The 236,976-nt window shown below is 39.4% G+C and overlaps 1 protein-coding gene and 1 long non-coding RNA gene across 3 annotated transcripts; one reads left to right on the forward strand and one right to left on the reverse strand.

Moving 5' to 3' along the window:
* Positions 1–23,813: 23,813 nt before the first annotated feature.
* LOC124244937 (uncharacterized) lies at positions 23,814–144,126 on the reverse strand. 2 transcript variants are annotated; one of them, XR_006890155.1, is made up of 5 exons: positions 143,891–144,126; positions 108,092–108,245; positions 28,356–28,445; positions 24,971–24,986; positions 23,814–24,315 (listed from the first exon to the last, which is right to left on the reverse strand). It is a non-coding gene; the product is annotated as an uncharacterized LOC124244937 (long non-coding RNA). The 2 variants fall into 2 exon arrangements; XR_006890154.1 differs by having other exon boundaries at positions 23,814–24,986.
* LOC124244936 (transcription initiation factor TFIID subunit 11-like) lies at positions 75,403–76,920 on the forward strand. The gene is made up of 2 exons (XM_046671991.1): positions 75,403–75,459; positions 75,558–76,920. The coding sequence occupies exon 2, from the start codon at positions 75,609–75,611 to the stop codon at positions 76,230–76,232; it is 624 nt and encodes a 207-aa protein (XP_046527947.1). The 5' UTR covers positions 75,403–75,459; positions 75,558–75,608; the 3' UTR covers positions 76,233–76,920.
* Positions 144,127–236,976: the final 92,850 nt, after the last annotated feature.

A 236,976-nucleotide genomic window follows, 5' to 3' on the forward strand; every position in this document is an offset into this window, starting at 1 on the left:
CCTGAAAGGGCAAAGGGACACCAAAATGGAGGGGTGGATACTGGAACCTAAAGGCAGAGGAGGAGTCACAGGAAGCCAGTCCCAGAAAGACATCGTCCTCATCAGGTCAGTAGTTGAGAAGATTTAGGGGAAACCATTGCCAAGAAACCCACCAAAGCACCCTATAAGAGAAAAGGGATCAGTTTGGGATTTTTGCTGTGCCAGTAGGCACCCACACCAGACTGCTAGTGCACCAGCCACCTGTGGCTCTTCCTTGTCGAGACCAGGCTTAGAGAGGTCACGAACAGAAGCTAACCAGAGCAGGAGGGGAGCAAAGACAAGAGAAGCCAGCACTGCCCTCTTGGAAACCTTCAAAGCCTGATTTCAACCTGGCCTAGGGGAGGAGAGAATATTTAATGAGTCTTGAGTTTTATATTCTACCAGACTACACTAGAATTGTGCAATTATCAGACTAGACTGAATGCTTTTGTGCTTAAAGTGGTCAGAGATAGGGATGGGCCTGAAGGTTTTTTAGTCCTGGAGTTTATCAATTCGGAAATCTTCTTCAATTAAAAAGACAACTGTATTTTCAAAATCAAGAACAGGGCCTTGGAGGGGCCCATTCAAATGGAGGGCCCTGAAACAGTCTCCAAGTTCAGGAGAGTGAGGTGGTGTGTTCGAACTCTCTTGTCTATAGGACAGGGATTCTGTCCTAGAAATAAAGTTGGAGGAAAACTTTTTACCAAAACCTAATCACCTCATCAAGAGACTATAATATGACCAACTATTATTGGTATGTGTGTGTGTGTGTAATGGAGATAAAATATATTATGTAAAAAGTAAATATGTGTGTTATAACTATATATGTATGAATAGATAATTTTAAAATAATTCTCTCTTAAATCAAATACAAATTCATTAGCTTAACTTGTTAAGCTATCTTCATTTGGTGATTAGATATTCCAGATCAAATTCTCATCAGTTATCATGGATGACTGATAATTTTCTCAATCCAGAATGTTTAGCTTATAAAGACTCTCAAAACTATTTGCCTTTGCTTGCTGTTCTTCATATGAGTTGACGTATGTTTAAGGATCTCCACAACTTCAGAAGCCTCCTAACGCCATCTTTAACTTTCCCAAAGAACCCAAAGTTCTCCTCCCTTCTCCCCTATTCTGTGTAGTAATGGTCTTCCCAGAAAACTTTAAACAAAAGAAAATGTTGAATGTAGAACAATAGGGCCCCTTGATATGGTATCTGGGATCCAGCACAAGCCTTCAGATCCATATTGTGTCCTTCCAGTGGAGGAAAACAATCAGTCAATTCAGCAGTGGAAAAGAGTGAAGTTGTTGATGGGCATTGTGTTATCTAAACAATTGGTGATTATATAGATTTTTCTCAATTTTCAACTCATTGTCCAAGCTGCAGGCAGACACAAAATTATTTTATTGAAATATAATCATCAATCAGTCACTCCAGTTTGCAAATATAAATGATTTTTGAGTTAAAAAAGAATACATATTAATTGTGCAGTATTCCAACCTCCCGATTGCCTGATGCTTTACCACTTCTCTTTATGGCTTTCCGTGGCCTAGTCATCACCCTTTCCTTCCCCACTTGATTCTTTTGGGTAAGATTCTTCATTTTCCAGCTTGTAAGGGATAATTTACATTTAGGTGGTGGAGCCGTTGGAGAGAAGGAGAAAAAGGAAATAGAAGAAGCTAAAGCAGCTTCCAGAATCCTGACCTTGTCATTCCAATGTTCCCAGCCAAGGCCTGTCCAGCTCCTATGCACTAGATCCCATCCCTTCGTGCCCCTCAAAGTCCTCGCTCTAGCAGTTCTCTCTCTCTCTTCAGAGTCATCATTTCCCCCTCTTTACTCCATCCATTCTGTTAGCCTATGAACATTTCTCTCAGGATTAAATAAATATGAATGAATAAATGAATAGATAGATGATAGATTAGATAGACACATGGAGAAATAGAGAGATAAATTGATAGAGAGAGAGAGAAAAAACAAAAACTCTCTTTTGACTCTCCTTTCCTTTCTAGCTGTTTCTCTCTTTCTCTTCTTCCCTTTATAGAAAAACTCCTTGCAAAGGGCCTTCTACAACTCACTTTCTTCAATTTTGCCCTTTCTAGTAAACTTTCTCCAGTCATGATTTGTCTCCATCACTCCACTGAAACTGCTCTTCTCAAGGTCACTTATGGTCTCCATACCGCTAGGCCCAATGACTATTTTTCACTCCTCGTCAGACTTGACCTATGGGAAGCATTAGCCCAGCTAATCACACCGTTTCCTGGAAACACTTTCATCCCTCGGCCTCCTGATCTGTACCTTCACCTTCTTTTCTCCCTGTCTCTCTGACTGATCTTTCTTGTCTCCTTTGCATTCCTCTTCCTCGCCCCATGTCTAAATGTTGGATGCCCAAAGCTCAGCCTTTGTATCTATTCCCTGTGCTATTTGCATTCACTCCCTCAGGGATTTCAGCCAGTCCCATGGCACCTGTATTCTCCCAAATTAATAACTACTGCTCAGACTCAGGCTCCTGCTGCCACATATCACTCTCATTACCATCACCTGGTCCCAGACACTATTGTCTCTCTCCTTAATTATTGTAAAAGTCTCCTGATTGATGTTTTTGCATCCCCTCTTGCCTCCCTTTACTCTGCTACTTCTATTTTCAACTCAGAGCCTGTTAAAACATAAGTTAGTGTCACTCTTTTAATCAGAAATAGCCAATGGGCTCTATCTCATGCAGAATACAGGGAGAAGTATTTCAATTACATATAAAGTCACAGACATTCTATGACCCCTTCCCTCATGAACCTTCCCCTTCTGCTCTCTCCTTTAGCCACACAGGCCTCCTTTCCCATCCTTGAACAAGCCAGAATTACTCTACACACAGGTGTTTTGATGTTCCGTCAGCCCGGAACGCTCTTCCCTTGTATATTTGCATGACTTGCTTCTTCACTTCTCTGAAATTTTTATTAAAAATCCCCTTCTTAGTGAGAACTTCAATGGCCAACACCCTCTCCAACAGACCTTATAGACTTGTTACCAGTGCATTTGGTTCTTATCATTTACAACAGTCTGACATGTTACATATTTTACTTATTTTTCTTTTTTGTTGTCTATCCCTCCACTAGAATGAATGGCAAAGCGTCATGAAACTGAAACTGCTTTTCTGTTTTATCCACCAGTGTATCCTCACCATTCATGAGGTTATTGAACAAGTTGTGGATGTTCAACAAGTATCTGTTGCTATTTATTGGCTTCAGATTGGAATTGGAGATTGGGATGGAGATGGGAGTTTGTTTTGGGACTGGAGAGGGAGGGATGAGAAGAATGATTTCTGAGCAGCCACAGGATATGGGAAATATTGGTAGGGAGAAGAGCAGAGAAGAAGATTTTAAGATGCTAATGCAGTTTACAAATGAGTTCCCCTCTGTCATTTTTAATAATATCAATTTAATTTCTTTTAATTAATTTTTATAACTAGATTGTGTTTCTGTTAATGTGATCTATGCAGACAGTATACTTCTGAAGATCAGGTTTCCGAATTCAATAAAATCTAGTTTTAAAAGTTTACTTTTGTGTATTAAAAGTAGTTTTTAATCATTAAAAGAAATATAAAACTACCCTTGCTGCTAAGCTTAATTCTTTTTGACCTCTGTGCAACCTTAACTCAGATTTAAAATAGAAGCAAGAAACATCAACTTGTCCTAAAATCAACCATGAAATTTGTGACCTTTGTACCTTAAAAAGTTTGTTTTCTGTGTGTTTCTCAAAAGGGCGGCCTGATTTTATGTATCTTGTCTTTATGTATCTGTCTTCTTTCTACTTTTACCTCTGTCTCCCTTCTTCCATGGTCTGGGTGTTAACCATAATGCCTATGACATAGCACTGATTCCACAGATTGACTTCCCTCCATTTGTAAACTAAAGTTTAGAAGTCATCACAAAAAAACTTAGAATAGCATTTTTTACTATTATTAAGTTGGATTTAAAAGCTTGGCACTGAAACCTCCGAGGTTTGGAATATATAGGAATGTATTCGTTAGCTCAGGAATTTTGGAACCAATGTAAAATTCATTAAAATGGCATTATTCACAAGATGAAAGTGCATGGAAGGATTAAGTTAAAACATAGATTCACCTTTAGGAATAACCCATCATAGGGGAAAAACGTATTTCTCCACAGTCAAAAACTTACTCTAATCTGCAAAACCTAAGTAAATGTTACTTACTGTTATGAGGAACCATCCCCGGGGCTATGTACCGTTTCTCTAGTTTAAAATTTAAGTTCCTTAAATTCATGAAAGTTATAAACCTGAAATTCTAATACCAAAGCAGAAGCAAATCAGCTGATGTTTACAAATAATAACCAACTTAACAGGTTGCAACTCAAAGTAATTTGTTTTTCAGTAAAGAAAGAAGTGGAGATATAGAACATTGCAGATCACTTCTTAATGAATGGCATGATATTACTTCCTCTGTATAACATTATTCCCAACTCAGTCACTGTGCTTTAGAACTACCAAAAAAAGAAAAATCCTTCTACTTCCTTCTTTGACTAGGAGTTGTCAGCGTAAACCTTCAGGCTCCTTTGTTCTGCTCTTTTTTTTTATGTTGTATCTCACGTATGGTTTCTAAAACAATAGTAGTTGATTGCCCATAATTTAGAGACAATGTGGCTTGTACACTCTAAGATCTTAAATCTTGAATTAACCTAGAAAAAAATGAATAGATACTCAACAAAATTCATGTATTCAGGTCATACGTCAAAAACCTCCTTGAAGGAACCAAATAGAATTCAAACCCAACAGGCTAAAAGGTGTGCCCACGCCCCCACACGAATGTTCACCTTGCTTCATCTCAATCTAGAACTAGAAGATTTAAATGATAACAAGTTGGCTCCTAACTTGAATTTAAGAGCTCAAAGTCAATAAAATGGATAATAAATATGAGCAGAGACAATTTTCAGGAAGTAACAAGATGGATCCTAGAAGTGATGGTCTGCAAAGTTAAGCCTGAATGTCCAAGACAGCCCTGAGCCAAAATGAACAAGCTTTACCTAAAAAAGTTTGACTTGTGCATCTAACGAAAATGTCAAAACTAGTGAAAGGAGCTTAACTTTCCTACTCTGAATATGAGACAAAGTTTCTGTTAACCAGAAGTGTCAGTTACTCAGAAACCAAGAATCCTCTTTGTGGGAATAAGGTGGCTCTTTGTCTGCACATGCGCACATTCACATAAGTAGTAACTCTGCATGCAGACGTGCTGTTAAACGCTGTAGACTTACTCTGACTTTCATCCAATTGAAAAACTGTCTTCTGTTTTCAGGCAGGGCAATGTAGCTTCCTCTTGCCTGAATCTTGCCTAACTAGACTAGCCCAGTCATGTGCTCCATACTACTTTTTCATTAAAAAGCCCCCATGATGAGTGGTGTCAGGGGAAGCTGCTTCTTACCTGAGAAGGAGTTCATTCTCCTTGGACTCAGGAGGAGCTAGTCAGTATCCATTTTTGTCTCTTACATAGCAATTTCATTTTCTGCCACTCAAGTAGGCCATGTTTTCTATCACTTAGTGATTCCACTTTATATGGAGATGTAACCAGCATCAGCTGAATCTCTCAAAAGTGTGCTGAAAGAACATTTTAGTGTTTGGGGAGACTGCGGAGCCACAGAAAGCCCTAAGTGTGGGATAAACAGGTGTTTACAGTAGTAGGATTGCTACTGGCAGAAACCTAAGCAGCTTAAGCAAAAATAGAAATATATGGATGCATGGAATTGATGGAACAGATAAAACGACAAAGCTGGAGTAGAACTGGGGTTTGGGTAGGAGTCCATGGGCTTGCACAGCATGGGGTTATACTTGTCCCTTATTTCTGCATCACTCTGTATATTAGCCTCTTTCTCCCTTGCTGCAAATTGGCTGTCTGCATGCAGCAAGACCACAGCCCCTGACAGCTCCTGAGTTCAGCTTCTTCCTGTCTACTTTCCAATACAAGTTTAAGTAATGGGCCTGTAATGCCAACCCTGAGTAAGAGAGATTGTTGTATCAATTTTGGCTGGACATGTCATGGACCATTGTTTGCCATCTCACTTCACATTTTGGCGCATGCATGCAATACATTTTATGTGTTTGCCTTTATTTGATGGCTATGCTACTTAATACAAGAACAGGATCTATTCTTATAGATTGAATTTTACTCATGTTTTATGCCCTTTGGCCCTTTCAAGAAAAAAAGCATAAAATTTCATGGAGTCAAATGTTTGATTGTAAGTTGGATGCTTTCAATTTGTTTTCCTTTACATATAGATAAATAAATCACAGCTTATTATTCATCTTTCCATAATATTGTATTTTTTTATTTTTACATAATAGTATAAGTATTTATTTATTAATTTTTTTTTGAGGAAGATTAGCCCTGAGCTAACATTTGCTGCCAATCCTTCTCTTTTTGCTGAGGAAGGCTGACCCTGAGCCAACATCCATGCCCATCTTCCTCTACTTTATATGTGGGACGCCTACCACAGCATGGCTTGCCAAGCGGTGCCATGTCCACACCCGGGATCCAAACTGGTGAACCCTGGGCCACTGAAGCGGAACGTGTGCACTTAACTGCTATGCCACAGGGCCAACTCCAAGATGTATTTATTTTTTAACTGAAGGGCTTATTTAGAGAATGTGAGATTACAGCATTGTGTAATGTTTCTTTTTCCTAATGTCATTATCAGTCATTAAAGGTAAATTTAATAGCAACTAAATTATGCATAAAATTAGTTTTTTCAGTTTATATTTTCAGTAGTGAAATAGACTGTGTACAATACCCATGACTTGGATATTTTCTCTTTTTTGGTGAATCTCAAGCTAAATTTAATAGGACCTTTTGGAGATGGGTGTTGAACTGACTTAGTTGTATTCTTGAACTTCTGTATTCCAATTAAGGTCTTCTGGTAACCACAGCCACAAGAAAAGTCATATTCATGTGATTTAAGTCAACAAACACTCTGAGGTCACTCTTCATGGCCTTCACCACTCCCAATTTCCTACTCTCTCCTCCCTGGTCTGACTTTGCAGAAAACCATCAAGAAGTCTACAAATCATTATATGCCCACCTCTATAATTTTAATTTCTAGGGAAAAAAATAGTGCAGATTTATTACTGTTCTTAAGGGACTCATTTTTTATTAGTTTCTCTACTAATTTTTCTTAAATAAGAAATTAGACATGGGTAGAAAGAAAATGGACTAAAAGATCCAGGTTCTGTTTGGCATTAAGATTCTAAGAGATTCATTCATGTTGTATATACTTTTATAAGAAGATAATTCAATCAATTTCACAGATATTTCAATTGTGGTCTGAGAATTGAATATTGAACTCTTAAAAGGGTCAAGAAGCACTTGCAGACCACAAATGGAGTGGGCATCTTATCAGTGATCCTCGCTCTAGAGAGATGCATGGTTTCACTGCTGCAGAAAAAAGAAACCTGCTTGCCAAATGCAGGTGAAGATTGAATAATAGGCATCTTTTTTGAATGCATAGAATGTGTTTTCTCCTCAAATTCTATCTACCTTCCTCACACATAGATGCCTCTCCGTGATTCCCATGGGAACACAGATACACTTCACGAGAAGTAATTGAAATAAATCAACATTGATTTTTAAAAAGGATTTTGTAAAAGGTAACTCTCAATTTTTTTCTGAAGATACTGATGAGCAAGAGCTGCTGGTCAATCAACCTTACTTGGCTGGTTCTCTCCACTTCCTCTGAGTTGAGTCAAGCCAACCCACATGAACTAGGCCCCTTTTGTGTGCCTAGAACTGGGAGAAATAACAGGAGGAGCCCCACTTTCAGGAAGAGAATCTGCAAGCTAAAAACAAAACCTTCATATGGCCGAAAGATCATTCTTATGAATTCATTATTCTATAATAAGGAGAATACACTTTAACATTATTCTGAAAGACAAAAATTATTTCTCAGACTTGTTGTTAAATTCTATTTTAATAAAACATTATTCTGAAAGATAAAAATTCTGCCGAAAAAATTGTTATGAAGTCAATTCATGAAAGTTCTTGAGAAATAATGATGACAACAGTGGCAACAGTGACTTAGAAGAAGATACAGTCCATTCCTGTTTTGAATACTTGTTTGAAATGCAAATTTTGTTCCACCACAATGATATGTTAGGGAAGAATTTGAATTTCGCAGTTGCTTATGGTTTCATCTGCGAGAAACACCAGGTGAATGCAGAAAATACAAGTCAACTAAACTGAGCCAAGTAGGAATATACAAACATACAAACACTGGGCATCTACCAGCTACCTGAGTTCACTCATGTGCTAGGGACCACATGTGGTGTTGCAACATTCTGATGACTCCAAAATAACTGACCTTCCACCACTTCACAATGACTCACAAACTGTACCAATTTTACAAGCAAATTCAGGTTAAAATGCCATGTTTATTATAGTATTAAAATTTTTCTTAACCCTTTAACATGTAAAAGATTGTGCTACCTGTTTTATTAGGTTTCTGTCTTTTCCTGTGTCAGTGACAAAGTTTTTGAGTATTATACCCCTAATCCCCATTTTCTCCAAAAACCCTGTCTTTAATAGTGTGATTTTTTCATCACAGAGTGATTTTTAAGAATACATATACCATGTTATAGTAGATCTGACTGTACCTATACTTTTCAAATTTAAGGAAAGTTTATCAAAATAAACAACATCAAACAATCCAACAGCATACTAGAGTGCTGTGTAACATAAGGAAGTCCACTCCTGAAGCACATGGATGACCACTCGTTTATTTAGCTGAGAGATCTTGTTCTAAAATGAATATATTCAAACTAGATCCACAGCTTGAGCCCACACACATATTACAGGAGGACTCTAACATACCATAAATGTCATTGTGTTGTCCCTTATCAAGGTAATTCCACCACCATCTCTTACTTTTCTAACAGACCTCCTTGAGAAACAATATGTACTATAAATATGAACATAGGAGCAGAAAGATGGACTGGAGAAAACAAAGGGCTTAAAATCATTTTAATGCCACTAAAATGGAATTAAATGATTTGATTCACATTTGCTTAATAATCAGAACAGAACTATTTTCAAATACCCCATTCTCGTATAGTTGCAAGATTCAGTTCCTGAAGTCACATAGTATGCAGCATAGCACTGTCAAAGGGCTTATGCACCGGTGCAGCTTATAGCATTGTAATTTTTTTCTTCTCTATCTTGGATAGAAGACAAAACCTTGTCAATAAACAGCTATTTTATTTCTTCTCTGGCTAAGAGTTTAATAATGCCTTGGTTTTAATTTACAAGGCAGTCGTTAAATGTTATTGTAGGACAAAGGTTGAATTTGTTAACAAAATCTATCAGAAACCCGTGACACACCTCCTATTAAGAGTTTTTATTTTTGCTTTTGTTTTGGGGGAGGGTATAGCATTTGCTAAATAAGTTAATTTTTGTCCTAATGCTGTCAGAATATGACACTAAAAATGGAAAAGAAAAATATGAGCATGGCTGCTAGTTAAGATTTTAGTTAAACCTTTATAATAAAAAGGTTTCCATGCTCCAGTTTTCTTCCTTTCTAGTAGAAAGAAGGATAGACTAAACAATAAGAAGCAAAGTGAAAATTTCACCTTCTCTGCTGGTTTCATCAATCAAGATAGGACTGGGTTTTCCAGAAAGAATTAACAAACCTGTTCCCTCTGCCTGGCCTTTTCCCCGAGCCTTAGGCACCCATGTCTCTGGTTTGCACTAGGTCTAGCTTACACCACCTTGGGCTGACCAGAGCAGACCCATCGCTCATCTGCATTCATGCTTGTCCACCGCCCTGGATTTAAGCACTAATGTGTATTGAGGTAAGCTCTTTGCACCAGTAGGTGAGCACCGCACAACCATCTCAACTAAATCAACACAAGTGATCTTCTTCCTAAATTTTCCCACTCCAAAGTCAGGGTGGTTTCTTCTGTGACTAGAAACCTCTCCTCACTTGCAATTTCCTTCTTGAAGATCTTGTCACTACTAACCAAACTCTTCAATAATGCCACTGCACCCCCACCACAATGCAATGACTGGGATTTGTCTCCTTATTTTCCACAAGCTATAATCAAGTATTCATTGATGAAGGTGGAAAAGAAGAAAATAGGATTATTTCTAAAAAGTCATCACATTTTACCAGGTCACATTAAGGGCCTAAACCTAAAGAATCTGATTGAGATCTGATGGAGTTCATTAACAAGTTTAAAGAAAGAATATGTTGCTCCAAAGTGGGCTAGGTGAGTTATGGAAGCTGTAAAAGGAGAGTCAGAAAGTACATGTGAGCATCAAACATTTTGAATAAGCAATGGACCTAGCCAGCAGACACAGAATACTGTAGTCCATTGTCAATACTATAGTCTTACTGTGGTGGTGGAAACAACAGGCTAATTTAGCTTATTGCTGAGAAACATTGCAGTTCATCAAACTAATGCTCTATGTTCTGATGCCTCACTGGCCAGTATTCTCATTGGAATTTGGCTTCCCTCACAGCCAACCTAAAGGGAGAGACATATTGGTGCTGAGGTCTTGGGTTCTCTGGTTCCCATGGCAGTTACAGCCATCACTACAAATGGGTAAATCTGCATTCTACATCCATATATCAGCCTCGAGCTCAGTTAATACAAACTGAGCCATGGAGATCGATGATTCTCAATTGCCTGACAAAATCAAGTTTCCAAGTCTGTAAGTACAAGCACCTTAATAACTCTCTAATTTAATGCCTCCCTGACAGGTATCTAGGGGGAAAGAACTGCAGACAAAAAGTTGTTCAAATGAGTGAGTCATTTTTATTGAGATTTCTAAATTCCCAATCAGCTCATTTGTTGGGTCCATAGTCTACTGACACGCCTGACTTCCTACAGGAAAAGCCTTTTGAATTTTCTGCTGTGTAGACACCTACTCATTATCACTACCACCATCACCACGTTTGACTTCTCAATTACCAACATCTTCTGAAATCAAATATTAACTTTCCACATTCTTTAGTATAACAAAAATTTATTCCTACTTGAGAGTTTCCCCTCCAACAGAGTCAGTTCTCACTTTCTCACCTGATTCCAACTCCTCCTCTCTTCTAACAAAACTCGATGCAGGATAGCCATACAGAAATGAACACCTTTAAGACAAGATTCTCCAAGGTCTGCTGCCTACCTACCTGAAGCCCATTCTAGGCATGAAAATATTGACTCTACTAATCATAGTTTATACCCCATCAGGTGTCTTTACAAACAATATCCACAGAACATCAAGAATGTGGCAAATAATTTAGATGGGAAGATTGAACCCATACCCTATCATGAAAACAGTATTGAACTCATTAGGCATAATAATTGTGGTAATGGAATATAATGCCTACATATATCAGACTCAAGTTCCTACCAAGGAATTGGTGATTATTCTTGCCTTGTTATCACGGGTAACAGAAATGTTCTGGAACAGTCTGTATGTTTTCAGTGTGTCCTTTATTACACTTGTCTTGTAACTCCTATATTGGAATATCGGCCACTTGCTTCAGGAAGCTTAGCTAAAAGTCTTAGACTTACTAATGTACCTGATCAAAATACCACTTTTTAGAAGAGAATATTGACCAACATACTTTTATGGAACGCTTTGCCTCTCTCAAACATAATCACCCAATGTTAGTTACAGCTTTGTCAAACTGCCTCTAAAACCCAAATATTTTCTGCTCCTTTTTTCATTTTCTTTGACATTAAGGTTTCTAGCCCAATAAAGTTTCCCCTTTAGGATCAGCATCCTTTCTGCTGTATAGACACAGTACTGGGCTGGATGTAATGGTAAAAAGACAAGCCCTGCCCTCAGTAAGCTTCCAGTATGTAGGGAGATCAGATATAGTCATACAAAACAATTCTTTCTAGAAAGAGGAAATAAGCCAATGCCAAGTGATTAGTAACAAATAAAATACACCTATAGCTGAAGAGATCATTTTAAGTCAGAATGGTCCTTGAGATTTCTTAGAGAAAGGAAAGTTTGATTTGGACCTCAAAGGATGTATAGGTTTTAGACAACCAAAGGACAGAGAGAAAGGAAGAGCTAGGGGGCAGGGTAGGTTGAAGAGGGTGGAAGGGAAATGGTATATGCCAGACATGTTTGGGGAATGGTAAATAACTGGAAGAATCCATTTGTTGGTAGTCCCCTCATGAAGTCACTGATTTTGCAACATACCAACCCTCACACAGACTCAGAATTTTCATGCATTCCCAGAACAATTCCATTCTTACCAAATGCATTACTGAACAAGGTCAAGTTAGCAGAAGATTTTGTAAGGAAGATGGAGGAGTATTTTCCATGACACAATAACCAACCCACAAATAGAGACCTCCACTCAAATGGTTTCCTCTCTGGGAAATCTTGTTGCCAAAGAAGCCAAGAGTCTTTCTTCGCAAGATTGTACCCACTGGAGCTCTATTCCATAGCATCTCCTCCCTCTCTCCTTCCTTTGTTATATAGAAGAGCTTCCCTCTTTCTATTGCTGAATGTCTTCCTGAGCATCACTTCTCCTTTTGGGGGTCTCATCAAGACTTCTTTTTCAAACAGTCTGCCATTCTACCTCCAGCTGCTAAGAAGTGGATATTTTCCTGCATATTACCCCAGTAGATAGGTGGGAAAAGAATTCACTTATGGGGTTCATTAGAAGTAAGGATGGAAAGTCAGGTTTCGGCCAAAAGATGGAGAGATCTTGGAGTTTAAACACTACCAGGGACCATTTAGAAATGTATAAGCAGAGTGACATAACAAAAAGGGTATTATATGAGAATTAATCCAAAGGCAAATGTTGCCTTCATGGCCATGTGGTATGTGCAGTCAGACACGCAGGGCCCTGGACTCAGAAGAGGCATACACATGGTTTAATGCTCTTCTCTTGCCATCTTGAAATTCTTAATACTTTTCAAACAAGAGCCTTGCATTTTCATTTTGCATCGGGTCCCTTAAATTAGGTAGCTGGTCCTACCAGGGACAGGCTGGTGCTCAGCCTCTAGCAAAACACCTGGTGCATATGGGTTAAATATTTGTTAAGTAAAAGAATAAGGTTTTTCAAAAAAATAAATTGTGCAGAGGAAATTGAAAATGAAAGCTATCAGAATCCAGAAGCCTTTTGCAGATGTCACAGTACAAGATGATGGCGATTGTATTTGATCCAGGGGAGGCCGTGTGGAGTAGTGGTCAAAAGCATAGAACTGAGAGTCAGAAGACACGGACTTGAGAACCAAATTTCTCATTACATCAAAGTCAACTTTCTGAGGTTTGCTTTCCTCACAGGTAGCTAAGATGACATCCAGCCTCACTGGGGACTTTTCTAATAATATTTGAAGATATTCTCAAAAAAGAGAGAGAGAAGAAAAAGATAACTGTGGGAGACATTGCACATATGGTCATTTGAAATATATTGAAATATATCAAATGAGATATAGTCATTTGAAAATATATGGAATTTGAGAAATAAGGAAATGAGGCCCTTAGAAGGAGAGAAAGAAAATGAATTTGCCACAAGAAAATAAATAAAGCTAGGGGACCAGATCAAACCCTACCTGATGAGCAGTTGACCCAACCCAAGAAAAGTATCCCGCAGAAAAGAAGCACTTGATAAACTGTTTCTTGACTCAAATTTTTCTTTCTTCCAACATTTAACAGAAACTACAGCTACAGTTTCTGGTCGCTGTTAACCACACAATTTCTTCCTTCATTTATAAGTCCAAAGGAATCTATTATTCATAGTTTTGGTTTATTTACATTCAACTCCCCAAAATGTGATTTGTGAAGAGATATTTAATTAATTATTATTATTAATTGTTAGAACTCATGGTACAGTGTGATGGCAAACTTACAAATACTACAGACCTATAGCCTAAATGGCATCAGGCCTTTCCATTTCAAAATGACCCTGGAGTTGGCAAAGGGTCTATTTCTCCCTTGAGTCTTTATATATAATATATATATTAATGTCCAAAATGCTTTGCAGGGGATAATAAATATTAATATCTGTTTGGCAAACATTTATAGTAGAGTACATATTGAATTTGGTCTGTGGGGTTGGAGCCATGAGCCCTATTAAAGCATGCTGAGTATTGACTTTTGTGCCTCCTGCTCTGATTTTGTTAGTCACTCCAGACGAAGCTTTCTGGCCATGTTAAATGCTCTGCTGAAAGCAGAAACTCAAATGTAAACATATGGTTTCTAGCCTGGCTGCTTCATCAAATCCTGATATCCCCATATTTTGTTGGCCTCAAAATATACATTCACAACTACCAATATATTGTCGACATTACTGATCTTGTTAGTATGTTTCACAACTATTTCAGAGACCACCACCAAGTTTTAGTTCAAACATTTTATTCTACCACTAGCGTAATTTATTAAAATAAAACTTATTTGTTTCATATAATCTTACATCAAACCTCAAAAGTACAAAAGCCCCCCAAGGCTATTAAGCCCTCAATTAGGAAATGTCCCAAGCAGCCAATTACTGTTTTTTCTTCTTGACAGTAAAATGCCATTTCCAATTTAAAAAAAAAAAAAAAAACTCTATGTTTATTCCAGACCTTCACTCCAGTATTAAATATCAGGCTATCTGTGTACTACATTATTTTTTGCATATTTCTAATGAGCATTACTGCTTGACTCACCTGTTTATGCCCATTTCTGTTCATTCCATTATTAATTTGATTTTAAAATATTCTCTATTTTGGTACCGTTTCAAAATGTCCTAATTAATTCTATCTACTTCTACAGTTTCATCATTAAAATGAAGCTAGATGTGAGGTTCAAGATCAGGATTAGAGAATGTAACTTGGCAGATAATTTTCCCCAAATTGTAATTTTCTTTGTCTGCCAATGCAAAAGAGACACTGATCCTTCTTCAGCATCCTCCTCCCCTTTTTGCTGGCCCCACATCTTTAACACTTCTAAAGGAAAGTCATATATTACCTTGGTTTTCTTGACAACATTACCTTTTGTAACAATGCTATCTCAGAAATGAAACCTGGTTTGGCAGATCCATCGCTTCTTTTAAATAACTAGGAAAGTATTTAGAGGCTGAGAATAGGTGCGCAAGTCAACAAACACAGTGAGTTCAGAGGGGCCAGGAGGCTTTCTAACTTCTACTTCTATCACTGTCTAATCACAAATGTTTGCAATTAAGTTAATAATGGGAGAAGCCTTTATTCGACATTTAGATAAGAATTTACATTCAACTATGTTGGAAGGGATATCACAGTGCATAAAATTCACAGTAAAGAGATTACTAGATACTTTCATATATGCATGGTGCCAGGTTCCATCACTGCAGCATAAGAGGAAATGCACCACCTCATAGGGGGCTAAATGCTGCTTTTAGTAGCAATTAGAGAAATAATGAACTCCTCAAAACTCACCACTTTTGCTAAAGTCAGCCCTTGGAATGAATGCAAAATTCAGCTTGTGCCAACATAAATGAACATAGTATTATATCATATGCCAATGTAATACCCTACTCTGAAGCTGGTTGCTCACACACAAGCTGCATCAGCTTGACTCTGCGCTAGGAACAACCTGCTTCATCATGGAAATAGCCAGATTTATCAAGCTCATCATAGGCAACAATTGAAAAGAATATTCTACATGCTTAATACCGTGTCCTTACGCCCAACAGTATGATTCAGTGTTCTATGCACCGCTGTAAGTGTGAAGCCATTAAACAATAAAACCTTAGTGAGGCAGAAAACAGATGGCCTTTAATCTCAGCTCCGAGAGCCAATGGGATGCTTGATCTCCAGAGTAGGGGATGCACCCCAGAATGCACAAAGCAATTTATGGAACTGGAAGAGAAAAAGACGAGAACATCTATTTTAATTTTTATCGTGACCTTTTAAAATTCTGATACCTGTGTGTTTGTAAAGCAGGTGGTAATGCATGTATATAATTTACAATTATATATATAATAACTATATGTATATATACACATACATATATGTGTAAGATTATAAATATTTATAATGGTAAGGTTTTTGGGCACATGCCTAATAGGACAAGAGTTCCATACAAGGATAGAACAGAACATTTATACATATTTGAGAGAAGCATTCTGCACTAATTGTTTGTTCAGAGCAATTCTCAGGGGGAGAATATTTCACATTAGAGAAGAATAACACTCCCAGCTTTCCACAGGACTTTGAATGGGCAAATAAAAACAAAAATGGAACAGGACAAAAACAATTAGTGGACAACTTTCTCAACAAGGAAAGGATACTGAAACTGGGTGGAGGAGAAAAGTCATTGTAACCAGACAAGAACATGCTGCTATCAACATAATAATAATACCAGGAATCTACCAGACTACTGTGGGACACAGATATAGCCAACGAATACTAGCAGATGATTCAAACAAGCAAAACAAAAGGAAAAAAAGAACGTATGTCAAAATCAATACAAAACTCCTATCTTAGCCATTCTTTGCAGGGGTGCTTAATGCTAAGCTAATAATTCTGCTGTAAGAATACTATGCCATAGTTCCTCCTCAACACTGCTTATGGGGGCTGTGTTGGTGGTGTTAGATCCATCATATGTGCCTCATTTTCTAGTAAATATCAGTTCTGATCAAAAGATTTGAACAGATTTAGAAGAAATTTCAAGTGAAATTAAAAGATATTTGAAGCAATTGGCTCCAAGTGATATTTGAAGTTACATTCTTGTATAGGCAAAGTAAGTGGCATCTTTTAGTGAATAATTTCTGAAGAAGGTTCATTAATATGTGATTGAATCACATCTTGGAGAACAGCCACATAACTTAGTGAAATAGGATTTTAAAAATGTATTTTGCTCCATTATGTCATTCTATACTCTGTTATGCTAAGCGAGTGTATGTATTATTTATTTTTGTCATATTTAGGCCACATAGAAGTATCAATCATAGTCATGTCAATTCATCATTTCTTCATTATTTAAACCAGGGGTATACAAATACTGAATCACTATGTCATACATCTAAAACTAATATAATGCTATATGTCAATTATACCTCAATAAAAGATAAATAAATAAAAATAGAGGTTGTCAAACCATAACCCGTGGGTCAAATCTGGTCTGCAACCTGTTTTTGTATGGCCTGCAAGTTAAGAACATTGTCAAATAGTTGAAAAAAAATTAAAAGGAGAATATGTCATGATACATCAAAATTATGTGAAATTCAAATTTCAGTGTCCATAAATAAAGTGTTATTGAAACACAGCCATACCCGTCCCTTTACAGATTGTCCACAGATGCTTTCACACCACAACAGCATAGTTCAATAGCTATAACACAAATTTGTGGCTCCCAAAGCAGAAAATACTTACTCTCTGGCCCTTTACAGAAAAAGTCTGCTGAGCCCTCATTTAGGCGGACCAAAATCTGGGATCATCATTTCTCATCTTTTATTTAAAGTCAGGACACACTTGCCTTTTTAAAGTCTACTTGATTCTTTTACTACTTTTTCAAAGGAGGTAAATTCTGAATGGTTTTACTGTGATTAGGCAGGAAAAGAAAGGCAGATTTTTCTTATGTATCTAGAACTATTCTAATTGCCCACATGGGTCATTTGTTCTAATGCCCGCCTTTACTTAATTAATTTTAGTGGGTAATTAAGGTTGCTAATTCATTTCACAACTGTACCACCCTCTGCAGCTGCGTGTCTGAACAGATACCGCCTCAGTTGCACCTGAGCCAGACCTGGTGATTTACGTCTTATCAAAATGAGCTTAAGGACGTGTTAAAATGGAATTAGATCAGCAGAGGAGATACTTTGTTCCCCTCTAAATGCTGGCACTTCTCTCCTTTCTTGAATAGTATCCACCTAATAGCTTTCTCCATGGCAGACCTACATTGAGGGCACTTTCAGAAATACTACTAGGATGAAATTATTCCAGAAACATGGCTCTTCACAATAAACATGATGTAATGGGACAGCTGACTATTACAGAGCATCTTCATCTCTTTAAAAAATATCACAAGAGACATAAAATGACAACAAGACAAATGAGATGTGATGGGACAAGGCCTTAGAACAGGCTTGGAATTTGTGCCCTTTTCTCTTTCTTATGATTATCTTTCCCCTTCGATTTTTCTCGTCCTACAATGTCGTCCTCCCTTCTTTCCTGGCCAAGCACGTCTTCAGGTTTGAGCTCACATCGCTGCCATAATGATGTCTCTTCTCTGTTATTCCAAAGTACTTTGTTTATGTCCTTATTAAGACATTTTCACATGATGTTACAGCTACTTTTGTTTTGTTTTGTTTTTAACCTATCTGTATCTTTAGTTGGATGACTAGCTTGCTAGAGGAAGAATTCATGTTCTTGGCATCTTTGGCTCTCAGCAGCAGCCTAGTGTCGAGCTCATAATAAGTGCTCAGTAAAAAATAGTTCAAGTGACTTAACTTTTTTCTGTTCTACAATTTAAATATTTCTTTCAGTAGTCATTTCTCATTATCACTCCCACTAGTGACATATTGATTGTGCCTCTAATCAAAACAAACATTCAGGCATAAAATTAAAAAACTGGTCTATTTCAATGAAGTAATTTATCACTAAAAAATTAAAATGTTACTTGTAGCATCACAGCGACTAATTTTGGGAGGGGAAACCAGAACGCTGGCGTGTTCGTGTTTTCTCTCTCTCTCTCTCTCTCTTTCCCAGGAGGTACGTGGGCAGGAAAGAGAGCGAGCCATGCACAGCCGTTTGACTGTCGACCATCCGCGCTTCCTCCTCACACCACAGGCTCTCTTTAGGCACTACTTTTCTCCCACGTGCTTTGCAGTTCTAAGGAGAGGCTGTGCCCACCCACTGCAGAGGCAAGAGTTGGGCTGTCTGCCCCCAGCCCCGTGCAGCCCTGGGGAGCCGAGTACACCCCTCCCCGGGCCCTTGACTCTCCAGGGAGGAGAACACTCCACAGGCATCGAATGGAAGCTATTGGCCACCGTGACAGCGTCCACTCTGCTCCTGCTGGGTGAATCCCGCTGCAGCTCCTGATCCCAGACTTGCGCCTTCTCTTGATGTCTGATCATTTTCCAGACCCAGACCTTCAGCCTTGCTGTGATTGGCTAACAGTGTTTATCAAAAAACTTCCTTTTTGTCTAAGATGAGAAGTGCTGCTTTCTCTGGCTTACAAAAACCCTGACTAATAAAGGTAGTATCAGACAAGGCTATTCAAGAGCTCAAATTTAGCTGTCTGGAAAAAGTGCCAATGTATTTAGTGAATAACAATAATTATTATTGTGTGATTATATTATAATTATATATAAGTATACTATATACATTATTATATATGTATACACATGTATACATATATACATCTGTATATATAAAGTGTTTTGAAAACTGCTATCCATGTGAAAAGATATTAGATTTTTTAACCTGTATGTTTGGAAATTTGAAAGTCCATGCTGTTTATTGTCATTGGGTTGGGGTATCTAAAAGAAATGCATGCGTGGATGAGACTCGTTTATGAAACGTCACTGAGTGCATTTTAAAGAGCCAGAACATTCTAGAATGCATAGGACAGCTCTCACAACGAAGAATTATCCTGCCCAAAATGTTAATAGTGCTGAGATTGAGAATCCCTGGTTCAGCCCTTATGTTGTTGTTATCTGGAACTTTGTTCCAAAAGAGGCTTTTGGCTGAGAACGGTATATTTCTGTTTTGCTTTGTGCTTTTTCCTGAAATGGCACCTGGAGATTTTAAAAGACACATATCCGCTTGAGCTGCATGTGGATAATTGGAAATTACCCAACATAATTGCTTTTATGCAGAAATTCTTGCCCAAATGACTAGAAATAAATGCTACAGATGAATCACTCAATACATGATATCAAATTTCAATTAGGCAAATTGAAAGGAAATTCAAACAGGAAAATTATTGTTTCTTTCTCAAACATCAGAACAAACAGCAAAATATTTGGTAATGACTCTAAGATGGAAGAAAACAAGCAAGGTAAAAGGAGAGGAATGAAAATATTTTCCATCTTTAGCCCTGAAAAGCAAGTAAGAGGAGAAGTAAAGCTCAGTGAAAAATAAGACTCCTCTCCTAACTCAAGAGCAGTCTTCTTTATTCTTACCTCCAATTTGTTCTCTCAGTACATACCTTCCAAATGACCGACATTATTACTGCAGCGCAGAGATATTGGGCTCAAATTGACTCCCTGTTCTCCACCCTCGCATACAATACATAACCAACCGTTGTTGGGGATACCATGACTCCACCGCTGTCCTTGGTCCTGAGCCTCAGTTTTCTCATACTCATCCCCAATGACAGGGTTGGTCCCAAGGCATCTTTCAGCCCTAACATGCCACTATGCTGTGATACCATCTGCAACTATTTAGACCATCAGCTGGTACCCACTAAGGCTGGGCTTTCAGAGAAATGCCTGAATATGGATAGAATTAGTTCACAGTTCCCTTAGGTGCATATATCTCCAGTGGAAACAGAGAGAAATAAAACAATTGTTTTGCCGTGCCTTAAAATTTTAAACTACATCATGTAAGTGTCAACGTAAGCATAGATGTAATTTGGAAGCTATGCCAGAGATGAATACTGTAAAATTAACTTTATCATTATCCTTCTGTATCATAATAGATTTTATACCTATAAGATGGTTGGAAACATCCTGAAGACTTTGTTGAGAGAAAAATCATGATATTTTCTTGAATAAATTAAGTACTAACAGTAATAAAATTTACAGTAAGAAAGATATAGTATAATCCAAATGTATCAAACTTTACTTGCTTGGAAATAAGATTGAAAATGAATCATTGCTTTTTTGTAAGACTCCACCAGTTTTATTGTCCTATATTGGCTCTCATGTAATTATCCCTTAGCTCTGAGGACTCATTTTGTAGAATAATATGGCAATTAGGAAGAGGGGCTTTGCAGGAAGATTGCCTGGCTTCCAGGCCTGGCTCTGACATTTCTTAGCTGATCTTGGACTTTCTTTAATCTTCTGCATCTTAATTCTTTTATCTGCAAAATGGGGATAATAACAACAACTCTTAAGGTTGTTGTGAGGATCAAGTGAAATGATTCACAAAAAGTGCTTAAAATAATGCCAGGCACATAGACTTTAATAATTGTATTCAATCATTTATCATTATTATTATTATTATTATTAACATTCGCATTAGCATTACTGTTTTCTATTCAGGGTATCTTTTCTTGCTTCCAGACCTTTGCCTCTACTGCTGACCCCTTTCATAACTTCATGCTCTTCCCACATCGCTGTCTATATTCAGTGATCGCTGTAGAAATCTCTGTCGCTAGTATGGAAATAGGACATTGCCCATGTTGATTTCAACTTGAACATGGGAACAGGCTCTTTTTTAATTCCCTAGTTACAAGTGAAATCAGGTGACAAATTTTAATAGGCTGTGCCGGAGGTCAGAAGCCATGGATGGTTATAGAGTAAAAGGAATAATTTATGATTCTTGCACAAGCCCAGACCCATATCTTATGGACAGAGCTCTCTCTCTCTTGCTTACATCTGGCAGCCCCTTCCACTTGAACAGAGTCATATCATTGCTCCCCCAAATGCCCAAAGCTCCCTCTATTTTATCTACTCTAGATGTCTTCATGCTTTAAAGTCTAGAAACAAACTCACTCCTAACCCCCAAGTGAAAAAAAGCGTTTCACCTTACCCCTGTTTAATGACCTTCTCCCAAATTTCTCTTTCAAGATGATTAATGATAAAAAATATCCAATGTCCATGGGAAGCCTGGTAGTGAAATGGTCTGACCTTACAGACTCAAAAATACATGTAATATTTCCTATTAAAACTCTCACTCTCCAAACTTAGAAACAGAATAGATTCAGACAAAATTGGTGAGATAGGTCTATTTAGAGGAAAGGATTACCTCAATCCCCAACTCTTACTATTTAGTATCCAAAATTCAGGAATGAATAAATTCAGATAATTCACAGTGGTCCTTGTTGTCTGAACTTACTATTGGAACTCCCACTGTCCCAACTTAGAGACTGAATAGGTTTGAATAACAAGGGATAAATGGATTATAATCATAGCATAGTTCAAAGTTTGTATATTTCCTAGAGCCTGGATTGATCATTCTTATTCATTTTCTCCCTATTAAGGTAGAAGAGAGGATATTCAAATTTATTTCATGAAGCTGGCATACTTCCATATCAAAATCCGGAAAGGATAAACTCACCAAAAAAGAAAAAGGAAAAGGAGAAGGATACAAAAAAAAACAAAAAAAAATAGGTCCCTAATGCTTGCTGTCCATGGTTAAATGAGCATAATTTTGGATTGCTATTTCCCTGCACATAGAATACTAAAGATAATCAAATACAATATCTCATAATGTATGCTACTGTTCTTTCAAAAGCCTGTATTTCCTTCACTTCCTAAGAGGATAAAGATTAAAAACTCATCATAACATCTGAGGCCAAGAAATTCTTAATTAAAAATCTCTCTGGTTAATTTTATTTTTCAGATTACATCTTTGATCAGCTCTGTCAAAATTAAGGTTTGGATTTTTGCCTTGTTTTGGATTCCTTCAATGTGATTATAAAAATGTATCAATCTAACAATGAATTTGAAAGGGCCCCCTTTTTGTAGAAACAAGCAAAAATACACACCATTTAGATAACGTTTTAAAAATAATTTTTCAACAGTTAAGTAATAGAACTAATGTGTATTCATGTGTGCATGGGCCATGGGTTGAGAATAATTAGTAGTATCAGCAGAAATCATGGCTACTGCAAACCTTCTGCTCTCCCCTGAGCCAAGTGATTCTTGAGACGCAGTCCCTCGAACAAGTGGGTGGATTGGCCAGCTTAGAGATAATGAGTCAGATGGGAAATAAAGATTCAGATCCCTGGGAAGGAGCACAAAGCCTGTAGAACAGATGCCCACACAGATGGAGGAATAGGGGACAGCCAGGGACCAAAGTATTCAAACAGCTTTTGGGTTTCTTGGACACAATAAGCTAATTGAGCACATTAGGGAAAGAAGCAATAGCATAGAAGCCTAAGACCTGTGTAACCATAGAGAAGTCATTTAACCTACACAACCTTCACTTTCTCACCTATTAAGTAAGAAAGTTGGAGTAGATGAACTGTAAATCTCCTCTTAATTCTAAAATTCAATAATTCTACCCAAATCACTTCCCTTGACTCATTTGTACTTGAAAACTGTCAACTATATTGGTTAGTAGAGGAAAGTAGTAAAATACAAAGATAAAAATCATGGATAATGAGTTTTGACTGTCATGGTGTGGGGCATTTATGGCAGTAACTTCCTATTATGTTTTAATTATGCTATTTTTAAATTAATGACTTCATATCAGGATTCAATTGAAAAAGATAGACAGCGACACAGAGGCAAAACAGTAAGAGAAACTAAAAAGAATAAACAAAACTGTATTTGTATCACAATCGTCTAACAAAGCATTACAAAAATCCATAAATTATGAGCTGCCTTATCTTGAGCCATTGACCTTCAGACATTGCCTATTCTGTATTGATAAAAAAAATTCATTCAATTATGAGTGAGCCATTATTTCTTCAAGAATCTTGCCATTACCACTTCATTAGCAGAAAGTGGAAATGAAGACAATCGATAAAAGGCTTTGCATAAAAAGAAATGTATAATATTTCCTACTTCCCACGATTTCAATCTAAAGATATAGTTGCAAGATCATAAAGTAAAGATAAATGTGACATCAATTTAGATAAAAGAAAGTTATAGAAGTCAGATCCATTTATTTGCACTTGATTTATTATTTAACCGATATTTTATCAGTCTGGTGATCTTTTACCCTGATATCAAGAAATCTGTTTAAATTTGCACCATTTAAAGAACACTGACTAGTTTTTCCACTTTCATAATGGTTCCTATAGAATGACTTTTTCTCTGAGTCTCAATTTGTTACAAATTATTCAGAGCAAGTTAGATTGTACCAACTGTTTTCTTTCATTGGCCATATCCAAACTAGTCATATAGAATCTGGGCTCTTTACAATACATTACAGTAAAAATAACTGTTTCTCCGTAACTTTTGAGTAGAAATTTGCATATTATTACTTGAACTGCTTCGACATTGTACTTTATGTTATTTAAACTCTTGTCATTTGGCATGCGGCCTTCTCCTAAGCTGGCTGACTGATTCCACCACTTCATTTTTATGAATGTCAGAATATCATTTTGTTAAAGGAAATCTCATTTTTATTACCTGGTTCCAACAAATGAAGTGGTTGAAAATGTGTTATGTGCAAGCCACAGGCACCAATAAAATTCATTTTCTGGAAGGAATGAAAGCACACATAATAAGTCATTTCTTCTTTACTGGTGTCAGAGCATGAGCAGCATATTCAAGCAAAGGAAGAGAAGAGAATGTTGTAAGGCAAATTGGCCCCTGGAAACTCATAATGCTCTCCTTCAAAATATAAGCAAAAGAGCGAGAGTTCTGAAAAGGTAGATATATTTCAACCAAGCAATTTTCTTCTGTTCTCTTTTTAGTGTCTTTATAGCTTAACTGATAAGTTTGCTTTTCTTGACCTATTCTTTAGTGTTCCTACAGTATTCATCTTAGAAGAACTATAAGCAAAATGTTCAGATTTTCATGTAAGTCTACAAAACATCATTTTGCTCTGTCACCAAATAAATGTCTGCTGTGGATATTTAGATCCAGAGAAGTTTATGGAGAAGGTTTTTGAGCGTGTCCTTTACGTGGCTTTGAGAAAATTTATTTCCCATCTTCTTCTTGACCTCACTTTCGGCACTAGGCTTCTTCCACAAACAACTGCTTTGATAAGTTGTGAGTGTTTCTCTTAATCACAGCAACAGAATTTTCTTTCAAAATACCCTTCTTTGACATTGCTCCCAGAGAAAAGGTGTCATGGCAGGTGAAGCATAAAAAGGAAAATTCTTTTGAATATTCTTCACACACCCAAATACCTTTTAGAATTTCCACCTAAAAGTAAAGAAAAAATAATTAGAGATATACAATATCATACTCTCCAGTCATCCTTCTAATTAGCAAAGTCCTTCTCCCTCTGTTGCTCCTGAAGAAGAAAACTCCGTTAAGTACTTGTTGACACAGGAAACACAATGATGGGAGCTGATCAGAAGCCATTCATGAATTTTAGGGTTTGTTTTCTTTTTAGACATTGCTGGTTACCAACAGAAAGAGGTGGAAGAGGGCTACTATGTTTCTATCCTGTCATGTCACAACCATAGGATAGCTTATGATGAAGGAAGACTGATGGCTCTGATGGAATTTAGCTATCATACAAGAAGGCAAAAATAGTAACATATCCATTCGCACATACAGTCATGTACCTGTTCTGCAAACCAAATCGTCTTTACTCTCCAACCTGGAGACACGTAAACCCCACTTTGCCTAATATGTTCATTCAAAGCAGCTGTGACAATATCCTAGCAGCAGGATTCAGTTAACAGTCTGGGCAGAATCAAACAGCAAAATCCTCCACGTGCAGCTGCCACAAAACTGATGGGAATCCTAGGCCTACAGCACTATCCAGCAGAGATGTAAGGCTAACTAGAATCTTACACCCTGTTCATACAAGGAAGGTCATGCCTGAAAAATACTCCTATCAAAATTCCAATGGAACTTTTCACAGAAATAGAAAAAACAATCCTAAAATTTGTGTAGAACCACAAAAGACCCTGCATAGCCAAAGCAATCCTGAGAAAAAAGAACAAAGCTGGAGGCATTACACTTCCTGATTTCAAACTATACTACAAAGCTATAGTAATCAAAACAGCATAGTGCTGGCATAAAAATAGACACATAGACCAATGGAACAGAATCAAAACCTAAGAGCAAACCCCCACATGTATGATCAACTAATATTTGACAAAGTCGCCAAGAATACTGAGTTGGGAAAGGATAGTCTCTTCAACAAATGCTATTGAGAAACTGGATAACCAAATGCAGAAAAATGAAATTGGACCCCTATCTTACACCACTTGGCATGGATTAAAGACTGAAACATAAGACCTTAAACCATAAAACTCCTAGAAGAAAACGTAGAGAAAAAGCTCCTTGACATTGGTCTTGGCAAAGATTTTTTTGGTTGACATCAAAAGCACAAGCAACAAAGGCACAAAATAAGTACATGGGACTACATCAAACTAAAAAGCTTCTGCACAGCAAAAAATAAAATCAACAAAATGAAAAGCAACCTATGGAATGGGAGAAAATATTTGCAAACCATCCATCTGATAAGCGGTAAAAACCAAAATATATAAGGAACTCATACAACACAACAGCAAAAAAGCAAATATTTAAAAATGGGCAGAGGAACTAAGTAGACATTTTTCCAAAGAAGACAAACAAATGGGCAACAGGTATATGAAAACGTGCACAACATCACTAATCATCAAGGAAGTGCAAATCAAAACCACAATGAGTTATCACCTCAGATGTTTTAGAATGGCTGTCATCAAAAAAATGAGAGATAACAAGTGATGGCGAGGATGTGGAAAAAAGAGAACCCTGTGCACTGTTGACACGAATACAAATTGGTGCAGCCACTATGGAAAACAGTATGGAGGTTCCTCACAATTTAACAATGTAACTACATATGATCCAGCAATCTCATTTCTGGGTAGATATCCAAAGGAAATGAAAACAGAATATTGGAGAGATATCCGTACCACCATGTCCACTGCAGCATTATTCACAATAGCTAATATATGGAAACAACCTAAGTGCCCATTAACAGTTGAATGGATAAATAAAATGTAATATATATTATACACATACACACACACACACACACACATATATATACACTCACACAATAGAATATTACTCAGCCAAGAAAAAGAAGGGCACTTTGCCATTTGTGACAACATGGGACCTTGAGGGCATTATGCTAAGTGCGATAAGTATGTATGTATGATCTCACTTATATGTGGAATTTGCAAAAGCCAAACTCATAGAAATAAAAAGTAGAATGTGGTTACCAGGGGCTAGGGTGTGGATAGGGAGATATTGATCAAAGAGTAAAAACTTCCAGTTATTAGATGAGAAAGTTCTGGGCATCTAATGCACAGCATTGTGATTATAGTTAACCATACTGTGTTGCATACTTGGAAGTTGTTAAGAGAGTGGATATTAAATGTTCTCACCACAAAAAAGAAATGGTAGTTATGTGACATGATGGAGGTGTTAGCTAACGCTACAATGGTAACCATATTGCAATATATAAGTGTACCAAATTGACACGTTGTACACCTTAAACTTACACAATGTTGTAGGTCAATCATCTCTCAACAGAGCTGGAAAAAAAACATTTGAGCCAATCCACATATCTTAAACATGAATTGTTTCACCAACATCCACTATGCAATAATTCTTAACTTTCTAGGACTGATCAAAAATAAAGTTAGCTGGCACATTCTTACTAGTGACTTCTGAAGACTTATGGGGCTTTGACTAATTTTTCAAATGCTAACCATTCACTTCTAGAGTGTGTATTTCTGGTTAGAGTACTACGAATGTTAATTAACTGATCCAAGGGATAAAGTATACTGTGTGTGTCTGTATGTGGATGTATGTGTATCCCCCTAAATATGCCAAAGTATTTCAAAATAAGTTACACTCTGGGGCTGGCTCTGTGGCCGAGTGGTTAAGTTCACACGCTCCGCTGCAGTGGCCCAGGGTTCGGATCCTGGGCACAGACATGGCACTGCTCATCAGGCCACGTTGAGGTGGCGTCCCACATGCCACAACTAGAAGGACCTTCAACTAAGATATACAACTATGTGGGGGGGGCGGGGGAGGGATTAGGAGATAAAGCAAAAAAAAAAAAAGAAGATTGGCAACAGTTGTTATCTCAGGTGCCAATCTTTAAAATAAATAAATTACACTCAATATAGTCATTTTTGAGGATTCAGAATAAATCCCTCACTCAGCAAAAGTTATGGATTCTCTGGGCATTGTGCTAGATCTGACCTGAGAGATGTAAATTAAAGGTCATTGAATTAGTCGCCTTCCCCCTAAAATCCACCACCCCAATTACTGTAAATGACACACAGGAATAATCAACAAACATTTCTTAAATTGAATCCACTGAACTCAGAAAGAACAGTCTTCTCACACTCCTTTAGGCTCCAACTCCAGGATAGCCAGTAACCACCGCCGAGCCTGATTTATTGTTGAAAACATTCACTGCCAAGGCTCCAAGACCCCAAAGTCAGGTTCAGATAGGAGCTAAATTGTCCGTCTGGGGACTGTGAAGACAGCCTATGCCAAGCTCAGACTTTCCATTCAATAAAACTTCAGTTCTTAAAAATTTCATCAAATACTTACAATCATTATGCTTTAGATGACATATATTTCCTATGTCTTAATTCTTTTTCTCTGCTCCTTGAAAAAATGTTTTACAAAATTGCCAGGATTCTGTTAAGAAGAAAACAAAAAAGATGTTTATTAAAGAGAGAAAAACTCTGGGCCAGCCTCATGGCATAGAGGTTAAGTTTGCATGCTCCACTTCAGCGGCCTGGTGTTCGCTGGTTAGCATCCTGCGTGTGGACCTACGCACTGCTTACCAAGCCATGCTGTGGCAGGCATCCCACATATAAAATAGAGGAAGATGGGCACAGATGTTAGCTCAAGGCCAATCTTCCTCAGCAAAAAAAAGGAGGTTTGGCAGCAGATACTAGCTCAGGGCTAATCTTCCTCAGCAAAAAAAAAAAAAGAGAGAGAGAGAGAAATATACACATTTGATAGCTCTTGCTGTGAGGATGTTCAAGAATCTGGACCAACCTCCTTCCAAAGCTTGTTGACTTTTTCTGCTGGCAGACGATTGAATGGTGACAGGTCCTCAGCGTTTAGCTTGGTAGGACACTTCTGCTCAGCTCTCAAACTACGTGGCAGCTGGGAAACCTGCCAAACATGAGTGTTTCCTGCCAGATCTAATTGGTCTCACAACTGATGTCTTCCTACTTGTTGCTCTATTTTTCATACTTGACTATAGAGAAGAGCCGTGTTTGGGGACAGAAGCTTCTTTAGTTGCTCACAGTCAGAAGAAGAAGAGATTAAATTCATCCCGTCCTCTTAATATTTAGCAACAAAAGCGATTTGATTTCAAAATTGACATTCACAGTGCTTGGTGTTTAGTGTTACTGTGGACATTCAGGCACAAGACAAGGATCACCTAGCAGTATTGTGTGAACCTGTAGCCACACCGCTGGTTTGTGCTCCCACTAGCTTCTTTCCTATCTTGCTTGAAAAGTTGACCTTTAACCCTGACTTCAGCTCACATAATTCTCTATGGGGAACACTAGCAGTAAATAAGAACATAGGAGTCAAATTATTTGTGCATGTTTCTCTCTCCTACTATCATACGAACTCTTTAAAACCAAAGGATTCACAGTTGTATTCTTAGCATTAGCACTGTGCCTGGCATGTTGTCAGGACCCTTGAGGAGCCAAGGGGTCTCTAAATAGCATGCACCTATTCCTACCCCTGCTAGACAAGTTCTCAGTCCAACAGATTACCCGGTGAGGCCATAGGCCCAAGAATATGAAATTCATGCTGCAGAATAAACCCATCAGGAGGAAAAGAGTGACTTCTCTTTCCATGATTTAAATATCAGAGAAGATGAACAGGACAAAGGGTTGGCTACTTTCAACATTCTGTATTTAAATGGCAAGAACAAGCCTGGGTAGACTAGAAATGGCATGAGTTTCCTGCCGGGCAGGAAAGGTGCTTGGGAATATGGGGCAAGAAGGCCAATCAGAGGAAGGCTGGCACCAAGACAGGCTTCCCTAAATTCATCATCACACCTTGTGTTGGCTCTAGCATGAGCATAGCATTAGGAAAATTTGGAAGCAAAAGAAATAAACAACCAATTTCAAAAACAAAATGAACAGTGAAAAGCATAAAAAAATCAGATTTCCCTGATCTAAACAGAAAGTGTAAATCACTATGGTTAACACAAGACAATTTTCCTAACTCTGCCACTATTTCAATACTGGATTAGCTATTAGCCATCCAATTAATCACACTACAAATATGAAGTATGATTGATAGCTAGCTAGCCAGCTGATACACAGTAGATAATCTGCTGTAATTTCTAAACGCACGGTGGGGTCAGTATCATTACATGAACCAGGAAAGAAAAGTTGCTTGAAATTAAATACTTTGATGGATCACACACAGGGAACAGCAACAGTGAATTGCAATCTGGATGCCTGATCACACAGTTTGGTCTCACGTGGCTTCCCTTTCAGTTCTTACCTGTCAAATAGATGACATGAAAAGACAGGGGCTGACCCTGTTAGCCTAATCTTGATATACTCAAAGTCCAGAGAAGGAAACAAATCACAACATTAAAAGGAGAGGAAAAGAGGAGCATACCAATTGATAGGAGCTATTTTATTCAAAGATGTAAGAGTTAGCATATAAAGAAATTTACAGTTTGCAAACGCACTTCACATTCAAGGCATTAACATGTGAGTTTCATTGATGTGTTGAGGCCTATACTCTGCAAAATGACAACTAAGACGAAAGAGAAGCATTAACCTACCTTAGACCATTGCAACAGCACAGAGTATAGGGTTATCAGATAAAATGCAGGACACTCGGTGAATTTTGAATTTCAGATAAATAATATTTTAGGGTAAGTCTATCCTAAATATTTCATGGAGTATGCTTTTATACTGAGAGATTATTTGTTGTTTATCTAAAATTCAAATTTAACTGGGTATCTCATGTTTTTTCTGCTAAATCCAGCAACTCTATCTGGGTGTTAAGATAGACCTGAATTTTGAAACACAACAAAATATCTTTTGGGGGACAGCTCAGTGGCGCAGTGGTTAAGTTTACGTGCTCCACTTTGGTGACACAGGGTTTGCTGGTTCGAATCCCAGGAATGGACCTACACACCACTGCTCATCAAGCCAAGCTGTGGCAGGTGTCCCACATGTAAAATGGAGGAAGATGGGCATATATCTTAGCTCAAGGCCTATCTTCCTCAGCAAAAAGAGGGGGATTGGCAGTGGATGTTAGCTCAGGGCTAATATTCCTCAAAAAAAAAAAATCTTTTGGCTTGTCATAAAATTACAGTCAAATGGTCAAATTCTGACAGATAATCAAAGGCTAATACAGTTTCCTGTCATTTATAGCAAAAATTGAACCATGAACACTGCCTGTATTTTAAATTCACAGCAACCAGACATATTAGGAAAAATAATCAATATTCTCTCCCTCTAGTACCTGACGTCCTGGCCTCACTATTTCCCTTGGATTTTTTTTGTGGTTCTTTTTGGTGAGGGAGATTGTCCCTGAGCTAACATCTGTGCCAGTCTTCCTCTATTTTGTATATGGGTCACCACCACAGCATGGCTGACAAGTGGTGTAGGTCTGTGCCTAGGATCCGAACCCAGGCCACTGAAGTGGAGTGCACTAAACTTAACCCCTAGGCCACAGGGCAAGCACCCTTCCTTGTTTTTTAAAGTGAATCAGCAGTTGCAGGTATAAAGATTCCCCATAAAGTTCTAGGGTGGGGAATACAATGATGTAAGTGGGGCATTCACTTGAGCACAAAATTTTAGGAAAGATACCAAAAAATTCAGTAATCAAACTAAATAACATTTTAATGCAATATTTTTAGAAATCAAAATTAATGCAAAACTTTTATGATGAATAAAATATCAAAAATTTGAATGAAGCGAGGATGTGACCCTGCATTTTCATGAGTTGGCCCCACTTGCCTGCCTCTAGTCCCAGCCCTGGTTGTTAACCTTCAAGACACTGATGAACACTCATGTTCACCTTGAAGCTTTTCCTGCTTGCTCCATTGATAGTGAAAGCTCTCTCCTCAGCTCCTGTGGTCCAGCTATGTGAGTTGTTATCTTTGTAATGTGGACTGAGATTCCCTGAAATAAGCCCAGGCCACTCATACACCATCAGGCTGTGCAGTACACCGCAGTGTCATATCTAAAGGGACACCGTGATGCAGCCCGGTGGCATAGCAGTTCATGCGCTCCACTTTGGTGGCCCAGGGTTCGCCAGTTCAGATCCTGGGCATGAAACTACTTATTGCTCATCAAGCCATGCTGTGGCAAGCAACCCATATATAAAGTAGAGGAAAACGGGCACAGATGTTAGCTCAGGGCCAGTCTTCCTCAGCAAAAAGTGGAGGGTTGACAGCAGATGTTAGCTCAGGGCTAATCTTCCTTAAAAAAAAATACATAAAAAAAAAAGGGATACGATTTCCTTTGTAGACATCATAGATGAAGGCAATTTTTTTGAATTTGTATTAAAATGCTCTATGAACAAGCAGTGAATCCACGACTTTTAAGATTGAGTCTGAAATTGTAATGCAAGTCTAACCTTTCTCAGCCAGAAAGTGCTGTCTTTCAAGATGAAAATATGCAATGTTTGCTTGCCCTCATTTTAAGTAGATAGTCCTCTTTCTGCATGGTAGTACAGATCATATAAATAACTGTGCAAGCTGAAACCATGCAATGTGGTCTTACTAATCAATGGGGAAAATTACAGTTTTTCTATGACCTTTAACCTTTTTTGTCAAAATATCAAGAACTTTCTTACGGTTGGTTATAATGTATATGAAAATTTAAAAAATAATAAAATTAATATTTATGTAATGCACTGTAATTTAAAACATTAGAAACATTGAGAATAAAAATTTATTTCTCTGTTAAAAAACAAGCTTATCAAGGGTAGTTTGAATAACACGTGCTTTCCCCTCATCATATAATTTACAATGTGAAGTGAGCAACTTTTCCATGCCTTGGCAAATTGTCATACTCCTTTCAAAGTTTGGATCAACGTTCACCATTTTTTCCTTTACACTTTTATGTTGTGAGATGTCTCCAGTTCTTCTAACGTGAGGTTTCTTGCCAACGTCACTTCCTCTGAGACATCTTCATCCTTTTCGTCACAACCACTTTCTTCACTTATGTCGGTAAGTTCTCCATCACTAAGTTCTTCTGGCTGCACATCTAGAGGCTCTCAAACGGTGAGAGTGTCACCATTCCCACAGTCAGCTAGTCCTTCTACAGCTCTGCTGACTCTCGATGTGAATTTCACTCCCAGGGTTATCAGTTTTTGTTTCTCCACTGGTCTTTCGTCTCTGTTGGCCAATTTCCTCTTCCTCCTGTCTGATTTTGTGAAATGTCATGTAGGTTTATCACTGAAGTCAAGGAGGCAACACAGCTACATGCTTTGCTCTTGGCGTGTGAACCAAATAACTGATGCACAGTGGTCAATCATTACTTTGAAAAAAGTAATCTAATTAGTCATCTATCATGATGCCCATCTGTCATTTATGTAGTGATTTGTGGACTAAAAAAGTGGCAGTGAAGTTTATACTTTGTGCAATTACACACAATTAATATACTGTGGCAACTGAAATTTCAACCATATCAAGTTATTCAACTAGTCTGTGGTAACTGAAATTTGTGCATATTGGAACTTTACAAAGTCAGGACTGCCCATAGTCTAATCTCTCTCTCTTAATACTCCTTCTAGAGTTAAAGCAGAATTCGCTGAATATAAACCAAGTTACATAATTAAATTTGGCAGATTTTTCTCCCATTCCCAGTCAAAGTATATTTATACAAAGTGTATTTTCTTAGCTTCTCAGTCAATTTCCCCTTCTGAAATAATACACATTCTAATAAACTTGTCCGTACTAACATACTCACGGAAAAGGATAAAGGGGATTCCTAGGCCCATTCTCCTTCCCAGACAACACATGCAGGGCATTGTCTAATCCCTGAGCAGCCATGCTGAGGTCAAGCCCATCCCAACCTCCTTAGAGCATGCCCCCCTGTATAAATTAGAGCCTGAGTACTTCATAGTCTCCTCTGAAGTGAGGATACTGCAGAAGAGCCAACATCTGCTAAGCAGGAACAGCCACAGAGACTTGGAAGATGAAAGTTAGCACCAAGCGCCTCAGGCTCCCCTGCGGTCCGCTGTGGTGGTAGCAGCAGAGATTTTTTCAAGGCTCAGTCCCTAGTGTCGTGAGTGCCAAGAAGCAGTCCCAGCAGCAGCAGTGGCTTTCCACTGGAAGAGTCCCATGTCATGCTATAGCATACAAGCCTGATTATCCAGCGCTCCTGGAAATTACATAAGCAGCCCTATATCCCCTAATAAATCCTCTTCTGCTTTAACTAGCCAGAGTGGAAATTACTATTTGCAATAAGTACCCTGAGAGATACAAGTGTTAATTTGCAGGCTAGTTCCAATGAAGCTACATAGCCAACCGCTTTCTTTCCTGTGTAGATTTTTTAGAGAGAAAACAATTTCAGTGAAAGAGAAATTACCTCAGACAACAAATAAAAATAGTTCTACCCAAATCCAATGAACCATACAGATTCTATTTGCAGCTCATTAAACTTCTTAAAATTAAATCAATGAGCCATAAAATTCAGACATCTTTAAGTTCAAGTGTGATTTGATTTTTCCATTGGATTAAAAATTGGCTTCCTAAACACCTAGATTTCCAGGTCCTTATATCTGCCCCCTATGATTCCTTCTTAAAAATAGAACCTATACCTTCTATTAATGGCATGCCTTAGAAAACAAGCAACACAGAACAAAGGATGGAGATGAAACATAACAAATGCTGTAGGAAAAACAGTAAGAAACTGACTGGCTACTTTATCCCTTCAAAAGAGATGGACCACAGTTACTTCCACAAGAGAAGCAAATAAATAAAAAAATTTCTTTAAGAATGTCATGGAGACACTTATCTCCAGTAAAAGCTCAGGTTTATTTCTTTAGTCTAAAATGTTGAAGGTGCCATGTTCTTTACCATTCTCCCTGTTGCCGTGATAACTAATGATTAGAATTAGAGTTAGGTAGTTGAAAGACTTACATTTTTATCCAAGTTCTGATACCAACTACCTCTGGGAGTGTAGGTCAGTCGTTGAACCTGAGTCCCGTTTCCCAAGCTATAAAATGAGAAATGTGGTCTAAATAGTCTCTAAGATTTCTTCCAGTGCTAATCTGGTTAGTTTCTATGATTTTTGAATGTAAAACTTATATACTCCAGAGCCAAAAACTGTCATCAGAACTATGAACTCATGGTATGCCTTCAATGAGATAAAATAGATACCATGGGAACAGAAGCGTTCAGTTCTCCATAGGACATCCAAATAATATAATGTATCACTCTGGTTACAAATTTAATCATGTTCTCTTTATTAATGGTACATTTTCAGCTAAATGAGTTATTGTTTTTTTCTGCTTTATCTCCCCAACCCCCCGTACACAGTTGTATATCTTAGTTGCAGGTCCTTCCAGTTGTGGGATGTGGGACGCCGCCTCAACGTGGCCTGACGAGCGGTGCCATGTCCGCGCCCAGGATCCGAACCCTGGGCCCCCACAGCGGAGCGCGCGACCTTAACCACTCGGCCACGGAGCCGGCCCCCTAAATGAGTTATTTTTAATTCGTATTTGTTGAGTGATTACTATCAAACATTGCCAACACTTTATGTATATGATCTTATTTGTCACAACCCTATCAGATATTGTCCATTTTTTACAGATGAAACAACTGAAGCAGACAAGGGATAACTAAGTAGACCCAGGAAATAGAATTTCTGGGTAGAAAGTCTGGAACTGAAACCTAGAAATTTGACTCCAGAGTCTACGAATTTAACACCAATGCAATATTCTTAGCCCTCGCTAACCAACTTTAATTTTTTCCTGAAAGCCTTGCCACCAAGGGAAAAACCTTTAAATAAAAATAATTCCATTTAAGAGTAAGAATTCTGATATGTTTTATCCAACATAAGATAGTCAAGCAGTTTTGTAAATAGAGGAATACATCAATTGAACGATGAGAATGAGTTTATGTAAATTAATAAAAAAGCAAGTTGGAAGAAAATAAATTTACTATATACATAAAATATTGGGAAAAAAATGTAGGATACTTGACACGTAATATCATAAAGTTTTACTGAAGGCCCCAAAGGAGAATAGTACGTGATAGCCAGTGGAGAAAAGGAAGAAGGTAGCGTACTTTGCAAGGAGAATTCTTCTTTCCGCACCATTTTGTTCACCAAATTTTTCAGTTTTGGGGCTCACTGTTATCTTGCATTCAAATTATACTTAAAGTTACAGCATAGAAAAATAAAGTTAAGGAAAAATAAAGCTAAACACAGCCTTCAGAAACACAGAAAGCAAACTACACGTGTACAACAGACTGAAGAGTCGCAGAAGATACATTATTTTCATTTTCTTTGTTTGGCTACATACCTGAGGGAAAACATATTAAGTTCTTTTAAAAACGGTGCATCTTTCAAATGCATTCCATATGTTATTACATAACTAGAGCCTGTTGTGTTGAGTAACTGGTGTGTCTTTGCTTGAAATATTAATGTTGAAGTAGAAACTACTTATAGCATATTTATTTAGTGTGTTTTGGGGTGAAAAAGTCGTCTGCTGACCAAATAAAAGGAGTTGTCTGAAAAATGGTTTCACATTTCAATAATTGCTAAAATTAAAACTAGTTAACTCAACAGTGATTATGTGAGAAAAGTCTGCATGACTTCACAGCTAACACATAAGCTCATAGCTCCAAGGTTATATCTCATTGATCTGACCGATGACACTCTGTTAGAAGCAATGGTATAATCGCTCTGTGATGTGTTAACTTGCCCAGGCTGAACTACAGTCCCCAGAATTCCCTTTCTAGTTTGTTTCTGGTTGGGATGAGCCATAGGAGAGATTCTCTTAGAAGAGGTGGAGGATAGCAAGCAGCAGTATTTTAGTGCACACACACCTCCTTACAGGTACTCAACCACTGATCCAGGCGCTGCTGTGAATGGATTTTGCAGATGTACTTAAAGTCCCTAATCAGTTGTCTTCAAGTTCATGAAAAGAGAGATTATCTTGGATAGTCCTGACATTATCCGTTAGAAGTCCTTCGAAAGATGGCTTAGGCCTTCCTTGAGCCCAGAGGCCCAATCAGCAGCTGAATCTGTAATTGCTCCCTTTTCCCTGGATCTTCTTTTTTGACCATCTGTCTGTGGACAGCAAGCTCTTGTCCACTCACGATCTTCCCTCCCCGCCTGTCTGCCCTGTGGTCTTTGGGCTTGTTTGGCTGGCTGCACAATTAGGTAAGACAATCCCTCAGAATAATTCCCTTAAAATGTGTATCTACTGATTTTACTTTTTGGGTGAACCCTGACTGATACATAGAGTATAATTGTAATTTGAAAATCACAGTTGGAAAAACCACTGTATCAAGGGGTATAGACACCAGAGGTTGAACAAGTTGGTTTATGAGAATAGAATATTAGACTATCTACTTCTATTTATTTTTTATCTCATTGAGAAAGGTATAGTAAGAAATTAACCTTCACTGATATTTATAATACAGATGAAATCTCAAACCCTCACTCAACCTCTATGTGAGAGGGACATTTGTCACCCCCAATACATGAAGTGTCCTGAGAGAAGACTACAGAGTTCCCTAACATGGAGGGGCTGACAGTGGAACTCTCTTCATTCACTATCAGCAAATCACACCACACTCGCATTTTGGGTTATATAGAAACCATTACTATGAATATATGGATTTGTGAAATACATACTGTCACCTAGAATAATATTTACAAAATGGACACCTAGTTTAAAACACTTTAGCAAATTTATTGAATTGAGTGAATATCAATAATTCAAGAACAAGTATACCATGGGAAAGTGGTAAAACCAGCTCTTCCCCTTCAGGAACAAGTTCTTCTTCAGCCAGAAATCCAGGTAAAAAAAATAATGCAATAATAAGGTCTGACAGGGAATTGGGGGGAAAAACTTTAACTACCAATAAGATTATTTTAAAGTATATATATATACATAAAACATATATCCACATAATATATACGTCTGTATATATACGTATATAAATATACCTATATGTATATATATATATATATATATGTGTGTGCATACATGTATGTATATAAAATAGTGAATGTTGTCCTATGTATGCATTTTTCTTGAGATACTATGAAGTCATCCTATTTAGCAATAATTTTTTTATTATTATTTATTCCACTCTAATCCTTAATAGTTTCTTTTTTGGTGAAGATTTTATAATGTATACAATATATTAGTATAGTAATACGTGAAATATTCTAAAATTAAGTAAATAAAAAATTGTTGGTACATGCAAAGTTTTTAAAGATTTTTGCCATAAAAGATTAACATCTTTCAAAAGCTCTAAAATATTAGCTTTTCTTCTTTTTCCCTTTGAGACTCTAATAAAAGGTATAAAATGACTGAGTCAAATCAGATCATCTCTGATATTCCTTCTAGCTTTAATATCTTTATGCTATGAATCTTTAACAGCCTTTCCTTACCCATGAATTTTTAAATTCTGTGACCCACCTCTTGTTGAAAAACACTTCATATTTAACAAATAAGCTTCTTCCTATCTCATCTTCATCTTATAACTTCCATAGTGAGCAAGACATACTTTTCTTTGGCAGGATGTTAACCTTTAAACTCCCAAGTGACAAATAATCAACCTCCTCCTTGGATACCACCTATTTCCTCCTCATGCTGCCTGACCACAGAGGCCACTGTTGTTAGTATCATCCAAGGCGAGCAACAAGGTAGAAGGAGTGTGGCACCCTCACGCCACAGAGCTCTTGCTATTCCAGCCCTGGATTCACTTTACATGACAGAATAAAAAATTCTATCTTGCTTAAGCCACCATAATTTGATATTTTTCTGTCACACACAGTTTGACTTGACCTAAACCATTTACACAAATATTTACATAATATGATTTTCAAATATTTAATAGTATCATAAAATATTGTGCTACAGAATAATAACATATCTTGACAATCTTTCCAGTGCTAGAAATATAGAACTACCTTAATCTTTTAATGGCTGCATCTGTTCAATTAAAACACATTTATAAGGGCCAGCCAGGTGGCGTAGTGGTTAGGTTTGCACACTCTGCTTCAGGGGCCCAGGGTTCACAGGTTCAGATCCCAGGCATGGACCTACACACTACTCATCAAGCCATGCTGTGGTAGCATCCCACATACAAAATAGAAGATGTGCATGGATATTAGCTCAGGGCCAATCTTCCTCACCAAAAAAAAAACAAAAAAAAACCCACATGTATGGAATGTGTACATCATACTTTATTTAACCATTCCCCATTGCTAAAGGTTGTTCCCCGGCTTTGGCTATTTTAAACAAAAGCCCCAGTCAACATCTTTGACTGTGTCTCTTTTTATATATAGGAAAGCATTTCTCTAGCATTCATTCCCTAGTGTAACTGCTGAGTCTGGAGGTATCCACATTTCCATTACTCATAGAAATTCCAAGTTGCCTTTCTAAATACCTTCCTAGTTCATTCTCTCATCAGTCGTATGCCAGTTGTAAGTGAAGGTAATGTGTATCAATCAAATCTCTCATCTTTTTGCTTTATAGCTCCTCTAAAATTTCTCTGTTACAGACCAAACATTCCCTGTACCTTTTTCCTTTACTGTATAGCATAGTTTTCAGACTTTTTATTGTCGTAATAGCTCGTGCCAGTGTATCAATAACCTTTTTAACTATGCCAACCAAAACTGTTCGTATTACTACAAATCAAGAGTTGGCAAACCTTTTTTATAAATGTCCATAGAGGGGCTGGCCCAGTGGCACAGCAGTTAAGTGTGCACATTCCGCTTCACCGGCCCAGGGTTCACCAGTTCAGATCCTGGGTGCAGACATGGCACCACTTGGCAAGCCAGGCTATGGTGGGCGTCCCACATATAGAGTGGAAGAAGACACGCACAGATGTTAGCTGAGGGCCAGTCTCCCTCAGCAAAAAGAGGAGGATGGGCAGCAGATCTTAGCTCAGGGCTAATCTTCTTCAAAAAATAAAATAAAATAAAGGTCCAGAGAGTAAATATTTTAGGCTTTGCAGGCTAGATCATCTCTGTCACAAGTAACCAAGTCTGCTATTGTAGCACAAAGGCAGCCCCAGACAATACGTCAACAAATGATCATGTCTAGTTTCTGATTGACAAAAACAGGTAGTTGGCCAAATTTGACTCATGGGCTATAATTTGTCATAAATTATATTCTTATTGTGATTTACCGTGCTCTGAAAAATAGAACTGATGGCTAGTGTGGGATTAGGTGTGTGTAAGGGGAAATTAAATCTAATTTAGAGCCCAGTGTACAATGGGTGCACACTGAATGTTTGTTGAATTAATAAATAGGACAATCATGTATGAAGTCTGTGAATAATTCTACAGCTAACCACAAAGGAGAATACATCTGAAAAACATTATTGTGGGCAAAAAAATTCATAAGAGAATATCTTCTCAGTGTTCTCACTAAGATGCAAGAATAATGTGTTAATAAAACTGGAGTGAGAGTTCATGGAAGAGAAAATGCTGAGAGGAAAGCAAAGATGGAGAGGAGCTGGCTGAAGAAACTCCGAATGCAATAACAAAGTGCAAGTCTACTTTCAAGGCAATAACTTACATAATTGAGATGTATTTTATCTCATAATTTTGGATTTTCTGATTATAAATGAGGTTGAACATTTTTTTCTAATTGAAGATTTCGTTATAGTTTGGCAAAGATTAATATTCACTCAAATAAGCTGAAATTGAGTGCCTACCTTAGGCCAGGCACTAAATAAGGAACGTTCCATCATTGTCTCATTGAATCACAACAACCATACGAATTCAGTAAGGTTTTTTTCCATGCTGTACAAATCAGGAAATGAGAGCTGAGGGCAGTTAAAGTAACTATACCAATGTCACAAAGCAGATGTTCTGTTTAGAGTAACACTCGCTGCTCAAAAGCTCTTTGGTGCATATTAACCCTTTATATTCTCTCATGATTCTGTGAGACAACTGGTGTGTTCTTCTTCTTCTCCCCACGATTGCGGCTGCAGTTGGCAGAGGACTTGACTGGACTGGCTCCTTCACATGGTAGAAAATTGCTCTGGCTGTTGCCTGGGAGGTCAGCTGGAGCTGTCAACCAGAGAGCCTCAGTTCTTCTCCATGTGGAGTCTCCATGTGACATGTACTTCTCACAGCAAGGCATTTGAGCTCCAAGAAGCAGAAACTAAAAGGTACCAGTCTTCTTGCATCCTGAGCTACATCTTTTCCGTCGCATGCTATTAGTCAAAGCCAGCTGACTAACACAGGTTCAAGGAAAGGGCAGATAAGCTCTACCTTTTGATATGAAGAGTGACAAAAATGTGTACCAAGAGTGAAGAAATTATTGGTAGCCATCTTTGGCGCTAACAATCACACAATAATTAACAATAATATATAAGCAAGAAATAAACTATATGAATTATTTCTCACTTAAATGACAATCTGAAGTGAAGGATCCTCCATCATCAGGCAGCTCTCCTCTGTGCAGCAATTCAGACACCAAAGCCCCTTTCACAATTTACAAGTCACAATCATTTTATCTAGCAAAGGGAGGTAAGGAAAATATGGAGAAGGCACCCCACTTCTTATAAGCCTCAGAGGAAGTGATATATACTCCTTCCAATGACAATCCATAATAAATAATCACATAACCACACCCAGATATGTGCAGGGCCAAGAAATATTCTCAGTCACTGGCTGGACAGCCATTCCATCCATCTTTCCCTATTATCTCCAAAAATCCAACTTGGCTAATTATCTTTGCCAAGGCCACTAAGAGGAAAAGCCAGGACTGGACACTAGAGCTACATAATTATGGAACACATGTTCCTTCCACTATGCCTAGAGGAAAGAGGGGCACTTACTACAAAGATCCCACAGGAGGAGGACCAAAAACTGACTTAAAAATACACCATACTAATTACTACAATTACAATATACATTAGGTACTGTGGGAGAATTAGGCACAAAAGAAATGGAGAGTGGCAGTAGATGAGGTTAGAGAAGTAGAAAGGAGACAGATGGGGAAATATGCTATATGCAATAACAGGAAACCATTGAAGGATTTTAATGAGAGAATGACGTGCTAAGAATTTAGGAACATCATTCTATCTATAAGATTCTCCATAAAGATTGAACAATGGGTCCTCAATGAAACCTTGAGTTCTTTGATCCCAAAAAAGGTCATTTATCTGGGGCACAAGGTATCCTCATGAAAAGGATTTAAATTATCTTTGTTATTGATGTCTTATACATCATTTCTTTTATAACGTATCTATGCTATTCTTTCCAGTATAGAGATCATTCTTCTTATTAGAAAAGACAAAAGAAAGATAGGAGTTAAAAATTGTTTTTCTTACAAAAAGACAGCTTGTTCTTTTTGTTTCAGACATAGCTTTACATATATTTTTAAATACTCATCACAATTTTTAGCATTAATTCTACATGAAAAGACCAAGTAAGTTATCACAAAGCACTTGAGATAACTTTGGAAGATGAAGCTAACGGATTGATAAAGAAGTGAAGGGCAAGCAATCACGAAATTCCATGTCATCTCATTGGAAAGAGTAGGAAACAGATTTGTTCAATGATAAGCTTCACAGGAACATAATTAAAAGTGTTGCAAAGATTTTTTGAGGCCACATCTAGGAGTCGCAGGAATGACATATTTAGAAGTTGTACTTTGTCCACTAAAAAATGCAAAAGCCTTCAAACTAAAAAGCTTCTGTATGGTAAAAGAGACAATCAGAAAAGTGAAAAGGCAACCTATGGGGATGGGAGCAAAAATTTGTAAACCATCGTCTGATAAGGGGCTAATAGCAAAATATATAAAGAACTCATACAACTCAATAGCAAAAAAAAAAAAATAATAAACAATCCTATTTGAAATTGAGCAGAGGAACTGAATAGACATTTTTCTAAAGAAGACAAATCAATGGACAACAGGTACATGAAAAGATGCTCAACATCACTAAACATCAGGGAAATGCAAATCAGAACCACAATGAGATATCTAACCTCACACCTCTTAGGATAGCTATCGCCAAAAAGATAAGAGACAACAAGTGTTGGTGAGGATGTGGAGAAAAGGGAACATTTGTGCACTATTGGTGGGAATGTAAATTAGCTCAGCCACTATGGAAAACAGTGCTGTGATTTCTCAAAAAATTCACAATAGAACTATCATAGATGGTGTCAGATGGCAGTGTAGGCAGACTCTGAACTCGCTTCCCCTCATGGACACAGAAAATTTACAACTACTCTTACAACAATTACCCTAGGAGAGAACTGAAAACTGGATAAAAAGAACCCCCACAACAAGGGACAGTGCTGACCAAGGTGAAAGAGTCAGAAATTCCTTTCTGGAGAGAAAAAAGTCAGCTTTGAGCTGTGGCACCTCATGGCCAGCCAGGAGAAATCTTAAGGTATGAAGGCCTCCCTGGAGGAGTTGGGGATCCGAGCAGGGGAGTGTTACCACCATAAGCAGCTTTTGGACTTAGCACAACCAAGACAAGTGTCATAATATCTGGCATTGCTGGCTATTAACTATAATTGGGAAAATCCCCAGAAAAGCTATTGGACATAAGGGGGAAAAAAGCCTGTTGTTAAAGGGTACATACACAAATTCACCTGTTTCTGAAAGTAATCTAAAATAACAAGAAAGAAAGGTGCACAGTCCTTTGGTGAAAAGACACTCACTTGATAGGCTCTGGGTGCATCTCCATGAGAGGTGAGACCTCCCCAGGGACAGAGACATTGGCAGCAGCCATTATTGTGTACAGGCATGTTGACACATACACTGGCAGATGCCATTGGAGTTCTTCCCCTGGCCAGTTAGCACAGGGTTCTGCCCCACCCACTAGAGCACCAATTTGGTGCAGCTCAACCAAGGCAGGCAGCCCACCCTAGGGACTGGCATCATCCAATAGCAAGCCCTCAGGCAACTTATGGGCCCAGATTTGGGGAGGGGGGTGCCTGGAAACTCCACAGCCAGGTGAGTGGGTTCACCTCTGAGGGACAGGGCAGGCATGACAGGCAGGCCTGCAGTGGTGGATTGTGTGGAGCTTCTGCAGTGGGATGACTGTGTCTGCTTCAGTGATTTGGGGGACACACAGGGTAGGACAGTGTTGATAGGCTCTGTGGCCCTGCAAGAGGTGGGGTTTGCCAGCTGCAGAAGACTCTTGCTTCTCAAACTGCCACATAGGGGATTTGCACCACCGTCCAAAGCCTGAAACAGTTGGGTGCTCCAATGCCTGGGGCCAGCCTCACTCAGCTACAATCCTGAGAGAGCTGAAAACAGCCTTGCAAACCAGAGGCCTATAGCAATTGTAAGCCCCTGAGCCTAGCTACAGCCACACTGGGGGCCTATTCACTTAACAGAAAAACTGCAACAGGAATGTACTATTAGACCTTGTAGCCAACTGTGCCGAGGCTTTCCACATCCAATAAAATGTCTGTAAGGTCCCTAGCTGCCACATGCAACTAAGAATGACAACCAGCCAGTGAGGGGGACAGTGTAGCCTCCCTACAAACCTACAGCAAGAACAACCCTGCCGCAACAGAAGGACACATGCAGCCCACACAGGGGACAGTCCTGGAACATTTGGAACTAGTGACAAGAGAGAAGCAAACTGCTGGACCTCATTAGGCAACTCTTACATAAGGCCATATCTCCAAGATCAGGAGTTGTAGCTGATCTACGTAATACATAGGTATAAGCACAGAGAAAGAGGCAAAACGAGGAGACAAAGGAATACATTCCAAGCAAGGAAATAGGAAAAAAAAAAAAAGAGAAAAGAACTAAAAGAAACAGAAATAAACAATCTACCAGACAAAGAGTACAAACTAAGAGTCATAACGATGCTCACTGATCTGGGGAGAAGAATGGACGAACTCAGTGAGAACGTCAACAAAGAATTGGAAAATATAAGAAAGAACCAAACAGAAATGAAGACTACAATACTGGAAATGAAAAATTCACTACAGGGGCTAAATAGCAGAGTAGATAATACAGAAGAACAGATCAGCAAGCTGGACAAAAGACTAGAGGAAATCACTCAAGCTGAACAGATAAAAGAAAAAAGAATTAAAAAGAATGAAGACAGTCTAAGGGACCTCTGGGACAACATCAAGTACATTAACATCTGTGTTATAGGTGTCCTAGAAGGAGAAGAGAGAGACAAAGAGGCAGAGAATCTATTTGAAGATATAATAGCTGAAAACTTTCCTAACCTAAGGAAGGAAACAGACATCTAGGCACAGGAAGCATAGAGAGCACAAAACAAGATAAACTCAAAGAGGCCCATGCCAGGACACATTATAATTAAAATGTCAAGAATCAAAGATAAAGAGAGGATCCTAAAAGACTCAAGAGAAAGGCAACAAGTGACATACAAAGGAAACCCCATAAGGCTATCAGCTGACTTCTCATCAGAAACCTTATAGGCTAGAAGGGAGTGGCATGATATATTTAAAGTAATGAAAGGAAAAAACCTACAGCCATGAAAACTTTCCCCAGCAAAGTCATCGTTCAGAATGGAAATAGAAATAAAGAGCTTCCCTGACAAGCAAAAACTAAAGGAGTTTATCACCAAGAAACCAGCCCTAAAGGAAATTCTAAAGGGTTTTATTTAAGTGGAAAAAAGAAGACAAAAATAAGAATAAGAAAATTATTTTTTTAAAAAAGCATAAAATCACTGGTAAAGGCAAATATACAGTAAAAGTAGAAGCAGATCAACCACCTATAAAACTAATATGAGGTTAAAAGAGAAAAGTACTAAAATTATCTATTTCTATGATAAGAGGGTAACAGAAAGACACACACAAAAAAAGAGGCTAGATACGATATCAAAACACAAAATGTGGGAGGAAGGGAGTAAAAGAGTAGAGCTTCAAGCAAGAAGTCAAACTAAAGAAACCATCAATTTAATATAGATCCCTATATATGCAGGTTATTATATATGAACCTCATGGTAATCACAAACCAGAAACCTATAATAAATACACAAAAAAGTTAGAAGGAAGAAATCCAAACATAATACGAAAGTCATCAAACCACATGGGAAGAGAGGAAGAGAAGAAGAAAGGAAGAGAGAAGAGCTAATAAAACACCCAGAAAAAAAGTAACAAAATGGCAATAGCTACTTTTATCAATACCTACTTTAAATGTCAATGGACTAAATGCTCCAATCAAAAGGCATAAGGTGGTCGAGTGGATGAAAAAACACAACCCATATATATGCTGCGTACAAGAGATATCCTTCAGACCTAAAGACACTCACAAACTGAAAGTGAAGGGATGGAAAAAGATACTCCATGCAAATGGCAATGAAAAGAAATCTGGCATAGTAATACTTATATCAGTTGAAATAGACTAAAACAAAAACTGTAACAAGAGACAAAGAGGAGCACTACATAATGATAAAGGGAACAATCCAATAAAAGGATATAAGACTTGTAAATATCTATGCATTCAACATATGAGTGCCTAAATATATAAAGCAATTATTAACAGACCCAAAAGGAGAAATAGACAGCAACACAGTAATAGTAGGGGACTTTAACACTCCACTTACACCAATAGATAGATCATCCAAACAGAAGATCAATAAGGAAACACTGGCCTTAAATGACTCATTAGACCATATGGATTTAGTAGATATACACAGAACATTCCAACCAAAAACCACAGAATATACACTCTTTTCAAATGTGCAAGGAACATTCGCCAGGATAGATCACATATTGTTACAACACAAGTCTCAATAAATTTAAGAAGATTGAAATAATACCATGCATCTTTTCTGACCACAATGCTATGAAACTAGAATCAACTATAGGAAGAAAAGTCACAAATATGTGGAGATTAAACAAAATGCTACTGAACAACGATTGAGTCAATAAAAATATCAAAGGAGAAATTAAAAAATACCTGGAGACAAATGAGAATGAAAATACAGCATGCCAAAATTTATGAGATACAGCAAAAGTGGTTCTAGGAGGGAAGTTTATAGCAATACAAGCCTACCTCAACAAGCAAGAAAAATCTCAAATAAACAATCTGACAGTGAACCTAAAGGAATTGGAAAAAGAAGAAAAAACAAAGCCCAAAATCAGTAGAAGGAAGGAAATAATGAAAATCAGAGGAAAAATAAATGAAATAGAGACTAAAAATTAAAAGAAAAATCCAATGAAACCAAATGTTAGTTCTTTGAAAAGATAGACAATATTGATAAACCTTTAGCTAGATTCAACAAGGAAAAAAGAGAGAAGGCTCAAATAAATAAAATCAGAAATGAAAGGAGAAATTACAACAGATACCCCAAAAATACAAAAGATTACAAGAGAATACCATGAAAAGCTATACACTGATAAATTGGATAATCTAGAAGAAATGGATAAATTCTTAGAATCATACAACCTCCCAAAACTGAATCAGGAAGAAATAGAGAATTTGAGTAGACCAATCACCAGTAAGGAGATCAAAACAGTAATCAAAAACCTCTGCAAAAATAAAAGTCCAAGACCAGATGGCTTCCCTGGTGAATTCTACCTAACATTCAAAGACGACTTAATATCTGTCCTTCTCAAACTCTTCCAAAAACTTAAAGAGGAGGCAACCTTCTTAACTCATTCTATGAAATCAACATTAGCCTTATACCAAAAACAGACAAGGACAACACAATAAAAGAAAATTACAGGCCAATATTATTGATGAACATCAATGCAAAAATCCTCAACAAAATACTAGCAAATGGAATACAACAATACATTAAAAAAGGTCATACACCATGATCAAGTGGGACTTATTCCAGGGATGCAGAGATGGTTCAACATCTGCAAATCAATCAACATATTATACCACATTAACACAATGAAGAATAAAAACCACATGATCATCCCAATAGATGTAGAGAATGTGTTTGCCAAGATACAGCATCCAATTATGATAAAAACTCTGAGTAAAATGGGTGTAGGAGGAAAGTACCTCAACATAATAAAGGTCATATATGACAAAACCACAGAGAATATCATTCTCAATGGAGAAAAACTGAAAGCTATCCCTCTAAGAACAGGAACCAGACATGGATGCCCGCTTTCACCACTCTTATTTAACATAATATTGGAAGTCCTAGCCAGAGCAATCAAGCAAAAAAGAAATAAAAGGGATCCAAATTGGAAAAGAAGAGGTGAAACTGTCACTATTTTCAGATGACATGTTTTTACATAGAGAAAACCCTAAGGAATCCACCAGAAAACTTTTAGAAATAATAAATGAGTGATACAAAGTTGCAACATACAAAATCAACATATAAAAATCAGTTGTATTTCTATACACTAACAACCAAGTAGCCAAAAGAGAAATTAAGAATACAATCCCATTTACAATTGCAACAAAAAGAATAGCTAAAAATAAACTTAACCAAGGAGGTGAAAGACCTGTACAATGAAAACTAAAAGAACATTGTTGAAAGAGATTGAAGAAGACACAAAGAAATACAAAGATATTCCATGCTCTTGGATTGGAAGAATTAGCATAGTTAAAACGTCTATACTTCCTAAAGCAATCTACAGATTCAATGCAATCCCTATCAAAGTTCCAATGACAGTTTTCACAGAAATAGAACAAAGAATCCTAAAATTTTTATGGAACAACCAAAGATGCCAAATAGCCAAAGAAATCCTGAGAAAAAAGAACAAAGCTGGAGGTATCACACTCCCTGATTTCAAAATATACCACAAAGCTATAGGAATCAAAACAACATGGTACTGGCAAAAAAACAGACACACAGATCAATGGAACAGAAATGAGAGCCCGGAAATAAATCTACACATCTATGGACAGCTAATTTTCAGCAAGGGAGTCAAGAACATATGATGGAGAAAGGAAAGTCTCTTCAGTAAATGGTGTTGGGAAAACTGGACAGCCACATGCAAAGGAATGAAAGTAGACTATTATCTTGCACCATACACAAAATTTAACTCAAAATGGATTAAAGACTTGAATGTAAGACCTGAAATCATGAAACTTCTAGAAGAAAACAAGGGCAGCATGCTCTTTGACATTGGTCTTAGCAGGATATTTTCAAGAACCGTGTCTGACTGGTCAAGGGAAACAATAGAAAAAATAAATAAATGAAACTACATAAAACTAAAAACTTCTGCACAGTAAAGGAAACCACCAACAAAATGAGAAGACAACCTAACAGTTGGAACAAGATATTTGCAAACCATATATCTGATAAGGGGTTAATAGCCAAAATATATAAAGAACTCTTACATCTCAATAATTAAAATCTATCAATCCAATTAAAAAATGGGCAAAAGATATGAACAAACATTTCTCCAAAGAAGATATTCAGATGACCAACAGGCACATGAAAAGATGTTCAACATCACTAATTATCAGGGAAATGCAAATCATAACTAGAATGAGATATCACCTCATGCCTGTCAGAATGGCTATAATTAATAAGACAGGAAATAACAAGTGTTGGAGAGGAGGTGGAGACAACGGAACTCTCATCACTGCTGGTGGGAATGTAAACTGGTGCAGCCACTATGGAAAATAGTATGGAGATTCCTCTAAAAAATCAAAATAGATCTGGCATATGATCCAGCTATTCCATTGCTGGGTATTTATCCAAACAACATGAAAATACAAATGTGTAATGATACATGCACCCCTATGTTCATTACAGCATTATTCACAATAGCCGAGACTTGGAAGCAACCTAGGTACCCATCAGGGAAGAATGGATAAAGAAGATGTGGTATATACAAACAATGGAATACTACTAAGCCATAAAAAAGATGAAATCTGACCATTTGTGACAACATGGATGGACCTTGAGGGTATTATGCTAAGCAAAATAAGTCAGAGGGAGAAAGTCAAATACCATATGATCTCACTCATAATTAGAAGATAAAAACAAAAACAAACAAACACGTAGAGACAGAGATTGGATTGGTGGTTACCAGAGGGGAGGGGGGGATGGAAGACGGCAAAAGGGATGATTAGGCTCTCGTGTATGGTAACGGATTTTAATTAGTCTTTGGGTGGTGAACATGATGTAATCTACACAGAAATCAAGATATAATGATGTACACCTGAAATTTATATATTGTTATAAACCAATGTTACCACAATAAAAAAATGGAACTACCATATGATTCAGCAATACCACTTTTGGGTATATTTCTGAGGGAAATGAAATCACAATCTCAAAGAGATATCACACCCCCATGTTCATAGGAGTATCATTCATAAAAGCCAAGAATGGAAACAACCTAAGTGTCCATCAATGCATGACTAGATAAAGATGTAATATTATTCAGCCATAAAAAAAGAAGGAACTCTTACCTTTTGTAATAACATGAATGGACCTTGAGGGCATTGTGTTAAGTAAAATAAGTCAGACAGAGAAAGACAAATACTTAGAGGTGGAATCTAAAAAAGCTTTACTCATAGAAATAGAGACTAGAATGGTGGTTGCCAGGCACTAGGAGTGGGGGAAGTGGGGAGATGTTGGTCAAAGGGTAAAAACTTCCAGCTACAAGATGAACAAGTTCTGGGTATCTAATGTACATCATGGTGGCTACGACTGACAATACTGTATTACATAGTTGAATGTTGTTAAGTGAGTAGACCTTAAATATCATCACAACAACAATAAAAAGGTAACTATGTGAGAGGATAGAGGTGTAACTACCCTTATCACAGTAATCATTTTGCAATATAAGTGTATCAAATCATCATGTTATACACCTTAAATTTACATAGTTTGTATGTCAATATCATCTTAATAAAGCTGGGAAAAATCGCAGAAGCTTTGAAGGGCTTTGTGGAGATTCACCTTATCTAAGCTGCGTTTTTAGAAGGTAACTGGAGTACGGTTTTGAAGAATGAGAGAAATAAAATTAAAGTACTGTCTTAGTCCACTTGGGCTGCTATAAAAGAATACTATAGACTGGGTGGCTTATAAACAACAGAAATTTGTTCATCACAGCACTGAAGGCTGGAAAGTCCAAGATCAAGGCTCTGGCAGGGTCGGTGTCTAGTGGGGGCCCTGGTTCACAGAGGGCATCTTCTCACTGTGTTCTCACATGGTGGAAGGGGCCAGGGAGCTCCCAGAGGCTTCTTTTATAAGGGTACGAATGTCATTTACGAGGGCTCTACTCTGATGACCTAAGCTCTTCCCAACAGCCCCACCTCCTATACATTGCAGATTAGGTTTCAGCATATGAATTTGGGGGTGGGGGGGGCACAAAACCATTTAGTCTATAGCAGGTACCTAGTGATGCTGAAAGCTATGCCACTGGTATTTCAAATACCAACAGGATAACCTATGGTGGACAGGTTTCAGTGGAGCTTCTAGATTTTTAAGACAGACTAGAAAGAAGGACCTGGCCACCCACTTCTGGAAAAATTGGCCATGAAAACGCTATGAATAGCAGCAGAACATTGTCTGATACAGTGCCGGAAGGTGAGAAGATGGCGCAAAACGACCTGGCAGGGTCCTGCTCTGCTGTCCACAGGGTCACTAGGAGTCGAAATCGATTCCGTGGCACCAACAGCAAGGCACCTAGACCAGTTCAGAGTTTATTACAGTCATGTAGGTAGGAGATATATATGAAGGGCTGGACTAAGCGGTGGCAGAGATTAGTGAGAAGATTTGAGCCCTAGAGGAGAAGTTGGGGAAATGGAAATTGACGCTGAGGTTTTTCCTCAATGAAACTCGAAGAATGGTAATGCGATGAACGCAGATAGGTCACACCTGAGCTTGGGAGGCTTAGGAGACAAATCTCTTTTTAACAATTTAAACTACAGGTTGTAACGTGGCATCAACATGGAATGCCAAAGAAAAGATTGGAAATTCACATCCTCTGACCAGGAAAGAGGTTATGGTTACATAAATTTAAAGACAAGAATAGCTGGTCCAGGTTCCCTAGCTACTGGTTCCTAGAAACTGGTTTTTGGCACTATCTTCGTAGCAACAGTCAATAAAGTTTCCCACATATATGTGGGTTATTTGGGATTTTAATGATGATACAGTCAATGTGATACACACAATGTGTGTGTGTGTGCGTGTACACACCCACGCACATATTCATTTTTTATTAACTAATAAAAGAAAATAATCAGAAATGAAAGTAATAAAAATTATTGAGTCAATAATTGCCAACTTGCTAGTTCAATACCACAGAACCCTCAGCACAGTGACAACTGGATTGTCCAGAGCAAGGAGAATGTATTTTCTTTCACAATAAAATTGTCACCTGACAAATTCTTCCTCTGTTGCTGTCATTTGACATTTACTTGTACACCGAAGGATTACTGCACAGCAGAAAAAGCACAGTTATTGTGACTATATAAAATTAACTTTTTATATCCCCCAAATCATGAATTCCTACAGATCAAAGCTCTGACTACCGAATAAAAAGTAAAATTCAGACATGATCATAAAACTAAACTCTTTAAAGTTCTTATGAAATTTGCGGTTAATAAAAGTCACAAGAAATAATCCCCTGCATATAAAAATCTATTGATCTACATTTTAATGAAAACTGAGCATTTCCTAGCAAAAGTAGTCTTTTAAAAGCATGTGAAAAGAAATTCACCTCAGAAACAGGTCTGGAGTTCTGAAAACTCTTCTGTCTTTTAAAACATAAATCCTCAGAAATTCTTCAGAGACCTAGAATTTGTAGACATACTTTATTCTTCCCATTCCTACCCCTTATCTCTCCTTTTTGATTCTAATTTACAGCATTGTCAAGCCCAGATAGGATGAAAGTAATGTAAACAGGCAGCTATGGGCAGATTTTGTTGTAAAAATAGAAACTAAAGGCTTGAAGCTGTGTCTGAATCTCGTTTGCTCGGCAGTGACGTAGATGTTCAGACAGGACAAACTTTTGCTGGAAGGTATGGCTAGAAATAAAAATGTTTCCAAAGAGAAAGTAGCAAAATGGCGTCTCTTTCTATGTGAGCCCACGGTTGAGATGGATCTTTTCCTCAGTTAATCAGACTTAAATTGAGTTCCCTAATCTCTAGATGAGACACATTTAAAGTCCTGGTTATAAGCTGGAGCAAAACCCCTCACTATGAATATGAACTGATCCATCTTGTAATTAAGCAGTCAGAAGAATTTAAAGGCAGTTCAGCTAGTAGTTGGTGAAAGGAAGAACTTGAGGATTATAAAGGCACATTCCTTGGTCCAGGGCCCATCACTGTCACTGCTACCTCACCCTCAATAAGACAGCTGTCCTGTTCTGTGTTCTAGCACCTTTGCAGTCTTCCTCATGGCAATAACTTTTTAAACCCATTTTTACTGGGATAAAAACTGGTTCAGAGAACTGATCTGTCAAGCAGTTTTAGGGGCATCCTTGGCTGAAAGAAGTTAAGAATTATAAAAAATGAATAATGATATCACGCTTCAAGGGGGAGAAGACCATTCTTTTCAACTGAAAATGTATGTGATCCATAATTTTAAGAACTAGAAAGCTGAAAAATGATGAATGTTGACAGAAGAAAGGAGAAGTGGTATCAGAGGTTGATGTCAGATTAAGGCAGCAGAGTCAGAGGACGTGACCAAAAATTCACATTATCTAGATAGACAACACACTAAACCAGCCTGGTGGAGAGGCGGAAGTTGATTGAGAAATGGAGACTGCTTCTCCTGCCAGCCTGTGAGCTCTATAAGTGATCTGAAACAAGCCTGCTCACCTAACACTGCCTTGCCAGCCTTTTAGAAGGCGTACTCATCTTTTTATGAGCATTAAAATCTTATATCCTTTTTTAAATATAGAATTGTGTACAAATACAGGTATTTCTTTATTTTGGAAATATAAAATAAGATACTAAATATAGTGTTTCCAACTATACTCAGGGTGCTTTGCCCTTCTATAAAAGCCTTCTAAAATCTAACAGTCAATAGTGTGTCCTTCCAGATGATTACAGATGCTAATTTAATTAGCTGCTATGTCACTGTGTGCTACCAGGAAATGTAGGTTGGTTGGAAATTATCAACTGTAGCTTCCGGTTGGGGAGCCAGTGCCACAGATGCTGGTTCCGCTGCCACAGTGCTGCCAGAATTCCCATTGCACCAAAAAACAAGTCTGTTGCCACCACATACCCACTTTTAAAACCCCCATCTCCTTCCTGTTGCTTTGAGGATGAATTCCAAATTTCACGCACCATAAACAACCCTTCACAGTTGACTCCAACCTGCCACTTCCGTCTCACCTCCCATCATCAGCATCTTTCTCACAAAATCTGGGCTGCAACTAAAATGACCCTCCCTTTCCATTCATCACTTCACCTGTACACTCTACTATTTCGACCAGGAATAAAATAGCCTTCTTTATTTCTTGTGGCAAAACACATGCTCAAAGTTCCTCCCTTTTGTGGTGAGACCCAGAACTACTCCAAGCAAAAATAGTTACCCTGCCCTCTACCTCCACATATCTATCTGTAGCATAGCTACAGAGCTGAAACTAGCCTTCACATATCCTGAGGTTCGGAGTTTAGGCTCTTCCCATTTACTATGTACAAAGCATTGTGCTAGATACATTGAAATGCAATATAATTATGTTTGATTGTGGAGATCAGAAAGAACTTACGCAAAGACTTGGTGTTTGACGTGAGCCGTGAAGCTTGAATAAAACTATTTACCGAGAGCTGGGTTAAGGGACTAAAGAAGGGTGTTTGGGGAAAGCGGATTCCTCTCATTGGCCTGGAGTGTGGGAAAGCTGGGGCGATAGGGTAGCAAACTTTGTTTAAGTTCTTCCTCTCGACCGTGGTCGTGCATTCCTGACTGAGAAATTTATGTCTCATTTCCATAGCAACCAGAAACCAGAGCAAGGAAATGTCAGGATCAGAGCTGCCCTAAATTCAGTAAAAGGTCCCTATGAAACTTTCAGGGATTAAGAAATTATCTATGCTGACTCTAAAAAGCAGAAGAAATAACATGAGCACTGATTTATATTGCTTGATTCAAATTAGTTTGTAGTTAACAAGAACGACTGTCTCCAAATGATTCCACAAGCTTCAGCAGAGAGTATTAAGAAGAAAATTAAAATTTCTTAAACTGTACTACTTGGCCATTAAGAGATAGATAAAATAACATATGTGCCTGTTTGAATTAAGATAAACAGAGAAGCTGTTGCTATATGATACCAACACAAATTGTGTATTGAGTCAGCATGATTACAAAGTTAGTTAAGCAAAAATGAATTAATCAAACCAATGAACACCAAGTAAGTGAAGCAACGGGTACTGTGAAATTGTTGTTATTCAAATTTTTTGTTTTAATTTTCAACTGCAAACCAAGGTGAAGGAGTCTCTTCAAGCTCATGGTGTTATAAATATGGACAAATCCAAAATAAATTTACCCCTAAATTCCTGCTGTAACTATTGCATCATTAAATTAAATGTATATTCAAAATAATGGTTCCAAGTAATATTTAAATATATTTTCACTATACAGAAGTTAATATGGTAGCTTATTATAATATACTTAAAAGAATAATCCCCTTCTCAAAAGGGCAGTGATTTTTTAACCTAATGGGAAAAACGAATCTTTAGATAGGAAACAATAATTAGGCAGATAGACTCTAGAAGAAACAAATAGAAGCCTGAAAGAATTATGGAGACTTCTCAGAAACCAGAAAACGTTTTAATTTTGCAAGTCTTAAACTGATGATTTCGCTGAAAGCCAGTAAAATACATTTAGTCACAAGGTTGCGGAAAATAATATATTTTTTCATTCAATTAATTACACTTCAAGTCTCGACCAACCTATTTTTAACAGTAACCACAGCTGCTTATGTTCATGATAAATCTAGAAAGAAACCTAGTGCTATGTCAGCTCTTTTGAGTTATAAATATTGGTTTCTGCTATCTACAGGGGAAAAATAATTTTATGAAATCATTGGTGCTAAAGAAGACAAAGCTAAAATTCTACTCATTTTTCCCCTGAATTCCAGGAACATATGTTAATCCTAACCCAGGATTAAACTAGAAAATTTAAAAGTTAGCAAAAAATTTGGCATCGCTTCACCCCCACTGGATTTTCTCTGGTTAAGAAGAGGAAAGTAACCATTAAGGGAGGAATATGCATCTTCTCGAGGCATGACTTAGCAGCCACTGCATGCACCAACGCCATTAACTCGAGAAAGAGTTTGCAGAAAGTATCTAAGGATATGTATGCATTCACACTTAGACCTATAAAACCCGTACAAACAGGCACTAAATCACATACTCAGAAATATAAAGTCACATACAACCGAAATGGCCAAAAGTATAAAATTTGATGGTTTCTATAAGAGGTCCTTTCAGAACAATGCTTGCAACATTAGTGGGTTCTATCACGCCAGGATCCTAATCAAAATGATTCCCAAACCAACCGTTTAACATGAAATCGTGTAGACACAGCAAGATGGTTGAGAACTGAATGAAAAGTATTGAGTGTATTATGTACACATCACTTAAGGTATGCTGCTATTTTTAGCTATAAATAATATGTGGGAATAATCACAGTGTGGTTCTGGTGTTAATGACTTCTTGTCCAAGGTCAAAAGTCAAGATCTTCACCTGGAAGGAGAGAGTATCATCTCAGTGTGATATCACTTCTTTCCACAGGCTAGGCCTGCCTGCTCTCTGCCTCTTGTTACCTATTTCTACATCCTTCGCTCCTTCACACCAAACTAATCACTTCCTCGTATTAAACCAATATACTGACTGCATGCTTTTATATATGTTTGAATTTGCTCATAGTCTATTTCTTAAAGTGTTTCCCTCTGCCTCAACCAACAATGCTCTTGCTTTCTATTTCTGTTTCTTTTGGTGCTGCCTTTTTCTGCTTCTAATTACAATTAGAAAATCTGCATAAGGCTGGAACCACAGGAGGCATGACACCCCTGAGTAACTTCCTTGGAATACAAATGCGGTTTGCTAATATCTTCTGTGGTTTGCTATGAGTGTCAAAAGAGGAATTCTGTATTTCTTCATAACTTCAAAATCAGAAAATAAAATAGTAATGGTATCTTTTGAGGGTAAGTGATGGACAAAAACTTTTCTTTTATCATTGTGTCTTGTCTCAAGTCACAGAAGTGGTTGAAGTTAAAATCTATTCCTTAGGATGTACTTTCAAAATTTCATATCCACTATGTATAGGTTACATATTAACATGTTTTCTTCGGGAAACATTTAAAAATATAGGCACTGTATTTGTTAGAAAACATCACTATCTATTCTAGATTCAGTACCAATATATATTTACTGAACAACTATTATTCATTGAGCAACAATAATGTACGTCAACAGGAAGTTATACAAAAAAACACAAGATAAGATCTGTGCCCTTATGAAGTTGGTAATGTGTTTATGAAGATAAGAAAGAGCGTCACACAAAGATAACAACATGTACCAAATGAGGTTTATCTAGCCTTGTATCTACTTAGCACTTTACAAAGTACTCTCATATCCATTAGCATATTTAATTCTCACACATTAACCTTGTAAGATGGGCAACTCTATATTAAAAAAGAAAAGACTATAGTTCATAGGGGTGGAATTAGTTGCTCAAAGACATAATTAATAACAGCAAAGTTGGAATTGTTGTTTAAGTTCTTTCTTTGCTAAATATGGAGTTTTTTCACTACATCACTCTATCAGTTAGGGTCTAGTCAGGAAAAGATAGATGATGCCAGGAAGTTCCATAGAAGGAATTTGACTTGTGAAAACTAATTAAAATTACTAATTACAAGAGCTTGAAGGCCAAACATGGAAAAGCAAGCCATGTCAAAGATTAGCAACAGCCAATATCCCCTTTAGGTCTGGAAAGACATAGAGATGGTGTGGTGATATTGCCACAGCCCAGTGGCCCAGCCCAGGACCCCCTGGAGAGAACTAGCCCTTTGTGAGAGATGTCTGATAGGGCTGAGACCATAACCAGTGGGCTTCCTGGAGAAAGCTAGAATCCTAGAGAAGTCACCTGAAGCATGTGAGACAGAATGCAGAGGGAATAAAAAGAAAGACAGACATTGGAACCAAAGAAAGAACACTTAGTAAGTTTACTTGCAGGCAGTAAACCTGATACAACACAAGAAAACATTCTAGGGACTGAGTCTTGGTAAGAAAAATCCCTTTTTGTAGCTGGGAAACACAAATAACCTCAACCCATATTGAGTGCAATGGATTGAATGGTGATTCTGGGGTAATTGATTAGGCATTTGTATCAACCCTGGGCTGACCATTGTGCTCTTTCCAGGAAGTGATCCTTGCTGTAAATTTGAGATTATGGCTATGGTGCCCCATTTGTCCTCTCTGTGAGTGTGAGATGCCAGATTCAAGATGATGGTGCTTCAGTAGCTCTTTTAGCAGAAGAAAGATCGTCTCCAAGATCAACAGGCCAGACAAGTATATCAGGTTTTGTACCTGGCTTCCTCCTTCCTCTCACTCTCCAGTTTCCCTCCAGTTCCTTCCATTGGCCTAATGTGGAGGGAAGACATTTGGCAAGGGAGACTGGCAAACATACTGGGAAAGGCCAGCTCTTTGAGTACAGAAGACAGCAGAGAAAAGGAAGAATATGGATCTGAGAATGAATAGGAAAATAGCCAGCCCAATTTCATTGGAATTGAAAAAAAAAATCGGGACAATTGGAGTTTAGAGGAAGAAAAGGTCATTTTGTGCTAAGATAATCAGGAGTGATTTTATGGTAAAGATGATCTTTGATGTAGGTCTTGAATACATTTTAAAACATGGAGAGAAAAGGGGCAGATATGGTAGGAAAGTAAAAGTAATAAGAGTTGCAGAGTCCAAGAAAAGAAATGTCTGAAGATAATGACTTAAGCAGTTGGCAGAAATGTTGGAAGCAACTGGGAAAGGAGATTGAGAGTACATTGGGGAGAGGCTCAAAGTACAAACCAAGGTGCACATGTTAAACCCATTTGATGTGCGAGGCCAATAATAGGAAATCTGGAAGGAGAATGAGACAATGCAAGTGATGTGAAGCCCAAGCAAATGTGTCAGATTAACAAAAGTTTGAGTTGCTGATCGGTTTTAACTACTCACATCTCCTGAAATTATCCACCCGTCCCTCTCCACACAGCCAGGACCCCAATCCAAACCACCATCACTTATCACGTGGGGGACTGTGTTATATTTCTAAGCAGTCTCCCCACATATCCTCTTACATGCCACCTACGTCCTATTCCACAGAGCAGTCAATATGATCTTATAAAATTTTCACTGAATCTGGTCTTTCCTCTGCTTAAAATGCTTCACTGCTTCCCTATTGCATTTAAGAGCAGTCTTTAACATGCCCTACCACGCTCCCCATGAGGCGATCCTGCCTCCCTCGCCACCTCTTCTCCATCCACATTTTCTCTTGTTCTTTCTGCTCTAGCCACGCCAGAGTTCCTTTAGTTCCTCAACTAGGTATGTGACTCAATACCACTGTTCCCTTTACCAGGAACACTTTCCTCCTTCCCTCGTCTTCCACTTGACCCAGGAAATTAATTCCTCTAACTTCAGGTCAAAAGCTATTTCTCCAGGAATGCCTTCCTTGACTAACCAGACTAGATAAATTCTCCCAGTTGTACGCTTTTATACTACCTTTAAATGTTATTACAATTGAAATTGCATAATATATGAAGAGGCATGACAGAAAAGGAAGAGTCAAAAATAACCCCTAGAATTCTAACTCGCATAGTAATTGAGTGGTAGGAAGGACAGAGAAGGAGGAAGAGATTTGAGAAGGAAGATCAGGAATTGAGGATTTGGACATGCGGAGTTTGAGGGGCCTTTATGACAAGCAGGGGAGATTATCAGATAAGAGCTTGGTTGTCCTGGTCTGGGACACAGAGAAGAAATCACATCAGGAGTCCTTATGACTTTGTAATGTCTAAGCCAGTCATACCCAAGCTGAGCCTCACCCATCTTCCACCAGAGCCTACATGGTCCTCAAGCTATGTCATGAGTTCTCTTGCCACTTATATTTTCTTCCTAGGGGATCTCTTCCCTTCTCCTGGATTTAAACTTTATAAAGATAATCCTAAATTTCATACTCCAGCCTGATTTCTCCTCTGGGCACCAGAATCTGGAGGGAGTGATAGCATCTTGAAACACATTAAGTAGAAGGGAGAATATTCTAGGAATGTGGTGGGGAATTTTAAGCCAAAGAGGAAAATAAAAACTAAGATAACAAAAATAATTGTAGATTGTGTACATTATAAGTTATCATTTACATACTTCTAAATTGGGATAAATGTTATATGAAAAATTAAAAAGAGAGAGAATTAAAAAATGGAAACCTACATTTTTTAGGTTCATCAGAGTGCCAAGGAAGATCTTTCTGAAATTAAATTTAACCTGAGAGATAAGAAAGAGTAGATTTCTAAGACTGATATGTTTGGACAAAGGTAAGAAGGGAGAGCCAGGTGAAAAATAAATATATTTCAGACAGAAATACAATATGTATAAAGGTTCCAAGGTGAGAAAACTCTTGGTAGGCTTGAGGGACTGAAAAAGTTCTTGTGCTTGAAGGAAACTGGCACATAGTGAGGTTAGAGATGTAGGTGGGAATAAAATGATGAAGGTCTCTCAAGTTCACCATTACCTCTAAGCCCACTCATAGCTTGGTCTGGAAGGTCTCTCACCATCTACTTCCATCTTCCTCTATAAGTCAATCTCCTATCACTTCACCCCACACATCCAGTGCCATAGCTCTACATCTCTTCTTTCTCTCTGCTGGAATGTCCTCTTTTCTTACCTCGCCTTTCTCTACCTTGTAGTCTTTCACTCAACTTTCATGCACAAAACCCAATAGTAAGCAGAGGCTGTTGCTCCATCCTCCGATGCCTGTAGGATACTTTGTTCATAGCTCTACAGTTTTTATTCCTTGCTGCAGTATTTATATAATTTACCCTTTCTTTGCTACTAGAATATGTTATCCTCTAGTTTCTTATTTAACCGTATCTTATTTATCTTTGAATCCTCAGTGCTTAGTCTTGGCAAATAACCAATAAACGTTCCTTGAGGAATAGACAGATTTGTAGACAAGAGATAAATATTAGTGGGCTAAAATATTATTTGCTTAGGTAGATTTAAATTATATGGATTACATCAAAAAAGAATAATGATAATCAAATCCATGTTTTGAAATCTCTGCATAAGAACCGAGGTAATTTGTTCTTTTCTGAGCTGAAAGAATCTTGTGCTTTTTGTTGATCAGTGTGTTAAGGAAGATAATGACGCTTTTAAACCAAGCTGAGTCTGTGAAACAGCATAAACATCTTCTCTTGCCTCCATTGATTCCTGCTTTCCATTCACTATCTCACATAGTCATTCCCATACCTTGATTATTTGGATGATATTCAACAAAGAGGGAGAGTTGATGTGGTGGAGTAGACAGAGCAGAGCATAGAGACAAAAGGCAAGTGCCAGCCCGGTTTAACAGCTTCCTCTGTCCTTGGCAAACGATGTAAAAAAGCAATGGCTTTCACCACCATCTAGTCCTACCTAAATACTAGCATTAGCAGATATCCTTTTTTTTCCATAACATTTTGACCCTCTACAGGTGACAGATAGAGCTACCAAGTGCCCCGGCCATTGAAAAGGGGAGTATCTGTAGAGGTCATTCTGGATGGAACTCAGAAAAATGGGAGGGCATAAGCCAACAACAATTCTATTGAAACGATCATGCCAGGCAGCCATGAAAGAGGAGCTACATGAGTCCTTAATACAGTTAACATGCAGGCTTTAGGGTGGCAACAGGAGTGTCTGCAGCCATTGACTGGGTTCACATATACTCATTCCCTGGTGTTGGTCACAGACAACACTGGGCCCTCCCTCAATGCTGACCTGACTTTCCCAGTGGGCCCCTAGGTGTTGTCCCTGAACTCAATTCCCACTCACCTCTTCCAAAGCCAAATCCCATCCAACTCTCTTTGCTACTCTCAGCCAGGGCACACTCAACTCTTCTAGCAAATCGGACTCTTGGGATTTTTTCCTACTCCCTTTCCAATACATCATTATGAATAAACTGTATATCCTGCCTCCTTCAGGGATCTTCCTTTTTGATTCTCAAGAGCATTTCTTCTCGCAGCAAAATCAGGCTCTTACAGACATGATTTTGACTAATCCCTTCTCTTGCATTGCAGGTACAACAATCACAATTTAACTCAAGGTAAAGTGGAAGCCTCTTTGCTCAGAGAAGAGTCATGTGCAAATGCAGAAGAGAAAAGCACAAGGATTAATAGATAACATTTCAAAAGCCTATCTCCCTGTGTATGTAAGTTCTCAGCCTTATTTACCTATTCTCAAAATGGAGATAATATCTGTCTTCTCTGCTTCATGGGACTGTTTTGACAAAATAATGCATGAAAATATGTAAGTGGAGTCTCATCTTAGGCAGGGCTTTGGTGCCTAAAAAGCAAGGTAAAAATCCTATATGGTAAGAAAAAAAAAATTTACCCTTAAAAATTTCTTAAATTGTCAATAAGGAATAGCATACAAGATTTTGTGCCTAAAACCCTGTGCCATCATTCTTAGGCACACTAAATGCTGTGAACCACTCAGCTAGATAGAAAAAAGTAATCTATATGAAGATTTTCAAGCATACAACCCACTTCATATTTAAGAAAACTATCAAATGTTAAGTTTGATAGTTAAAAACTATCAAACTGTAAATGTTCTCTTTTGCCTACAAGGTCTAGTCCATCCGGGTTAATAATAAGTCATTATAACATCAATAGATTGGGGGGAGTGTAAAAATTAATGAAAAGAGCAACAGAGTCCCTTGCTTTCTATCGTGGCCACAAATACCAGGGAGACACCATTGCAAAGCCTTAAAGCGGTGTGTCAAAGGAGTCGGCTCACACAATGTCGCTGTGTCATGACATAGAGCCCAGTTGCCCATCAGAAGATGTTACTGCTCCTCTAAAAGAGCCCAAACCAAGGCTCTCTGCTCACAGACTCTGCCGTCAAGATCCAGTCCTCTCACCCTGGGCTGCACCTCTCACTATGCAAAGACACTGGCCCCCAACCTTTCACAACTTCTTCCTCTTAAGATCTAAATTCTTTTAGACTCAGACACCAACAACTCACTTCTCACTTCAATGCCAGACCAATGGTGACACCTCATAGGAGCAACTACCAGTGTGGACACAGTTGGCAGGCATTTTCTCTAATCACAACCATCTGATACATTAAGACCTACGGAGTTTTCTGGTGCCATTTACCTGGAATATTTTGGATGAGTGTAGAAAAGCTGGAGGCAAAACCTTCCTAGAAATTCTACTTTAAAGCACTAGCTAAACTTTTCAAAACGGGAATTTCCTCTTTCCATATCAGTGGGAAAATACGGAAATGCATGCCCCACATTTAGCAATCACTGCCCCTCTATTGTGCTATGTAAACAAAGATCCATCATCTACAAACCAGTGCTTTCATTTCGTCTTAAATGGCACTAAAACCTGCTCACTGCAGATCTGGTGGCCATTAGGAATATAGATCTCCAAACTCTCATAGCTCTAAATTTCACCTTAGCCAGTATAGGATGGATGCGGGCTCTGAATAGCAAGAAATACTACTCTTGCCTTCCCAAAAGTTAATGGCTAAGGGTTTAGGGCCAGGGATGAGAGGAGTGGATGTTGCTATAAAGAGGCAAAGAGATCTTTGTGATAGTGGAACTGTTCTGTGTCTTGATTGTAGTGGTGGTCACACAAATCTATACATGTGATAAAATTGCGTAGAGCTTTACATACAATTGAGTGCATGTAAAACTAGTGAAATCTGAATAAGTTCTTTGAATTGGACTAAGGTCAATTTTCTCGTTCTGACATTGTCTGTAGTATGTGAGCTATTACCATGAGGGTAACTGGATCAAGGATGCATGGGAGCTAAATCTTAAATCCTAAAGGCCTTTATTTTTGCCAGTTAGTGGTCACAGTTTACCATTCAAATTAATTTCTACAATATCAAAACCTGTATGAACACCTTTTCATTTTATCAACAGAAAAGCTTTAGGATTTATCTCTTCTTTCATTTTATATAAAGGTATATAAAATGATGAATCTGATAGATTTATAACCTTTAAACTATATGTATGAGTGATTTTTAGTCTATCAATATCTATTCCCAGGCGTTCTCAAAGTGTGGTTTCTGGACCATCACCTTTAGGGATCTTGTTAGAAATGCAAATTATCTGTCCCTTGCCAGACCTACTCTTGGGGCCTTGGAAAGGCAGGGAATCTGTGTTTTAACAACAAACCCTCCAGATGATTTTGACGCGTGTTGAGTTTGAGAACCACTGCTCTTTACCACCATTGCTGTGACATTTGGCAAACATTTACGTTAAAAAAGAGAAAACAAGCAAATATGTGCAATTTTAATGTCTGGTGTAATGCCCTCCTGTTGCACCTCCCTCCATAGTATATGAACTCCTGGTACTCCCTAAAGACCCGGGCCCATCATGCCAGGTCATAGAGCTCCAATTTGCTAATTCCAAAACAATTCCTAGAAGCTCTGTCAAGAATATTGAATGTAAACAAAGTCTGATTCACTGACATCCAATTCTGTTAAATTAATGCTTGAAAACTGTTGTCTTGGTGATAGGAAGTATTTTTCACACCCTTACGTTATAATTCCCACAGTAAATATTAATTGATTACACTTTTCCATATATCTGTTTGACTCTAGAATTTCTAAAGAAGAAATGTTGATTGACAAGACTAACAGAGTACTCTGATATGGATAATTCAGATCAAATAAATAATCTCAAAGTCATTGCTGTTTAACCTAGAGTTAAGCACATGATCTTCCATTTGTTTATTTTGAGAACAGTAGATTTTCTTCTTAATTATACTTTTTAAAGGCTGGTATCAGTGAGTTCACAGTGCCAGGATGAGTATAGTTAGCCTGGAACATTCTGAGTGATGTTAATAAGAAAAGACAGTATTAAAATTGGCTACAACTAATCCCCAAAATATATTTCTAATTTTCATTTTAGCCAGTGTCCTGCAATGGGAAGTCACCAAGCCATTGGCTTCAATCCACCTCCACGTTCATTCCAGATGGGTAACTTCTCACTTGACACCACCTAGGTTGATGTAACTTACTTGCATAAGTGAAAGGGCAGTGAAACTCTCTGATCAGATAATCATACTACATAATCCCAGGTGCTTTAAAGTTAATTACTTAAAATCAAATATATGTAGACTGGTAACATGTAAGCCCTTAAAATGTGGGGCTTTCAGAGAAGAAATGGAATAAGATCAGCTGGGGGCACAGACTCATCTCTGTAGTTACTAATATTCAAATAGGTAAGAGTAATACTGTATTTCACATGTAATCTCAAGACATCTCAACAGAACACGAATAATAACTCATATTTACAAAATTCACACCTGAGAACTCTGAATTGAGAAACACTTCCACTCTTTGGAGATAATTGCCTGTAATGTTAAATAAATTTATTTTATACCATCACTTTCAAGGCAAACATTAGAATAAAGCAGTAAAGAATGCGAACCGAAATTTCACCTGGTGAAGGTGTTCTCCAAAATGGTGACAGCCTTCAGGTAAATAGTGAGAACTGCGCTTACTCTTCGCCCCCACCCCAAAAGAACTTCTTTTAATTTTTTTATTTCAAAATCAATATATGCTCACTGAGAAAAAAACTCAAAAAATAAAATTGAGCAAAAAATAAATGCCTATAAAACCCCCAAAAGGGGAAAATAAGAATGATCTTGCTAAATCTTTCTCAGTTATACTTCACCTGTGGAAAGATATTATGTCATGAGAGATGTCATACCGGATAGCAATTTAGAAAAGTGCAGTTTTTATTACAATAAAATTACTTTTCTGCAAAGCACCACAGCAAAACAAATACAGGAACTCAAATAAAATGATAAAAATAATATGAGGCCACTGTTCCCTGTTACCTATAACAGCAGGAATTTGTGTTTGTTCTGAGAAAGTAATTATGGGCAATGAAGGAAGTGCGATTGGAGTATGCGCCTTCCTTTATTCTTTCAAAGGATACCTACTCAGTGCCTATGAAGTGCTGAGAACATAGCAGTGACCAAGACACAAAATCCCTGCCCTCAGGGATCTTACCAGCTACTAGGTGAGACCAGAGGTAGATTTGCCCTGAAACTAAGGAAGCAGAGCTTCAGGGCCCCTCATTTGCCTGAATCTTTCCAAGAGACCTAGTATCTAATTTGGTACTCAGAATTTTGAAGTCTTTTCTTTAAAAGGATCACTAAAATTGTGTAAGCTTCAGACCTAAACAAAACCTGGCTTCATCTCTAAATTAGACGTTAGTGAGCAAGATATAAACAAGATAATTTCAAGTGCCCATAAGCACTAGGCAGGAAATAGAAGTTGACTTGATAGAGAGTGGCGGCTATGCTAAAAGGGGAGAGCAGGGAAGAACTCAGAAGCTGAGACCTAAATGAAAATGCCTCAGAGGGATTTGGAAGAGCAACGACTAAAAGTTTTTAAATCTTGCTTCTCATTGAATTTATTTACATACTTAACATATATTAGATAGATAAAATTTATTGTTGCAGTAGAATGATGTTAAATTTAGAGATTAATTCTAACTTTGCAGAAGTTAAGCAAGGCTCATATGTTGTTTTTCATGGGTGTGTTCAATAAACTCACAAAAAGAGATCCTTTTTATGACTTCCAGACTTTGAGATGAATATATTGGTGTTTGTTCCATTTGTTTTTTGGGTTTTTTTTTAAAGATTGGCACCTGGGCTAACAACTGTTGCCAATCATTTTTTTTCTTTCTTTCTTTTTCTGCTTTATCTCCCCAACCGCCCCCTCCCCGTACACATTTGTATATCTTAGTTGCGGGTCCCTCTAGTTGTGGGATGTGGGACGCCGCCTCAACGTGGCCTGACGAGCGGTGCCATATCCGCGCCCAGGATCCGAACCCTGGGCTGCTGCAGCGAAGAGCAAGAACTTAACTACTCGGCCACGGAGCCGGCCCCGTTCCATTTGTTTTTATTCTAATGTCTCATGACTCTTCTCCTAGAAACATTTGAATATTTAAAAACTAATACAAATACCTACATATATTTATATTTATACAAATATATATTTATAGACAATATTTTAGCAAACAGTGAACTAAATCATTCTGAATTAAAACACAATGTGTGTATTTGTATGTGTATGTGTGTCTAGTTCTGGCTTGATAATGGTTTTCATTATTCATTATTATCTATTATAAAATAAATTTAAAAATTTGTATTGAAAGTAAAGGGGAAAATTAATGTTCATAAAATCTTTAAATTACTTTTATGTCTTCTACTGTAAATGGAATAATTAGGAAGTAAGAAATGGTTAGGTTCTAAATACCATTTTTTAGCTTTAAAGTAATATAAAAATATTAAGTGTGGTAGTTTATATTCATACTCACCAAGTAGCATTTTTTTATATCTTTTCATATTAAGAATTAGAGGCACCTTGCTATAAGATCTATAAATTCGTGGTCTTTTTTTCACTCCGAAGCTTTTGCTTGGTGTAAAATGCGTACACTACTACAGCTATACTTCTCTGAGCTCTGAGTCCGTAAGTAAACACTTATAAAGATATTTCTTACCTAATGTTAACTTCAAATCAACACATCTCGAGCCAAGATCTATTTGGAACATTTCTAGCTTGCTAAAATTAATTTAAAATAGCTTCCATCAGACTCACATCTAACTTCATAACTGTGATTTCCTTTGCAATAATGGGAAGCATATTGATGCTGCAATGATGGCTCCAAGAGTCGAAGAGGAGAAAAAACAAAAAGAGGAACAGAAGAAGAAAGACAAAAAGTCACAGGAAAAAAGGAGAGAAGGAAGAGTGGATATGGAGATTAAACTCCATAGGAAAGAAACAGCTCAGGATTGAGGAGGCATTGACTCTCAGACTTTGCCTTTTCTTGTCTTGGTGAGCTGGACCTCTACTCATTGTTTATTGTAGTAGTCAACTCCATTGCTGGTGCCTCAAATTCACCCCTGTGGTCAATGGCAGTCCCGCGTTTTTTTATTTCCTTCCATTCTACACACCAGCTAATTTTCCACAGACTCAGCTTACAAAGCAACCATGTCCCCAATCCACAATCCCACATCTGGACTCCTCCAGGTCTTTGAGAATTTCCAGGTCATGAAATCCTGTCTGACCCCTGATAGTCAATTCTACACTCTGGATTTTAGTTAAAAGAGCATTTACATTTTTTCATGAGTACCAATGTTGACATTACATTTCTTCAAATGCAATTACTATATGTTGGAAAAGCTTGGTAGAATACAGTGTCTCTATCACATAAACAAGAGTGCAACAGAATCACTCCCTCATCATCAGATCCACCTAGTCTCCGTATAAGAATGGAGACTCTTTACCGTATAAGAATCCTAATTACCATAATATTTTATATCATAATTCTAAATAGTCCATATAAAATTATATATACATATAAATATTAATAATTTTATATATACAATAATTATATATGCATATATATTAGTTGAATGTGTCAAGTCTGTTTGAAGTTGAAGTGTTCGTAACTGGATATTATCGATCTGAGGGCTCAGAGAAACAAAGTAGTAGAGTACCAAACAGAAAAAATTAAAAGAAATTTGTTAAAAAGAAATTTGTTAATGGTTGTTAAGAAGAATTTAGTGTTTATGGTACAAGGAGAGTGACAAAAAAAACAGGAAATAATCAATTTAGTAAGTTAGAGTTGAATGAGCTTTTTGACCTTAGGAAAAATGCATCCTGAACAAAGATAATATCTGAGATTAAAAGCTACAAAAAGTTGATTTGCTTCATGCCATAAGAATCAGATCTTTGTTGGCCCCCAGCTTCTTGCTATTCAAGGTGTAGTCTACAGACCAGCTTACCAGCAGCACCTGGGAGCTTGTTAGGAATGAGGAATCTTAGGCTCCATTACACACCTACTGGATCAGAACTGGTATTTTAACAGGACTCCCAAGTTATTTATATGGACATTAAAGTTTGAGAAGCACCGCTTGATCCTACAATCTCAATGATAAACAAACCTGCACATACATTGATGGGTCATGAATGTATTTGAATAAATAACAATTATTATGACTTTTCATAACTGAGATCTGCCAAATTATTGATTTCTGGTAGCCACTGAACAGAAATTATTTTTATAACATAATTTAGAAACACTGTTAAAAATACGTAATTCGATGGACTTGATATTACATAATAAGTAGACCACGTGAGGTAACAAACGTCATTTATGAGCTAATGTGCATATATAAAACCTAGAGCACAGAAAGACAGTAGGAAAAATAAAACTTTTGTTTCAAAAACAAATTCTAAATCTTGATAAGAAACTGCTGATGTTAATAGCAAAGATGCTGACATTTTCACATACAAAAGTGAGTTCTCAGCTCCCAAAGACACCTATGAACATATGACAACATAATTATTATACACTTAAATGTCAAAAGTTAGCTTTTTTTGTTCCTAGAACAGAGATTATCTGACTGCCCAGAACTATTTATGATGTACTGGACAGTGGCTGCATCAGTTCCAAACCCAGTTCTTCTGGACTCCTTCCCGGATGATTCCATATGTTCTGGTAGATTTCACTGGGACTTTCCCTCATTTTTTTTCTTATTCTTGTATAAATAATCTCTAAAAGCTATTAATCTACTCAGGTCTCAAAATGTTAAGGGAAAGCCAATAGAAATAAAAAGCCAATACAGTGAAATGGTGTCGCTGCTATGGAAAACAGTATAGCAGTTCCTCAAAAAATTAAAAATAGAATTACCATGTGATCGAGCAATTCCACTTCTGGATTTATACTCAAAAGAATTGAAAGCAGGGTTTTGAAGAGATATTTATAGACCCATGTTCATAGCATGATTATTCACATTAGGCCAAAAAGTGGTAGTAACGCAAGTGTCCATCAACAGGTGAGTGGCTAAACAAAATGCAACATATAATACAATGGAATATATTCAAGCTTAAAAAGGAAGGAATTTCCGACATGTTACAACATGGATGAACCAAGAGGACATTATGCTAAGTGAAATAAGCCAGCCACAAAAAGACTAATACTGCATGATTCCACTAATAGGAGGTAACCAGCATAGTCAAATTCTTAGAGACAGAAAGTAAAAGGACGAAGGGGCCGGCTCTGTGGCCCAGTGGTTAAGTTCACGCGCTCTGCTGTGGCGGCCCAGGGTTCGGATCCTGGGCATGGACATGGCACCGCTCCTCAGGCCATGTTGAGGAGGCGTCCCACATCCCACAGCTAGAAGGACCTGCAACTAAGATACACAACTGTGTACGGGGGGTGGGGGTTGGGAAGATAAAGTAGAAAAAAAAAAAAGATTGGCAAGAGTTGTTAGCCCAGGTGCCAATCATTAAAAAAAAAAAAAGAAAGAAAGTAAAAGGATGGTTTTCAGGGGCTGAGGGGAGAAGGAAATGAAGAATTATTGTTTAATAAGTACAGAGCTTCAGTTTTGCAAGATGAAGAAAGTTCTGGAGATTGCTTTCATGACAATGTGAATTGGCTTAACACTACTGAACTTTACACCTAAACATAGTTCAAATGGTAAATTTTATGTGTATTTTACCACAATTAAAAATTTTTAAAGGGAAAAAATACAAAGACATAAAACTCAGGTGTTTATTGTAGCATTCTTCATAATGGTAAAACACTAGAAATAAAATGAAATTCCATCACTAGGTGAATGGCTGAATACCTTATGATATATCCACACCATAGGAAAAAAATGAAGATATTAACTTAAGTTAAATCAGTTGATTTGGAATGAATTCCACAAAGTATAACTCAGTGAGGAAAATAAGAGGAAGAAAATTGTGCATATATGATCACATTTTGAAAAGCAACCTATCAACAGATTTAAGAATAAAATAGTAATCACACTAGTGACTGACACTATTGAATATTCAATATATACTAGGTACTTTTCTAAGCATGTAGGATGAACTGATTCACTTAATCTCCACAACTTCTCTGTTAACCTCACTTTCAAAGTAAGGAAACTGAGCCACTGAGAAGTTAGCAAGCTTCTCCAAGGTCACACAGCAAGTGCCAGCACAAGGTGCAAATTCAAGAAGTTGATCTCCAGAAGCCTATCCTTCAATGTGTGGATGTGTCTCCAAATGCATGATTCCAGATGAAATATGCGGAAGGACACATAATCCATTGATGATGTGAATTATACTCAGTAGAGACAGGAATGCTAATGTGGGTGAAAGGGAGAAGAAATACAGAGGGTCGAGCAAAGAAAAAAGAGGAGAACCGGAAACATAAATGATGTGCCCATATTTATGCATTTAAGTAATGTCACATGTGTGTAAGGGGAAACATTAAAATCCAAAATAATAAAAATGACTAAAATTTATTCTAGAAATTTTTTTTTGCTTCTTGAAAGTGCAGCAATGTTATTTATGAAAATGAAATTTGAAATTATCAGAAAACATCATAGACCAATTTCTACAACTGCATTTGGTTTGTGTATTTGAATAGTTAACAGATATCAAATATTTTCGACATTTTACATATGCCTTTTATCTTGTTTCAAAAGTCTGAGATTAGTCCTACTACTGTTTCCAAAATAATAGCAAATATACATCCATGATCTATGGAAAGATAGTAGGTGTTTGTGGCTGGGAGGCAGAAGGGAAACACACTTGGCAGTCAACAGTACGGAAGATACAAGGTTAAAGAATTTGTACCTTAGATCATTTGTACCTCAACTCATCCCTTAATATGCTGGCATTTATTGCAAATCTCCAAGAGGGACTGAAGTATACATCCCTTTCCAATGTTCTTTGGCTAGAGAACAGTTTTTTTAATGCCATGCCTATTAAACACTGTCCAAAATGTCATTCCACAAAACAGAATCTAGAAGGCAACAACCTACAATATAGGTTTTCTTAACTTTCAAAACTGCCAGAAAACCCTTCTGGAAGGAGGTGATGGAATGGATGAACAGAGAGTACAGAGAGGTTCTGCTTTTTTGTCTTCCCCCTCAATTCACCAAGTCACGTTTTCACATGCAATATTTTATCATGCATGATATATTGATAGCCGAAACTCAAATATGAGCTCAGCCAAATGTTGTATTTATCTTTTGGAAAATAAGGAGTTTGTTCCTATAATAAGTCAATTTATTGACCCTTGGTATTACAGTACCTGATTTTCATGCATGAGCTTAATATTATTTACAAACTGGTCTGTCTAGAGCTATTTTTATGTTAATGTACATTTCATGTCCTTTTACTGTGTCGAAAGTTTTGTTATCAAGCCTTAAATGCCTACTTCAAAGTAAAGAAAAATCCTAAAAAATAAATCAACTAAGACCTCTATAACTGCTCTAGTTCAATCATTACCAATTAGGCAGTCATCGATATTTAAAACTTACATGAAATTTACTCACTAAGTATCTACGTTTAAGACATTTCAGTAAAGGCCATGGAAATCCTAAAGCAGCTAATACCTTATACTTCCCTCAAGGAGTATACAATCTACTAAAGGAAGTAAAGGAAGGAAAATCTACACAGTGACTGAAATATGTTTAAGGAAATAGGAAGAAAAAGGAGGAAAAAAGATATTATATCCTAGTCAAAAATATCATTTCCACTAATGAGGTGCCTTTCTTAGAGGTTTGACAGCCATGCTGGGAGTAGTACTAATGTGTTACAAAATCTTATCTTAAAAGGCTGCTATTGCTGTACTTCCTAAAGCCTACCGCTCACTTTTGACACAGGCATGGATATTCCTGCTCTTTCGACTTCATTAGGTTTTCATGAGGATCTAGTGAGAAACAGATATGAAAGGATTTTGAAGATTTCCCAAACATAATTTTACTATTAGAACTGAAAATTGTGCATCTGTTCCACAATTGTTGGAATCGACAGGGCTCTGTGACAGAGACTCCCACTTGTCCTCCAAAATCTGTCTTCCCTTCTCCTCTGCATGTGGCCACCCAGCCTCATTTGTAGTTAAAGGTATGGCCATGTCTTTAGGTTCTACTCTCAGGCCTAGGTCTCAATTTCAGGGGCATGCCTCGTCTACACTCTCTTCTTAGTGCCAACTGGAATCCTTTGCAATCAACTTTCCCTCGTGGAGATGATGACCCTGCCCAAGGTGATGATGGAATACCATAACTGGAACAACATGGATCCCTGAATAACTAACAACGTGGAGCGCAGCTACTCACCCATCTGGAATGATCAACTGTCTGTTATGTGGGAGATAAATAAATGTGAATTATTGAGTTATACGATACAGAAAGAATTCCACTACCTGAGTTTTAGTAGCAGATTTGCCAGTGCCTGACTGGATGATCTCAGACCAGTTGGCATTTCCTGATTTCTGAAATGAGAGCGTCTGGCTAGATCAGTGTTTTAACAACTGTGCTTCACAGAACTCCTCTTCTCACATTTTAAAAATTATTTGAGAGGATGGTTTTGGTGGAAGATGAAAGGATGGAGGCCAGAGGAGGAGACAGGCATAAGAATCACCAGGCTGTTGGTTTGCAGACCCCTCAGTTACTTCCTCATCAGCCAGGGCAACTCTCTGTTTTATGTATTGGACATCCAAAGAAGTCTTTGAACAAACAATTCTGCAATTAACAGTATTTGTCGAAAACCACTGAGCTATAAAACTCTATGATACATTTACTTTCTGCAATTCTATACTTTCAGGTGTTTAAAGTTGTTGCTCAGTAATAATCATAGATTTTTCCCTGAAACTTCTGTGTACTTTTCCTCCCTTGTCCTTTATGATCAGTGACATATATTTCATAAGTGATCTAAGTTAGTCGTAGAATCCATGCTTATAAAATGTAATTTCCTTTGTGCAAATTAGCTAGGCTACCCAGGGATCTAAGATATGATCTTGACCTCATTAATATTGTACTTAACCAACTTAGCTAAAAAAGTAGTACGAAATATTTTGATGTACTTAATGAGTTCATCAATATCTGTTTGGTGTCTTTTATGTTTGTTTTGGAAGAATCATGAATGAGTGACAAAATTAATTGTTTCATCATGTATTAATGTCTCTTTGACTCAATACCCTACTCCATGTCTCTTGTAATGGTGTCCATTGTATGTCATTCTGCCATGTAGGCAAAGTCTTTCCTTTGACTCACTGGCAATCGAAATCTGATCAATCTGGATACCCAAGATTACTTTAAAGAGGTAACATTTCTTGGTGTCAAATTTCACTCTTCTTACTTATACAATATAACACATTAACTTATGTCTAAGACTCAATATTTAGCATTCATTATACACTTCATAAGTAAAAAATCTTATTTTTAACAATTTCTCAATACTTGTTCTATCTGTAGACATGCCCAATTGTCCTTCAACAAGTCAATTTTTTTAAAATCCAAACCGGCACTGACAACAAAGCTCAATCAAAAATGGCAGCCTAAACTCCCAAAGCACTCCCAGCTAATGCCATAGGATTCAATCCTTAATAACATACTATTTTTTATCAAATAATTATTATAAAAAGTCATGGTAAAACTGCATACAAAAGCCGTGGTGTTTACTCATTCCGTGAATTTGATGTCATGGAATTTCATGTTCTTTAGGACATTAAACATGATTTATATCAGTTGTCATAACTTTCAGCCGCAAGTACCAGAAAAGTCTTTTAACAGTAGATTAATTTAGGGGCTTATTTTCCCAGGAAGCCAGAAGTCTGCAAGTAGTAGCTCTGGCATTGGTTCAGCAGCTCCGTGAGGAGAGGAGCCGCCACCTTGGGCTTCATGGCATTTCCATCCTGATAGCAAGAAGGATGGCTCAGCTCCAGGCATCACATCCACGTTCAACACAGAAGAAGCGGTAGAGGGGTCAGTGAAGTGGTATAAGTCTAATTTATTAGGAAAGCTTAAGCTTCCCCACAAGCCCCCGAGGGGAATTCCGCATAGCCCTCTTTGGGAGAAGAGTGCCAAACGGCCATCTCAGCCCCGCCCAGGAAGTAGCTAGAGGAACGGCTATTTAGGTTTGCTGTTTTGCCCTCCCCAGCCCAACATGTTCTCAAAGCACCTGAAAATGGACATGCTGCCTAATTAATTGAGGTAATTGTGCAGCCATTTAGGTTTTCTAAAATGCAGCTTTATAGATATGTCTTCTTTTTACTGCAAATGTTTCCGTTATTACCACGAAATGTAAACTTTCAGGAACTCTGTAGCAGACAGAATTCTAAGAGATGGCACGGTGCCAGCCCTTAGGGGACACATCCTGTGCCTCGCCCTTCCTGTGTGCGTCAGCGGAACCCTGCACAGCGTGATTAGGTTAGGAATCAGGTGACTGAGGAGATCCAGTGAGATTCTCGGGTGGCTCTGATCGCATCCTGGGAGCCCTTTATAAGGTACTGGGCCCCTCCTGAAGTCAGAGAGTTCCGCGCTCTGATGCGACTACACGTGAGGGAGCTTCTCCACTGCTGGCTTGGAAGAAGGACCCAGTGCGAGATTTCTGACCAGATTGTAAACCGGTAAGTCAGTGGGGTTTGTTTAAGGTGCTAAATTTCTGGGAATTTGTTGTACATCGCTGTAAAACTAATCTAAGCTCTTCTCAACGTTCTCATTGTAGGTCGCTGATCAGACAACCCTGGCGCAAAAGCCCACGTCTTCCAGCACCGGGATGCTCAAGGCCAGCACGTCGCTCTCGGACAAAGATGGGGACACAAGTGTGTCAGGTGAGATGCCAGCTGTCCCCATGGTCCTCGGGGCCAACGACAAGGACGGAATCCCTGGAGACCAATTTAGGGAATTGAAGGAAGCCTCCGAAGACGAAGGCGAGCTCCGGTGTCCGGACGGCTCAGATCTAATGGCAGGTGAAAGGGAAGACGCCTCATTATTTCCTCCTGCAGCCAAAAGACTAAAAAGAAATACCAAAACAGAGAAGGAGACAAAAGAGAAAGTGGATGAAGAGGAGGTTCAAAGGATGAAAATCCTGCTGTCGTCTTTGAGCGAGGAGCAGCAGAATCGTTATGAAATGTACCGCCGGTCAGCTTTCCGGCAAGAAACCATGAGAAGTCTGATCCAGACCATAGCGGGCAGGTCGGTGTCCCAGAACGTGGTCATTGCCATGTCCGGAATGGCCAAGGTCTTCGTCGGGGAGGTGGTAGAAGAGGCCCTGGACGTGTGCGAGAGTTGGGGGGAAACCCCCCCACTCCAACCGAAGCATCTGAGGGAGGCTGTTCGGAGGTTGAACTGCAAGGGGCAAATTCCCAACGTCAAGGGCAAGAAGATCCTATTCTTCTAGGCCAAAGTCAGGAAGGGCCTGTTGGTGAAGGAACGAGTACTGGTTGCAGACTTTCTATGGCCTGAGACCATGCCATGCCCCTTCTGTATGTCAGGCCACCATGGATTTACCCAGGATTTTAACGTCTTTCTGAAAACTCTGATATTGATTCCACGTAGAAAAGGCCAGCAGCCTGTTTAATACTGGCCTTGACTTAATATCCTGACCTCTTAGGGCCTGTTGAGCATTTCCCTCTTTCTGGTGGTTAGAGGAAGAAAGGCACAGGGCCCTGGGATCCTCTGGTCTGGAAACTACTTTGAAAGAGAAAAAAACCCTTCCAAGGGAGCTGTGATGGTCTCACACTGAAGCTGGAAGTTGCCATGAGCAAGGCTGTTTCTTACACGTGGTTTAGGAAGTTGAAACAACCAGAAATTTTTCACTTGTGATCCTTTACCCTGAAGAATATGGGGATAACAGCAGAAGTGAAGTAGTTTGGCTTTGTCAATATTTAAGGTTATTTTGGCTTTTATTTGTGTGATCATTAAACTGTTTTCCAATTTGCAAAAATAAAAATAAAATCATAAATCCTTTTTGTCTCTAAAATGGCTACAGATGGTCCCAGACTTAGAATGGTTCGACTTAGATTTTTTGACTTTACAAGGGTGCGAAAGTGATATGCTTTCAGTAAAAACTATACTTCAAATTTTGAATTTCCATCTTTTCCCAGACTAGTGAGATGCAGTACATCCTCTCTCGTGATGCTGGGCAGCAGCAGTTCCCAGTCAGCCCCGCGATCACGGGGGAAAACCACCGATACACTTACAACCATTCTGCACCCATCCAACCATTCTGTTTTCACTTTCAGTATTCAATAAATTGCATGAGATATTCAACACTGTTATAAAATAGGCTTTGTGTTAGGTGATTCTGCTCAACTGTAGGCTGATGTAAGTGTTCTGAGCATGTTTAAGGTAGGCTGGGTTAAGCTATGATGTTCTGTAGGTTAGGTGTATTAAATGCATTTTCAGTTTATGATATTTTCAACTTACAATGGGTTTATCGGGACATAACCCCGTCATAAGTCTAGGAAGATCTGTATTTTCATTTTCCTTCCCACAGCGTTTTGTCAGTGACTTTTGACCATATTAAAGCAGTAACGTAGTCTTGGAGCCTCATATAAGACTAAAGAAAAACTCGGACCCCCCAAAGCCACTTGGAAAATAACTAAATTACATTATGGTTGTTTGTGCAGTTTCTGTTTGCTATACTGTGTGAAATTGCCAGTGTTTCTATAGGCATCAACATTTATTTCAAAACATTGTCTTAAAATACACTTGATTTTAGTCATTGTACCAAGAATGCCCTTAGAAATGAAAACCTGGGTAAAGCAGCAGGGGAGCGACGCGGGACTGCGGAGGCGCATCAGGACTTGCAAAATTGGTGCATATTCTACTTGGGCACGCGTTGTACAAGAGAGCACTTCTTCATTATAAAATAAAGCTCTGAGATTTATTTTCAAGTGGCTATCAACATTCACAGCACAGCTCAGATGTCCATATCACTATTTCGGTCTGTTTAACTCTGCCAGGTGCCCCCCGAAACACAGAGTAAACACAGGCAAAAAGGTATAACAGCCCCCACCGGGCAGCTCTAATGCGGAATGGGTAATTACCGCCATTCTTCTCTTCCTAAAGCCAAAAATACACTCCCACAAAATGTAATTTTGTTTCCTCTTATATTTACTTTTTGCATTTTAATTGGGACCTATCATAGATAGAACCTGTGATTGTTTTGGTGTTTTGGTTATAGTAGGTTTTCAAAGTATAGCAAGAATCAGCAAATTCTATTTCACACCATCATATTCTGTTACACTCTCATTTACCAACTTCCCACATCAATGGTTGTAACGAGCTAGACCAGGAGACAGAGAGATGGAGGTTGCAGGTTCTTGGAAGGCGCTGGGAGGACTGTCTCAGGACATAAAGTGATAGAGACAGGAAGGAAGGAAGATGCAGGGATTCAAATTCTCCCAATCTTTACATGGCTCTCAGCTCATTCCTCTCCCCATGTTCAGTGGGGAAGTCTTGGAAAATGTTTTCTGGGTACACAAGGCATGTTTGTGGCTTTCTGAACAGTGGAAGCAGAGAGAACCTAACCCAAGCGGGTGGAGGTGGGGATCAGAATCTGGCAGGGAGCAGTGATGGTGTCAGTTGGATGCACAGCTGACAAGGTCTTCTGGCTCCTGTAGCACTCATGCATTCAGAGGAGCCCTTTCTAGATTTCAATACTCATATGTCCCCTCTCCTTGAAATTGATCTTCTGGTAAATTTCCCTGAAAAAAGTTTTTATGCCAGCACTTCTTTTCCTTCATAACTGCCCTCTTTCTTCTTGGCAAAAGAAAGGCATGCCTCTTACTCATTCTGATATTATTATGATGCAGTTGTCTGGGCTGTAAAAACTTGCTGGCATACCAAACAATGGCATGATTTACAATCCTGCTTTCAGGAAAGACTTTAGAGGCCAAAGGATAGTAAACTCTTGGAAGGGCTTCAGGTCTTTCCAAATTATACCTGCAGTTTTATTAAAGACACAATATGGCATTAGAAGCAAGTTCTTTTGCCTATGTGGGGATTTTCTGCATTCAGATATATCGTACTTTGGGGAAATGAGAGGGAGCACAACCTCTGTTGAGTGGCCTCCTATTGTAATGTATTGCTGCCCAGGAAGATACCTATGATAGGATTGTTAACGATAAGATGAAACGATTTTTCTTATGGACTTTCCTGACATAAAATGCATACCTTAAAAATATTTTCAAGCAGAAATCTGACAACATAGAGTTTTACACACAGTCAACACAATTGGCCTTGGAAACCTCTTAAGAATGAGCAGTACTCCGCAGAAGCCAGAGAATTTTACAAAACTCCAGAAAAGATTATAATTCCCAGGGTGCTATTGATGGCTAAAGGTGTTGCTTGCCAAAGCCAACACTTCAATTTAGTTAATTGCCTATTTAGATGCCACAATAGTGATGCATAAAATGGCAGAAGCAAGCATAAAATGGAGACAGAGTTGGTCAGCAGATTGTGGCAAAAATTATAGCCAAGAAAAGTTGTACCTTACAGTTGGACAAATTGTCATATGTTTCCTGTCATTCTCAGTTAAGTGTTTATGTCTGGTTAAATCAGAAAAAAGAAAAAGAATGCATTACTAATGAGATTATGGCCTTTTAACAAATATACTCCTATAGTAAAAGGAATCAAAATTAACACTATTTAAATTTATGAACACTTTCTAAGTAAAACAAACATGGCTCATCCAGGTAAAAGAATAACAGATATAATTCACACTTTTTGGTATTTTTCGCAGAAATTGAGAGAGTGAATGACCATAGTGACTGAGAAAACATCCATTTTTCAACATAGATGGCTGCAAATGCTTTGTTTTCAACCAAATAGTAGGAGGTCCTAATTGAATTGTCAATTCATAGGTCACTAAAAATAATTTTGAAGCTGGATCACTGTGTGATTTGTGGATTATAAATCAGAAGAAATTTCATTAATTGAGTGTCATGGCTGTGATAAAACAGGTTTTTCAGTTCTTACACCTTTAAAAGCAAGCAAAAAAGGAACAGATGACGCAGAATGGGATCTCATTTTAGCAAAAAGAAATATGCTCACCTGGATATGTGAACTGATTAGGGAAAACATCCTTATCCATCTCATCAATAGGTGCATTTCCAAAAAAAAAAATAAAACCAAAACTCTTAGAAATGTCTATGAGTTCCGTGCAAGAAGTAATATGGATAGTATATAAGACTATTAGGGGATTCCTTTTCTATAAGTACTCTAGAGATTAAAATATATATATATACTCTTGAAAATAAAAAAATGCCAGTAAAATATTTGGACATTTTCAAAAGGCCACTGAGTATGAACTTTACATATTCTCTTTCTGCTTCCAGATTAGATTAAACCTACAAAATTTGAGGCATGTAGTTGTTCTCAAGTTCAGCTGATGGAGGAAATGTGCTGTTCATCTGCATTTATTCCTCTGGTTTTCATTGGCCTTTGTAGACAGGAACGTACCCCATGCGATCAGGAGGGTAAACTACTGACACATTTACAATCATTCTGTACCCATCCAACCATTCTGTTTTTCACTTTCAGTATTCAATAAATGCATGAGATCTTCAACATTTTATTGTACAATATGCTTTGTGTTAGATGATTTTGCCCAACTGTGGGCTAATATAAGTGTTCTGAGCATGTTTAAGGTAGGCTAGGCTAACCTATGAAGGACTTCAGCATAGGAATTTGGGGAAGATGAAACTTAGTCCATAGCAGTGGCTTTAGTATTTTGCATTCCCACCAGCAATGAATGAGAGTCCTGTTGCCCCACATCTTAAGAAGCATTTGATGTCATCAGCTGGATTTCGGCCATTCTAATAGATGTGTAAGGACATCTCATTGCTGTTTTAATTTGCAGTTCCCTAATGATATATGATATTGAGCATATTTTCACAGGCTTATTTGCCATCTGTGTATCTTCTTTGGTGAAAGTGGCTGTTCAGGTCTTTTGCCCATTTTTAATTCAGTTTATTTTCTTATTGCTGAGTCTTAAGAGCTCTTTCTTTATTTTGTGTATTTTGTTATCTGGTAATGGATAACAGTCCTTTCGGTATTAGGGTAAAGCTGTTCTTATAAATTAGTTAGTTCCCACAACTAGAAGGACCTGCAACTAAGATATACAACTGTGTACAGGGTGGGGTTGGGGAGATAAAGCAGAAAAAAAAAAAAAGATTGGCAACAGTTGTTAGCCAAGGTGCCAATCTTTAAAAAAAAAAGGAAGATTGGCAACGGTTGTTAGCTCAGGTGCCAATCTTTAAAAAAAATAAATAAATAAATAGATAAATAAGTTAGTTAGAAAGTATTCCCTCAGCTTCTGTCTTCTGGAAAAAATTGTAGAGAATTGGTATAATTCCTTCGCTAAATGTTTGGTAGAATTCACCAGTGAACTAATCCAAACCAGATGTTTTCCGTTACAGATGGTTATTAATTATTGGTTCAATTTCTTTAATAGATACAGTCCTATTCAGATTGTCTATTTCTTCATGTGTGAGTTTTGGCAGATTATGTCTTTCAAGAAATTGGTCCATTTGGAGAAAGCCCTGATGGCCTAGTGGTTAAGTTTGGCATGCTCCACTTTGGTTACCAGACGCAGAACCCCATCACTCATCTGTCAGTAGCCATGCTGTGGTGGTGGCCCACATAGAAGAACCAGAAGAATTTACAAATATATACAACTATGTCCTGGGGCTTTCGGGGGGGGGGGGGGGGGAAAAAAAAAAAGGATGAAGATTGGCAACAGATGTTAGCTTAGAGCAAATCTTCCCCTGCAAAAAAAGAAAAAAGAAATTGGTTCATTTGATCTAGGTTATCAAATTTGTGGGCATAGAGGTATTTATCACATTCCTTTATTACGTTCCATATGATCTTGAATAGACAATGCATTCCACCATTGTTGGATGAAATGGTCTATAGATGTCAATTATAGCCAGTGGAGTGACGGTGCTGAGTTTAACTACGTCCTTAATGGTTGTCTCCTGCAAGGTCTATCAATGACTGATAAAGGAGTATTTAAGTCTCCAAATTTAATAGTGGATTCATCTATTTCTCCTTGCAGTTCTATCAGTTTTTCCTCCTGTATTTTGGCACTCTGTTGTTAGGCACATACTCATTAAGGATTGCTGTCTTCTTAGAGAATTGATCCTTTTATCATTATGTAACAGTTCTATTTATCGCTGATAATTTTCTTTGCCTTGAATTTGGTTTGATCTGAAATTAGTGTAGCTACTCTGGCTTTCTTTTGAGTAGTGTTAGCATAGTGTATCTTTCTCCATGCCTTTACTTTTCATCTATATGTGTCTTCCAATTTAAAGTGAATTTCTTTTAAACTACATGTTGTTGGGTCTTGTTTTTTGATCCACTCGAATGATCTCTGTTTGGTTTTTTTGTGTATGAGGAAGAGTGGCCCTGAGCTAACATCTGTTGCCAATCTTCCTCTTTTTGCTTGAGGAAGATTGTCCCTATGCTAACATCTGTGCCAATCTTCCTCTGTTTCTTAGATATGGGACACTGCCACAGCATGGTTTAACGAGCAGTGTATAAGTCCATGCCCAGGATCTGAACCACAAACTTGGGCCATCAAAGTGGAGCATGCGAACTTAACCACCATGCCACTGGGCCAGCCCATAATGATCTCTGTTTTTGATTGGTATATTTAGGCCATTGACATTTAAAGAGATTATTGATATAGTTTGATTAATAGCTACCATGTATGTTACTGTTTTATTTCTTGTTCTTGTTCTTTGTTCCTAGTTTTGTATTCCACTATTTTTCTACCATATTTGAGCATTTCATATGGTTCCATTTTATCTCCCTTCTTAGCATATCAATTACATTTCTTTTCTGAACTTCCTTTTGTGGTTGCCCTACAGTTTGCAATATCCATTTACAACAAAGTACACATTCAAATAACACTACACTCCTTTACAGGTAGTGCAAATACATTATAATAACAAAATATTTAAAATTCCTGACTCTCATCCCTTGTATCAGTGCTATCATTCATTTCCCTTATACATAAACTATTATCATCAAATACACTGTTGCTGTTATTATTTTGAACAAAGTGTTCTCTGTTAGATCAATTAAGAATAAGAAAGAAAATTTTCATTTTCCCTTCACTTAATTCTTTTCTAATGGTCTTCCTTTCTTCATGTAGACCCAAATTTCGGACCTATACCTATTTTCTTTCCTCTGAAGAATTTTTTAAGGCATTCTTAAGAATTTTTAAGAATTCTTATAAGGCAGATCTACTGGCAATGAATTTCCTCTATTTTTGTTTGTCTGAGAAAGTCTTTATTTCTCCTTCACTTTTGAAGGATAATTTTGCAGGAGACAGAATGTAAGTTGGTGTGGTTTTTTCCCCTCTCCACCCTTAAAACATTTTGTTCCACTCTCTTCTTGCTTTCATAATTTCTGAAGAGAATTCAGATATAATTCTTATCTTTGCTCCTCTCTATGTATGTGCTTTTGCCCTCTGTTTTCTTTCAAGATTTTGTCTTTATCTTTGAGTTTCTGCAGTTTGAATATGATATGCCTGGATCCAGTTTTTCTAGTTTGTTGTTTTGTTTTGGTTTCCATTTACCCTGTTTGATATTCACTGAGCTTCCTGAATCTGTGGTTTGGTTTCTGGCATTTATTTGAGGACTTTCTCAGTCATTGCTGCTTCAGATATTGCGTCTGTTCTTTTCTCTCTTTCTTCTTTTTCTGGTATTCCCATTAACTTGTGTTACACCTCTTGTCATGGTTCCACAGTTCTTGGATATTCTGTTCCATCTTGTTCAGTCTTGTTTCTCATTGCTTTTCAGTTTTGGAACTTTCTATCAATATATGCTATAGCTCAGAGATTCTTTCCTCAGCCATGTCCAGGCTACTAATGAGCCCATTAAAGGCATTCTTCATTTCTGTTATAGTGTTTTTTACCTCTAGTTTTCTTCTTTGCTTCTTTTTTAGTATTTCCATCTCTCTGCTTACATTACCGATCTGTTCTTCCATGTTGTCTGCTTTTTCTATTACAGCCCTTAGCATATTAATCATCGCTGTTTTAAATTCCAGGTCTGATAATTCCAACATCCCTGCCATATCTGGCCTCTTGCTCTGCCTCATCAAACTGTGTTTTTTGTCCTTTAGTATGTCTTGCAATTTTTGTTGGAAGGCAGACATGATGTGTTCGGTTAAGGGAACTGTGGTAAATAGCATTCTATAGTCTTATGATTAGGCCTCAGTCTTTCAGTGGGCCTGGACCAGTAGGCTGTGAGCTTCACAATGCTTCTCAACTTTTTTCACCCCCTTTGGTGGGACAGAATGGCTAGAGGGGGCTAGAGTTGGGTGTTTTCCTTCTCCCACGTGGAAGGCTAGAGGGGGCTGAAGTTAGCTATTTCCCTTCCTCCCGGTCAATTAGGCTCTGATTAATCTCCAACAGATTAGACTCTGGTAAAATAGTTTCTCTTGAGATCAGGCTTTGCTAAGAAACCAGAATGCTCTGGCACATTTTTAAATGATTGCTTTTCTCCTCCCTCTGCCAGAAGCACAAAGGACTTTTTCTCTGATCTCTACTGTGAGAACCCAGTGGAGCTCCTGGAGGTAAAACTCACAAAAGTGAGAGAGCTATCCAAGGACTGGGTTCTCCTGGAGTTTTAGCTCTCATACTTGTCCACACTGGGCCTCTAGAAGTTTGTCAAGTACGGTTCAGATTTTCCCACTTCACTACTTGTTCCCTCAGAGGTTTCTGCTCGTGAGTTTCTACTCAGATGAGTTGTGATTCTCTGTGTCCATCTGTCCATCTCTCTAATTTTGGAGGCAAGGTTTTGCCCTGTGATTTCACTTCTCTGAAGGATCCAAGAAGAATTGATTTTTCAATTTGTTTGGCTTTTTACTTGTTGTTAGGTTGGAGTGATGACTTCTAAGCTCTTTACATGGCAGACCAGAAACTAGAAGTCCATTTCATTTTTAATATATATTTATCATGCTTTAACTTATTTGTCATTTTGATAAACTACTTATTCATAATAATATTAAAGATAAGTCAATTTCAAAGAAAATATCTAATGCTTAAAACCTATGCTCATAGAAAATATTGTTGTATTTTCATTTTTATGTTATACATATAATTGTTTTACAGAAAAACACAAAGAGAGATCAATAAAGTTATTTAAAGCATAAAAATATATTACACTAAGACATAATTCTGTTGGGGAGAGGGCATGGAAATTGGTTCAGAGAATAAAATAGACACTAAAATTTCTGGCTCTTAAAGAGCTTTTAGTATACCTTTTAAAATTTAGTAGAAATTATGATTTGCTATATTACTGACATTAAATTGAATAATTTAAAAGAATGATTTACTATTTTACTTTTAAATGCCCAATATACAATATGCCAAACATCATTTGCAACTATTTAAACTTGGTAATGAAAACCTTTAAATGTTGACATAAAAATGTGTGAAGGATACAAAGATTTTAAAATTTGAAAAGATTGAAAACCAATGTCCTAGACCATTTATTTATGACATAAGCATTAAACTGATTCAGATTCTAAGCAACTTGCTTTGTCTGCATTTCTTCACTAATTCTAAATTTTATCTTAGAAAATCAAAGATCTTAGGTTCTTTTTTCTTTTTTTAAAGATTGGCACCTGAGCTAACAACTGTTGCTAATCTTTTTTTTTTTTTTCTGCTTTATCTCCCCAAATCCCCCCAGCACATAGTTGTATATCTTAGTTGCACGTCCTTCTAGTTGTGGCATGTCGGATGCCGCCTCAACGTGGCCTGACGAGCGCTGCCATGTCCGTGCCCAGGATTCGAACGGGCGAAACCCTGGGCTGCCCCAGCGGAGCGCACGGACTTAACCGCTCAGCCACCAGGTCGGGCCCCAAAGATCCTAGGTTCTGACTAAAGAATTTAGCAGCCACTCTCTTATATGAAGATATTAGTCCCTACTTGAATCAAATCAGTTAAAGAAACTTTCTTTTTGATAGATTTCCTTCTTTTTTATTGTATTGGGCTTTAATCAATATTACATTAAGTATTAAAGGACCTACATTTTAATATTGTAAAGTGAAAATTGGGCAAGAGTTTGATAAGTTTCTTTGACTCACGTTCTGAGACTTTAATGAGTACAGGACACAATAGCCAGATCTAGAGCTTATATGACAACATCAAACAAAAGTTCATCTAATACTAAAACTGCTGAATATTTCCCCTACTATAAATTTAAGGGCAATCTAATCACTTGACTTAGTGGAGCTTTAGGGATAGAATTAACAATTAGAATAATATCATGATCTTCAAAAACAGGGCTTCGAATTGAATCCATAATAGAATATTCAAAGTTCTGGGAATTTATCCTGCTTTGGAGTTAAATAAAAATTTCACTTAACTAACATGAGGGTGATAGATGTGGTAGAACTACCCCTGTGAAATCCATGCTTAATTCAAAACCTTTACTTCTTCTCCAGCAACACATATTTATCCCAGAGCCTTTGCAAGCCACATAGGACCTTCCCTTTTCAACCTTCGGGACAATCACTAGAGACATGGCAGGCAGATTGCAAGTAGAAAGAAACTGCAATTCAAGGAATGAGAACCATTCATAAATTGAAAGTTAAACACTGGGAAAAAACAAACACAAATACATACAGTTTTGATAAACATCAACTATACAGTTCTCTCTCACTGTACTCTAATGAAAGGTTCAATTTCTCTAAGCTTCTTTTATTCTTCATTTTTCTCTTAAAAACTATGTGGTTCTTTACCCACAGGCTAGAGAAAGGCCTGAATCAATAGTGTCTGAGGTGGAGTAGGGGTGGGAGGCCATATGCCCTAAGAAGTATGCAAGATAGTCAATTGAGGCAGGAGGAAAAAATATTGACTTCTATTTGTTTATCTTTATCTAAAAAGAAAGAATTAAACATTTACTAATATTGAGTATACAAAATGACTATCACACATGAATAAAGACTACAAATAAGTAGCTGTATGTTGGGTTATTCAAAAATATTTTACTGATGAGATGCATGATAAAAGAAACATTGGAAGAGGCTACTGGGTTTAACTCTTCAAAACTACACATCTAAGAGATGCTAGTGAGTAGAGCCATCTGCTCTTTCCTGCATAGATTTGACAGCCTTCCACATGTACCATCATAGACGGGAGAACCAGCTCATGTTTCATAATGCTCCAGAGAAAAAGTCCAGACACATTGTTTAACACATTTATCTGCTTTCCAAGCCTCAGTGTCAAGATCATTTTTTTTTTTTTGAGGAAGATTGGCCCTTAGCTAACATCTGTTGCCAATCTTCCCTTTTTTTTCTCCCCAAAGCCCCAGTACACAGTTGTACATCCTAGTTGTAGGTCATTCTAGTTCTTCAATATGTGAAGTCCCCACAGCATGGCTTGATGAGCAGTGTGTGGATCCGCACCCAGCATCTGAACCAGAGAACCCCAGCCGCTGTAATGGAGTGCATGAACTTGACCACTCCACCCCCATTGACGTGCTTTGAAAAGATAAAAGCACTTAACTTTCTTTTCTTACTAAAATGTGGCATCATTCTTGATCCCGTTACTGTTATTCTTGCTCTAAAACCCCTCATAATGTTTTTTTAAACATTACTTCCTTTTCTAGTCCATGCTCAGTTCGAATAAACAAAAGAAAAACTTATGCTAGAAAGGTCATTGTTATTTTGCAAAATATTTTCAAAAGTATTCCTAACAAACAGAACCTTCTTGGATCCAATTTATAGGGTACTGGCAGTGGGGAGTGGTGAAACTGTTGTTCCCCAAGAAGACGATACATAGTTAATTTTCAAATTAAAAAATGAGAGAAAGAAAGAAAGAGAATAAGAGAGAGGGAAGAAGGGAGAGAGAGAAGAAGGGAGGAAGGGAGGAGGGGAGGAAGGGAGGAAGGAACCAATGAACGAACAAAAGAAGGAAGGAAAGTATGCTTCCCTGTTTTCTAGATCTTTGACACCCTCTTTTTAGACTTATTCTACTACACACTCAAACAATTATTTTTCAACAAATATTTATTAAACATTTTTCTACATGGTAGGCATCATGGAGGAAATGGTATAAATATGTATAAGATTCAAATCTTCCCTTCCTAGAAATCAAAGTCTGGTATTTTAAGCTATTCTGAATTTTTCTATTCTAGATATGATAAGGGGATTCCCTAACCCCCACAGCCTTTCAGAAAACCAGTCAATATCTTAATGGTCCTAAGCCTACCAAGCAAAGTCTCACGATTATATTTCCTCCTTGGTTTGTGCTATTGCACTGTTTTAATTATGACACAGATATTTAATGTAGCTACACAGTTGAAAATGTCTAAAGTATTCAGAGACCATAAGCTTTCCTCTATATTTTTACAAAATTTGTTGTTGAGTATAAAGTTGGTATCAGCAGAATTAGCACTGTGATGACTCAAATAAATCTGGGGTTAAAAAAAAAAAGCACTGTGCTTACAAGCTATTTTCACACGCTTCCTTTTTTTAGCTGTACAATATGCAGGAAGAAAACTCACTAGTTGCAAAAGGAAGATGAGTTCCTTTTACGGTAGAACATAGGGGTCACATGGACCAGGAAGACCCACTCCAACTCTTCATTCTACTGGATCTAAGTTGGTCCTGCTCTCTCGTGGTCACCTACATCTGTTAGGGAGTGTGGAAAGATCAAGACAGAAGAAAATAGAAGAGAGAAAAGGAAAATAAGAGGGGGAAAAAAACAGAAAAGAAAGGGAGCTATGCTCTAGAGTAATTGGCATGTTCTTAGCGGTGGAAGGACAGAATTCAAACATTACACTGCTCTTCTCTCCCCTAGTCCTTCCCCACCCAACAATCTGGCTCCTCGAAGCCTCTGTCTAGAGATCTCTAACAATGTTGTGCAGGCTTTCCCTTGCCCTATTCATCTTTAAACTCTCCTCCCATTCTTGGATAATGAGAATCAGCTGGAGACATCAGCATCTACAGGATTTATATGCTTAACTAATTCTTATTATTGGACTTGAGTTCCAAGGAGGTGACAATCATAGCATACCAAAAAGCATATGTTTTTATTCTTAATATCTTTCATATTGACTCTAGGATATATTTATCTTGGAAGCATTTTTTCTTTCTTTTTTGTGTAACTATTGTCTTACCAATAAAACTCTCTAGGAATATGAGAAGCAGATTCTGGGATAAATCAGAATAGAAATTTTTCAGTGTCTTATCCAACTGAAGGTTGTCACTAATTCTTTAATTAGAAGGCAATTGGAATTTATTATTAAATGCACTATTTTAATAGTTGTATAGAATTAAGCTTATATTAACTTTCTTGTAAAATGAATGTACTTTATATTATGTAGTATAACTCAGTTATAATCAACCAAACTTTGAGTCATCTTCAAAATACCCCAAGTTAAGAGAAAAAAATTCATAAGCACAGTCACAGAGAGCACTCTAGACTGCTGTGTAAATTCTGCCATCAGAATCTTGCACTCCAAAATAAACAAATCCGGGGAAACAAGGGTCCTTTATAGGACCATCTCAGCATTGTGTACATTTCACTATGTGCAGGGAGGACAGAATGAGGAGTCAGACATGGGCCTCACCTCAGGGAGCTTTCACTCTAGGGACAAAAACAATGATAGATGCCTCTAACAAAAAAAGGAAAGCAATATGACATATCCCTGATGGCCTAGTGGTTAAAGTTGGGTGCTCTCATCGCGTCAGCAGCCCAGGTTCTCTTCCCAGTCATGGAACCACACCACCCATCTGTCACTTGCCATGCTGTGGTGGTGGCTCACATAAAAGAACTAGGAGGACTTACTACTAGGGTATACAACCATGCACTGGGGCTCTGCGGAGGGGAAAAAAAGAAGATTGACAACAGATGTCAGCTCAGGATGACTCTTTTCCTGCAAAAAAAGAAAAAGAAAGCAATAAATTCCAAGGGAGCCCAAAATTCAGAAGTTGGGATAAATCATCTCAACAGCTCTTGAAACCCTCAAAATTGCCCATTTCCCCATTCCAACCCAAGTATTATCAGTTGCCTCTATTTGTTTGTCTGCCAGTGTGTCATTACATCTTTATGATACAAAATCCCTGGCCCACCAGGGCCCAGTTCCATTTTCAGTAGTGCAAGTCCTTTACCCCTGAGCCTCTCAGAGGAGATCACCATTCTCCTAAAAGCTAACACTGACTGAGCACCCTCCTAATTCCTTGCACGAATTATCTCATTTAGTATCAGAAAAACCCAAGAAGGGGGTACTTTAATGTCCACATTTTATAACTGAATAAACTGAGGTGCAGGGAGTTTAAGAAATTTTCCCAGAGTCACAAGGTAATAGGTAAAGGGGTCAGAATTCACACCCACCAGTATCTGTACACAGCTTACACTCTTATTTGTTCTATTACATTGTCTCCAGACTAGGGAGAGCCGTCCAACTCCCCGATATGTGAAATATTTTAAAACAGAAATCCATCAGAGTGACAATTTTCGCTTAGAACTGGACCAAACATATACTAAATTCTATGTAAGTATTGGAGCTTGCATTCTGGATATACCTTCTTTCAGCTCTGCCTTATCCTCCCTTTTATGTATTCCATGCAATTCCTTTCTCATTCAAATCTGTCCTCAAGATCTAGATTGTTCTATCACTCTGTTATACATTTTTTGTTGTTGTTAGAAATTTGATGACTGGTTATGCATTTTCCCAAGGTTTGATCTTTACCTGTGAATGAATTGCTTCATCCAGTATGCTCCGTTTTCCTGGTAGTGGATTGACTATGGGAGTTCTTGTTGCATAGGCCTGTATCTTTCTTTTTCCTGGTAGAATACTTTGTTCTGACTATCTGCCTTAGGAGCTGTGCCCCCTGAAGCCCCATGGCCTCCCTCCCGGGTTCTATAACGCATCATTCTGGAATGGAGGGTTTAAACATGAACCCTTGTAGCAGGTCGGCAAGAAAAGGAACTACTAATTTGTCCAAGCCGAAAATAGATTCCCCTATTTTGTAGAAAGATATAAAGAAAATTACTCCTATGTAACACCTTTAAATACTCCTGGTCTGAAGGATTCTAGAATTATTGCTGCCTAACCATGTTACTTCCACCATCACTTATGTTACATTTAACATGTAAATTTGTTCTTAAAATGAAGGTACATAAAAATAGTTACCTAATAGTAAATGATCAAATTATCTCACATACACTCACATGATGAAGAGGAAGGCTCATACCCGAGTACATGCACTTATACTAAATAAAAGTTAAAAAAATGGATGTAGATTGTGTAAAGTTCTGATATGTTGGAGGATTTGTTCTAAGAATAGAACATAGCCTGGATTTCATCTAGAAACTGGCAACGTGGATTTACAAACCAGAGAAGTGAGTACCTGCATAACTAAAACTATGCAAAGATTGTAAAAAGTAAAGCAGTGTAAAAGGTACTTAGCAAATCTATGAGTCAACTAGCCCCTTTTAAGGATACATTGCTGTTCTTAACATAGAGGTCTCAAATATTTCAAATATTTTTTCTTGAATATCTGTGCATAAATGCATGCTATTATTCAGCTTTCTCGTATCCTTCATCATTTTTTGCATATTTTCCTATGGTGTTTTTGTATTTTGACCATCATTTTAGGTTATTCGTTAAATCTGTCAACTCATCATATTTCAAACTCATCTTATCAAACATCTCCTATCTCTTGAATCCATGTCCCAAAGCAAACCAATACAGACACACATACACACATATACCAAGGTGCTAATGATGAAAACAAATTCACAAGGCCAATCAATAGCAAAATGGACACTTAAGTACAGATATTTTTACATTTTAGTTCAATCAGTGTTCGGCCACTGATTCAATCACTGAACCATGCTACTATGGTAGGACAGCCAGTACGTTGTTACTGATCAGCAATTGCCAAATGTTTACCAGTAAAAATAGCTTTGTGCTCAACCTATGAGTGATACCCAGATCAAAGCAAAACTGCTTCCTAACGCCACATTATTGTCCTATCTATTGTTCCCAAATCCTAGGCTATAGCCAGCCCACAAAATCAGCCTTTCTTGGTGGGCTTAATTACCTATTTTTATCACAGCCATAGTTCCCCCAATAAGAATAGCAACCCTGACTAAAGCAAATCACAGTGTTACCATTCTGGAAAGAAGGGCTTGAATGTAGGTGACTACTGGTGCCAGCATCACTTGCCAGGTGAAAACACAGCATAGTGTCATGGGACTTCCCAACAGAGACATTAGTTGCCTCCTGACACAGACGGTTGGATGTGACTCATTAGATATTTATTCAGTTTTACCGCTGTTCTTCATTTCGTCTGCCTACATCAAGCCACCTCTATCTGGAATTTTCTCTGAGGAACTGAACTTTTAGCAGTATCCATTTGACTTCCAAATCATCAGTCTACAATAGAGTTTATTCACTGACATAGGACCAGTTAAAAACATGTTCAAAGAGCATACGTTCACTTTTGATGTTTGCATATATGCCTTATTCTAGTAACTATTCTATTCTCTTTACAACAAGCAAAGAAGGTATTTTGAGCAGGAAATTAATTTGATATTCACAAAACTTTGGAGCCAGAAGGGTGTCACTTCTAAATTTGATAGAACAGAAAACTGTGGTCCAGAGAAGTTGAGAGACCCTCCTAGGTCTTACAGACCAGGCTAACATCTGAAAGTGAGGTACCCAGACTCTCCGTGTAAACTCATCATCTTCCGCAATGTGCTGCTGCTTATTAGACTATCCACATCCAGCAGCCACTGTCTACCACTGGCCACAAGACATCAGCAAGTGACTTCCCATGACACTGTTGGTTTTATTCTGATTATTGGCTGTTTTCTTATATTGATTAACAAAGATAAGAAGTACTCTAACAGCTCTTAGATGCTTACCTATTCTTAAACACGAAACAAGTGAACAAGTAGAAAATTCCTATTAGAAGCTAAATAAAATTATCAGTTATATTCATAAACATAGATAACAGCAACCAGAACTCTTAGTAATGGATTAGCTTTTAAAAAGCTAATTTAAAATATTCAAGAAGCCTTTCTTTTACTGTTAATCATCAAGATATCAGAATAATAAATACATCAAACATCTTTTTATTCTATTATTACTTAGAAAAAAATTAATTAATATTAACTGATTTACTTATAGAATTTAGTATCACAGGAAGCACAGCATAGAACAGTAGTTCTCAATCTTAGCTGAACATTTGAAACATCTGGGGGACTTTTTAAAACCTCAATAGCCGGGCCATAGTGAAGACTAGTTACAAAAAATCTCTGGAGTCAGGACCAAAGCATTGGCATTTTTAAAGCTCCCCAGGAAATTCCAATCCACAACTAAATTTGAGAATCATTGAAATAGTCAGAATAACACAAGCTTTATCTTCAACATATATGGCATCTGGCCCCGCCTCTGGCCCTCACTTTATACACTTGGGCAAGTTTCTTATCAGTCTGTGCTTCAGTTTTTCATTCTGTAAAATAATAATTATGATGATGATGATACCTACCTTGTAGGGTTGTTATGTGGATCAGTGTTAATATACGTCAGACTAAAGTTAGTAGAAACAACAATTATAAACTTTAGACAAATACAAAAAAGCAACTGTTTGAGGGCATCAGTATACAATCCAAAGCAGGCAGAAACTGAAGAAGATGAGTCCTAAAGTGAGGGGAAGCACACTAGGTGAGTTCCATAATTAGTTGACTTCTCCTCCGAGGATACTTTCAAGGTTATTCAGTGCAAAGAGAGACTAGAAGTCAATCAGGAAACAGCATCCTATTAGAAAGAGGACACAAAGTTTGCAGTATGGACTTCTAGTAGAGCAATAAATTGGAAGAAAATCTCTAGAGAGTAGGGAAACACAGAGGGGATACCCACAATCACCAAACCATCGCTGATTTCAGGCCCCCCTCCAAAATAGATGAAGACCTGCAGATGGGAAGGCAGAGATGGTGAACTCCTCCAAATTTCTGATGGAATCTTGGATCGACTGAGATCATCCTATGTTCTGAGATTTTATTCTTCCAATCTCAAAATAAGGGTTTAAAAGAAAAGTGGCATTTAATAGAAATATACAGTTACATGTTTTATACTTTTGAGTTTATAGACTGATATTTTACACTTGCTATATGTGTCTGCATTTGTATAAGACCAAAAAAAAAAGCCTGGAAAGATGGAAAGATGAATATAAAACTATGCATCAGTATATGTGAGAAACGGGGTTAGAGGAGAGGGTAGTAAAGGACTTGACTCTATACTTCATGCACTCCTGGTGCATTTTCCCAAGTTTATTTTAAAACAAAAAGGGGGGAACATATGTAAAACAATTTTTAAAAATTCAACAAGCCAGCTACTCTACTTATTAGATCTATGACCTTGAGTAGATTGCTTAACCTTGCTGGTCTCCCCGTCTGTATATAGAGACAACTACTGTACCTTATGAGGTTATGAGGATTAAATAAAGTAATTCTTGTCTCCTTAATCTGGCTTTGAAGGCTGAATTCATTAAGATGTTACAAAGACAATAGGAACATATGCGATATTTTATGAAACTTCTCAAGCATTTTGTATTCAAACACATTATTTCTGAAGTAAACGTATGAATATTAAAACTAGGCGAGATAAAGATTGTTAAAAAAATGTTCACATCAGTTCAGGCTAGGTTTTGACACCAAATTAATTAAAAAAAAATACTGTTCATTTCTAATAGTTTTTAGATTTTGGAATTTCAGGTGAAGGATTGATACAAGAAGAATCAAATAAGCGTCAACTGGTTGGTGGGTCCATTGGTCTGTTGGCTAAAGAACACCAGGATCTCGGTACTGCGATCCTCATGCCATGAATAAGATCCAGGAACTGAGGCTGAGGGATCACAACTTCATGCCTCCCAGCTCATTCTCATGGTGGACACACACTCACTGAATGGAATGAAAGGCATGATCACTCCTTATATGTAAATTCTTACTCTGTTTTTCCCTTAGTCAAGCTATAGTTAAATTTTCATATCTCAAACGTTCCTATAACATGAATCTGCTGTGTCAGCAGAGAGTTAATTCTTTGCATAACTTTTAGCATTCACTGGGTCTTAGAAATCAGGAAAGGATTCATGTGTTTATGAAAGATTAAGGACACTATCAACAAACGGAATAAGGATAAATATTCCTTATAAGCCTCTTATTCCTTTTTTATTTTTAATTTTTTTTCTTTCCTCCTTTCCTCTTCTCCACCCCCAGAATGGGTAGCATTTAGGTAGAGATTGTGTTGAACTAACCTGGTTCAGGTATACAGGATCAAACTGAAGGACTTTGAAATTTATAATACAAACAGTTCTGGTCATTTAATTTATGAAGAAAGGCAATGTCAGTGGGACTCAGTTGCAAGGCAAACTTGACAATCCTCCTCTGGCTTGCCTTTCTGAAACCTTCTTGTCTTACTGCTTATATACGGTCTTCCTACTGCCAATAGCATCATCTTCCCATCAGCTGCCCGAAGTCCCTCCTCTTTACCAAAAAAAGAAAAAAAAGCCCTCTCTTTCTAAATCCCTACCTTCAACTCCTTTATCTGATTAAAATAATTCATTTCTAGTCTGATGGAGAAAAAACTCACAAAACTTCCTGGAAATAATTTGGAATTTAAAATAATTCTCTACTCTAAATAGTCTTTGCTCTGCAATTTGTGGAGTATGGTAGCATTCCTGAGTTCTTCGCTTATTTCTTGCTACCCCAATACATCCCATGCTCTGTTTCAATGCACGCCCATACACATACTCGCATTGTGTTTAAAACAGAACTAAATAAAAATAGTTATTCTTTCAGGAGAATACAATGGCTGGCTCAACAAACCACAAGTCACAAATAGGAGGTAAGGAGAGTCTTTTAGACTTTATTTCTGGCAAACAACTTGAGCCAGTGTCCTCAAAAAATGCTTTTAGCCTGGTATTCCCTGCTAAAATTATCTCAAATAATAAATGTAGAGGAAGCTACCAAATCGATTTCTTTTCACCAGTTTAGGGGTTTTGACCAACTTCTCTATCACTATACAATCAATCATAACTTCCACGCAGAGGTCCAACTTTGCCGTTATCATAGCTAAGTGGTTCAGTTAATACATTCTCAAATCAATTTTTTAGTCACAAACCATGACCTCAGGCTTTTATGGCCTTATTTTATTTCCTTCCGTTGTCATCAATATTTTCTGGTAAATTTCATAATTCCCTAGAGCTTGAACCTGCCTAAACGGTCACTCTATTACTAATTGCTAATATTATTAGAGAGATTGACTCTCCACTATTGAAAATCTAAACAGACAATGAAAATTAGTAATTAAAGTTGATTTTATAAGATATTAAATACATTGACATGTAGTAGACATTTAGTAAATATTTGATGAATGAATGAATGATCTAATGAGTAAATTAATTGGTACTATTTCTAAGCTACAATGTAAAGGATTGATGTTTGAAAGAGATTATAACTTTTTTGCACCTAAGCATTATCATACACTTTGAAAGAGTTCCTCTGGCTTTTCTTTATAGTTACAAATATGTTCCAGTTTTGAACTATGCATTAGAAAATGACTTTCCCCATTTGCTCCAACACCGCGGTCAGAGAGAACTTACTTTATGCAAACTGTATGCTCATGTTTTCTGGAAATTCCCCATCAGTTCAGTTCACACACAGGAAAGAGAAGATGAGGTGGCACTTGGCTTAAGCTTGAAGTCAATTTCATTCTTGCACCTGGTCCCACACAGCTCAGACTCTGTGCTGGGAGCATGATCCTTGTGTTCTAATCTTTGGCCGGGGTTATTGACCTTTTCTTTGCAGACCTGCAGTTCCCGGGCTCTTGATTCCCCAAGCTTCTCCTCTCAGTTTCTGATCTCTATTACCTGACTTCCATGTTTCTTACCTGCCTGGGACCCATTGTGCTCAATGACTTCTCTGTGACCAACAAACTTCTCTGGATCAGAAATCTTGACCTAGTCCAAATTCCAAAACCAAGCCCTCCAGCCTGTTGTGTCCTTTTGCCATACCCACTTGGTATTCTAGCTATTCATGGAAGGCAAACCGGGGCAAGTGCACTCCCTTTATGAAATTAGTTCCTGAACTAGCCTTTATCTTATCTGCAGTCCAGTTGCATCTGTCAACCTCATTCCAACCCTCACTATAATTTCTCAGTCTTCCCTGAGCTATGCTTTCTCAGTCTAGGAAGCTACTTATTCAGTTGTTTCTGGATCCCACCAGCCTGCTTTATTTCCCTACTACAACTTTGTCCTCTTTGAAGTGGTATAGCAGTAAAAACAAACAAATAAATAAATAAGCAAACAAACAAAAACAAAAGAAACCAAAACTTCTTTTTTTCTTGGATCAAAACACCCCATGCTTATGAACTGATGGATAATACTGACCAGGTAGAATTCAACAGGGATTTCAGGTGTAAAAATGATAACAATGCCTCTGCTGAAAATGAGGGGAAATAGGATAGTGTTAATCCTCAACTATGTGAAGGTGCGATGGCCACGTACTCACCTAATGTTCGGCTGGCACATGCTGGACTTTTAGTGCAAATTAGAAAATTTCCCCGTCCAGGTGGGTGATTCACAAAAAGACATTCTCTCTGGGTATTTGATGTCCAGAAGCTGATCCAGTCCTAACAAACAGAGCCCCAGCCACTGTGCCCCACACTAAGCCAAGTACTTCCTAATTATAGTTTAACTTGCACGTGATCTCTAGAATTCCAGAACTCAAGGGATCAATGCAGTTCTTAAGTACAACACAGGTTATGGAATATGTTTGTGTATGCAGCAGGCCTCCTGAGCCCATCCCCCCCCTTAAATTCTGATTACTGACTGCTCCTTGTGGTAGACTGTTTTCGGAAAAGGCACAACAATTGCCCCATATTTAATGCCAAAAGGCATGGTGGAATATTGATTTAAATTTTTACTGTTCTTGTTTTGATCATCCCATTCTTAGCAAAAGACGGGCATGATTGCAAAATAGCATGGAAGATGCAGACATATGAGGATAAAATGTACATACTTTGGGTTTTGCCATGTGTCTACCTGAGCATTTCCAGATGCAAAAGGAAAGAGATAGATTGCTGACTAATCAGAGGGACTTGCTTTATTTTACATTTTTATAGTTGCTGTGTAATTTTTCCCACAAATTAGAAAAAACCTTCACCAGGGAGGAGTGGGAGGTTGAAGGAAGAGTGATGTAAAAATTCTAGATAACTGACTTCAAGTTTTGTGGAACAACTGGAACAACTCTAACCAAGGACATTATTTAACTCTGCTTTATGTTTGGGATTCGAACATGTAAGTATCTTGTCCTTTACATACACCTATTGCTGTGGGAAAGTTGCTGTGTGAGTTCTGCTCACGTTTCATTCTTTGAAGGGTCTCAAGACACAGTAACCCATGTGACCTGTTTTACACTGCTGAGAGAAATATACTAGTCAAAACCGCCCTTGGATTTTGAGAACCATGATTATAAACAGCCAGAGGAAAACAAATACTTGAGAAAGACTTTCCTCGGAAAGATATCAGTTATTGAGAGAAGGAAAAACCCTAAAGCGAAACATCGTGATTAATATAAACAAAGAAGCATACATTTTATTTATAATTCATCACTTAATTACACAAATAATTTCCATTTTTCATTGCTCCCATGATCAGTTTCCACACTCTAGTACACTAACACCCATTTCTATTTCCTAAATGAGATATTTTTTTTCTGCAAGGCAACTTAATACATTTCAAATTCATACTGTTTATCCAATTTATGTGAGCTTATGAGAATATTATTTAGCCCTTCTGCTCCAAGGGATATGAAAGAGAGGAAAAGACCAGGCAGAGAAACCCTTAAAAAGAAAACACAAGTCAGAGTAAATACCTAAGGAAAAAATTAAATATTAATGCTTGAAATGTTTAAAAAAGGAAATAAAATTGGGTGCTGGCAAAAATTCCTCAGTAGAAATTATTCTTGAAGTGTCCCAATGGAAAGGGCTTCACCTGTTACAAAATTCATTTATATTCAAAGGAGTATAAGGGAATCCTTTGGAGGTGATGAAAATGTCTCATATCTTGATTGTGATGGTGATCTTACAGGCATATTCAACTGTCAGTACTCATCAAACTGCACCCTTTAAATGGATGCAGTTTTACATGTAAATTATACTTCAATAAAGTTGGTTACAAAAAGAAGAAAGGAAAACACTTATTTATAGTGCTTAGAAAACAGTTAAGTGTATCGAAAATAAATAATCTGTAAACAATTGTCAATTTTCACAATTACACAAAAGTTATTGCTTTGAATGTACTCTTATACTCTAGTATTTCCCAATAAGATTTTTAAAAGTTATGACATATAATAAATGTGAAGTATCTCAAATATAATATTCATCTGCGATCACAAGAAAAAGTGGATTTGTTGCTTTTTTTTTTGTTATTTGATCTAAAACTTAGAGTTCTACCCAATTAATCCTGAAAAAATTTGAAATATTTCATATATTATGGTAGAATATAGGGTCTATGGATTGGAAGATAGGAATCTGAAATATGGTGAGTATCAAGAATTGTGAAGGGGCCTGCTCCATGGCCGAGTGGTTAAGTTCGTGCGCTCTGCTGCGGCTGCCCAGGGTTCAGATCCTGGGCGTGGACATGGCACTGCTCATCAGGCCACGTTGAGGCGGTGTCCCACATCCCACAACTAGAAGGACGTGCAACAAAGATATACAACTGTGTACAGGGGGAGTTTGGGGAGATAAAGCAGAAAAAAAAAAAAAGGAAGATTGGCAACAGTTGTTAGCCCACGTGGCAATCTTTAAAAAAAAAAAAAAGAATTGTGAAGGCCCTGAGAATTCACCCAACTTTCAAGCTGATAAGTCAGCCTGCCAAAAGTTTCATGGATGCTGGTAGAAGCCACAGGATCCCTGAGTCAGAGACAAAGGATAGTTTATTACTTACAGCAATAGCAGTAGCCAGAGTATCAGCATTTTTGGTGTCAGTTCTCCAGTCCATTATTCTTGCAAAATGATTCAAAGAGGGCCAGATGACATCTGCATGCATAGTGGGTTGTGTTATAGTGGAGGAACCTGAATTTAAGGAACTCAAATCTTTTAAAATGGGCAGTAAGCATGCCTTCCCTTTGCTCCAGAGGGAAACATTATCTCTGTCTTCCAAGGCTATTCACAATACACATATCCATGAAAGGATAATCCAGAGCAAAGGACAGTCAGTTCCTCATGAGACATGCAGAAATACTAAAGGCCTGTGGAGAATGGTCTTCTGATAATAACAATTCTATTGTTAGAGGAAGTACTTCAATGTACCTTGAATTCTTTAAAGGAAATTATAACTCATTTATTAAAAACCTCTGGTTCCCCAGATCCAATTTTTATGTTAATAAGCATATATAAAATTCTGTATGCATCAGAATATCAAAAACAACACAAGAAAATGTATATTAATTAATAGTCAGAAAAACAGACAGGGCAACGTTCAGCCCACCCCCTAAGGCACCCACTGAACTTCCTTGTAAATCACCTGTGCAATCATTAGAAAACCCAACTGTTAAGAGCTCTTTCAAATGATGAGCTGCTTGTCCAAGAAATTCATTTTTTATTTACCAAGGTAACATGGTTGAAATGAATCCAGTCTTCAAATCACCTGCTCATAAACACAAAGTACATATCTTTAATACATTAAAGAAGCCAAAATGGAGGAGTTTTATTTGGTTTACAGCCTGCTGCTATTTAGAAATAAGGTGCTAACAAATTCCATTCCAAAATAATTATATCCTCCACCAGCTCAGTAGCTGCAGCCAGAAATCCGTACATCACTCGAGATTCCAACCTCTCTTTACCTTCTCGCATGCGGTCCGTTGCCCACCTGCACCGTCTTTGTTTAATAGCTATCATCTGCTTGTGAGCAGGGACTGTGTCTTTTTTCTGGGTATCAACAGCACCTGCCATTATGCCAGACACACAATAGGTACATAATAAAAGTTTGTGGAATGAATAGCTCTACTGCTTTATCAGAATCAAAAAACAATGCACAAAGAGACGTAGGAGGAAGATCCATTTTTTTAGCAAACATGCATGCTACCTTCTGAATAATTGTAGATACTTTCACATAATTGATAACATGAGTCTATATAGTGTTTAATGGTAACCCCCAAATCCATTCAAAAACTGCAAAATTTCTTCTCTGGCCCTTGTTTAGATCACCAAGCTGCACTTAACTGTTTAGTTTCTTAGAGAAGAAGGGACTATCATTACGAGACATATGCATCCATGGATAAAACTTGAGATTTGAACTATAGGACACTGGTGGCATTCTTGGCCCCATCAGTTTGATGCTGTAAAGTCTAAAATCATACCTGAAATGCACCCCATTCATTAGAAATTATTTATGTTTATTTAGGCCTATTGTGCTTGTAACCAGGTAGTTATTCTCAAAATATACAGCTTCTGTTGGGGAAGATACAGGGAAAAAATTCAAAGAAATTAGTCTCCAGTTCTCATGGAAAAAATTCTAGGAGCAAATTCTTCCTGTTAAAAAAATATTAATTAAAAAAATTAGTGAAAAGATAATATCCAGGCATGTTATGACAGTTTAACCATTTCAAGATGATGTAACGGTTTTCTCAAATGTAGGTGCGGTGCATTTGCTACCCAATGGGACAATGGCTCGGGAGACCATTTCAGGGAGAGCTTTTAGTAACTGCCCCATACAGAATTAGCCTTCGCTATGGCAGTGTCTACACAGTCAGCATTCCACTCTGCCCTGGACCACAAAGCTTACTCTAAGGCAAGAAAAACGCCAATCATATTTTCGGCATACGGATAAGTCAAGACCTCATCCAAAAGATAATTTTAAAAATTTGTATTTTTAAAATTAACTTGATCTATAAATCATTTTACTCAATTTGCTTCTTGAGCACTAAATTCCTTCTGTCAAGTGTAAACTGTAAAATGTTTACAGTTCAAATGAGAAAAAAAGAAGCAGCACAAATAGAATTGGTAACTATCAGAAAACTTATTCAGAAAATGAGCTATATTTATAATTCCAACCAAACTGTTTTAGTCTGCTCAGGATGCCATGACAAAATACCATAGACTAGGTAGCTTAAACAACAGAAGTTTATTTCTTACAGTTCTGGAAGCTGGGAAACCAAAGATTAAGGTGACGGCTGATTTGGTTTCTGGTAAGAGCCCTCTTCCTGGCTTGCAGATGGCTACCTTCTTGCTTTGCCTTCAGACATAGGCGGAGGAGGGGAGAGAGAGATTGAGAGTGAGCGCTCTGGTGTACTAATCTTATAGGATTAGGGCCCCACCTTTAAGCCTCATTTAACCCTAATTGCCTCCTAAAGTCCTTGTCTCTAAATGCGGTCATATTGTGGATTAGGGCTTCAACCCATGAATTTCAAGGGAACACAATTCAGTCCATAACACACACCATAAACTGTTTTTAAATTAATTTTTCAGGTTTTGATGCAATTTTGAGAAACATAAATTTGATGTCTATATTTTAAATCGCGTAAGTATTACGTAAACAAATTCTGAAAAATTTAAATAAAATAACCTTTCAGTCTGGCCACCCTCATCACCCACCTCTGAGCACTTTTTTCTGCACATTTACTTAGAAACTGCTACAGTTATTAGAAGGTCTGCCATATATAGAACCATTTTTTTCACTAGAAAGAGCCACCAAAAGTGAAATTCCCTGCATTAGAAAATAGTGATTTGTCTATTGCCGGAAGTTTTTAAGCAGGCACTTGACTGATTTGGAAGGAGTGTTACAGAAGAAATTCAAAGTTTGGATGAAGGGATGAGAGGATGAGTTTTAAAGAGGTGTCTTCTTACCTTACTCTACACGATTCTAAGCCGTAATTATACCAAAGTTATCACACACACACACACACACACACACACACACACACCCAGTTCCTTGACTTCACTGAAACCCACTTTCCCCTTCAGATCCTGTTTCTGCTCTCGAGTGGGGACTTGGGACTGTGTTTTCTTTCAAACCCCAAATATCTTAGGGTTGGAAGTGGTACTCAATGCCATTTCCGGACCAATAGTTGCTCTCTCTTTTGTAAGCTTCTCCTCTGAGCAGCTGGTCATAAGAACATTTTCTCCCTGTAGTCATCACTTCACCATCCGGTCACTCATTTAAAATTGAACAACGATTCACAGTCTTCCTTTCAACTCAAGCCTGCCATAATGCTAGGCAAATTCAGCATCATACGGATGCATGATCACCTTGGCGGGCAGTGTCCTAACTTGATATCCAGTGATCCTTTCTATCACTCCACCTCCAGTACCAGCTTCCACAGTCACACTATGAATTTGGTCATCATTAGAAACTGCATTCCAAATAATTCCACTATGACACATTCAGGTACACACATATACACACATGCACGTGTCCACACACCACCTTTAATCTTTTCTCTTTTCAGTTGCCTTATTGTAGTCCCTTCATTGCAACACTTCTGCCTGCCTCAAGATCTGCAGTCCAATGACACTGCCACTTTCTCTACATCCATCAGCTTCCCCAGTACCCCACACCTCTCCATCAGTACAATCAACACCGCTTCCCTCTCTTTTCTACCCCTAGCTCCTAGCTCCATATTTCATCTGCTTTGTTCCTACTCATCCTTCAGGCCTCATGTTAAGTGTCACTTTCATGGGAAACATCATCCCAATGTCTAAGCTCGATGAAGCTCCCCTATTAAACCATTTTCTGAATTCTATGTACTTTCTTCAAATACAATAATTATCATAATTATGTCATTGCGGATTTGAACATAGGAAGTCTGTTTTGTCCTAGATTGTAAATCGGTTAAGGGTAGAGACCATGGTTGTTTTATTCTCAACTATATGTCTACTAGCGTCATACCTGGCACATAGAAGATACTCAAGAAATATGTATGGAGCAACACACACGCACACACACACACACACTCTTAAAGTTTTCTTCCAGTAGATGAACATCTGTATTATGCAAATGATGTTAAATCAAAAAGAACATTTTGGGGGTTTTTTGCTGCCTAACACCAAAACTAATTGCAGTCACTTTTTGAAAAATACAATAACTTACAAATAACCTCTTCCTGGTTTCTGGGTTACAACTGTCTCCATTCTCTGCTGGATGTTCACTGGCTGAGAGAGGGGCCCCACCAAGAGTCTCAGCACTTCTGTAGCAGAAAGTGTAAAGAGAAGCAGCAGAGATAAATGAATATGTGGAAGAGAAAGTCAAAGGGTGTTTGTAATTCAAAGATGCCAGAATAAACTTGCAATCAGAGGCTGTGTAACACAGGAGGGAGGAGGGAGATTCTAGTTTTATTGTTAAGAGCAGAATTCCTCAAAGATAACTACATTAGTAATCAAAGCTCAACGATGATGGAAACACCAACACTTCCTTCTCATTCAGGATATGTGGCTGCAACATAATTTCTCCAGACTGGGGAGATGGAGGAGTCTTACTTCCCCACCCTTCCAAACGCATCTCCCAGCCAATCCCTGATTCCCCAAAGAGGTCAACCCTATATCCATGACACACTACAAATTACTGTCCTCAGTATTGTCAAAACATATCTTCAACTAATTCTTGGTGGCGGTCTGAAAGAAGAGGAAGGGGATGGGTGGGGGGAGAGGGTGAGTTCCAAATTATTTTGCAGTGCATCAAAAAGAATCAATTAACACCAAAATACATGGAGAAATGAATGACAGAAATCACCATAGCAATGTGTTTCCTCATTACTCCTTCAACCAGACAGGCCCAAACCAAGATATATGAGCAACCTGGACAGCTGAATAAAGATGTCTTCAACATATATTTAGAGAAAAGGCTGAAAACCGAACGGGGTAGGAACAGGGAGAGGTAGGAGGGAGGCAGAGAATGGAGATGACTGGCAGGATGCTCAAGTGCATGGCCATTGTCCTGGGCACCTCAGCTCTAGCCCCAAAGTTGTGTGTCCTTCTCAGCAGCCCTAGAAGTCATAGGATCCTTACAGGCACTTTAGCCTGTTTCTTTGGGATCTCAGCCCCACCCCTCAAGTGGTTTCAAAGCATCCTCTATTTACATACAGCGCTCTCTTTGAAAGGAGGCATGATAGATTTTTATCCGTTTTCACAAATAAACAAACTGGACTTCGAAGGACTATGTAATTAGCAAAAATAGCTGGGTCTACACATTGCCGAGAAATAGAACAAAAAAATCAAAATATACAATCGTATGAAAATATGGGCTGGTATAGGCCAAACAGCTGACTGATTTAAATGAGTTGTTTTTTTTTTTAAATCAGTCAATTAAGCACTTCTTAATTCAGTCACTTTGGCAAGAGTCAAACAAAATCTTTGAAACTACAACACACTGTAGACAGTAAATACCACTACTGTTCTTTTGGCAAAGAAGGTTACAAATAAATCTCCTGATATCCCAGGTGTAAGGAAATGCTCTAACAAGATCCACTTGTATAAAATCACTCGACTCAGGCAACTGATTTCTTACTATTTACTCAGAGCAAGAGAGAGGAGGAAGACAAGGCTTTAGGTTTATTTATAAAAGGCTGTGCCACAGGAAGGCAAAAAAGGAAGGAATACAATGTAATTTGATGGTGGATGAATTTGCAAGCAAAGAAGTCTAAAAAAGAAAGATTGTGCTGACCCAATGCTCACAGTTTACTTTTTAAAGTTGTGGGAAAAAGAAATGGCAAAGCTTTCTATTTTGGTAAACTTTTGTTCTAAAAGATAGAATTAAAAATAACAATATCCAATCATCTCTAAATTACTTCCACTAAAAACACCACCAAGGGACTTATAATGTTTTTAAGGACTTTATTCTCATAATTTCTTCCTTGGCTCTGAAAACAATGGTTTAAAATAACTTGATTTGCATTTCTTCCCTTACTGCCTGTCTACGCATACATTTTGAAATGCTTTCTTATGGGAAGGCCATTGCATGCTTAGCTTTCATCATTTATGAAATCTCTCTACTTTTCTTCACCCCAAACTTGCATGTCCTCTGTTTCTAGCAACATGGAAGATTTTCCAATAAGGAACATCCTTTGCTAAAAGACATGTTCAAAACATAGCTAAATATATTTAAAATACATAATTGAGCTCCCATGAAAGAAAAGAACTCAGATGCCAGAAACAGGAAAAATTGAAAGGCGGACCTGGAAACACGTGAGCTGGCCCAGTGGCAGCTGTAACTAGAGTTAGTTAAGTAACCAATAGTACACCCCTAATGACATCTGCATTTGTAGCTATGGCGCCCAGGATAAGCTTCACAGAGCTGCAAGCATACTATTTCTTCAAGTGAGGATGAAGTCATGGATGAGCATTTACTTATTGAACTATCCATTATATTAGAGTCAGAGCATTGTATTTTTAAAACATACACATATAAAGCTTACATTGTCAAACATTATTATTTCAGAATAGAAAAGGAGTTTCAAAATATTGTGTCAAATCATATGAAATTGTTGATGCTTTACCATTTTCTTTTTTTCTCTTTTTTTTTAAGATTTTATTTTTCCTTTTTCTCCCCAAAGCCCCCTGGTACATAGTTGTGTATTTTTAGTTGTGGGTCCTTCTAGTTGTGGCATGTGGGATGCTGCCTCAGCATGGCTTGATGAGAGGCGCCATGTCGCTCATTGATTTGAACCAGCGAATCCCTGGGCCACCAAAGCAGAGCTTGAGAACTTAACCTCTCGGTCACGGGGCTGGTTCGTATCATTTTGTTAAACTATCAAATTATCAAATGAGACCGTTGGGTCCAATAGTTTGCTTTGCCTTATACAACTGATCCTCAATCTCAGTGAGCTTGGAAGTCCATCATTCACTTCTCAGTTCCCCCATGTAATTGACTGTCTCTGTTTATCAGAGCATGTCCCTTAGGAACTCCCACTCCCTCACATCCCACCTCTCCTGGCCTCAGCTTAAACATCTGGTTATTCTGTTCTGTCCAATTTCCTCTAAGTGGATCTACATAGGGGAGAAAAAGTACTAATCCATGAATGAAGTTGAGACTGAAAGAGAGGCAGGAAGAAACTTGGACCTCACTAGTGCAATTCAAGGTCAAGCCAGCTCCAGGACCATTAGCCCTGTCACTCCCAAGGATGCTCACCTCATGCTGTATGATGCTGAGCATCTCCACCACTGGCTCTGCTTTGAGTTAAGTTCTATAAGTCCCCTTCCTATCATCTAAGCTTGGTGAGTGTCGGGCCCCAGAAAGGAAGTTATAGGAAAAGGTAAAACTGCCTTCCATATTGATTTGTGCAGAATCTTCCCTTTTCAACCATATACCAGATAGAAAGAGGTGTTCTTACTCTAGTACCATCTATCATCTCAGAGCTAGGATCAATTCATATAATGATATAGTAGAAAAAAAGCAGAAAAGTGACCTGGTTTTAAATCTTGTCACTGCTGTTATGGATTGTGCTTAACTTCTTGACCTGTGGTTTCCTTGTCTATAAAGTGGAACCTAGGCCACGCCTAGCCACAGAAGCTCATTATAAGGATCCAGTAAAATAAAGTCTGTCAAGTGTTTTGAAATGCCAAGGTACAACCAAGTGGTCAGGGAAAGTTATGTCGAGAGCAGAGGTAGGACGTCACAATGGTAGAAAAACCAGAGAGAAAATCAGAATGAGCCAAAGTGAAGGGTTCTACAAATTCAATCCCAAAAGGAATATGTATTTAGGAGACATAAATGAGTCTACTTAAGTCACAAACACAGCCCACACTTAAGGATAATGACAGTCACTTCCTTAGACATGAGTCCGCTGACTCAGTGGATGTTCTGAGATCCAACGCTCTCCTGGGTTCACATCCAGATTAACATCCCCTCTTGCACTGAGGTTTGCAGGGTAGGCTCTGTGAGCGGCCAGATATCTCTCAGTGTTCTCCTTCTACCCAACACAGGGAGAAAAGGAGAGTCAAGTCTTTCACATGGGTGCACCCCATGCCTTTAAGGTCCCATTATGACTTGCAAGATTTAATTTCAAATATTGCAATATTTCTTCATACAGTAATCACCTTAACAAATAATTCCCATATTGAAAAAAATGGAGTGACAAATTTGGCTACTGGAGCACAGTCATTATTACTGTACATAACAGAAGTGTAAATTGCCAGAGAACATAATTTTATTTGAACGTTTGACATATGAATTTAATATTTAAATTCTTTTTGTCACATACATCCACACTTTTCTTTGTGATAGTCTTACCTGAAGCTCCTGGAAAGATAGGTGAAGATCTCCTTAAAGCTCTTAGGTTGGAAGGACATAACTGCCCCAAACTCTTAAAAGTTGACTCCAAAGGGACTTCTGGTTACAGGTAGAATGCAGTCAGTTGCAGAAGAACACATTCTTGGTAGACCAACTGAAAAATACAAATTGATTTCAAAAATCATATTTAAAGAGATCAGAGAATTATGGAAACAAAAAGAATTAAATGAACAAAAATTCTGGAGGGCAGAGAGCTTTACGAAGGTGAAGAGTCTTTCATGGGCTGTTTCCTTCCCTGGCACATTTGCCGATTCTGAGCACACTCTGAAGATCAGACCTGGTCCATGCAGAAGAATCATAAGAGGACAAAGAGAAAAACAAAGTTTTTGGCATTCATACAAGGGACCACAACCATTTAGAAACTAAAATATCCCTAAATGGTTGGCAGTTTTTTCCGTAGTACCTTTGTTGAATTCTAGAGCTGAGCACAAGTTTAGGAAGTTTCTGTCACACAGGCTAAAATCCCCAATAATCGCATAGTAACTAACAGAAAAACTCTCACTTGAGAAAAGAGGCCAGGCTCAGAAACATGGCTGGTCTCCACAAGACATCCATCTAATTTGAAAGGAAGGTGTGGCAGGATGCTAAAGAACAGACCTAACCTTCCATTGTCTTCCAGAGCTTTCAATCAAAACTGCAGGAGAGACAGGCCTAAGGGGATAAGGCAGAACTGGAGGTGAAGGGACTCTTACTAAAACTCCATCCCTAACCCAGATCAGTCCCTGTGGATGGAGGTGATCAGCTCCTCACCTTCTCTGCCCCACAGAGGAAAAACAGAGCCCCATCTGGTAGAAGGAGCATGATACAGAGCTTCAATGACAAATTACTAACATGAAAAGAGGCAGCAAAATGTGACTATTAACCTAGTGGAACAAACAATATCAGTGGATACAAGGAAAATAAATGGATATAGTAGTTAGCATTCAAGGGCTTTGATACAATGATTAATATGTTCAAGAAATCGGAAGAAAATATAGGCAAAAGTGATGAAAGGATGTGGAATTTTATCAAAGAATTGGAATCTGTAAAAAAATAATCATTCTAAGATGGAAAAATGAAGTATCTGAAATTAAGACCTCATTGGATAAGTTTAATAGTGCAACAGAATATTTGGTAAATGATCCCAAAGAAGGATCAGTATAAAATATTTGACTAAAGCACTGAGAGAACAAAAAAATACATGTATCAGTCACATGCAGGTCATAGGGCAAAACCCTATTCCTTGCTATTAGAGTTAACTGGAGGAGGAGGAGGAGATGATGGTGATGATGAAGAGGAGGAGGAGCTAACATCTGTGCCAATCTTCCTGTTTTTGCTTGAGAAAGACTGTCACTGAGTTAACATCCATGCCAATCTTCCTCTATTTTGTATGTGGGACACCACCACAGCACGGCTTGATGAGCAGTGTGTAGGTCCATACCTGGTGTCCAAACCCGTGAACCCCAGGCCACTGAAGTGAAGTGCATGAACTTAACCATTACGCCAGCAGACCAGCCCCTCTGTGTGGGAAATTTTTTAATTACTGATTTTATTTCTTTAGTAGGATTATAAGAAGATTCGGGAAGAGGAGGAGGAGAAGAAAGGGAGAGAAAGAGACAGAGAGGAAAAGAAAGGAAGGAAGGAAGGAAGGAAGGAAACAGGACAGGATAAATATATAAAGAAAACATGGTCAAGAATTTTCCAAAGTTCTTAAAGAAAGCAACCCTCATATTCAAGAATCTCAACTAACCCCAAAGATGATAAATATAAAGAAAACCAAAACTAAGCACATCACAATCAAACTGCTGGGGACAAGATTCTCCCTGTTTCTGATAGGCTGGATGGCCACCGTGCTACAGGTCTTATGTTAAACTCAGATAGAATGTACGACAAATTATTTTTTAATACTGCTAATTTTAAAAGGAAAATTAACTTCCATATCTTCAAAATAAGACCAAGTGGAAGATGCATAAATTGTGTTTATTGTTTGAAGATTTTAGCTGCTTTTCAAAAATAATAGAACTCACTTGTTCCAATTTGTCCTATAATCAAGATAAATAAAAGCAATTTCAAGAAGAATCTCCATGCCTGACTAATATGAATAAATCGGAACATTGAGAAAGTAATCAAAGAAGCAGAGGTAAGAATACGAATTCTTAACTCTTCATGTATTTACTCTAGAAAACACAGATATACAGGGGCTGGCCCCGTGACCGAGTGGTTAAGTTTTCCTGCTATGCTTCGGCGGCCTGGGGTTTCGCCAGTCTGGATCCTGGGTGTGGATATGCTTATCAGGCCATGCTGAGGCAGCGTCCCACATAGCACAACCAGAAGGACCACAACTACAATATACAACTAGGTACTGGGGGGCTCTTAGGAGAAGAAGAAGAAGAAAAAAAACCAGATATACAGAAAGCTTTAGAAAGCTTGGCTGAGGTTGTTCATGATAGAATAGTAGAGAATCAGGCATAAATTGTGGATGGACTTAGAGGTAAAGAGTCAACATTTACTGAGCCTTTAATTACAACAATTATTGAGCCTTTAATAGGTGCGAGGCATTATTCCAAACTTTTTACAGAAATCATCATGGATGTGAAATGAACTTTACATAGATACATACACAGATATGAAAATGAACTCATTTACAAGCTGAACTTCCATAATGTAAATCATTTCAGACAGTACACTATGTTCAGGTCCACTAACTCTTTTTTCCTTTTAGTTAGAGATAAACATTCATTCTAGCTGTCGGCTTCTGCATTTTCTCCGGAGTGTCGCAGATCCCAGTGGAATCAACCTGGGTTCTCTCTGAGTCCCTTTTTCACAGACCAAGCCTGCTCTACTCTCCTTTCTCATCTCAGAAACTGCCAACCCCTCTCCCTTCCTCAAATTACACCATCCCCTTCCAGCCATAAGCCTGGCTGTGAAATAGGATATAGTCCCTCGACTTTTCTCTTCCCTTCCAGCACACACATCCATTTCCTCCTAAATTGTTTTTGCTAATCACTTTGGGAAACAGGGATAATTAAAATCATAACATGAAGGAATTTAAAAACTCATAATATTCTTGGAGCCATGCACTCTTTATTCTTTCTGGAGCACTCTTTTCTCTGCATCTGAAATTCTAACCAAGCTCAGTTGGGATTCTGCCCCCCAATATCAGTCACCAAATTTCCTTCTGGGCCCTATCCCTTGATTAAATTAAATCCTGCTGATGTCATAAAAACATCTGGTGTGTCTGGGCTCCAAGGGCTCAGTTCACAACTTGGAGGCCCCCTGAAGTCTCTGCTCTGACTCTACCAGCTATTTCCTCCATAACATGGGACTCTCCAAGGTAAAGGGTCCATCAGCACCCAGTACCTCTCATTCCCCCGTCCCCTGAGAGGAAAAAGAAAAGAAAATTTGGAAGAGAAAGGTTCTCAATATCTAACAAGGTGACATTATGTCCTAGGGCCTTCAGACAGACCCAGGTGCCCAGCTATCATAAGTAGATCTACACAACAAGACATTTGCCATTATGAAATTCCTAACATTCAAGCCAACTACAGATATCGTCCCACTTCACTCAATTGAGTCATTATCTTCCCAAGCTGGACACACAGGAGTCATCTTTCCTTCTTTCTGTATCCTTTACATTCAGTCTAAGGTTACTATTTATTCCCTTTATTTTTATTTATTTATTTTTTTTGAGGAAGATTAGCCCTGAGCTAACATCTGCCACCAATCCTCCTCTTTTTGCTGAGGAAGATTGGCCCTGAGCTAACATCCGTGCCATCTTTCTCTATTTTATATTTGGGATGCCTGCCACAGTTTGGCTTGATAAGCGGTGCATAGGTCTGCACCCAGGATCCAAACCAGCAAACCCTGGGCTGCCAGAGCAGAACGAGCAAACTTAACTGCTGTGCCACCGGACTGGTCCCTTTATTCCCTTTATATTTTATAGTCACTTTTTCACCATCACTCTCTTTTTTCTGCTGAATGTAAGTATTTGCTAGTTGTATGTAGTCACCTTTAAAATATCTTGGAAGAAACTGACACCAGTTGATGTTTGAAAGATTTCCTTTCTCTCCTGCTCTCTAATTTCTTTTTAATGATTGCCCATTCTGTTGTTTTGGCTTAATACTTATTTTTCGTATCTTAAATAATTTACTTTCCACAAGATAAGAGTTTTTCCAGCACTTCCTGCTTACGTCTCTGTAAACACAACAAAACCGGAAAGGCAGGATTATGTCATATGTACCTTCCACCAATCTACCTTTGATTCTAGGCGTTTAGCATCAAAAGCAAGTCTATAGAGCCGCATAGCAGTGAGCAGCGTTTATCACTCCCCATGCTTTCCTCCCCGTTATTAATCTGCCTACAGAACACATCACTCTGGCTGCTGGGAGATGTCAGTACTCAGAAAGGAACTTTAAAATTATGTAAGAAATGAGTTCACTGACCTCTATTTCCTTGCCTATTTGGTAAATAATTTGTGGTTTTCTGAAACTGGAAGCATATTTTAGAGTTCAAGCAAGCTTGGCAGTAAATTGTCCCAAGGCTCATAAAAATGTGCACACGGGGTTTTGCAGACACCAAATCAAGTAACTAAAGTGAAATGAAACCAAAACAGAGCTGCGTGTATGCACACAGCGTACCCCAGTCCCCGAACTGTAGACACAGTGGTCTGTCTTCTGGTGTGTAGCACAAATTCTATAACAGTAAATAGTTCAGTAGTCAAGCTGTTTGTTCCAGTTCCTTTTTTCCCCTAATTTTTACAATATCTCTACAGTCAGTTTTGACTGCTTTAATGAAAGACATAGATTATGGGTTGCAACCTAGACCTCCAGAACCTCTCAGGGCTTAGCAAGCCCATTGTCCGTTGTCTCTGGTCTTCCGCATGTTCCAAGGAAGGTCAGGAAGGCAAGTCAGAGCTGATAGCAAAGACACTATGAGGACGGAGGTGGGGTGAGCAGAGGCACACACTCTGGCTTTGGGAAAAGAAAAGAAAACCACATTTAGGGATCCCAGCAGGCTACACATCATGCGGAGGAAGAGGAAGTTGGCTCAGACATACACTAACCGTTCAGTTCTGTTTCCCTTTCTAGTAAAACGTTCAGTCATTGTCCCAAGACCCTCCAGCAGTTAAAAGGAAGAGCTCCTACTGGAACACAGAACTTGAGACCGGAAGTCTGCTGCTCATTGGGCATAGGCCCAGTTCACAAACCCTTACAACTAGGACTCCCTGTGCTCTCCTACTATTTTATCTCAAGACACCTACCAGAATGATCCTGTTTTAAATAAGCCAGATAATAGAGCATGTTCACTCCTCTGCTCAAACTGCCCAATGGACTTCCATATCTCACAGAGAAAGAGCCATAGTCCTCGTGATAGCCTCCAGGGTCATCCACCATCTGGTGAGCACACACCTTCACCTGACCCCTTCCATCCTATTGCCTGACATCTCAGATCTCATCTCCCACAGGACCCCTTCTCCGCTCTGTTCCAATCACTCCCTCTTGCCTCAGTGCCTTTGCACATTTTAGTTTTCCTGCTATTCCCCCTGATACCATCGTGACTTGTTCCTTCATCTCCTTTAAATCTCTGCCCAAATGTCACCTTCTGGTGAACACTGTCTGCCCATCTTATCCAAACTTATAAACTGTGACTCCCCAAGACTCCTTATCCCCAATCCCATTTTGCTTTTCCCTACACCTTCTTATATTCTATATAATATGATTTCACTTTTGTCTCACCACAATGTAAGCCCTATGAAGTGACGAGGTTTTCTCTCTTCTGCTCACTGCTGAATCTCAGCATCAAAAATAATGGCTAGTACACAGGAGGACTCAATAGTGATTTCTAGAACAAATGAGTAGAATATAAAGACAGTTAAACATTTTCTTCATACTTCAATGTCATCACCAACTAGCTTTCTGATCTTACACAGATGACTATTAACTTAAACAACTAACTAGCTGTCTGATCTTAAACAAGTGTCTGCTCTCAGCCACTATTTTCTCATTTGAAGATAATCATTCTTCCCTATAAGGATCACATGAGATAATGTATTACAAAAGCACTGTAAAAAGTATTGTGCTATGTAATTTAAAATTATGATTAGTAAAATCATTGGTTTAGTTAGCAGCTTCTCATAAATGAGCAATAGAGCTCATCCAAAAGAAATAATGCATATCTATATATAGAGATAACATATATCTACATACAGATAGATACAGGTAATATATATCTATATAGGTAGATATTGATAACATATCTATATAGAGAGATAGACATAGATAATATATATCTATATAAATATATATAGACAACATATATCTATAGATAGATACAGATAATACATATCTATTTAAATATATAGATACAGATAACATTTCTATATAAATAGATAGATATGGATAACATATATCTATATAAATATATAGATAGATAAATATTGATATAAATAGACAAATAGAGAGACAGAGATGAGAAATCAAATATCCATGGCTAAATTTGAGAATAGGTTTGTGTAATGACCATTTTTTCCCAATTAAGAAGTTAATGAAGAAACAAGAACTGACAAAAACGAGAATAAAGCACATGATGATAATTCAGATTCTCTCTTTTAATTTAGTGACTAAAATTTTTACAGCTTCCTCTTATGAAATAAATTATTTGGCAGAATGCAACTTCTTAGGGGCCAGGGATTTTGAAACGGTCACCAGCATATCCTCTGGGTCTAACAGAAAGTAATTTGCTCAACATTTGGTGAATGAATAACCAGCAGAACTGGTGACAACTGCAGCAGAAAAACAGGGACATTTCAAAATAAAGGCTGGCTGGGGACTGAAGTTGACTTGTATATCAAGCAGCCATCTCTTCCTTGATCTGTTACTTTGAGGATGAGTGGACATTTGTGAAAAGGTACATGGTGGTTCCTTTGCAGTTCAGCACAAGTCACTGTAGACTCAGGGTGTCCTAGACACAGGGAGCGTGAGTGGGTGGCAGAGGAGCCCAGGGGGAAAGCAGTAATAACCATCAGGGTGCTTCGTAATTACTGTTTGAGCCCTCATACTTTTTTAGAATCCTGAAAGTTTGGCATTTCATTGCTTACTTAATCGTTTAAATCCCCACGGGCATTCGACCTCTTCAACCTCAACTTCAAATCATAAAAGAAAAAAAGGGGGGAGGGATCGGTGAATGAGAGTCTTTTCTTACAGCTGCCTTGAAAAAAAATAAAATCAAACAAAATTAAAGCCTACTGAAAAATAAACTACTAAGACTGACATTTCTCAAAAAAATAATTTTAAAGAGACTGAATAGGGGTTGGAGGGAAGATGGAGTGTTCCTTTGTTGTTCTCTTTCGATCTTTTTCACTGCTCCAACTTTATTTTAATAACATGTCCAAAGACTGATTCAACCTCTCTCCCACTTTAATAAACGTTCAGTGGTGGATTAGGAGAGATTTGAAACTGAGCCCAGTGGAGTCAGCAGAGACAATTTCCAAACAGCCACTCAGCGCATTTTGAAAAGTACCAAGCTAGCAACCTGGAAAAGATCCACCAATCAAATTTGGTTGTAGTTGTGCATGTGGAGCTCCACTGGGCAAGCAAACCATCTCCACTTCTAGATGGGCGAGAGTGACAACATTACCCATTGAAACTAACAAGGCAAAGAGTTTTGTGCTCCATTCAACCAATCCCAACAAAATAAACACAGCCCATCAGCATGGAGAATAATAAGGGGAAAGCTGACCATCCAGCATATATTATTGTGATAAAAATAAGCAAATAAGTGCTGCCACCTGGTATCTGCTACTCCGGGATCCCATTGTTCCTTTTGAAATCTGCAAAGTCCATTTCAATAGTAGCGTGTCCCCCAGTCCCACCTGGCCTAAAAAGAGATCATCGCAGAGTGGAACTAGGGAGTAAAGTGTCTATTTCTTCCTTTTTTTTTTACTATTTTCACAGGTTTTTCAAAATTGCTTCCAAAACTAATGACATCTTGCAATATACAGGTAAAAATAGTACAACTTCTTCTAATATTACCAAAAATGAGGATAATAGTTAACATATAAGCACTTATTATGGATTTATCTAAGAACTTTATAGCTATTAGCTCATTTCATATTCAAAACAACCCTGGAATAGACACTCTTGGTTGTCTGATTCAACCTATATCTATAGTCCCCTTTTCTTCCCAAATTCAAGCAAGGGTGGCCATGAGACGCAATTCAGGCCCATTTAACATAAGTGAAATTCCGCTTACCGGAACTTGAGGAAACGTTTGATTTTGTGAGAAAAGGGCAGTCTCAGCTAAAATTTCCCCAGAGCTCTTTCCCCTTCTTCCTATGTAGAAAGTGGAACCACAGACAAAGTGTGACAGAGACAAAAGATAGAAAGAATCTCACTTCTCTGACACTATTGATCGGCAGCGCCAGCTCTTCCAACTTCTCTGTGTTTAAGCCACTAGAAGTCACAATTTCTGTCCCTTGCAACCAAAGGTATTGCAACAGTTTCTGTTATTAGTCCCATTTATAGATGAGGGAAAAAATGGTACAAAAAAGTGAAGCAATTTTCCCAAGATCATCCAAGTGGCAAATGGAAAAGCTTGGGTTTCTATCCAAGCTGTCTTTCCCCAGAGCCCATATTATTAACCACTACAACATGTTGCGATGCTCCTGACAACTCTTGGCTTACAAATATGGTCATTTTTAAATCAAAATAAAGCAGGGATTTCCCCTCAGATTTTAAAAAAATGTAGCCATTATCATGATGATTTTACTCAAGCTCTCAACACAATTTTCTCATCAGTTACAAATGCCCAAGACAAGTTCTGGATCACATCACTTCACCTTGCATCTCTGTTGTCATTTCTCCCAAGGAAATCTAGCCAATATTTTCCTTTAATTCTTTAATCTTATACTATTTTAACTTGTAGAAAATGCTGGTAAGCCTAGAGAGAGAGAAAGGAAGAAAAAGAAAGAGGAAAGGACGGCAAGGGAAGGAGGTGGGGGTAGGGAAGAAGGAGAGTGGAGGAGGAAGAAGAAAAAAAGAAAGAAGATGTGGAAAGGAAAGAAAACGTTTTTATAACTAATTTTGCCAGAATTGATACATTATAGTGTAGTTACTTTTTTAACTTTACGTTTGAAAACAATTTCAAAGTCATAAAAAGTTGCAAAAAATAAAAATACTACAAAGCTCATCCATTTAATCTTCACAGATTCTGCTGTTGTTAAAAGTTTACCCCTTCTGGGAGAAAGTTATGGCCAGTGACCCACGAGGAAAGTGTCACAAGACAGAATTGTAGAACTTCTCTACAAAAGGCTCCTAGAAGAAGGTGCGGTCAGCCACGACAGTGCTCACAAGGCTGAATGGCTGCACACAAGGAGCTCAGGTCTTTGTGGAAAGACACCCTGGGTCATGGTCACGGGCTGGCGCTAGACTCCAGCCAAGACCATCTCCAAGATCTTCCTGTGTGTTTCTTTTTCTGAGCATGTTTGTCTGGGGACTCATTTATAGAAATACAGTGTTCCTGCTGCTGGCAGTGACTAGGCACACTGAGACACATATTCTATCTCATCCACAAAAAGGAAGTTTATCCCATTTGCTTTGTCATTTGCTATACATGGTAGATAGATGAGTGTGGATGATAATGATATAGATAGAGAGATGATGAATATTTGTGTTCCCCCAAAATTCTTATTGTGAAACCCTGATCCCAGTGTGATGGTATTTAGAGGTGGAACTTTGGGGAGGTAATTAGGTCATTAGGGTGGAGCCCCCATGAATGGGATTAGTGCCTTTATAAGAAGAGATGAGAGAGCTAGCTAGCTCTCTTTCTGCCATGTGAGGACGCAGCAAGAAGAAGGCCGTGTGTAAACCAGGAAGAGAGAACTCATCAAGAACTTGACCATGCTGGCACCCTCATCTCAGACTTCAGCCTCTAGAACTGTGAGAAATCTATCTTTGTTGTTTAAGCCAACCAGTCTATGGTAATTGGTTATAGCAGCCCAAACTAAGACAGATGGTTGACAGATGAGAGAGAGAGAAAGAGAGAGAGAGAGATGATAGATTTTTTCTGAACGTGGTTCTTTACCCCTAAATACATCAGAGTATACTTCCTCAGTAAAAGACTATTCTTTTCTATAACAACCGTATAGTTATCAACTTCATACATTTACATTTACACACTTTTATCTCATCTACCAGCCATTCTAATTTTACCAGTTGACCTAACACTGTCCTTTATAGCATTTTTCTCCTACCATTGCAGACTTGGGGGAGCTTCATTGTAGGAGCTCTTTTTGTCATTTTTGTTGTTTATATATTTATTGAATTCTTTAGTGAAATATTTTTCAGTCCCTTGAATAGGGGTCAATCTATCGACATCCCTTCTCGGGATTCAAACTTGTAAAAACAGTTCACACTTTACCCAGTTTCTCCCATATCTACTCTCTGTTTTATTTGTTTCACTCCTTGTTGTCACAGGAAGCTAAAAGATGGCAATGCTGACTTTAGACCCAGGTGCTGGGCTCCTGCCTGGGTTCCCATGCTCCAGGGGCCCCAAACTTCCACGTGCCTTCTCTGAAATGTTCTAAGATTCTCTACCACCACGCCTCTGGTGCCTGGGCCTGACTGGAGCTGGTAGTGTTGTGTGGGCAGGTTCCCTGAGTCTGGGTTGAGCTGGCATGTATTCAGTCTCTGTTTCTACCCTTCAGAGTTCTCTCCAACCCTCTACCTTGTGCATGGGATGGAACTGATGCCCTGAAGAGCTCCAAAACTTGCGCCTGTGGGGTTATCCTGAGGCCCTAAGGCTGGGTTCCAGTTCCAGGAAAGCAGCCTGGCCAGTTTATCAATCCTGCTGACAGACACAGTATTGCTTTCATGGGATGCTGTGACATTGGGCTACTAGAATGGTGCTGACATTCTGATTTTGAGTGATTCTCGCTCACTTGAACACATGACGAGTTCTGGACTCCCAATAGTCCTCAGTTGACCCTTGAGTTCGAGCTACATGTGTGGTCTCCTGCATCTTCGATCTCCCTTCATGCTCCCACTGTGGTGCTCCCTCTGGTCTATAGCACCCAAAGTATCAGGTGTCACTTACCCTGTACACCGCCCCTGCTGCTGGCACCCAGGGCAGTCATCTCATCCCTCTGCAGGCTCTGCATCACACGTAATACAGTCCTTGGGGGTGACGCCACCTATCTTCTCCAAAGGCTTTCTACACTGTTGCTTTACAAGGTCAATGGACCCTTCTAATCCGTGTCCTCTCACCTCCAATTGATGTGGTGACTTTGTGCTCTCCTGGGTTAAGCTGAGCCAGATGAGGGTCAGGGATTCCTTGCATAAATAGAATCACTCTTCTTGCTCTCCTTACAGGCCCCTCCCCTATCCACCCCACTGGTGATGGTGGGTAGAAACCAGGGGTGCAATCAACACAGAAAGAAATCACATTTTAGAAATGCTGTGATTATAGCCTAAAGAGTTCAAGAGAAGACATAGTTGGATAATGTGTTGTTCTATATTTATGCCATAAAACTCCAAATGATAAATTTGACATGACCATAAAATAAATTATTGTTCACATTTTCCTGCATACGGTGTGCACTTGTGGTCATCTTCAAAGAAGCACAGGAACAATCTTTGAAAGAGCTATCGGAAGCCAGTTCTCACAGGCAGTAGACGGATGGTGCAGCATCGTGAATAATGATGTAGCAGCATGAAACAAATGGAATTAGGGCACTTACATCAAGAAGAGCTATATTGTTTCAACCCAGACATGTTCTGACACGCTATAGGACTTGAATAATAACCATGTTACCTTTTCCTCACAGTGGGAGATATGAAATTACCCAGTACCTGCACATTTGACAATAAAGAATATGAAGAGATTATTCCTGGATTTAAGCTGAAATAGATGACGTCTGGATGTTTTGAAGAATCACCAAGTGCTTTGATTGGACAATAAACAAATAACATTAGTACTTCTTCTCTACCTACCATTCTAAATCTTTTACTGATAAATCACTATGCTGCCTACGTGTGCACAAATTTTGTGAAGTATTTTTAAAAGGCATTGATTACATAAATGGGGGAACCACAAAAAAGAATATTTACCCAAGGTCCCACACACCCTAGGGGCGGCCTTGAAGCAAGAGGTGGGGTATAGATAACCACCATGTCCCAGTTCTAAAAAGTGCATCACAAAGGATGAGAACAACACAAAGATGACTGAGTTTCCTGACAACTTGATGAATTCCTGTCTCTTTTTAACAGTCATGGGAAACAGAAATATTACAATTGGAGAATTTATCTGATGGAAGTCTTAGGTTCTGTACCAGGCAAAAATGCCAGTTGAAGCTTGAGGCCAATGTAGGAGAAACTGACTTCAGCCTCAAAGAGTGAAGTCACCAAGGCCATATAAACACCCTTTGAACAAAGAAGAAAGAGTCAGGAAAATATAGTTTTGCAGCTGGACAACTTGAAGAAATAGCATAGGAGGGATAGGTTGCCAGTCCACCTAGAGAATGGAATATACAATCACATTACTGCGAGCTGAGAAGGACAATTGGTCATGACAAGAAGGTTCTCTTGCAATCTCTAAGGAGTCACTGTGGTTTTATTCACAAACTTGGAAGAGAAGTCAATCTGTTTTCATGACAGGTTGAGTCCTAGTCTTTGTCCTAGTCTAGTTCTTTGGCAACTGCTTTCTTTTCTTTCCACTCATTTTGTACCTACTCATACAACATATTCCTAGGGCACCAAACCCACTGCTCTGTACCATGAGAGCTCAGCCAAATGCAGTCCATTCTGTCCCTCACTCAGAACGATGTTTGCACACTCAGAAGTACCAACCTATGCATGGGCTCTTCTGTCAGCTTCATTGTTTTGAAGCATAGTTATTCCCTCCTTTGCTTTGCCAGGATTATGCCTGTTGGCATCTCCATTCATTTCCCAAAAGGCAGTGAAAAAATGCATAACCAGAGCAACAGAAACATAACCTATTGCTACTTCCTTTTTCTGGAATCCTTTGCTTACGTCAGGGTACCACTTGCTATATTAATATTCCGTCAGGAAAATTTACAAAAATAAATTAGTTCTATTTGCAAAAGAACTCTAATCTCAGCCATTACTGGAAACCACCATTAATTCAAACAAAACACGTACGCAGTTACTCTAACATTTAGGAAAGCCAAGTTATGCTATCCTTCCTTTACTTAGGAAAGCATACTCCCCTAAGGAGTCACTAATTCTCTTTATTTCTGTCACTGAATTGGGAGGGGAAACCTGACAGAGGATACAGCTTCTTTTGGCAAATTTCAGACACAACAGAGAGAAGGAAAATATTAAAGAAAATAAAGAGTATGGTACAAGGAATCTGTGAAAGGGGGAGTGGGAAGGGAAAATAAAAGAAACAGGTGCTCAGATAGAAGGGAGTAGAGTACCTCCAGCAATGGCCCAGAGTCTGTTCAGGGAGAGGCCCCTGGGCCATAGTTATCTGCCAGGTGTTTTATATATATGTAGTGTATATATATATATATACATTGGTAGTTTACATAACAGGAAAGCAAAGGCAGAGGTTGTGTGTTAAAATGAATTGGCTAAGGAGGATTGAGTATCTTTCTCAACATATGTAAAATTTCAAGGCTAATTATTACAGATCAGTATTATTTTTCATTGTTGCATTTCATTATCTCTCTTTAAATAAAAGTGAAGGCTGTGATGCAGTGACAATGAAGCCAAGGTTCACCTGGCATAATACTCTTTGTTCCAGCAATTCTATCAACATAACAATAATTGTACCAAATGCCTAACAAATGCCAAACGGAAGACTTTGAACACACCGTTTTCATTCTGGCTTTACAAGGACCTCGGGGTATGGGGAGATTTCCTTACTTCAATTATTTTCCTGAAGTTTGTAAATAACATCTCCCATTTAGTGAGTTTTGATGATGCTCCAACACACTTTAAGGTACTGGAAATGTAATAATTGATGGAAATCTCACAACAGCCCTACTCTCACTTTGTACATGAGGAAACTCAGTTCAGAGAGACTAGGCCACCCTTCGAAACTGTCACAGCTAGTAAGTGGTGGAGCTGGGTTGTAACTACAAAGCGCTTTATTCAAAAATACCTTTGGAACTTGAACAATTCAAAGAGATTTATGCATCCCTATGTTCATCACAGCATTATTCACAATAGCCAAGACATGGAAGCAACCCAAGTGCTCATCAGCTAATGAATGGTTAAAGAAGATATGGTATATACATACAACGGAATACTACTCAGCCATAAAAAAGACAAAATTGTCCCATTTGCAACAACATGGGTGGACCCTGAGGGTATTATGTTAAGTGAAATAAGCCAGACAAAGACAAACACTGCAGGATTTCACTCTTATGTAGAAGATAAACACACACATAGATAAAGAGTATGGTTTAGTAGTTACCAGAGGGGAAGGGGGTTGGGACGTGAGCAAAAGGGATAAAAGGGCACATATATATGGTGATGGATAAAAATTAGAGTATTGGTGGTGAGCACAATTCAGTATACACAGAAACTGATAAATAGTAATGTACGCCTGAAATTACACCACGTTATAAACCACTATGACTTCAACAAAATAAGTGAAAAAAAATACCTTTAAACTCTCAGACATTCCAAAATGATAAATAAATTAGCATCCACTAGGAAAAAAAAAAACACATGACTTCTTGATTTAGTTCTACTTACTGCATCTGCAATTAATGCCACTTACCTACAAAATAAATATGCTTACTCACTGGCCTGATTTTTATAGAGCTGTGTTCCCCTGGATCTGGCAAAAGCTGAATATTCATTCAGGGAGCAAACAGCTGGTGGAATCTATTCACACTGTCAGGGAGAGTTTAGTGATTGTTGATAATCCACAACACCCTCAGAACTGGACAGAACGTGAAAGAACATTGTTCCTGCCCCAGCCTCTAAAATAAATCAGAGTGCCTCAGAGAGAAAGTGGAACTTTCTACCGCCTGTATCAGGTGGCACATCATATGCTGTTAGGGATGTCCAACTGGACTTGCAGTGTTTCATCTTTGACTTTGCACCCCAAAGAGAAAGCCAGCAGAAGAGAAACTTTCCTAAACCGAGTAGCCCCATACTGCTTTAATAGCAGGGCTCGTAAGGGCTGGGTGCTGTGCTTAATTTAATTCTGGGAACGAACATCCGTAATGGAAACCTGATCCTACAAAACTGTACCTCTGGGATAGCATCACCTTTCAGTCTCATAACCTTAATTACCTATATCAGCCGTGCTTTTATAATGTAATTATGGGCTCAGACCACATCTGCACACAAACTTTACACAGGCAGTAAAATGGACGTAAATCAATTACAACAGCCTGAAAATCAAAGACGCATCTCTTAGTCGTTACTTATCCGTGTGCCTGTTTAGCGAAATTTACCCTCCCTCTTAGAGCTAATAGTTGTAATTCAAAGAAATAGACCATCCCTTCATTTCCATGTCTGTTTTGTCCAAGGACAGCTCCAAACTTGGTTTTGGAACTTTATCTCAAAAAATATTCTCTCAATGGTAGTACTCTCACAAATGTAGAAATAATTCAATATTAACAACCAGCCTTTGGTGAGCTTTTTAGTTTGCAAAGCACTACCCCTTATATTATCCTTCTAACACTCTAAACAATGCTGTGAAAAGTCAGGCCATGTGATGACCAACACTTTACACATATAAAAATTGTGAACTGAGAAAGGTGATGTAACATGATTACTGGGCACATGGCTAGGGGATATTACAGGTAAGATTCAAACTCAAGTTTTCTGAGGCTGAAATGTTCAGCAAAAATCCCCTTTAATACATATCAGTCCATAGCCACACAAATCTTATTAAACGAAAATCAAGAAAATATTCCAAGAGTTGACTGTAAGTGTTCCCCGGAGGTATTTTCTGTAAATTCAAGCATAATATAGCTCATCACCACACAGACAAAGGAGCAAAGCCAGGCTCAAAATGAAAACCAACAGAGCTATTTTTACTGCCCACGCTGTATAAAAGGCAGGGAGGAACAAAAAGTCAGATCAAATGACAAAGAACTTTCTAAATCTGTCACTTAGTAACATATTGCCAAATTCTTGGTGTTTTTATCCCAAGAAGTTTAAATTCTGCATCCGACTACCGAAGTGTTCATACTTTCTCTTTCTCTCTCTCTCTGATTCTCTATACACCACCCTCTGGGTACAATGGCAGAACAACAGGCTTTCTGATTAATGCATGTATAATTCAGAAAAGTTAGACAAAATATTTTCTTATCTTTTTTCCTTTTTTCTTTTTCTTTTATGTGGAAGACTAGCCCTAAGCTAACATACATGCCAATCTTCCTCTACTTTTTATATGTGGGACGCCTACCACAGCATGGCTTGCCAAGCAGTGCCATGTCTGCACCCAGGATTCGACCCCTCGAACCCAGAGCCGCTGAAGCAGAACGTGTGCACTTAACTGCTGCGCCACCAGGCCGGCCCAATTTTCTTATCTTTGAGATTTTCTGATCCTCCCATTTTACTAATTTTCCAGGTATGACATTGTCTAATGAAGACACGGGGTACTGCAGAGTCAGATAAAACACAAAGGTCATAACTTATGCCTGGAGAGATGCATAGGTACACACAGAAACCGCCCCCTGAGCTGCTTCCTTCTTCCTGTCTCATTTCAGACCACCTATAAAACATCTGTGGGCAGCTGATAATTCTGTCCAAATCCATATTTAACCTTCTGAAGTCATATTAGCTGACATTTGTTGCCTAGAAAACAGATCAATAGACTCTATATTTTGAAGGGTATGAAATTCTCCCCATCAGGAGCAGAGAGGCTGTGGGGTGGAGGAGAGCTGGCAGCAATCAGATCAAGCCTCATGGAGCTGCTCCCCCCCGCCCCCGCCACAGACAGAATAGAACCTTTCAGAGGCTTGTGTGGCATTACTCGCACGGCAGGGGTAGAGATGGTGCGCTTATCCTGGGCACTCAGAAATCCATCAACCTGGGCCAACAAATCATGGCCAAAGCCCAAACTAATCACAGTTTACAGGTGGTCAGAGCAACCCCAATAATACCCCCATGGTTAAACCTCACAGGGTTCTGAAATGTCAGCAGATATGAACATTTCAGAGCTGCCTCATCTCTACAGCATCTACAGACCTTCAACGAACTGTCAGGCAAGATTACAGGAGATTCTCCTTTCCATAGCATGTATTCCTGTAACAACTGAGTCGTTTTAAATAATAAGCAGATAATCTTCTTATCAGAAAAAAATAAGATGCTTAAAAATTACCTCTAACTTGATACTCTTCCTAGTTATTGCTATACCTTGAATAACATGTACAGACGAAAAGTATCTTGCCTGTGTTTCAATTGACATGACAGTTCAGGGCTGGGATGCTTCAGTTCATTTTAAATGACGATTTCATTGTGGAAGGTGAGTAGGTTTTCTTAGGGTCTTCAGATCTGTTTCTAGGTTGCATATCACAAAGGCTGTGCCATTCACAACCATGAGTAAAATGACAATATGTGAGTAAAATGTAGAATTGCACACTGTTATGGGATGAATTATGGCCCCCAAAGGTCATATGTTGCAGTCCTAACAGCTAGTACCTCAGAACATGCTCGTACACTGCTGGTGGGAATGCAAACTGGTGCAGCCACTATGGAAAACTGTATGGAGCTTCCTCAGAAAATTAAGAATAGATCTACCATATGATCCAGCCATTCCACTGCTGGGTATTTATCCAAAGAAGCTGAAAAAACAAATGCATAAAGATACAGCTACCCTTATGTTCATCAAAGCATTGTTCACAATAGCCAACACGTGCAAGCAACCTAGGTGCCCATCAAGGGACGAATGGGTAAAGAAGATGTGGTGTACATACACAATGGAATACTACTCAGTCATACGAAATGATGAAATCTGGCCATTTGTGACAACATGGATGGACCTTGAGGGTATTATGCTGAGTGAAATAAGTCAGAGGGAGGAAGTCAAATATTGTGTGATCTCACTCATAAATAGTAGAGGAAAACAAAACAAACAAACACACAGCAACAGAGATTGGAATGGTGGTTACCAGAGAAGAAGGGGGGAAGGGGGAGGGCAAAAGGGGTGATTAGGCACATGTGTGGTGATGGATTATAATTAGTCTTTGGGTAGTGAACATGACATAATCTATACAGAATTTGAAATATATTACGATGTACATTTGAAAGCTATATAATGTTATAATGCAATGTTACTGCAATAAAAAAATAAAATAAAAAGAAACTGAAAAAAAAGAAATAATTAAGGTAAAATGAGGTCATATGGTTGGGCCCTAATAGAATCTGACTGGTGACCTTAAAAGAGGAGGAAATTAGGACACAGACCCACGTGGAGGAAAGACCGTGAAATCACAGAGAGAGAGCCATGGAGAAGCCAAGGAGAGAAGCCTCAGAAGAATCAAGCCTGCTAGCACCTTGATCTCGGACTTGCAGCCTCCAGAACTTGAGAAAACAAATTTCTGTTGTTTCAACCACTCAGTTTGAGGTATTTGTTATGTCAGCCCTGGAAAACTAATACACACACACTGCAATTTGACCTTTTCCTTAGAAAAGCTGGAAACTCTGAGTTCATTCTGGAAATCCCTTCAATGGAGTAAGTTGGGAAAATTCCACCAAACTAAATTTATTTATTTATTTATTTATTTATTTATTTATTTATTTATTTATTTGAGGAAGATTAGCCCTGAGCTAACATCTGCTGCCAATCCTCCTCTTTTTGCTGAGGAAGACTGGCCCTGAGCTAACATCCATGCCCATCTTCCTCTACTTTATATGTGGGACGCCTGCCACAGCATGGCTTGCCAGGCGGTGCATAGGTCCACACCCAGGAAACAAACCAGCAACCCCGGGCCACTGAAGCAGAATGTGGGAACTTAACTGGTCCACCACCAGGCCGGCCCCCCACCAAACTACATTTATTTTATATATAAAACACACCACATCCCACAGCTAATCTATCAAAAATGCTTTGGGCTCTACCTTCAAAGGCTGTCTAGTACCTAACCACTGCTCACCACCTCCACTGCTACCACGCTGGCCCAAGCCATTATCTCCATCTGGATTATAGAGTCTTGATAGATCCTAGAGAGCCCCCTGAAAGTCTATAGAAACCACATGGCCCTTTGAAAATATGTCAGCTCATGTTACTTCTCTGTCAAATACTCTGCAATGGCTCCCTCATTCCCTCCAAGGAAAAGCCAAAGACCATAAAAACAGCCACCATGCCCTACTTGAGTTGACTCCAGCTGGAGCTCTTCCCCTCAACCCTCTGATCCAGCACAGTGGCCTCTTGCTCTATGCAATCACACCTTTGCTCTGGCTCCTCCTTCTGTCTAGAAATCTCTCCTCCAGATGTCTGCATAGCTACATCCCTCACCTCCTTCAAATCTTTGCTCAAATTACCCAGTTCCAGTGAGGCCTTCAGGGAGTAGCCCATCTAAAATTGTAACAACCACTCCCTTCTTCCCTCTGCCACTGTCTTACTCTACTGTTTTCCTTTCCCATAGCATTTAGTCTCTTCCGGAATGTTACACAAATTACTAACGCATTGTTTGTTGTTTAGCCTATGTCTTTGTTCGTTTGGTTCACCCATATATCTCAAATCACCTGGAGTCATGCCTGACCCATAGTAGGGGCCCAGTAAGTATTCAACCAACGAATGTTGAATGAAAGACTAGCTGGATATGGAAGCTAGAACTTTCTCTTTAAGCACTACAACTTTTCAAGCATTCTCCAATTTAGAAACCCTTACCAATACAATCCATTGTAAATGTTAGGAATTTTTTTTTTCTTACTTGAGGTTCTTGTGTGTGTGTGTGTATGAGGAAGATTAGCCCTGAGCTAACATCTGTGCCAATCTTCCTCTATTTCGTATGTGAGATGCCTCCACAGCATGGCTGATGAGTAGAGTAGAGCTGCACCTGGGATCCGAACCCACAAACCCTGGGCCACGAAAGCGGAGCATGCAGAACTTGAGCCACTCAGCCATGGGGCTGGCCCCCTTACTTGAAGTTCTTAATATTGATTCACTTTTCCAAGACAATTCCCAAAGAAATAAAAGACATTTCAATCCCTCTCTTTCTACTCCAGCCAAAAATCATACTTTTGTAAGGAAGACAAAATGAAAAGTAGGCCCTTAAAGCATGTGAACTTGAAAATACTCAATTGTTCATGAAGGTTTGCTTACGTCTATGTGTTGCTGGAATGGCCTCACAAATCGTGACAGTAAGTCAGGCGAAGCCAAGTGAGAAAATTCAACTGGATATCATTTGAAATATCCATCAAAGTCATAAAGTTTTAATACTACGAAAGCATGCAGAATCATATCAAGATTAAAAAGATCTCTATTGTTCAACAGAAAATATGCTTTTAAATATCTTGAGATTCCATCAAGTTCAATGTTTTTAAGAAACTGAGGGAAAATATATTTAGAGATCTTATGATCAAAGAAATGTGAAGTTCTATCAAGTGACCAACCTGGATGGAATCTAAAGACTTCTGTGAATAAAAAGAAGAATTAGGGAATGGGGACAAACAACCTGAAGCCAGAGATGTGGGCCCCAGGACTAAAGAGAGCCACCCTTTTGAAGTTTTAAAGCTCACGACATGTGAAACATAATACCAGGCCCATAAGCCACTTGTAAGGTGAAATATTTTACATACACAAATTTGAAAATAGGAAGTTTGACAACACGAACTTGAAAGTATCAACATTATCATAGAAACATGAACAAAAGGCATAAAATAGTAGTCCTAGACAGGAGCATGCATCAGAACCACCAGAGGGCTTGCTGAAATACAGATTTCTGGGCCCCACTTCCAGTCTCCAATTTAATAGATCTCAGACACAGCCTGAGAATCTACATTTCTAACAAACTCCCACAACGCTGATGCCACTGGCTCAAGGAGCACACTTTAAGAACCACCGGAATAAGCCCTAAGATAGTTCCGCATTCAATTAATGTGTAAAATGGGAACAGTAAATTGTCTTGAGGCATGAAGAAAAAGGTACGCATTGTTGGTAGCTATCTGTAAAGTCAGTCCTCTTCATTCACCTAAAAAAAGATATTTCTCCAGAAAGGATGTTACAATTTCGCAAGTCCTTTTTGTACATCACCTCCTTTGAAGGTAGGAAGGCATCCCTGGCAGCACCCTCCCCCTCTCCTATTGCTAAGGTGGCCTCCTCACAGAGTGGCTGCTTACCAGGGCCCATTTTAGAAGAAAAACAGTGAAAAAGCCCCTAGCTGGCTGCAGAGAATCAGATTCTATTAACATGCCCAGTTTGAGACAAAACATTCAGGTCCTCACTGGTGGGTGTGAGTGATGCCGGCCCAGAGAGAGCCATCCTGGGGTGTTTAGAGGCAGAAGAAAACCGCTTCGGGTCCCAGCAGTGCCGGATGCTTTGTGTGCGGGTCCCTCAGGCCCCCGGTGGCTGCAGCTGGCCGTCCATCTGTCTGATCTCAGCGCAATTTGCGGACGAGGTAAGAGGGTAATGCGAAGGTCAAGTCTAAGTGATTCTTTTTCTTTTTTCTTTTTTTTTTCCACAGCTACTGATGGTTGGCCAAGAGATTAAAAGCAGAAAATATCAGACCTCCCTTTTCAATCCTAGCAACAACGAATGCAGAGAAAAAGGCATTTTAAGGGAACTACAAAGAGCTATTAGACAACAACACGCATTTACCTTTAACAATGAGCCGGCTGCATTTACGATGCTCTCCCCGGTCACTGTCCTTCACATGTTTGTCCTCCATATGCCTTATTTTTCTTTTTAATAAAATTTGGTGTTTAGAGTTCAGAAAGGAAGTAAATATGATATATTTTAGATTTATTTTATTTTTCTCTAAATAGCTTTTTAATAAAAACTTTTAATCTAATATTCTGTTTCATAGTTAATGTTTTTGGGAAGTGAAAAAAAAAGAAAATGTCAGGGCCAGCCCCATGGCTGACTGATTAAGTTCACGTGCTCTGCTTCTGTGGCCCCAGGTTTGCCAGTTCGGATCCTGGGCACAGACCTAGCACCGCTCATCAAGCCATGCTGCGGCAGCATTCCACGTAAAAGAACTAGAACGACCTGCAACTAGGATATACAACTGTGTACTGGGGCTTTGGGGAGGAAAACAAGGAGGAAGATTGGCAACAGATGTTAGCTCGGGGCCAACCTTCCTCACCAAGAAAAAAAAAGGTACACCTTTAAAAAAAAAAAAGAATATGTTTACCATACTCCTGGAAAAATCATGAGACATATTATAATAACTTTTTCTTTTATAGGAGAGCTATCTTCTGTGTCAAGTTTGATTTAAGTAATACGTTTTTTTTTTAGATACACATTCCTGGTAATCATACTCTGAATTAAGCAGAGAATAATGTGCTTCTATGTCTACAAAACATGCTCTGTTAAGTATTCAAGATAAGCAAGGATTTTCAAAGGAAATATTTATGAAGACAGTTTTCTTTTGAAAGCCCCAATTTCAAATATGTTTTTGTATCGTCACATTCTGTATGTCAGTTTTTTGTTTGGACAATATGGCATTATCAAAATGACAGAGTTAGACCACACATTGCATCACAGATCCTTCCATCTGACAGCATAGGACACTGAAGGTGAGACAGCTTTGAAGCCTTGCTCAGAGCCACACAGCGGGTTTGTGTAACAACCAGAGTTTCTGACTCCTAACTCAGTGTTCGCTCCTGAATCATGAAAGCTTCTCCCGAGTCCTCAGGACCCTAACTCTGAATCACCCACTTAAACAGCTCTTTCCTTGTTGAGAGAAAAGTGGGCTGGGATGGGAGCAAGGTAAGAAGATTTCCCTCAGAGTCTGTCTCCACAGTCCCTAGGGCAGAAAGGCCAGTAGGATTACCATTATTTTCTCGATTTCCAGGTGGCAGGTCATGAATCTGATAATATCTCGGTGCCTTACATTTGGGTAATGGTCATGATCTGTAAGCCCCTCTCATCTTTGCTTTTTGAATTGACTCTTCTAGCTACAGACCAAGGGAAATGTCTGAAACTCTGATCTGCCCACATTAGAGGTGTGAAACCAGGCAAATCTCCTTAGTATTTCCATCCAGAGGATGCTGGACAAATGAACAGTCAGAGCAGTCCCTGAGGGAAAGGAGAGGTCCCAGGAGTACACCTTGAATTCTGAACGAAAAGCGTGAAGGAAACTCAGCACGCAATTGGACATACAATCTTTGTCTTCACCAGGCTGGTTTCTTACCCGGCTCTCAGTTGAGAAACCTGGAGCTGGCTGGAAGTTGTTCGTGTGAATCTCAGTCTGTTCCTTCTCACCCCAAATTAGCCGGTGTTCCAAGATGGAGCCAGGATCCTTGATTACACCAGGGCCGGTCATCTGTCTGGCCTGAGCACTGTCCAAGAAGGGGAGGCCAATCTGTGTCATCTCTTGTTTAATTCTAAGAGCTCCATCAGGTCCTCAGTCAGAGAGCACCTGGTGACCAGTCTCAGAAATATATAGAGCATTCCCTTCCTCTCTTCATGTTCTTACTAACAAAGCAAATCCTTTCTTTCATATGTGTCAGTCCATGCTCGCCAAGAAGCAGACACCGAGACAGAATTAGGTAGTGGAGAGATTTTGGTGGGGGGAGGGAGAATCCTTGTGAAGGATGAAGGGGAGGGGAGAGGGAGCAGGGATATTTTGGAGAGAATCTTCAGGCTGAGCTGCAGTTTGGATTCCTGGGAAAGGAGAGAAGAAAAGATCGAGGATGTGCTGGGAGAACGGTCAGCCTGCAGCGAGCTCTGAGACCATCTTGTCCAGGTTGGACGGAGCTCCCCCGTTAGAGGACATCTACCTTCTGCAGGAATGAACTAGAGCTGATACCGCTCACCAACCTCTCAGATTTCCTTGAAGGGATTGCTGAGCACAGCACCTCATGGCACCACACACATACATCTGCTACCTTGATGTTTGGTTAGCTCTAGAATAAAGCTCCTGACATGAAAGGGAGTAATTCTGCACCTTAAGAAGGAAATAGCGTGAACAGTATATGGTGTAGGCATGCTGGTAGTACTTTTCAATTTTTTGGATAAGGAAATAATTCTTGTCATGAAATAAGAATATCATGTTTCTTTCACACAATTACTATATTGTAGGGATGGAAAGGGGCTTTAGAAATAGTTGATTCAGTTTATAAATGCAATCCAATTTAATCTAAATAGGTTTCCTTCCTTACCTCTTACCCCCATACATTCTGGAGCAGGGTCTCTGACCCTTTCTTCCAGATCTTTCATTGAGAAACCAGACATCTAGATGGTATAGTCTGATGGCCCAGATGGACTGCCCAGATTTTCCCACAATTCTCAGAGAGGCTTATGTATGGATTTAATATCTAGTAGGTCATTCTGAGTCTCACCTAAAATTTAAGAAATCTTATCTCACAGAATTTCCCCAAACTGCACACATTTTATTGAAATAAACTGGGCTTCTCCTTGTTCTGTCTTACAAATACTCATTACACTGTCCCTTCTCTGCTCCTCTTTTCCATTAAACCTATTCTCGTGTTATTCCCGTCTACGTTGCTCTTGGTACAGCTCATATTGGCTTGAGTGCTGCATTTTTTGAAATAGCCTAGAGTATGTCTGTTTTCCAAGTTTTTTGGTCTTCTAAACTCGGTTGCAGGATTTTTCTTCAAAGCTCAGCAACCTGATTCAAATTGCCTAGAAAGCTTTGAATAGTGGCTTATTTCTAAGGCACACTAACACCAAATATGTTCAATACTCTGTAATAAACACTGGAAAGCCCATTTCTGCTTTTTTTGGCACAGGATAACTGGAACAATCAGATTGTTATTTAGCTGGCATTGCATAAGAACAGATTTGCTTCCTTAACCTAGAAAAGCAATCAAAATACCACACTAATTGACTTGAACGTTAGAACATGCCTTCATTTCCTATATTAGATAGGATTCTCATTGTTTACGTAGAGCTCAAGACACCTCTTCATAGAATATTAAGTTTCAGGACAAGGGCCAGTCATTACAAAAATCCCTTTACCCATTACTCATTTGTTAACTTGTCTGTTTTAGTCTAGTATAGTGAGTTGACTTTGAACTTTGCTCATTCTTCATCATACTCTCACTTTTTCCTTAAGATTTTTAAGTAGTTCAAAAAATATTGAGTACTCTCTAGGTACTAGGTACTGTATGCTAGATACTGTGTATACAGTAGTAAACTGAGTTCTCTTAACTTACACTACAGTGTAAGTTCCTTTAGAGTAAGGGCTTTGCTTTCTTCATTACTGCTCCTTCTGTACCATGAAGAAGTGCTACCTAGAGCTACTTGAGTTGGAGAGCAAGTCTAGTCAGATACCTAGATAATAATAGCTAACATTTATTGAGGGCTCATTAGATTGATAGGCACTGTTCTCACATCTTTATGTATCTATACCTGTCTGGATAGACATACATTGGTATCTGTGTGTACATATCTAGATATATGCACATCGATATCTAAGTATACCTATTCTATTCTCTCTTTCTGTATGTACATATACACAATTGATTCTCATTATTCATAGTCCTTATATTCTATAAAGTCACCACAAACACTAAATTAGCAAATAATGAGCATTACTTCTAGGAGAGTACAGAGTTAGCTTCCTGCAAACATCTGGTCACAATATTTTCATCAGCTGATCAATACAAAACTTTGTTTCTGTTTAAAGACACCTAATTTAATATAAGTGGTTGGTTCATTAACAGCAAACTCACAGCCAACAGCACTGTACCTCACAACTAAAAGAAGTTTATCTAACACATGTATTTTCTCCATAAGGCACATCACAGCCTTCCTGCACTTAGGAATACCAGACAGGAAGGGCTTCAGCACTGTTCTTGTGGGCCATTTTAAACAGTGAAATCACCAAAAGAAAAGCACAAAGATGAGAAAAATTAGCATTAATTATGTTGGGAAAAGTACACTCGTTTTCCTTATGAAAGCTGACACAAGAAGGCAGAGCATCGCCTTGTTCAAGCTCACTGGGAACATGGCATCAGGCGATTCAAACATTTTGCCACCTGTGCATGTCTGCAAAAGCCACAAAAGTGCCGTGAGTATTGATTTGGGGGTTACAAATAAATTTTAGCAAGTAGGGAAATTTGCAAACACAGAATCCACAAACGATGAGGATTGACTCTATATGTGTATATAAGGATACACAAACCACGCCTACAGCAAAACTACACACCTTTAACATAGACAATGAAGACACTGACATTGTTAAAGATTTGGTTTTCTTGGTTCAGTCATCAATTTGAATGGAGACTGCAGCCAAGAAATCAAGAAAAGCCTGGGACTTGGAAGGGCAGCAATGAGAGAATCACCCACACCCTCCTATTTCCAGTTACTATGTATGGGTGCAAAAGCCAGACAGTGAAGAAGGCTGACAGGAAAAAAATATTCCTTCATTTGAAATATGGTGTTGGAGGAGAGCTCCACAGATATCCTGAACTGCAAGAAAGACAAACAAGTGGATCCCAGAGCAAATTAAGCCTAAACTATCGCTGGAGGCAAAAATGATGAAACTGAGGCTGTCTTACTTTGGGCACATCATGGGAAGGCAAGATTCTCTGGAAAAGACAGTAAGGTTGGGAAAAGTAGAAGGCAGCAGGGGAAGAGGAAGACCAAATCTGAGACGGATCGACTCCATAAAGGAAGCCACAGACATGAGTCTACAGGAGCTGAGTAGGACTGCTGAGGACAGGACATTGTGGACATCACTCATTCATAGGGTCGTCAGGAGTTTGAGTTGACTTGACAGCATGTAATAACAACAATGTATATGTATTTGTGTGTGTCTGTATGGCTGCTCTCAGCATTAAATATTTGTACATGTTTAATACTGACAACAGCTATCTGTGGCAGATAATAACCCCAACTCTAGTTTATAAATGAAGAAAACTGAGGTTCAGAAAAGTTAAGTAGGTAGCTGAAGGTTATATTGCTGATAAATTATGTGAACCCAGGGATTCAGACTCCAGAGCCTACTTGCTTGATACTCAGTGTCAGTTATTAGTTGTTTTGTTTTTCCTCTATTTTTGAATATTTTCATTGAAATCTAGCATGAAAGCAGAAAAATCCATGTATCAGAAGCATTCACCTTGATGAATTTTCATAAAATGAAGAAACCCACACAACCAGCGCTTAGTTCAAGAAACAGATCAGATACCCTCAAAGCCCCTTGGGACCCCTTCCACTCACCAACCCCCAAGGGCAACCACTATCCTGACTTCTAAGTATTACCTTCTATTTAAAGTGTGATTGACACCACCTGGATATTAGTTTCTAATACCATTCCTCAATAAAAGGAGTTAGGGCTCCTTGGAGAAATGGCTGATTCTAGGACTAAAGCAGGAAATACACAAGATAAGCCTGGAGCATCTTATAGTGCCAGAAATTAAGGAAGTGCTTCAGAAAAAAAAAAAAAAAGGAGGGGCCAGCCTGGTGGCATAGTGGTTAAGTTCATGTGCTCTGCTTCAGTGGCCTGGGGTCTGTGGTTTTCATCAAGCCACACTGTGGTGGTATCCCACATAAAACAGAGCAAGATTGGCACAGATGTTAGCTCAGGGCCAATCTTCCTTTCAAGAAAAAAAAATGGAAAGTCCATAATGATGGGCATATCACAAGGGCAGAGAAGCCAACTGAACAAGTTCCCGATGGCCAAAGCTTGAACAATTTAAACAAGAAAATCAATAAAACCTATTGGACTTATAACCCAAAGTATAAAATAAATAGCCAGGAGTCCATACTGATATAAATAAATGATTGAATAAATTTTTAAAAATGGGAGAGAGTAGACAAATCTCTCATGCATAAGGATTCCAAACAGTTTATGTAGATAATCGTCCCTCAAGAAGGTGGAGAATAACTCTCCACTCCTTAAGCAGAAGCTGTGCATAGTTACTTCCTTCTGAACAGCGCGGTCTACCCTGGCTGCCCCAGCCCTGCAGGCAGTCTAATCTTTACTGGTCTGTTCTTTAACGACGTCCCCGTGGAGGAGAAGCACCCTGTTATGCTGGAAATACATTCAAATAAGATTCAAGAGACCTTGCCTTATTATTGCCTTCATTCCAACACACACTGTTGTGCAAGCCACAAACTTCAAATCTTCAGATTCCTCTTTGAAAAACTGAGGAGAGAATTCCCTTACGTCCTTATAAATTCACCAAATTGTGGTTATGTGGACAGGCTCTCTAGACTAAGTTCAAATTCCAACACTGCCACTGACTAGCTGTAGGAACCTAAACAAGCAACTTGACCTCCTTCAGCCTTAATATCTTCTCCTATAAGATAGGGATAAGAGTAGTGCTTACATCCTTGAGTTTTTATGAGGATTAAATGATAGAATACATAACAAGTACGTAGCACTTGACATTGAAAACAACCAATACATGCTAGAGATTAACAATAATAACAACAATAATATGCCTGGTTTTGGAAACAGTGTATCCCTGGTTTAGAACATCACCTGTCTAAGACAAGTCTTGGTTGAAAAGCACAAAGATCTCATTCTCTAGACTTCTTGTTCTTATGCTTTTATGGCTTTTCAATCCCCATCTGTTGGACACATTCTTTCTTTAAATACATTGGTACATTTAATTGGCCCAGAGTTGAGTCCAACTAGCTTAGCTCATTTTTGCCCTTAATCAGTATCTGCAAATCTGTACTCTACACCCTTATTAATTCAGTTTTACAGCATCCTCAGGGGGCCTTCTCACTTCTCCTAATGTGATGGTCAGAGTGGACTCATCATAGTCCCAAGTTTGAGCCATATACTCTGACTAGAGAATCTTTGTGGTTTCTTTGAGTACATGAATAACTCTATAATTAGATTTCAGCTATAAACATACCAAATATGTACATACAGCTCCTTACCACTTGATCTCCATAAAGAGATAAATCAACTGAAAGAAAATGATGGATGAGGCTGTCACCCTTGCAAATTGAATAAAAATGTTAAGCACACCCATTTCTTTACAGACAAAGCCTGGTGGAAATGTACTATCTCATAATAGGCCTTTATTCAGTATGTAATTCCTATATATACTAGAAAAAAATACACAGCGGTTCAAATAACTCTAAACTCCTATGTGCTTTACTTTCACATTAAATTGTTTCTTTATTAAAGAGCAGAAGTAGAGTACTAACCCTCTGCAGCTGAGACACAGACATCTCTGGCAGGCAACCATGAGCTCCTTTAGTCTCCATCTTCCCTCTCATGTGAGTGCTTGCATGCCAAAATTTCATCAACTGTGCAATTTTACAAACTTTACAAACTAATCTGTTTCCTTATTAGTAGTCATTATTAAATGTCTACAACACACACACGAAAAGATTTAAGCCCCTATGTACAAGCACTAGTAAAAAAAATTATTAGGATGTTAATAATAAATTAATCCCAACCCCATGATCCCCTCCCCACTCAATGACTGTGAAATATGCGAAGTGGTTAACATAAACTAACGTCTTAGAAAATCAGGAAATATAATTTGATGATCAGTAAGTTGCTCAAAGTCGTAAGGAGGCAAATGAACATTCGATGACAAGAGGTATAAGGGGTGATAAAGCGAAAACCACTCCCAGAACTGGTTAGACACCTTGCGCTGAGCGAGTCCAGAGGGTTTTGAGAAAAATAGGGCTTTAAACAAGAGTGGAGAGAGTCTTCCTAATGGATATGTATGTTATTACTTCACAGTATGTGTATTTATTTCCCAAATTATGACCATGTGGAAAGATAGCAAGGCCAGGAAAACACTGGACTTCGAATCCCAAAACCTGGCTTTAAATATCTACTATCATTTACTAATCAAACGTGAGACTGGGAATGAATCAGAAAAACATTGCAATGTAACAGTTAGCATTCAGCTGCCAATAGGAACTGAAGCAAGGCAGACATTTAATTCTCTCACATGGAAGGAAACCCGAGGTAAGTGCTTCCAAATTTGGCTGGGTAATAAAGTGATGTCATCAGAGATGTAGGTTTTTTCCTATCCTTCCTTCTGTCCTTTTTATCTTTTTTCTATCTTCTATATCCCAAATTTGATTGCTTTTTCTTCTCATGGTCCCAACCAAGATGGCTGCCATAAGTCCAACCATCATTTTCTCACATAAGTGCCTTCAGGGCAGGAAGATAGGAGAAGGGGCAGAACCAGAGAGCTCTCCCCTTGCACTTGACCCTTTCACAGGAAAGCAAAATCTTTCCCAGAAGCCCCCAAGTGGAATTCTATTTATAACTCATTGGCCAGAACACATGGTTCTGTCACATGGTTAGCCTTAATGGCAAGGGTAATCACTTTTCAATTCTCAAGAACTTTCCAAGGAAGAAGAAGGAATGATTCAATTGCTTGATATTCAACTAACAGTGCCCATCAAACACATACCTGGTCATTAATGTAATTTTGTGTTACTTTATGTCTATACATGCATACACAGAATCACTTGTATGTTTCAATCATAAAATAATTGAGATCTTTGTCCCCTTTTTGCAACTCACTGGAACAAGGCAGATACGATCAAAGGGAGATTTCCACCCTTGTCAAGAAAAAATTGAGACCTTTTAAGATTACTTTAAAAATTAATTTGCTAATAAAAATTCCTTTCAAATGTTCCTTAAACTTTGTACTTGTGCTTAAAAATAATAAACCTATACTTGTAATAATTTTAAACATATGAGTCTTCGCAGAATTTGTACCAATCACTGGAGTTTTACTACACCTGTAATTAAAGCCATTTTTAGTTTCATTTTTAAGACTTACATTTTTTCACTGTTACTTTTAAAATAATTTGTTAGAGGAAAAATATAACCTTTTACCAAAGCAATTTGGAGTGTAACCCGAACTTCTTTTCATTCCAACTCTGACTGTTCACTACTGTGGAGGAAATTAATGCAAATAATGAAAATGGTAAAAGCTAATAAACTCAATTCCCACTGGGAATGAGGAAAATTTTCTGCCTCTTATAAAAGGGAAAAATTATACACATCTGGCAGGAGTCATTGGGATATTCAATACCACAGAGATTGGCCTAAATAGTGACTACAGACCATTTGTAAAGAAATATGAGGGGGTTGGCCTGTGGCATAGTGGTTAAGTTCATGCACTCCGCTTCAGCAGGCAGGGGTTCGCGGGCCCAGATCCCAGGCATGGACCTAGCACGGCTCACCAAGCCATTCATTCAGGGACTTTGAATGTCATATTGCTTACGGAAAAATGACTATGCTTCTAAAATATCTAACACATTATAAGAAATCAACAATAAAAAGCAACCACAGGTTAGAGTAAGCAGGGTTGGTAATAGTTAAGTATTACCGATCACACACAGATACTCATTTATTTACACTTTGTGCTACATATTTGTCTTTTAAAATGATGTACGATAACGCTGCTATAAAGAGTTGCTCCTTTTTTCGTTGGTTTTTAAAAGACAGATATAAGTTAAGTATTAAAAAATCTTACTACCACTCCACACTTACCAGAACATAAGCTCCATGAAAAGAGAGACAGTTTCTAACTTGTTCCTTTTTATGCCTCCAGCATATAATACACCATAGCGCTCAGCGAACATTGGTAAAATGAGTGAATGCCCGTGAAATCATGCAGACCACAGTGCAGTTCATTTGAAGCAAAATGATGGAGATAAACTTTCTCTGCTAAGAGTAGAGATATTAACATGTAAAGGAATACTGCAAATATCTCAAACATCCAGGAAAGGCGCAAAAATGTGTTGAGTCATCAGGATCTGCTTCTCCAGAGAGCAGTCATAGCTCTTTATGCAACATTTAGTAACCATTACTAAGTGACGACTTACCTGACACTTGTAGAATCATTAGATGGACTCTCTTTCCTTAAACTTTGACCTAACTCCACCCTCTCTCAAGAGGAGACAACTGGACCTCCCGCCCTACCTCCACCTACAGGGATTTCAAGAGGGAAAGAGACTTCCTGTGCCTCCTCATTGCTCCTCCAAACCACGTCTCCCCCACCTGGAAATAAAAACCGCAATGTGGAAGCTAACGTTATCTGACTCTATCAATCTCTTCTGCCAAACTCCTGACTGTCCCTGATATTTGCTGAGAATTTGGATATCCAGCCCCCAATTTTTCTTCTCTACCTCTGTTCCTGAAAACACTGGGTATGACATCCGTGTCAGAAAATAGATGATTGATTTTATACCCTGGTATTGAATGCTTAATACCCTTGATCTCCTCAACCACAAAAACCTTTCCCTCTAAACCCAACTTAGCCACCCCCTTCCACGGCAACCGTAGGTCTTTGTCTTTACTCTGAAAATCTCCCACTTTCACTTTGTCTTCTGTTACCACAGACTGCTTTTCTTCCATGCCCCTCCATGCTTGAACTTCACTATCTTGCTCTGTATTTAAAAACCTAGCTTGAACTCTCATCTTGGCTCGTGGAGCCCTCTGCAATCCATCCACTGTTATTCGTCTCACTTCCTTTTTACCCCCCACAAACAGGATTTTGTCTTTTCAGACATCCTGAAGGTCTTGTGTTTCCAAGCGGGCTTCAAGCTTCGGAGTGGTGCACATTTTGCCCTGCTTTTCCTCCTTTAATTCGTTCTCATTCGGTCTCTCAAAACTGGTCTTAAAAGCATGCATTCCTGTTAAAAGCCTTCCCATGCCCTGCCTGCCCAATCTAGTTTATTTGTTTTTCCTCCTGGTTCCCAGAACAGCCTTCGTATAACTCCAGCACACACGACTTCAGAGAGGGATCATGTTTTCCTCACATGTGTAACTGCAACACCTAAGACGTGTTGGGAAAATGGTAGCTAGTTCAAGCCCTGAGGATGCTTTCCGTTAAATATTGAGAATTGACACTGGAGAAACTGGAAAACAGCAATAGTTCCAAGTTTAAATTTTTCCCACTCCAGCTTTATATTGTTTGCTATACCTTTAGGTATTATTATTCACCCCTAGATAGTGATTGTATTTTATTGTCTTACTAAAGATAAACACTATTACTACTACACAATGGTGATGGGCAATATTTAGAAGTTGAAAATGGAGCGTGATCAAAGGAGGGTAGGCTTTCAAACTGAAAGATGGGGAAAATGGAAGAAAGTAAGTATTCCTATAAACTTTAAAAGTCAGCAAACAATAATTTCTGTTTCTGAAAGAGTGTTCTGCAAAATGTAAAGAGGCTCACCACTTGGCTAAAATTTTAGTTATCAACTAAATTATTTAAAACAAGAAATTTGAACTTGGTTCCATTTTCAGACAAGAAAGCAAATCAGCAAAATAAGTCTTCAGAATTATCATATAAGAGAAAAAGAATTTATTAATCTCATCCAATCCACATGCTACATGCAATTATTAAAAAGCTATTACACACAGGGGCTGGCCCCGTGGCCGAGTGGTTAAGTTCGCGCGCTCTGCTGCAGGCGGCCCAGTGTTTCGTCGGTTCGAATCCTGGGCGCGGACATGGCACTGCTCGTCAGACCACACTGAGGCAGCGTCCCACATGCCACAACTAGAGGAGCCCACAGCGAAGAATGCACAACTATGTGCCGGGGGGCTTTGGGGAGAGAAAGGAAAAAATAAAATCTTTGGGGAAAAAAAAAAAAAAAAAGCTATTACACACAAATATGGGTGATTACTGCCATGTAAGCACTTGCAGTTTAAAATAGAATTACAGCCAGTATCTACAACACTTAGAGTCTTCTCCATATCTGAGTTCTCCTTTAAAATCATCACCAGTACCCTGGTGGTCAAAAGATTAGAGTTGTAACTCAATCTGTGCCATTAATTGTGGAATCCTAGGTTAGCTGATTAACCCCTCTGGGTCTCAGTTCCCTCACTTGTAAAATGAGAAGAGATTAGATGAGTGGCTTTTCAAACATTTTGTTAATGGACAGAACACCCTTCTTTTTCCCAAAGGAAATCTTACTGGGAATTCTAACAGAGAAAATCTGCAACATAGCTCCAGCAAAGGCAAGATGAAGCTTCAGCCTCCCCCTTGCCAGTGTAAGCACATTGCAGAGCTCTGGGACAGAGTTGGAAAACTACTGGCACAGGGTGACCTTTGGGGCCTTTCCCAACAATTTTGGCAGGTCCTTGGGTGGTCTGGTGAGTAATGATGATACCAGGGCAGGTCTGTTAAGCTGAGCACCCAACTTTGTCCAAGTAGAAAATAGCACATTTTTCCTAGTTCTCTCTCAAAAAGTAGAATGGGAGATTTGTCCTGAAGTGGCCTTGGAAGAATCTGTGCCCACCTCCCCAGTTAGGATGGTGACTCTTTGAACGGCATTCCTGACTGCCTAACTGACTTCCATGACCACTTATCCCTCTCCACAGTCTGTCCCTGGCAGCTCTGTCCCCTGAGCCCACTGGCCTCATCCTCCTCCACCTTGTGTCTCTCAACACCTGCAGCTTGGCCATGGACTCCTTCTGAGCACCACAGCAGGAAGCTCTGATTCAAGAAACCTCAGGTAGATGAAACAGACACATAATTAGAAAGCTATAGAAACCTTGAACCGCAGAGTTAAGAATTTGATCTAATAGCCATACAACCCTCACCCAATCACTACTGTCTTCTAGTACACATGTAACATTTACAAATAGTGATCACAGAATAGGATACATGGGATGTTCCAGATCATACAGATAAATAGAATTGCACAAACCCTAGTCTCTAACCAAAGTATATACAATTACCAATCATTAACAAAGAGACAATCACTCCTCCCACATATCTGCATGATCAAAACACACTAAGGCGTAATTCATGTGTTAATAGGAAAACCATAAGGTCTGTCTCTTTGTTTCTCTGCCTGTCTCTGTCAGTCTCTCTGTCCCTCTATCTCTCTATCACTATGTCTCTGCCTTTGTTTCTATCTCTCTGTCTCTGTCTGCCTCTGCCTCCTTACTTTCTCCATCTGTCCATTTGTATCTCCCTCTGCCTTTCTGATTCTGTTTGTCTTTTTGTCCTTCTAATGTATTTAATTGGCATCTATTTGTTGGTATGTGTTCCTATAAAACGCATACTATTTTGTGAGTATGTCACAAAGTGACTAGTAAGGTAGCCAACAGTTTAAGAAAAAAAAAGAAGAAAAGAATCCACCCCACCCCAACCCCTGCCCTGGGGGGTTATCATAGCTGGGAACCTCAGATTCCTCAAGGACAGTAGGAGGAACTTTACAACAATTGACCTTGCAGGCCTTTAGGACCTAAAATCTCTAAAATCTCCTTCTCTGTCTTGCTCAATTAAAATAACCCAGGGCTTTGCTTTTCCTCTCACCCACTCACATTCAAAGATCCAGTGCACAGGGTACTTCATTGTCTACATTCTCAATCCCTAAGGCAAGGTGAAAAGATGCTTTCAAAACCAGGGCAAAATTTGGCTCCTTTTAACTCTTTAGGGAAGGAAAGAAAGAAAATCTCACTTTATTTCTACAACTTATTTCAAAATTTGCAAAGGAATTCCCACAGAACTATTGCCGTTAAAAAAAAAATCAGCCCACAAAATGCCCACAAATTCTTAAGCGCCCACAGCCCAGTTGACAGTTGGTGACTCACAGATCACCTACTCTTCTCCTGATTCACTGTAAAACCCTCGCACACACAAATAAACAAACGTCAGAGAGCAAACACAGAGCTCTCTCCAAGCGATTATAGTTTAAGGAATTATAATTCTCGTGACTTTATCTGTCCACTGTCTAAATATTTACCTGTCCCGTCAACGTTTTGGGCATCCCAGACGTGCCTTAGAAGCCTGTATTGTAAAAGTGAGAAGACAAATAATGCATTCCAGGGGTCTCCTAGCTGATCTGCATCCAGTCCCATTGCAGTGGCCTGCTTCCACTCCAGCTTCCCCTTCTGGCTCCTTCAAAACCATCTCCTGGGGCTCGGCAATCTCTCCCTCCAAGGAGACCAGAGATGAGGGGACTTTGAACTCGAGAGCCTGGACTTTCTGTTCTAATGAGATTTCGTTGGTGCCCATTTAGTTAGTAAACAACAGGTAGGGAGGTGTTCGTTCTGCTTGCTGGGATGATGAAATAACAGACTCTTACCCGCTAATTTCCCCTTGCTAAAGTGCTAGCTCACCGCAGGATTCATGTAGTGCCCCGTGGGAATGGAGAAAGAGAGTGCTTGTCAATAATACATGAGCACAGAAAGCCCTAGAAATGTGTGCTTAAAGCCAACTTGAAATGAGGGTGGGGAGGGGGTGGGATAGGTCACACGGTGAGGTCTATCAGATAAAAAAGCTCTCTCGGAACCTAGATTCTATACAAATTTTCTTTACGCAAACTGACTTTTCTCCTACTAACACTTCCACCTTCTGGGTCTATTTCATACTTAGAAATCCTGAAACAGGAAGAGTAACAAACACAGTGCTTTCAGTAAAAAGGCAAGAGAGGGGAAGAACAAAATGAAACAGGAGAGCATCGATCAAGTGTGTGTGTGTGAGTTTGTGTGAGTGTGTATATGTGTGTATCTGGGTGTTTCAGGCCATATTTATTTTTATTCCTTTCATTCTTCAATGTTTATGTGTCACAAATTGCCCCCACTACGCTGGTAATAATTTCAAGGCAATGATTTTTTTCCTTTGAAATTTAACTTCCCATCTTTTTATCTCAATGGTAAGGTACAACACAATATCCACATCAATTTTCCAACATTTCAAGGAATTGATGGCTCTTTATAACACTTCACAGATCCATAAATTTATTTCACTCAAAGTTTTCTTTTAAATAAAACATTTCGTTTATTATAAACTTATTTTCCTTCTTTAATAACATATACAGCATAATTCAAACTTTTCCTGATAGCTACAGATCCTTAATTATGAGCAAATATTTTATCATGTTGTAATATAATCAGCTCCTGATGGGCCAAGACACTTAAGATGGTGAGTTTCTACACAACAAAATGGTTCAGGTTTTCTTCCACTCAGAGCTGACCACAGCCCTTCTCCACCATCATGGCTTCCTATTCACTGAGAGCCTGTGTCAATCATCATCTCCACTGTGGGCTAGTCGCCACTCCTGTACCCTTCCACCAGCCTATGCTCCCCGTATTTTATTTTATTTTGTATTGCTTTATTTTGTTCTACTTCTCCTCTCTCCTCTAAGCTGCTTTCCCTGCCCTTCTCCTGTTCTTTCAGCTCTTCTGATAGAGTGTGTGTGATAGAAGAATATGCTGTTTGGTTCTACTCGGATAAGCGACAATTTCACCACATTGAGCTACTTAGGTCTCCAGCTCTCTTTTTTTAAATTTATCCCAGCTCATTTTGCTGTTGGAAATGCTTTCTTCTCCTCCCTCCACATCTCCCAACTTAAGATTCGGTGCCATCCTGAGAATGGGAGATTGCCCCGAAATGGCCCTCCAGATGCGACCAGACTCTGCAATAATTTCTAGATAGGAGATAAGGCATTGACAGTTGGAGAAGTCAGAGTAAGAGGTTCTTTCCTTAAAAATATACCAACCACAAAAAGAGTTGGAATAGGCACATTTGGAGATGAAATTAGAATTTTGGCCCTATGAATGAAGAACCTAATATGAAATATAACAAGTAAATTCAGCAGAATATATGCTGCCCAAACCTGAAGGATGCTTCTAGTCTCCTAAATGGTAACCCGTGGTTAAACAGTGATGTTCACAGAGTCCATTCTCTAATGGGCTTTCACGTCAGAACCAGGCTGTGTTCACCCTCCACAGTTAGGGAGCACCATCTTGCCCACCCTTTGTATTTCTTCCTTTAAAGGAAGAAAAGTTGAGGGCTGTGGCAGCCTGTTTCACCCTCCCCTAAAGCTATCAAAGCTATCAAAATTGTAGTTGACAACGATTTGTTAAAAATAGACAAAAGTATCAAGTTTTCATTTGCCTATTCAAACGCCCAAGCTACCTTCCTAGGGAAACAGTAGTTTCAATTACATTTGAATTAAACTTTAGAGCAGGGGAGGGGGAGGTACGTCTATGAGTTGTTCCTTCATTTCCACATTTCAGTTCCTTTAAATGCTTAAGAGACATAATGATACTTAGTCGGTCCTGTTTCCCCAGATTATCGTCAGGCAGGCCTGAGAAATAAGTTGAACTATTCTGGAACAGTACTAGTATATAATAGTACCTTTCAAGGAGTTAAGTTTCAAATTCCTTTAATATACGCAGTCGCCCACCACCCCTTTTCTCCACTCCCAGTCCATCACTTAAGTCATTAGTTCTTTCATAGGAAGTGAATGTATTCTGGTCCCTAAATGAATTGAGAAACGTTTTTCATAGCCTGCTAGATGCCAGGCACAGCTGTATGGAGCTATTCACACTCTTACCCTGCTGGGGCCACAGGTGGTCCGTGGAGCTGTGGTTAATGCAGTCCTGGCTGACTTGGAGAACACGTTGGGTTTCATTGAGGTGGAAAATACACAAACCTTTTCAACACAACTGCTAAATGAACAACCACATTTCATTCCACCCTGGAAGGTAATGCTGCTTGATCAGGAAAAAAAATGCATCTCACCTCATCTATGACCAAATCAGGCAAAGCTGAATGCTTTAACCGTTGGTTCAACCACTGTGAAGTAGGTAGGATTTGACTGCTAAAGCCAGTATTGGTTTGTCATCGCAACAGTGTCAGTAGATAGAAAGCTGCCAGGCTTTGAAGGAGATTTTGGAAGGCGAAGTCCTTATAAATGGCCAGAAATAACACAAATTTCACCAATACGACCCACACCATGTAACAATCTTAAGTGAACATTTAGTAGAAGTATCTAGTTGTGAGGGACTTATCGTAAATGAGAAGTTGCAGATTCCTTCTGGAGTCTATGACCAAGATAAAGCTTTATAACTGACCAAGATTTGAGCCACAAAAGCTGGGTTGCTCAGTCCAACTTGGTTATCTACCGTATTATTTGGCTAGGAGTGTGGTAACCAAGTATGACAGACTGGGTGGCTAAAACAATGAAAATTTATTGTCTCACAGTTCTGGAGGCTGGAAGTCCAAGATCAAGGTGTTGGCAGTGTTGGTTCCTTCTGAGCTCTGTGAGAGAGGATCTGTTCCATAATTTTCGCCCACCTTCTGGTGTTTGCTGGCAATCCTTGGTGGTGTTGGCTTTTAGAAGCATTGTTCCAATCACTGCCTTAATCTTCACATAGTGTTCTCCTATATGTGCATCTCTGTGATCAAATTGCCCTTTTTTATAAGGACACCAGTCATACAGAATTAAGACCCACCCTAATAACCTCATCTTACTAAATACATCTGCAAAGACTCTATTTCCAAATAAGGTCACATTCTGAAGTACCGGGGGATAGGGTTTCAACATGTGAATTTTGGAGGGACATAATTCAACCCCTAACATCACTCTAGGGATGTATGCTAAGGTCCAAGAGAGGAGGCCATGATGCAAATCATGAGAGAAACCTATTTGTCAGCTGGCCACTGAGTGAAGGCACGATTGAAACTGAGGCATATAAATCTATAGCCATGTGGGGTTTGTCATACCCTAACTTTGATTTAAAATCAATGAGTTTATTATATTCCATATTTAGAATTCAGTTTCACTTCATCTGAAGATGAAAATACATTCAAAAGAACGTGCAAATCTCCCTCCACTTACTTTTGTCATAATCCTGCATAGGTCAGTACGGTTGGGCATTTTAGACAAAAGATTCGAGAGAGTCAACATGGCATTGGACACATGCTGTTTACTCAGAACAGAGACAATGAGAAAGAGCTTGCACTAAGGGCTTTCTGTACGTATTTCCTTTCTTTACACACACAGAATACAAGTCCACTAAGGGTAATATCCTTAGATTAAAAAGATTATCAAACTATGATTTTGAATTCCAAATAATACATGTAGATATACCTGCCTCCAGGTGGTGGAGCTTAATCCCTCCACTCCATTGAGTGTGGGCTGGACTTAGTGACTCACTTCCGAAGAAAGAAGGAAATAGTAACTTTACAGCGTAGAAGGCTGGTAAGCATGATCTTAACCAAGTGATCAAGTTAATATCACCAATGATGTCACGTGGACATCATGTCAGCTCTGATACTTTGTGATGCAAAGGACATTTCCTCTCTGTGGTTTTCTGCCCCCAAACCCATAACCCAGTCTAATCAGGAGAAAAACATCAGACAAACCCCAATTGAGGAACATTCTATAAAATATCTGACCAATATTCTCAAAACTGTCAAGATAATGAAAAACAAGAAAGATGGAGAAACTATCACAGAGCGGAGGCGTCTAAGGAGACAGGACAACTAAATGCAATATGGTATCCTGGATGAGATCCTGGAACAGAAATAGGACGTTTGGGGAAAACTGAGGAAATCTAAATATAGTCTGGAGTTTAGTTAATAGGAACATAGCAATGTTGGTTACCTAGTTTTGACAAATGTACCACAGTAATGTAAGATAATAATATGGGGGGAAACTGATGCTGGGGGAGGGGTATTCAGGACTCTATACTATCTTTGTAACTTTTCTGCAAACCTAAAATTATTCCAAAATCAAAAGTTTATTACGAAAATATCTATGTATAGATATATGTCATTATGAAGCAGACCATCAAGCCTTATTTCCTACAATATTTACGCAGCCTAAATGAAGTCTAAATATAAAACCACATTTAAAATCCTGTATATACCACAGAGTCTGAAGTAAAAAAACTTCAAATTTGAACAAAAAGTAACAAAATGCCTCTACTTGTTTACTTTATTAAGACTTACAAGCTTTCCTGTGTTCCAGAAGGTTGAAGGGTCACGGGCCATGTCATGTAGGATTATTCATGACACAAAACATACTGAAACTCCCTGCTTTTAAAACCAAGGCTCTTATTCTAGAAATGATTCAAAAAGTATCTTCTCCACATGTCAACGTTATTCATCCTGAACCAAACAAAAAACATCCTAGTGGGTTTTTAACTGCAGTTTTCTGCCCCAGATCTTGAAAGAATCTCAGTTGAATGGCCCGTCCTTAAAGTGAGCCCTGGGAATAGGGAGCCACACTGGAGTTTGTATGTGTTTTTCTTTGAATCTCTGGTACTCAATTTTCTCATACTTATTCAAAATTTAAAGCTCTGGTTGTTTAGATTCAGTAGAACACTTTGTTTACTCATATATGAAGAACACTAAAAGGAAAGAGTTTATTTCAAGGTTCATGGAATTTTAAAAAGAAATAAAGCAGACATCCACTGTAAACTCACTGCATCGTAAACTAACATGGCATCTTGCTCAGAACAGAGGGAAAACCAGTTTTTATGTTGAGGAAATATAGAGAAGTCTGTTATATGGAGAGTCTACCCTATTGCCTGTACCATGCAACAAACTTGGAAAACCCTTTTACGCTAATTTTCACAGGCACTCCAGCCTTTCCTAATCCCACAGTCCAGTTGTTGATTTGGGGCCTTCAACTTTCTTCTTTCAGCCCAGGTCATCATCAGAACAAAGTAGAAAGAAAACTCTCATTAACACCCTCACTAACATTATTTACCTTAGGTACCTGCATAAGGCACTTCTGACCCAGACCACAAGTAATGTAAGTTCTGGTTCTAGATGTTCCACCTCCTTCCAATAGTATCACTCACACACTTCAAATTCCCTGAGATAGATTCCGTGTTCCTCCCTCTAGAATATCACTGGGTAAGCAAATATCTGAAAGCAAGATCCTGCTCTGTAGCCCCTCACTCATAGGATGTCTCCAGGGGTAATTCTATACCTGCTTCTCAATATTTATCCCTGCAACCAGGACCTGAAAACTTCACAGGATCCAGTTATTACTGTCTTCCGTCTCGCCCCTCCAACCACCTGACAAACAATTGCTTATTAAGCACCTAACATGTTTGAGATTCTGCCAACATATAAATGCTATCAAATTAAGAAAATATCAATTAAGAAATGCTACTTCCTATTTTCATAGAATAATATCAGTTCTCAAAATTCCCTAGGAACAGTGGTAGGCAGAATATTACCCCCCACCATCCAAAGATGTCCATGCCTTAATCCTCAGAACCTGGGAGCATTTTAGGTTCCATGGCAATAGAGAATCACTGTTGCAGATGAAATTAAGGTTGCTAATCAGCTGAACTTACGATCAGGAAGGATATCCTGAATTATCTCGGTGGGCTCAAGTTAATCACAGGGGTCCTTACGTGGGAAAGAAGGAGGTGAGAGGGTCAAAACCAGAGAGACTGCTGTATGAGAAAGACTCTAGCAGCCATTGCTGGCTTTAAAGATGGAGGAAGCGGTCATGAGCCAAAGACTACAGGCAGCCTTTAGAAGCTGGAAAAAATCCCAAGAAAACAGATTCTCCGCCAGAAATTCCAGAAAGCAATGAGCCCAGCCAACACCTTGAGTTTAGCCCAGTGAGAACCATTCCTGACTTCTGACCTCCAGGGGTAATAAATTTGTGTTGTTTAAACCACTAAGTTTGTGGTAATTTGCAATAGAAATGATAGGAAACTGATAGACACTAATTATAAAGTTTATTTTCTTCATTGAATTACCTCTCTTTCTTCCAGAATTAATCATTGTATTTTCATCTTGACTCTTTTCTCTCATGCTGGCAATTTTCCTTAAATGTCTCCGATCCTTCGTTACCTGTTCACATTTAGGAATATAGCCTGCCAATGTAAGACTTTGTGTAGTTTTCTTCCCCCACCAGTCCTCTCCCTGATTGGCAGTACTGAATCCTAGCTCTCTGTACATGGCCAAGAAGTAGCAACAGAAAAATCCTCTTCAGAATACAGTGTTCCTACTCATCACTTTTGTGGTAGAAAATCTGCAAAAATGATCATCAACAATCTCCACCATCCATATCGATACATGCTGTATTAGTCAGGATTCTCCAGAGAAACAGAACCAGTAAGAGATGCTAGATAGATGATAGATAGAGAGATAGATATTGATTTATTATAAGAAATTGGCTCACTTGATTATGGAGAGTGAGAAGTCCCAAGATCTGTAGCCCTCAAGCTGGAGACCCAGGAGAGCTGATGGGTACTTCCAGTCCAAGTTCAAAGGCCTGAGCACCAGGAGAGCCAAAAGTGTGTGTTCAGTCTAAAAGCCAGCAGGCTCAAGAGTCAAAAAGAGCTGATATTTCAGCCTGAGTCTGAAGGCCAGAAGAGAGCAATGTCCCAGCTCAAGCAGTCAGGCAGGAGGAGTTCCCTCTTACTCATCATTTTTGTTCTATTAAAGCCTTCAACTGTTTGGATGAGGCCCACCCACATTAGAGAAGGCCATCTGCTTTAGCCAGTCAATGAATTCAAACATTAATCTTATCTAGATATTCCCTCACAGAAACACTCAGAATAATGTTTGGCCACATGTCTGGCACCCTGTGGCCCAGTCAAGTTACACAAAATTAACCATCATACATGCCATTCCTCCCACCAAATGGTAGAGTCTCTCTGTCCTCTCTTTCAACCTGGCCCAGCCTCATGACCTGCTTTAACCAATGGAATAGGGTGGAAGTGATGCCATGTGACTTAAAGGACCTTGCATCTTCCATACAGCTACTATGATAGAATCCAGCTACCGTGTAAAGAATCTTGGATTGGGCTATAGAACAGTGAGAGATCACGTGGAGAGAGAGAGGCCCAGCAAGCCCAAAGACATTGCAGACGCTCCAGCTGAAGCCCCAGACATGTGAGTGAAGCCATCTCGGACGTTCAACCCAACTGAGCTCCCAACAGAATGTAGGTGAATGAGTGACCTAGTCAACACCACATTGAGGAGAAGACCCACCCAGCAGAGCCCAGCCAACCCATAAAATCCAGAGAAAAAAGAAAATTGTTTTAAGCCACTAAGTTTTGAGGTTCTTGTTATTCAGTAATAGACCTTTCATGTCTAAAAGAGAAAGGCTTTAGTCTTTGAGGTCAACCCTCACCTAGGAGTGCCAGCTAAATACATCCTGCCAGGTCTTTAGAGAACAAGTCTCTGGCTTTTCTTGGGCAGCACATGCTGCTGCTGCTGCTGCAGTCACTCCACATGATTCAGAGCAGAAATGCCCTGAGCAGGGGTAGTGGAGAAACCTGGCGTCACGTCCTTCACTAAACCATCTCTCCAGTAGCTTCCCTTTCCCATTTTTTCTTGTTTGTAGACCCTGAGCATGAACCCTCTCAGCCTCTATCAGTATGAACAATTCCTTCCTCCTCCGTGGCCTTCTCTCTACATATTCTGGAATGTAACATCCTCAGCTTTTTTTCACCCATCCAAATGATATTTGTGTCTTCCACAAATGTATCAAAATCACTGACCAACTTAGGGCTCTTCATCCTATTTTCAGAGTCCTTGTGCATTTACTCCTGTTGTATTTATTTAATGTGATTCCAATGGAATCGGGGTGAATATGGGGTTACATACACATGTTCAGTCCATCTTCTTTAACCAGAATGAAAATATTGAAAATAACCATAATCATAATAACTCCAATAGTCAATACTGGTGAAAGAGTGGTAAAAGAGTCACCTTTATATATTCCTGATAGGACTGCCAACCGATAAGGTAATTTGATCATGTATACGGACACAAATGACAAAGATAGACTGCTCACCTAAAGTCCGCATTCTCTAGAAATGGACTTAATGAAAAGACTTGGGCCTCTGAGACCTTGTCCCTGTCACAGGCTCTTACCCACTTTGCCAGTGCAGACTGATCCACAGCATCCTCCTGACCAAGGCAGGCTGGGATTAAAGTTAGTTCTCAAGGACTTTTCTTCCTGAAACTAAATCCAGTACCTTGTTACTGGTAGATGCCCAGAAGTTTGGGGAGGGTGTTTTCCCTCTGGGGAGGAAGAAAAAAAAAAGAAGCTGAGTAGCAAATGAATGAAATGAAGCTGACTGCGGAGCCCCGGAAAGAAATAAAGTCAGAGAAAGCCCTGGGGCCGTTTAAGTGCCTGGCTCCAGCCGGAGAGATGCACTTTCCCTTCCTGCTGTTCCAAAGACAAGATAGTTCACATCTAATAAATTCTCCCTTTATTTCTAAGCTGGCCAATGTTACTCAAAAAGAATTATGTCCTCAATAACATTTGTTTCAAAAGTCATCTAAAAGAGGTTTATAAATTTTCACACATTTATTTCCTTTGTAGAATTTTCTCCTGAAAAAACAGTCAAAATCCTAGAAGAATCTATAAACATAAAAGAGCATGCATTGCAACATTTGTCTCATTTGTAACAACAACAAAAAAAAATGGAGTCTAGATAGCCAGTTGTATGGGAATTGTTATATAAATATCATTTCATAACCAATACCTTTGGGGCTGGCCCACTGGCGCAGCGGTTAAGTGCGCACATTCCTATTCTCAGTAGCCCGGGGTTCGCTGGTTCGGATCTCGGGTGCAGACATGGCACCGCTTGGCACGCCATGCTGTGGTAGGTGTCCCACATAGAAAGTAGAGGAAGATGGGCATGGATGTTAGCTCAGGGCCAGGCTTCCTCAGTAAAGAGAGGAGGATTGACAGCAGATGTTAGCTCATGGCTAATCTTCCTCAAAAAAATAAAAATAAAATAGATAAAAATAACCAATACCTTTAAGAGTGCAGTGTGTTCATTGAGTATGGTGCATATTTCCTTGTTTCCAGATTTTTTGCTGTTATAAACATAAGTAACATTTAGAACACTACGTTTTAAAACATCAGGATAAATTCTCAGTACAACATGATTACAATTATTCTAAAAAATATGCACTGGAAAAAAAAGTCTAGAAGGAAATAAACCAAAATTACAGTGTGAATAATACATGCTACAGCTTCTGGCACACTTTTGCATTTTTACAGCAAGCAATCACTGGAAAATTGTTGGAAAATTAATAGTTATCAATTGCATAAGTGAAAAGTATGGCCCTTTCTGTCTTTTTACCCTCACAAGTACAAGAAGTTGAGGGGATCTTTGGGACCTACAGTGTTATAAATATTATATTCTAATTTCTTGAATTCTTAATCACCATTTAAAGATGCAAATCATAGGCACTTCGCTGCTCTTTGATTTTCAGTTAACCTCTGTGCTTTGCAGAACCAAAACGGAAATGCAGATCGCTACTGGACAAGCTTCATGTTATCCCTACCATTATTGTTTCTTAATCATGCAGTTAACCACCTAGGGCGACCAGTTTTTCGATGTCCCATAATCATTCCATTGAGGCAATGACATGTTCTCCAGTTTCATTTTTAAACAGCTTTTCAATGGAAGCAGAAATTCAACAACTTAAATCAGCTGTCCTTTGCCATGTGCTTGCACAACTGAATAAAATCTTCTTTGTTTAACAATTATTAACAACATCCAAATTATTGAAAAACTCTTTAAGAATTATTTAACATTAGTGCAACGTGTTCGTCATTGTATTAAAAAAGAAGAAAGAAAAAAATGAATCCCCAGCCAGTAATTAATACTTGTGACTCATTAGCCCAGAGCAGATTAACAAAGGAAAATGCAAGACAACTTTTCAGGAGACTCAAATTACTGCTCTAGAATTATTAAGGTAGCTATTACAAGTTAATTGAATATCAGTTGATTATGTAAAAGAACACTTGCTGGGTCTTTTCAGAGTGCAAGGATTAAATTCAGCAAGCAGCTAGCTATTCAGGTAGCAACTTTTTTTTTTTACTTCCACCTTAATGTCTAGCTGATCCACATATGACCCAGTTACTCGAGTCAGTTAATACGCACCTGTTTAGTGTTTATTATATGCTTTGTACACACTGGAGATCCAGAGAGGAAAACACAAGAAGAGTTTCCTGCCCAGATGGAGCTGACTGCCAACCATCCTCTGATTTCCTCATTTGCATTCAGGATCTCACGTAAACCAGTTCTCACACGCTGCTTCGTGATGAAGTCTGTGGCACCTGTTATGGGCCCTTGTCCCTGGACAGATCAGAAACACAATTGTAGAGCCAGCACCTGAGACACATCCCTGATTTCTTTGCGAAGCTTTTTCTTCTCAAAGGGCTAAAATTAAGAACTACTACAGCCTTGGGCTGCACAATGCCATATTCATCCAGACAGGCTGCCCAGAGGAAGCAAAGCGGAAAGTGATTAGAGTGTGGCCAGCTTCTAAGAGCACCGACTCTTTCCTCCTCTTCTTCTGTCAGCTCAATATTAGGTTAGGTCATCAAGAAAATCCTACACCTTCTTCTGCAAGAATCACATCTTTCTCTCACCCAAGGAAATGGGTTATGCCTAGTCAATTCTTCATCTATGTCAATTAGGTTGGGGTATTGAACTGGGATAAGATTGAAAGGCTCAAATTGGGAGCAAAGTAAGAAAGAGGAGGTCATATGTAACTAATAGCCAATTGCAGAAAAATGCATACTAGGATATCTAACTTTGTATTTATCAAATGAGATGAAAAGGTTTTAATACAGAGACCAAACATGTTTTTATGTTCTGCAAGCTATGTTGTCTGTTACTCTGCCTACGAAGATAATGTTAATGTGGAGATGCTAGTAGACATCATTGCCATCACAAGTAAAGAACGGACCTCAGAATGACACCAGAAAAGCCCAGACGTGGAGTGACATGGTCCTAATGACAACATTTGCACTCCTGCTTCATCACAGCAAGCAAATGAAAAAGAATGCAAACAAGACAAAACTCACAACCTAATCTTGGAAGCAACAACCCATCACTTTTGCCATATTCTGCTCATTAGAAGCAAGTCATTAAATCCAGTGAACACTCTAATGAGGAGATTGCACAAAGGCATAAATACCAGGAGATGGGCATCACTGGGGGCCAATTCAGAAGCTGCCTACCTAGAACAAAGAAGCACATTGAGCTCAAGTGAGATGATTGGTCTTGGAGGAAGAGGAATACTTATTTCATCATAACGGAGCAGGAAAGAAATACAGGTGCAGGTGGAGGCAGATTGATATCATTGGTAGTGACACATTGCAGACTTAAGTCCAACGGCATTTTTTTTTTAGCTCCGTGAAGAATGAGGCAAGGTCATCTGCTGAAGGAGAAGATGTGGTAGCTTGGCGGCAAGAGGAAGGTATGAAAGACCCACCTCAGGTGAGAAAGCACACCTACTAAAGAAACACAGTAGAAGTACCAGACAACGCCAACTGGAAGTCGAAAACAACTTGAAAGTCAAAAACTAGTCAGCTCAGTTGTGTGATTTTCTCCACCAACTTTCAGCGGCCAGAGTACCAGCTCAGAGAAAGTGGCGAGAGATATATGCCAGCTTTGGGGTAGGAAAAACTTGTCATCCACATGTGAATGCAGCCAAGAAATAATAGTGTGAATTATACTCATTTATATTTCTCTCCATCTGATTCTTCAAACCTACCCTGCCCAGCAGGTATCTTTCTACTGAGCAGGCCAACAAATTAAATAGCCTGGTGTGTGAGCTTTTGATACAGCTCTCTAGGATCTGTAGTGCATGCTAATTCTCTGGTTTTATTCCTCCCTGCACCCTATGTAGCTGCTCAGTGGGTAAAACTCTCCAGGACTTCAAAAGAGTCTGTAACAAGGAAAAGACCCAGGGGCCCTGTCTGCACACCACAGATAAATATTGATGATGATGACCTTCAAAATACTGCTATACCTTCTGTCCTAAAATTATTTAAATCTAGCCAACATTTCTGATAGGAAACATATACCACTTATGAAATAATAGGTTCTGGTGCACTTTTAAGATACCCAGAACTTGGTTGGTTGGTTGGTTGGTTGGTTGGTTGGTTAGGTCTAAATTTGTAGAAAAGACAAGCCACATAAATATAGCAAAAACAGCACCCCTCCCCACCAAATGCACATTTGTATTAATTTGCTCAGGCTGCCACAATAAAATTCCATAGACTGAGTGGCTTAAACAACAGAAATTGATTTTCTCGTAGTTCTAGAGGCTAGAAGTCCAAGATGAAGGTTCTGGCTGATTTGGTTTCTGGTAGGAGCTCTTTTCCTGGTTAGAAAATGGCCACCTGCTTGTGGTGTCCTCACATGGTAGAGAGAGAGATCCAGTGTCTCTTCTTCTTCTTATAAGGGCACCAAACCTATCAGATCAGGGTCCCACCCTTATGACTTCATTTAACCTTAATTACTCCCTTATTCCAAATACAGTCACACTGGGGGTTAGGGCTTAACACATGAATTTGGGAGGCACACAAACATTCAGTCCATAACAATGTGCCTGCTAGGATGACCAACTCATCCAGGTTTACCTAGGACTTTCCTAGCTTTAGCACTGAATATTCTGGGAAACTCATCAGCCTTGGGGAAACTGGGATGGTCGGTTCCCCATGTTTACCTACTAACCCTCTCAAGAGTGGTCCAGCAGCCAGACTGCACCTGAGAGATTTCCTATGGCTGATCTTGTGATAACTTCTGATTCGCAGCCCATCCTGAGCCATAGCTCCTTCCTGACAACCCTGGCCCTGTATGCAAAGCTGACAGTACTTCCTAGAAAGAAACAATCTCTCAGTTTATCACTGTATTCATTTCAGAGTTAATTAAATCTCTCAAAAAGATCCCCTGGATGCTTATTATTTGCACAGTCAGTACCAGACATGCTGGGGACACGGAAGTATAAAAAATTCTTCCTGTCCTCAAAGAACTTATTTGTGAATAGAACAAAAATTCGTGGGATGAAAAAGGTCAAATGATAATAAAACTAACATGACAGGACTAGAATTTTTTTTAAAAAATCATGAAGCAGAATATGATTAATTGCCAACATGCCCTTAGGAAAATAGTGGCTTTTAGAGTCAAAAGTTTTGGGGTTTTTTTTTTTTTTTTTGGTTTCTGTTTTTTACAATACAAAAGCAGCATTTTTAATGACCTGCAACCACTGGTTGAATAAAGCAGAGAGGAATGGGTGTCACCTCAGACAACTTTTCAAGCTTGGAAACTGTGAACTTTCAAGAGAGATGCAACAGGTGTCAACGTCATCGCTACTCCATAATGAGTGGTTGCGAAACATCAAAACATCCTTTTCCTCAGCTGAAAATTCAGGATAATCTACTTCTATCTTAGGGTTGGCGAAAGAATCCCATGAAATGTGGTTCATAATCACTTAACATATTACCTAGCAGATGTCAAGTGCTCAATAAACAGTTACTATTATGATTTGTGTGATTATTAATATGTTGATAGCATGCATTATTTCCTCTTCTCTCCACATTTCATAATTGCTCTAATCTGGAAAGTCCGGTGCAATTCAAGTTTTATATTAAGTCGCAAATGCTGCTTCATTGCCCCCTAGATTTAAAAGGAATATAAGAGTTTTGCATGTTCTTGTCTGAATGTATTTTCATTTGAAATGCTGTTCATGTTGAAATTGCCAAGCTAAGGTCATATGTAACGCAAAAATTAGCACAGCCCGCAATGAATTTAAATTAACCTTATGTTTACAAACTTGTCTTTCCCCTCTTGCTGCTGTATTAGTTAGCCACTGCTGTATAACACATTACTCCCAAAAGGTACTGACTTAAAACAACACACACTTATTATCCCACAGCTTCTATGGGCCGGGATCCAGCCATGGCTTCCCCGCATCCATTAACTTCAGGGTGTCTCATGGGCTTCAATCCAGGTGTGGACTAGGCTGTGGTCACCTTATGGCTCAAATGGAAAAAATTCTGCTTCCAAGCTCAAGTGATTGCTTCCAGGATTCGGTTCCTCACAGGCAGTTGAACTGAGGATCTCAGTTCCTCACTGCTGTTGGCTGGAGGCCACCCTCAGTTCCCTGTCCTGTTGGCCTCTCCATCATGGCAGCTTGCTTCATCAACATGTTCAAGCCAAGAAGACAGTAAAGAGAGTCTCTAGCAACATGGAAGTCACAACCCTCTGTAATCTAATCCTGGAAGTGGCGTCCCCTCACCTTTGCCATACTCTGTTGGTTGGAAGCGAGTCACTGGGTTCAGCCCTCACTCAAGTGAAGAAAATATCACAAGACCACGCAACCAGGAGGCAGTGATCATTGTGGGCCCTCTGAGAAGCCAGCCTACCACAGCTATCCCTGAGAGGCACTCAGCCATGACTAGCCTGCAACAAAGTGGAATAACACAGATAACAGTGAATAACAAACGAAAGCTACAAAATGCACAGGGTCATCAAAACAACAGACACTGAACCGCATGCCTTACCCCTGAGGTAGCTGCCTTGTTGATTTGTAGTCAAAACTAGACCACTTTGGTGCATCCTACAACACAACATTCTCTGCCTCTTCCAGTATAATTTGAGCAAAATTGGGTTTACCTGAACTAAATCTCAGTCATTTGAGGAGTATCACAATCAGTGTTAGAAGCACTCACAATCAAGAGAACACACTCCTAGAAACTGCTGGAAACTTGCCCTAAGTCACAGAAAGCAAATAAAATTAAGCTGTATGCTTTGGGCCAAGGCACCAACCTCTGCGCCTCAGTTTCCTTTCAGAAACATAAGTGCTATACCAGACAATCTCTCTGGCTCCTTCTAGCTCCAAATTGTCCCAAGATTGTGCAACCAACTGTTGATCAAAATGCGGCTGCATGCTAAGGAACCCTTCCCAAAATCCAAGAGCCACTCACCAAAGACGTTACAGCCCTGGGAGTGCTAATACAGGGCGATTTGCAATTCAGAGTTCTCAAAAGCTTCATCTGCAAAGCAGAGCTCAATTTTGTCCCTCATTTTGCCACCCAGGAAGCTAATGAAAATTATCAAAGCCTATCAGAGCATCTGGAACAGCAGGGCCACATCAAACACTGAGAAGGACTCAAGTAAGGCAGGGAGCAGGGGAAGAGCTTGCAGATATTTCCAAGTGGAAACACACTGAGCCAGCAGGGCACCCCCTGCTCTCTCCCAAGGGACCCGCAGACTGGCATTAGCCAGAAGTGGATGCACAATGAATACTCATTGACTGAACAAATAAGAAAACGGTTTTATTTTCTACTCGCTGGACATGAGATCTGTTGTCTTTCAGGTGCTTTTTCACAAGTAACCAAGTATGCAAGAGGAGCAAATGTCCCTTAACTTATGCCAATGTCCACTGACTCACCAAACTGAGGAATGCCAAGCAAACCTATAAGAGGAAGAAAGAACTATCTTCAGTTAGTGGTCTGGTGAAGTTGGAATCAGAACACAAAGAGCCAGATTAATAGGGAATTTAATGTTATTAAGCTACGACCTCTACAATAGGCATCAACTGGGGTCCTTAGCACTTCAGGGTTCTTGGCTAAAACCCGCTTTCCCTAGATGGTGCTTAGATGGGGTAACAGCCCATCTGCCTTGAGCCTCTCCTTTTATCCAAGCTTCCAAGTGGCTGAACCTCCCTGCAGGAAGACAGTAGTGACACAGCTAAAGCAAGAGCGTTTTCACCAGGCTAGAGGGTCCCAAGAGCCATTTTGTCTTTTTAAAGAATTCTTTGTATAACAATATTCTAAGCCCATATGAGCTGATTTCAGAGTTTAACTCTCATTGGGAAATCTTTTTTCCCAAATTCTAGGGAAACAGGAAACAATAGTCTCAGCACCTACAGTGAGCTGAACTTTGGGGCAAATGCACATTCTTTTATGAGCCACAAGACCATAAAACAGGAATCAAAGCACAGAGAGCCTATGCTATACCCCATCTACCAGCTCGTACAACATCTCGTTGATAAATCGCTCCATTTGGCAGCAAACGTGGAAAGAGGGCAAGAACGTGAGCTTCAGACATATAATGAATATATAGTCAAAGCACCATGATTCGTGTGGCCATGAGACCAGATAATTCCTTCTTTGAGCTCTCTCCATAATGGGAAAAAATACAAAAAGGGTAGAAATATATTTTCCTCTCCAATTTAATTATACCTATTTTATTACTTTTCCTATATGCACATAAGCAATAACAGCTAACGTAAAGTGGATATTGTAATAAAATTTCCATAGTACGTCCTTTTTGTCTACAACATTATGTAAAAATCTGTCTTGTCCTTTTGTTGGGACCATTTGCAAGCCTGGGGGCAATTACGCAGAGTGTACTGGAGTCACCCGCACAAATCTCCTAATGGCAGCTTGGCTGACAGCCAAGCTTTAAGTCAAGCCTCAGGGAATTCAAATTTAAAAGTCAGTTACATTAGAGGCACTGATTCAGTCTGGAGAAGAGATCGCCTCTCATGATTTATTACAGCCAGCGCTCTCAGTACATTTAAAGGATGATCTAGTGTAGTCGCATCTCGCATCTCAGAGGGAGCAGTGCTGCCTAAAATGAGAAACATCTGAACCGGGAGTTACCAGAAAGGAGAGACTTGATTAGACCTTGAATTATGTGTAAAGTACATAATTTTTCTTAGAAATGATCGTCAAAACCCCCAGAATCTGCAAAAATGAGCTACATTTTCAACCTCTGCTATCTAACCTGCGGGCTGATGGGTCTGTTATTGCCAAGTATTTTTAAATGATTGCAAAGATGTTAAGTCCCGACATGAAAAGCAGTCATTTAGTATTAACAGTAAACACATGATTTAAAATATTAATCTTGCTGGTGTTTATAATCTATAAGAAAGCTGTACTCACTCTCAAAGACAACTCCAAATCTTTCTCCTCTCTGTAACCCAGGAGAATTCTCGCAAAGACTTATGACCTGAGGGATTCTCACTGGTTTTCTCCAACGGGCGCCTTTGATGTCTTTTATCTCTATTGGAGATACACGAGTGAGTCAGTAAATCTTTTCAAAATGTTTATGTTCTGTAATATTCAATTCAGATTTAGAGAAAAAATAGAAGCTACAGTTCTATTTAGAACAAAGTAGTTTTGAAAAAATATTATTTCTGTAAAAATACATCGATCTATACATGTATTTTCCTTACTCATATATTTGGTAGGCAAAAACAACGCCATGAGCTTCAAGTTCACTTCCCACTAGTGTCTTCATTTTTATATTTTACTGCATTCCGCAGTGGTTTTGCAACCAGCTATATCAAAAGTTTCCAAGAGGAATGTACATAAGACCTGTGCAATGACTCAGACTAGAACACATGAATATGACTGGGAGCAAAAATCTCTACTGAGAGATCCCAAGATGAATGGTCGTGCTACATTCCAAATCTCTGCCAAGTTCCTTCTGGCAAGCATAGCAGGAAATGAAATCTACCTACCAGAAAGGAACCAGAAAGACTCTTCCATCTTTAGGAAAATACCAACTCCATCCTCGTAATAACCTTGTAAGTAGGAGAGTTATCATTTTGCGTATATATGTAATAAGACAACATTTTGAGATATAATCGAAGTTTTTTTCCTGGAATCTGTGGTACTCCACTTCCTTGAGAAAACAGTAACTCAAAAGGACATGAGGGTCAACTTCACTCATTTATTCATCCATTATTTTTCCAACAAATATTTATTGAATACCATCTATGAGCAAAACACTGTCCTAAGTGCTGAAAATCATCTTTATCTTTATAGATCTTTACATTCTAGTGGGGAGAAGTCAATGAGCAAACAAATTTTTTAAAAGGACCACCTGATGGAAATGCTATAGAGAACAATTAAACCAGACACAGGGATAAAGTAGGACAGAAGAGCAGGTGAAAAGCGGAAAGTCTCAGCTTTTGAGTTTCAAAAGCCTAGATCCCGATCTAAAAAAACTTAGAAGCAATACTCAGGCAGAAGCTATTTTTTCTGTCCCCAGGATGAGATGAAGTTTGCTCAGGTGAGAAGAAGGAGGAGAGAGAAAGATTCAGAGGAGACAAGGAGAACTCGAAGCTGGTGGGGGCCTGAGAAGGAGCGCCACGTCCTGCCCCGCTCTCCTTCCTGTCCCCAAAGAAGACAGACAGACTTGGGCCCGAGACCTGCTTCCTGGAAGGGCCCAGACAGGTCCTGGGAAAGCAGGAGGACCCCAGATTTGACTGATCAGTGTGTTAGCACAGTGAGGGCGGAACAAAAGGACAGGATGGTTACACAGACAAGAGGGGGGTCTAAGCAACCTGCTGGAGGCAGGGGAAGACTTTTCTATGGGTCATGCTTGGGAGGGATTCAGACTGAGAACCAGAGGACCCGGAAGGAGTGTGATCTGAATGAACCAATGACCAAAAAGCTTGTAAGAAATAAGTGTCCCCAGCAGAGGGTGATGTGGATTGGGGGGAGCCAGACCCCCTCCAACTCCCACTGGGCAAAGGCATGTCATAAAGCTCCTTGAAATAAGGCTGGACCCAATACAAAATGTGGAAGCTGGGGAGTGGGGACTAAATTAACTTAAAGGTTTTGCTGCCTAGTATAATGAAGATTTACAATAGGAATTAAATTCCATTACCGAGAAATACATTGTTACATCTCCTGTACTCAGGAATCTGTGGCTTTTGATTTCCACTCACGTGTTCTTATGTTTAAAAAAAAAAGAAAAGAAAAGAAAAAGACGGTCAGATCTATTCCCAAGTCCAGAGAATACAAAAGCAATGAGAAAGGAGGAGAGCTGGAGAGCTGGAGACGTTATGACAGAGCATCTCTTCAGTCCCCAAACTAAAACTTTTTCCAGGGTTGGAGCTCCCACATCAGGCCCCCTTCCTTTAGGGAGTTGGGAGCTGGGGATTGGCCCACATTTTGCAGCTGTCAGATGATTAGGTAGCCCATTTCTAAATTAAATCAAATTCAAACTTCTACTCACCTGAAATGCCTATGGTTCAAAGTAACAGGATTCATTAGTCTTCTCCGAGAACGAATTATTATGATCAGAAAGAGTATGATCTGCATTACCTAGTTATTAAGCCCCGTGACATGCCCATTATCTTACCAAGCATTGGACAGAGTGAAGCATAGGAGAGAGAAAATAAACAAGTAATACGTGTGTTACATTATGTAGCATAGCTAATCTAAAATGCATATTAGATGTTTATGCTCTCAACCAAAAAAATAACACCAGCTGCAATTTTTTTTCAATAAAAAGAAAAAGCTAAGATAAAGTTTTCAATCCAAGACCTGAAAAAAGTTTCTGTTTCTGAGCCCCAGAGCGATGAGGAAGCTATGCTGTTAACTACTTCGTTTTTAGTCCTAACATTCTGTTGTGACTCCTTGGCACAGAGAATGGTTCCGAAGAAAGGAGTAAATGAGGTGAGGAACAGAGGGCAGGAGTGTTGCAAGTGTCAGGTTTAAGAGGCTAACAGGCAGGAGGAAGTGTCAGGGGCACAGCCTGTTAGCCGACTGCACCAGCCAGCTCTCTCTGAGACACAAGGTGTGAGTCCAGGACCTGCCTGTGGGCCTTTGGTCTGCCCTGCTACATCCGCACACAGGTTCCCATTGGGTAACCCCCAAGCTCGCTCCTTTTCTCACACTCTGACAGATTGCTGCAAAGCCCTGAATGTCCTGGGATTCAGAAGGCCCCTGACAAGGCTTCGATTAACTCACAGTGATGAATATACACCAGACTCCCTCAAGACTCAGCAGGTTTCCTCTTTCCCATTGTAACAGAAAAATGAAGGGGAAAACAGTGAAGTTCTCAAAATCCAGAGAGAATCAACTGCTATGAGAATGGTTAGAGCTCAGCAGTTTGGGGAAAAGAATTGCAAATCAGAACGACTCTTTCCTACGAGCAAAATTTAATAAAAAATTAATTATGAAAGAGTAAGCCCCATGTTTGATTCACAGAAAAATCGCCGTAGTGAGGCATAACCTGAAGCTTGGCACTATTTCACAATCTTTTGATAGAAGTAGTTCCATCCAGACCTGAACATGTCACGTGTCAACTATTCAACTCCTGCCTTCCTCACCCTTCAGCAGGAAAACTGAGGCTTTTTGACTGAGATTGGCTAAATAATACTCTGCTCCTGTATCACCACCATTATCACCATCAACTTGGCTGCATCCATCTTTAGGCTCACTTCCTTGCCACCAGAGGCAGAGAAAGGGCACATCTCTTCTTGTTGGTCGCACCTGTGCGTTGCATTCCTGCCGCACCTCCCTTCTCCAGAGCCTTGGGCCATCAATAGTCTTGCCTCTCATCTATATCTTCTGTCTCTTCATCATTATCAGCTCCTTTCCATCAGCATTTAAGAGTTCAAGTTCCCCCATCCTGTAGAAGTAAAGATTTCATGAGAATAATTTTAAACATACCAATAAACTAAAACAAGAGAAATAATTGGAAGAAAAAGTAGGCCTATTCTATAACACCTTCAACAGCAACTATAAAAGTTGTTAACTAGTGGTTAGACCTTTAAACTTTTGATTACATGCCACATTTTAAGTTGATATTGAAAAATCTTTTATTGTTAGTTTAAATGGTTGCAAAGGAGAGACTTTCTGGCATCATACTTAAATTTTGATATTTTAAAACAGAACTATTAATTTAAATATCAGAGCAATTTGGTCCTTACCATTATCCATTTTTAAAATATGTGAATAAACTCTTTTGTGAAAATCACAAATTGTACATTATTCCCTTTCTCCTTAAAATCACATTTTTACTTCATTTTTCCACATAATTTACCATAAGGGATATATTTTTCTGATTGAATTTCGTCATTGATCACCGAATCATAAGAGATCAAAAATAGGTAGATAATTTTAAATTTATACAGTGTTTCAGTCACTGTGCTCACACAGTTCTAAGGGAAAGTTTGGAGAGTGGAGGTTTCAAGAATCAATAATATTATTATTAATCCACAACTGATCAAGACAACATAATACATAAGTTTTGTAATTAATAATCAACAAAAAGTAAAATTTTTTGGAAATACATCTCAATAAGATAAATAGGCGAGGTTTTGGTGCCTGAATTAAAAGAAACTTCTCTGATACCACTGTAGTATTTTGAGCTGTCCATTTTGTTTGGCCTTCCTGAAGATTTTTCATCACAAACAAGTCCATGTATTAAGAATTATCACATGAGAGGGATGTGCTGTTGGTTTGTTTTTTGGGGTTTTTTTTGCTTTTATTTATTTATTTATTTTCCCAGCCTTATTGGGATATAATTGACACGAACGTTGTTTAAGTTTAAGGTGTACAACGTGCTGAACTAACACATTTGTGGATTGCAAAATGATTACCACCATCCATGCTGTTCTTTGTAAAGAAGCAAAATCGAAATTGTGAAAGGAGAGGTGGGAAGAAGAGTGACTGAGCACCTTCAAGGACATGTTCTGAGTCAGATCACTTTCCAAGAAAGAGAACAGAGAGAAGTTGAGGATTGAGAATCTGGATGCATTCAAAACTCTCCAAGATTCCACCCAACCCTTGGAAAGTCTGCATCTACTGCACGAGGTATGCACGTTCCAGCTTGAATACCACTAAGTGAGATTGTTGCTTCTCCATGGCATGGCTGACCCTCCTTCACCTCTTTTCCTGATGTTTCCTTCCCTAGGTTCTGTGGAAAGGGAAACTAATCTACAGCAAAAACACGAAGGTTTCTCCTCCTTGGTAGAAATAGAGTACTAGTCAGGCCGTGTAACATTTGGCATGACGTTTTCCCACTATTCATCCCACAATTTGAGACCTTAAGAAAAGTGATATTTAAAAGGTCACGTCTTTAGTTCATTCATGGGCATGCCCCTCACCAGTGTTGCTGGGAGCATACCTGCATGTAAGTATCAAGGTTCTGGTGTCAGAGGCGTCTGCTACATATGGAGGACACCCCTTTTGGACAGGAAAAGCAGGCCAATGGAAGCATCATCTGAAGTTACTGTCACATTGCTTATAATTATAACAGACACATGCAGAGCTATGGCTGCTCCCTCACAATGCAGGGAGCAATGGAAGGACATTTAGAGGCAAGAATTGAAAAGATTACGGTGAAATATCACATACGGTCTCCTTCCTCTACTGGAATCTAGGACAGAGGTCAAGAACACATGGTTGACCATTGCTTCAATTTGGAAAACCTATTTGAAGAATCATAATCTAGGGCAAGCTGCAGGTAAACCATGGTGTCTCGTGTTTTCCATGGAGATACTTTGAGCAATTGGAAATTAAAACTTTGAGTTCTTTTCCAAACGTCCGTTGAAGAACCATTTAGGAATCTTTAAAACTCAGATTACTGGGTCCAACCCAAGACCAACTGAAACATAACCAGGGATGGAGAGAAACAGTAATCAGCACTTTTAACAAGTAATCCAGGCTTTGAGGACCAATGACTTAGAAAATCAGGCTCAGAAAAGAAAAAGTGAACCTGTGAGATTTCTAGCTCAGGAGTCCTAAACATTTTTATTGTGCAATTGGACTTAATTTTATATTATATTCATCGTGGTATTAATATTGTAACATCAAAAAATAGAAAAATGTAAAGGATGAAATTTTTAAAAATATAAATCCTAATATTTTCTTCCCACACCCAAATAGATCATCTGGTTCCCAACACCCAACCCTGTGCATACACCCCACTTTGGAGACCATCCGCTTCCAGGCAAGGACAGAGAACAACACAAAAATGGGATGAAGCCTCCAGAGAGGTCTGTGTTATGAGGAAAGGGTGGCCAATGGGAGGGGAAATTTTTAAATGAAGGTTATCATTTTTACTTCCTCTTGACAGCTTCCCTGTGGCCACAAATTATTTCAGTTATTTTCACAGCTTTCTCAGACGTCTGAATAGCCTTTCAACTCATTCTGGAAAAATATTACTTACTAAAAATTGACTGAGAGCATGGAAGAGTTATCCTTTTAGAAACTGATAGGAAAGCAGACTGTTGTGGACTACCTAAAAGAAAGATATTGAATTGAGATCCTGATCTTTAGAGGTCAAGCTAATACAGTTTGAGATATTAAATGATTTTTTCCTCCAGTGTTTTTCTCTTTCCTTTCCAAAACTCTCAGCACCTTCCCCCACCCCATTCTATTTCAAGCAGAGTTCTGTTTGCATGAGTTCAGAAGCTCAGAGCTTTTGGTTTCCCAAAGCCTGATTTCCAAATTGAAGTGAAGTCCCTTTAGAATTTATGCTTAGGGCAATGCAAAACGAGAGAAGGAACTCTGACAGAAGCATGCCTGGAGAAGAAAGGGTTTTTCTCCAAAGACCAGAAAACAATTCTTCTAGGCTAGGGAAATGGGGGGCATAAAAAAAAGATTTGGGGATGCCTAGAGAAAGGACAGGACGTAGAGGGGCCATGTGAGCAGGAAGAAGGGATGCAAGGGGCTTTGTTTGAGCCCCCCAAAGTCTTAGGGAAACTGAGCGATCCACCCCCTGCAGACTCTACAGCCACCCCGCAGTGAGCATTACCTGTGCCCAAGGACAGTGCTGCTGTCCTTCCCACCCTCATCCTGTGAGGACTTTGCTTCAGCAGCAGCCAGCTCACCTGTGATGGCAGCCAGCAGGAGGGATACCCCATCCTGCTGCAAAACTTTGCTCATACTGTGTCTGTTCAGCTCAAAAGAAAATGGAGACCATCCCTGAGATCAGCATACTGGTAAGGAAACTGCTGAATGGAAGCTGCCCCAAGACCCTGGAACTGAGACAGAGGTTCACAATGCTGCAGGCTTTTGCTCGCACAATACAGGCAAACACACGTATGCTCAAAGTTCATTCCTTCTCTCACACAGTGGGTATGAAATTACCAATCAACTTAAAATTTTTAAATATATCAGCTAGCACTTCTGACTCTTCCCCTTCTTCCCAGGATGTCCTCCTTGCCACTCAAAAAAGCGCTGAGGAAAGAACGAAGTCTTATAGTGTGATCTAAACAAGCTGTGGAAACCATAAAATTCAAGCTATGTCATATGTCTCTGTCACTGTTGAATAAGCTAAGACACAAGTACAATTTGGTGACACATAAGCAAGAAAGCTAGGAGTTACCTGTTGTGATGGATAATTTTATATGTTAATTTGGAAGATGTTTTTGGACGATTAACATTTAAATTGATGAACTTTAGGTAAAGCAGATTGCTCTCCATAGGGTGGGTGGGCCTCATCCAATCACTTGAAAGCCCCAATGGAAAAAGAGCGGCCTTCCCAAGCAAGAGAAAATTCTGCCACAGAATGCCTTTGGACTGGCACTGCCCCATCAGATCTCTTGGGTCTTGAGCCTTCCAGGCCACACTGTAGATTTTGGATTTCCCAACCTCCGTAATTGCATGAGCCAATTCCTTATAATAAATCTCTTGATAGAAATAGAGATAGCGACATAGATATAGTACATAGAGTATATAGAGATATAGTATATAAATATAGTGTATAGTATATAGATATACAGTATAGATATAGGTATAGTGTATAGATATAGTGTATATGCTATATAGCAATCTCTATCCCTATATCTATATATTATATATATACTACTGGTTCTATTTCTTTGGGGAACCCCAGCTAATACACCCATACTTTCTTTTTCCACATTCCCCACATCCAAGCCTATGCATTCTACCTCCAGTACTACGGTAGAATAAAAAATACATATCTGATCTTTGTTCCCATTCCTAGCACAGAGTTCCTAAAACCCTTGGAATTTCCTGAGTGATAGGAGTGCTTTGTTATTCATAACAAACTCCTGTCAACCATACCTGAGTTTGCTCTGATGAGACGTCTCTTGGCAGGAACCCTAGCCAGCTTCAGGATGAGGGCTGGTCACCAGAGGAACCAAGCCTGTGATGAGAGGCTGTGAACTTTCACCACCTGGAGGGAGGCTGGCGGTGGAGTTCAATCACCAACAGCTAGTGATTTAATCATCACGCCTGTGCAATGAAACTTGGATAAAAAACTCTGAAACAACGAGGCTAAGGAAGCTTCTGGGTCGGTGAAGGCATCCATGTGCCAGGAGGACGGTGTATCCTGCCTCCACAGGGACAGGGGCTCATGCCCTTGAGACCCTTCCAGACTTCACCCTCGGTACTGCTCATCTAGCTGTCGGCTGTGTCCTTTATAATAACTATGATAGCAAGTATAGCACTTTCTGAGTTCTGTGAGTCATTCTAGCAAATTACTGAAGCTGAGGGGGCATCATGGGAACCCCAAAATTTGTAGTCAGCCAGGCAGAAGTGTGGGTAGCCTAGAGATGTCATGTGCAGCTGGTGTCTGAACTGGGGGCAGTTTTGTAGAACTGAGTCCTTAACCTGTAGGGTCTGTGCTAATTCTGGATAGTTAGTGTCAGAATTAAATTGAATGGTTGGACACCCAGCTGATATTGGGGAATTGGCTGTTGCTAGAAAAAAACTGCACAAATACATATCCCAATTCCAGTAGAACTCTCCATCTCCACCACTGCCATTCCAGTCCAATCCATCTTCACCTCTCTCCTGGATTTTCCTGTGTAATAGGCTCCTTAATACTCAACCAGCAGAGTGGGCTTTTAAAAACATAAATCACAGTATGTCATTCCTTGCTTAAAATCCTCCATTGGCTCCCTATCACACTTAGAATAAAATACAGTCACCTTACTCTGGTTTTCAAGGCCCTCTGTGGTCTGCCAGCTATGGAACCTTACCATGTACCACACCCCTTACTCACTGAGTCCTTTCCAAGTGGCCTTCTTTCTAACTTTCTGTTTATCTAACCTCCCAATCTTTTCCTTGCCTTGGAGCTTTGATACTTATCCTCCCTTGGCCTGACATGTTCAACCCTCTTCTAAACAGGCCATCCTGAGCTATTATTCAGAATTCAGCTCAGAGATGCCTTCCTGGATGACCCAGAGGTGGAGAGTCACCATCACAGCAGGCTATTCTGAGTCTCTGCGCTCCTTATCAGCATCTGACACATTTTGTGTTTATTTATCTGTTTATTGTCTGACTACACCCACTACATTGTTAGCTCCATGAGAAATGGGACCTTGTCTGTCTCATCTATCACTTGCTCCCCAGCTTCCAAACAGGATCTGACCCACTTGATCAATTGATGAATATTTGAAGACTGAGCAGTTGAAGAAAACCTTCTCACAGGAGGTGGTATACCAGGGCCTTCCCGATGGCCGAGTTAATTTACCAGAGACCGGCAGAGACCATGATTACTCTCAGCTAATTCTGTGCTATAGTGTCTCACTGGCGATAGGGACTCATGTTGGAAATGAAACTATTTCAAGGATTTGTCCCATGAAAAGGACTGTTTATTAGAGCATCAGCAAACATAAACAACTTCTATGAAACCAAAGAGGAGGGCCAGCACCAAACAAGGTCGCTGGCAAGTTTCCTTGCTCAGTGCAGTGCATTCTCCACTGTTCCCATGAAAACCATTCATGCTGCAAGGCCATCAGCCTCCTGTCTCCTTGGGCACTAATTGCTCTGCTTGGTTAGGCAATTTAGGAAAATGCACCACTCTCAACATGGCGTAAGGGAAGGGGAGAGAGGGGATCTGGCTTTTCAAAAGTACAATGTGTTCTGACAAAAAGAAAACACAGAAAATTATTCCAAGATAGGAGAATGCTTCTAAGTGGAAATGAATGATCTGAGACCAGGAAGGGGCCTTGGCCCTACAACTTCCATTCTCCAGGAAGCCCAGAGCACTACTCAGAGATGGAGAATTACGGCATTTCGTGAATCTGGCATTTGAAATGCAAAAGCCTTCTTCCTAAACACACAGACCCTGACTGCCATCCGCTGGGTCTGCTTGCTGTTCAAAAGCAAATAGACAACCTGGTACATACTGATATTCAAAAGTGTGGTTTCCATAAAAATGCGGCCAGCAGCTAATGCCAATGATTAACTCTGCATATTTTTTCTCTGCCATAAATTAATTCATCTCACAAGAGACATCTCAAATTTCCAAAGGGAAACCCACGTATAATGTCTAGTGAAAACCCTTTAAACAACTATAGCTTTTTATCCAATAACTCTACAACCAGAAATTCATCCTGAAAGGAAACAATAAGGAATGCAGACAAGAATTTATTCTCAGGAATGTCCAAATCCTAAAACATTATAAATGATCTAAATGTCCATCAATAGGGACACAGTAAAAAAAAAAAAAAAAAAAAAATCAAATGTGCCTGTGATGGAATGTTACATAGTTGTTAAAAATTATATTTATAGGGAAATTTTAAAAGCACACTTGTGCTTTAAAGAATTCCACCATGCTTCCAAAAGGTTCACAGAAACACTGGTTAATCCCAAAGAATTTCTTAATTTTCTCATATACTTTCTTTTTTTTTTTTTCATTTTTTGAAATCAGAGATGTTGACATGCCATGGTGTTAAAACAGGAGAAGTTGGTTGCGGAGGACTGTAATTCTCATGTAAATCTATATGCACACAAACAACAAACTCTCCTGTCTTTGCAAGAGAGGAAGTATGGCAGAGTCAGAGTTTTGAACGTTTCTTCCTGCCATCTGCTGATTCTACACTTTCAAACTATTTCTTAAGCAGCTGCTAGGCAGCTGTTTCAGCCTCCTGAGATAGGTAGAGAGGAAAGAAATGAAAAAGAATAAAAACTCTGCAGAGACTTCCACACCATCCTGACTCTAGGTAGAGTTACACTATTTTTTTGGAGACAATCATGTTAATTTCTCTCAATAGAGACCCACCTGGTTGGGTAAATGCTTAGATAAGTCTGCTTGGTGGCTGGCCCTCCAGGGCCTACGTCTTAGTCAGTCTGGGCTGGTCTAAATTGCTCTACCTATGAAAGGGGAAGTGGGGGTAGGATGTCACTTAGAAGCCACATGGATGAAGGATTAGGAGAAGCCTGGAAGATGAAGGAATGTGAGAGAGAACAAAGATACCTCATCCGTCTCCCAAAAAGCCACCAGAAAAATCTGTTGCTCAAGCAAAGCTAAATTTACTAGACTTCCTGTAATAAAGGAGAACAATGCTTGACGGAGTTTAGCAGTGTCTCAAAATGGGGAAATTGGGGAGACATATGTATGGAGTTTTGAGGTCTGAGTGACTTCAAGATAGGTCTTGCAAAGTGAGGAACTGGTCAGGATTGGCCAGAATTTATCACGTTAACAGCTATGAATTAATAGGAACAGTGATGTGAGGATTTTGGAGAGAGCCCTGGAGAGCAAGCTACTTAGTGGTTCACGGTCTTGACATCCAGGAGCAAGTGTTTTCTGGGGCAAGTAGCTAAGATTTCTGTTATTGTGTTTTGTTTTGTTTTGTTTGTTTCGTTTTGCCAGCCTGTTCTCAGCATTATTTCACATACAGGCAGGAAAGTGTACCTGACCCCCGGTAACACAGGGACAGGAAAATGTGTTTGGTCCCCATGTTGTTTAGCACAGAGACAGGGAGGGATATTGTTTCGGTTCTTATAGGAATGCAATGCCATTACTGGCTGTGTAATTGCCGCCCTCTCCTTCTATCTCCCTGGACATCTTTGGTAAGATCTACATTACTCACTAATGCTTTGTGACGTGCTTTCTTTGGTGGCTGTAAGGAAATGTGCTGCTCTATTTCCAGGTTGGAGTAGTTATGAGAGATTGCCCTTTGAACCCTTGCTTTCGTGGGGAGGTAGACTATGTCTTCTACCACTATATGTTCAGTGCCTAACATGATACTCAGCTTACATAGAAAATAAATGAGTACTAGAGAGGAAACATGTAAAGATGAGCTAAGCATGTGATAAATGGTGCTAGCGATGAGAATGCAGAGGAAGACATGCTTGCTGGGTTTCAAAGCAGTGAGGGAAGACTGCAAGAATTTAAGATCACCCTTGATAAGAGGTGTGGATGAAGATGAAAGAGAAAGACAGTCAGGGATGAATAAGCAGGGTCTGTCCCTGTGGCCATAGGCCATTCTAATGCCAGTGACGAGGTTGTTTTGGACAAATAAGAAAGCTAAGGGCTCTGCAAACAAGACAGATGGATATAAACTAAGAGTGTTTGAATAGCAATGGCAAGTCAAGAGGAATTTTTTCAAGAAAGTAAGTCTAGCTAAAATATTCAGCTTGGAATAGGGAGGAAAGAGGAAGAAGCCAATTAGAAGCTTGTTGTGCAAGGTAGATAAGCCTTGGATAAGGACATTGGCAAAGTTCATGGAAAAGGAAGTATAGATACAAAATACAAGCAAGCTACAGAACTTGAAGCAGACCAAATATGAGTTATCAGACACAAAGAAGAGTCAAAGAGAATTCCACATCCCCAAGCCTCTTGATTGGAAGAATAGTGATGCCTTTGAGAATCAGAGACACGAGACACAATAGGGACAGGGGGAAGGACACGTACAGTTTGGGGCAGTTTGGGTTTCTTTAAACATGAGGATATCTAAGTTATACCTCCAGAAGGCAGTTAGAAATATAGGGGTGATGCTTTGGTGAAATTGCAGATGAATAGAGATTGTAACAACCGCCACATCTCAAGGGCATTCCACAAACAAAACACAGTGCTACATGGTCACAGAGAGATCTCTACTGGCCTCGAGTTAGTGGGAAGAGCAGGTAGGCACAATCCTCTCCCAGGAGAAAAACCGGCCATTTACAAACATGCAAAGTGTGAAGGATGTGTGAATGCATTTCAATCTTTTTCCAAAGACACCTTTAGTCTCTACACAGTGGGGCTCACGTGGGCATCGGGAAGTATTCCCAGAGTCTTTCTCACTCCCACTGCTTCCAGCCTTCTGATCTACTCAAGACAGCCGGTGTGTCTTGACACTTGCTCCAGGCTGGGCCTCTGGAACCCATGTCGCTAACTCCATCCTGGGGGTCAGCTCCTCTGAGTTGGGGATCCCCTCTGTCTCTCACGGGAGTAAACAGAAGTCTTCCAGACTCTTCAGTGTGAGGCAGCTACAACACAAGCAAAAACCTTTCTCTGGCTAATTTTGAAGGATTCTCAGCATAATTCCATGCTTTATTGTGATTTAAAAATAGCTTCTTCCTCACAAAAGGTGAGGAAGAGAGACAGAGTACAAAAAGTTGGGACTGGGAAATTTGTTTTTCGAGCAACGAAAAAAGTTATCCCCTAAAAATGACTTTATTTTGGTGCTAAGGCCTTTCTTGCAGCCCTCTAAAACTTTATTGTGTAAAGAAGAACGCACTTGAGCAAGTTAGAGTGAGAGAAAGAGAGAAATCAGCAGAGTAGAGGAAGAAAACTGGTCAGGGAAATGTAGTAAGATGTTGGAAGGGTAACTGCAGCAAAAGCCCTGGACAATAATGGCAGATGAAGTCACCGGATGTGACAGTGAGAGAGACGGTGACCTTCTAAAGAGGAGCGTCAGCAGAAAAGGGTCGATATGATCTGCTTGACTCAAATCATCCAAAAATCATCCCCTCTAAGCCTGTACGTCTTGACCCAGCTCACCTGACTTCTTATAAATAACCATGCGTCAGACTCCCCAGATTTTATTGGTTAACTCCAGAAAGCAGAAGAACACTTTGAGTAGTCAAACTGTGGGATTTGTGGCACTCGTGATAATTTGTAAAATCACATATTTTAACACACTCACTGAAAATTCACTTTCAGAAAACACGTTGCCAGTTTTCTGCTTTCTGTCACAAAGTGGCTCCTTGCTGAGTTTCCTAAAACTGCACGTTTGTGTCTGCATTTCTGAAATAGTACCAGGAATGAACTCTACAACCAGCACCTTCTCAAACAGATCTATTGAGGACAATTTTGAGAAGGTTCCTTAATTAGTCTGTACCCTGAGCACCCATGCTGTTCTCTATCTTAGTATCCTTTATCAGAAAACTAAGCCCCATCCCTTCCCTGATATTTGCTTTTAAACCAAGCTCAGGACCTGGTATCCTTTTTTTAAGGTACCGAAATTTTGTACAGGGATCCTTACCACATGCTTTGGACTTCTCCCATCTGACATGACAAATGTTCTCAATACCCCTCTCCCCAGTTCGTGTGTCCTTCCATTTGCAGAGAGATCCATATGATTTGCAGTTGTTCATGATTTTAGGCATTCACATTGTATTAGTCTATTTTTTAATAGATGCTCAACTCTAAGGAGTATTTGCCAATTAATACTTCCAAGGTTGAATCCCACAACTGTAAGATTGTTATAAGATGATTTTATAAGATGATACTGTCTAGTTTAATAAACCCTACATTTAATCCAACTTGCAAAAGGTTTTCCAGCTCATTAGTCATTCCCAGTAAAATAACTGTTTAGTCTACACAAACAGGTCCACAGCATCATGGCCTAAATGACTTCTATGTTCATTAGACTAAGAAATGTTGTATAGACACTGATTTTTAACAGATATATTTCAAGTTCAATAATGCAAATGGATGAGTCAAACAAAGTAATATTATTGTGTGTATCATTCAGGATTCTCCAGAGAAACAGAACTAGTAGGACATGTATATAAGTATGAATATGTTTGTGTATATATATATGCATTTTTTTTCAGAGATTTATTTCAAGGAACTGGTTTACATGATTTCGGAGGCTGGTAAGTCTGAAATCCATAGGGCAGGTGGCAGGCTGGAAACTCAGGCAGGATTTCTGTCTTGCAGTCTTGAGGTATAACTTATTCATCCAAGAAACCTCAGTGTTTGCCCTTAAGCCCTTCAACTGATTGGTTGAAGCTCATCCATATTATCAAGGATAATCTCTTTTTCTTAAAGTCAATTGATTGTAGATATTAACTACATCTACAGAATACTTTCACATCAACCACCTGGTCAACGTTCAATTAAATAACCAGGTACTGTAGCCTAGGCAAGTTGACACATGAAACTAACCATCACAGCGTGGCAAGACTTATACATCCACAATATCATTATGGTTCCAGCACCAGCAAAGACTATATCCCATGGGGGAGAATGTTACCAAGACATGGAAAGCATGACTCCTTCTTTGCAAGAGACGATCATCTAATGACGGAAACTGACAATCACAAAAAATTGTGCAAAGACACATAAACTATAATCACACAAACCGTAAAGAAACATCCTGTGGGGCCAAATCCCAGGACCAGTTAATTCACTGCATTTAGTCCTTGATACACTTTCATTGTCAGAACCAATCATCATTTGTTTTAAGCAAATCATATCACATTAATGAAAGTCATAATAATCTCAACTGAAAAATTCTCAAATTATCCAGATTTTAATTTTATCCAGGATTTCTGTTGTCAAATTGTAAGATTATTTTTTAAAGTGATGTTAGTATCTAAAATAATTATGAAGTAAATTCTGATTCATCAGCTTACAGAATATGTTTCCCTAATGGTTTTACCATATAAAAGCTCTATAATTAAGGAAATGAAAAACAAAATGAAGGATAAGGAAGTTGCTAGAATGATTAGAATCACTTTTATTCTAGCTGACATATTTCTTTTACATCCTAGTTTCACTTCTTTTTTATTCCTTACATTTAAAAAAAAAAATACCCGGGGGCTGGCCCCATGGCTGAGTGGTTAAGTTCGCACGCTCCGCTGCAGGCGGCCCAGTGTTTCGTTGGTTCGAATCCTGGGCGCGGACATGGCACTGCTCATCACACCACGCTGAGGCAGCGTCCCACATGCCACAACTAGAAGGACCCACAACGAAGAATATACAACTGTGTACCGGGGGGCTTTGGGGAGAAAAAGGAAGAAAATAAAATCTTTAAAAAAAAAATACCCTTAGAAAACCAGAACTATCAAAATCAAACCTCTTGTTTTGAGGTTTGTAATGGTTAATCTAATGTGTCCACTTGGCTAGGCTATGGTGCCAGTGCCAAGTTGTTTGCTCAAACTCCAGTCTAGATGTCACTGTGAAGGTATTTGTGGATGCGATTAACATTTAAATCAGTAGACTTTGAGCAAAGTAGATTACTCTCCATAATGTGATGGGCCACATCCAGTCAGTCTCCTCAAGACTGTAACATAAAAATCCTGACTGTGGGGCCTGCCCTGTGGCCGAGGCATTAAGTTCGTGCACTCCACTTCAGCAGCCCAGGGTTTCACCCGTTCAGATCCTGGGTGTGGACCTAGCACCACTCATCAGGCCATGCTGAGGCAGCGTCCCACATAGTACAACTAGAAGGACCTACAGCTAGAATATACAACTACATACTAGGTGGTTTGGGGGAGAAGAAGGAAAAAGAAAAACTCCTGCCTGCTTCTGGCTTGCTGCCCTGCGAAATTCAGACTCAAGACTGCAACATCAACTCTTAGGAGAATTTCCAGCCTACTGGTCTACCCTATCAATTTTGGACTTATCAGCCCCCGGAATCATGTAAGCCAATTCCAATCAATCAATCAATAGATAAATAGATGCTAGATAGATAAATATACATATATGTGTACATCTATATATGCATGTGCACAGATATCTATATTTGTGTGTATACATTGTTTCTCTGAAGTAATACGAAGCTTCTTCCTTAGAGTTCTCATAAATATTTTAGACAAGAAATACAACTCATTATAACAAAAATATCTTAATACACCTGTTTTTACCATGAATTAAATAATTTATTTCAGTGGTATGAGGTGCCTTAAGTTTTAACCTGAAAGGTTTGAGAAATATTTATTTCACTTTGTTTTGCCCCTTCAGGGACTCACATACCTGTTCATTCATAGACTGCAGTTGGCAAGACTGGATACAATCTTCCTCCTTCCAGACACTGCTTTATTATTGCCAGAGGTTTCTAGGTAATGGATGCTGACCAGCCTAAATAGATGCCAGGTGTGCAATATGGAACCTGCATGTCTGTGCCTGGAATGGATAAGAATTTGCTGTGGTGGAACTAAGAAACCAAAACAATATGATAACTTTGGGTTATCTGCTGTGACTGCGAAGGCTCATTCTATTATTAGGCTCTCTTAGTGTCCGCTCCTGTGGAGCCGTTCACTCAATCAGCACGCACCTAATGAGCAATCCGAGAATTGTCATGGTTAAGGAATGAAGGAAAAGCATAGCAGACATTTACTGATGTGAACATTAGTCTCTTATGAGACTGCTTTATTAATAAGGTTTCACTCAAATGGGTAAGATTTGCCTGGTTGCTAAGGCAACCTGCCTACAGGAAGAACCAATCTATATATCATTCCAGCAAGCAGTCCTTGCAATTTAATAAAGGGAAAAATAAATGTAGCTACAGACCCATCTCAGAGAGAAGAACGAAAAATAAAATACAAACGGGAAAAAGATAATGTTTGGGATGGTGGGTGTTGGGTTTGAAGATTGAAGTTAAACGTTCTCTTCCCAGAAGAAAGCCGACTCTGTAAGGGATGCAGAAGATAGATAAGTCTTATAGGATCTTTCCCGCTCTCCCCACCACTCTCTGATCTTATTTCATACCACATTCCTATGCTCTCTCCAGCTTCACGGGACTCCTTGCCATTCCTCAAACATGCCACGTTAGCCCCTGCCTGAACTCCAACTTTCCTGTTTTGTCCCCCTGGAAACCTCTTTCCCTCGATATGCACACGGCCGCCTCTCTCTCATTCCTACAGGTCCTCTCGTCAGAGAATCCTTCCCCGGCCACCACGTACCAAACAGCCTCTCCCCATCCTCCTGACTGTCCTTCGCCATCACTTTAACCTACTTTATTTTTCTTCATAGCACTTATCACCACATGTTATTAAACATGCATTTATTTCTTTATTCTCCTGCAAGAACGTGAGCTCCTTTAGAGCAGATTATAAGCGTCTTGTTCACCGCTCTTTCATCAGCATCTTGAAGTGTATTTTGTTCCTTGTACAGAAAATTCTTATTTGTTAATAAAAGAAGTCATGTTCTCAATCTTTAAAAATCCAGTTAGGGAGATAAAACTAAGACATAGAAAACAAGCACATAATGCTAATATGACAGAAAATAACAAGACAAAACTTAAAGGTAGTTGCAATGAAATACAGTGTGGGGTAAAGAAAAGCATTATTGAAAATGTCGACGAAAACAATCCAGAACCAATCTATAAATGAAAATTTGGGATGAGTTTATGCTGAGCCAGATCTGAGGACTAGCATAGCCCGGGGCCTTCCCTCCCCAAGGAAGGAAGGGCACCAAAGAAGTGGGGTGTACAGAGTGGTTATATACCCTCAAAGAGCATGTTTCACATATGATTGAAATGTCCCTTTTACAACAGTCAAGAAACTGCTCTGTCGGCACAACAATTGATGGACACAGAAGGTAGTAGGTCTGCTGTCTCAGTGGACATAGCAGGGTGGCAGGTCTGTTGTCTTGAGCTGGGCGGTCACAGGTGAGTGCAGCTGTCAGTTCCTAGCCTAGGGAGAGATGCTTGTCCTTAACGAAATGCCAATGTGGGGGAAGTTGCATCTTTATCTTAAGGCCATTTGTTCTTGTCTTTGGGACATAGCAAATGCTTAAAGCAGATATACAATGCACGCTCAATGGCCACGTCAGGCCCTTTTAGAAAAACAAAGTCAGGCCCAATTAGATTTACACCAAATGGCTGCCTCATATACTCCAATGTGTCCTATTGCTTGCCATTTCTATTGCTCAGAGACATGGAACTTGAGCCACTACCAGAGAAATCTTTCTAAAACAGCTCTTGCATCATCTCACTCCTGAGCCAGATATTGTCTGTTGGTTCTCAGCAGGGGCTAGAAGCCTGGAAACCACATTTCACAGACTCCTTTGCTAGCAGGGCTCCGGGGAGCATCTGTCAGCAGGGGGCTCTCACACAAGATTAGAGAGAAAAAGAAGAGCAAGGAACCTGGGCCAGGCTGAAGCAACAGACCACCACAGGCTCCTGCACGGCAGCTCGGGGCAGATGGGTTCAGGGCTACAGGGCTGGCAGCAGCTCCCTTTAGTTCCTGATCTCTGAAAACATCACCTCCTTTTCTGCTCCTCCAACCTCTCCAACAATTTTACAATCTCATCCCTCTTTCTTTCTTTTTTTTTTCTTTTTTGAGGAAGATTGGCCCTGAGCTAACATCTGTGCCCGTCTTCCTTTATTTTATATGTGGGACACTTGCCACAGCATGCCTTGATAAATGGTGCATAGGTCTGCACCCAGGATCTGAACCAGCGAACCCCAGGCCACCAAAGCAGAGCCTGCGAACTCAACCACTACCACCACCAGCCCCTCATCCTTCCTATTACATACGTCTCTGTTGGAATTATCTTAAGTGGTTTTTGTTTTCCTTTTTTTTTTTTTTGAGGAAGATTAGCCCTGAGCTAACATTTGCCAATCCTCCTCTTTTTGCTGAGGAAGACTGGCCCTGAGCTAACATCCATGCCCATCTTCCTCTACTTTACATGTGGGACGCCTGCCACAGCATGGCTTGATGAGGGGTACCATGTCCACACCTGGGATCCGAACTGGTGGACCCTGGGCCGCCAAAGCAGAACGTGTGCACTTAACCACTGCGCCACCGGGCCCAAGCTGATAACCACCTACTTCTTATTATATCAATTCTAGCTTTCTTTAATTCATATCCTCAATTAAATATCAATTTAATTCATTCTCATATTCTTTAATTCATATTCCAAATACTAAAGTTTATCTGGTAGGGAAGAAGGCTACACCATAATCACCCTCAGGAGAGCCCTCTCGAATGGCTCCCTCTGGCCGGCTTTATCTGTCCCTTGTCTGAACTCCTAATTTATGTATGGCATGGCATATACCCCACAATTTTGCACTTGATTCCACACATTGTTGTATCTTCTTCCACTTTTTTCTTAAGTAAAAATGTCCACTCTCCAGTTAGATTTTAAGTTTCTAGAGGGCAAGGCTTGGAGTTGTTTCTTTTATCTCTGGTAATACCTATGACAATTTTGGGCCTTGTATCAGTACCCAACAAATTAACGTGCACTGGTTTCACCTGAAAGAGATCAAAGAGGGGCCGGCTCGGTGGCACAGTGGTTAAGTTCGCATGTTCCACTTCTCTGTGGCCCGGGGTTTGCCGGTTTGGATCCCGGGTGCAGACATGGCACCACTTATCAAGCCATGCTGTGGTAGGCATCCCACATAGAAAGCAGAGGAAGATGAGCACGGATGTTAGCTCAGGGCCAGTCTTCCTCAGCAAAAAGAGGAGGACTGGTAGTAGTTAACTCAGGGCTAAACGTCCCCCCCCCAAAAAAAGAAAGAGAGAGAGAGATCAAAGAAAAGGTACTTCTCACATCCCTTCAGTGTGGATGGGCAATGATTGGTCACCAGTCATAGATGATATTGTCCTATTTGTCAACCTGTCATAAACCACCCTAAAGTTTGGTAATTGCAGGGTGAAGGGTTTGGGGAGAAATAAGGGAATAGGAAAAGTTAGCAGCAGAGAACTGCTGGAGGACCCTTGGTTTTGCACATCAAAACTACACTTTCAGTTCACGAAAGATGAGTTTACTAACCACTGGAGCCTGACCACTGGTTTAGTCAAGTTCACCACTCTAAAGCTTGCCGAGATGTCACGGCACGCCGTCCAAACGTCCGGAAAAGCAGTCGACAGCCTAGTTCACCTCAACTCCCTTGAGTAGTCATCTCAACAGTCGCTTATTTTTTACCTATTTTCTACCAAACACAGATCTGTGATGTGATACCAATAATCAGTCTCTTATTATGATTAAAAGAATTATCTTCTGAGTGCATAGTTGATGGTAATAGGTAGTCAATTCACTTAAATAGGTTTGGGCAAAAAGACAAAAAAGCTGTTAACAAAAGAAGCTGGGGCTCAGCCTAGTGGCATAGCAGTTAAGTTCACGCACTCCGCTGCAGTGGCCCGGGGTTCGCTGGTTCAGGTGCTGGGCACAGACCTACACACCAGGCTCATCAAGCCATGCTGTGGTGGCAGCCCACATAGAAGAACTAGAAGGACTTACAACTAGGATACACAACTATGTACTGGGGCTTTGGGGAGAAAAAAAAAAGAGAGAGGAAGATTGGCAACAGATGTTAGCTCAGGGCCAATCTTCCTCACCAAAAAGCATACTGAAAAAAAAAAAAAGAATCTGAAAAGAAAAAAGTGGAGCTGCACAAGCTGGGTATCCTCTGAGAATTTTGGAGTGAACTGTCATAATGCCATCTTTGACTCTGCAAAGAAAAACCAACTAAGTTAAGAACAGAGGTTAAGGTCTGGAAATTTGGAACCACAAACAATTCTACTTCTTTATTAGAACACTGAGAGAGAGAGGGAGCGGGGGGGGGAGGGGGGGGGGGGGAGAGAGAGAAGGCTCACACCAGAAAGGACCTCCCAGCATCTCTTAGATGGTTCCAACAGGAGTCACCTGTTATTCAGAGAGCTAAGAAAAAGTCAATATCATCTTATTACTAATAAAGCCCTGAATCAGCTCCTAATTTGGAACTGGGGAAGTATCCAGGTGAGGAACTGAGAAGTGTGATTTTATTTTTAGATTCTAGAGACTATTAGGATCAGGTTTTTAGATGAGGTATGCATACTTTATTTCCTTGACTAGGGCACCGCCGTGCTGCTCTTTAAACACTGATGCATGCCTGTGGCTTCGGCTTGGCTATCCCAACCAAATTAGACAGTCCATATTGTGATAAATTACATTATTCAGGGTTGTTAGTTGCTAACAACAGCAAATTGGCTATTTAAGCAGAAAAGGGATTTCGTCAAGGATAGTAGGTAGCTTTCAGAATCTTCAAATGAGTCAGAGAACAGGTTAATGGGTTGGCTATGGGATCAGCCACAAACCTAAGTGACACACATAAGTGACCAGAGGCCACTGACACTGTCCGGAAGCAAGGGCCCCAGCACAGAGGGCCAGGCGTCTGAGGCCAGCCATGCTCTCCACTTCTGCTCTCTTCATTGCCAGCTTCCCAACAAGCCAGCATGAAAACTACACGCAAGGCCCCTGCTCCCTTTGGTTGCTCGCCCAAATCCAAGTCTAGCGTGGCGCACCTCATTGGCACAGTCTAGGTCACAGGGATACTGACATGCCTAGCCATTTGAGAGCCAAAGGAAAAATCTGTAATACTAGTCCTGTCTTTATTGGAAATTTTGTCCATCATGGATTTTTTGAATGTTTTTAAATATTGCATTAAAATATTTATCTTGATTGATGAGTTTTTTGTTGCGATCTTAAATTTGTCCTCTGAGGTGAGTGCCTCACTCACCACCCTGACAAAGGATGCTGGGAAAGTGAGCTTCTGGATAAAAGTCCAGCTTCTGGCCTGAAAGATGATGTGGTACACAGATCACGGCCCTCCAAGATGTCCATATTCCAATCCCCAGAACCTGTGAATGCGCTACCTTACATGGCAAAAGGGACTTTGCAGAGGTGATTAAGGATCTCGAGATGGAGAAACTATCCTGGATTATGCAGATGGGCCATATCTAACCACATGAGTCCTATGGGAGAAGGCAAGGAGTCAGAGTAAGAGTGAAGGAGGTGTGAGGGCAGAGGCAGAGAACAGAGAGAGAGATTTGAAGATCTCATGCTGCTGGCTTTGAAGATGGAGGATCGGGCCACAGGCTAAGGAATATAGGCAGCCTCTAGAAGCTAAAAGAGGAAAGAAACCGATTCTAGAGACTCCAGAAGAAACACAGCCTTGCCAATACCTTGGTCTTAAACCAGACAGACTGATCTTGGACTTCTGATCTCCAGAACTATAAGACAATACATTTGTGTTTTTCAAGCCACTAAGTTTGTGATAATTTTTTTATAGCAGCAATAAAAAGTTGACAGGTGGGGAATTCTCCAGACATAAGAGTGTTCCCAACGCGTGAGACAGTCAGAAACCGTGACCACTGCCCAACAGCTGAAGATTTTACATTTCAACCTATCCTTTCATCTTTTTACCCAAACTGCAATACTAACATTCTGCTGTGGTTCTCAGAATCAGGCTACAGACAAACAGCATTTGTCAGGTGAAATGAAGACACCTCCTCTTGGCTTCTAACCATCAATTCACTGAGTCTTAAGTCCTTTTGCGGCTATGTGTCAATTTCCTTAGGTTGATTTTCAGTTGTTAGAATGCAGGAGTCTTGTGTCTGCGGCTTTCCAAACGTTGAGGACCAAAACACAGAAGCACATTTTAGTTTCCTCCCAACAACACCAGCAACAAAATGGAAGAGTAGTTTGTCTTGTGCTTTTTATTAGAAAATAATGACTTTATGTCTTTAGTAAAACTGACTTTAATCTACTAGAATGTGAGTCTCCTTACTGGAATAATAATAACAAGAAAACCTGCTTTAACTACTTGCTTAACTGCTTAAATTCTCCTGTTTCTTAGAAAAACTTTTGTGTTCTTCCCCCCAGGATATATGGAGTACAGTATGCTTTCAGCAGCTAACTGAAGGACACATTCGTGCATTTATATACTAAAAGATGGTCTCCAAAGTAAATACAGATTACATTCCAAAAGTTCAATTATTAGTCAGCCATTTGGAATTTATTTCATTGTAGTAACAATATGATTGTTTCGCCCTGAAGTGAAGCGAAATTTATTTTCTCCTGAAGAACCGTGAGTCATAAAGTGTATGAAAGTGGAAAATGAACAAAAACTTAAAAATTGTTGCATCTTCAGTCCTCAGTCAAGAAAATGCTACAGGGCTGCAAGGCTCCCTGAGGACTGGGTTGGTCTCCAACCGTATGTGTTCTCATGGCCCCACACTGTGTCTAGCACAACCCAACTCATCAATAAGTCTTGTTCTTTTGACCTTCAAATCTTGTCCCAAGTGCATCTGCTTCTCTCCATCCTCACTATTACTGCCAAATCCAAGTCACCATCCTCTGACACCTAAACCGGAGACTTCCACAACTTTTGAATTACTCGTCAGTAAAATATTTTTGAACACACACACCCCAGTTATGTATGTTGATTTATTTATGAATAATATATGTATTATGGTTTCCATATGTTATGCATATTATAATATAGAAACAGAGAGATTTAAAGAAAAAATTTAAATATATACACATATGTATATGCACATATATGTGTATGTATATATATAAAAATATATAAATGTATATTTTCTTTCTCCAACCCTAAGAGATTATCCCACACACTCTCTGTGCTATGTGTACTTTGCGTTGGAGCCGCTGGCCTAGCCTACTATAATTCCCTTCTAATTGATCTCCCTACTTCCACTCTTGTTTCCAATAATCCATTTTCCATAAAAAAAATTAAATTGTATCATGTCATCCCTCTGCTTACAACTCTCCAATGGCTTTCCAGTGCACTTAAAATGAAATCTAAATGCCTTCCCCTAACTACACAGTTGTCCCTGATCCAGACCCCGCCCTCTTCTCTGAACCTCTCTGCGTGAGCTTTGTGACACACACCTTCTTTCTAACCCTCCAACATGCCAAGCCTGTTCCCACTTTGGGGCCTTTAGAGCAACTCTTCTCTCTGCCCTGAATGCTCTTCCTTAGGTCTTCACAAGCCTAACTCCTTCTGGTCACACAGACCTTGCCTAAATGACCCCTCCTAAAAGGGACTATCTCTAGCCCCCTCAACTAAGGTGCTGACCCTGTGAGTGCCTAGCCAATCACCTGGGGGGCGTTCTGAGCCTGGCACTTGCCTGTTGTCTGATGTTCATTGGAGCTTGTATGTTCTTATTCATATGTATGTTCATCGTCTATTTGAGTATAGTCAAATAAGAGTAGAGAACTATCTAGAACATTGACTGTGACACTTGACTAATCGTAAACCCTCAATAAATATTTGCTGAATAAGTGAATCAAGTCATTTATTAACAGAAATTTGATGAACTCTCTACATGAAGTCAGTCGAATCAAGCACAGTACAGTTTTATGAAGCCTATTTTTACTGAATTCCTTCTCAAAAGCAACCTATGAGAGAAAAAAGTAGGTGGTTTTATAGAAATAGCCTGACAAGGGCTCAGATTTCTTTAAAACACCTACAGTCAAAGGAGTGTGAGGCTAACAAGAGAATCACAGATTTCCAAAAATAAACATCCCTTGAAAAATAGGCAACCCGCCATGCTTTGTAACAGGAGCTCTAAAACTCCATTACTGAGCCCTTTCTAGGAAACCTCAGTGATGCGAGTATTATTCAACAGTCTCTAATTGGCTGTGTTCTTAAAGGGCCTTAAATAAATAACAGGCCTATCTGATTTGAACTCTATCCAAATGTTGTCATTTGGAGGGGATAACGCTCTAGTGAAAGATATCACATTGGGAAAGGAATGTTGAACTTTGCTCCTCAGCAAGATATTTAAGAGAAAAAAAGTTAACTCATATGTGCCTGTTGAAAAGAATTTTGAGAGAACTAGACTCATAGAATGCTAATATCCAGACAAATTGTAAAATAAATAGTCGAAGACATAAATATTCCGAGAGAGTCCAATGTCTGACTCTATGTTATTATTTTGCAGACAGAATTCCTATTCAAAAACATAAATTGTATGTGGCGTGAAGTAGAATGAGAATTTAATATCATAATCCGCTCCAGGAAAAACTGTGCATTAGGCAGAGTTTGAGGTCCATGTCCCTAACCTAATTCACACACACACATGCATATGTCTCATCCAATAAAAAAATAATAAACCAGGAAAGCATTTGATATGATTTATTAACATTTTAATGTGAATTTATGTGTGTCCTAACTCTTCCAGAAATATTTGTGTCTAACTCTTTCTCTAACTATAGAATAAAATATTTTCTCTCTCTGACAAGGCATTTTGATATTGAACATGGAGTTGAGGATGTTATTCTGGAGTTAGAACCCTATCTCTTTCCTGAAATCACACCATTTGAGCAGCCATGTATTTGCTCTAAGTGTGTCATTTTGGAAAAACGGTTCTACTCATCCAGATGAGAATTTTGCCCTCATCATCCAGGGGGATGAAGCCATTAACAGAAACAGAGATTCAAGAACTTCCACCTGTCTTCCGGAAATACAAACACACCCACACCATCACCCACCTTCTTTTGACTAACGGCTCAGATAATGCTGCTGAATTCAGTATCAATTTCTTAATTATTCATTCTGACTGTGCTTCAGTGGAAACAAAGACATTTTTATCCCCTCTGCTTTCTCACATTTTCCTTCAAAAGAAAGATGCTGTCAGAAACTATCATGACTTGTTAGAAACCTAGTGCTTTTCAGCAAGCTAGGTGCTACTCAGAACACAGCTGAGGAAGAGCTTCGTAGGCATGGAACTGGCGTCTGGAGGAAGCAGCCTAGACAGAAGCTGGTAGACCCAACTAAATAAAAGGATAGAGGAAAAGAACAGAATTTTGAAACAGAATAGAAATGATACTCAGCCTGCCTCACACAATCTACAGGCTCACCCCAACTCTCACCGTCCTCCCCTATCATGTGGTAATGCTTGCAGGCAGGGTCTTCAAATTGGGGTTGTTTCAGGCCCACAAGGGCGTTCCTTAACCCTCCTGCCCCCCTGCCATATCTTTAGCAGGAAATCTGTTTTTTTGTTTTGTTTTTCAATTCCAGCATCCACCCCAATGTCTGCCACAGTGTCAATGCCTGAGGAGGGTTAGACAAAAGAATGGATGGATATCGTTTGGTCCAGGAATCAGGCTGAACCAACCACAGCCCTTCCCAGAATTTTGAACTACATGCAAACATTAATTTCTACATAGTACAGCTGTAAGAAGGAGACCAAGAGCTGCCAGAAACCTTGGTGGTTGCCATGTGAAAGAAGCCAGTCTGAGTGAATGAGGCCAATGCAGAGAAACAGAAATAAGAAATGGGAGGGAAGAGCCTGGTGGGATTTGTGCCTTACGTCCAGCTGTGTCCACAGCCCTGCCCTTCCTTTAGCTACACAGGTCTTTCAGGAAATCTCCTTCTTACCTAAGCTATGGTTGAGTTCAGTTTCTATAGTTTTCCATGAGAAAGGTTCTAAATACCCAAGTGTATGCTGCTCTGTTTTCTCAACTGTATCATAAAGGTCTTGAGGCTAAGAACTTGCCTCCTATGTTTCAGAGTCCCGCATGGTGCGCACTTATGGAATTTGGGACACAAAAGACATTCAATCAACATACTGATGCTTTCCAGAAAATGTGCTCAGTGTCTTTCCTGTGTCATGTTGGAGCAATGTAGATGTAGGAAGCATTTAGTTAGGCATGGGGCTGGGAGAGTGTTGAACAACCAAGTTGGGCAAAAGTTCCCATAGTGGCCAGGCTCCGTGGTGGCCCCCAATGATCCTTACCTCCTAATAGTTATATCTTTTATAGTACCCTCTTACATTGTACCAGGGTTGGTCTATGTGACAAATAATATACAGCAGAGTGATGGGCTCTCACTTCTGATACTCAATTATAAAAGATTGCAGCTTCCATCTTAAGTGCTTTCTGGCTCACAGGCCTACATTCTGGGATACTACTGGCTCCAGAGAAAGCCAGTGAGGAACAAGGGACTGTTGAAGCTACATCAGTGAGGTTGGATGCAGCTCCTTTGACCCTAGTCAAGTCCTGAGAGGACTGCAGCCCTGGCCAACACCGTGGCTACAACCTCATGAGAACCCTGAGCCAAACCTCCCCAACTAAGCCACTCCCGGATCTCTGACCCTCACAAACTGTGAAATCAGAAATGTTTTTTTGTTTTAAAAAGCTAAGTTTAGGGGTAATCAATAACTAATACAGATTCCATGGTCCCATAAATAAATCAAGGGCCCAGAGGGGTCCAAGACAGTGATGCATCATCCAAGGATGTCATGGCCTCAGTTGTCAAGGTTGACACTGGGGGCCAGAAAGTAAAAAACACAAAACAACAACAAAATAGGGAATTAATGGGAGCCAGAGGTCTTGGAGATGGGTACAAATGGGAAGAAATCTCAATACCATGTTTGCTATGAGCCAAACGAGGTTTTGGAAATCAGGAAATCAATACCAAAGTGAGAAAAAGACCTCGAAGGGCTCAGCAGCTCAAACTGGCAGATAGCTAAAACCCGGGAGGGCATAAACAATCAGAATATAAAATGCCTCCTCCTAGGAGGAGAATGGTTTGCTCTGGGCTCCATTAAACTTTGTCTTGAGTGTGTGTGACTCTGTGCCCACCAGAAACCACAACATAAAGTTACAACTTATGGTCAGTGTGTCATTTACTGCTAGACAAGGGGCTGGAAATCTTCAAGGCTAGTTTTTGAAATTTTTTCAGGAATTTACATTTTCTACCTCTCTAGCATGTGATACCCTCCAAAACCCACCAACCCCATATCTGCTCAGCACAGACATTTCACTCCCATTAGTTCATGGCGACACTCCCTCATGTGTTTTCCAGGCTTGGATCACCTGTTCCACTTTCTTGACTTCTTTAGATTCTCCTGACTGTCATAGACTCAGTTGAAGCCTCTTGTACTCCTTGAAACTTCAACCAGTTTTCTACTCTACACTAGTCTTTCTATTCTCTGAAAGTCTCTAGCACTTAGAATGTAAACCACAGAACTGTATGGTTGGTTATATGTTGTATTATTGACTTTTCCCCAAAATTTCTTGCCTTATCCAAATACCATAAGATACAGTTCTTTGGTGGTGTCAAGGTCAATGGTTTCAAAATCCAACCACATATCAAAATCATCTTTGATACTTTTAAAAAGCCTTCTAAAAAAATGCAGATTTCAAGTCCCCGTGTCAAATTTATTGACTAAGAATTTTGGGGAGTAAAATCCAGGAGAACATCAAGTTAGCAAACTCACGCAGATGATTATTATGCAGCGAGCCAGCACAGCTCCACAGAATTATTTTGGGAACATCATTAAATACTCAAGAACAATTTTTTGATAAACTGAATGAGTCTTCTAATCTGTCCCATTGATTGTACTTGAAAGTGATGGCAGACGCTACAGAAACAGGAACACACGTAGCATAGACCTAACCAACTGGAACTCTGGCTGTCTCAAGTTGATTTAGTTGTTTCTTGCACAGTTAGAATTAAATTCTGTACACATCTAGGCTAGAGGGATGGATATATATGAGATAAGGCAAGCATAGTAAAACGTTAATGGTACAATCTAGGTGGTGGGTGTACGAATGTTTACTTAAAATGCTTTCAAACTTACTGTAGGTTTAAATTTTTCCATAATAAAGTGTTGAAAAAATGAAAAAAAATTCCTACACATCTAGAAGATTTTATCAACCCAAATTTAGTCTCACTGGATTGCATTCCTCCTTCCTGTCCTTCTTTCATCCTTTCCTTTACCCTTCTTACTCTTGATCAAGGTCACTAAGAAAAAATCTTAAAAGATGCAGCATTTGTCATCAAAAACATGTCTCTCAGAGCTGAGTTTAGTTGGATGTTTTATGAAGGAAATATTCTAATCTTGCAAAGCATCAACTTTGATACTTGGGTAATATATGCTCCTTGAGCTACTTTATTATAACAGTCAGACTACATAAAATAATTCCACACTGAAGGTAAAAAGTTATTTTAGTTATTTTGAGGGGCTCAGTGAAAGATGTGACAAAGTAAAGAATACGCAAATTATTTGAGTTGTCCAATCTATTTTAGCATTAGCACTCCCAAAAAATGATAAGCTGTGACAACAGCAGATATATTTTAACAGATAACTAAATTTAATATGATATAAGCACTTATCTATTGATCCAAGACTGAATATGTTCTATCGTCAGGTCAATAAGTACATCCCATGGGCCTAAAAGGGACAGTGCCAAGAATAAGCAATCTATCAAAACAGATAAATACTGTATGATATCTGATTAGCTTCGAATGTCATTTAAACAACAGTGAGAGAAGGTGTGAAGGGGTTCTCTGTGGGGAGTTTGACATATGCCCATGGCTTTATATTTATAAGTAGATCATATTATGACCATTGTGAAGAATCAAATATGTACTCCTAACTAAAATGTTAGGATATATTTCTTCAAACCTCACTTACAAGATGGTTCCAGCAAAAATGTACATATGCCAACGTTTTCTCCCAAAAATGACTCTGACACATTTTTTTCTTACTAAATATTCACCAGTAAAGTACTTTCCTGCCAACAAACTAAGTTACTTAGTATTCCTCAAGCACATCTTGCACTTTCTTGACTCTGTGCTTTAGTCTTATTAATCCCTCTACTAATACTCATGCTCCCTTTTCCATCTCCTCCCCACCTTCACCTCCACCAACTCTTTGTGTCCCCATCCAAATGATTGCTCTGCATGAAGCCTTCCAGACCATTCACTCCAGAGCACTTCTCCCTCTCCTGAATTCCACTGATGCGCATGCTCTGCAATACTTATTTGGGAACTGATAAGATTTCTTTCTCTCATATATTTTTCAAGTCATCACTCACTTACAATTCATCTTGCCAATTGTTTTGAATCCTTTTAGAGAAGACTTCGTCTTGCGCTTCTTTGAGAGCCCAACAGTGTCTTACAACTGGGAGGACAACAATGTACTCTTGCTGCTTGACTATTTGTTTACTAAGTGTTTACTCTCTGCCAGGTACTTACTCTTCATGTTATTTGCATATTGTATCATTTAATCTTCTCATATCCTATGAGGTAGGTTCTCTTCTTAACCTCATTTTACAAAAGTTGTCTCTAAGGGAAACTTGCTTCTCTGCACCACTGAGCTCTCCCCATCCCTCTCACCCCCTTGGTTGAGTTCAGCATCGCCCAGGGCTTCTGATGAATTCTGGAAATTCTGTCCTGCCTGAAAATCTGGTTCAACAGCAAATGGTCTTATCAGCCTTATTTCTGAGCCGTGGGGCAAACACAAATAGCTCGGTCCTACCTGTTCCCATTTGAAGATTTGTGGTAAGGGATAATAAAAATGTCAATGTTGGCAATAGGTGGGCAAACGAATTCAACTTTTAAGAGAACAAAATATTGGAATATGTAGAACATTTTGCATAAATCAAAACACTTTGACTTGTTAAAACCAATTGCCACGATAACCTCACTTAAAAAAAAAGGCAAACGTTTATTTGATTGGCAAATACTTGTACATTTCCTGCAATAATTGATTTAAATATCAGAAACCCCAAAGCAATCACAAGTTTTGTTCATTTTCCATCAGCCTACTGCCTAACACGCATCAAAGGAAATTAAACTATTCTCAAAGCCATGGTAGTGATCATTAACCATTTCTATCTTAAAAGGAGAGCGATTCTAGGCTCCATAAAGCCACAGAAGAAAGCGAAACTCAATTGCAGCCATCAACAGATGGCTACAAGAAGAACCTATAAAACTAAAAGGCATTAAAAGAATTGATCTCTCCAGCCCTCCTTTAGGGGATATCTAGGACATTCATAACTTATAAGAAAATTAATTATGAAACAATGCATCCAGGAGTTTCCCTATATTCACATAAAAAATTAACAATATGAATAGTGTTCCTTGATACAGCACCTGCCCCTGACTCTCCCAGTTAATTAAAGCTTACATGTTGGCTTTAGCCTTGGGCAAGCCTTTGAGTCAGATACCCTACCCATGTCCTCCTACCCAGAGATATTGTGCTGACAGTTTTATTTCCCTAATGAACCGAAGTGATTGAACCGAAGAATGCAAAACGAGCAGTCCCTGCTCTGTCATTTTCCCTCACAGTTTGTCCTTTGGTGAAGATGTAACTACTCTCTCTGGCTGGCTAGAGAGAACTTAAGAACCTGTAAGAGGGCAGTGTCTAACAGAAATATTTGTTGAAGTGACTTCTTAGAGAGGAGTCTTGAGAAATAATTTCAAAGCCAAAATTGAAGTTGATACTTAAATTGTGCATTATGTTGTGGCAGTTTCATAGATGGTTAAACTTGTTACAGGCTCTTAACATCAGCCCTGATATCAGTTCCCCCACATTGAACCCAGCGTATATGGGGTTAAAACTAAAACCCACCACCCCCTTTCCTGCTTCTCTAGCTCCACTCATATGTAAATACCTGTTTCTTTAAACTTGGACTCTTTGAGCTTTACAACTAAATGGGAGTTACAAATTGTTAAAAGCCCAGGTGGCCTGGAGTTGAAGGCACACTAAAGTTTAGCTAATCATGTGTCTTCGAGTTTGCCAGCAAAGCCCCTGTCTCAAGAGTATCAAGGAGCGGAGGCTTCCCAGACCTCAACTCCTCGACTCCCAGCGCTCGAACCTGCCTCAAACAAGAAGATGAGACAACGGGCAAAGGACGCCCACCTGCCATCCTCCTATCTCACCCTCCCCCTGCCTTGCTGCAAGCAGCCTCTCAAGGCCAAACGCAGGCTGGTGGGAAAGCACCGAGCTGCACAAGCTACATGTTCCCCCCTCCCCTACCCAAAACCCCAAATAAAAATCCCTACCCATTCCTCATGGGGAGCTAGGAATTTTTGAGGCATGAGCCCTTGCTTTGCTCCCTGTGCCTGGCATAGTAAAAACCTTTCCTCTTCCACTCAAGACTCTGTTCTCGTTATTTGGATTGGCATCGGGTTCAGAGACCGAACTTTCGGTTACAAATTCATGGCAAACTGCATGAGGAAGGAAGAGAGAGAGGAAAGGGGGGGAAGGGACGGAGGGCCACGAAGTAGGGATTGCTGATGACCCGAATTCTCAGGCTTTGTTCTCATATGTTGTAGTCAGCACATCAGGGCAGCAGGCCTCTGAAGCCAAGTCTGTTTCTGAAATTTAAAGAGAAAGTCAGAAAAGATTATGTCTGCAGTAGAATCTAAGAATTAAAAAAGAGGGTAGGGGGGAAAAGATGGATTAACATGTACCTAAGACGGATCCGAGTTAGAGATGCTCTGTAAGAATGACACCAATGAGGTAGTATAATTTCCAGTCCTACTTGAAAAGATTAAACAATAACCAAGGTCAACGGGGCCATGATGGCATCAGCTATATCATGCACAAGTATTGGGAACTAACTTAAACCAGTTTGACAGCTCAGCTGTCACCAAGTTCTTTCAGTTAAATTTGGGTAGTACTTGTGGTAATCATTAGGGCTATTTCACAAACATTCAGATACCCTCCTCTGGGACACAAGGTAGAATTGTGCTTCCTGGCATTCATGTGGTGGGATAAGTCATGTGACCAGCCCTAGCCAATGAGTTGTGAGGAGTCTTTTAATGGCTAGCGTGATGCCTGCCAGGCCTCTTTCACATATACACCACAAGCAGTAATGCTCCATCAGCCGGGCTAGCAAAGTGAGATCAGCAGTGCTGCAGAGCAGAGCCTCCGACTGGCCCACGGCAGGCATTTAGTGTGAGCAAGAAATAAACCTCTGTTATTTTAAGCCACAGCAAAACCAGCCCAGTGGATCTCAAAGGTAGTCCCCAGCCAGCTGCAGCCTCATTAGCTGGGACCTTGTGAGTCATGCAAATTCTCAACTCTACCCAAGACCTACTGACTCAGAAACTCAGGGGTTGGGGCCCAGCCAGCTGTGTTTTAACCAGCTATCTGGGTGACACTGATGCTTGCTAAAGCTGGAAAATCTAGGACCTACTAACCCATCCTTCCGGACACAGAATTATAGGCCCTTTCTCTCGAAGGTCAATACCAGGTGGCAGATTGGAAAGGAGGCAAGTCTTAGTCCAATTTCTGACAAATGCAGGAATATTTACTAGCAAGCAGGTGACAGTCATGAGACCTATTCTCATAGCTCAGGAAATTCCTCTCCCTGTCCTCGGGCACTCTGATAAGCACCTTACACGACAGTTTCACTCTCAGACCAATAAAAGGATATTTTGCAGGCAGGACCATCCAGGTCCTGGTGAGATGCGTCGTCCTCCACGAAGAAGAATGATGCACGACTAAGATGGTTCTAGATCTTGAGCTCTATACTGACCATGGCAGCCCACTGGGCTTTCTGGTTCCCTATGCCTTGCACACTAAAGACACTGGGACCCAGTCAATATTTCACTTGAAAATGACTCACTACACAGTGAAAAATGATTTCCTGCATCCCAGTTGCTATTTATTAAATCTGTTAGCATAGATTTCCAGAGATTTGAAGTAGTAAGTAAAGAAAGAGTTGGTTCCCCATGATGATACTTTAAAGGCTAACTATTCACCCTAGAATGTGGATTCTGACTGAAGTATTTCAACTGCCTCTAGGGTGTAGATTAAAGTTAACTTTAACACAGGTGCATCACATTATTTTTTCCTTAGGAGACATTATTATAACAGCAAGTTATAGATTCCATGGGATCTAGTGAAAGGAGAACCAAGGAGCTTGAATTTGTCAGGGTATCAAACTCAAGAACTATTCAAAAAAGCAATTCTAACGGCGAGTTCTGCCAGCTGGGTAGAAATATTTGTAGGTTACAAAGGAATGATTTATCAAACTACCATAGGTTCTTGACAATATCCATTGGTATAATTCTATGCTTGCCAAGCAAGCTCCTATTATTTGGTCTCCTCACATGACAATGCCCTGGCAGAAGAAAGTGTCCTCAGCAAAAAGATAATTCCAGTTATCCTACTAGATATCTGAAAATTGTAAATTATAAATTGCCATTCTTGTGTTTAAATCAGCATATTGTGAGTTCAGCGTGCTAGGCTCAATAATGCTCCCCTCTCTTCTCATCAAAGATGCCCATGTGCTAATCCCAGAGCCTGTGACTATGTTCCCTTACGTGGCAGAAGTGGTTAATGGAATGATCTTGAGATGGGGAGATTATTCTGGATTATCTGGGCAGGTTCAACATAAACACAATACTCCTTACAAGAAGAGACAGGAGGCCAGCGTCAGAAAAGTAATGGGAGAAGCAGAGGTCAGAGAGTCAGAGAGGATTGAAGATGCTACAAGGCTGGCTTGGTAGATGGAGGAAGGGGCCATGAGACAAGGAATGCAGGCAGCCTCTGGAAGCTGGAAAAGGCGAGGAAATATATTCTCTCCTAGAGCCTCTAGAAGGATCCAGCCCTGCAGACATCCAGACTTTAGCCCAGTGAGACCGATTTTGGACTTCTGACCTCCAGACTGTAAGATTAATAAATTTATGTTTTTAAGTCACTAAGTTTGTGGTCATTTGTTACAGCAGCAATAAGAAACTAACACAGTTTGTGTAATTTATTTTACAGTCTGATAACCTCCGGATGAACTAAGAAATCAGATTTCTGAAAGAAGAAAATTGAGCCCTGGGCCTGTGATGAAGCCCTGAAATGTTCATTCTCTCTCTCTGTCTCTCTGTCTCATCATCATTGTCCCACAGCCTGAAAAAATAGAAAGTAGGAATTCATTCTAGAATTGTATTCTTTGCTTTGAGCATTTAGATAGAATGAAAGAACACCACTTCTATAGAGTTCACCTGTCTAGTATCTTCAATTACTCACAACAGAAAAAAAGCCCAGAATTTTAAAAACTAGCCAAATCAAATACAGCACATTTCACTTACTGAATTTCCTCTATTTGACCCATGGGAGAGTCTCTCTGTGCCTAATCATTCTTTTTTATTATTATTATTTTTATTTTTTTATTTTATTGAGTCCACATGGGTCTATAACATCGTGTAAATTTCAGGTATACATCGTTATATTTCAGCTTCTGTACGTGTAAGATTTAAAAGCCTAGTGATCTATGTGTCTAGCCCATCATAAGATCTGAAGCCACAGACTGGAGAGGGGGTATGGGGAATAGATTGCTAAAAGAGATCTAATATTAGCAGAAAGAAATGAAAGATCACAACCTGACAGCATGAATGAGACATAAAAAATCTTCTTAAAAAACAGACCCCAGAGCTTAGGAAAAAAGAAAAAACAAAAAAGCAGCAGCATGAGGCCATTTAATGAAGGATTAACTAAACCTAGACACCTTGGCAGAAGCTCTGGGACATGAATGCGTTCCATCACAAGGTGATACCTGGGGTTTCTTTTGAAGAAGCTGAGTTATCAGTATGGTGTTTCACTGTGGTTTTTATAAAATGCTTAATAAGATAGAGAAGTATGCTCTGTAGTTTCGAAGACAATTAAATGTATGTTTGAATGCTTAACAGGGTAAGAACCCTTAATAATTCATTTAATAGGAAGCTTCTCATTCCTCAACTATGCCAAATAAATGAAGTATTAAAACATTATTAAATTAATTCCATGCTAATTAGTAATATTGAGAAATCAGAACTCCTTTTACTCCCTTTTTTTTTTTTTTTTTTTTTACCCACAAGGGTTACAAAGATTGAGGAAATCCTAACACTAAAGGCAAGAACCTCCTCCATTCATCCTGCCCTTCATGGTATTGCCAACAGCCCCACAGAAGACGATTTGAAAGAGCAGCACCATAGGCAGGATTTTACTCATCCTAGAATTCAGAGAATTTACCAGGCAAGCTCTATAAAATACCTGATCTTGTCCAAGGATGAGGGGAGAGCGGTGTAACAAAAAGCATTTCACTCATCAGTTCTCATTTACTGAGGCACTCAAAGCTCTGAGCCCAAGATCAAGTCATCAAGATGAGATGCAGATGTCAGATGTCATCTAAAGTCAAGTTTTAAAAAATCACTTTAAAAACTTCAGCCCTAAGCGTAATTTTCTTTTCCAAATGAAAGCTGAGCTAATTTATATGAGCCTACAGGTTTGCAGATGACCTAAGCCCTCCAGAATGAGAAGCTGAAGTCATATTTTTGGCACATAAAGATCTCCACCACCCTCAGCCCTGAGTTTCCTCAGGCAAGGATTAAGACCACAACTGATTTGGTAACCATCACTTTGCATATCACAGAAACTGGCGTATTAGGTAAGTACTTAATACTCCCCCGGGGCCTCTGTTGGAGGAAGGAACTGGTAACCAAAGGGCGCAGCAATAAACTGGAGTGAAAAGACCTGTCAGACAACATGTGGATGGCTCCACAGCTTGGAGTTGCACCATCTGTTTCTTCATCTCCAGGCTCCAGATATTATCTCATTGAGCATCTCCAGTAAATCTGATGCTAGGAAAAAATGCTGAATGTTTCCCAAGCTTCAAACTCAGAGGAGAATGTGAGTGAAAATCAGATACCAAGCTTTGTGTGAAGATATATGGGAATGTTTTTACATCTTTTCTACTCAGGCTTACTGACTCTTCATCAGAACATCACTCCCCAAGTGATGCTTTAAAGCCCCTTGTACCCCAATTCATTCGACATACCATGCAATCTTTTGGGGTTCTTCTATGCAATCAAAAGCTCTGGTCACTGAGAATAAACCAGTGAATAAGCTCCACATCGTCCTTGCCCTCAAATAGCAGGGAAATTGAACGAGGAAAGAGGAAAATACAATAAAATATGAAATGTGCTCTGACAAGAGTAATATGGGATCCTATGGGAGTTAATGCGGGGAAGGGTGGCTATATCAAATGTGAGCTGAGAAGGACAAGCAGGAGTTATAAGCCGAAGGAGGAAGCTGGGGTGGAGGATCTTACAGGAAGATGAAATTGGAGAAGCAAAGAGCTAGTGATGAGAATGTGAGCAAGGCATTGGCACAACTGAAAGAGGCTCAGGTCAGTTGCCCCTCACAGGCCATGTGGGAGCATTTCAAGTTGATCTGAAGAGTAATGAGGAGTCTTTGAAGGGTTTTAAGCATGCCAGCATCATCAGCAGGGTGGCATTCAGGAAGATGCTTCTGACTGCAGCATAATGGATTGTGGAAAGCTTGAGAAAAGGAGACTTATTAGAAGGCTGTGGAATCTCTCATAGAAGATCCTCATAGCATCAGAGTGATCGGGAAATACATCCTGGGTAGTATGGCTACTTCCGAATTAGGCTCAGTGTGAAGGGTCTGGTGTATATCTATCAGGGGCATCAATCTGACATCTCTGCAGGTCAAATCCAGTGATAAATGAACTCCTTGGCCTGCACAGTGATCATTTTTAATGAACTTAGATGTCTTTTTAAAGCAGGGCTTGCCCTCTCCACCACTCTCTATTTTCCTAAAGTCAACCCAGTTACACATTTATGTTACCAGCACGGCAACTATGGGCATTTGAGTTTTTGAACCTATGAGATAAAACATGAAACTTTTTTTACATTTAATCTACGAAATCATCATCACCCTGTTGGGCATTTGGGCCACCATTAAGTGAATGACCTGACCCTATCATATGCCAGGCAGACATTCAGGGTTCAAAGAAGTATAAAGTATCACTCCTGTCCCCATGAGGAGTTCACTTTTTTGGAGAAGGTATAAAAAGATAACCAGCAAAAGATTTGAATAGACATTTCATCAAGGAAGGTACACATTGAAAAGGGTCTCAACACCTTTATTCATTAGGGAAGAGCAAATGAAAACCACAGTGAAATACCACTTTACGCTCACTAGAATGGCTCACAAGTGTTAAGGAGGAAGATGTGGAAAAACTGGAACCCTTATACATTGCTGGCGGGATGTAACATGGTACAGCCACTTTGGAAAACACTTTGACTGCTTCTTAAAAAATTAAAAATGGAGTTACCATATGAGTCAGCAATTCCCTCTCAGGAAATTATCCAAGAGAAATTAGAACATATGTCCATGTGAAGGTTCATAGCAGCATTATTCATAATAGCCAAAACAGTGGAAACAATCCAAATGGCCATTAACTGGCCTATGGATAAACAAGATGTGGGATATCCATATAGTGGAATACTGTTCTGCAACCTAAATAAATGAAGTATTAATACATACAACAACAGGGATGAACCTCAAAAACACGTGCTAAGTGAAAGAAGCCAGTCACAAAAGACCACATATCGTATGATTCCATTTACATGCAAAATCTAGAAAAGGCAACTCTATAGAGATAGAAAGATCATCAGTTGTCTGGGGCCGGGGGTAGGAACAGGGAGTGACTACAAATGGATACACAGGATTTTGGGGGGATAACAGAAATATCCTAAAATTGGATTGTGCTGATGGTCACACAACTCTGCAAATTTACTAAAAATCATTTAATTGTATACTCAAAATGAGTGAATTTTATGGAATATAAATTATACTTCAGTAAAGCTGTTTAAAAAAAGATAATCACATATTGTGAAACATGGTAAATGTCAAATCAATGGTTTAAAAAAAGGTTGCTAAACTTTTAATATTGTATTATCATGCACCCCTCTCAGTAAAAATATGAGTGTTCATCCTGAATATATATGCATTTATTTCTTCACAAATAATAAAGTGAACTAATATATTAGTATATTTTATGATGCATGAAATACACCACAAAAGTAAAACTGAAAGAAGAGGAGATTTAAAATACATAAATAGGTAATACGTTAATACAAAATTATTGAGTTGCTCACAAAGTTTTTAAAAACAAAGGAATCTAGGGATTAGAACTAGTGAACAAAGTGAATTCCAGAGTCATAAACATGTGAATATGGGGAGTGGCCAGAACTGATTGGGGAGTCTGTTCTGGACAAGACCACCCATGCATAATAAACCCTCAGATTATTCATCAATTTCAACATCATGTCCAAAGTAATGCTGCGTTTGCATGATGAACAACGGAAGAGCCATCAAAATAAGCCCAGCTGTCCTGAGGATGGCAAATATTCAGGAACAGGGACTGCAGACATTATTAATAATAAATGTCAAAGAGGAGAGTTCAAAGAAGAGGACAGAGAGAGAAAAGTTGGAGGAAGAATTGTACGAAAAGGAAGCTTCCTACACAATGTGAACTTTTTCTTCCAGGTGGGATGAATTCAGTCACATCGCTGTGTCTAGCCACCTATTGTGATCAAACAGTTAATTATAAGAAAGACTGTGCCAGGTTTATGTGAAGTTATAACTGCTATTAAATCTTTAAATAAGTCACATCCATTGTTGTTTATCCTTAACCTTTTTCCATGAGGTTTCACGTTACAAAAATAGTAATTTCTGTTGCCTTTGATGTTTACAATGCGATACTTGCTGCAAGTTACAAACAACAAATGAATGTAACCAAGACAGGAGGTTCTTATTAGCGAATTGTAAGAGACAGATAAAGTTGAATGAGGAATTTAGGGTCAGATGCTGAAGGGCCTAAAACAAAATTATGCAGTTCGAACTTTTTCTCTGTAGCCATCCTGGGGGCCATTAAATGTGTTTGAGCACAGGGCAATCTGAAATGTGTGACTTTTGGAGGAAATAACAGAGCGCCACACAGAGGGTGGACAGGTGGGGAGAGAGATGAGAGGCGGTATTCTAACCGATGGGAATTCTAGCGTACACAGCCCAGGGCAGGCTAGAATTGAGGTCCTAGACCAAGATGGCAGCAATGAGAACAGAAGGAGGGGAACGGCAGAAAGAGAAGAATTTCTAGATGGTGATATGCAAGTTTATAAATCTTGGTGCCAAAAACTCTCTCCAACACCAGGCCAGAGGGCAAGTTCAACTGAAGTGCACAAAGATAATCTACAAGCTAATGCTCCACTGGGCTTCTTTGGACTAGTTGTGTGGCCCGGGGCATTTTGAAGCAGGCCCAAGACTAGGAGCTGCTCCATCTTTTTTATTCAAAAAAGTCTCTCCCTCTCCTGTCCTGCTTCATTGCTTCTCAACAGCACTCTTAAAGGGGCAGAGGAAAGTACTGAAGGACATGTCATCAATTTTTTTTAAGTAGTAAATAAAATCATCTTACTTTGGGAAGGGGGACTTCCTCTCCATCCATATTTGAGGAATTTTTGTAAGGAGAACTAAAGTAAGAATTAAAAGATCCGTAAAATCCTTATCCAGTGATTGGAACTTGAGTGTGTTGTCGATTACAATCGTCTTCGGCCACTCGGGGAGAAACAAGGCCATGTTGTTTTCAGGAGCCTGACATCTGCATGTTCTGTACGTGCTTGGAGGCTATAGCCAAGTGACTAAAATAGACACAGTAACACCTACATCTTGGTGGGGGGGCGGAGCTAATTGTGCATCCATGGATTTCTATTGCCGTTATGGAATCACTCTGGGGGAAATGATGTACTTGAAAGTCTGTCCTAATATTCCATTTTCTTACTTGCATACATAAAAACTCAAAGGTTTGGGGGCCGGACCCATGGCCAAGTGGTTAAGTTCGCGCCCCCTGCTTCCACAGCCCAGGGTTTCACTGGTTTGGATCCTAGGCGTGGACACGGCACCGCTCATCAAGCCATGCTGAGGCAACACACTACATGCCACAACTAGAAGGGCCCACAACTCAAAATATACAACTATGTACCAGGGGGCTTTAGGGAAAAAATGGAAAAAATAAAATCTTAAAAAAAACTCAAAGGTTTGGATTTTGTTAGTGAACTAACTGAAAAAAACAAACATATAGAAAGATAATGTCTTCTATATTACCTGGTAATAAAATTCAAAATTTAAGATAAAATTACCTACCAAATTTATTCTTCCACCTTCCAACATCCTTGTATTTTCAGGTTGGCTCATGGTGATTGTTGCTCAGTCAAATTGTAGACCTTGGCTTCCTTCATCTGAGTAGTCACAGTTGTCAAACATTTGGCTCCCTATAGAGTCTATCCCAGAGGTCACGACCATAAACATCACCTTCCTCTTTCACTTCCCCTATAGAATTGCCGCTTTTTGGATCTAAAGGAACATTTTCGTCCTCTGAAGATCAAGAGCAGAAGCCACATGTTCTGGTTATTGATCAGGTCATTATTTGGTCTCCCTGGTTTGGAATGGACAAAGCATACCTTTTTGGACAATGTATAACCTTCATTGCTGCAAGAAAATTGAGCGTTGGTACATGGTCAGATGAAGTCAATGCTTGTATAACATTTTTGATTACAATAAAATAGAAAATCTTGGCATAAAAGTTGTATACAATCATTATTCTAGACTATTTCAAGACAGGAAATTAAACTTTGGCCTTGAAACTGTCTTTCCCTTCAGGAAAGTCAGTCACCTTCTTTCTTAAATATTCTCCCCTCTGATCTTAGTGAAGAATTCATAGGATACCCCTTTCTAGCAGTATGACCGCCATACTACAGAATGTCTCCCAAGAAGAGAACCTGGAAACTCTGAAAAGAAGGCAATCCCAAACTGGCTGCATTCTGAGGGGTTTGTACTGACCCTGGGAGGCACTGAAGTCCAGGGTCATCCAAGCCAGAATCTAATAAGAGACCTTTTACCTAAAGCTGAGACTCCAGAGGGAAACAAGAAATACATCACACACAAAAGGAGACGAAAACCAAAGCAAAACAAAACAAAAACTACACACCTATCTCAAAATTGGTGTTGGGTGAATGAAAAAGAAATCTTCTTGCACAACCAGGCACCCACAACTAGAATACACAACTATGTACTTGGGGGCTTTGGGGAGAAGTAGAAGGAAACAAAAGAGAAGAAGACTGGCAACAGTTGTTAGCTCAGGTGTCAATCTTTAAAAAAAAATTAAAAATAAAATTTTAAAAAAGAGAAATCTTCTTTAAGATTTTGCAGCGACAGTCTGGCCCTTATACGGGTTTTCAGTCTAAAGGTACGCTGCCCACACGATCTGAAACATATCAACAGGGAGTTGAACTAAAACAGTCTCACTTTTGTTGCAAGCAGAAGCAAGACATATCCTCTCTGGAGGATCTGAAGTTCAAGTCAAACCTCAAAGAATTCCCACTAATAAATTTCTGAGGAAAACGGGCAGCTCTCATTCAAAATTCAGGAAAACACACAAGGAACAGGCAACAATGAGAATCAGCAAAAATAACAAACAGCTGAAACAGACATACAAAATTTTAGATGTTGGAATTATTAGACACCATATAGATAACTATATTTAATAGTTTTTAAAGGACATTTGTGAAAGAATCTTTAAAATAGGAGGAGGAAAGAAGCAAAATTTTAAAAGAAAACAGAACTTCTCAAAGTGGAAAGGGTAATTGAAATAAAAGCTCAATAAATATAAACATTGGATAATAGTAATGACTAATTGTTAATGATTGTGAGTGTAATAATCATATGCTGGGGAACATCTTTATTTTGAAGAGATACATGCTGAAGTTATTTATGAATCAAGGCTCACAATGTCTGTAACTTATTTTCAAAAGGTTCTAAAAAGAGAGACAAATGGAAAGATAGATCAATGGATGGATGGATGGATGGATGGATGGAATGGACAAAAAGATGAAGAGATAGACAGAGGGACAATGGATAATTGGACGGATGGATAAATAGACGCGTAGTTAAAGCAAATATAGAGAGCTATTAACAATTTGTTGAATCTAGCTAGGTAGATAGGTGTTCACTGAACTATTCTTTCGATTCTTCTGTATCTTGAAATTTTTCGTAATAAAAGTTGAAGAAAAAGTAATCTGTATAAACAGATCAATGACCTTCTCTCAGTCCTGGAGTCTTTTCTCCTTCCAAAATTCCCCATGCTTTCTGTTTTTCTTGACACCTGATGCTGCCCTATTCTTCTCTTCCCAGAGAGCAAGGAAGAAAAATGCAGTTTCCTACCTTCTCGGTTGACGCTTTTGGAAAGCTTCTCTTTATGGGGAAACAGACCTAGGTTGTCCAAGATAAAACATTTACTAATAATCAACCATAATTTTTGCTAAAATATAGACCTCCTTTTGTTTGTGTTTGTTGCCAGTTGAAATTTGCATGATGCTCCTCCTTCACTGTTTACAGCTGAGTCTAGAACTCAGCCAGTCTTTCCCTCCTTATAAGAAGGCAGATGTACATGTACGCACACACACACACACTCCGTTCCCTCCACTACACCAAATCAAAGCCCAGCTGGCCCTATTAGAATCAGTCAGGTGATGGAACAGACCACACAAGTACACTAAGACTGGATCCTTGGAAGAACTGAAAATTCATTGACATCTCCCCAGGGAAAAGTAAAGTAAAATTGTGTCATTCTCAGACACTCACATAATTAAATTAATGTAAAATTAAAACCAAAATGAAATATTCCTCTTCATGTTAAAAGTAGTTTACTTAAGTAGTCCGTGTACAACTGGCTGCTTCTGCAGCACATTATTTAGTGATTTAAAAGATTAATTTTAGCACGAATCCCAGGTTCAGTGGTTATTATGCTAGCATTAAGCAAACAAGCATACTGCCTCAGAAAGAAGCTGCTGGTTGCTGGGCAAAGGAAAAGAACAGAGTCATCTTGTTTTGCCATGGGCAATACAAGGGCATTCGCACTCCTTGCTTCGGTTTGCAGCATGTGTGTGTGTCTTTAACTCATGAACTATTAGGAGAGGACCCTTTTCAGGAAGTGAGAGTCTGAATTTGACAGACATATAATCTCATCTAGAATGACAACTGCCCCGTTCCTAAACCACAAGTATTCATTTCCACAATTTGCAAGAATCTACCATGTGCATGCCAAAGCATTCTAGACAGAGCCAACAGTAGCAGGCGGGGCTTCTGCCTCACAGCCTTTTCCGATAAAACCAGATCCATAATCAAATGCTAAGAAAATGCATGCCCCAAAGCCTGAAACAAAAATGTGAATGCAAACTTTCTGGAAGCAATGTTCTCCTGAGCAGACACGTGTAACTCTAGTTTGCATATGGAAATAGAGGTTGCTTTGCTTCTCTGCACAACATTATGCCAGAACAGAGGTTAATTAACAACCTCTTTGACCCTGAGTTCCACCAGCGGATAGGAGACTATCAGTGACACTGAGGGACGCAAGCTGGCCTCAGACATGGGGAAAGGAGGAGGGTGGAGATGGAGGAAGAGGATAAAGGAACAAAGGGTTTAGAGCAGGGGTGAGCAAACTCTTTCTGTAAAGGGTCAGAGAGTGTATTTCTAGGCTCTGTGGGCCATTTGGTCCCTGTTGCAACTACTCAACTCTGCCATCGCAGTGTAAAAGCAGCCAGAGACGATCTGTAAATAAAGGGGCATGACCCAGGTTCCAATAAAGCTGTATTTATGGACAGACATTGAAACTCGTATTTTAGATAATTTTTACAGGTCATTTAATAGTATTCACCTTTTTTAACCATTTAAAAACAAAGAAGCCATTTTTTGCTCACCAGCCATACAATATCAGGCAACAGGACAGACTTGGCCAACAGGCCGTAGTCTACAGACCTCTGATTTAGAACATTGATTTCAAACTTGAACATGCATCAAAATCTCCTGCAGGATGAATTAAAACATAGATCCTTGGGCCCCACTCCAGAGTTTCTGATCTCATAGGACTGGGGTGAGCCTGACCATATGCATTTCTCACAAGTTCCAGGTGATACTCAAGCTGCTGAGGCCATATATGGAGAAATATGTAGTCTAGAAACAAGGTAACAAGAAGGAGGAAGGGAGGGGTTGGCCCCGTGGCCGAGTGGTTAAGTTTGCATGCTCCACTTCAGTGGCCTGGGGTTCATGGGTTCAGATCCTGGGTGCAGACCTACACATGGCTCCTCAAGCCATGCTATGGTGGCATCCCACACGGATGACTTACAACTAAGATATACAACTATGTTTTTTGTTTGTTTGTTTGTTTGTTGAGGAAGATTAGCCCTGAGCTAACATCTGCTGCCAATCCTCCTCTTTGTGCTGAGGAAGACTGGCCCTGAGCTAACCTCTGTGCCCATCTTCCTCTACTTTCTATGTGGGATGCCTACCACAGCATGGCTTGATAAGCAATGCCATGTCTGCACCCGGGATCTGAACCAGTGAACCCCGGGCTGCCGAAGCAGAACATGCGAACTTAACCGCTGCGCCACCAGGCCAGCCCCAAAGATATACAACTCTGTACTGGAGCTTTGGGGAGAAAAAAAAAAAAGGATGATTGGCAACAGATGTCAGCTCAGGGCCAGTCTTCCTTGTCAAACAAAAAAAAAGTCATAGGGGCTGGCCCCGTGGCCGAGTGGTTGAGCTCACGCGCTCCACTGCAGGCGGCCCAGTGTTTCATTGGTTCGAATCCTGGGCGCGGACATGGCACTGCTCATCAAACCACGCTAAGGCAGTGTCCCACATGCCACAACTAGAAGGACCCACAAAGAAGAATATACAATTATGTACTGGGGGGTTTTGGGGGTAAAAAGGAAAAGAATAAAATGTTTAAAAAAAAAAAAAGGAGAAAGGGAAAAAGAAGTGCCCGTGTTGGCCAGCATAAGTCAGCAATAATCACTTTGATGTCTCTTACATAAAGCCTATATAAACTTTGTACACAAATCAGGAGGCAGAAAATGATAAACACAATTGAGTTTCAATAATCAATAAATATCATCTCTGCCTCTGCCTGGGAAGTTCTACCTTTAGATATCTATAAGGCTAACTCCATCACTTCCTAAATCTTTGCTCAAATGACATCTTCTCTTCAAGGCCTACAACCTCAATCACGCATTAACGTTGTCCTCTGCCGCCACTCCCCACACCTCCCCCCATCCTCCTCCCTAATTTCTCAGCACCTGTCACCTCTAACACCCTATATAACTGACTTGCTTATTGCGGTTACTATTTATTATCTGTCTTCTCCCCAGCCCCCACGCTCCTATGTTCCTAGAATGTAAGCTCCATTAGGGCAAGGAAAACAGATGGGTATGTGTTGTGCACTGAATGTTTATGTCTCCCCAAAATTCCTATGTTGAAACCTAACCCCTAGTGTGATGGAATTACGAGGTGGGACATTTAAGACGTGATTAGGTCGTGAGGTGGAGTCCCCATGAATGGGATTAGTGCCCTTATAAAAGAGACCAGAAAGAGTTTGCCAGCCCTCTTTCCACCATGTGAAGACACAGTGAAAAGTCAATAACCCAGTCTGCAAACTGCAAGGAGTTTGCAATCCAGGAGGGGACCTCACCAGAACCAGACCATGCTGGTCTCTGATCTCAGACTTCCAACCTCCAGAACTGTGAGAAATAAATTTCTGTTGTTTATAAGCCACCCAGTTGATGGTACTTTGTTATAGCATCCTGAACTAAGACAATTTGTCTGTATCCCAAGGATGGAGAACCGTGCCTGGCACTTTTATAAACACTTACATATTCTTGAGTGAATAGATGTATAAGTGATACTGATCTATTTAGGTTCAAATGAGAAGATATATGAAGGAAGTCTGACATTTTGATACAACTTTTTACTTTCTCAGAGCACATCTTGGAAATCACAGAAAGAAACTGAGGATGCATCTTTCCATAATAATCCTGGAACTGCAAGTTTAGTCTGAAGCATCACAATTTAGGACTAAAAACAGCCTGATCAGCCCTCTCATCCAATCACTTCCTATTATGGAAGTTAGAAGACTTTGTCATTGTCCTTAACTCCAATCCATTCCAAAATCCTAATTTCAAGGATTTCATTCATGACCGTCCTCATCTCACTTTGCTCAGGTTGCCGTAACAAGATACCATAGACTGGGTGGCTTAACCAACAGAAATTTCTCTCTCACAGTTTTGTAGGCTGGGAGTCTGAGACCAGGGTGCCAGCATGATTGGGTTCTGGTGATGACCCTCTTTCTGGCTTATAGACAGCCGCCTTCTTGCTGTGTCCTCACATGGCAGAGAGGGAGAAAGAGAAAGAGTGAGAGAGAGAAAGCTCTCTGGTGTCTCTTCCTATAAGGGCACTGATCCCACAATAAAGTTACCACTCTCACGACCTCATCCAACCCTCATTACCTCCTAAAGACCCTTCTCCAAATACCATCACATGGGGATCTAGGACTTCAACATGTGAATTTTGGAGGGACACAAACATTCAGTCCATTACAATACCTTTTGTGTTTCCATCCTTCTCCCTGTAGTACCAACTCAAATAATTATTTAACATGAGCCAGATTTATAGTCCATTGATCCTACTACTTTTCCTTCTTCCTGGTGTCCTCCTTTCCCTACCTAAGCTTAAATTCCATAGTCTTTCATTTAAAGCATCCTCTTACATACATTCTTAACAACCAGAATCTCTCTTCATCATCCCATGAGGCAGATGTTATCGTTATCCCCGATTTACAAATAGAAAGAATTGAGGCACAAGGGAAAGAGCCCAGCCAAGATTCAAGCCCAGATTCCAGAGCCCCCTCTGCTTCTTGTTTGATTAACGTTTATCCACCTGGTCTTCTACCACAGTTAGTTGACAAGTGATAACCCTAGGGAGGTGGCTTAACCAGTGCTACTCCAAGTGTGGCCTGCAGATTGGTGCTCACTGTCAACTGTCGACCAGTCTGCAATGACAAGATGGGTTCAGAAAACGAGAGTCACCACTTAGAAACATAATTTGGGAAAGTAACTTAATATCTGTTGCTTCTAATATTAAAAGTGGGTGTGTGCATCTTTTGTATCTCATTTTTCTTGTAATTCATTTTGCAGAATGAATTATAGTATTTTACAGAAGAAATTGAAAAACAAACAGAAACAAAACATTAATTTTTTTCACAGATAATTTGTGAAGCACTAATTTAAAGGCCTAAAAGTTCATTTATTCCAGTATGGTCTGGATTCAAATTTTATTAAAAGAGAAAAATCTCTCCTATGCAATTATTGCATCTATAAGCCAACCTGTTCAAATTCAATGACCCAGATAACTTTACTTAACATGGGAACTCAATCCAAAGCCTTTTGAAATAAAAAATTATTAAATATCTTTTCTAATTTGTCCCAACTCTTCGTATTCCCCTTGTAATAAATCTTTTCAGCTGACTATGTGAAGGATTATCATATGGAAACATTTTCATTTTCATGAAAAACAAAATTTTGACTTTTCTTTGGCTTATTCTGCTATATACACCTACTCTTTTCTCATTATTGAAATGTAAAACTACTTAATAAAAAGAAATCAGTAGTACATGTTCTCATAGTTCCACCTAGTTTGGAGCTTCTTAGAATGCCCTGGAGAACTTTTTAAAACATAGACTTCGGGGCCCCACCCCTAGAGGCTTGGATTCAGTAGGTCTTGATGGGGTCCATGAATCTGCTTTTCTTTTTTTTAATGAAGATTAGCCCTGAGCTAACATCCGCTGCCAATCCTCCTCTTTTTGCTGAGGAAGACTGGCCTGAGCTAACGTCTGTGCCCATCTTCCTCTACTTTCTATGTGGGATGCCTACCACAGCATGGCATGCCAAGCAGTGTGTAGGTCCGCACCCGGGATCTGAACCAGCAAACCTCAGGCCTCTGAAGCAGAACATGTGAACTTAACTGCTGCACCACCGGGCCAGACCCCAAATCTGCTTTTCTAACAACCTTCCAGGTGGTGCTGATGCTGTGGATATGCTGACCACACTTTGAGGAAGCAAGAAAAACACCAGATTACTTTGTAAATTCAGTCAAAATATGAGTTCATTCGGTTATTTTTGTATAGTAAATATTTTTAAATATAATTTAACAACTTAAAAATGTTTTTAAACAGATTGATTAAAATCCAAAATATTGGAGAAACGTCAGCTCTTAAAGATGACTTATGCAGGTGATAAACTTGACACACTTTGCAGTACGTTCCGTTTTAGGTGTTTCATAAATGTTTGCAGCAAAGAAAAGAAGTCAGGAGTGACGGAGAGGATAGGGGCATCACCTAGTTCAATAAGATGATTGTGAATGGACTGTTATTTGGCAGCATATGTCCTTTAATCTATTCTAATACTACCATGTAAATAACACTAAACTGTACTTCGCCAAATATTGTATTCCCTTAATTTGACCCCTCCCCAATTCAAAAATGTTGCCAAGGAATCTCCTCAGATTGTCTGAAATTTCACAAAACTCTCAGAGAACTGTGATTCTGAGCTGTCCCATTCTCCATCTTCCCCCTTTTCCGTGCATCTTCCACAGGAGCACGTCCACAGAGCCCCACCATCCTCTACGTCATCCAGTCTTGCAGTCACAAGAAGTCGCTTTCAGACCACAGTTTGCATTCAAGACAAAACCAAATAAGCACCAGGGACATTAACTTTCTCAAAAGGCGCACTCCTTTGTCTTTGACTTACATGTGATTTATACAAACAAATTTAAGTTTTTACAAATTTCTGCCCCTGCTGACGACGAGATTGTAAATTACCTGCAAGGAAGAATTGGCTAAGAAATATAATAGCAAACTCTGCTGTTCTTTAATCTTTCCCTTCCTTGGTTTCCCATGCATTCTGATTGGTAGCAGATGTGTTTTATAAATTGATAAAGGACTTTCTTAATCTGACGGCTTTCACAGAAATTGATGGGAACTCGACAAAACAGAACAGCTCAAAGTTCTAATGTACAATTAATACCAAAACACTAACTTAATTTTAAAGAGACCTTTGGCTGTCAATTGCTTTATATATGGCAGCAGCCCTGTATTGGAATGCTTGGATATTGGGAAGAAAGTAATTGCACCTTCCAGTACCTCTTATTGCTTGGGCCAGGTAGATCTGTTTCCTTAGTCCACGGAAAGATTTCACTAAAAATAGCTTGCATTGTATAAACATAAATGAACACCTCTTCCTTCAGCGTTGATTCCCTTTGACATAGAAGCATGAAATAGCATATTCATGGTGCCTTCTGCACAGACACACATGAGCATTTAGTCAAACACATCATAGAACAGGGTATCCATCATCAATCTCAGAATAAGTAAAATTCCAGGTCAAGTTAATTAACTCTTTCCCTCCATCTGGGAAACACTTATTTAGCCGGGAGTAAATAATGAGTAACCTGAAAGAGTTCATTTCTGTCCAAGTCTTGTCAGTTAATTAGTCCACGGAACTGCAGAATTCTTTACAGTTGAAAATACTTCATCCTATAGATGAGCTCACACGAACACTGAAGGTATGGACTACATAAGCAACCCGATGTTCCACATCAGCTGATTGTAAGTTCTCCTAGGAACTGGTTCCACTGGGAGGTAACCTGACACCTTTCCCAAGGACCTACCCTCATTCTGATTGTTTCACGCCAATATGCGTACGGCTTTCATATGGCATTGTCAACCTCTGTGCTGTTTGTCACCAGCTTCTATCCTTCACCTCAATTCAACTGCTGTGCAGTTTAGTAGGAGCTCTCTGGTCTTTCCATTGACAAGCTTCCCAAAGGAACATGATTAGAATCCACATGACTTCAATGAAGGCGGCTATGTTTGGGGGTTTTTAGGGGTGGTATGGGGGTGTTCCTGCAGTTTCTTCTTTTCACACTGTCTTGATTTCTGTTTGGTGTCATTCAGGTCACACTATTCATTACTCTAGGATCTTCCAGTGATGTCTGTGGCAGTTTCGTTTCAGAAGTCACATAGATGACAAAGCGCTGGATACCAACCCTGTCCTGATGTGCGTAGTTTGGTGTTTAACTCAACCTCGAATAACAGTCATTCTCCCTGTCAGCCTCCCAATAGATGTGTTGAAGTCTTCTGGATTAGTCCAATTCATCAGTTTATTGTTAGGGAGTATTCAACCCAGCAAGCTGGTGGATTTACTGCCTTTACTACTTGGTAATACGCAAGATAAGTCCTAGTTAAGTATTTTATCTTAGGCTATCTCAGACTTATCATTAATCTAAGACCTCTATTACAATTCTTCAGCTACATCTTGCACGTCCATGCAACTAAATAAAGATTCAGTTTATGCTAATATAGGGTCAATTTAATAGACTGCCACCTATCAGCCATCTGTGCTGTCATTGTTCCTGACATCCATGAATTACAATTCAACCAGGAGTTCCAGCAATGAATCCAAGAGCTTACTTTTCCATATTTTACTGCCTATAAATTTTATACAAAAGGAAATTGAGGCCTAGAGAATTTAACTAATTTGAGCAATGGAACAATAGTTGCAAGGATTATAACCCGGTTCTCACTCTCATTCTGCTTGTTTGATCAAAGTGAAGAACCATAACAAATATTCAGCGAGAGTCCATATAGATGGGGGATGGGAGGGAGTGGGAAGTAAATTCTAGTCCTGGGGACAGAGGGAAAACATTATAAATAGCATGAAATAAAATGTACAAAAAAGTTAAAGTGTGGTAAAAATAATAATCATGCATATTTCAAAGAATACAGAAAGAGAAAATAAAATTATATTCTATATGAGAATAAGGCAGAAATGTTCCCAAAAGGGAGAGAGAATTAGGAGCAAGAAATTAGCCATACATTGTTCATATTTATAAATGACTTGGACTTTTTCAAAAATTCTACCTCATTTTTATTTTCACTGCAAAACAGTATGTGTCCCAGAGCATGTATTCAATAAATGTTTGTTGAATTGAATTTAAATTACTTTAGTTTGGCAAGATTATTTCTTTTTCATAGTGCTCTGAGAGAAAAATTATTAAATGGATTTTTATCTTGCCTTTCTTAAGTGTCTCTATAGTGCTGCCCCAGTTGAGGATTTTTTTTTTTGCAAGATTATTATGCTTTGCTTCTTGTCTATTGTAGCTCTCTTCTCTGCTCTTGTACTAAAACTGCAACTATGAGAGACCTGTCAATTTCCTACTGTCAAATTTCAAAGATTTCAGCAAACGTTAAGCATCTTGAGGCCAACTAGTTTCTTCAAGGAGCCGCCTGAGTCCTGATTGTTGTTTACATGATATTGTTGTTGTTGCCCATTTCAACCACCCCAGGCAGAGAAGAACAGAATTTTTGCTTGGATTTCAATTCTGTGTTTGTATTTAGTTAGAGTTTGCAAATGCCTTGCACATTATTATTAACAAGGGAAATCTTTGGGGAACTTTAGAACTCCAGTCAGAGAAATCATTGCAATCAGATCTTTCACTGGTGGGTAGGCTTAAAGACCCATTTAAGATCCTATCAACCTTCGGAATGGTTTTTAATACAGAATTAAATGTCCTTGAAAAGTTTACGTCAATAAGTCAAACTTAATGAACTCAATACTTTTCCAAACAAGATCGTCTCAAAAGGCTTAGAATATATCTTAGAACTCATTCTTGCCCACATTTCACAAAATTATACTAAACAACAAAATTCCGTGTTTGGAAGAGATTTTCTGCTTCTTAAGACCTGTCACGTGATCAGGGCCGGGGAGAGTAGCTGACATGATAACAATAACTTTCCCATCCAGAGTAGTTTTCCATTTATTTAAATGCATAGTGCTCTTGTCCTTTGCCACACTCGTGCATAATAATTAAAGTTTAGAATGGGTCAGAGAGGCCATCTGGTCCTACCTTCTAAATTTGCTGATGAGAAAATTGAGGCCCAGAGAGATTAAAATTCTCTCCTGGGAGGAGGAAAAGAGCCAGAATCAGAAATGAAATCTAATGACTCCCAGATGATTCTGGCCTCCACTCTAATATCATATTATTCTCCTGCATTGTCATTTAACTTTTTGTTTACCTATGTCTCATCTTGCTAACTAGATGGTCTTTAGTCTAGCTCCAAAACTATTTAATAAGTATCATCTCTATTCTGGGTATTACCCTAGATGTTGGAAGTAAAAGATAAATGACACCTACCCACCCCCCAAGAATTACATGCTTTCATGGCACCTGTGACGATTAATGTTGAAGAAAATCAGGACTCAATACTGATGTTCATTCATGCATTTATCCACCAAATGTGTATTGAGCACCTGTCCTGTGTCAGGCATTGTCTTAGGTACAACAGTGAATAAAAATAATAAAATTCCTCCTCTCGTAGAGGTTAAATCCAATGGGGAAGAGAGGCAGAAAAATTAACAAATAAAATATATGTCAGTTGGTGAAAAGTGCTATAAAGACAAACAAAGGGTGAGGGGACAAAAATGGGGATATCATTATGGATAGGCCAGAAAGGTCTTTCTGGGAAGGCAATCTCATTTTTTTTTAATAGAGTTCCCATTGGTTTATACCATTATGTACATTTCAGGTGTATCATTATATTTCGACTTCTGTATAGAGTACATCATGTTCACCACCAAAAGGCTAGTTGCCATCCATCACTGCACACATGTGCCCTTTTACTCCTTTCCTCCCCCTCTGTTATCCAGATAAGGTGACCTTTGAACCAAGACCTAAAGTAAGTGAGACCCACACAACTGCTGGGCTCATTTCCATTGGGCCTTTCAGAAGTGCTGAGTGTTGGGAATGAAATGGTGTGAGTCTAAGGGGTACAGAAAATCAGATTCCTTTGGTCCTAGCCTAGGTTTAGTCTTTTTAAATTATTATTGAGATGAAATTTACATAACATAGAATTAACTATTTTAACGTGGACAACTGAGTAGTATTTAGTACATTCTCAGTGTTGTACAACCACCACCTCTATTTCTAAAAGATTGTCATCACGCCAAAAGAAAACCCATCCCATTAGCAGTCACTCTCCATTCCCACCGGCCTCTGGTAACTGCCAATCCGCTTTTTGTTTCTATAGATTTATCTATTCTGGATATTTCATATAAATGGAATCATACAATAGGTGAAACCTTTTGTCTTGGGCTTCTTTCACTTAGCATAATGTTTTCAAAGTTCATCCATGTTGTGGCATGTATCAGGACTTCCTTCCTTTTATGGCTAAATAATATTCCATTGTTTGTATAAACCAGTTTATCAATTAATCTATAGATCAACACCAGGCTGTTTCCACCTTTTGGTTATTCTGAATCATGCTCCTATGAAAATGTGTTTACAAATATTTGAGACCCTGTTTTCAAATTTATTCCTTTTAATCCCTCTTCTTAATCCATTTCTGATCTTTTTGTTTGTGAGGAAGATTGGCTGTGAGCTAACATCTGTTGCCAATCTTCCTCTTTTTGCTTGAGGAAGATGATCCCTGAGCTAACATCTGTGCCAATCTTCCACTATTTTGTATATGGGACACTGCCAGGGCATGGTTTGATGAGTGGTATATAAGTCCACACCCGGGATCTGAATCTGCAAACCCCAGGCCACCAAAGGAGAGCGCTCGAACTTAAACCACTACACCACTAGGCCGGCCCTATCATTTCCTAATCTGTTCGCAGTCATAGTTGAAACTTTGAAAAACGTTTAAAATGATCCCCACAGTGATGAAGGACCAAATATATTTTAAGCCCCTAAATGAGTGCCTGGCACATAATCAGTCTACAGTAAATGGCAGTTGTTATTATCAACAATAACAATTAAAAGAACACAGTGCTAAATAACACACAGCTAAACACAAACTGCACAGAGAACTGCTCCAATCAAGAGGGCAGGAGTGAGTGGGGGAGCAGATCCTTGTGGAGAATCAAGCTTTTCACAGCCTGCCCCTACAACCCTTCATCCATCTCATACACTTCTAAGTGGTTGGAGAAATTGGCTGGAATTTTTGTCAGCATTCATGTCGTTTATACACCACACTGTAAAATATTCACTAGTCCCCAGATTTGCCAGGGACTTGCTCTGGTTTTGCCCTGAAGTTACACAAACCTTGTTGTGAAAAGCAAATGGAAAGAGATTGTTGTGTTTCTGATTGTGTAACTTGGCATGAAATGAATCTCTAATTTATTTATTTAACATGCAACTGCTGACATCACTGCCTGACACCATATCAAGCAGGTCTGATTTCAGCTTGTTTGCCACCCAAAGTCAACACCATTTAAATGAATTGTGACAATAAAAATTCCATTTTTATCTAGAGTCAAATATCTGCTCAAATTGTCACTTGACGATCATTTGAGTTGTTAAGATTTTGGAGATGCACTGAGCTAGAAATCAGGAGACCTTGAGATACTCCTGGTCTTTCTGTAACTTACTTTGTGACCTCCAAGAGCATATCCTGGGCATCATTCTACTTCCCTGTTATACTAAGGTTATTTTATCTGACCTTATGTACCTCGCCAAAGGTTGCAAGACTTATCCTGTATTTATGTTTACCTAATCCGGTCAATTCAGTAGAAATAGTTATGAGTTGTACAGGTCACTACTTAATTAAGACCACATTTAGATTTCCAACATCAGTTATGCTTCTTTTTTTATTGTAACTGAAGTTTCCTTCATGTATTACAATATTAATCATGCTGCTGAGAGAGAGTTGTGACCACTGGACTAACTCTGCAATTTGTAGTTCCTAGCCAAGGTCAACTTAACATCCTCACAGAAGTGGCAGTTTTAAGAAAGACACGTCTTCCTTAAGCAAACAAACCAGTTTTCTTCACAATAAACAAGATCCTTGTTCATATATTTGCATAGCTGTTGACCTTCTCAATGTATCACATTGCAGACAGAAGGAAGCTTTCAGAAAATCCTCCCCAAATGTTAAAAGAGAAGCACAGCAAGAAGGGGTCTTCACTATCCCAGCGATCCAACTGAGTTATCCTCACAGCTTAGCCAAAATCCAAACAAAACAAATATCATTATAAGCAAAATTTCTCTATAATGAAAATATTTCCCAACCTTGACAACCTTGTGGCTGTTGACTCAGTAAACCAACATGGAGACAAACATGAGGTCTCTGATACATTGAGTCTATGAAGCTGCAATCTCCATCTTCTAACTAGAAGGTCTTTAAGAGCAAAGATTTGTCTGCGGTGCCTGGAAATGTGATGATGAACAAATATGCAAATGAGTTGGTGCTCAGTTCATCTTATGGGTAAGAAAACAAGTTCCATAAATGACCCTTCCCAGAACTTGAAAACTCAAGGAGCAAGTAGTTGCCAGGATTGCGAAGATGATCAGAAGTCTTTTAATGGTTTATTTGCAAGTATTGAATAGATTATTCTAGAAAAAAAAAAGACCAATCATTTTGTAAGAAGGAGCCATTTTCATTTATTTCAAAACTGCTTCACTGTCTGTCAGTCTGTCTGGACAATAAATTGTTTCAGAGAAAAAAAAAAACTATATCTTACTCATTTATATAACTGCACCAGCCAGCACAGTGCTTAGTTCCATAATAATTTCTAGAACTGCTTGTTATTGTTAAATTGAAGGTTTAAGGGGTTAACATGAAATAAACAAGTAAGGTGGGATGGGGGCCCCACTACTAAAAGTAATTGCCTCCTGACTGAGAATTTTGCGCAGAGAAAATTGCAGTCTGGCTGAATCTTTTGTTGAAGGTACTCTTTCCCATTCGGCATGAGTGAAAAGCAGGAGGCCTGGGGGATTTTGGCCACCTCCATTTACAAAGGCCAAAAGTCTTTCGCAAGTCCAGTTCCCACGGTGTACAAATTCAGAGACATTATGCCCTGTATTGGTTTCTCCATGGAATTAAGGTTTCTCAAAGGAATTCCAGTGCTCTCCCTTGAAATAAAAATAATCCCATTTCCCTAAATGCCAGAGGATCTGCTAGGAATCTTTCACTGTAAGGTTAAGATTTCTGAGGCAGAGGATGTTGCCTACAGAAAAGTTTTCAGAACCAACACCCCCTCACACACACTTCAGCCATTCTCAGGCTAATATGTAGGGCCAGTCTCAAGGCAGCCCAGCCTCTCTGGGCCTACTGAGAATGGAGAAGGCTAGAGAGAAAGAGCATTGGCCCATCCCACACCGGGGACCCTCCGAAGGGAGGGGGAGTAAGCAGCTCCTTTGGACGTACACTACTGTATTTCTGAAAGGTGAACCATTGAATTTTCCAAAAGTTGTGGTATAGTAAAACAAACACTGGGGAGAAAAGAGAAGAAAGAACAATGGAAGGAAGAAAGGCAGAGAGGGAGGGCGGGTGGAAGGAAGGAAAGAAGGAAGGACGGAGGGATGCTCATAGGTCTAATGCTCATAGAAGCCTTATAAGCAGTGCAAAGCACAGGGTTTTATTTCCACTTTACTAATGAGGCAGTGGAGCTGAGACTCAAACCCAAGTCCTCTGATTCCCGGCCCTGTGGTCCTTCTGCTACATACACTACAGCATCGTTTTTTTCTTCATTTTCCTTAATTAGGCCTACTTAAAATTCCTGAGAAAGGTTTATTGACACATGAACGAAATGGCCTTGGTACAGGGACATTCACTGTAAGAGTGTCTATGATCAAAAAGTTTGGAAGTTCATCCAGAGGGGAATGATTAAATTAATTATACGTCTTCCCTAAAAGCATGAGACAGCTCCACATGCCATGATATGGTGTCATCTCCAAGACATACTGTGAAGTATGAAATAAGCGTGATGCATATCAGCCTGCACAGTATCAAACCAAGGTTCCCAGGATGGGGGCTTCTCAACCAAGGGAGAAAAAGCTGTAGCATCTCTGCTGTGCCTAGCTGGAACTCACAATCACTCTTCTACCCGACCCTGCAGCCCAGCTAGGATACAGGGCTGTGAAAATCATGCAGGAGTGCCCTTGGAGCAGCAGTCTACAAGAATCTCGTCTAGCCTCCAGGTTAACAAGGTTTCTCTATAGAACCTCTACATGGGATGAGCCCAAAAAGAGTATGTTCCTCCAGAGAGCAATTGACTCCAGGTAGACACCATGGAGTAATAACAAGAAAAGAGGACTCAGGGGCCGGCTGCGTGGCCGAGCGGTTAAGTTCGCACACTCCGCTGCGGCGGCCCAGGGTTCGGATCCTGGGCACAGACATGGCACCGCTCGTCAGGCCACATTGAGGCGGCATCCCACATCCCACAACTGGAAGGACCTGCAACTAGGATATACAACTGTGTACAGGGGGGGTTTGGGGCGATAAAGCAGGAAGAAAAAAAAGACTGGCAACAGTTGTTAGCCCAGGTGCCAATCTTTAAAAAAAAAAAAAAGAAAAAAAGAAAAGAGGACTCATCAATAGGAAGACCCAGCTACAGACAAACAATTCAGAGTTATAGACTGAGCAGAGAAAAGAAGGTGTACAACAGATTTCAGCAAAAACCCTGGAGCAGAAGCATGGGTCTCAGTATTTAAGTGACAGGGCCAATGCGGACCTCAAGGCAGTGGCTGAAGCTACCAACTGGCTGCTCAGCTAAGACCTCAGCAAATTTGCCACAGAGCAGTGGTGGGTTCTTAGAAACACCTAGAGTTACAAGGCTGGTGTAGATGTGAGGATTCAAGGCTGAGAGGGGTCCCAGGAGAAATAATGAGAAAACATTGGCAGTGAGCAAGGGCCCTCCCAGGGATGACACCGGCCAGGTGCCAGGCAGTGGGACTCTTTGATGACCAGGGTCATGGAGGCCATGAGAGTCTTCAGAATCACCTGGAGGATGACATCTAGGGAATGAAGTGCGTGGTTTCCTCCTCTCCCCTCAACCCGTGTAGTTAAACTAGATTGACCCAAAGTTTATGCCACAAAGCCAACTCAAAACTGGTAAAAGACCTTACAATAATATCAGCCTGAGAATTTTATTACCCAAGGCTAAATTGGGGGGTCCTAAGACATGCATCAGAGGGATAAAAGGAAGTTATTAGTAGCAGGGGTGACTGTGTGACTATTCCAGGGCTTATTGAAGCCAAGAACTTTGCAAGGGGGTCATACAAGAGGCTGACAAATTCATATTTACCAACAGAAACTATTGACAGACCAAATAAAAATGCTGATAAAATAGCTCTCATGACTGATACAATCCATTCTGACTTTCCTATATGCATGATTTGATTAAAATGTGCGTTCGTTGCACTGCAGACATGACCGTAATCACATTTTACTTAATCTGAATTCTGTTCCTACCATCCTAAGTTTGCCCCAGGCCACATCTTAATAGTTTAGAGAGGTTTACAACCACTGAAGAATATTAACTAGACCCTTCTTTTGTTCTATTATGAATTCAAGTTTTTAAGAATAAATTATGTATAGGTTTCTTTCCCCTAATATGTCATTTATAACTAAAGAGTACATATAATCCTTTGGGGAAATACATTACTATCCAGAGTCATATTATTATAATATTCTGTTATTATTATAGTATATATTATATATATCATTATATATAATAATACATTATATATAATAATACATTATATAGATTATTATTCAAGATTATCATTGTGATATAGCTTGAACTGGTGTTGTAATACCCATCTTTTTCCTGAATATATATCTTATCAGACACAGGCCAGCTATGAGGGAAACTTAGAGATTGGGTGAGTTTCAAAGATAGATGATGCTGAAGTGGGTGACAGATTCAAATCTATGGGCCAAATTTATCCCACAGACTGTTATATTTATCCCACACATTTTTAAATATTACATTGACTAACACAAAAATTCAGAAATCTCACGTAAAAATCCAAATTGGGGGCTTCTTTTGAGAAAAAGTCTGGCAACTCTGGGCCTGCATTCACTTATAGCAGCCATCTGTGGGAGCTGAGCAGCAGCCAACCCCAGTGCAGTTTGCCACAGTCCCCACTTGGCCCTACATGGCTCCTGCAGGGCCCTGAGTTTACAACCCCTGGGTTTGTAATTCCTTAGTTTGCAATCCCTGCCCTAGAGGATGAAGCAGGGTTAGGGAGCGAGGAAGGCTGAGGGACAGACTAAGAGCAGAGACGGGTGGAGAGTGAGGATGAGAGTCACAGCCTCTGTGTCCTATACGTACACATTGTGTAAAGCGTGTGATTTTCCAATTTGATGTCACACCAGAATATTCCGCTTAATGTCAGACTGCTTAGGGCTTTGCCCTGGTGTCTAGAGACATGGAGAAGAAGCAAAGGAGGAGGAAGTCGGTCCTTTTAACGGTATAACTAAGGAGAACACCGAGGATCTGGTGAACGCGATAAAAAGAAACTGACCCATGAACGACACTGAGTATAATTTAAGCTTTTCTTTGTGATCTGGTCGCCTTTATGCACATCAGCTATTTTCCTGTGCATTGTAGCACAGGGATGCTTTCAAGAACTCTTGAGAAATGTTGGTAGAGATTGCCTAGATTCACTTTTAATTCTTCTGCCTTTATCACTTCGATATAATATAATTCTTATAACCCATATATATATATATTTTTTGGAACTCTTATCTAAAATCAATCGACCATAAATATACGGGTTTATTTCTGAACTCTCAATTCTATTTCATTCATCTATATGTGTACCCTTATGCCAATACCACACTGTGTTGATTTGTGTAGCTTTCATAGTAAGTTTTGAAATCGGGAAAAGTGTGTCCTCCAACTATGTTCTTTTTTTTTCAATTTTTATTGAGATTATGATAGTTTACAACCTTGTGAAATTTCAGTTGTACGTTATTGTCAGTCATGCTGTAGGTTCACCACTTCACCCTTTGTGCCCTCCCCCCAGTTCCCCTTTCCCCTGATAGCCACTAATCTGTTCTCTTTGTCTACATATAAACCTATATTTTGAGTAGGCAAGAAAAAAAAAAGGAGTTCCTGAGAACTGTGTCATCATTTGCTCCACGTTTGATGGTCTCAGGCTCTGATTCGTATGCCCACTTTTTATAGCTTCTCTGTCCCCTCTCTCTACAGGCAATTCCTGCGTAATTGCCATCTTTCTCCTCCACTTCCATATTTCAGACTACTGTCTAAGCCAGGGACTGAGAAGTTCTGGAGAACAATGCCTAGTAGGCTTCCTAATAGCAATTTTCTTTGATTTCTGGTCATGGTTTTCTTTGGCTTATTTCTGGGTTCACATCTCATGAGCTTCCCATAAACCTGACCTCCCCAGAGAAGAGGGATGTCACAGTACTGATGCGTCCACATAGGGTACTGTTTGGTCTTCACGAAATACACTTACAATATTTCATTGGTTAAAAAAAAAAACAAAGTATTTCTTTAAAACAAAAAAGTAATTTTTACTGTTAGAAATATGCATGGGTCTGGCTGCGAAAGTACTTCAGTTCATAACTGTGTATAATTTTTAACTCTGAGTATCACTTGTGAAGGACATTACCCCCAGTTTACATATGAGCCAAGAAAACAAATATATTTTTCTCAACGGCTAGAAAATTTATGATAAAAACAACTTTGGAAGGTCCAATCCTATTTCCATTCGTAGTTCTACTCTGGTTTGATAAAAAAATGTTAACTGGCTCTTCCAGAAATTACTATTACCATAGCAATAATTCCTACACTCTACCATCTCAGGAGAGCAGAGAGTGATGGTGGCAACGTTGCTCTTCCTGTACTGCGCTGACCATCAGTCAACCCTGTGAAATGATCACTGGTGTTTTGTGATTATCGTCCATTCCTTTGGTATATTTCTTTTCCACCTACTTATTTGCACATTTGTGCACCTGCAAGTATACTTATACAGACACGCTTTCTACTAATTGTCCCTTGTTTGTCCACATATAAATTTAAAATAATCTCAAGTTCATGTCTGAATCTGCAATGTCTCAGTCAATTTCTCTTTCCTCTTTCTATCTCTAACAAACACGGCATATCAACCACACCCTTATCTAAACCCCTTATCTATAAATAAGAACCCCTCCCAGACCATATGAGTACGTCTCTAGCAATGCTGCCCTTTCAGAGGTCTGATTAACTAGACAAATAGTGCATGGAACTCCAGCTGTATTTCCAACATGAAATACGGCCTTCCTTTTTAAATTATAATTATTTTCCAGTGAAAACAGTGACTAGAACTTATAATGATCAAAGCATAATTCCTCAAGGCAATATTGAATAACATCTTTCCTTATTCTAGAAGTCAGACTTTTGAAAACTCTAGCCATCTTGAGCACAGATATGAATGCAGAAATAAGCTAAGCATTAGTGTGGAAAAATCTAGATTATTAAATCAGAAAGTATGCCTGACATTGTATTCACTTAGCCAGCTGCTTGCTGCCCATGCAGCAAGTATGTTTATGCCCAGTAGTCACTGCAGTAATTCAAGCAAGACAAAAAATTACTTTTAAATAAAATGGCAATTCAATCAAGAATAAGTAAGGCTTTAAGGCAGATTTAAACTGAGACTAGCCATAAATCCATAGAAAGTGAAGCTATCAGAAAATAGCAATATAAAAATGTGTGGATGCTGTCAAACACCCATTTGAGATTGAGATTTCTATATAGTAAAAAAAATAGCAAGAATGTGAGCAGCACCTCCAAGGGCCTGGCACCATCGACCCCGTTCATCCCCACACGTACCCCATGGGAGGCACTGTGGTCATCCCCATTTTACGGATGAGGCCGAGGATGAGTAACCTAGCCAGGATTCTCAGCAATTAGAGACAGAGTCCTCTTCAAACCCAGCCAGTGAAACCTCCAAGTCTGCGTCAACAAACTACACCATCTGCTGTCACGGCACCAGTGAGCAGGAGAAAGAAGTATTTTCTCTTTAACTAATGATGTGGCTTTTGTAAGGACTTTGAAATGTTAAACTATGGTGCGTGTACCTTTCTTAAAAACACTTCTGGCCTTTTGTCCTAGACTTTATATTTTACATTCAGGCAAGCATACCTCCTCTGGTCTACAAGCATAGATGTTGAGTATTTAGGACAGGTCTTATCATCAGGCGAGGAAGACAGTCATCCCCGCGATAGGGTTGCAGGATGTTCACTTCCAAAAATCTCTCTCCCATCCACTGATTACACTGCCTAAAACTGCACCCCCAGAAAACTTGTGGAAATGGCCACATACTCCCAGTTGAAGGTAAATGTGTCTTCAAATTGATTTCTCCCATCCCGATTATTCCACAGCAAAGGGCACTGGGAGAATGGGGCCTCATTGCAGCCATGGCAGATCATACATGGTGTTTAAATCAACTCCTCTTCACCCTGCTGGGAAGGGAGGGATCCCCATCCAAGAGAATGGGGATGGCCACCCAGCACTGGAGAGATGAGAGCCACAGCAGTGTATTCGTCACGTACACTCACAGCCAGGGGAAGGAGGACACTGCTCCATGCAGGGCCACTGTGGAGCTGCCCTTAGGAACGGAGTGAACAAGCAGAGGCTGTGGGAGGCAGGCTCTGTAGTGACAAGAGGGTGAGGTGCTTCCCCAGGGAGGATGTGATGGGCTTGTTGGAACCCATCTGTGGGCTGGCCGGGAAATGAAACCAGCTACTCAGGGATGAGCAGGACCAGCGCCCAGTCCCCATGATTCTGGGGGCTGGTTGGCTACAGGAGAAAAGAGGGAAGGGAAACATGCTGTTAAGCCATTCAAGATCCTCCCAGTTTCCCCGAGATGTCGAGGCAGCACATGACATCGGGCCGGAATTTTAAGCCTTACACCACAGGTGGACGAGTATGGAGAGAAACAGAAGATGAGAGATGAGGAAAAAGTGGAGAGTTTATTCTGAGTCCTGAAGCTCAGTGACGAGATGTTTGAAACTGAATGACAAAATTATTTGAAGAGTGGGCTGGAGGCAGCTCCTAGCAAATTTTAGTGACAGCGTTTTAAGGGCAGAGTCTGTACAGAGAAGGAGCAAATGATTTGCTTCTTCTTAATACTTTTTCTGTGTGAAGTAGCAATACGTTAGTGACACAGCCAGTTAAAGGAGTCTTTGATCTTAGTTAAAAGAGGACAGTGTGTGGTGGGATTCATCTCTCACTTTTCAACTGACAGTATTGGCAGCTTAGGTGCCATAGAAATTCTGTTCAAAATAACATGAACATAGATGGCTTCTGTTGAGCACACACAGTTTGGTCATTGTTTTCCATGCAGTGTGACATATCCCTGGGGATTGGCAAGATGATGTTAGGTGGTTCCAGAAACCAATATGAAATAAAAATGAATGCCATAGTGGTTTCCTTTTCAGTGCTCTTCAATCCAGGCAAAAGGCAGGGTAAAGACTCAGTTTAGTCTACCAGGTCTGTGTCCCCATTCTAACACTTACTAATCTCCTTACTTGAGCCAGTTCACCTCCCATGCTGAGCCTGTGGTGGCCCCGCCCACACTACCTGGCTAGAATTCAAGGATTTTTTTGTCTTCAGCTATCTCCTATTTATGGCAAGTTATAATGGTTTTCCATTTTGATGGTAAAATAAAGTTTCCTTTTTAAATAAATATGTCTCAGTAGAAATAAATAAATCAGTAAGCTAATTTGAAGAAAATATTAAGTAAACAAGTTCAAGTGTTACATGAATATAGCAAAATTATAAAGTTTATATGTGACTGACTGAAAGAAAACATTAGTTAGACACCGTTTGTCTCTATGTGTCTGTATGTGTATATGTGTCCATATATCCATATATATTTATTACACTCATGTATCTTCTGATCAGTTCCATATCTCTTTAAGTCTGATGAAGAATAGCCCCTCTTTTTTTTTTAGGAGCTAAAAAGTATCTAAAATATCTGGTTTTTTGTAGCATAAGCTGTCAATTCCCAATGATAGTACCAAGATTAAACCTCTATTTCATAAAAGAAGGCTTTTTCCTGAGAGTTAATGTAGTAGATGATCCAACATATGTACCCTATAATCATTTTTAGAGTTGTAATTAAGTACGAAGACAATAAGCTTTATTCCTCACAGTAATGAGAAACACGTAGTTCCATGAGTCTGAGGTCCTGTCCAGAGATTAGGCAAAGAACGCTTCCCCAAAACTTTCTATAACCCCCTTGTCTCAAAATTTCAGGATGTGTTTCTTCTCTTGGGTGACAACATCATCAAACACCCAGAAACATCAGGAGCCAGCCCCTCCCTGGCGCCCACGTTTCATCTCAGGATGTTGTCGGGCCGAGTCAGATTCTCTGTGGCGGAAAGATTAGTCTAGAGGTGGGCCCAGGAAGAGGCTGCCCCTTAACGTGGGGAATGCCCTGCCTCCTGCCAGTTCAGAGATAGAGCCAAGTCCGGCAGCAAAACCCAGTATTCAAAGAATTTGGCAAATTCAACCAGTCCAGGCTAGTTGAAGTTAGGACGTACAGGATGGAATGACAAAAAGGGAACCATCTGTACAAGTAAGAGGGGCAGGGGATCCAGGAACAGGAGAAATTCAGGAGATTCTACCGTCAGCCTCTGCAGAAATTTTGGGAAGCCTGTGTTGGCCTCTGACTGGGATCCTGCCCTTGGCCATAGGCTCAGGACCTGGACTCCCAGTTTAGAAAAGGACTGACAAGATCTAGGTAGGCCTCAGTTCTGGGGAAGCACAGTTTAGGAGGGCATGGGTTCTGGAATATGCTGCTTATCCTCTTACCCTAAGTGAGTCCATGGGTGGACTGGGCCTCAGGACCATGGCCACAGCACTATTATTAACCTCAAAGTTGAGCAAAGGCTTCCTGAGTCCCCAAACTCTCTAATGCCAGGAATGGTCCTCCATCCTGGAGGCAAAGATGAATCTTCATGTGGGAGTGAGATGTCCCCAGAGTCAGGGAGAGTAGGGATTCATAGGATGAGAACCTGGCAGGGGCCGTTCACATAACAGACAGTGACAGTAGGATCTTCCCATTTTTACGTAGAACAGTTGTGATCTGTGAGGTCCAGTGGTCCAGCCCTCCAAATCTAGTTAGTTGTTCTATGAATCAGTGATTCTTGCTCAGGGGCAGGGACTACATAGACTAGTCTATGTTCTTTGAGAGGATCACTCAGCAATGAAAACTCATTCACTCTCTAGCATTCTATAAATCTCCTCTTATCCCTTATGTGCAAGCCAAAGTTGTACAACCTTAATTTCACCCTAGTTCTCTCTTTTTTTTTTTTTTTTTTTTTTTTGCTGAGGAAGATTCACCCTCAGCTAACATCCGTGCCAATCTTTCTCTATTTTGCATGTGGATCACCACCACATCATGGCCACTAACAAGCGGCATAAGTCCACGCCTGGGAACTGAACCCAGGCCACCAAAGCAGAGCATGCCCAGCTTAACCACTAGGCTGCAGGGCCAGCCTAATTTAACCCTATTTCTATTTTAGTCCAAAGTGAACGTTGAGGGCAAGGGATATGTTGGGAATGATCAGCCATCTTTTAAGAAAAAGAAAAAAGTAACTCCACAAGTATTTAAAGATACTGACGCTGTCATTTAGCTGTCTCTTTTTGGAGGCCAAGCAATATCCACTCAACATTTCACAACTTAAGCTTAGCAATCATTTAGATATAGAGATATAGACAGCAAAGCACAAAACCTAGGAATATTTGTTAAGTACCAGACTGGAAGACATTAGATACACACCTAAGACACACATTTCCAGAAACAGACAACTTCCAATTTTATAGAATAATATTAATTATTTGAAACCCCTTAAGATCTTGCTACTCGATGTGTGGAGCAAGGATCAGAAGCATAGACATCTCTTGGGAGCTTTTTAGAAATGCAGAGCCTTTGTCCCAGCCCAGACCTCCTGAATGAGCATCTGCAGTTTAACGAGAGCTCCAGGTGATTCAGATGCACAATAAGTTTGAGAAATACTCTGAGATATATACTAGGCCCTTTCCCTTTTCAGTGTGCTCAATGATGAAAATTTAGAAAATTACATTCATTTCCTATGGAGAAACTCTCCATCATAGTTACCATTAGTTATCTTTAAATGTAATTAATAATTGATGAAAGTAAATATGCTATGGAACTACTTCCTATCTCTACCCTCCACCTCTACCATTTCAAAAAGGTGAAAATTCCCCTTTACTCAGCAAGCCTATCATCCGAAATACAAGTGGGATGAGGAATGGTGCAAGCAGTGGGAGGGCAGCCACATGTTCAGGAAGAGCCCTGGGAGGACGGGGGAGAATTTGAAAGCATTGAGCATCCATGATAAATGCACATATGGTGGGGTGTTTGGCTTCATAAATCACAAACATCTCTGTTTTCCAACCTTGTCTACTGACTGGGTGCTCAGGTGGGTTATGGCTGCTTCTCCATTTGATTTGCTAGTTCCCGGTGGGCACGCTCATTTCTGGGCCCTGTCGGTTTTCAGGCATCTATCCTGTCTACAACTATTGCCCCAGGACCTTGACCTTCCAAGTCCTCAAAGATCACACAAGACTCTCTTTTCACTCTTCCATAAACCCAAAACTGCTTCAAGGAACAACACAGAGCCATAGTCTGAGACACATAGAAGAGACAAAAAAGGGAGACTGGCCCGGTGGCATAGTGGTTAAGTTCAAGCCCTCCACTTCAGCGGCCTGGGGCACCCAGATCCTGGATGCCGACCTAGCACCACTTGTTAAGCCACAGTGTGGCGGCATCCCACATAAAATAGAGGAAGATCAGCACAGATGTTAGCTCAGCCATAATCTTCCTCAAGCAAAAAGAGGGAGATTGGCAACAGATGTTAGCTCAGGGCCAATTGTTCTCACACACACACACACAAAAAGGCACCAAAATTCAAATTCAAAGTATCTTTAGGCTCAACAGAACAAACAGAATAATCTATATACCTTATAACCTTATACAGATCATTTTCATTGTATTATTGATTTGATAAATGAACAAGCTTAAGTATAATAACAGGATTTTTTGTTTTTAAAAAGGCAAGATAGCTGAAGCGTGTTTTTGTATGCCTTGCATAAATGAAAAATAATGGTTTTTTAAATTACTGAAATAAAATGAAGATATAGGTATATGCCTACTAACATGCTATGATTTTTGGAAATTGTGAACACATTTTTTTTCCGTCAGGGAAAAGAAAATACCATTGTTCATGAAAAGAAAATCTATGAGAATCACATATGTTTCCACCACAATTTTACCAAATTACCATGCATTAGATATAGACAGAAGATAAAATTTATGTTAGTTTACTAGAGGGTCTTTGCCAGAATAAACATACTCTCCAGTTAGTTAGTAACTCTGATGGGCGATATAGACTTGGTATGTAAACTCCTAGTTCCTTGCTTAAAAAGATAAAGCTATTCAATAATTATTAGTTGTCTTTGGAGAGACTTAGAGAACCAGACAAGGCAAGAGCAGCTCTTCTAACCGGTCTATAGCAGCCCACTGAACTTCCTATGGGACCTTCAGGAAAAGGCTGAAACTCAGATTCTAAACAGATGTCAAATTTCTAGGAACTCACAAAGAATCCAAAATAAATATTACTTTGTCCAAAGAATATCAAGCAAAATAGAGGCCTTTCTGATTGCTTTTATTTTATCCAAATTTGAATAACAATATTTTCAGCAAGATCACTGTAAGGCCATCTGCTTAATTGCTGCCCAATCCCATATGAAGACTATTGGAGCTCCACTGGAATCTATTGAGAGAGAGAAAGCTAAGTGAGGCAACTCATTCACCATCTCCATAAAATCATAATGCTTGGCTTCAATCTGTCATTCACAGATCTATGTTTTTCATTTATAGTATTTGAACTAAGACAAGCACTTACATCCCTTCTTTTCCAAATACAAGAGATTGATATATTTAAATTCACTAATAAGATAACAAGTTATGTTGCTACCAAACACAGGATTGGCCTTATTAATTGAGAGAGTCAAAAACGGCCGTGCCTGATACAGCTTCAGTGGCTCTAGGATGATCCTCACCAACAATATTGTCCTGCATACCCAAAGTCACTCCACTCTTCCCCAAATAAATACCTCTTCTCTGCCTAACCATTTGCTCACAATTGGACAATTGAGTCATTTTTACTTAAAATCTTTGTCTCGTTTTAAAAGGCAAACAGGTCTGGGAGAGGACATAGGAAATCATATTTATATAAGTCATTTACAACTCAACAAATCTTTTAAAAATACTTCCTAAGTGTGAGGCAATGTTCAAAGCACTGGAGATAAGAAAAGGAGAAGAAATGTCCATGCCCTCAAGTTACTCACAGCTCAGTGAGGGAGATATGCACGCTTATGAGTTGATGCGATACAAGTTCCTGTTTGCTATGAAGGAGCCATGTGCCAGCAACAGGAGAGCTTAGGAGTGGTTATGCTTCAATCCTCCCGAGTCAGAAGTGCTCCAGAACAAGTAACAGTTGGAGAATGTGTAGAAACCTACAGATGCACCTTGGGTGGTAGGGAGGTGGTGAAGACAGAAAACACGCAGAGGTGGGGATTATGAAGGAAAAGAAGCCCAGGCACATTCAAAGACAGAGCAGTGATAACAGGCGGATTTGAAAAAGCCCCATAAGGGTAGAGTTTAGGGAACATTTGGAGAAGTAGGAAGAGACGAGCCTGCACACTTTCTTTAGTCCTTTACTAGGTTCCAGGTACTGTGTTCTAGATTCATTATGTCATTTGATCTTGGTGACAGCCCTATGATTTGGGTGATGTTATTATTCCCATATTACAGATAAGGACGATGAAACACAAGGAGGTTAAGTAACTTGCCCAAGGCCACTGAGCTTGTGAAGTCTCAGAGACAAGCTTCAAACTGCCAGGGAGTTTGCTAGCATCCCCTAAGTGCAGGTTGTGCGAGAAGGAAGGTCAAGGACCACAAAGGCACAGGCCACTGTCACAGAGACTGGAGATGCTCAGATCGGTAGAGGAGGTTCACCCACTTGTGCTTTGTGTGAGGTCCAGCCTACAAGATCTACTGAGGCAAATGGAAAATATCTTAGAGAAAATTAAGGTTTCCTCCTTTCTACACATTAGAGCATCAGCCTCCAGGAAGTCACCATGCAGAGCTGTTCAGGAGCAGAAACAATCACCTTCTTACCCAGATGTTTGGAAGGACCTCACCCCAGGTCTTGTGAATCAAGATTTTGGCCATTAGGGCAAGAGCTCACTGTCCTCAAAGGCACTGCTGAAGCCTAGTCTCTAAGTCTCTCAGCTCCAGTTATCACCAGTCACTGCTACTCACTGAACCCCAGCTATTCCAGCAGAAGCTTCAGTTCCTAAAAATAGCAGTCTTGGTTTCTCCTGAGGCCTCTCTCCTTGGCTAGCAGATGGCCGCCTTCTCACTGTGTCCTCACATGGTTTTTCCTCTATGCACGTGTATCCCTGGCATCTCTCTGAGCCCAAATTTCTTCTTCTTATAAAAGCCGTCAGATTGGATTAGGGCTCACCCTAACAGCCTCATTTTAACTTAATCACTTCTTTAAAGACCTTATTTCCAGATAGAGTTGCATTCTGAAGTACTGGGTCCCCTCTTGCTGAGACCCCACCATCCCCATAATGCTCACACTCAGCTGAACTCTCCTCCCTTCTCCCAAACTCTGTCATTATGTCCTCTAGAACCACAGTGTCATCCTCTACCTGGGCTTTGGATCCTCTCTGCCTGTCAAGAATCTCACATAACCAAGTCTCTCTTTTATCTCTTTGGTATTCAATTAATCCTCCTCAACTGATTCCTTTACAGCAATGTAAATACTGGGTCAAATCTTTCCGATCCAAAAAGAGTCCTTTCTTTTCTTGACTCTCAGCCCTATCACTCTTTTCTCATCCACACCTACACTTTCAAAAGAGTTTCTATGAAACGTGGCTCAATCTCCTCGCCTCCAACCTACTCCTCAGGTTGCTAGAATCTGGTTTCAGCCTCTGTCCCTCCAATCTGACAACTCCCATCAAGCTTGCCAATGCCCCTAGGTTACATTTTTTTAAATCCTCATCTTATTTGACTTCTTAGCAACAGTTGACACTTTTTCCCATCCTCTTTTCCTGAAACATTCTGTTCCTCTCATGCTCTCCTCCTTCACGGCTGTATGACTTCCCAATCTCCTTTGCAGGCTCAAGATCCTTTATCTCATCATCGAATAAAAGATTCGGTCCTAAGCACACTTCTCACTCCATCCTCTTCTTGGTCCTCTTCCTAGGGGATTTTAATCAGGCTCATGGCGTCAACTACCTTCTAAAGAATGGTGACTCCCCTTTCTGGGTCCAGTCCACCTCTATCCTTTGAGATCCATGTGGCTACTCAGCCTGTCAACTTCTATGTTCCCAAAACACCTCAAATTGAACATATTCATCTACAAAGTCATGAGCTTCCTCCTCAATCTTGACTCTGATTATCAAATTACCCATTCATTTCAATGAGTCAGAAATGAAGAGAAACCTTCTCTCTCAAACCTCCTATCACTGTAACCCAGTGTTTCTCAACTTTTACTCATTCTCACTCCCCCTCAGCACCTTTATTATTCTTTCCTAAATTTTCCCTCATCTCCATGAAATTTCAATACCTCAATTATATTATATATCCACATATGTTCCCTGCATTCCTGTACCTTATATATAAAAACGAAGTAAGATGTTTTTTCACTTTTGTTACGGGCTGAGTTATGTCACCCCAAAATTCACATGTTGCAGCCCTAAGCCCCACTATCTCAGAATGCAACTGTATTTGGAAATAAGGTCTTTAAAGAGGTGATTAAGTTAAAAAGTGATGTTATTAGGGTGAGCCCTAATCCAATCTGACTAATATTTTTATAAGAAGAAATTTGGGCTCATAGAGAGACATCAGGGATGCATGTGGACAGAGGAAAGACCATGTGAGGACACATCGAGAAGGTGGCCACCTGCCAGCCAAGGAGAGAGGCCTCAGGGGAAACCAATACTGCTTTTTTTAGGAACTAAAGCTTCCTCTGGAATACCTGTGGTTCAGTGAGCATATATCATGAGCCAGGTACTTCTAGGTCTTATTGAAAATATTCACAGCAACCCTATTGTTGTTATTATTATTCCCTTTTATTCTAATGAGGTAAGTGAGCCTCAGAGATATGAAGTAATTTACTTAAGATCAGAGGATAATCTATGAAACCCAGATTCTAATTCAGTCTCTGATTTCAAACTTTGTGAAAGTTACATTATCCCAGTGGATTCCCAAAGAGGAGATTTATGTAACTCTTCCCATCCTCCACCTTCTGTAAGAACTACTGAATCAGAATCATGACTTGGAGGCTGGAATGTTTTTATTTCAATATCCAAGAAAATTCTTATGTAACCTGCTTGTGTGGTACTTAGGAACAACTGCCCTGCCTTCTGGAATAGAGCTTCTTGTGGTAGAACATTCAAGATTCTCTTTTAACAAGCACTCTAGGGGCCAGCCCTGTGGCCAAGTGGTTAAGTTCGCGCACTCCGCTACGGTGGCCCAGGATTTCTCTGGTTCGGATCCTGAGTGCGGACATGGCACCACTCATCAGGCCACGTTGAGGCGGCGTCCCACATGCCACAACTAGAAGGACCCACAACTAAAGTACACAACTATATACTAGGGGGATTTGGGGAGAAAAAGCAGAAAGAAAAAAAATAGAAGATTGCTAACAGTCATTAGCTCAGCTGTCAATCTTTAAAAAAAAATATTGGCAACAGTTGTTAGCTCAAGTGCCAATCTTTAAAAAAAAATAAGCTCTCTATATCAAGGACTGTTTCAACTTATCTTAGATCCTGCATGGATCCTTCCTTAATCTCTCTGTTTTTCTCATAGATAAATGAGGTAGGGAGGGAGATGAGTAAAAAGGACAGGTAAGTTCCAAGTAAATTATATTTGTTCTTCCTGAACAAATGAATAATAAGGGTTATGCAAAGTCAGAAAGAACAGTACACTTAAAGTGTATACATTTAAGATGTATATAATTTTTATAGTTCTGGCCCCGTGGAAGCATTGGCCTCAGTGTGAAGTCGGTGGAAGGAAGGAAGAGAAGGAAGGAAAGAGGGAGGGAGGCAGGGCAGGAGGGAGAAAGGGAAGACAGTGACATCATCACTTAGAATTTAATTAGCTGACAAAAACAGGTAGAAGTAGGAGATGTGATGGGAAAGGCAAAATGTGGTGGAAACAGAATAAGGAAGAGAGGAAATAAAGAACAAAACAGTTATAATGAAGTTCTGACTAGCATCCGAGATGTAAGCCACTCTAAATAGTTTGTCTTCTAATTGTGTTATTTTTGGTTTTGCTGTTTTACTATATTGTGTGTGTGTGTGTGTTCATGTTTTATTTTGAAAAGGTAGAATTTGCTCTGAATGTCACGGCAATTGCAGCTCCTGCAAGAGAAGGCAGTTGAATAGGTAGCAAGCAAATATAGTCTCTATTATCCTCAGCTTGAAAAAAAAACCCACCCTCTGGGGAATTTGCATACCAGTCAGACTTTGGTGCTCTGCAGTGGGTGGTTCCGGCTGAGAGGCAGCTCTATTCTTAGATGTCTGTGCTGAGCAGAGTAGGATGGAAATTGTTCACCGCTGCTAGAGGACCTTCTAGTCAGTTCTTTTAATGGGGTTCACCTGTCAGATCAAATTTCCCAAACCTGGGTAAAAGGCAATTGTAATCAGACGTGTCATCCTCCTCTTTTCACGGCAAATCTCAAAACAGGGCTGTTTCTGTCAGGAACGTACTGAAATGTAGTCTTTTCCTTCCATTAAGAGGATTGCTTTCTTTTTAGGGGGGTGGAGGAATTTTTTTTCTTCCTCACTCTTTTTGTTAACAAAAGTGTATTACAAGTGAATATGTTTTCCTCACCGTAAAAAGGGTGCCTTTTTCCCTTGAATAACGACATCACGGGCCTGACTTTCTGGTTGTGTGGCTCTTAAACACAACCCAATCGACATCAAGGATTAATTTATTCAAGTATAAGGCAAGAGTCTTCAGTGCCTATTCAAACACACTTTCTACTTGAATTCCTGGCTTGAAAAGCCAAAAGCTCCTGCGGTTGCCAATAATAAGTCTTTCTTTCTAGTGATTGGAACTCAGTCTTTAAGATAATTTTTTTAAAATGTATCAGAATATTTATGTAAGTTTTAGAAAACAGATTTCTTTTTAAGCTTTAGTGTACGTGTCTACACCCACAACTTCATGGAAGCTTGGAGCCTAACAATGTTTTGTTTTCATTATCTGCAACTGCCTCAGAATTAGGCAAATATATGAAAAATAATATTTAAGAGGAGAATTCCACAAAACAGCATTTTTATCGAGACACTTTTTTATTCTTATTCTCTTAAATCCCGGACTACATAAGCCAAAACATATGTGAAGAAAGCAAATAAGAATGTTCTCTGAATGATTCTGAATTGGTGCATAATGCTCCACCATCTTCTCATTTGACCTTTTAACACAATGACCCAAAGGAATTAAAACAAAAGAAATGGAGACATTAGATAAGGCCAAGTAATTTATAAATAAATGATATTAAAGGTGAATTTTCCTGATCTCAGAGAAAAACTCAGGGGAAACATAAAACCACCTTCAAAAAAAGCAAAACGAGGAACAAATGTGATTTTTGGGCCTTAGGAAAATATGAAAGTCAAATGGACATGAGATAAGAGATATGTGATATTGTTATTTGATTTTTCTATTTCAATGTGTACAGTTGCACTGAGTATTCTTTTTAAATATCATAGTTATTTTTCAAAAAGATATCCCCTCTTAATTCACTTAAATATATATGTGAATGGCAGTATACAGCTTCAGAAGGAAAATCACTCAATAAAACGAAGACCGAGAAAAACTGGAGAAATGCACTAAACCAATGGTTCCCGTACTTCGAGATTTTGTACACTAATAAAATTTCCATCATGAAAAAGCATGAAGCATATAGACCCATGATAAGGAGTAGCTTTTTTTCCTAATCAAAAATGTATACCTTCATTAAAAACTCCCTATATTGCCCTTTTCACTCTTTCATTAGCAGAGAAGGTAAAAAAAAAAATTGTGATGCCCTGGCCAAATAGCAGTCCCTGAGCTAAATGTTTAAAAGATTAGGTACTTGGCAGACCAAAAACAATGTCAGTTATAAATGAAGCAAGTTTTGCCTCCTCTTATAAAGATGCATTTAAAGCTCATCTGATTAATACTGCAACTATTAGTGGTACTGCTATTTGGTATATTCTTTTTTTTTTTTTTTCGGTGAGGAAGATTGGCCCCAAGCTAACACCTGTGTCAATCTTCCTCTATTTTATATATGGGATGCCACCACAGCATGGCTTGATGAGCTGTGAGTAGGTCCACACCTGGGATCCAAACCCCTAAAACCCATGTTGCTGAAGCAGAGAATGCAAACCCAAGGACTACGCCACTGGCACGGCCCCTGGGATATTCTTAAAATTACCTTCTGGGCATCCAGTTTTCATTATTGTGCAAATTAGTTTAAAAGGAAAGCTTAA

The sequence above is a fragment of the Equus quagga genome, chromosome 9 (genome assembly GCF_021613505.1).
Source record: "Equus quagga isolate Etosha38 chromosome 9, UCLA_HA_Equagga_1.0, whole genome shotgun sequence".
NCBI classification, from domain to species: Eukaryota; Metazoa; Chordata; class Mammalia; order Perissodactyla; family Equidae; genus Equus; species Equus quagga.

What these genes read in the sequence shown, in the direction of transcription:
- LOC124244936 (XM_046671991.1), top strand. Translation starts at nt 75,609, where the DNA reads ATGCTCAAGGCCAGCACGTCGCTCTCGGACAAAGATGGGGACACAAGT.